This window comes from Rhinopithecus roxellana, chromosome 12, assembly GCF_007565055.1.
Source record: "Rhinopithecus roxellana isolate Shanxi Qingling chromosome 12, ASM756505v1, whole genome shotgun sequence".
Lineage (NCBI taxonomy): Eukaryota > Metazoa > Chordata > Mammalia > Primates > Cercopithecidae > Rhinopithecus > Rhinopithecus roxellana.
Window position 1 is genome coordinate 133696009 of NC_044560.1, and position 272265 is coordinate 133968273.

The following is a 272265-nucleotide window of genomic DNA, read 5'->3' on the forward strand; positions in this document are numbered from 1 at the left end:
GCGGAGCTTGCAGTGAGCTGAGATCCGGCCACTGCACTCCAGCCTGGGAGACAGAGACAGACTCCGTCTCAAAAAAAAAAAAAAAAAAGAGTCTTGCTTTGTTCACCAGGCTGGTCTCAAACTCCAGGGCTCAAGCAATCCTCCTGCTTTGGCCTCCCGAAGTGTTGGGATTACAGGCGTGAACCACTGCACCCGGCCTGTGGCTCACATTTTCTAAGAGCAACGACAGGCCCCGATCTCAGGCCTTTACTGGCAAGGGCTGGAGGAACCCTCACAGATTTCAGAAGGGTGCATTGTTCTTCCCCTTCTGCAGAAGAAGAAACTGAGAATCAGCGAGGAACAGTCCCGGCCGGGCACGGTGGCTCACACCTGTAATCCCAGCACTTTGGGAGGCCCAGGTGGGCGGATCACGAGGTCAGGAGATCAAGACCACCCTGGCTAACACGGTGAAACCCCGTTTCTACTAAAAATACAAAAAATTAGCCAAGCATGGTGGCAGGCGCCTGCAGTCCCAGCTACTCGGGAGGCTGAGGCAGGAGAATGGCGTGAACCCGGGAGGCAGAGCTTGCAGTGAGCTGAGATCGTGCCACGGCATTCCAGACTGGGCGAGAGAGCGAGACTCCGTCCCAAAAAAAAGAAAGGCACCGGGTGTGGTGGCTCAAGCCTGTAATCCCAGCACTTTGGGAGGCCGAGACGGACAGATCACAAGGTCAGGAGATCGAGACCATCCTGGCTAACATGGTGAAACCCCGTCTCTACTAAAAATACAAAAAAAAACTAGCCGGGCGAGGTGGCAGGCGCCTGTAGTCCCAGCTACTCCGGTGGCTGAGGCAGGAGAATGGTGTAAACCCGAGAGGTGGAGCTTGCAGTGAGCTAAGATCCGGCCACTGCACTCCAGCCTGGGCAACAGAGCAAGACTCAGTCTCAAAAAAAAAAAAAAAAAAAAGAGAGGCCCAGTCCCTTGACCAAGGTCACAAAGCAACAGAGCCACCATCAGGACAGAGGGTACCTTCACCTTCACTCCTCCCAGAGGTGCTCAGCCTCCACCACAGGGCTGGGCTGCTACATACCATTCATTCTCCCTCCTCCTTGCTGAGTCAATGCTGCCCTCCCCACCCAAGACCTAAAAGGTCAGGAAGGTAGGGTGGGGCAAGGGAGGAAGTCGAAGTTGGGGGAAAAAGGAGGCGGAAGCTCTACCATGGGGGTGTGGTGTGGTGGAGGGTTGTGGTGGTGGAGGGGGGCCCACCCAGAGCAGAGGCCTGCTCCTGGGCTCCCTCTGGTGGGCAAGGGGCAGAGCAGAAGCCAGGGAGGAGACAGTAGGGCTGAGTCAACACATCTTTATTAAACACCTGCAGTTACTGGGAGGAGGCCATGATGCTGGACACACCTGTAGGGAAGGAGAGACCAGTGTGAAGGTGAGAAGGGCAGGAGACAAATCTCCAGCCACCTGCTACAGCACCCACAATTCTTTAGGGGGAGATCACAAACTCCTTCCAGGCCCCGGTTACCATCACAAAAGCAGCTTCGTGCAGTATTTTAAAAACATGGACTCTGCAGCAAGGAGGGCTAGGTTCGAATCCCTGCTCTGCCAATTAACAGCTGGGTCACTTGGACAAGTTACTGAACATCTCTGAGCATCACCTTCCTATCTTTAAGAAGCAGCTACCCTATAGGATTGTAGGACCAAACGAGGTGCTGAGAACAAAGTGCCAAGGAAGAGTTGTTTGTAATTACCTACATGATAATAATATTTACTATGTACTATCTGCAGGATACTCAAGTTTTTTTTTTTGAGACGGTCTCATTCTGTTGCCCAGGGTGCAGTGCGGTGGAGCGATCTTGGCTCACTGCAACCTCCACCTTCCGGGTTCAAGCGATTCTCCTGCCTCAGTCTCCCAAGTATTTTGAACCTATCCTGTTGGACCCAGGACACAGAGCAATGGAGCCAGGACTGAGACAGAGGGAATCCTCCCGTCTACTCCCCCGGCAGGGCTGGGCTCCTACGTCCCTAAGATTCACACCTTCCTCCTCCTCTTCCTTGTTGACTCAGCACTGCCCTCTCCACCCGTGACCTAAAAGGTCAGGAAGGTGGGGTGGGGTGACAGAAGCCAAAGGGGAGAAAAAAGGAGGCCCCTTCCTCACTACAGAATCTTTTGCTGGAGTTCTCACCGAGAACCCTGACACAGCAGTCACGTGGCATTTAGAGGTGAGATACCATGGGCCGCAAGTGCACAGATGGCTGCCTGCTCAATGCTGTTCCCCAGTTAAGTACAAAATTAGCTGGTTTGTGTTAAGAAGCCATGTTGTACCAAACACATCTTTAAAACACCTGACTCACACTCAAGAGGGTGGGGGAGACCTGGGATGAAGGGAGCAGCCCGCCCGTGCCCTTCTCCCTGGCTCCAGGATACCTGCTCGGTGCCCCGATGAGCGGCAGTTGGGGTAGCCACTGCATTCTTTTTAGTTGAGCAAGCAGTTGAGCCTCTGCTAGTTACATGTGTGTAGACGATGGTCATAATGAATATTTAACGAACGGTGTGACTGGTTCTTTGCTAAGTGTTATACAAGCATTCACACTTATGATTCCATGAGGTAGGTATACTATTTATGTAATTTAGCAACTGAGGACCAAACAATGTAAATGTAAGGACCTACACAGTGTTTATCATAGCTACTGTTGCAGTCATCCCCATTTTTTTTTTTTTTTTTTGAGATGGAGTCTTGCTTTGTCACCCAGGCTAGAGTGCATTGGCCGGATCTCGGCTCACTGCAAGCTCCACCTCCCGGGTTTACGCCATTCTCCCGTCTCAGCCTCCTGAGTAGTTGGGACTACAGGCGCCCGCCACCTTGCCCGGCTAGTTTTTTTGTATTTTTTTAGTAGAGACGAGGTTTCACCGTGTTAGCCAGGATGGTCTCGATCTCCTGACCTCGTGATCCACCCGTCTCAGCCTCCCAAAGTGCTGGGATTACAGGCTTGAGCCACCGCGCCCGGCCGTCCCCATTTCTTAGATGAGAAAACTGAGGCACAGAGATGTGAAATCACCCAAAGTAGAGAATCAAGAGTCCTACTGTTCACCGGACTCCAAGTCTGCACATGAGGCCTGGGTACCCCAAGGATAAAAGAGGGCCAACCAGACCGGCCTCAGGGACGAGTAAGGGTGCAGAGACTCCCTGTGAGGCCCCGCTGGGCCCCAGGAAGTCTTGCTGAGTGCTATGGGGCAGGACACAGGGCCTAGAAGTTCCAGGGAAGATCACCCAGCTCCCCCCTATTGCTCCCTGGGCAGGAGCCCCGAGACACAAGGTGAATGGAATCTGGCAGGTGCAGACTTCCCAGCCCAGAACATGCGCAGATGTACCCAGGTCCTCTGGGCCCCTGCCTCGGCCTCCCTTGAGAGGCACCCCCTTAGCCCCAAGGCCCGAGGCCATGGGCCATCACTCACTGTCAAAGTCAATCTTCTCCACAATGTTTTTGGGTTTAATGCTCTCTTCTTGGCTACAGATGAAGATCTGCCCCGACTCGTCAGCACTCCAGCCGTATTTGCTCATCCACACCTTTAGCTGGCTGTCTGCAGGTGACAGGGGCAGTGAGAGGCTTCGGTCACCCTGATCCCACAGTTCCAGGGGACTGGGAGGCAACAGAGTCATGGCTCAGGAAGCCAGGGCAGCCCCCCTTGCCCACTGGCATCTCCTGGACAGCAGCAGCTGGCCTGGTCTCCTTGCTGCTGCCCATGCCCTTCCACAGGTCATTCTCTGAACGGCCGCCAGAGGGAGCCTTTGAGCTCTCTCAGCCTCACATGGGGCTTCTGCCTTAATTTCTTTTATTTTCTATTCCTTCTCTTTTCTCTCCCTGGGCAAATCTTGGTTCCTAACAAGAGCAGCGTATTTATCTACCTTTTCCCACAACCTATATGAAATGGTTGCAAAATTATGACATGACCATTACTACAAACTATATATATATATATATATATTTTTTTGAGATGGAGTTTCTCTCTTATTGCCCAGGTTGGAGGGCAATGGCCTCCAATTAGCTGGGTGAGTGATCTCGACTCACTGCAACCTCCGCCTCCTGGGTCCAAGCAGTTCTCCTGCCTCAGCCTCCCGAGTAGCTAGGATTACAGGTATGCGCCACCACACCTGGCTAATTTTGTATTTTTAGTAGAGACAGGGTTTCTCCATGTTGGTCAGGCTGGTCTTGAACTCCCGACCTCAGGTGATCTGCCCACCTCAGCCTCCCAAAATGCTGTGATTACAGGTGTGAGCCACCACGCCCAGCCACAATACACTTTTTTTGCCCTCAGAAAATATGGCCAGGGCCGGGTGCGGTGGCTCACACCAGTAATCCCAGCACTTTGGGAGGCTGAGGTGGGAGGATCACTTGAGCCCAGGAGTTTGAGATCAGCCTGGGCAACAAAGTAAGACTCCCATCTCTAAAAGGAGAAGGGGGAAAAAAAAAAAACTGCCTGTAAGAATGTATGGCCAGAACAGTGTTCAGTTACCTGAAATAATTTTCTGTGCGACTATTATCATTTTGATACAGGTTCATATAATTCTCTTTATATTCAATTCTAAGGCATGGTCAAATCCTTTAATTTCCTTTCACTGTTAAATACGTAAAACATCTACCTGATATAAAGCACCTGGTACAATGCATGACATAAAATGTCCAATAAAAGTTAGCTTCCACCTGGCCAGGCGTGGTGGCTCACGCCTGTAATCCCAGCACTTTGGGAGGCCAAGGTGGGCAGATCACTTGAGTTCATGAGTTCAAGACCAGCCTGGCCAACATGGTGAAACTCCGTCTCTGCTTAAAAAAAAAAAAAAAAAAAAAATTAGCTGGGCGAGGTGGCGGGCGCCTGTAGTCCCAGCTATTTGGAAGGCTGAGGCAGGAGAATTGTTTGAAACTGGGAGGAGGAGGTTGCAGTGAGCCGAGATCATGCCACTGCACTCCAGCCTGGGTGACAGAGCCAGACTCCATTTAAAAAAAAAAAAAAAAAAGTTAGCTTTCACTTGGCTGGATACAGTGGCTCACGTCTGTAATCCCAGCACTTTGGCAGGCCAAAGTGGGTGGATCACTTGAGGTCAGGAGTTCAAGACCAGCCTGGCCAACATGGTGAAACTCCATCTATACTAAAAGTGCCCAGACTGGAGTGCAGTGGTATGATCTTGGCTCACTGCAACCTCTGCTCCCGGGTTCAAGCGATTCTCCTGCCTCAGCCTCCTGAAGAGCTGGGATTACAGGCACATGCCAATACACCCAACTAATTTTTGTATTTTTAGTAGAGACGGGGTTTTACCATGTCGGCCAGGCTGGTCTTGATCTCCTGACCTCACGTGATCTACCTGCCTCACTGGCGTAAGCCACGCACGTGGCCTTTCTTAATTTCTTTTCTTTTTTTCTTTTTTTTTTAGACGGAGTTTCAGTCTTATCAACCAGGCTGGAGTACAATAGTGCGATCTCAGCTCACTGCAACCTCTGCCTCCTGGGTTGAAGCGATTCAACCCTGCCTCAGCCTCCCAAGTAGCTGGTATTACAGGTGCATGCCACCACACCCAGCAAATTTTTGTATTTTTAGTAGAGAGGGGGTTTTACTATGTTGGGCAGGCTGGTCTCGAACTCCTGACCACAGATGATCCACCCACCTCAGCCTCCCAAAGTGCTGGATTACAGGCGTGAGCCATTGCACCTGGCCTTCCTTAGTTTTTTGACTTCCTTTTCTACGTTTCTTTTCGCAAAAGTAAGCAAATATGTTATTTTTCCTTTTTTTTGTTTTTGGAGGGATCTTCAAAAAATATCCATCTGATCAGAGCCTTCCCCTGCTCAGAGCCCTCCGGTGGCTCCTTCTCACTCAGGGGAAAGGACAAGGTCCTCCTGAGGCCCCATATGACCTGGAGATGCCCCTCCAACTCCACCTCTCTACTCTCGCCCATGCTCACTCTGCTCTGGCCATATACACTCTGGCTACCCCGCCCATGAATGTTACAAGTCAGGGCCCTGCTCCACAATCCTCCTCTGCTCTACCTCAGGCCACGGGCCTCACTCCACGGAGGGAAGGGCTCAGATGCCACTGGTCTGTGAGCTGTCTTGCTTTCCTTCATGACGTGAATTGCCACTGGACACCTACACGTTGCCATGTGCTTTGCTGCCTCCATGAGAATGAATTGGAGCCATCCCACTTTGTTTACTGCTGCATGCCCAGTTTAGCACACTGCCTGATACACGGTAGGCACTCAATTAATGCAGAAGAAATGAGCAAATGGCATAGGATCTCCCTCAAGGTAGGGACTGTCTTATACCAGGTTCTTACTTCCTCCCTGGGTTGGGCCTTCCATGCTGACCTGATGAGACCTGCACAGGCCTGTTGGAGGAGCTGACTGAGGTCCACTGCCCTGGCCACCCCCAACCTCCCAGATGTGCACCAGGACCCAGAAGGCATTACCTGACAGGTCCCCGAGCATCTCGGCCAGCAGCCAGCGGTCGATGTGCTGGTACGTGATACCCACAACATGGCAGATAACTGTGGAGGTCAGAGACAAAACTGGTGAGGAGCTGTTCCCCGGGACCTGGCTGCCACTCCCTACCCCTTCCCCTTGGGGAGCCCAGCCTCAGAGAGGGACTTACACTTTCGGACAGAGTCTTCAAAGCCAGTTATACCTTCCAAGAGGTCCATGTTTTCATCCAGGGCTTGCTGTGATGGGAATTGATGTTCACAATGTTTATTCTTTTAAATTATTTGCCTTTATTTTTATTTATTTATAGGGTTGGGGTCTCACTACGTTGCCCATGCTGGTCTTGAATTTCTGGGCTCAAGGTGATCTTCCTGCCTCAGCCTCCCAAAGTGCTGGGATTTTGTTGCTGCAGCTGTTATAGAGACGAGGTCTCACTATATTGCCCAGGCTGATCTCAAACTCCTGGGCTCAAGTGATCTGCCCACGTTGGTCTCCCAAAGCGTTGGGATTACAGGCGTGAGCCACCACTCCCAGCCTACACTGGTAATCTTATGTATCAACAATGTTCATATCAGTAATTTTAACAAGAATACTACCAGGCCATGTGTGGTGGCTCACGCCTATAATCCCAGCACTCTGGGAAGCTGAGGTGGGTGGATCACTTGAGGTCAGGAGTTCAAGAAGAGCCTGGCCAACATGGTAAAACCCCGTCTCTACTAAAAATATAGAAATTAGCCAGATGCAGTGGCTTATGCCTGTAATCCCAGCACTTTGGGAGGCTGAGGCGGGCGGATCACCTGAGGTCAGGAGTTTGAGACCAGCCTGACCAACATGGAGAAACCCTGACTGTACTAAAATTACAAAATTAGCAGGGCATGGTGGCACATTCCTGTAATCCCAACTACTCGGGAGGCTGAAGCAGGAGAATCTGCTTGAACCCAGGAGGTGGAGGTTGTGGTGAGCTGAGATCACACCACTACATTCCAGCCTGGGCAACAGAGGGAGACTCCCTCTCAAAAACAAACAAACAAACAAACAAACAAACAAATAAACAAAAAAACAGAAATTAGGCTGGGCGCGGTGGCTCACACTTGTAATCACAGCACTTTGGGAGGCTGAGATAGGCCATCATGAGGTCAGGAGATTGAGACCATTCCAGCTAACATGGTGAAACCCCGTCTCTACTAAAAATACAAAAAATCAGCCAGGTGTGGTGGTACGTGCCTGCAGGCCCAGCTACTCGGGAGGCTGAGGCAGGAGAATCACTTAACAGGCAGAGGTTGCAGTGAGCTGAGACTGTGCCACTGAACTCCAGCCTGGGCGACAGAGCGAGACTCCGTCTAAAAAAAACAATATATATATATATATATATATAAATAAGCCAGGTGTAGGGTGGGCGCCTATAATCTGTAATCCCAGCCACTGGGGAGGATGAGACAGGAGAATCACTTGAACCTGGGAGGTGGAGGTTGCAGTGAACCAAGATCATATCACTGCACTCTAGCCTGGGCAACACAGCCATACTCCATCTCAGGAAAAAAAAAAAAAAAATAGCAGCTACCATTTGAGCACTGATCCCACATGCTAGCCAGTCATCTGAGTGCAGCCCTGTGATGTAAGTTACATCCATTTTAGAGATGAGGAGACCAGGGCAGCTAAGTGATTTACCCAAAATCCTGGAGGTGAGGCTTGAACCTGGTAGGCAGAAACCAGAGCCCTGAGAAAGGTGACAGACACATATTGGCTAAGTGTATGCAGCCACCTCCCCTTGCTTCTGTCCCACTCAGAGAAAAGGCCAATTTTCCCACCATAGCCCATGAGGCCACACAGAATCTGCCTGTCACCTCTGTGCCCTCACCTCTGCCCACTCGCTCCTCACTCACCCTGCTCCAGCCACAGGGGCTTCCCTGATGCTCCCCAAACCCACCAGGCACCTGCCCACCTCAGGGCCTGTGTGTGGAATTCTCCTCCTCCATGGCTACCACCCTCACCTCCTTCAGGTTTCTGCTCAAAGTTCAGCTCTGTGGCACAGGTTCCCTCCAACAGAAGGGAGGCAATCCCCCACATGGATGCCAGGAAGGTGCAGCCAGTGAGGTGGGGAGAAATCCAGATTTGTGGCCGGGTGTGATGGCTCAACCTATAATCCCAGCACTTTGGGAGGCTGAGGCAGGAGGATCACTTGAGGCCAGAAGTTCAAGACAGCCTGGTCAACATGGCGAAACCCTACTTCTACTACAAATACAAAAATTAGCCAGGCGTGGTGGCGCGGGCCTATAGTCCCAGCCACTCAGGAGGCTGAAGTGGGAGGATCACTTGATCACTGGAGCCTGGAGGTCGAAGCTGCAGTGAGCTGTGTTTACATCACTGCACCGCGGCCTGGGTGACAGAGTGAGACCGTGTCTCAAAAAACAAAACAAAACAAACAAAAAAAACCTGTCTGTTACATGGAATAGGTCTAAGATCTCCAACACATCTCATTTGCTAGTTTGCTAGTGGGAACAATCGTTTGTAGAACTAGTAAACTCTATTATTTTAAGCATTTGATCATTTTCTTTGTGGCATTAACTGAAGCTAATCAGTAATTTCTTACTTGAATAAAAAATAAAATGTTTAAGAATTAAAAAAAAAAGGCCAGCCGCGGTGGCTCAAGCCTGTAATCCCAGCACTTTGGGAGGCCGAGGCGGGCGAATCACAAGGTCAGGAGATCAAGACCATCCTGGCTAACACGGTGAAACCCCGTCTCTACTAAAAAATACAAAAATATAGCCGGGCGAGGTGACGGGCGCCTGTAGTCCCAGCTACTCGGGAGGCTGAGGCAGGAGAATGGCGTAAACCCGGGAGGCGGAGCTTGCAGCAAGCTGAGATCCGGCCTGGGCGACAAAGCGAGACTCCGTCTCAAAAAAAAAAAAAAAGAATTAAAAAAAAAAAAGTATGCAGTCAGCTGCACATAAAATGTCAGGGTCTGGGATAAGAACAGGTACAATTTCTGCAGTGGCTGCTTCTATTTTCTCCCGAGACAAGAAGCCAGATCGTAAGTTGAGGTGAGAAGAAAGGGAGACAGATAAAGCATGAGCAAACGTCCAGGAGCTGGGGAAGGAAGCAAGACCACCGCTGCAGCTGGGGACAGGGGAGGCACATGCGTTTTTGTTTTTTTTGAGATGGAGTTTCGCTCTTGTTGCTCAGACTGGAGGACAATGGCATGATCTCGGTTCACCACAACCTCCGCCTCCCGAGTTCAAGCAATTCTCCTGCCTCAGCCTTCCGAGTAGCTGGGATTACAGGTATGCGCCACCACACCCGGCCAACTTTGTATTCTTAGTAGAGATGGGGTTTCTTCATGTTGGTCAGGCTGGTCTCGAGCTCCTGACCTCAGGCAATCCATCCACCCCGGCCTCCCAAAGTGCTGGGATTACAGGCGTGAGCCACCACGCCCGGCCAGCACATGCAATTTAAGAGAAGGAAGCGAAACAGAGAAGAATGCAAAGAGAGGGTTGGAGCTAATGGTCAGGCCCAAGAATGTGGGGATGGAGACCCTGTGGGGGTGAGCTGAGAAGCTGGGAGGAAGTGGCGAGAACGGAGATGCTGGAAACTCACAGGGGGAGGAGGGGAGCCACTACTGGTGAGGGCAGTGGCTCCCAACATTGGCCAGATGCTCAAATCACCCAGGGTAACTTTTTAAAATCCCAAGGCCTGGGCTACACTGAACCAATTACATCAGACTCTGTGAGGGCAGGACCCATGTATCAGTATCAATTTTTAAAAATGCCTCAGAGGGCCGGGCGCGGTGGCTCACACCTGTAGTCCAGCACTTTGGGAGGCCGAGGCAGGCAGATCACTTCAGGTCAGGAGTTTGAGACCAGCCTGGCTAACATGGTGAAACCCCATCTCTACTAAAAATACAAAAATTAGCCAGGCGTGGTGGCACATGCCAGTAGTCCCAGCTACCTGGGAGGCTGAGACAGGAAAATCGCTTGAACCCAGGAGGCGGAGGTTGCGGTGAGTTGAGATTGCGCCACTGCATTCCAGCCTGCTCACACAGCGAGACGCTGTCTCAAAACAAAACAAAACAAAACAAAAGAAAATAATTGCCTCAGAGGTCCAATGTGCAGAGAACTGGCCCAGGGTATGACTGGAAGAGAAGGACTGAGGTCAAATGCAGTACAAGATAGCTGGCCAAGACAGCAAGGGACCCAGAGGTCTGGGTGGTCAAAGGATCCTCTGTGTTACTTTCTAAGCATCTAAGAATTAGGACAAGAGTGGTAGAGAACGCCAGTGAGAAGGAGCTGAATTGTTTTTTTTTTTTTTTTGAGATGGAGTCTTGCCCAGGCTGGAGTGCAATGGCATGATCTCAGCTCACCGCAACCTCTGCCTCCTGGGTTCAAGTGATTATCTTGCCTCAGCCTCCCGAGGAGCTAGGATTACAGGCATGCGCCACCTCACCAGGCTAATTTTGTATTTTTAGTTGAGACAGTGTTTCTCCATGTTGGTTAGGCTGGTCTCGAACTCCCAACCTCAAGGGATCCACCTTCCTCAGCTTCTCAAAGTGCTGGGATTACAGGCATGAGCCACCGCGCCCGGCCAGGAGCCGAATTCTTCAAGAAACAAAGAGCAGTCACCAGAGGGACTGATACCGGGCAGGAAGGGATGACACATGCACTTCAAGACTGGGGGTTTCTGGCCTGGCGCGGTGGTTCACGCCTGTAATCTCAGCACTTTGGGAGGCTGAGGCAGGCAGATCACCTGAGGCCGGGAGTTCAAGACCAGCCTGGACAACATGGCAAAACCCTGTCTCTACTAAAAATACAAAAATTAGCCAGTGTGATGGTGTGCGCCTGTAACCGCAGCCACTTGGGAGGCTGAGGCAAAAGAATCGGTTGAACTTGGGGTGGGGGCGGCGGTTGCAGTGAGCCGAGATTGCTGCACTGCACTCCAGCCTGGGCAACAGAGTGAGACTCTGTCTCAAAAAAAATAAAATAAAATAAAAAATACATATAAAAATTAGTGGGGTGTGATGGCGCGTGCCTGTAGTGCCAGCTACTCGGGAGGCAGGAGAATCACTTGAACCCGGGAGGCAGAGGTTGCAGTGAGCCAAGATCGTGCCACTGTACTCCAGCCTATGCAACAGCATGAGACTCCATCTCAAAAAAACCAACCAACCAACCAAACAAACAAAAAAACAACAAAAAAGACTGAGGGTATCAAAAGAGATAGGAGCCAGGAGGTGAACTAGCCTCCCACTCAGGAGGCTGCAGAAGTGGGGGGCCAGGTTCCAGTTAGAGCAAGAAAGGCAGAGTGTGTCAGACAGGCAGAAGAAACAGAGAATTTCTCTTTCTTGAGACACAGTCTTGCTCTGTTGCCCAGGCTGGAGTACAGTGGTATGATCACAGCTCACTCGCAGGCTCAAGCGATCCTCCCACCTTAGCCTCCTGGGTAGCTGGGAGTACAAGTACGTGCCACCACACCCAATTACTTTTCAATTTTGTAAAGATGAGGTCTCACTATGTTGCTCAGGTTGGTCTGGAACTCCTAGCCTCAAGCAATCCTCCTACCTCGGCCTCCACAAAATACTGGAATCACAGGGGTGAGTCACTACACCCAGCCATTGGAGGACTTCTTCTGATTAACGGTATGTAGTAGAGGGCCCAGTGGAAAGACGGGAGAGAGGGGAAAGGGTCGGCCTCAGCCTGTGGACACAGGGAGGACCTGTGAGTACCTGCCCCACGAGAGGATGATGATTCCTCAAAAACACACATGCGGAGCACTGGGCCCACCGCCAAAGCAGGAAGCCAGGCTCTGTGCACTATTGTTACTTTTAGCATTCAGCTACACATGGCGCTGCCATCTCCCCTGTCCCTGGACCCCAGGGAAGTTACCCAGAAGGCCTGGAAGTGGCAGGTCTCCAGCAGGTCCCCAAGGTACAAAATCTGTCGGATTGGCCTTTCTTCTTGCTGGTAGGAGGAAGCGTTAAGGAAAACTGGCTTTGGAGCTAGGTTGGGCCACAGGTCACCCATCCCCACCTACCTTCTTCTGGCTGCTTTCTTCCAAAGGTTCAGCTCAGAAAAAGAGCTGGAAAAGGAAGCCAGCTTATTTCTCCCGCAGGTGTATGCAGGAGAAAGGATGTTGGCTGCAGGAATGTTTATAATGGCAAAAGAAAAGAAATGACGTGCCAGTCCTGGTGGCTCACACCTGTAATCCTGGCACTTTGGGAGGCCAAGGCAGGTGGATCACCTGAGGTCAGGAGTTCGAGACCAGCCTGGCCAACATGGTGAAACCCCATCTCTACTAAACATACAAAAAACCAGCCGGGTGTGGTGGCACGTGCCTGTAGTCCCAGCTACTCGGGGGCTGAGGCAGGAGAATCACTTGAACCTGGGAGGAAGAGGCTGCAGTGAGCCGAGATCACGACATTGTACTCCAGCCTGGGTGACAGAGCGGGACTCTGTCTCAAAAAAAAAAAAAAAAAAAAAAAAAAAGAAAGAAAGAAAATATTAACAACAAAAAAATCTACTATTACTACTAATAAAATAAAACCTATAGGCTGGGCATGGTGGCTTACACCTGTAATCCCAGCACTTTGGGAGGCTGAGGCGGGCAGATCACCTGAGGTCAGGAGTTCGAGAGCAGCCTGGCCAACATAGCAAAACTTGTCTCTACTAAAAATACAAAAGTTATCCGGGCATGGTGGCATGCACCTGTTGTCCCAGCTGCTCAGGAGGCTGAGGCAGGAGAATAGCTTGAACCTGGGAGGTGGAGGTTGCAGTAAGCCGAGATCATGCCACTGCCCTCCAGCCTGGGTGACAGAGCAAGGTTCCGTCTCAAAAACAAACAAACAAACAAACAAACCAAAAAAACCACCTAAAATCATTCCTATGTCAAGCTTCCTCTACTATTTCTGAAAGATAGCACCGAGCTTTGCTTGCTTCAGCCCATGAGTGTCCTCTCTGCCTGGATCACCTTTGCCTACCCCTTCACCTACCTCCTTATGTTTTAGATGTTCCCTCCTCCAGGAGGCCCTGGTTTAAACATTTTGTAGTTAAAAATACAGAAGAGTGAACAGTGGCAAAATAGGTCTTCCTTCCCTTGTCTCACAGCCATCCTTCCTAGGAGGTTAATTTGCAATTCTTGGCTACTTTTCCACCTCTCCAGACATTGTTCTATAGAAATGTAAATACAGATGGCTGTGTTTATGTCCACATATTCCCCCACCCAAATCGTCAGGTACCAGCTCTAGCTTTTCTTTTCTTTTCTTTTTTTTTTTTTTTGAGACAGAATCTCGCTGTCACCCAGGGTGGAGTGCAGCAGCACGATCTTGGCTCACTGCAACCTCCACCTCCCGGGTTCAAGTGATCCTCCTGCCTCAGTCTCCCAAGTAGCTGGGACTATAGGTGTGTGCCACCGTGCCCGGCTAATTTTTTGTATTTTTAGTAGAAATGGGGTTTCGCCATGTTGGCCAGGCTGGTCTCGAACTCCTGACCTCAGGTGATCCACCCACCATAACCTCTCAAAGTGCTGGGATTAGAGGTGTGAGTCACTGTGTCCGGCTGCTGTGGCTCTTCTAACCCAACCCGGACCACTCCAGTCTATCACTGTCTGCCTCCTCACTGGACTGTGACAACTTCGTGAAGACAGGGCCCAGGCCTGTCTCAGTCACACAGTGTCCCAGCACGGTCCAGCACCCTGCCATGCTGGGCCACAGCAGGCACCTGGTGTTTGTGGATGCACCCACAGACCATCTCCCCGGAAATTCATGCACCTTGACTCTGGCCCCTTCCCACACAGGCCCTGGCCCCAGTGCTGGAAGGATACATGTGCCTGGTCGATCATGCACTTGCATAGGGTGAAGTCTGTGTGCGGCAAGTTGGTGAGGGCCTTCAGCAGGATCTGGGCGGTGACCGTGGTCTGAAAGAAGGCTGGGTTGAACTGGTACCTAAGAAAGAGAACAAGAGACGTGGCCACAGTGGCACCTCCAAGTCCCCAACCCTCTTCAGGTGCCAGGCAGGCTGTCCACTGCTTTATTCTAGAGTTTGGGAATTGGACATGCCTGGGTTCCAATCCCAATCCCAATGCTTCCCAGCTGTATAACCTTCACCTCCCTGAGCCTACTTTCCTCCTCTGTGAACAGAGACAGTTAATGCTCACAACCACCCAATGGGGCAGACACTGCTAAGTGATTCACAAACAAATGAGAACAGCAGCAGCGGTCTGGAGTAGTGGCTAAGGAACCAGAGCCAGACTGCCTTGGTTTAAACTTCCCGCTGAGTGACCTTGGACTGCTTATTTATGACTTGAGGAGCAGACAAGAGAGAGATTAAGAGGCATTGAAAGGCTGAAGAGCAGAGAAAGGAAACTGAGGGGCTGTCAGTTTCCTCCCTTGCAAAAGAGGACAACAGAAGGAGGGGGGGTGGGGGTGGGTGGGTGGCTCAAGCCTGTAATCCCAGCACTTTGGGAGGCCGAGATGAGCGGATCACCTGAGGTCAGGAGTTCAAGACTAGCCTGGCCAACATGGCAAAGCCCCATCTCTACTAAAAATACAAAAATTAGCTGGGCATGGTGGCGCATACCTCTAGTCACAGCTACTTAGGAGGCTGAGGCAGGAGGATTGCATGAACCTGGGAGACAAAGGATGCAGTGAGCTGAGATCATGAGATCACATCAAGGCACTCCAGCCTGGGCAACAAGGTGAGACTCTGTCTCAAAAAAAAAAAAAAAAAAAAAAAAAAAAAAAAAAAAGAAAAGAAAAAAGAAAAAAAGAAAGCAAGCAAGAAAGCACCCAAGTAAAATTAACTGGGCATGGTGGTGCCTGTAGTACCAGCTATTCAGGAGGCTAAGGCGGGAGGATTGCTTGAGTCCAGAAGGCTGAGGCTGCAGTGAGCCATGACTGTGCCACTATACTACAGCCTGGGCAACAGAAGATCCTGTCTCAAAAAAACAAAACAAAACAAAAAAAAAAAAAGTGCAGGTAAGAACCCACACGTCCATTAAGAGCCAGAAGAGATCGTTAGGACAGTCACACAAGTGACACACTGAAGAGGTATACATCCATGAAAACAAACTGGAGCCACATCAAACAAACAAACAAATACACAAAACTGGATGGATCTCACAAACCCAGTGTTGAGTAGCAGATGGCAGATGCAGAAGAGGTTGTGCTGTATCTACTCCATCTATATCAAGTTCAAAACAGGGAAACCTGAGCTGAGCTGATTCAGATGGATGCACGTATGGTAAACCATCACATAAAGCCAGGCCATGAGAGCATGGGGGAGCAGGGGAGTTGGCTGGCACAGAGCATAGGGGGCAAAGGGCCTGTGGCGCTAGCAACACTTTTGCAACATAAATGGCGATTATGTAGGCTTTCATTTATAATGATTTGTTAAACTACATGTTTGCTTAATGTATTTGCCTGTACATGTGTTCTGTAATTAATCTTTATTTTTGAGACAGGGTCTCACTCTGTTGCCCAGGCTGGAGTGCAGTGGCATGATCTTGGCTCATTGCAACCTCTGCCTCCCAGGTTCAAGCAATTCTCCTGCTTCAGCCTCCCAAGTAGCTGGGACTACAGCTGTGTGCCACTGTGCCTAGCTAATTTTTTGTAGAGACAGGGCTGTGCCATGTCACCCAGATTGATAATTCTTATTTATTTATTTATTTTGAGAAAACGAAGGGTCTCACTCTGTCCCCCAGGCTGGAGTGCAGTGGCACGATCATGGTTCACTGCACCCTCGATCCCCCAGGCTTAAGCAATCCTCCCACCGCAGCCTCTCAAGTAGCTGGAACTACAGCCACACACCACTATATTAACTAAAACAATGTTTTTTTTTGAGACGGAGTCTCACTGTGTAGCCCAGGCTGGAATGCAGGGGTGTGATCTAGGCTCACTGCAACCCTTCTGGGTTCATGCCATTCTCCTGCCTCAGCATCCCAAGTAGCTGGGACTACAGGCGCCCTGCCACCACGCGCCCAGCTAATCTTTTGTATTTTTTTTTTCGTAGAGATGGGGTTTTACCGTGTTAGCCAGGATGGTCTTGATCTCCTGGCCTCGTGATTCATCCACCTCGGCCTCCCAAAGTACAGGCGTGAGCCACCACGCCCGGCCAATTTTTAAAATTTTTTATAGAGTTGGGTCTTGCTATGTTGCCATGGCTGGTCTCGAACTCTTTGGTTCAAGTGAGTATCTCGCCTTAGCCTCCCAAAGTGCTGGGATTACTGGCATGAGCCCCTGCAGCCACCCTAATTGACTTTTTATTATTAATTTATTTTTGAGATGGAGTTTCGCTCTTGTTGCCCAGGCTGGAGTGCAATGGTGCGACCTTGGCTCACTGCAATCTCCGCCTCCCGGGTTCAAGCGATTCTCCTGCCTCAGCCTCCCGAGTAGCTGGGATTACAGGCATGTGCCACCATGGCTGGCTAATTTTGTATTTTTTAGCAGAGATGGGGTTTCTCTATGTTGGCCAGGTTGGTCTCAAACTCCCTACCTCAGGTGATCCACTCACCTCATCCTCCCAAAGTGCTGGGATTACAGGTGTGAGTCACTGCGCTCGGCAATTGATTTTTCAAAAACCATCCCTCCTCCTGTCCCAACTTCCTTGGCTTCCTAGTCTTGCACACCAAGAGATGTTGCATCATGCAGGATACCACCAGCCACCCCCTTGCCCTGTACTGGGAGTGGCACCCTGCTAGCTGCTGAAATGGGAGTGCAGACAGACAGCCAGACACTTACAGCTTCAGGACAGCCAGGTTGGCTTCCAGATCATAGGCATTTTCCTTGGCCTGCGTCTCCACATAGCGCTCCAGGGTGGCCAGGTTCTCAGGATTGTACCTAAAGGAGAATCAAGATAGGTGAGCAGACAGGAGACAGAAGCTGAGGCCAGTCACTTTACAGTCACAGGGGCAACTGTAACCTGCTCCTCCCACCCTTCCCCTCTAAATCTAGCACTGGCCACTTGCTCTTTCCAGGTAGTGAATTATGTCCAGTATAATCTCTAATAAAACTTATTCGTATCCCAGACCTCTCACCTAAGCTCTATACTTCATTGGAGCCCTGGGTCTTGCCTAGGATACCTCCCCAACTTCTGAGCCAGTCAGTCACTGCAGCTTGTGCATCTGGCCTCCTGAACATCTCTGCTACTCACCCCTTCCTCCCCGGCTCAGGCCTCCACCCTGATCCAGCCCCATCCTCTCCTGCCTACCTCGATGCCTACTTCCCCCATGTCCGTCTGAACACTCTAGCCTTTGCTTCCCCCACTTCGGTTCTAACCTCTCCCGGATATCACTGTCTGATGTCAGGTTTGTCTCCCTCATGGAATGGGAACTCAGACCGGGAAGGCATGATCTGCCGCTGTCTGATTCGCCTGTGGTTCCCAGCATTGCCTAGCACTGACAGTTTATTTCAGTAAACGTGTGAATGAATGACGTAAGGAGCAGAGAACGGAGAGATTAAGAGGCACTCAAAGGAGGCGGGCCAGAGAAGGAAACCTTAAGGCAATTCACGAAGAGACTGAGTGGTACCAAGATTCTTTCGCTTCTAGGCCTTTGCAGGGCTGTTTGTTTCTTTCTTTCTTTTAGAGAAGGGGTATGGATGTTGCTCAGGCTGGTCTCTTAACTCCTGGGCTCAGGCGACCCGCCTGCCTCGGCCTCCCAAAGTGCTGAGATCAGAGGCGTGAGTCACCGCCTCCAGCTCAGTGGCGTTTCTTTAAGCATCTCCTCCTCCAGGAGGATAGAGAAACCCCACTCCGCGGCAAGCCCAGTACCCTGACCACCCCTTGCTGCCTCCTGAAAACCTTCCCCTCCGCCCCGCATGGCCAGAGCGCTCCCTCCGACCGGGCTCAGACCTGTCGATACCCTTGAGCAACTTGCCCACGTTAGCTCTCATCTGTTCAAACATCGCCATGACTTCTGCCGCTTTCCACAACCAGGGCTGGAGACTAACACCGGCCCGGCACGGCGTCCGCGAGGACCGGAAAAGGAAGAGGTGGTGGAAACGGAAACGACGTCGTTGTTGTCGCTCCAGCTCCTTGGGGGCGGTGAAGGGAAAGGCTCTCGCAGCAGCCGCCACGCTTTCCGGCTGCCACGTGACTTCTTCCTCGCAGGGGCAATTAGCGCGTGCGCATTCGCTCCACTCAAGCTGGACGGACAGCGTGAGAAAAAGCTTACTGTATCCCAGTACGCAGGCGCCTCTCGTGGCGAGGGGCGGGGCTAAGCTTTTCCCGGGCCTCACAGACCCCGTTCCAGTGCCGGGGGCGCGGGACCGTGCGCGCGCGAACTCATCGGGAAGCAGCCGGAGCTCTGGCGGCGTGCGCGCGCGTTGTATTGCGCGCGGCCATAAGGCCCCGGAGCTCTGCGGGAATGCACGCAGCAGCCCTCCGTTTAGGCATTGGCCAAGTCCCGAGGGAGATGTTCTCTGAGGTCCCTCTCGCCTCAGGCCTGGGCGCATGGTGCAGGATCCTGAGCGCCCAGGATCCAGTTTCAAGTCTCGGCCCTTGGTCCCCAGCTCCAGGAGGAGGGTCCCACAAAGCTATTGTGCTCTGCCGGGCAGGAGGGGCTGGGGTGAAGGCTCCTGGACTTCGCTGGATCGCGCCCGGTCTCCATTAGGTTCCGGTCTTGGAGCTGAGGGCGTGGGTCCCGTCTGTACTGCCATCAATTATATATTATGTATAGGTTTTGTACACTGCAAGCGTACAAAATGCAGTTATGTGCCATGTATGTGGAGGTATATGCGCTGGGTACCTCCACGTGTGTACTGTGCACACAGGTATCCAGGCAGATGCACGTCTACTCGTCTACACGCCTGCGCAGTGCAGAGGAGGTAACCCAAGTGCATGTATGTGACAGGTGAACAGGCATGTACACTGTGTAGTCATCCCTGTGCAGACTTGCCGCCTTCGAGTTGTGGCCAAACCTTCAAGCACCCAGTAGAGGTTTAGACACTACCTAGGAGACGGGGGCGGGGGTTCTAAGGCACCCCCCCTCCAATCCAGTTACGATTAAGATCATTTGCATCACATTTACATCCAGCCCTGGGCCTTGGAGGTTGAGGATGGTCCCTTGGGTCCCAAGACAAGCTGCCCCTCAGAGGCTCTCAGAGCCCAGGGAACGGGGGGGGGGGGGGGGGGTGGAGCCCTTTGCACAGCCGTGCAGTGCAGCTGGGGCAGGAAGCGAGAGTGGGGAGGGGGGAGGCCACAGCCCGCGGAGGCAAGGCGGGTGCAGGGCTTCTGGGGACAGAGGGAGGTGCCAGAACTTGAGCCCTGAGGCCCTGCTGGCCCCTGGGCGCAGGCTCAGCTCCGGCCCCCAGGGATGGACCTCGTGGATCCTGACATTTTCAATAGAGACCCCCGGGACCACTACGACCTGCTGCAGCGACTGGGTGGCGGCACATATGGGGAAGTCTTTAAGGTGAGAAAGCCCCTCTGTCCCCAACACCCTCGAACTAGTGGCCTTTAAGGCGAGGCCTCGGTAGGGAGGAGGCTGCAAGAGGGGTCCCAGTCCTTGACCTTGACTCAGGGATGCTGAGGAGGGACTCTGGCAAATGGAGCCTGCCTGACTGCCGACTTCCCCTTTGCAAGGCTCGAGACAAGGCGTCAGGGGACCTGGTGGCACTGAAGATGGTGAAGATGGAGCCTGGTGAGGAGGGAACCCGGAGCTCCTTCCCCACAACCCCACCTTCGCCTCCTGGGACACTGGGATCACCTCCCTCCTAGCTCTCTCCATGCGAGCTGCCTTTTTCTCTCCCGCCCTCCTCACAGATGATGATGTCTCCACCCTTCAGAAGGAAATCCTCATATTGAAAACTTGCCGGCACGCCAACATCGTGGCCTACCATGGGAGTTATCTCTGGTGATGAACCTCAGACCCACCCTGGCACCCAGCCCAGCCCCTAACCCAGAGCCCCCATTTCTTGACGGGGGTACCCTCAGTTCTTTTTTTTTCTTTTTTCTTTTCTTTTTTTTTTTGAGATGGAGTCTTGTTCTGTTGCCAGGCTGGAACACAGTGGCATGATCTCGGCTCACTGCAACCTCTGCCTCCCGTGTTCAAGCAATTCTCTGCCTCAGACCCCTGAGTAGCTGGAATTACAGGCGTCCACCACCCCGCCCGGCTAATTTTTATATTTTTAGTAGAGATGGGGTTTCACCATCTTGGCCAGGCTGGTCTTGAACTCCTGACCTTGTGATCCATTGGCCTCGGCCTCCCAAAGTGCTGGGATTACAGGTGTGAGCCACTGTGCCTGGCCTTGGCACCCTCAGTTCTAACCTTGAACTTCCATTTCTCACCATAACCCGACCTCCCATCCTGGACCCCCATTTTTGACTGGGCTAACCCTACCCTGATCCTCACTCCTAAGTCCCACTTTTCTGACCAGAGCAGCCTCTAATCTAATCTCCATTCCAGAATTCCCATTTCTGATCAAGAATACCCCAAACTGATCCCTTCATGGTAACTGAATTTGAAATCAACTCCCTAGAAAGGAAGCTCTCATCATCCTGCCCTCTGGCTCCCCCAGTTCCACTCTCTGCTCCTTTAATATAAACTTCTAAATTCCCTGATCCCCAAATTAATATTCCAGATGTCCCAATAATGACCTCTGCTTCCCGGAACAGGTGCCCTGGGCCCCTCTGTCCCCTCCAAATCTCCACAACCCGTGAGATCTCTGCCCTACCTCCTAGGTTGGTGTGGGATGGCAGAGGGGTCCCGCCCAAAGGCCTAGGTTTGAGTTGACTTGCCCCGGAACCCACATTTCCTCTCTGAGCCTTAACTTCCTTGTCTGTGAAACGGGAATGAAACAGCCTCACTCTGGTAGACAAGGAGAGAGGGAGTGATGAGAGCTGTTATATTCAAGTTCTTACTAATCTAGAACAAGACAGAAGCAAACCAGGGACTTTCCTGCAAATAATAATGTATTACTGCTATTATTATTCTTACTCTTGAAACACTGCAGGTTGCAGAAACTCTGGATCTGCATGGAATTCTGTGGGGCTGGTTCTCTCCAGGACATCTACCAAGGTTAGAGAAAGCACAAGGGGACCCAGGCAACCCTCCCACCCCCACCCCCCAACCCCGACCCAAATTCACCTCTTCCGTCTCTGTGTGTGTATCTCACAGGAACTGTCTTTCTGGGCCATATTTCAAACTCCTGGGCTGAGCTAATCCTCTTGCCTTTAGCTGCTGAAGTGCCGAGATTACAGGCTTGAGCCACCGTGCCTGGCTTTTTAAAATTTAATTTAATTTTATTTTATTTTATTTTATTATTTTTAAAAATATAACCGCTGGGCCTGGTGCGGTAGCTCACGCCTGTGATCCCAGCACTTTGGGAGGCCGAGGTAGGTGGATCACCTGAGGTCAGGAGTTCAAGACCAGCTTGGCCAACATGGTGAAACCCCGCCGCTACTGAAAATACAAAAAATTAGCCGGGCATGGTGGCTGATGCCTGTAATCCCAGCTACCTGGGAGGCTGAGGCAGGAGAATCACTTGAATCTGGAAGGCGGAAAACCTCTGATTCCTTCCAACCCTAGACCTCAAATGTTAGAAAAGGAAGGACTTCATTGAGAAGTCCTCAGGGAAACTGAGGTCCACAGAAAGGAAGTGAATCCCACAGCTGCTCTGTAAGACCTAATGTCTGAAGGCCTCTCTCTGTCTCTCTGTCTTTCCGCCTGTGTATTGTTCTTCCTTCGTCATCCTCTGGGTCTCTCTCTAAATCTGTCTCCCCACATTTAGGCCTCTGACCTCTGTCTTTGTCTCTGTCTCTTTTTTTTTGGTTTTTTCAATCCTGTTCCTTCTGTATGTCTCTGCCCCCGTTTCTCTGTCTCTCTCTGTCTCTGTGTCTCTGTGCCTTTCCTTATTTTGCAAAGTCATATCACGCCCCTGCTCAGAGCCCTCCTACAGCTTCCATTTCTCTCAGAGGAGAAGCCCAGACTCCTCATCAGGGTCCACCCCAGGCTGGCCGACCTCACCTCCTCCCACTTTCCTCCTCCCCCTCCACTCCACCCCACCGCCTTTGCTGCTTTCCAGACCCACCAGGAACTGTCCCACCTGGGGCCCTGCACTTGCTGTGGCTGGTCCCACTCAGAGTGGGAGCCCTCATGTCTTCACCTGCTGTCACCTTCAGAGAGCAGCCCTGACTGACCACCTCTGTGAAATGTCATAGCCCCTCCTATGTACCCCTTTCTTGCTGTATGTTTCTTCCTGTTGTCTTTCAGCGTCTGAGGAACTACATCATATTCTACTTATTTATCTTGCTTACTTTCTTTATTTCTTTTTTCTTTTTCTTTTTTTTCTTTCTTTTTCTTTTTTTTTGAGACAGAGCCTCCTTCTATTGTCCAGGCTGGAGTGCAGTGGTACGATCTCGGCTCATTGCAACCTCCATCTCCTGGGTTCAAGCGATTCTCCTGCCTCAGCCTCCTGAGTACTTGGGATTACAGGCATGCACCACTATGCCTGGCTAATTTTTGTATTTTTAGTAGGGATAGGGTTTTGCCATGTTGGCCAGGCTGGTCTCGGACTCCTGGCCTCCCAAAGTGCTGGGGTTATAGACATGAGCCTCCACGCCAGCCCTACTGGCCTCTTTTATTTGCATCGCTGCCTCTTTCTGTCACTGACCACCCCACCATCACCCCCTCCCACTGGTCCCATCCTGTTTCCCCTCTCCCTGTGGCACCCTCTTAGCTGGTGTGGGGGGGCAGGACTCCCCAGCCCAGGTTCCCTGGCTCCCATCCAATGCCTGGCCTGGCCGGGGTGACCTTTGCAGTGACAGGCTCCCTGTCAGAGCTCCAGATTAGCTATGTCTGCCGGGAAGTGCTCCAGGTAAGGAGAGGCCTGGGTGTTCTGGGGAGAGGAGAGGAGGGGGCCCCACTCCAGCCCCCACACACTCACAGTCCCCTTGTCCACCCTTCTCTCCAGGGACTGGCCTATCTGCACTCACAGAAGAAGATACACCGAGACATCAAGGTAGTCTGGGGATACAGGGGTGCTGTTGGGGGGTGGGGCCCAGGAGATGGGAGTGGCATTTCGGGGACTCAGGAATCAGGGTAGTTTGAGCTGTGGGGTGAAGTGGGGTAGCACTCGGCTAGGGAAAGAGTCTCCGCAGCCTCCCATACCCCCTCTCATTCCCAGGGAGCTAACATCCTCGTCAATGATGCTGGGGAGGTCAGATTGGGTGAGTAAAGCTGGGAGTTGAGCAGGGGGGCTGACTGGGGGGCTGGAGGCGCAGTGGACCCCAGATCACTATGTCTCCCTCCGCTTCCAGCTGACTTTGGCATCTCGGCCCAGATCGGGGCAACGCTGGCCAGACGCCTCTCTTTCATTGGGACACCCTACTGGTGAGGGGCGCCCCGCGGGCAGCTAGGGGTGGAGTGGGGCTCAGTGGTTTTTCCCACCGTGGTTCCCCTGCCTCTTCCTTTCTCCATGGAAGATTCTTTCATTCTCTCTGGGTGTCTCTTGAGTTTTCCACTTTTCTCTCTCGTTTTGGGCCCTTTTCTGCCCGTTGCTCTAGGTGTTTGTGTTGATTTTTATCTTGATTTCTCTGTCCCTCCATATCCATTTCTGTCTTTTTTTTTTTTTTTTTTTTTTGAGACGGAGTCTTGCTCTGTTGCCCAGGCTGGAGTGCAGTGGCCGGATCTCAGCTCACTGCAAGCTCCTCCTCCCGGGTTCATGCCATTCTCCTGCCTCAGCCTCCTGAGTAGCTGGGACTACAGGCGCCCGCCACCTCGCCCGGCTAGTTTTTTGTATTTTTAGTAGAGACGGGGTTTCACCGTGTTAGCCAGGATGGTCTCGATCTCCTGACCTCGTGATCCGCCCATCTCGGCCTCCCAAAGTGCTGGGATTACAGGCTTGAGCCACCGCGCCCGGCCCCATTTCTGTCTTTTTCCTCTAGCTCAGTTTGTAGCGCTCTCTGTCTCTTTGTTTCTGTCTCTCACTCTGTCTCTGCCTCTCTGCCTTTTCATTTTGTTTTGTTCACTGTGCCTCCAGCCCCACTGTGGCCCAGGCTGGATTGCAGTGGCACAATCATGGCTCACTGCAGCCTAGAACTCCTGGGCTCAGGAGATCCTCCCACCTCAGCCTCCCAAGTAGCTGGGACCACAGGTGTACACCATGACACCTGGCTAATTTTTTAAAAATTTGTATAGAGATGGTGTTTTTTTTTTTCCTTGAGATGGAGTTTTGCTCTGTTGCCCAGGCCGGAGTGCCGTGGCACAATCTCGGCTCACTGCAACCTCCACCTCCCGGGTTCAAGCAATCCTCCTGCCTCAGCCTCCAAGTAACTGGGATTACAGACGCCTGCCACCACTCTCAGCTAATTTTTGTACTTTTAGTAGAGATAGGCTTTTGCCATGTTGGCCAGGCTGGTCTCGAACTCCTCACCTCAGGTGATCTGCCTGCCTTGACCTCCCAAAGTGCTGGAATTACAGGCAAGAGCCACCATGCTCAGCTGAGATGGGGTCTTGATAAGTTGCCCAGGCTGGTCTCAAACTCCTGTGCCTAAATCATCTGCCTTGCTTAGCCTCCCAAAGTGCTGGGATTACAGGTGTGAGCCATCACACCCAGTTTGCATCTCTGTCTTCATCTGCCTGTGTCTGTCTTTACTCCTGTCCCTCTGTCTCTCCGTCTGACTCTGTGTGCTGCATCTCCCCTCAATTCCTTCTCTTTCTCTGCCCCTCCTTCCCTTCCTGTCCCCATGCCACCTTTGGCTCTCTGAGTGTGTCTGCCCCCAGGATGGCTCCAGAAGTGGCAGCCGTGGCCCTGAAGGGAGGATACAATGAGCTGTGTGACATTTGGTCCCTGGGCATCACGGCCATCGAACTGGCCGAGCTACAGCCACCGCTCTTCGATGTGCACCCTCTCAGGTAGGCAGGTGTGGGGTCCCCAGGCCCAGAGATCCTGTCCAGCCCTGGCCCAAAGCCCACCCTCAGCTTCTGCCTTCCATCCCAGGAACCTCCAATTCAGGGATCGCCACTTGAGCCTACCTTGGCACATGCTGCAGCTCTATTTTTTAAATTTAATTTAACATTTTATTTTATTTTTTATTTTTTAATACTAAGTCTTGCTCTGTCGCCCAGGCTGGAGTGCAGTGGCGCAATCTCAGCTCACTCCAACTTCCATCTCCTGGCTTCAAGCTATTTTCCTGCCTCGGCCTCCCAAGTAGCTGGGACTACAGGTGTGTACCACCACGCCTGGCTAATTTTTGTATTTTTAGTAGAGATGGGTTTTCACTATGTTGGCAAGGGTAGTCTTGAACTCCTGACCTCAGATGATCTGCCCACCTCAGCTTCCCGAGGTGCTGGGATTACAGGCATGAGCCGCTGCACCCAGCCTATCTTTTATTTTAATTTTTATATATTTATTTATTTTTGAGATGGAGTCCCACTCTTGTCACCCAAGCTGGAGTGCAGTGGCATGATCTCAGCTCATTGCAACCTCTACCACCCAGGTTCAAGTGATTCTCCCGCCTCAACCTCCCAAGTAGCTGGGATTACAGGTGCATGCCACCAAACCTGGCTAATTTTCATATTTTTTCGTAGAGATGGGGTTTCACTATGTTGACCAGGCTGGTCTTGAACTCCTGACCTCAGGTGATCCACTTGCCTTGGCCTCCCAAAATGCTGGGATTACAGGTGTGAGCCACCATGCCCAGACATTTTTTAAATTAATTAATTAATTATTATTATTTTTAGAGACAGGATCTTGCTCTGTCGCCCAGGCTGGAGTGCAGTGGTACCATCGTAGTTCACTTCAGCCTTGAATGCCAGGGCTCAAATGATCCTCCTGCCTTAGCCTCTCACATAGCTGGTCCTACAGGCCCACATTGCCATATCCAGCTATTAAAAAAAACTTCTTTTTTTTTTTTTTTTTTTTGTCTCACTATGTTGCCCCAGCTGGTCTCCAACTCCTGGGCTCAAGCTGTCCTCCCGCCTTGGCCTCCTCAAGTGTTGGGATTACGGGCATGAGCCACTGCACCTGGCCTTGCCGTAGCTCTACCACACCATAAGTGGCTTCCCTTAGGAGAGGTATCCTGGTGCACTGTAAAACCTGAACCTCACTTCCATGCTGTTTCTCACTTTGCCCTCTGCTGACCGTAATGCTACTAGGAACCCCTCAAGCCATGAGGTCTGGTCCCCTTGAAGGTCTGAACCCCATATCCTTTCCCTATTATTCTAGAGTTCTCTTCCTCATGACCAAGAGTGGCTACCAGCCTCCCCGACTGAAGGAAAAAGGCAAATGGTATGAGAGAGTGACAGGAGGGAGGGTGAGCGAGGGCAGGGCTGGGGCTGGGTGGCCTGATGGGAGGGTCTCTGGTCCCCTCACCCAGAACCTGGCTTCTTCTTCTCAAGGTCCGCTGCCTTCCACAACTTCATCAAAGTCACCCTGACTAAGAGCCCCAAGAAACGACCCAGCGCCACCAAGATGCTCAGTGTAACCCTCCCTTCCCCAAGACCCTCAGCCCAGAATTCCCTGGGGCCTTCCGCAACTCCCGAGGACATGGATAACTTCGTTCCACGGAGTCCCCGTGGCCTTCCAAAGTCCCTAATACCTCAGAATTTCCCAGGACCACCGTCCACCACTAGAGACCCTCTGGGCTATACCCCAAACCTTTCCCAAATCCCCTGAGTTGCCAGAACTCACAAATTCCCAAAGGACTCAAGACTTGTTCCTGAGTGTCCTCTTGAATCTCCAGGGAACCACAGTCTCTTCCAAGACAACTGTGGAATTCTCCCAGCCCCGCTCTGAGAAATGTAAATTCTTCTAATTCCTAAAAATTTCTTAGACTCCCCAGGCCTGCTGGGCACGGTGGCTCATGCCTGTAATCCCAGCACTTTGGGAGGCTGAGGCAGGTGGATCACTTGAAGTCAGGAGTTTGAGACCAGCCTGGCCAACATAGTGAAACCCCGTCTCTACTAAAAACACAAAAATTAGCCAAGTGTAGTGGTACGCGCCTGTAATCGCAGCTGCTTGGGAGGCTGAGGTGGGAGAATCACTTAAACCCAGGAGGCGGAGGCTACAGTGAGCCAGGATTGTGCCACTGCACTCTAGCCTGAGTGACAGGGAGAGACCCTGTCTCAAAAAAAAAAAAAAAAAAAATTAGCCGGGCATGGTGGCAGGAGCCTGTAATCACAGCCACTTGGGAGGCTGAGGCAGGAGAATCAATTAAGCCCAGGAGGTGGAGGTTGCAGCAAGCCTAGAGTGTGCCACTGCCTGGGTGACAGAGTGAGACTCTGTCTTAAGAAAAAAAAAGAATACCCCAGGCCTCTGAGAGTTCCCTGGATTTCCTCGCCCTCTCCATCCACTGGCACCTTCTCCCCAGATAGATTCCTTTAGTCCAGTCCCCAGGGCCCTGTACCAGCCCTCTCTGTCCATACCAGCCCTCTCTATCCACTCCAGCCCTCTGGATACGGACACCTCTTCCCTCCCCCAGCATCAACTGGTATCCCAGCCTGGGCTGAATCGAGGCCTGATCCTAGATCTTCTTGACAAACTGAAGAATCCTGGGAAAGGACCCTCCATTGGGGACATTGAGGATGAGGAGCCCGAGGTGAGAGCCTTGGCTGACAAGAGCACTGGGGACCTCTTGGTCTTTCTCAGGCTGTGCCTGCTACCAGCAGTGCCTTCCTGCTGCCTCTCTTAGGGGGAGAACAGGCAGGGAGGATGGGGAGCTTGGTACAAGACTGTGTGCCCAGAGGGTTATAGGAAAGCAGATGGACCCCGGGCAGGGTAGGGGGCTGCTCGGGGGTCCTGAGCCCTGACGTGGCTGCCCCTCTGCCCAGCTACCCCCTGCTATCCCTCGGCGGATCAGATCCACCCACCGCTCCAGCTCTCTGGGGATCCCAGATGCAGACTGCTGTCGTGAGTAGAGAATCCTTATCTCTGGGGACACCTGACCCTATAATAGACCTAAGAGACCCCCTTCCCCTACCATCAGGCCACCAGAGACCCTCAGCATCATCTGATCCTATAAGAGACCCCAGACAATCTCATCAGCACCTGACCTACAAAATGACCGTAGAGGCTGGGTGCGGTCGCTCACGCCTGTAATCCCAGCACTTTGGGAGGCCAAGGTGGGGGGATCATCTGAGGTCAGGATGTTGAGACCAGCCTGGGTAACAGGGTGAAACCCCGTCTCTGCTAAAAATACAAAAATTAGCCGGGTGTGGTAGTGCGCGCCTATAGTCCCAGCTACTCAGGAGGCTGAGGCAGGAGAATTGCTTGAACCTGTGAGGTAGAGGTTGCAGTGAGCCAAGATTGGGCCACTGTATTCCAGCCTGGGTGACAAGAACGAGACCGTCTCAAAAAAAAAAAAAAAAAAAAAAAGCAATATGACCATAGAGTCCCCGGGGAGACCTCAGAAATCTCATCAGAACCTGAATACCCAAACGGATCCTGAAAACCTCTGTCACTATATTGAGCCCCCAACTTCCTGATCCCAAAGCTTATTTATTTGTTTATTTTTTTGTGACAGGATCTTGCTCTGTGCCCCAGGCTGGAGTGCAGAGGCGTGATCACAGCTCTCTTCAGCCTCAAACTTCTTGGGCTCAAGGAATCCTCCCACCTCAGCCTCCTGAGTAGCTGGGGCTACAGGGTTATTCGCCACACGCGGCTAACTTGTTTTGTTGTTGTTGTTGCTCTGCCACTCTGTTGCCCAGGCTGGAGTGCAGTGGTGCGATCTTGGCTCACCGAAACCTCTCCCTCCTGGGTTCAAGCGATTCTCCTGCCTCAGCCTCCTGAGTAATTAGGATTACAGATGCGCACTACCATGCCTGGCTCATTTTCGTATTTTTTTTTTTTTTTTTTTTAGTAGAGACGGGGCTTCACCATGTTGACCAGGCTGGTCTTGAACTCCTGACCTCAGGTGATCCGCCTGCCTCAGCCTCCCAAAGTGCTGGGATTACAGGCGTGAGCCACTGCGCCCAGCCACTTGGCTAATTTTTAATCATTTTTTGTAGAGATGGGTTCTTGCCAAGTTGTCCAGGCAGGTCTCAAACTCTGGGTTCCAGCGATCTGCCCACCTCACCTTCTGAAGTACTGGGATTATAATCATGAGCCACTGCACCCGGTCTTGATCCCAAACTTGACCCCCAAATGAGGTCCCTGTAAACCAAAACCCCTTTCCCTAAGGGACAGTTCCCTGAGATCCTTGGCGGTCCCTAAGATCCTGACTGCAACCCCCCTGCCAATTCTACTCTTTCTGTTCTTAAGCCCATCTCACTACCCCTTGCCCTCATCTCACAGTGGGTTATCTTCCCCCACACACCCTAGGGCGGCACATGGAGTTCAGGAAGCTCCGAGGAATGGAGACCAGACCCCCAGCCAACACCGTGAGATGCTGCCCCCCACTCCCCACCACACCGCCTGCTTCCCTGAGGCCACTGCTGACCCTTTTCCTACCCCACAGGCTCGCCTACAGCCCCCCCGAGACCTCAGGAGCAGCAGCCCCAGGTCAGGGACCCCAGGGAGGATGGGGAGGGGGCTGGAATGTGGGCAAGGCCCCCAAGGCTCATACCCGTCACCCTTCAGGGAGCAACAGTCAGAGTCGTCCGACGATGACTATGACGACGTGGACATGTAAGTGAGGCCCTGCCTGCAGCTCCACAGGCCCCACCTCAGCCTCCACCTTCCTACAAGCCCCTGATGTGACCTTTCCTCCACTCCTGACCCTGCTGCACCCCTGCCTTTCTTCTAGCCCCGAGCCCTGAGCCCTGACTAGACCCTAGATGCAGCCCCTCTGCCCAGCTACCTAGACCCTGTTCCCTAACCCCACCTCCCTTAACCCTTCACCTCCAACCCCTGACCCCCAACCTGATCCCAGCTCCAGCTCCCACTTTCCTTCCACCTTTTTTTTTTTTTTTTTTTGAGACAGTCTCACTCTGTGGCCTAGGCTGGAGTGCAGTGACGCAGTCTCAGCTCACTGCAACCTCAGCACCCCGGGTTCAAGCAATTCTCCTGCCTCAGCCTCCTGAGTAGCTGGGATTACAGGCACCTGCCGCCATGCCCGGCTAATTTTTTGTATTTTTAGTAGAGACGGGGTTTCACCATGTTGACCAGGCTGGTTTCAAACTCCTGACCGCATGATCCACCCACCTCAGCCTCCCTAAGCGCTGGGATTATAGGCGTGAGCCACGGCGCTTGGCCTGCTTCCATCTCCTTATACAGTCTTTGACTTGACCCCCAATGTCAGCCCCCCACCTGCTCTCCACCCCAGAGCTGACCCCAGTTCCTTCTAGTATGTGCTGCTGCTCCAGTCTCTGACTTGACCCCACCTGTCCTCCACGACCTTGGACCCTCAGCCATATCCCAGTCTCAAACGCCTCCCGAATGTCACTCTCACCCCAGACCCACCCCCAGCCTTCAGCCCCAGCCCTCAGCTTTTCCTGTCTTTTTGCCTGCCCTCAGGCTGAACCTTGGCACCTGGACATTTCCCAAAGGCCAGATGCTGAGCTCCAGATCCAGACCCAACAGTCAGCCCGGGCCCCCATATTCCCCAGCCCATAGGCGGAGTCAGGCTCCAGGTGCGCGCACTCGCTCCTCCCATCATGTGCGGCAGCATGTGTGCCGCCACAGCCTGTGTGCGGCACCAGCACGTGTGCGGCGCCAGCACAGGGAGAGCGGGGCCCCTGCGCTGATGTTGCCTGTGTGACTAGGTGGTGCACAGGTGCAAAGCCGTGGCGCACTGGCAGCAGGCCACCTCCAAGAGTTGCTGTTACTGTTATTAGTCTTTTCTTTGGAAACAGGCTAATCATTTTTTGTAGAGGTGGGGTCTTGCCATGTTGTCCCGGCTGGTCTCAAACTCATGATTTGTTTTGGCACCCAGGCTAAGTGCAGGTGTGTGATGAGGGCTTACTGCAGCCTCAACCCAGGCTCAAGCAATCCTCCCACCTCAGCCTCCTGAGTAGCTGGGTTCACAGGTGTACCTACCACGCCTGGCTAATTTTTAATTTTTTTTGTAGAGACAAGGTCTTGCTATACTGCCCAGGCTGGTCTCGAGCTCCTGGGCTCAAGCCATCCTCCTGCCCTGGCCTCCCAAAGCACTGCGATTACAGTCATGAGCTACCATGTCCAGCCTGGTTATTAATCCTTTAATCCTCAGCTCCAGCCAGAACCAGTCATCCCTTAATCCTCCTGACCTCAGACCCCAGTCCCAGGCCTCCAGCTCAGAACCACGCCATCTTCCCCGGGTCCTTGTTCCCCAGGCCCCCAACTATTTAGCCCATCTTTGTGTTTCAGCCCCACCCCTGCAGAGGACACACCTCCTCCACTTCCCCCCAAGGTAAGGCCCTGGGCCAGAGCTGGGAGGATGGGGCCCAGGGCCACTGGGTGCCAGGAGGCCAGGTCCTTAGATGCTGGGATACTGGGATCTCCAGGGCAGGGAATCGGGGAGACCAGGATGATGGCTACATTGGGATCTGGAAGTGGCATCCTTCAACCTCAGGGTGGGATTCAAAATATTTAGCCTCTTGGACACTGGTCAGTAGCTGCTCCTAGGAAGCCCCTGCTGTATCCAACATTAACCCATCAGTTTCTGAAGTGTGTTGATGTCCGGGCTGGGGGTGTCAGGGGAAGTCTGGAGGGCGCGCAAGATGTTGTGAGGGAGGGTCAGAGCCATGGTTGTTAGTTCTGGTGGAGGCAGGGACTGGAGTTGCAAAAGGGTGCCCTCTCTGAGATCATCTGATGTATTTCCCCATGCTCTGTTCCTGTCTCCAAAGCCCAAGTTCCGTTCTCCATCAGACGAGGGTCCTGGGGGTATGGGGGATGATGGGCAGCTGAGCCCGGGGGTGCTGGTCCGGTGTGCCAGTGGGCCCCCACCACACAGCCCCCGTCCTGGGCCTCCCCCATCCACCAGCAGCCCCCATCTCACCGCCCATTCAGGTAATGGGACAGGCTAGGGTGGAGGGTGGGAGGAGTGGGGGGTCTTGGGGGCTGATTTTCCCCTAACCCCTCTCAGAACCCTCACTCTGGAACCCACCCTCCCGGGAGCTCGACAAGCCCCCACTCCTGCCCCCCAAGAAGGAAAAGATGAAGAAAAAGGTGAGGTTCAGCTCTGCTGAGGACTTGCACCTCTGGACGGGGCTGGGGATGCCTGGTGGGGTGGGGAGGGGGTGGCAGAACTGACAGTAACAACAGGTAACATTTGTTGAGCACTTCTCTGTGCCCTACACCAATCTCCTGTCATTCCATGGCATAAAGCTTCACAGAGTGAAGAAGATATCGCAGAGACATTACCCCCCATCTCACAGATGGGGAAATTGAGGCACAGAGAGGGTAAGTGGCTTACCCAAGGTCATATAAATACCTTTGAGGAGGCTGAGGCAGGATTGTTGTTTCTGCTTTTTTTTTTTTACGACAGAGTTTCACTTGTTGCCCAGGCTAGAGTGCAGTGGCAGGATCTCAGCTCACTACAACCTCTGCCACCCTGGTTCAAGTGATTCTCCTGCCTCAGCCTCCGGATTAGTTAAGATTACAGGCATGCGCCACCATGCCTGGCTAATTTTGTATTTTTAGTAGAGGCGGGGTTTCACCATGTTGGTCAGGCTGGTCTTGAACTCCTGACCTCAGGTGATCCACCTGCCTTGGCCTCCCAAAGTGCTGGGATTACAGGCATGAGCCACCGTGCCCAGCCAGCTTTTTTTTTTTTTTTTTTTTTTTGAGACGGAGTCTTGCTCAGTCACCCAGGCTGGAGTGCAGTGGTGCGATCTCAGTTCACTGCAAGCTCCGCCTCCCGGGTTCACGCCATTCTCCTGCCTCAGCCTCCCCAGTAGCTGGGACTACAGGCGCCCGCCACCACGCCTGGCTAATTTTTTTGTATTTTTAGTAGAGACGGGGTTTCACCGTGTTAGCCAGGATGGTCTCAATCTCCTGACCTTGCGATCCACTGGCCTTGGCCTCCCAAAATGCTGGGATTATGGGCGTGAGCCACTGTGCCCGGCTTAAGTTTTTTTTTAACGGAGTCTCCCATTGTCACCTGGGCTGGAGTGCAATGGCGTGATCTCAGCTCACTGCAACCTCTGCTTCCTGGATTCACACGATTCTCTTGCCTCAGCCTCCGGAGTAGCTGGGATTACAGGTGCATACCACCTGAGGTAAATTTTTTTTTTTTTTTTTTTTTTTGAGACAGAGTCTCGCTTTGTCGCCCAGGCTGGAGTGCAGTGCATGATCTTACCTCATTGCAACCCCCACTTCCTGGGTTCAAGCGATTCTCCTGCCTCAGCCTTCTGAGTAGTTGGGATTACAGGTGTGTGCCACTACGCCTGGCTAATTTTTGTATTTTTAGTAGAGACGGGGTTTCTCCATGTTGGTCAGGCTCCCAACCTCAGGTGATCCACTTGCCTCAGCCTCCCAAAGTGCTGGGATTACAGGCATGAGCCACTGCACCCGGCTACTAAAAATTTAAAAAATTAGCTGAGCATGGTGGCACACACCTATGGTCCCAGCTACTTGGGAGGCTGAGGTGGGAGAATGGCTTGAGCCCAGAAGTTAAAGTCTTTTGACGAGATCCATCAAAACCTCCACGAGTCACCACCACATATGCAGTTGTCCGAAGAGCCAAGATCTCAAGAAATTTTACCTTTTATAAATGGAGATGTACAAAAAGAACATCTCTTTATTCAGGAAGTTTCAGTGTTTTTACGTACACGCATAATGCCTACACACATAGTGTTGTGATAATGTACCTTTGTGGGATCAAATTTGCCAAAAAATGCATAAAATGAAATAGAACTATCTAGTCTTTTTTTTTTTTTTTTGAGATAGGATCTCGCTCTGTCGCCCAGGCTGCTGGAGTGTAGTGGTGCGATCATGGCTCACTGCAGCCTTGACCTCGGAGACTCAAGCAATCCTCGCACCTCAGCCTCCCTAGTAGCTGAAACTATGCACTTGGCTAATTTTTTTTTTTTTTTTTCTGAGATGGAGTCTTGCTCTGTTGCCCAGGCTGAAGTGCAGTGGTGCTATCTGGGCTCACTACAACCTCTGCCTCCCCAGTCTAAGCGATTCTCCTGCCTCAGCCTCCCAAATACCTGGGACTACAGGTGCCCACCACTACGCCCAGTTAATTTTTGTATCTTTTGTAGAGATGGAGTTTTGCCATGTTGGCCAGGCTGGTCTCAAACTCCTAACCTCAAGTTATCTGCCAGCCTTGGCCTCCCAAAGTGCTGGCATTACGGGCATGAGCCACCACGCCTGGCCCAGCTTGGCTAATTTTTTACAAAATGTTTTATAGCGGCAGGGTCTCACTATGTTGCCTAGGCTGGTCCTGAACTCCTAGACTTAAGTGATCCTCCCCCTCGGCCTCCCAAACTGATGGGATTACAGGCATAAGCCACCGTCCCTGGTCAGTTACCGGCTAAAAGTATGTATAATTTATCTTCCAGTACTGGAAATGATTAAAAGATGAAATACATAGCATAGTGAATTATATATATATATATATATACTGGCCAGGCAGTGGCTCATGCCTGTAATCCCAGCACTTTGGGAGATCGAGGCAGATGGATCACCTGAGGTCAGGAGTTCAAGACCAGCCTGGCTAACATGGCGAAACCCTGTCTCTGCTAAAATACAAAAATTAGCCAGGCATGGTGTTGTGCACCAGTAATCCCAGCTACTCAGGAAGCTGAGGCAGAAGAATTGCTTGAGCCCAGGAGGTGGAGGTTGCAGTGAGCTGAGATTGCACCACTGCACTTCAACCTGGGCAACAGAGTGAGACTCCATCTCCAAAAACAAAACTGATAGCTGGGAGTGGTGGCTCACGCCTGTAATCCCAGCACTTTGGGAGGCTGAGGCAGGTGAATCACATGAGGCCAGGAGTTCAAGACCAGCCTGGGCAACATGGCGAAACCCCATCTCTACTAAAAATACAAAAATTAGCTGGGTGTGGTGGCATACACCTGTGGCCCAGCTACTCAGAAGGCTTAGGCATGAGAACTTGGGAAGCAGAGATTGTAGTGAGCTGAGATCATGTCATTGCATTGCAGCCTGGGCAACAGAGCGAGAATCCATCTTAAAAAAAAAAAAATTCCTGATGATTTAGGATAGTGGAGGAAAAACTAAAAAAAGAAATATATAACAACAACAACCACAAAAATAAACTGAAAAGAAAACTCAATATATGAAGAAGTATATTACAGGGGTAGATTATGGGAAATTGCACCAAGGTAAGAGGCAGGATTTGAACCTTGGCACTCTTGCTCCAGAGTCTTAACCACTGCCCCTTCCTGTTCCCTGCTTTCTTTGCCGGATCTGCTGCTTGGCCCCGCGGCCACCTGCCCAGGGATGCGCCCTTCTGGTAAAGTTGTTCAATGGCTGCCCCCTCCGGATCCACAGCACAGCCGCCTGGACACATCCCTCCACCAAGGGTGGGCATTCTGGAGGGTCAAGGAGATCCTGCAGGGAATGGGGGAGCAAAAGTAGGGATGGGGAGGAGCCTAAGGAAGGCACAAAGGCAGGGACAGGGAGGAACTTAATGGGGTTGGGGTGTGGCCAGGCTGAAACAGGGAAGGAGCTTGTCCTTTCACTCAGGATTTGGTGATCAAAGATGCATGGACGGCAGCCAGGTGCGGTGGCTCACGCCCGTAGTCTCAGCACTTTGGGAGGCTGAGGTGGGTAAATCACTTGAGGTCAGGAGTTCAAGACCAGCCTGGCCAACATGGTGAAACTCGTCTCTACTAAAAATACAAAAATTAGCCAGGCGTAGTGGCACGTGCCTATAATTCCAGTTACGAGGCTGAGGCAGGAGAATTACTTGAATCCAGGGGGTGGAAGCTTCAGTGAGCCGAGATCATGCCATTGCACTCCAGCCTGGGCAACAGTCTCAAAAAAAGGGTAGAGGGATGAGTTGGAGAGTGAAACTAGGAATACTGGAATTCAGAGGCCAGGAGTGTCAGAATATCACAAAAAGGTTAGAGTTTGGGGCGCAGGAGAGATGGACAGCTGGAGGTTAATGATAGGGAGACTGGGAGCAGCATTTTGGAGTGAGGAATTTTAGAGATTAGGATGCAGCCAGAAAGGGACAGAATCTAGATATCAAAGAGATGAAGACAAGGACAGTGTTAAAGGAACAGCTCACACTAGACAGAAAAAGTCCTATTTGGGGGTGTCTGAGTTTGAAGGTCAATGTTAAGATAGGATTGGCATTAGGGTATCAGAACTGGGGAGAAAGAGGGGAGGCAATCAGAGGACTATTTTGGGGGGCAGGTCTAAGGCTGGGGTCAGTTGGGTTCAGAAGACAGTGGGGCAGAGATGAAAAAACCACCAGAATATGGGTAGTCAGAAGGAGGGAGAATGAGACTGGCTTGAGGGACCGTCTGCTCTGGGTTTGTCTGGAGAAACAGAGGCTGGGAGTATTGGTTTGGAGAAAGAATAGAGGGTCAGAGCTGGGGCCACAGTGTCAGTGTTTGAGGTCAGGTGGGGATCTGGGAGGTCCCTGAGGATGAAGTCGGTCCCAGCGTCCTTGTCTGTGCCTCCAGACCAGCACCTGCTCCTGGGGGCAGAGGAAGGCATCTTCATCCTGAACCGGAATGACCAGGAGGCCACCCTGGAGATGGTGAGGAATCATACCGGGCAAGGGCAAGGGCTGGAGTTGGGGGTTGCTGGGGTGTCACCAGAGCCATCTCTCCCGTTCCCTGCAGCTCTTTCCTAGCCGGACTACGTGGGTGTACTCCATCAACAATGTTCTCATGTCTCTCTCAGGTCTGGCTGTGGGTAGCAGGTGGGATGCGGTTGGAGGTTAAGGGGTCAAGGGTTGGGGGACTGGGAAGTAGATGGGCACAGCTGAAAAAAAAACTTCGACTCCTTGGTCACAAAGTCCTAGGTTCAAATCCCAGCCACTTTTTCACTGTTCTCCCCAAGCCTCAGTTTCTCCATTTGTAAAATGGGGTTCACAATAGTCCTCACCTCTCAAGTCAACTTTGAGGTAGTTTCTACAATAAATTAGCCTTTTTTTTTTTTTTTTTTTTTTTTTTTTTTGAGACAGAGCCTCGCTCTGTTGCTCAGGCTGGAGTGCAGTGGCTTACTGCAACTTCTGCCTCCCGAGTTCAAGTGGTTCTCCTGCCTCAGCCTCCTGAGTAGCTGGCATTACAGGTGTGCGCCACACCACACCTGGCTAATTTTTGTATTTTTAGTAGAGACAGGGTTTTACCCTGTTGGCCAGGCTGGTCTCAAACTCCTGACCTCAGGTGATCCGCCTGCTTCGGCCTCCCAAAGTGCTGGGATTATAGGCGTGAGCCATTGCACCTGGCCTAAATTAGTCCTTTTTTTTTGAGATAGAATCTCACTCTGTTGCCCAGACTGGAGTGCAGTGGCACAGTCTCGGCTCACTGCAACTTCTGTTTCCCATGTTCAAACGATTCTCCTGTCTCAGCCTCCCGAGTAGCTGGGATTGCAGGCACCTGCCACCATGCCCGGCTAATTTTTTGTATTTTTAGTAGAGACGGGGTTTCACCGTGTTGGCCAGGCTGGTCTTGAGCTCCTGATCTGGTGATCCACTCGCCTCAGCCCCCCAGAGTACTGGGATTACAGGAGTAAGCCACCGTGCCCGGCCCTAAGTTAGTCTTTAAATAGCTTTCACATTCAGATGACAATCAGCACTTATTCCATACTTTACTAAGATAGAGTGAGCAAGTTATAGAGTTAAAGATCTGGACCAGGTGCAGTGGCTTATGCCTGTGATCCCAGCACTTTGAGAGGCCAAGGCAGTAGTATTGCTTGAGCCCAGGAGTTCTAGATCAGCTTGGGCAACAAAGTGAGACCTCATCGCTACTAAAAATTAAAAATATTAGCTGGGTGTAGTGGCACACACCTATGGTTCCAGCTACTCGGAAGGCTGAGGTGGGAGGATCACTTGAGCCCAGAAGTTAGAGGCTGCAGTGAGTCATGATCATGCCACTGCACTCCAGCCTGGCAGATAGAATGAGACCCTGTGTCTCAAACATAACAATAAATAGGCCGGGTGCGGTGGTTCACACCTTTAATCCCAACACTTTGGGAGGCTGAGGCGTGTGGATCGCCTGAGGTCAGTAGTTGGAGACCAGACTGGCCAACATGGTGAAACCCCGTCTCTACTAAAAATATATAAATTATCTGGGCTTGGTGGCACACACTTCTACTCCCAGCTACTTGGGAGGCTGAGGCAGGAGAATTGCTTGAACCTGGGAGGCAGAGGTTGCAGTGATCCAAGATTGTACCACTGCACTCCAGCTTGGGTGACAGAGCAAGACTGTCTAAAATAATAATAATAAAAATAAATGAAATAATTTCTAGTTTTAGGGGGAACACCAAGCCAAATAGGATTCATGAGTTAGTGAAAGGCACATCTGTAATGACAAACTAGAAGATTTTCTAGATGTGTTTCTTCTAAAACTTTGTAATATGTGTAACTTCATCTGGCTGGTTACGTGTCCAGAGTTTCTGATGTGGCTACAAATACCATGAGGGTAGGGAACATATTTATTATGCGCATCACTGTTCACCAGAGCCAAGCACAGCAGGCCTGGCCTACAATGGGCCTTTAATCTATGTGGAGTGAGAAATGAATGAATGAATGAAAAGTACTTGAGACTTGCAGGCTTGGGAGTCTCAGACAAAGGGATGGGGCTGAGGGAAGGGATGGAGGAAAGGAAGTGGTATATGGGATCCTATAACTGCCTGCTTCCCCCCACATACACACACCCTGCAGGAAAGACCCCCCACCTGTATTCTCATAGCATCCTGGGCCTGCTGGAACGGAAAGAGACCAGAGCAGGAAACCCCATCGCTCACATTAGCCCCCACCGCCTACTGGCAAGGTACCAGCTCCCAATGAAAGGCACCACAGAGCCTTATAATTCCCACCATGTCCCCCTGCCTCCTGCTGTCCTACCCCTCTTCACGCCTACCTATTCTCCAGGAAGAACATGGTTTCCACCAAGATCCAGGACACCAAAGGCTGCCGGGCGTGCTGTGTGGGTGAGAGAGAAGCTTCGCCGGTGTGCAGAGAGTGGGGGGGGCCGGGCCAGAGGAGGGGCTTGAGCTGCATCCACCTGAGGTTACAGAGTTAAGGCAATGTGTCCAGAACCCAGAAGATGGGTGGTAGTGTGGGCCTTGTGGGAGGGTGGCGAGGAGGGTAGAGGGCATTGATTTTGACTCATCCTTGCCCACGCCACAGCGGAGGGTGCAAGCTCTGGGGGCCCGTTCCTGTGCGGGGCATTGGAGACGTCCGTTGTCCTGCTTCAGTGGTACCAGCCCATGAACAAATTCCTGCTCGTCCGGGTAAGGGGCTTGGGAGAGTGCTGGGAACTCTGAGGCGTGGGTGGCTAAGGCCTTGCACCCTTTGCGCTTCTATCAAGAGCTCCGTGAAGCCCCACCTCCGTCGAGGCCCTGCCCACCTGCGGTCTGCGCTGGAGCCTCGCCCTTCTGAGGCCATCCTGATCCTTAAGCGCCACCCCTCACACCTGGGCCTAATTATTCCTCAGGCTCAGTGCTGCCACTCCCTGGGTCTCCTAGTACAGCCCATTTAGAGCCTGTCCCTTTGAGTCTCTAAGCAGGTTTTGCTATCTTTGGGGCCCTGCCCCTCTGCCGCCAAGGTGGCATGCCCCCACGTGGAAGCCACACCCACTCGGAGGCCACTCCCCCCGTTTTCACGGAGGCACCAGGCCTTACCTCCTGACATTTCTAGTCGGCATATCCCAAGACTTGGGGCCCTGGTTCGGAAGTCCCAGGCCGGCTCCAAGCCACGCCCCCTGAGGTCCCCCTGGACCACCCCCTAGCCCGCCCCTCCCTGTGCGGCCCGCAGCAGGTGCTGTTCCCACTGCCGACGCCTCTGTCCGTGTTCGCGCTGCTGACCGGGCCAGGCTCTGAGCTGCCCGCTGTGTGCATCGGCGTGAGCCCCGGGCGGCCGGGGAAGTCGGTGCTTTTCCACACGGTGCGCTTTGGCGCGCTCTCCTGCTGGCTGGGCGAGATGAGCACCGGTGAGTGGGGCGGAGTCTTGCTGAGGGCGAGGCTGCTGGGGGCGGGGCTTATCAGGTGCGGAAGGGCGGGGCTGGAGGCGGGGCTTCGCTTAGCCTGACGCACTACCAGAGTGAGAAAGGGCTGGAAGGGCGGGAAAGGGAGAATGGCAGGTTTTAGTTAATTGGGGAGACTGAGGATGGGGTGGGGCCGGGATGGTGGGCGAGGTTTAGTCTACTTGCTTGGGAACTGAGGCAGTGGCTAAAGCAGAGGTACTGGCCTTCTGGGGGTGGTGTGGGGAAAGGGGAATGGGGTGGGGTCAATCCTTAACCCATCCCCCCCAAACAGAGCATAAGGGACCAGTGCAGGTGACCCAGGTAGAGGAGGATATGGTGATGGTGTTGATGGACGGTAAGAACCCTCCTCCCTCCCCTTCCTCCCCATCCCTCCAGCTGCGGTCCCTAGATCTCTGCCTCCGAACTTGTGCTTCTCAGAATCCCCTGAGCCCCTATCGGCCTTGCCCCTGTCCTACATAGCTTTCACACTGAATTTATGGATTGGTCCCTTAGTAACCCTCTGAGCCTTGCTCACAGTTCTTAAAACTGTCTATCTCCTTCCAGGCTCTTTGAAGCTGGTGACCCCGGAGGGGTCCCCAGTTCGGGGACTTCGCACACCTGAGATCCCCATGACCGAAGCGGTGGAGGCTGTGGGTCTGTGCAGGGACGGGAGAGCCCAGGATCAGGGGTGGAGACTCAGGTGATCCCCAAGGGTAACGGGCATTGCTTTCTCCCCAGCTATGGTTGGAGGTCAGCTTCAGGCCTTCTGGAAGCATGGAGTGCAGGTGTGGGCTCTAGGCTCGGATCAGGTAAGCCCCTCCATCCAAACTCCACATCGCTGTCCCCCGGCCTCCACCATCACATCATCATGTTCATCAGATGGGCTCCGAAAACTCCTGAGTCAGAGTGTGAAGTCCTGGAGGGGAAGCATCTTCCAATTTCAGTTCAGACAGATCCCCTTCTTTGCCCGAGGATTTATTTTTTATTTTATTTTTATTTTTATTTATTTTTTTAAGACAGAGTTTCACCGGGCGCGGTGGCTCAAGCCTGTAATCCCAGCACTTTGGGAGGCCGAGACGGGCGGATCACAAGGTCAGGAGATCGAGACCATCCTGGCGAACACAGTGAAACCCCGTCTCTACTAAAAATACAAAAAACTAGCCGGGTGACGAGGCAGGCGCCTGTAGTCCCAGCTACTTGGGAGGCTGAGGCAGGAGAATGGCGGGAACCCGGGAGGCGGAGCTTGCAGTGAGCTGAGATCCGGCCACTGCACTCCAGCCTGGGCGACAGAGCAAGACTCCGCCTCAAAAAAAAAAAAAAGACAGAGTTTCGCTCTTGTTGCCCAGGCTGGAGTGCAATGGCGCGATCCCGGCTCACTGCAACCTCCTCCTCCCGGGTTCAAGCAGTTCTCCTGCCTCGGCCTCCCAAGTAGCTGGGATTACAGGCATGCGCCACCACAGCTGGCTAATTTTTGTATTTTCGTAGAGACGGGGTTTCACCACATTCATCAGGCTGGATGGTCTTGAACTCTTGACCTGGGGTGATTCACACGCCTTGGCCTCCAAAAGTGCTGGGATTACAGCCGTGAGCTACCACACCAGGTCATATATATATATATATATATATATATATATATATATATATATATTTATTTATTTATTTATTTTTGGAGATGGATTCTCGCTCTGTCACCCAGGCTAGAATGTAGTGGTGCAATCTCAGCTCACTGCAGCCTCTGCCTCCTAGGTTCAAGGAATTCTCCTGCCTCAGCCTTCCGAGTTGCTGGGACTACAGGTGCATGCCGCCATGCCAGGCTAATTTTTTTGTATTTTTAGTAGAAACAGGGTTTCACCGTGTTGCCCAGGCTAGTCTTCAACTCCTGAGCTCAGCCAATTCGCCCGCCTCAGCCTTGCAAAGTGGTAGGATTACAGGCATGAGCCACTACTCCTGGCCATTTTTATATACTTTTTGAGACAGAGTCTCGCTCTGTCACCCAGGGAGGAGTGCAGTGACACGATCCGAGCTCACTGCAGCCTCTGCCTCCTGGGTCCAAGTGATTATCCTGCCTCAGCCTCCTGAGTAGCTGGGATTACAGGTACACCCCATCATGCCCAGGTAATTTTTGTATTTTTAGTAGAGAAGGGGTTTCGTCATGTCGGCCAGACTGGTCTCGAACTCCTGACCTCAAGTAATCTGCCCGCCTCAGCCTCCGAAAGTGTTGGGAGTACAGCATGAGCTACTTCACCTGGCCTGTTTGTCTTGGAGATAGGGTCTCTCTCTGTTGTCCAGGCTGAAGTGCAGTGGTGCAACCATAGCTAGCTGTAGCCTTGACTTTCTGGGCTCAAGCAATCCTCCCTCCCAGCCTCTCAAGTGGCTGGGATTACAGGTGTGAGCCACTGCACCTGGCTGCTCTTGGATTTCTTGAGTCCCAATCTCATCCTGGGCCACTACTGTGACCTTGGACTGGCAACTTTGCTTCTCTTTAAGCTTCTGTTCCCCAACTGTAAAATGGGGACCACTATAGAGATATATGGATAGTTAAGACCAGACTGTCTGGGTTGGAATTCAGCTGAGTGACCTTAGGCAAATGACTTAACCTTCCTGTGCCTCACTGTCCTCATTTGGAAAATGGTGTTTATCTCACAGAATGCTGTGTCAGACTTTGCCCTTACACTTCAGTATTTTTGTTTATTTATTTATTTATTTTTGCTCACTCAGTTCCCTCCCTCTTTTTGAGACGGGGTCTCGCTCTGTTCCCCAGACTGGAGTGTAGTGGCACGATCTTGGCTCATTGCAATCTCTGCCTCCTGGATTCAAGCGATTCTCCTGCCTCAGCCTCACAAGTAGCTGGGGTTACAGGCCACCACAGCTGGCTAATTTTTGTATTTTCAGTAGAAATACAAAAATTATCTCAGCTGGAAATCTCGGCTCCAGTGGCATGCCCGGTGGCGCAATCTCGGCTCAATGCAATTTCTGCTTCCCAGGTTCAAGTGATTCTTCTGCCTTAGACTCCCGAGTAGCTGAGACTATAGGCGTGCACCACTATGCCTAGCTAATTTTTGTATTTTTAGTAGAGACGAGGTTTTGCCATGTTGGCCAGGCTGGTCTCGACCTCCTGACCTCAGGTGATCCACCCACTTCGGCCTCCCAAATTGCTGGGATTACAGGTGTGAGCCACCACAGCCAGCTCCGTGCTTTCTTTAAGGGAGCCATGTTTGTAGTGACAGTGGAAATATCTTCCAGGCACTGAGACACACACTTTTTTTCCCTAGCTGCTACAGGAGCTGAGAGACCCTACCCTCACTTTCCGTCTGCTTGGCTCCCCCAGGTATGTTGTGGGGTGGGGTGCAGAAGGACCTGGGAGGGGGCTTCTGATGTGAACAGAGTATTCTGAGGTGTCCCCACAAGGTATCTCTAGCCTGGACAGTGTCTCACCTGGTCACCCTGCTTCCATCCCTGCCCCCTAGAGTCTATTCCCTGCACTGCAGCCAAGGGGGCATTTTCTTTCTTTTTGTTTTGTTTCTCACTGTACTCAAAGGCTGGAGTGCAGTGGCACGACCACGGCTCACTACAGCCTTGACCTCCCAGGCTCAAATGATCCCCCACCTCAACTTCCGGAGTATCTGGAACTACAGGCATGTGCCACCATGCCCAGCAATTCTTTTATTTATTTATTTATTTTTTATTGAGATGGAGTTTTGCTTTTGTTGCCCAGGCTGGAGAGTAATGGCACAATCTCGGTTCACCACAACCTCCGCCTCCCAGGTTCAAGCGATTCTCCTGCCTCAGCCTCCCAAGTAGCTGGGATTACAGGCTTGAGCCACCGCGCCCGGCCACGTTTGGCTATTTTTTGTATTTTTAGTAGAGACGGAGTTTCACCATGTGAGCCAGGCTGGTCTCAAACTACTGACCTCAGGTGATCCAGCTGCCTTGGCCTCCCAAAGTGCTGGGATTACAGGTGTGAGCCACCACACCCGGCCTGAGCTTGAGCTTTTTCAAGAGTAAAGGAAAGTTGTTTTCTAGAATGTTCCTTGACTGTGTTTGAGGTTTCCAGGTTCTGCATTTTGGCCAGCAATACTGCAGAAAGACATCTTTCTCAGGGCATCATTTCAGGAAGTACATGATGCTGGTTTGTCCTGTTACTGGTGATATTAATTTTGATCATTTGGTTAAGCCAGTTCTCTCCAGTGTGAAGTTGCTTTTTTTCCCCTTTTTCTTTCTTTCTTTTTTTTTTTAAAGATAGGGTCTCTCTCTGTCACTCCGGCTGGAGTGCAGTGACGCGATCATGGCTCACTGCAGCCTCGACCTCCTGGGCTCCATCAATCCTCCCACCTCAACCTCCCGGGTAGCTAGGACGACAGGCGCGTACTACACTACACCTGGCTTATTTTTGTATTTTTTTTATAGAGACAGAGTTTCACCATGTTACTCAGCCTGGTCTGGAACTCCTGGACTCAAGCGATTCACCTGCATAGGCTTCCCAAAGTGCTGGGCTTATAGGCATGGGCCACCACACCCAGCCTCTGTTTTTCTTTGTAATAAGAAGTATCTTTTGGGGGAGATTCATTGAGACTATGTAAATAGTCTGTAAATATGTTGTTTCTCATCAGATTTTCACCCACTAGCTTTATTGCTTTTTGTTTGTGTCTGTTTGTTTTTTGTTGTTGTTTTGAGACAGAGTCTCACTCTGTCCCCCAGGCTGGAGTGCAGTGGCACGATCTCAGCTCACTGCAACCTCCTCCTCCCAGGTTCAAGCAATTCTCCTGTCTCAGCCTCCTGAGTAGCTGGGATTACAGGCGTGCATCATCACGCCCGGCTAATTTTTGTATTTTCAGTAGAGGCGGGGTTTCGCCATGTTGGCCAGGCTAGTCTTGAACTGCTGGCCTCATATGATCGTCACGCTCGGCCTCCCAAAGTGCTGGGATTACAGGTGTGAGCCAACGCGCCTGGCCTGCCCACCAGTTTTAGAATCAATTGATTTCATCCCTGAATCTATTATTGTTAGGTGGTTACTAACAATAAATGGTGATTTTCTGATTCTATGTTTCCTTCTGCGTGTGTTGGTTGGCATTCTGCTCTAAAGAAGAGCTGTGTCTTCTCTATCCCTTCTTTCTTTATACCAGCATGGTCTCATGGATTTTTATTCTGTGGGTTATAGTCTATCACTATCAAGCATGAGCCACCGTGCCCGGCCTTGTCATTATTTATTTTGAGGCACAAAGGGTCTCAAATTTAGCCAGTGGGAACCACTTTAAGGAACCCCTGTGTCCTTTTGACATGCCAGAAGGGTCATTTTAAAATCCAGATCTGATCATGTCACTCTCTCCCTGGTTAAAATCCTCTCATGGCCTCAAGATAAAGACTCAATCCTGGCCACAGCCCACAAGGCCATGATATCTCCAGCCAAGTCCCAGCCTTTCTCCCACCTCAAATCCTTTGCACAGGCTGTTCTTCCCGGCCAGAACGCTCTTCCTTGCCCCTTCACCAAGTTCCCTCCTAACCCTCCTTCAGGCTGCGCCATCCATTCTCTGGGGAGTCTGGGCTGACCTCCTGGGTTAGGTCTCCCTGCCAGGCATGCCATGCTTTTTTCACTGATTCATGTTGATCTCCTTCTCTAGAGCTTTCCAAGGGCAGGGACCATGTCTGCCCGTTCACTGCTATAGTTCAGCATGGGGCTGGCACAGTCTCTATTAACTACTTTGTGAATGAGTGAATCAATGAACGTATGAATGAATAAATGAACTGACTTCTCTCTTCCTTCCACAGGCCTGTAGTGGTGGAGACACGCCCAGCAGATGATCCTACTGCTCCCAGCAACCTCTACATCCAGGAATGAGTCCCTAGGGGGGTGTTAGGAACTAGTCCTTGCACCCCCCTCCCCCATAGACACACTAGTGGTCATGGCATGTCCTCATCTCCCAATAAACGTGACTTCTGCCTCTGCTGTCATCTTGTTTTTCTTGGGGGAAACCATTTCTGGATGCCCACTCCTCCAAAATTTCAACAGCCCAACACAGTGATGCTGGGGGGCGTAGCACAGATTTATTTTCCAGTACTAGGTCACCTCTCCCCCAGCTGCCTTAGGGGGAGGGGCTTGGGGACTAAGGGACTTGCTGTGAGAATAAGGCACTTGAGGTCGGGGGTGGAGAGCCAGCTGGGGGTCTCAGCTAAGCTGGTCCTCATACTGCTTGCGGAAACAATCGCCAGCCGGGAAGAAATCCCAACATCTCTCTTGGTACATCTTCCAGACATAAGACTCCTAGGATTGGCGATAGAAAGAGTTCATTGGTGACATCTTCGAACCCTTGAGACATATATATACATATACTTTTAGACAGGGTGTTGCTCTGTTGCCCAGGCTGGAGTGCAGTGGCAACAATCACAGCTCACTGCAGTATCCTGGCTCAAGCGATTCTCTGCCTCAGTCTCCAGAGTAGGTGGGACTACAGGTGCACACCACCACCCCTGGCTAATTTTTTAATAGAGACAGGGTCTCGCCATGTTGCCTAGGCTGTCTTGAATTTCTGGTCTCAAGCAATTCTCCGGCTGTGGCCTCCTGAAGTGCTAGGATTGCAGGCGTGAGCCAGGACGCCCAGCCCAAACCCATTTTTTTGAGACGGAGTATCGCTCTGTCGCCTAGGCTGGAGTGCAGTGGCATGATCTTGGCTCACCGCAACTTCTGCCTCCTGGGTTCAAGCAATTCTCCCACCTCAACTTCCCAAGTAGCTGGGATTACAGGCATGCGCCACCACGTCCTGCTAATTTTCGTATTTTTAGTAGAGACGGAATTTCACCATGTTGGCCAGGCTGGTCTCGAACTCCTGACCTCAAGTAATCCACCCGCCTTGGCCTCCCAAAGTGTTGGGATTACAGGTGTGAGCCACCGCAACCAGCCCCAGCCTTAACCCTTGATATTGATAGGAGCTTTTTACTGCCACCTACTGACTGGCCTTATGTTAAAGGACTCCATGTCCTGCCCACTCTCCTCCCATTAACACCCTCTTACCTGACCTGTGTGTTCTGTCTCATCCTTGTTTATCAAATACATCAGGAAAAACCTAAGGGTGAGAGGACCACAGGAGACAAGTCTGAACCACCCTTACCTTATTTTATTCTATTTTTTTTATTTATAGTAGAGAGAAAGTCTCACTATGTTGCCAAAGCTGGTCTCGAACTCCTGGCCTCAAGTTATCCTCCTCACTTGGCCTCCCAAAGTGCTGGGCTTACAGGTGTGAACCATCGCCTGGGGCCCCACCCTTATCTTCTGATTGGCTGGCAGGGAATCTGCCCACATGGACACCACACCCCCTTTCCTAACTGGCCAAAGCTAAGGACCCCGCCCCTGGCTATTGGCAGCCATGCCCCCCACCCTCCTGATTGGCCAGTGTGTCCGTGCTCACATGTAATTGGCCAGGTTGTGCTCCTCCAGCGTGTGAGTCTCGAAGCCATGCGGTGTCGTATCAAAGTAGTCGCTGCCAATTCCACAGATGAAGCACTTGGTCTGTGAGTGGCAAGAGACATCAGAGTGGAGGCCCACTTGACCCCCTGAATCCTGTAATCCCTCTGGGTTACCCCCAGACATGACCCACCTCCATATCCTCCTTCACTTGCTCTTGTTGGTCTCGGAGCTCACCAAAAGCGTCGATGATCAGACCTGGGGTGGCAGGACGCGAGTCAGTGCCCAACCTCTGACCTGGTTCAGACTCCTCCCTCTCCAACTACCTACCTCCAGGGCTTGCCCTCCATCCCCCATCTCCCTAGTCTCACCCCTAATCTCACTTCCTAAGAAGATAATATTAGGCCTTTATTGGCCAGGTGCGGTGGCTCATGCCTGCAATCCCAGTACTTTGGGAAGCTGAGGCAGGCGGATCATCTGAGGTCAGGAGTTCAAGAGCAGCCTGGCCAATGTGGTAAAACCCCATCACTACTAATAATACGAAAAAAAAAATTAGCTTGGCGTGTTGGCACGCGCCTGCAGTCCCAGCTACTCGGGAGGCTGAGGCAGAAGAATCGCTTGAACTTGGGAGGTAGAGGTTGCAGTGAGCCAAGATCGCACCACTGAACTCCAGCCTGGGCAACAGAGCAAAACTCCTTCTCAAAAAAAAAAAAAAAAATACATATATATATACGTGTGTATATATGTATATATGTATATATATGTATATTTATATACACACACACATATATGTATATATAATATACGTGTATATATAAAATATATATATATATATAATATATGTGTATATATAAAATATATATAATATACGTATATATATAATATAAATACCTCCTTCAGGCCTTTACTGAGCACTGATATGAGCCAGACACTGAGTGCCTATGCATTGACTTAATCCTGATCACAACCTATGAGGTCAGTACCACTGACGCCCTTGTTTTGCAGATGGAGAAACTGAGGCCCCAAGAGGCGACTTGCCCACGGTCTTACAGTAGCGAGAGGTAGAGATGGGGCATGAATCCAGACCGACTGGATCCTGGGCCTGCATTCTTAGCCACGGAGCTAGCCTCCCTCTGGGCCCTGAGCACCCACTCCCAGCACTGACCCTGGATGATGGCCAACAGGATGACGATGACGAAGAAGAAGAAGGTGATGTCGAAGACCACCCTGTAGAGCTCGTATTCATCACCCGCGGGGTCCTCAATCTCGTCCCCAATGCCTCCGCCAGCCCGGACACCCACGTACATGTGAAACAGGTAACACTGAGGGAAGGGAGCACATTGGTCACTCATTCATTCAACATTCACTGAGTACCAGCCAGGGCACCGGGATAGGCAGGGCTGAAGACATGGTAACGACTGAGACAGCCCTGGGCCCTGCCCTCAAAGGCCTCAGAGATACAGCGTCGGACAGGGACCAACAGCCAGAAATGGTTAGGGCTGTGACAGGAAGGTCATGGGCAGGGGGGTAAGGGCCAGGTTAGGTGCAGGTCACAGGCAGAGGGGTCAGGGCCAGGACAGGGGGCACAGGCAGAGGGGTCAGGGCTGGGATAGGGGGGCACAGGGAGAGGGGTCAGGGCCAGGATAGGGGGCCACAGTCAGAGGGGTCAGGGCCAGGATAGGGGGCCACAGTCAGAGGGGTCAGGGCCAGGATAGGGGGCCACAGTCAGAGGGGTCAGGGCCAGGATGTGGGGGGCACAGGCAGAGAGGTAAGAGCCGGGGTCGGGGGGCACAGGCAGGGTCCCACGGGGAGCATGGGCAGAAGGGTGAGGGCCGGGTTGGGTGGGGAGCAAAGGCAGAAGTCAGGGCCAAGGTTGGGGGGGGGCACAGGCAGAGGGGTGAGGGCCGGGATGGGAGGGCACAGGCAGAGGGGTGAGGGCCAGGTTGGGTGGGCACAGGCAGAGGGGTGAGGGCCGGGATGGGAGGGCACAGGCAGAGGGGTGAGGGCCGGGTTGGGTGGGGGGCACAGGCAGAGGGGTCAGGGCCAGGACAGGGGGCACAGAAAGAGGGGTCAGGGCTGTGGGGACACAGGCAGAGGAGTGATGGCCAGGATGGGAGGGCACAGGCAGAGGGTCAGGGCTGGGGTGGGGAGGCACAGTGTGACCAGAGATGAGCTGGGGGAAGCACTGGAAGCTTTAACAGCCCACTGGAGGCATCTGATCCAGCCTAAGTGATTAGGTCAGGCTTCCTGGAAGAGGAGGCAAGTGTGAGCTGAAACCTAAAGGAGGCGTTAGGTGGAGGGGTGGGGAAGAGAGTGTTCCCGGCTGAGAAAGCCACATGCTGCAACACCATCAGTGAGGAAAGAATACAGCTTGCTGCTGTGAGGAACTGAAAATGGTTGGGTGAGGCTGGAAAATAGAGCTCCTGTGCAGGAGAGCAGGGAGAGAGATGAGGCAGGGCCTGGACACGTGGCTCTGTAGGCCCCAGCCTAGCCCATGGTCAGGGGCTTCCTGTAGGACACGGCATTTAAGTGGAAAGGTGAGGTATCAAGTGAATGGGGTGTGTGTGCATGTCGGGCCTGGGCTAGGGGACAGAGAGAACATCAGGTGCAAAGGGCTTGAGTCAGGAGGAAACACACAGTCCTAAGGGAACTGAAAGAGGACCAGGCGGCCAGAAAGCAAAAAGCAAGAGGGTTTGTGGTTAGACCCAGGCAGGGCCAGATCTTCCCAGGCTTTGTAAGCCGTGGCGGGGTGATTCGATTTTATCCACAGTGGATGGGGAGCCACAAGAAGGGTCTGAATGGAGCTGGTGAGTGAGCATGGTCTACCTGGCATTTGGGAACAACTTTACACTTGTTTGTTTTTTTGTTGTTGTTTTTTTTTTTTTGAGACAGAGTCTTGTTCTGTTGCCCAGGCTGGAGTGCAGTGGTGCAATCTTGGCTCACTGCGACCTCTACCTCCGAGTTCAAGAGATTCTCCTGCCTCAGCCTCATGAGTAGTTGGGATTACAGGTGCGTGCCACCCCACCCAGCTAATGTTTGAGATGGAGTTTTGCTCTTGTTGCCCAGGCTGGAGTGCAACGGTGCAATCTCAGCTCACTGCAACCTCCGCCTCCAGGGTTCAAGAGATTCTCCTGCCTTAGCCTCCCAAGTCGATGGGATTACAGGCGCACACCACCACATCCCACTAATTTTTGTATTTTTAGTGGAGACGGGGTTTCACTATGTTGGCCAGACTGGTCTCAAACTCTTGAGATGATCCACCTGCCTTGCCCTCCCAAAGTGCTGGGATTAAAAGCGTGAGCTACAGCACCCGACATACACTTGTTCTTTTTGTGTTCCCAGGATGTGAGAGAACACAGTCATCCTAGAGTAAAAGCTAAGATAAGTGACTATAATGAAAACAAGGCTGTAGGCAGTGAGGCCGTGTCTGGAAGGGCCTCAGACGTCAGGTTGAGGAGCTGAACTTTGTCCTGAGAGCAGGAAGGAACCCAGGGAGCCAGATTACAGGACATCTTTGGAGATAAACCCGGTAAATGATTCTTTTAATTGTGGCCTGTCTCTAGTAAGTTCACATCAATTGGGGCTATGATCACCATTATTAGAATAGAAGAGAAAAAATAAATATGCATTGAACGCTGGGTATACCTTGGGTGAAACTGTTTTTTAAACTTGAGACACAGTCTCACTGTGGTACCCAGGCTGGAGTGTAGTGGCGCAATCATAGCTCACTGCAACCTCAAACTCCTAAGCTCAAGTGATCCTCTTGCCTCAGCCTCCCAAAGTGTTGGGATTACAGGTATGAGTCACTGCGTCTGGCCTGGATGAAACTTTTAATTGTGGATAATTGATAGAAGCTAACATCTATATAATCCTGAGGATGTGCCAGGCACTAGTCTAAGTCTTTTTTTGTTTTTTGTTTTGTTTTGTTTTGTTTCGTTTTTTTGAGACAGAGTTTTGCTCTTGTTGCCCAGGCTGGAGTGCAGTGGCGCGATCTCGGCTCACTGCAACCTCCACCTCCCGGGTTCAAGCGATTCTCCTGTCTCAGCCTCCCAAGTAGCTGGGATTACAGGCGTGCGCCACCATGCCTGGCTAATTTTGTATTTTTAGTAGAGACGGGGTTTCTCCATGTTGGTCAGGCTGGTCTCGAACTCCCGGCCTCAGGTGATCTGCCCGCCTCAGCCTCCCAAAGTGCTGGGATTACAGGCATGAGCCACCGTGCAAGGCACTAGTCTAAGTCTTTTAAGTCTTCGATAGCCAGGGAGCACCTATTAGTCCTGCAAGCAACTACTATTACACACTCATTTTACAAGTGAAGCCCCCAGGGCATAGGGAGGAGGTTGAATAGCCTGTCCAAAAATCACATGGCTCATAAGTGGCAGGGGCAAGCTCCCTGAATACCTTTCCAATAATAATCCATTTGAAAAGCTCACATAAGGCTGGGTGTGGTGGCTCAGGTCTGTAATCCCAGGACTTTGGGAGGCCGAGGTGGGTGGATCATTTGAGGTCAGGAGTTCAAGACTAACCTGGCCAACATAGTGAGATCCCCCAGCTCTACTAAAAATACAAAAATCAGCTGGGCATGGTAGTGTTTGCCTGTAATCCCAGCTACCCAGGAGGCTGAAGCAGGAGAATCACTTGAACCTGAGAGACAGAGGTTGTAGTAAGCTGAGATCATGTTACTGCACTCCAGCCTAGGACTTTGTCTCAGAAAAAAAAAAAAAAAAAACCTCAGCTCAAATAATATTGAAACAACGGCCAACAGATGTGGAGCACTCATTTGCCTGGCACTGTTCAAAGTACCTGACATGGCCGGGCGCGGTGGCTCACGCCTGTAATCCCAGCACTTTGGGAGGCCAAGGTGGGCAGATCACAAGGGCACAGGCAGAGATGGAGACCATCCTGGTCAACATGGTGAAACCCTGTCTCTACTAAAAATACAAAACTTACCTGGGCACGGTGGCACATGCCTGTAGTCCCAGCTACTTGGGAGGCTGAGGCAGGAGAATCACTTGAACCCGGGAGGTGGAGGTTGCAGTGAGCCGAGATTGTGCCACTGCACTCCAGCCTGGGCGACAGAGCGAGACTCTGACTCAAAAAAACAAAAACAAAAACCAAAAAAGCCAAAATGTGCCTGGCATGCATCAGCTTGCCAAACTGTAGGTACTATTTTCATTTTTTAGAGGCAAGGTGTCCCTCTGTCTACCAGGATGGAGTGTAGTGGCCTATTCGCAGCTCACTGAAGCCTCGAACTGCTGGGCTCCAGTGATCCTCCTGCCTTAGCCTCCAGGCACACAACACAACACCCAGCTCATATTTAACATTTTTTATAGAGACGGGATTTTTGCCTTGTTGCCCAGGCTGGTTTCCAACTTCTGGACTCAAGTGATCCTCCGGCCTCGGCCTCCCAACACGCTGGGATTGCAGACTGGAGGCACCACGCCCGGCCTGGAGGTACCGTTATTAACCCCTTCAACAGATGTGAGAAGGAAGGGTCCCAGAGCGCCGGGGGAGGGGCTCACCGTCATCATGTCGTCACATTTCATGTCAGGCTCATCTTCATCCTCGCTCTTGTTGTAGAACTTGCGGAAGAAGTTGAAGGCCACTACGGTGTACAGGTAGACGACCACTGCCAGAAGGCCCACGGTCATCACCAGCTGGGGGCAGGATGGGGCCAGGTCAGCTCCGTCCTGGGCTTGCCCTCCTCCGGCCACGCCCATTCTGGGTCCTGGCCCCGGTTCAGTCCCTGTGGCTCTACCTTGCTGCCCCACACACCCTCGGCTCGGCCCCGCCTGACCTTGCCCCTCCTCAGCCCAGCTGCCTGGCCCTCACCCCTCCACCACCCACTCCCATGTTGGTCCCTGCTGGCCCACGCCCCACAGCCAGGTCCTCCCCACACCTGTTTCCCATTGTGGGTGACGGAGGAGAGGATGGTGCGCAGTGTCTTGACCCCCATGGCGATGTCCAGGAGATGGGCAGCGAAGAAGAAGTTGTTGTAGTGCCCCAAGAGGGACATCACCATATACCAGCCCAGGTACAGGAAGGACTGTGGGCGCACAGGGCCAGGTGTCAGGGGGAAGGCAGAGACACATGAGGAGCACTCTGGAGGGTAGGGGCCACTCGGGAGAGTCAGCTATGCCCTGGGGGTCGGGTGCCAGCCCTGGTTGGGGAGTCCATGGAGGACCGGGGCATTCTGGGTGAGAAGGCATCCTGTGGGGAGATGAGAGCCCCCTGCAGAAGGAAATAATCTGGGAATCCAAGGGCACACTGAGGAAGCCAAAGGATGTTCTGGGCCGGGTGTGGTGGCTCATGCCTGTAATCCTAGCGCTTTGGGGGGCTAAGGCAGGAGGATCACTTGAGGTCAGGAGTTCAAGATCAGTACGGGCAACATAGCAAAACTCCCTCATCTCTTCCTCTTTTTTTTTTTTTAGATGGAGCTTCACTCTTGTCACCCAGGCTGGAGTGCAATGGCGCAATCCCAGCTCACCACAATCTCCACCTCCAGGGTCTAAGCGCAGGAGGCTAAGCCTACCTTAGCCTCGCTTAGCCTCCCAAGTAGCTGAGACCATAGGTGTGGGTAACCACACCCAGCTACTTTTTTTTTTTTTTTTTTTTTGAGATGGAGTGTTAGTCTGTTGCCCAGGCTGGAGTGCAGTGGTGCAATCTCGGCTCACTGCAACCTCCGCCGCCTGGGTTCAAGCGATTCTCCTGCCTTAGCCTCTGAAGTAGCTGGGACCACAGGCGTGGGTCACCACACCCAGCTAATTTTTGTAATTTTAGTAGAGCTGGGGTTTCACCATGAATGGCCAGGCTGGTCTCTAACTCCTGGCCTCAATTTATCCACCCACCTCGGCCTCCCAACCCAAAGTGCTGGGATTACAGGCCTGAGCCACCGCACTTGGCCACTCTGTTTTTTGTTAGAGACAGGGTCTCACTCTGTTATCCAGGCTGAAGTGCAGTGGTGAATATGCAGCTCACTGAAACTTCTGCCTCCTGGGCTCAAGCCATCCTCCCATTGCAGCCTGTTGAGTAGCTGGGACTAGAGGTGTGTGCCACCACACCTGGCTTTTTTTTTTGAGACGGAGTCTCGCTCTGTCGCCCAGGCTGGAGTGCAGTGGCCGAATCTCAGCTCACTGCAAGCTCCGCCTCCCAGGTTTACGCCATTCTCCTGCCTCAGCCTCCCGAGTAGCTGGGACTACAAGCGCCCACCACCTCGCCCGGCTAGTTTTTTATATTTTTTAGTAGAGACGGGGTTTCACCGGGTTAGCCAGGATGGTCTCGATCTCCTGACCTTGTGATCCGCCCGTCTCGGCCTCCCAAAGTGCTGGGATTACAGGCTTGAGCCACCGTGCCCGGCCCTGGCTAATTTTTGTATTTTTTGTAGAGACAGGGTTTCACCGTCTCTACAAAAGTTGCCCAAGCTGGTCTTAAATGTTTGAGCTCAAGCAGTCCTCTGCCTCTTCCTCCTAAAGTGCTGGGATTACAGGTGTGAGCCACTGTGCCTGGCTGCCTGGCTAATTTTTTTTTTTGAGACGGATTCTCATTCTGTCACCCAGGTGGAGTGCAGTGGTACGATCTTGGCTCACTGCAGCCTCTACCTCCTGAATTCAAGCCATTCTCCTGCCTCAGCCTCCCGAGTAGCTGGGATTACAAGCACCCACCACCATGCCCAGTGCTAGGTTTGTCTTGAACTCCTGACCTCAAGTGATCTACCTGCCTCGGCCTCCGCAAGTGCTGGGACTACAAGTGTGAGCCTCCACGCCCAGCCCCAGCTAATTTTTAAATTTTTTGTAGAGAGAGGATCTCACTATATTGCCCAGGCTGGTCTCAAACTCTGGACTCCAGTGATCCACCCGCCTTGGCCTCTCAAAATGTTGGGAGTACAGGTGTGAGCCACCACACCCAATCCCAGCTATTTAAAATAATAATAATAATAATAATAAAACGATGTCTGGGGGGATAAGGAGCCTTGTGTGGGTAAGAAGGTACTCTAAGGGTCACAGCCACTCAGGGTCCCAGGAGTCATTCTCTGGTCAGGAATACCCCAAGTTGGGAACCCTCCTAACGCCCCACCCCTGCAGACTCCCTCCCCAATCTGCGGGCCCCTGCTCACATTGTCTGTGAAGATGACCCCGAACTTCCAGATCTGGTACTTGACATCGATGGACATGAGCCTGTGGGGGCGGGGATCAGAGGAGATATGCTTGAGTGTCAGACCCCAGTCACCTCCCCTGCATGCCCCAGGCCTGTGCAGGGGTGTCCTGGGCTCACCACGTCAGCAGCCCTGGTGGCGGGTTGGGCTTGCGCTCATTGTGGGCGGTGATCTCTAGTGTGGCCAGGTCCATGCCCAGTAGCTCAGCAATCCGCTCCCGCCCATAGATGTCCCCATGTTTGTCCAGGACCTGCACAAGAGAGCGTCAAGCTGTGTAGACACAGCTGGAGTGTGGGTGTGTGTTGTGGCCTGCAAGGGGGTTCTGGGGACACTCCAAACTCTGAACGAGAAATGAGAGGTGCATTGTTTTGTTTTGTTTTGTTTTGAGATAGAGTCTCCCTCTGATGCCCAGGCTGAAAGTATAGTGGCGCCATCTCTGCTCACCACAACCTCTGCCTCCCAGGTTCAAGTGATTCTTCTGCCTCAGCCTCCTGAGTAGCTGGGATTACAGGCATGCACCACCACACTCAGCTAATTTTGTATTTTTAGTAGAGACGGGGTTTCTCCGTGTTGGTCAGGCTGGTCTCGAACTCCCGACCTCAGGTGATCCGCCCGCCTGGGCCTCCCAAATTGCTGGGATTACAGGTGTGAGGCACCATGGCTGGCCGGGGGTGGGTGCATTTTTTTCTGAGAGGAAGGTGCCACAGCTTTCTTCAGATCCTCAGGGGTAGGATCCAAAAGCAATAAAGGTCCAGCTAATTAATTAGTCAAATTAACTGAAATAATTTATTACTTTCAGGTAGGTAGGCCAGGAATCCTATATAATTAGGCCCCTGTCACCTGTGAACTTACCTCCTCCCTGTCACCCCTTCCACCACACTGGCCTCCGCACAGTTGCGCAAATGCGACAGGCACATTTCTGCTTTAGGGCCTTTGCACTGCCTGTTTCCCCTGTCTAGAACACCTCCCTCCCTTTTCCACTGGCTCATCTCTCACCTCCCTATTAATGAGTATGACCTTTTCTGGGCTGCTGATATACAACAGCAACCTCTCCTGGCGAACACACGCACAATCCCCACCCCTCTCCACTGCTTTATGTATTTGAGATGGGGTCTGACTGTATTGCCCAGGCTGATCTTGAACTCCTGGACTCCAGCGATCCTCCCCAGTGGCTAGAACTATAGGCATAAGCCACCACACTCGGCTACCACTTTGTTTTTTTCTTTTTCTTTTTTTTTTTTTTTGAGACAGAGTCTCGCTCTGTCACCCAGGCTGGAGTGCAGTGGCGTGATCTCGGCTCACTGCAACCTCTGCCTCCTGGGTTCAAGCAATTCTCCCACCTCAGCCTCCCAAGTAGCTGGAACTACAGGCACCCGCCGCCACACCTGGCTAATTTTTTATATTTTAAGTAGAGACGGGGGTCTCACCATGTTGGCCAGGCTGGTCTCGATCTCCTAACCTCAAGTGATCCGCCCACCTTGGCCTCCCAAAGTGCTGGGATTACAGGTGTGAGCCACTGCGCCTGGCCTTGATGCTCTGCTCTTTCCATGTGCCCATTCAAGAAAGGGAAGTGTGGTTACTGTGCCCATCTCCCCATCGCGAAACTGAGGTGCTACTCAGAGAGGCAAAAAACCTCTTGCCCAAGGTCACACACCAAGCAAGTGCTTGGCAAGCCTGTGATGACCTGGTAGCAGGCAGGGACCCAATCCAGGACCCAGTGCATCCATGTCCTCTCACCTTGCGCTTGACAAACTTGTCCCAGTAGTTGCTGGGGAAAGACCTGCCGAGAGAGAAAGCGCGCGTGAGTGTGAGATGTTAGGGCCAGAGGGATCGGAGCTGTCAGCCGCATTGGGGGGTGGGTTGAAACTCCACTGTTTTTTTTTTTTTTCTCTGTCTCACTCTGTCGCCCAGGCTGGAGTGCAGTGGTGTGTTATTGGCTCACTGCAACCTTTGCCTCCCAGGTTCAAGCGATCCTCCTGCCTCAGCCTCCTGAGTAGCTGGGATTACAGGTGTCCACCACCATGCCCGGCTAATTTTTGTATTTTTAGTAGAGACTGGGTTTTGCCATGTTGGTCAGGCTGGTCTCGAACTTCTGACCTCAGGTGATCTCCCCCACCCACCTTGGCCTCCCAAAGTGCTGGGATTACAGGCGTGAGCCACCGTGCGTGGCTCCACTGCTTTTCTTGTAGGAACCTTGAAGAGTGGGGACCCCCCCTGCCATCTTTGCTGGACCCCAGATGAGGCAGAGAATTTGCATTCAGAGCCAGATGTGCAAAAAAGACCTCAGAATGGCACTCTGATAAAGAGGCCCTGGCATGGTGACGGGCGGGAAGGAGTCCAAACCAGCAGCCTGACCCAGCACCAACTCCAGTGGAACTGCCTCCTTCCTCATACTGGTTGATTTCATTTAATTTCATGATTCTGGCCCTTTATTGACCAGTTTTCCAAGTGACAAATTGATGCCCTAACATCCTCAAGTATGGCCACCGAGTTTTGTTGTTTGAGAGGGTGGAGTGACGATTGATTATGAATTCACAGATTTACAATTATTTGAAGTGTTTCGATTCATTGCACTTCCAATTCCTATTCTTTTTTTTTACCCCCAGACATAAGGTCTTGCTCTGTCATTCAGGCTGAAGGACAGTGGCATAATCATAGCTCACTGCATCCTGGAACTCCTGGGCTCACGCGATCCTCCTGCCTCAGCCTCCCAAGCAGCTAAGACTACAGGCATGCGCTAGCCAGGCTAGCATGTCTGGCTAACTTTTTAGTTTTTTTTTTTCTAAAGATAGAGGTCTCCCTGTGTTGCCCAGGCTGGTCTTGAACTCCTGGGCACAAGGGATCCTCCTGCCTCAGCCTCCCAAAGTGCTGAGATTATAGGCGTGAGCCACTGAGTGCGACCCCTAAGGCCCCTAATGATTTCTTTTCTTTTTTTTTTTTTCAGACAGAGTCTCACTCTGTTGCCCAGGCTGGAGTGCAGAGGCACAATCTCGGCTCACTGCAACCTCTACCTCCCAGGTTTAAGTGATTCTCATGCCTCAGCCTCCTCAGTAGCTAAGACTGCAGGTGCCCACAACCATGCCTGGCTAATTTTTGTATTTTTAGTAGAGACTACTTTTTGTATTTTTAGTAGAGATGGGGTTTCAGCATGTTGGCCAGGCTGGTCTCGAACTCCTGACCTCAAGCGATCTGCCCACCTTGGCCTCCCAAGTGTTGGGATTACAGGCGTGAGCCACCGCGCCCGGCCATGTTTTTTTATTTTGCACTCATTGCGCCTGAGTAAGAATCACACCGGGAGGCAGGGTTTAAAACACGGGTTCCTGGGCTCACACCCCAGAGTCACTGAACAGGAACTTCCAGGCCTCAAGTCTAGGAATCTCCGTGTGCCACCCTCACCCACACAGATGCTGTAATGCACAGGAAATGTGCCTCTTTTATGGAAAAGAAGAGTAAGGCTTGGGGAGAATGAGGCAGGGCCTGTAGGGACTGAAACCCTAGGTGTTTGTTTTTTTTTGTTTTTTGTTTTTGCAGGGGGCATGGGGGACAGAATTTTGCTCTTGTTGCCCAGGCTGGAGTACAATGGTGCGATCTGCGTCCTCCACCTCCCAGGTTCAAGTGATTGTCCTGATTCATCCCCAGTAGCTGGGATTACAGGCGCCCGCCACCACACCCAGCTAATTTTTGTACTTTTAGTAGAGATGGGGTTTCACCATGTTGGCCAGGCTGGTCTCGAACTCCTGACCTTGTGATCCACCCGCCTTGGCCTCCCAAAGTGCTGGGATTACAGGCGTGAGCCACCGTGCTGGCCTGAAACCCTAGTTTTTTGGGGTCCCCGCCTGGACTGGGTGGAAACCCAGGTCCCCTCTTGCTGTCACCCTGAGGTGGGGGCTGGGTCCTTACGGTGTGTTGAGCACCAGTCGGTCCCACTGCCCCTTCACGTCATCGTCCTCAGGCTGCTCTGTGATGTATAGGCCGTCAAACTCCAGCTTCCGGGCCAGCTCCTTCTCCCGCTTAAAGATTACCAGGGGCACCTGGATAGTGGGAGGAGGCCAAGGGTGGGTGTCAGGCACCTTGGCTAGACCACAGTCTCAGCAGAAGCCATGAGATCTTGCTGGAGTCTGTGTGTGACCCCACATCAGAAGTGCTTTCCCAGTGATAAGGGTAGAAATGAGGAGGTCTAGGCAGAGGGCTCAGGACTGGGATGTGGGGGACATGGGCAGAGGGGTCAGGGCGGGGATGGGGGAGGCGCAGGCAGGGGTGTCATGGCTGGAATGTGGGTACATAGATAGATAGGTCAGGGCCGGGATGGGAGGCATAGATAGAGGGGTCAGGGCTGGAATTGGGGGGCACAGGCAGAGGGGATAGGGCTGGCAGTGGGGAGGCACAGGCAGGGGTGTCAGGGCTGGGATATAGGGCCATAGAGGGGTCAGGGCCACAATGGGGGTGGGGCACAGGCAGAGGGATCGGTCCAGGATGTGAGAACAGGGGAGCTGTGGGAATCCAGGAGTGGTGCCTGATGCCACCTAGGCCTTCCCAAGGAGGGAGGTCTGAACTCAGAACTGAAGGATGAATAAAACAGAGGCAGGTGCAAGGAGGTGGAAGCGGGGCAAAGCTTTGCAGGCAGAGGGAACAGCATGTATGAAAGTTTTAAGCCCAAAGAACTCCAATAGTAAAGTTCATCCGATAGCAAAGTATCAAGACAGCGGCCCAGAACCCTGTTCCTCAGCCAGAAGCTGTGTCCGTTCCCAGTTTGAATGTCGTCCTTGCTGGAGACCCCAATCCTGTACCCAGTTCCCCAGCCCTCACCCCAACCCTGGGCCCCCTCTGTCCCAGCCACGGTGAGGGTCCCCAGCCCCAGCCAGTACTCCAGAACCGCCCCCACCCCCACCCAGCCAATAAGCCCTTGCCCCAGAACCATGGCCATGGGCCCACCTTGAGACAGTTATAGCCAATGATGCAGAGAAAGGCCACCAGTGTATGCAGGAGGCTCAGACACCGCAGGGCGGGCTCCATGTAGCCTGTGCTCTCCTCCAGGAAGTAGTACACCATGTTCTCATCCTCATCGCCCTCTGCCTCCTCTCCGGCCCCCAAGCCCCAGCCGGAGCCGCCACCAGAGCCTGCACCTGACACGTCCCCAGCAGCTGAGCCTTCCATGTCGTCTTCCCCTGGTGGAGAGTCTGAGACCTGAAATGGGGACAGAGATCCATCTGTGGGTCTGCCACATGCAGAGCCCACTCACAAAATTGAGCCTCCATTCCTGAGATTGGACTGGGGCCATACCACATACAGTCTTGGTGTGACTGTCAATCAAGATCAAGGGGTGGGACCAGGGCCCTAGCTAGCAAATCAGACTCTGACCTGGGAATTAGCCTATCGAACTGAGTGGCACAGAACTGAAGACAGAGTTGGTTCATCTTCATAGTGGAGCTCTAAAGAGACTGCCCGCTAATATGAACACTAACACGAAAATTAGTAGCAGTTAAACATTTACACAGTGCTTTTTATATGCCAGGTACTGTGGCTCTAAGTGCCTTACACATACTCATCCTCTTCTTTTTGGTGGGGTGGACAGAGTTTCACTCTTGTCACGCAGCCTGGGTGCAGTGGTGCAATCTCGGCTCACTGCAACCTTTGCTTCCCGGGTTCAAGGGATTCTACTGTCTCAGCCTCCTGCGTAGCTTGGATTACAGGTGCCCACCACCATGCCCAGCTAATGTTTTTGTATTTTTAGTAGAGACGGGGTTTCACCATATGGCCAGGCTGGTCTCGAATTCCTGACTTAGGTGATCCACCTACTTCGGCCTCACAAAGTCCTGGGATTACAGGCGTGAGCCACTGTGCCTGGTGCCTTCTCCTCTTTCGATCCCCACAGCACTAAGAGGTATTCCATTTCACAGATGAGAGGGTTGAGGCTCAGGGACGGTAAGCACCTTGCCTCACGTCATGCACCAGTGGGCGGTGGAGCAGGACTGGGTCCCACAGAAGCCATGCTTCGATCTCTCTAGTCTACCTTACTGTCCTGTTATCTAGACCCCTGGCAAGACCGCAAGGGTCCCTTTGTCTTTCAGGAGGCCTGGTTCTCAGCCCTTTCCTTTCATTCTGTGAGCGGACTGTTTCTTCCTCCCCGCAAACTTCTGTTTAGCTGACGTGAAAGCAAAGATGCTTAACGGAATCAGTGGGTGTTGCCGAGAGCTGAGGGCCTGCAGCCAGGCACACAGGACTGGCATGTGGCCGAGCTGAGCAGAGAACTCAGCTCCTGCTCCTGTTCTAACTCCCACAAGCACTCAGGCTTCTGTCCCAGATAGATCCAGGTATCCGCTACTCACCCCCATGGAGGGGGGTCCCAGGATCCAGGTGTCCAGCCTGAACCGTCCTGAGGACCCTGAGCCCAGTGCCTTGTCCCTGCACCGGAGGAACCCTGCAATTCCGATGGGGGCTGAGCCTCCCATCCCACAGCATGGATAAGGGCCTGACCCTCCCAGCCCTTCAGGACCAGCACCTTATAAAACAGCAAGATGAAGTTGATGGCAAATGCCAAGAAGAGGGCAAGGAAGCGCAGGGTGTAAAAGTTCCGGGACAGGTAGTTCTGAGAGAGAAGAAAAGAGAGAAAGCACTCACAGATCGGCCTCTTCCCTGGAGAATTCATCCCATCATTTACCCACACTCAGAGCACCTGGGCTCTCAATAGCTGTTCCTACAACCTCCTATTAATTAATTAATTTATTATTATTATTGTTATTTTTGAGACGGAGTCTTGCTCTGTCACCCAGGCTGGAGTGCAGTGGCGCCATCCTGGCTCACTGCAACCTCTGCCTACTGGGTTCAGATTCTCATGACTCAGCCTCCTGAGTAGCTGGGAATACAGGCGTACACCACCACACCCAGTTAATTTTTGTACTTTCAGTAGAGATGGGGTTTCGCCATGTTGGCCAGGCTGGCCTTGAACTTCTGACCTCAGGCGATCCGCCTGCCTTGGCCTTCCAAAGTGCTGGGATTACAGGCGTCAGCCACCGTGTCCAGCCTCCCTTACCCCCTCCTATCAGGCCAGGCCTGGAGAGGAGACAGGATGGAGGGAACCCTGGGACCTGCCTCCCAACACCCACCCTTCTTCCTGGCCTGGATGAGATGAGTGCTTCCCCAGGAACTGGGAGAGAGCTCAGACCTCTACAGCAGCACTGGGAGTAATGGAGAGACTAAGACTCTAAAGGCTGACAGCCAAGAACAGGCCACGGTGGGAAGGTCAGAGCGGTGGCCTCATTGAATGTAGCTCTGGATAGAGGATGGAGGTGGAAGTGTGGGTGGGTGGCCCCGATGAACAGAGCTGTGGAGGTTGGAATAAGGATTGTGAGCAGGGAGGGGACAAGGAACCAAATGAGGGCCATCTGAAAATGCTACCCTGTCCTCAGGTCTGGGGATGCCTCTGCCCTCTCCCCAGCTAGGGTTCTTCTTGGAGATGAGCTTGAACAGGTGAACTCAAGAACAGGGTGAGAGGAGAGGTGGGCACCAGAGGTAGGGTTCCCGGGGAGAAGAAGGTTCAGGTGACCTGGCTGGATCCTCACCAGGAACTTCACCCTCTGCACCTCCAGTTCTCCCCAGAATTCGCCCCCAGCTTCCTCCTTCTTTGGAGGGGGTGAGGGAGGTGCTTGCTTCTTGGGGGGCTCTGGTGGGGGTTCGGGAACTTCTTCTTTCTCCCCATTCTCGGCACTGCAGGGCAGGACAGAGAGAGGTCAGGAGGTGCCTGGGCAGGCAATGCATGAGTTCATTCATTCAAAGCCATTCATCGGGGGCCCGCCCCATGCCTGGCCCAGGTTTGGATGGTGCTGGGTACATGGGATGATGAGATAATCAGGACGTGCCCTTATGAGGCTCCAGTCCAATGTGGGAGACAGGCAGTGACAGTGACACCAGGCAGTGACAGCCCAGAGTGGTCAGGGCTGGGATGCCGGAAGCTCAGGGGGTTGTGGGAATCTGGAGGAGACACTTCCTCAGCTTAAGAGGGCATCAGGTGTCCTGGAGAATTGGAAAGGATGGGAGAGACTCAGAGTAGGCATGGGGGCCTGTGTTCCAGGCAGAGGGAAGAAGGCACCTGTGAAGGCCTGGCGGTTAGATGGGAGTTTTTTTTTGTTCTCTCTGTTTTTTTTTTTTTTTTTTTTTTTTTTTTTTGAGACAGGGTCTTGCTCTGTCACCCGGGCTGGAGTGCCATGCTGCGATCAGGGCTCACTGCAGCCTCCACCTCTGGGGGTCAAGCAATCCTCCCACCTCAGTCTCCCCACATACTACCATGCTTGGTTAATTTTAATTTTTTTTTTTTTTTTTTTTTTTTTTTTTTTTTGAGACAGAGCCTTGCTCTGTTGCCTTGGTTGGAGGGCAGTGGAGCAATCTTGGCTCACTGTAAGCTCCGCCTCCCGGTTCACGCCATTCTCCTGCCTCAGCCTCCTAAGTAGCTGGGACTGCAGGCGCCCACCACCACACCCGGCTAATTTTTTTGTATTTTTAGTAGAGACAGGGTTTCACCGTGTTAGCCAAGATGGTCTCGATCTCCTGGCCTCGTGATCCACCCACCTCAGCCTCCCAAAGTGTTGGGATTACAGGCGTGAGCCACCGCGCCTGGCCAATTTTAATTTTTTTTTAAATATTGCTCAAGCTGGAGCATTTATTTCTTGATTCTTTGTCTCAGAGCCCCTCTTGCGTGCCTGAGTCTGGGCTGGGTGATGCCGAGGACACAGGGTTGCCAGGACAGCCCCGGGGCCTGACCTCTGGAGGCTCCTAGTCTAGGAGGGAGGCAGTGATGGGGCTGGGCCCTTCGGCCCCAAGGCCACTCACTCGGCTTTCTCCGGCTCCAGTTCTGGTTCCGGCTCCGGCTCTGGCGGGAGCTCCTCCTCCACTCCATCCACCTAGGGGCGGGGCAAGCATCAGGGCTGAGTCCCCACCCTAAGCGCTTCTCAGGGCTGCCTGCCTGCTCCTGTCATCTTCCTTATTTCCCCTGGGTAATCTAAGTTTTACACTTCCCCCCACCAGAAAGAGGCAGATTATGGTTCCCATTTTACAGAGGGGAAACTGAGGCTCATCGAGGTGAAGACCTTTGCCCAAAGCGCTGCACAGGGTCGGGCTGACTCCAAGTGCAGCTCTGCTTGTCTCCCACGGCTTCCCACCACCTTGACCTCCGCGCCGCACCATGGCATTCCCAGCACCAAGGGCCTGAGGATGTTTGGGGTTCCTTCCTCCATGGGATACTTCATTCCCACACCAGTATCTCCGAGGATCTTTTCCTAGTGGCCCTGACCCTGTCTGGAAACTTTTTTTAGTCTTGGTCTTTCTTTCCTTTCCTTTTTCTTTTTTTTTTTTGGAAACGGAGTCTCGCTCTGTCACCTAGGCTGGAGTGCAGTGGCACCATCTTGGCTCACTGCAACCTCTGCCTCCCGGGTTCAAGCGATTCTCCTGCCTCAGCCTCCCGAGTAGCTGGGATTACAGGCGCATACTACCACGCCCGGTTAATTTTTGTATTTTCAGTAGAGACGGGGTTCCACCATGGTGGCCAGGATGATCTCAAACTCCTGACCTCAGGTGATCCGCCCGCCTCGGCCTCCCAAAGTGCTGGGATCACAGATGTGAGCCACCGTGCCCGGCTTAGTTTTGGTCTTTCTTGCCTTCTAATTTGGTCTCTGGGTTTCTTACTCTTTCTGGCTCTCCAGGTATCATTTTCTGTACCTCTCCCGGGTCCTGCACTCTGCTCGGCCCTGCACTCTGTCTCCCCGGCCCTTTCTCCAGGTCTCTATCTCCGAGTCTCTCTATGCGTCTGTGTATCCCTCTGTCTCTGAGCGTCTCTCTTGCCCGGCGCCCGCTCTGTCCCCGTGTGCGTCCTCCATGGGTGCGTCCTCCGTGGGTGCGTGCGCCCTGCGTGTGCCTATCCCTCTGGCCAGTTCTCTCCTCTCGGTGTGTTTATACCCAGTCCCGCTCTCTTCCTCCCTCCAATCCCCCATCTTTCCAAAACCTCAAAGCCCCCGCCTGCTCTCTCACCCCCAGCTTCCTCTTGAGGATGGGAGAGCCCTCGGGCGTGGGCGGTTCCGCAGGCGTCGTGTCTCCCATGTCCCCGAGACCGCCAGCCCCTTCGGGCCGGAAGGGGCCCCCATCCGTCACGGCTACCGCCCCGTCGGCGCCGCCCGGCCCGGCCTCGTCCACCGCCTCCTCCTCGTCTCCAGCGCCCTCCGCGGCGTCTCCTGCGCCCTCGCCGGCACCCTCGCCGTCTGCGTCTCCGCCGGGCCCGGCCGGCTGCTCGCCATGCACCTCGTCGCTGGTGGGGTCGGGCATGCCTGCCAGGAGCTCGGTCACCGTCACCTTTTTGGCGCCCTCCACCAGGCCGCCGCCGAACAGCGAACCCCAGAGCAGGCCCAGCGCGCCCGCCGCCGCCCCCGCGCCAGCGGCCCCCGCGCGTGTCACGGCTGCCCAGAGCAGCGCCGCCACCGCGGTGGCCGCCTCGCGGGCCGTGAGCCGCCGCAGCCGCCGCACGCGCCGCCGCAGGCTGCGGTAGCTGAGGCCGCGCAGGGCCCGGCCCATGGCCGCCGCCACCCGCGCTGTCGCCCCTGCCGCCGCCGTGGCCGCCGTGCCCTCGGTCCCCGCCGCGCTCTCCTCCGCGCCCTCCACGGCCGCCTCCGCTGCGCCCTCGTCCTCGTCGGTCTCCGGCTCGCCTTCGGGCTCCGAGATCTGCGCGGCGATCTGCATCTCGAAGATGGTGTCCTCGCAGAAACTCACGAAGAGTTCCATCTTCTCGGCCTCGCCGCCCTCGTTCACCACGTCGAAGATGAACTGGCGCTTGGACTCCTTCACCTGAAGCACGGGGCGGCAGACAGGATAGGGGCACCGTCAGCGGGGGCTCGGACAGCAGCAGTGGCAGCTACAAGGGGGTCACCGCTGCAGGCGCTGTTCTAAATGCATTGTTACTCTGTTTTGAGACAGGGTCAGGTAGGGCGCGGTGGCTCCGCTTGTAATCACAGCACTTTGGGAAACCGAGGCGGGCAGATCACTTGAGGTCAGGAGTTCGAGACCAGCCTGGCCAACATGGTGAAACCCCCGTCTCTACTAAAAATGCAAAAATTAGCCGCCGTGGTGGCGCACCCCTGTAATCCCAGCTACTCAGGAGGCTGAGGTAGGAGAATTACTCTAACCCGTGAGGCAGAGGTTGCAGTGAGCCGAGATCTCGCCACTACACTCTAGCCTGGGCAACAGAGCAAGACTCCGTCTCAAAAAAAAAAAAAAAAAAAAAAAAAAAAAGACAGGATCTAGCTCTGTCTCCCAAGCTGGAATGAAGTGATGCTATCTGGGCTCACTGCAACCTTCGCCCCCAGGGTTCAAGCGATCCCCATGCCTAGGCCTCTTGAGTAGCCTAGGATTACAGGCTCCCGACACCATGCCGGGCTGTTTTTGAATTTTCAGTGGAGACAGGGTTTTGCCATGTTGGCCAGGCTGGTGTCGAACTCCCGGCCTCAAGTGATCTGCCCGCCTCAGCTTCCCAAAATGCTGGGATTACAGGCATGAGCCACCATGACTGGCCTGCTAATTTCTAAAAAAATTTTTTTTGCAGAGACAGCGTCTGGCTGTGTTGGTCAGGCTGGTGTCGAACTCCTGGCCTCAAGCACTCCTCTGGCCTTGGCCTCCCAAAGTGCTGGGAGTACAGGCAGGAGCGACAGCACCCGGCCATGTTGTCTTGATTATCAATAGCAAACCTATAGAGAGCGCTTTATAGAGAGCACTCATTGCAGGTGCTCCTGTAAATGCTTCAGTAAGGCCAGGCCCCAGACAAGCAGTTTCCATAAAACTCATTTAATCCTCACAAACAAGCCTAGGGCTAGCGGGTTTTCTTCCCATTTTATAGATGAGGACAGGGAGGCTCAGAAAGTTACATGCCCAGGTGACACAGACGAGGTGGCACATATAGGATTTGAAATCCCAGTGAGCTGGCTCCAGAATGGATGTATTTAGCTTCCTTGAGAGGAGGAGCATAGTGCTTGAAGGCAAAGGCAGCCAGCCTGCCTGGGTTCAAATCCTGATTCTGCCACTGAGTAGCTGGGTGATTCTGAATTAACTTTCTGGACCTCCATTTTCCCTCTGCAAAATGGGCATAATAAGACCTACATTATAAGGTTGGTGTGAGGGTTAAATGAGTTAGTAGATGCTGCATGATTAGAACAGCTCCCGGTGCCTGATAAATGCCATATAGTGGGCAGGCCATGATGGCTCACGCCTATAATCCCAGCACTTTGGGAGGCCAAGGTGAGCAGATCACCTGAGGTCAGGAATTCAAGACCAGCCTGGCCAACATGGCAAAATCCCGCCTCTACTGAAAATATAAAAATTAGCTGGGTGTGGTGGCACATGGCTGTAATCTCAGCTACTCGGGAGGCTGAGACAGGAGAACTACTTGAACCCAGGAGGTGGAGGTTGCAGTGAGCCGAGATCGTGCCATTGCACTCCAGCCTGGGTGACAAGAGCAAAACTCCGTCTCAAACAACAATGATGACAACAACACCGTACAGTGTTCCCTATTATTATACTGCCACACAGGTGCTCCGAGGCCACATGGGCATACGTGGATGCCTGAAGAGCAGGGGAAAGTGGAATGGGAAGGGGTGAGCAGAAGGGAGCGGGCGTTTGGAGAAACAGCACTAAGGGAAAGAGTGTCCGTGTGGGAAGCACGCAGTGGCAGAGGAAGAGGGGAGGGCAGAGCTCCCCCAGCATGTGCAAGGAGTGAGTGGGAAGGGCCATGGTGAATAGGGGCTTCCTGCAGAGGCAGGAATGTGCAGACATCATGGGTGCCAGGATGCTGCAACCACGTGTGTGCCAGATGGGGGTGTGTATGCAGTGGGGTCCCAAGAGGCATAGATGAGTGTGCAAGATCTCAAGGGTTCCGGCGGAGTATGTGAGGAGACACCAGCGGCCAGGGAGGGATCAGGTGCAAGGAGGGCGTGGCGGTATGGGAGGATGCCAGAAGTGTGCAACCATGAGAGGCTCAGTGTGCACAGTGGGTGTGGGCACATGGGGCAGGTGTGCAAGGGCCTGGGACTCTATGGGGGGACAGGAGGAGTATGAGTGTGAGAGGGGTCTGCAGTTATGCTCTGTGTGGGACATGAGCCCGCGTGCATGAGCTGGTGTCCCCTGAGGAGACATATGAAGAGCCCAGTCGTGAAGGAGGTGATGGATGCGCAAGCCTCCTGGGCTATGAGTGTGAGACAAGGGGGTGTGTGCACGTACCTGGGGGCATCTGAGGAACAAGCAAATGTGTGTGCAAAAGAATGTGGTGAGAGTGTGTCAGGGCCATGTGGGGAGTGTGAGGGAATGGAGAGGGGAACCATATGTCAGCCAGGTGTGCCAGCTGTGCTGGGGACATGCTGGGACCACGTGAGTGTACCCTCGGGGCAAGTGAGTGTGTGAGGGGTGTTCAAGCATTTGTGGGCTGGGCATAGGAGGAGCTGAGACAGGGCCCGTCAGGTTAGAAAGTGGGTCTGGGGGCTCTTGTGGGTGACCCTGAAACCGTGGCCCAAGTGTGCGTGGGTGAGCATGGTTGTGCCAGGGCTACAGTGACGGCAAGTGGGCAGTGAACGAATGAGGCGTGCCAGGGTTCTGGGAGGGCTCACTGGCATCCTCAGGGTGTGTATGCAAGAGGTGTGCACCCACGTGTGGGCCCAGAATAAGTGGGGGTACACATCGTGTGCTAGGACTTAAGAATGCATCTGGGGGCACACGTGATGACTGGTGAAGGGTAGGTCAGCATGCCAGGGCACCCCAGAGCCCCCAAGGTGAGCGTGTACAAGCGTGAGCATGAGCGGGCCAGGAGCAAGAGATGGCACACCGGGGCTGCTGGGAAGGTGAGCGAGGGGTGTATCGCCATGCGGGTTCAAGGAGGTGACAGTGTGGGTAGGGCTGCATCAGGGCTATAAGGGCCTGCCAGAGGTCCCAGGGTGTGCGTGTAGGGGGAAAGCATGGCGTGTGAGCAGCCACAGTCAGGACACACTGACCCTGCTTCATGCCCAAGGGCTGTGTATCTTGTGGTCGAGGTCCGAAAGAAATGGCCAGGGGCGAGCCAGGGATGTGCAAGGGCACAGCAGGGCAAAATGTGTACAAAAGGGTGGGCGTGGGCTTGCCAGAGCAGGGCAGATATGCGAGGCACGCACAGCCCCCTGTGGGGTCCGAGCGTGCAGGAAGTGAGCACCCGCACGCCCGAAGCCCCAGGAGGCGAGCATGCACGCGCGCGTGTCCCCCGACCTGGGGCATCTCCCACTGGGCGCGGTTGGTCTCCGAGATCTCGAAGTAGATGCGCTCGATGCGGCGCGAGGCGCCCATGATCTCGATGCGGCCCAGGTAGGGGCGGAAGTACTCGAGGATGCTCTCGGCCAGCTCCAGGAAGTTGTGCAGGCGCGGGTCATGCGGCACATGCTCTGACAGGTTGGTCAGCAGCACCGCCACGTTGAAGCCGATGTCGCGAGCTGGCTCCTGGAAGCGGTTGGCGAACTCCTCGCAGTTGATCATCTCGTTCTCATCCGCTTCGGAGCACGAAAGCAGGAACTGGATTTCTGGACCACTGAACTGCTTCTGGCTGTCCATTGCCTGGGAGCGGGCAGGGAGGTCAGTGGGGTGGCCTGGAGAGCCTCAATTCTCTCTCTCTCTTTTTTTTAGACAAGGTATCGCTGTATTGCCCAGGCTGGAGTGCAGTGGCACTATCACGGCTCACCACAGCCTCAACACATCCCTCTTGCCCCCATCCCAACCCCTGGGCTCAACTGCCCAGCCTCCAGACTAGCTGGGACTATAGGCACACACCACTACACCTGGCTAATTTTAACTTAAAAAAATTTTTTTTTTTTTTGGTAGAGATAGGGTCTCCCTATGTTGCCAAAGCTGGTCTCAAACTCCTGGGCTCAAGGGATCCTCCCACTTCAGCTGAAACTTGTGTTTTTTTTTTTTTGAGACGGAGTTTTGCTCTTGTCGCCCAGGCTGGAGTGCAGTGGCGTGATCTCCGCTCACTGCAACCTCTACCTCCCAGGTTCAAGTGACTCTCCTGCCTCAGCCTCCTGAGTAGCTGGGATTACAGGCTCCTGCCACCACATCCGGCTAATTTTTTGTAGTTTTAGTGAGATGGGGGTTTCATGATGTTGGCCAGGCTGGTCTCGAACTCCGGTCCTGTCCCCAGGTGATCCACCCGCCTCTGCCTCCCAAAGTGCAGGGGTGACAGGTGTGAGCCACCACGCCCAGCCATAACACTCTTTATCTGTTATCCTGCTAATGGAAATGTAGGTTGCTTCCAGATTTTTTTTTTTTTTTTTCCTCCTGAGACTGGGTCTCGCTCTGTCACCCAGGCTGGGGTGGTGCAGTGGCACAATCTCAGCTCATTGCAGCCTCCACCTCCCAGGGTCAAATGAGTCTCGTGCTTCAGCCTCCTGAGTAGCTAGGACTACAGGTGCATGCTACTGTGCCTAGTGAATTTTTGTATTTTTTTGTAGACGGGGTTTTGCCATGTTGCCCAGGCTTGTCCCAAACTCCTGAACTCAGGTGATTTGCCCTACTCTGCATCCCAAAGTGTTGGGATTGCAAGCATAAATCACCAAGTTCACCCACAGATTTTTTTTACAGACATTTTTCTTGAACATTCTTGTGCTGATTGCCCATGCATTTTTGCAAGAGGTTCTCTAGAGCAGCATAAAATGTTCTTGACCACACTCAATGTAAGAATATATTTTACAATGTGACTCAAAAAAAAAAAAAAAAAAAGGTTTCATGACACAATTCTGACCTTTGCTGTGTAGCACACTCTGCAATGTTCTATTTTATTTCTAAAGATGCTGGTCACGAGTTATGCGTTGCTAAATTAATTTCATTACCTACAGATGGGTTGCAATATGCAGTGTGAGAAATGTTGCTCTGGGGTATGAACAGAAGCAAAATTTTCTGGCTCTCAAAAGTGCTTTGTAAAAACCCCAGAACTTTGCAAAATGCTTTCTAAATGAGTAACACGCTTTGCAAATCATGAAGGGCTCTAGAAACCACAGAGCATGGAGACATAATCACACCGGAACCCCTCACCTACTGCCCTTACCTCGTCTGCCTGCCTCCCCCTCTATCATGAGCAGTGTGACACTGTCTGTCTCAAAAACCTACCCCTGACCAGGCGTGGTGGCTCATGCCTGTAATCCCAGGACTTTGGGAGGCCAAGGCGGGTGGATCACCTGAGGTCGGGAGTTCAAGACCAGCCTGGACAACATGGTGAAATCCCGTCTCTACTAAAAATACAAAAATTAGCTAGGCATGGTGGTGCGTGCCTATCATCCCAGATACTTGGGAGGCTGAGGCAGCAGAATGGCTTGAACCTGTGAGGTGGAGGTTGCAGTGAGCCGAGATTGTGCCATTGCACCTAGCCTGGGCAATAAGAGCGAGACCCTGTGCAAAGAAAAAAAAAAAAAAGCACACCTCTCCACAGGGGCCTGGGACACTATCACCTCCATTCACTCCTAGACTCTGCTCTTGTGATTTGCTGGTCTGTCTTTGTCATCATTCATTGTCCATCCCTTTATTTTATTTTATTTTATTTTATTTATTTATTTATTTATTTATTTTATTATTATTATTATTTGAGACAGAGTCTTGCTGTGTCTTTCCCAGGCTGGAGTGCAGTGGCACGATCTTGGCTCACTGCAGTCTCCACCTCCTGGGTTCAAGTGATTCTCCTGTCTCAGCCTCCTGAGTAGCTGGGACTACAGGCACGTGCCACTGCACTGGCTAATTCTGTATTTCTAATAGAGACAGGGTTTTGCCATGTTGGTCAGGCTGACCTCGAACTCCTGACCTCAGATGATCTGCCCGCCTGGGCCTCCCAAAATGCTGGGATTACAGGCGTGAGCCACCACACCCGGCCTATTTAAAAAAAACCTTATTTTTACTTTTATTTTTTGAGACAGAGTCTTGCTCTGTCACCCAGGCTGGAGTGCAGTGGTATGATCTTGGCTCAGTGAAACCTCTGCCTCCAGGGTTCAGCGATTCTCCTGCCTCAGTCTTCTGAGTAGCTGAGATTACAGGCATGCGCCACCACACCCAGCTAATTTTTGTATTTTTAGTAGAGATGGGGTTTCGCCATGTTGGCCAGGATGGTCTTGAACTCCTGATCTCAAGTGATCCGCCTGCCTTGGCCTCCCAAAGTGTTGGGATTCCAGGAGTGAGCCAGGCCTTTTTATTTTTCATTTTTGTGGGTACATAGTAGTTGTATATGTGGTAGGTGAACTATTTTGATACAGGCACGCAATACGTACTCACATCAGGGTTGATGGGGTATCCATTCCCTCCGGCATTTATCCTTTCTTTGTGTTACAGTCTACTTATAGTCTTTTAGTTGTTTTATTTTATTAATTTTATGAGACAAAGTCTATCTCTACTACCTAGGTTGGAGTGTAATGGAGTGATCATGGCTTGCCATAGCCTCGACCTCCTGGGCTCAAGTGATCCTTCCATCTTAGCCTTCCAAATTGCAACCAGAGGCACGCACCACCATACCCAGATAATTTTTTAAACAGTTTTTTTGTAGAGACAAGGTCTCATTATGTTTGAACTCCTGGGCTCAAGCGATCCTCCCACCTCAGCCTCCCAAAGTGCCGAGATTACAGGCATAAGTCATTGTGCCTGGCTAGTATTTTACTTTATATTTTATTTTATTATTTTATTTTATTTTTGAGAGAGTCTCACTCTGTTGCCCAGGCTGGAGTGCAGTGGCGTGATCTCGGCTCACTGCAACCTCCGCCTCCTGGGTTCAAGCAATTCTCTTGCCTCAGCCTCCCGAGTAGCTGGGATTACAGGCATGCACCACCATGCCTAGCTAATTTTTGTATTTTTATTTTTACTTTTTTGAGACAGAATTTCGCTATTGTCACCCAGGCTGGAGTGCAATGGCACAATCTTGGCTCACAGCAACCTCTTCCTCCTGGGTTCAAGTGATTCTCTTGCCTCAGCCTCCCAAGTAGCTAGGACTTCAGGCACAGGCCACGATGCCTGGCTAATTTTTGTATTTTTTGTAGGGACAGGGTTTCGCCATGTTGCCCAGGCTGCTTTCTGTCCCTCTTGTTCCCACCTTTCAGTGTTTCCATTTACTGTCCCCTTTGCCTGGGACATCACAGCCTCCCTGATTCATATGGTACCTTTCAACTCTCAGCTTCGCTGTCCCCTCCTGCAGAAGGCCTTCCTCCACTAGCCGGTTTACAGGGCTTACCACACCCTGCTCACTCCCACGCTCTTCAGACCACAGATTATAACCTACAATTACTTGGTGTATTTCATTATTTGCATCTGCCCCTTCCCACTGGACTACTGGCCCCCACAGTGGCCTCTCTGTTTTGTTCACTGCTGTACCTACAGGACTAGGGCAGGGCCTGACACACAGTAGGCACTCATACTCATTTGTCAAATGAAGGAAGCATCACGAAAACTAAGAGGCCGGGAGCCGTGGCTCAGGCCTGTAATCCCAGCACTTTGGGAGGCTGAGGCAGGTGGATCACTTGAGGTCAGGAGTTCAAGACCAGCCTGGCCAACGTGATGAAACCCCATCTCTAGTAAAAATACGAAAATTAGTCAGGGTGATGGTGGGTGCTGGTAATCCCAGCTCTTTGGGAGGCTGAGGCAGGATAATTGCTTGAACCTGGGAGGCGGAGGTTGCAGTGAGCCAAGAGCATGCCTGGGTGACAGAACGAGACTCTGTCTGTCTCAAAAAAAAAAAAAAAAAGAAGAAAGAAAAAAGAAATGAGACTATTGCCATTTTGCAACCTCTAATGAATGAATATGTCTGAGCGTTGAGCAGAGACAGCTGCTGGTATCTGGAGAGGAGGTGCTTCCTGGTGGAGGTACACAGTAGCCCCACATAGGAAGGTTCTGGCCAAAAAACTCCTTACACCCAAACCTGAATCTGCTCGAACTTCAGCTGAGTCCCACTTTGGAGGAAACCCAGGGGACAGAGGAACACAAGAAATGATACCACAAGGATGCATCGGTCAGGTCCAGACTGTGGGAAACTCTACAACTAGGACAGCACTATCCATTGATAGACTTAGTGTGAAAAAAGAGTGAAAAATGTCAAGCTAATCATTTTTTAGATTGATTATGGCCAGGCATGGTGGCTCTTGCCTGTAATCCCAGCACCTTGGGTGGCTGAGGAGGGTGGATTGCTTGAGCACAGGAGTTTGAGACCAGCTTGGGCAACATGGTGAGACCTCGTCTCTATAAATAAATAAACAGGATTGATTCCATGTTGAAATAATATCTTGAATGTATTAGATTACGTGTAGTGCTTCATCTTACTTTTTTTTTTTTTTTTAACAGTGTCTTGCTCTGTTGCCCAGGTTGAAGTGCAGTGCCATGAACATGGTTCACTGCAGCATTAACCTCTGAGGTTCAAGGGATCCTCCTGCCTCAGCCTCCCCAGTAACTTTGACTGCAGATATGCACTACTACACCTGGTTATTTTTTTTTTTTTTTTTGAGACGGAGTCTCGCTCTGTCACCCGGGCTGGAGTGCAGTGGCCGGATCTCAGCTCACTGCAAGCTCCGCCTCCCGGGTTTACGCCATTCTCCTGCCTCAGCCTCCTGAGTAGCTGGGACTACAGGCGCCCGCCACCTCGCCCGGCTAGTTTTTTGTATTTTTTAGTAGAGACGGGGTTTCACCGTGTTAGCCAGGATGGTCTCGATCTCCTGACCTCGTGATCCGCCCGTCTCGGCCTCCCAAAGTGCTGGGATTACAGGCTTGAGCCACCGCGCCTGGCCTACACCTGGTTATTTTTTAAAGTTTTTATAGAGACAGGGTTTTGCTATGTTACCCAGGCTGGCTGAAACTCCTGACCTCAAGTGATCCTCCCGCCTTGGCCTCCCAAAGTGCTGGGATTATAGGCGCGAGCCACCATGCCTGGTCCTCTTTTTACTTTTTAAAAAACATGGCTATTGGCCGGGCGCGGTGGCTCAAGCCTGTAATCCTAGCACTTTGGGAGGCCGAGACGGGCGGATCACGAGGTCAGGAGATCGAAACCATCCTGGCTAACATGGTGAAACCCTGTCTCTACAAAAAAATAAAAAAAACTAGCCAGGTGAGGCTGTAGTCCCAGTTACTCGGGAGGCTGAGGCAGGAGAATGGCGTAAACTCAGGAGGCAGAGCTTGCAGTGAGCTGAGATCCGGCCACTGCACTCCAGCCAGGGCGACAGAGCGAGACTCCGTCTCAAAAAAAAAAACAAAAAACAAAAAACAAACAAAAAAAAACACATGGCTATTATAAAATTTAAAATTATGATGACTCACGCCTGTAATCCCAGCACTTTGGGAGGCTGAAGTGGGCAGATCACTTTACGCCAAGAGTTCGAGACCATCCTGGCCAACATGGCGAAACCTTGTCTCTTCTAAAAACACAAAAATTAGCCAGGCCTGGTGGCACATGCCTGTAATCTCAGCTACTCACTCAGGAGGCTGAGGCAGGAGAATCACCTGAACCTGACAGGTGGAGGTTGAAGTGAGCTGAGATCGCCCCGCCGCACTCCAGCCTGGACAATAGAGCGAGACCCTGTCTCAAAAAAAAAAAAGAAAAAAAGAAAATTAAAAAAATATATATATTGTTCATATTGTATTTCTGTTGGACAGTAAAAATCTGCAGGACTAACAGCCTGGATCTCCAGGACATAAACTGCAAGGAAAAAGAAAAGATGATAGCAGGGAAGCAAGAGATGAAAGATGATTTTAAAAAGTATCAGCCAATTGCAATGGGTGGCCCCTGTTTGGATTCTGATTCAAAGAAGCTGCAAAAAATCCTGATAGTTATGTGAAAGTTATGAGATTTGGAAATTTGCACACTGACTAGATACTTGATGTTAAAGGCTGTGATTATATTTTTATTTGTACTGTTTTATTTTTGGTTAGGAGTGATAATGACATTGTGGTTTGTCAAATAAAAGGAATGTCTTTTAAGGCCACACATACACACACACATGCGTTTTGTTTGTTTGTTTGTTTGAGGCAGAGTCTCTCTCTGTTGCCCAGGCTGAAGTGGAGTGCAGTGGTGTGTTCAGGACTCACTACACCCTCAACTTCTTGGTCCTCCCACCTCAGCCTCCCAAGTAGCTAGGACTACAGGAATGTGCCACCACACTCAGCTAATTTTTTGTATTTTTAGTGGAGACAGGGTTTCGCCATGTTGCCCAGGCTCTTCTCAAACAATCCACCCTCAATCCTGGGCTCAAGCAATCCACCCTCTTGGACCTCCCAAAGTGCTGGGATTACAGGCGTGAGCCACCGTGTCTGGCCAAGACCATATATATTTTATGATACCATTTATATGCAGTGTTCAGAACAGGCAAATCTATACAGGCAGAAAGATGAGTGGTTACCGGGAGCTGGGTGGGGGAAATGGGACATGACTGCTAACGGGTATGGGGTTCCTTTTGAAAGGATGATTAAAATGTTCTAAAATTAGATTGCAGTGATGGCTTTACAATTCTGTGAACACACTATAAACCACTGAACCGTACATTTTAAATGGGTGGATTTTATGGTATGTACATTCTATTTCAATAAAGATATTTTAAAAAGGAAGACATTTCCTATATTTGCAGATGGGAAAACAGTAAAGATAACCTCAAGACTGTTTACTGACCAGGAATAAATCAGTAACCTAAAATGTGGTTTCAGTTGGGTGAGGTGACTCATTCCTGTAATCCCAGCACTTTGGGATGCGGAGACAGGAGGATCCCTTGAATCCAGGAGTTCAAGACTAACCTGGGCAACATAGAGAGACCTCATCTCTGTTAATATAATTAAAATTTTAAATACATAAATAAATAAAATGTGATTTCAAACACCAGAAAGGGCCTTCCAAACTATAGTCGATGTTTTGAAATCTACAAAGTACTTCATCACTGAAGATGTGATTTGTAAAGTGTCAAGAACTCTGCCAACCATGAAGAACTTGGGAAATTATAGAACAATGCTACTTTTTTTTTTCTTTTGAAGCGGAGTCTCGTTCTGTCGCCCAGGCAGGAGTGCAGTGGTGCGATCTCGGCTCACTGTAACCTCCACCTCCTGGGTTCAAGCAATTCTCTGCCTCAGCCTCCTGAATAGCTGGGATTACAGGCGCATGCCACCATGCCCAAGTAATTTTTGCATTTTGTAGTAGAAACAGGGGTTTCCTGACTTTAAGTGATCTGCCCACCTCAGCCTCCCAGAGTGCTGGGATTACAGGTGTGAGTCACTGAGCCCGGCCACAGTGCTACATTTTTTAAATGTAGATTTTCATATGAATGGAAAGGCAGAAAAAGCATCTGGACTTTGGGAGGCCAAGGCGGGTGGATGACCTGAGGTCAGGAGTTCGAGACCAGACTGGCCAACATGGTGAAACCCCATCTCTACTAAAAATACAAAAAAATAGCTGGGTGTGGTGGCGCACGCCTGTAATCCCAGCTACTTGGGAGGCTTAGGTATGAGAATCGCTTCAACCCATGAGGCAGAGGTTACATTGAGCTGAGATCACACCACTGCACTCTACTTTGGGCAACAGAGCAAGACTCTGTCTCAAAAAAAAAAAAAAAATTAAAAAATTAAAACTATACTGCAATACCATTTTTCACCTATCAGATTGGCAAAAATCCAAAGATTTGACAGTGCAGTCTGGTGGCGAGGCTGTGGGGAGACAGGCACACTCTTATGTTATTAATGAGAAAGAAAAATGGAGAGCAATGTCTGTCCAAATGACAAATTCATTTACCCTTTTACCCAGCTATCCCATTTCTGGAAGTTTATCCTCTGAGATGAATCACACATGATTTACAGAATGTTGTATAACAAGAGTAATTGTTTTTGTTTGCTTGTTTTTTGAGATGGACTTTCACTTTTTTTGTCCAGGATGGAGTGCAATGGCACGATCTCAGCTCACTGCAACCTCTACCTCACAGGTTCAAGTGATTCTCCTGCCTCAGCCTCCCAAGCAGCTCAGATTACAGGTGCATGCCACCATGACCAGCTAATTTTTTTGTATTTGTAGTAGAGATAGGGTTTCACTGTGTTGGCCAGGCTGGTTTCAAACTCCTGACCTCGGGTGATCCATCTGCCTCAGCCTCTCAAAATGTAACAAGAGTAATTGTTAAAGCCAGCATTACTCTAGGCCCAAATACAGCCTTCCTCAGCACATTTCCCTCCATCTGCTAGAACTCTGCAGTAATACATGTACAAATGTAGAATGCCTGTGGTATAAATGACACCCTTGTTGCAGTGCACAATGTGTGCAACTATCCATGTCAGCCCTGACCGCAACATGGGTTGTATAGCAAAACATAGGAAATAAAGCCACTGTCTATCAACAAGGAATAGCAAATTAACCATAATATACATACAGTGTGGAATATTGAACACCTGTAAAAAAGAATGAGGAAGCTTCCTATATCTTCAGAATATGTTGTTAAATAATACAGACCAGTGATATTATACCTATTATGTACAAAATGAGAAAAACAAGAATATCTGTTTGTATTTTCATTTAAAAAATGATGGAAGGATGCAAAAGAAACTAACGAAAGGGCTTACCATGGTAGATATGGGGAAGAATGGATTGGAAAAGAGTAGGAGTGAGAATTCTCAATTCACGCCTTGCTATATTTTGATATATATTTTTTGAGACAAAGTCTTGTGCTCTGTTGCCCAGGCTGGAATGCAGTGGCACAGTCATGGCACACTGCAGCCTTGACCTTCTGGGCTCAAAGGATCCTCCCAGCTCAGTCAGCCTCCAGAGGAGCTGGGACTACAGGTGCACACCTCCACATCCAACTAATTTTTTGAATTTTTTTTTTTCTTTTTTTGGCAATGGGGTCTTGCTATATTGTTCAGGCTGGTCTCAAACTCCTGGCCTCAAGCGATTCTCCTGCCTTGGCCTCCTAAAGTGCTGGAATTACCAGTGTGAGCCACAGCACCTGGCTATATTTTGATTTTTTTTTTTTTTTTTGAGATGTAATCACACTCTGCCGCCCAGGCTGGAATGCAGTGGCACGATCTCAGCTCACTGCAATCTCTGTCTCCCAGGCTCCAGGGATTCTCCTGCCTTAGCCTCCTGAGTAGCTGGGATTACAGGCACCTGCCACCATGCTTGGCTAATTTCTGTATTTTTACTAGAGATGACGGGGGTTTGCCATGTTGCCCAGGCTGGTCTTGAACTCCTAACCTCAAGTGATCTGCCTGCCTCGGCCTCCCAAAATGTTGAGATTACAGGTGTGAGCCACTGTGCCCAGCCTATATTTTGATTTTTTAAAATCGTGAGTATTATATATTCAAAAAATAAAATGAATACACTTTTACCAGTTGCAGATTGTAACTTTGTGTAACAGATGTTGAGCTGTAAAATGTCAGGTACCTGACATTAAACCCTGTGATCTGTGCAGCCCCAGTCAAGAGAGATCATTACTCATTTTCAATTATGAATCATGTGTATTTTAGCTCCTGCAAGTGCTTTTGGCTTTTCTTGTAGTCACCCCAGACTCTCTCCCTAAACCTGCCAGGCTCGATAGTAGGGCTGAGACCCCCAACCAGGGCCCAGCTCCCAGGAAGTGCTCACTGACTATCGATTAGACCAGATTAACAGATGAATCTGGAGGCAGTGTACTCTGGAGCCAGACCACCTGAGGTCTAACCCCAGCCTTGTCACTTATTAGCTGGGTGACCTTAAGCATGTCTGTTTATCTCCCTGTGCCTCAGTTTCCGCATCCATAAAATGGGAATAAAAAGCAGTCCTGGTGGCCGGGCGCGGTGGCTCACGCCTGTAATCCCAGCACTTTGGGAGGCTGAGGCAGGCGGATCATGAGGTCAAGAGATCGAGACCACCTTGGCCAACACGGAAACCCCGTCTCTACTAAAAATACAAAAATTAGTTGGGCGTGGTGGCAGGCGCCTGTAGTCCAGCAACTCAAGAGGCTGCGGCAGGAGAATCGCTTGAACCTGGGAGGCGGAGTTTGCAGTGAGCCAAGATCACACCACTATACTCTAGCCTGGCAACAGAGTGAGACTCCGTCTCGGGAAAAAAAAAAAAAAAAAAAAAAAAAAAGCTGTCCTGCCGGGCACGGTAGCTTATGCTGGTAATCCCAGCACTTTGGAAGCCTGAGGTAGGCTGATTGCTTCAGTCCTGGAGTTCAAGACCAGCTAGGGCAACATGTGAAACCCCATCTCTAAAATAAATAAATAAATAAACAACCAAAAAAATTATCTGGGTGTGGTGGTGCACACCTGGAGTCCCAGTTACTTGGGAGGCTAAGGTAGGAGGATCACCTGAGCCTAGGAGGCCCAGGCTACAGTGAGTTGTGATCACGCCACTGCACTCCAGCCTGACTGACAGAGCAAGACCCTGTCTCAAAGAAGCAAAACAAAACAAAAAAGCAGTCCTTACCATGTAGGGTTGCCGTAAGGACTAAATGAGCGAATTCACTGATACGCACGGCACAGAGTGAGAATATGGTAACTATGAGCTCTTCATGAAGGTGGAGGGCTCAGGCACAGCGACGGGTAAGAGGCTACGAGGGGTTGTCTGGGAGGCAGAGTCCCAGGGATGTGAGGCTCAGGGTCAGGGAAGCAGGCATTGCCCCTCAGGGTTGGGGAGGGAAAGGAAAAGGCTGGCTGTGACAAAGGCTGCCAAGACGACAAGCCAGAGGGGAGAGTCCGAGGTAAAGAGGTCCCTGATGATCTTGGTCAGAGGAGTTTCAGGAGCCTGACGGGGACGGAAGCCGGCAAGCCCCGAATCAGGGAAGGAGTGGGAGGTGAGAACGGAGGATCAAGGGCAGATGACTCTTGCAAGGCGTGGCTGAGAAGCAGAGAGACACAGGGAGGCTCTTGGGGAACAACTGGAAGGCATGGGGAGCTTTGATTTTAACTCAGGGAACCCTGAGCTTACCTAAGTGCAGATGGCCAGTCACAGTTGCAACCCATAGAATAAGAAGCCATGGGCCAGGTGCAGTGGCTCATGCCTGTAATCCCAGCACTTTGGGAGGCTGAGGCGGGTGGATCACTTCAGGTTGGGAGTTCGAAACCAGCCTGACCATCACTTGAGGTCGGGGGTTCGAGACCAGCCTGACCAATGTGGTGAAACCCTGTCTCCACTAAAAATACAAAATTAGTCAGGCGTGGTGGTGGGTGTAATCCCAGAGACTTGGGAGGCTGAGACAGGAGAATTGCTTGAACCCAGGAGGTGGAAGTTGTGATGAGCCGAGATCACACCATTGCACTCCAGCCTGGGCAACAAGAGCAAAACTCCGTCTCAAAAAAAAAAAAAAAAAAAAAGCCATGAACCCACACTGATGTAAATGAATGGATGAATGAGCAAATGAAATGGACAAGAAGGAAATACTCTTTCTTACATTGAAATGGTGCCTAATAATGGTAAAGCATATGGTGAAATGAGAAAACCAACATTTGTCAGCTACTAGAGGAATAATTGTTTCAGGCAAGAATCATCAATGGATGCTGACCCTGCCTGCAGTGAGCAGAATATTTACATAGCCTCAAAGTATGTCCTCACAAGACACTTATTGATTCCAAAGGGAATAACAGTTACTTCATCGTGGAGCCCCTGGTGAACACCGAGTTAACCAAGCCTTCCAAGTTAACAACAGTAATGGGAAGAGACATTGGCCAGGTGCAGTGACTCACACCTGTAATCCCAGCACTTTAGGTGGCTGGGGCAGGAGGATGGCCTGAGCCCAGGCGGTCAAGGCTGCAGTGAGCTAGAATTGTTGGACTGCACTCCAGCCTGGGCAATAGAGAAAGACTCTGACTCTAAAAACAAATAAATAAGTAAATAAAGAGTAACGGGATGAAACTACATGTGCCTCCTAATACATTACACTGAGGACACATCACTTCTCTAATATTCCTGCAAAAGATGCATAACCCTAGTCTAATAATGATGAAAACTCACACAAACCCACACCGAACGACATTTTACAAAACAGCTCGCCTGTGTTCTTCAAACACAGCAGGAAAGATAAAGACACACCCAGGCACAGTTCCAGACTGAAGGAGGAAAACAGAATACCTCAGTACCTCAATGCAATCCCTGGTTCTGGTTTGGCAAAGAAAAGACATTGACAAAATAAATTTCTTCAACAAGGGAAACTGAATAAGGTCTGGGATTAGATAGCAGCATTGTGCCAATGTTAATTTCCTGATTAGCATAACTGTCCTGTTGTTAGGCAGGAGAATGAATTTGTTCTCAGGAGATACACACTGAAGTGTTTGAAAGTAAAGGGAAATCGGTCAGGTGAGGTGGCTTGTGCTTCTAATCCCAGCACTTTGGGAGGCCGAGGCAGGCAGATCACTTGAGGCCAGGAGTTCAAGACCAGCCTGGCCAACATGGTGAAATCCCGTCTCTACTAAAAATACAACAAACAAACAAACAAAAATTTAGCTGGGCATGGTGGTGCATGCCTGTAATCCCAGCTGCTCAGGAGGCTGAGGCAGGAGAATCGCTTGAACCCAGGAGGCGGAGGTTGCACTGAGCCGAGATCGCACCACTGCACTCCAGCCTGGGCAACAAGAGCAAAACTCCATCTCAGAAAAAAAAAGAAAAGAAAAGAAAGAGAAATCATGATGGAGTAAATAGAAAACATTTGGGCAACATGGGTGAAGGGTATTCAGCAATTCTATGTGCTGTTCTTGCAACTTCTCTATAAACTTGAAGTTATTTCAAAATAAAAAGTTAACAAAATGGTAACAGCAAAGATCTGGGAGTAGTAATAGTAGCTAACATCTCTTGAGCACTCACCATATTCCAGGTACTGCCCACACTGCCCATCCTCACAATAGTTAATAGTTGTTTTATTTTTATTTTTATAGATACAGGGTTTCACTATGTTGCCCAGGCTGATCTCAAACTCTTGGGCTCAAGCGATCCTCCCACCTGGGCCTCCCAAATTGCTGGGATTATAGGCATGAACCACCGCACTCTGCCAATAGTTAGTGGTTAATGTGATTATCCTATACCCATTTTACAGAGGAGGAAACTGAGGCTCAGAGAAGAGAGTGACTTGCCCAGGGCTATGTTAACAAAAGATGGAGAGTTAGGATGGGAGAGGTGGTTAGAGGAGTATGAGTGGGTTCCTGAATAAGGATGTTCCAGCACTTTCCTCCTAGCAGCCTCATTATTTAGACCTGGAATGGTCTAGTTAGTGACTGCCTCCCCCATTAGACTATAAACCCATGAAAGCACGGGCTGTGTCTATCTTGGTCATTGATGGGTTGATAGAGTCACCACAGGCCCCACATAGAGAAGGAAGCCAGCGAATGTTTATCGATGGAATAACTGATGCCTATTCACAATAATGATAATGTTATGACTATTAATAAAGATAACAGTAATAATGCTTCTCATTTGTGTTAATGCATTTGATCCTCAAAACAACCCAAGTTGCTGAGTGAGTTGGCTCATGCCTATAATCCCAGCACTTTGGGAGGTGGAGGTAGGAGAATTGTTGGAGCCCAAGAGTTCAAGAGAAGCCTGGGCAATGTAGTGAGACCACATCATCTCTACAAAAAATAAACTTAAAAATCAGCCAGGCGTGATGTCACACATCTGTAGTCCCAACTACTCAGGAGGCTGAGGCAGGAGTATTGCCTAAGCCCAGGAGGTCAAGGCTGCAGTGAGCTATGATCATGCCACTGCACTCCAGCCTGGGCAACAGAGAAAGACCCTGTCTCTAAAATAAAATAAAACAGAATACGGCGGGCGCGGTCCCTCACGCCTGTAATCCCAATACTTTGGGAGACTGAGGCGGGCGGATCATGAGATCAGGAGATCGAGACCATCCTGGCTAACACAGTGAAACCCCGTCTCTACTAAAAATACAAAAAATTAGCTGGGCGTCGTGGCGGGTGCCTGTAGTCCCAGCTACTCTGGAGGCTGAGGCAGGAGAATGGTGAGAACCCGGGAGGCGGAGCTTGCAGTGAGCCAAGATCGCGCCACTGAACTCCAGCCTGGGCGACTGAGCGAGACTCCATCCAAAACAAAACAAAACAAAACAAAACAAAACAGAACAGAACAGAACACCTATAACCCAAGGACTATTTTATCCTCATTTTACAAATAAGGAAAATGAGGCTTGCAGAGATGTCTCTTCCTGAAGCAGGCAGCCAGAAGGGCATGGCTGGCCCTTGGCAACCCCATCCAAGCCCTGGGCCCACACGATGTGCCGCACCCACCTTCTGGAAGTCCTTCTTGGAGATGAGGCCACGGGGATCCGTTACGTAGTCCTGGAAGGCTTCAGAGCCCACAATGTCCTTGAGTTTCAGGAACATGTCGAAGAACTTGAGGATCATCTCCACATTGGAAGAGGATTCCACGAGCATGTCCACCATCTGCCGGGCGATCGTGCCGTTTACCACGTTCCCTGCAGGCAGCCCCAGGTCAGTGTGGCCGGCGGACATTCCCTTCCGGGACCCCACGAGGCTTGCCTCTCTTTCCAGCCCAGGAGCCACCACGCTGCTGGAGGGTCCCTGGCCAGCTGCAGCCTCCCCTCCACGGGTCCCTTCCTGACCCGCGTCAGCCTCCTGTGCCAACCTGGCTGATCCCGCCTTTGCCCACCTCTCCCAGTAAAGGTAATGATGTCAGGTCGGGCGCGGTGGCTCACGCCTGTAATCCCAGCACTCTGGGAGACCAAGGTGGGTGGATCACTTGAGGCCAGGAGTTTGAGAACTGCCTGGCCAACATGGTGAAACCCTGTCTCTACTAAAAGTACAAAATTAGCTGGGCGTGGTGGCATGTGCTTGTAATTCCAGCTACTTGGGAGGCTGAGACGAGAATTGCTTGAACCTGGGAGGCGGAGGTTGCAGAGCTGAGATCGTGCCACTGCACTCCAGCCTGGGTGATGGAGTGAGACTCTGTCTCAAAAAAAAAAAAAAAAAAAGATAATGATGATGTATGCTAAAGGTAGGTGCCAAATGCTACCCTGGCACAATCACACAAAAAGGGAAGTGAGTGACTCTCTGTTTTTACAGAGGAAGAAACTGAGACATAGAGAAACTCATACACTTGAAGTTACATAGCCAGTAAAGCGAGGAGAATGGATTTGAACTGAGAGCTGCATGACCTGAGGGCTTACACAGCTAAAGCTTCCACGAGTCCACACAGTCAGGCGGGTCCACAGAAGACTGAGGCCAGCCAATGGTAAGCAGCAAGGAGAGGTGGAGATTGGCAAACTGAGATCCCACATTCCCTCTAAAGGCAGCAGCTGAAGCTTGACTCCAGTTTATTTTTGTATTTTTAAAATTTTAATGTAGGCTGGGTGCGGTGGCTCACGCCTGTAATCCCAGCACTTTGGGAGGCTGAGGCAGGTTAATCACGAGGTCAGGAGTTCGAGACCAGCCTGACCAACATGGTGAAACGCTGCCTCTACTAAAAATACAAAAATTAGCTGGATGCGGTGGCGTGTGTCTGTAATCCCAGCTACTCAAGAGGAGGCTGAGGCAGGAGAATCGTTTGAAACCTGGAAGCGGAGGGTGCAATGAGCCAAGTTCACGCCATTGCACTCCAGCCTGGGCAACAGAGCGAGACTCCGTCTCAAAAAAAAAAAAAAAAAAAAAAATTTAAATGTAATTTCACATTTATATAAAAGCTGCAAGAATAGTGTAAGGGATCCTCATATATCCACATTAATCAATTGTTTATCTTTTGCCACATTTGGTTTGTTTTTGGGTTTTGTTTCTTTGAGACAGGGTCTTGCTCTGTCACCCAGGCTGGAGTGCAATGTTGCGATCACAGCTCACTGCAGCCTGGACCTCCCGGGCTCTGGTGACCCTCCCACCTCAGCCTCCCAAGTAGCTGGGTCTACAGGCACACACCACCATACTAGGCTAATTTTTGTATTTTTTGTAGAGACAGGGTCTCACCACATTGCCCAGGCTGGTCTTAAACTGCTGGGCTCAAGCGACCCTTGTGCTGGGATTACAGGCACGTGCTGCACCCTGCATCGCATTTGTTTTATAATTCTCTTTCTCTCCGTATGTTTTATTTCTGAATAATTTGAGAGTAAGCTGCAGATATCAGGTCCTTTTACTCTTAAACATTTCGGTGTCTATGTTCTAAAAGACAAGGACATTGTTTAATATAATCACCATGCTATCATGAGCATCTAGAGATCTAACATTGATATAATTAAGTTATTTCATCTAATCCAGCTAATTTTTGCCATGTAAGATTGTGGACCCAGGGTCACTGAAGCTTACAGTTTTCCAAGAAAAGCTGGAAATCTTGATGTTTAAAGGGAACCTTCTGATTTTTTTCTTTTTTGAACCGGAGTTTTGCTTTTGTCGCCCAGGCTGTAGTGCAATGGCTCACTGCAAGCTCCGCCTCCCGGGTTCAAGCGATTCTCCTGCCTCAGCCTCCTGAGTAGCTGGGATTACAGGCACATGCCACCACGCCCAGCTAATTTTTGTATTTTTAGTAGAGAAGGGTTTTCTTTTTTTTTTTTTGAGACGGAGTCTCGCTCTGTCGCCCAGGCTGCAGTGCAGTGGCCGGATCTCAGCTCACTGCAAGCTCCGCCTCCCGGGTTTACGCCATTCTCCTGCCTCCGCCTCCCGAGTAGCTGGGACTACAGGCACCCGCCACCTCGCCCGGCTAGTTTTGTGTGTGTGTGTGTGTGGTTTTTTTTTTTTTTTTAAGTAGAGACGGGGTTTCACCGCGTTAGCCAGGACGGTCTCAATCTCCTGACCTCGTGATCTGCCCGTCTCGGCCTCCCAAAGTGCTGGGATTACAGGCTTGAGCCACCGCGCCCGGCCTGAGAGACGGGTTTTCACCATGTTGGCCCGGCTGGTCTCAAACTCCTGCCTTCAAGTGATCCACCAGCCCAGGCCTCCTAAAGTGCTGGGATTACAGGCGTGAGGCGCCGCATCTGGCCTATTATGGCTTCTTCACCAACCCATGGATCCTGACGTGATGTCTGATGGGGTTGAGAGTTAGGGTCTCCTGGGTCTCTGAGGGCCATTCTCAGGCTTCTCTGAACCTCTTTACCGTCCCCTCCCCCTCACTCCTGGGTGTTTACCTTCTAGTAACGACAGCAGCATCACCACCATGTCTTTCTGCAGATCCAGCAGCTCCTTCAGCAGCTCGATCTGGCTTGAGTCCTGGAGACCCCGCATCCCAGCTCAGTGAGGGCTGGTCTCTGCAGACACCTCCCCCACCTCTGTTGCTTCTCCCCTCCGCACCTACCCAGCTGGATCTAAACCCGTTTTCTCCCCTCTTACCTCCGAGGGGACCCGAGTCCAGACATGTTCCTCGGAAGCAGGGGAAGGGGCAGAGAGACAAGATTGTGGGGGTGGGGTTGGAACTTGGGGGAAGGGCCCAATAGGTGATGGTAGTGGGAAGGCTGGCAGACAAGGAGGACTGGGAGGCTTGCGGGGCAGACATTTGGGGCAGACAGAGACAGACAGAGACGAACACTGGCGACAGAGACCCAGGTCTAGGAAGGGATGTGAGCCCAGCACTGTGCCTGGCCTATGGTGGGCTTGACAGATGTATGTTGAATATAATGTGTGATGGCAAGAGTGGGACTCTGGGTTCAGGAGGAAGGCTGCGGAAACAGCCATGTGCTTTCTGGTAAGCCGTCTGCGGGGAACATGGGGCCACGGTGTAGGGTCCATAGAAACCTCCAACACAAAGTTTTGCCTCATGGCCCCTACTTATGTTAGGATGAGTCACATAAAATTGCCAATATGTGATCACTTTTGACTCACAAAGTGGTCATTTCTTTTTGAGACAGAGTGTTGCTCTTGTTACCTAGGCTGGAATGCAATGGCACGATCTTGGCTTACTGCAACCTCCACCTCCCAGGTTCAAGCGATTCCCCTGCCTCAGCCTCCCAAGTAGCTGGGATTACAGGCATGCGCCACCACGCCCAGCTAATATTTTATTTTTAACAGAGACGGGATTTCTCCGTGTTGGTGAGGCTGGTCTCAAACTCCTGACCTCAGGTGATCCATCCACCTTGGCCTCCCAGAGTGCTGGGATTACAGGCATGAGCCACCGTGCCAGGTCCAAAGTGATAATTTCATATGGTTCCACCAAATAAAATGGAGAGGGGAGTGGACGATACCAGATAAATGAGAGGTAAGGGTCCTTTGCTCCCATGCTAGTTCTACGAGTTATTGATTCCAATCCTAATATATTTCCACAGTTCCAAAGCTCTGCATTCTGGGTCTAAGGTCCTGACACTCCTTTTTTTTTTTTTTTTTTTTTTTTTTTTTGAGACGGAGTCTTGCTCTGTCGCCCGAACTGGAGTGCAGTGGCCGGATCTCAGCTCACTGCAAGCTCCGCCTCCCGGGTTCACGCCATTCTCCTGCCTCAGCCTCCGCAGTAGCTAGGACTACAGGCGCCCGCCACCTCGCCCGGCTAGTTTTTTGTATTTTTTTAGTAGAGACGGGGTTTCACCGTGTTAGCCAGGATGGTCTCGATCTCCTGACCTCGTGATCCGCCCGTCTCGGCCTCCCAAAGTGCTGGGATTACAGGCTTGAGCCACCGCGCCCGGCCAAGTCCTGACACTCCTAACCTCAAGACCCTACAGTGGGTGGGTGCCTGTGCTTTGTGCCTACCCATGATTCAGTCCCTCTCCTCTCGTAACAATCCCTCAATTTTTGCCTGCGGTGTCCCCCATCCCACAGTCAGAGTATATGGGACTAACCCTAACCTCCTGGTTTTATGGGTGGGTATATGACCAGGCCTGACCAATCAGAGCTTTCTTTCCCAAGGCTATGATGATTGGTTCAGGGATGGACATGTGACCCAATAGGCCAGTCAGAGAGAATCTCAGGGTTTTTTTTTTTTTAGCTCTCTTCCCTCTGGCGCTGTTAAGAGTAGGGTGGATAGGAGCCTAAGGCATCATTTTCTCCAGCCCAGGGAGACAGCCTGCTTCCAAATGCAGTCAAAGAGGGGACAGTTCTGCTGACATCACTCTAAGCCCTGGATCTGTGATATGAACTGATAAATTATTTTTATTTTTCTTAAGCCACCACTTTGCATTGGATTTCTAGCTTTTGCAACCTAGACTAGATGGTGGGGGATGAATTAGTCCTGCAGGATTTGGAATTCTACACGATGATACCAATATTCTCTAGAATTTTAGGATGATACCAACAGCACAATTTCAGCTGCTGTGACACGGAGGAATTGCATACTAAGTTTAACTCCTTTTCAAAAGTCAGATGACAACCAGTTAGGGTTTCCACCAGCCCCTGGGGCATCTTTGGGCAAATTAGAAAAAAAGGCGCCCTCTAAAACACTTCCTGTGGGGAAGTTATAATATGCTGGATACTGTACTGCCATCTGATGGAAAACTAAAGTACTGTAAAAATACACTGATGTGTAGGATATGGATGCCCTCAGAGGTTGTGCCTTTGTGCAGTGAACAACCTGTGGAACGGTATATGGCAGCCTTGAATACGGTTACCAGACAGAGGCAGAGCAAATGGATTAAGTGTTCATGAGACATTGGCAAGGCTGCAAAGGGGTGAGGGAAAGAGGAACACAAGGATTATGGAGACGGGAGATGGTGCTCAACAGGGACCTTACATCATGAATGCCTGATATGGGTGTCATCTGCCGCAAGCAAGATAAAGAAGCAAAACACTTCCTCAGCCCCAGGCTCGAATCTAGAAGCCAGCCCCATCCTAGCCCAAGGACTGTCTACATCTGAGATGACCTCATCGGAGAGAAAAACAGCAACCAGTCATAGAGGAGCTCTGGCCATTGGGGCGGGGCCAACACGTCAGATCAATGGAAGCGTGGATGGAAAACCAGCTGATTTGTGGGGCGGGGCACAGGAGGAGGCAAGGTCATGCAGGGAGCCAATCCAGAAAGAGGATGGATTTGGCCACTGAGAGGGTACCAGTCTGGAACATGCCGGGAGCACTTGGGTGACAAACTGACCAGTGGGGCAAGACTTGGAAATGGACCACTTGGGGGACGCCCAGAAGCAGGTGGATGGAGACCGCAGGGGCTCGAACCTGAGCGAGCTTCATCATCATGTGGGCGAACACGTGCAGGAATCCCACCACTGCGTCCCATAGGCGGCTGTGCGCCAGGCTCTGCTGGTTCCCGGTGCAGGGGCCCTGGGAGGCAGAGGACCGTGTGAGCGGGAAGGGAATCCCCGGGAAGGGATCAGGGATCGCGATGCGGGATCCCCTCCCTTCCCACTCCCGCCCCAGGGGGAGCGCCCTACCTGGATGTACTCAGTGAGGCTGTTGAACACCTGCTTAGCCACCGACATGGCTTTGGAGAAGTTCCTCTTGCCCTGCTCTTCAATGACATCCTTGCCGGAGTAGTACCAGTAGAAGTCGCTGATGGATTCCTGAGGAGGGGGCGGGCAGGGTGTGGGGGGTGCTGGAGCCGACCATGGCCCTGCAGCCCCCGACCCAAGTCACATATGAGCCGTCTCACGTCCTCACCTGCAGCCGCAGGAGGTAGTCCACCGTGCAGATGATGATGTTAATAGTGGTCGTGTTCCCTGTCTGTGTCCGTAGGTAGTTCTGGAAATCTGGTGAGATGAAAAGTCATTTATCCAGCACCTCCCATGTGCTAGGGGAGATGAACAGTGGGTCATTTATTCATTTATGCAATACTCATGTGTTGAGTGCCTGTGGTATGCCAGAAGGCATATCATTATCAATTTATTTAATAACTATGAAGTATTTACTATGTGTCAGAGAAAGAAAGATGATCATTTATTCATTTATCTAAAAATACTGGCCGGGTGGCTCATGCCTGTAATCCCAGCACTATGGGAGGTTGAGGTGGGAGGGATGCTTGAGGCCAGGAGTTCGAGACCAGCCTGGGCTGGTCTCAACAAAAAATTTGAAAATTGGCTGGACATGGTGGCTCACACCTATAGTTCCAGCTACCCGGGAGGCTGAGGTGGGAGGATCACTTGAACCCAGGAGGTCAAGGCTGCAGTGAGCTATGATCATGCCACAGTACTCCAACCTGGGCAACGGAGGGAGACCTTGTCAAAAAAAAAAAAAAAAAAAAATCCCCCACAAGGCCAGGGACTGTTTTCTTTTACTACTGTATCCCCAGAGCCTAGAATACTGCATGACACATAGTAAGAATGCAACAAATTTGTTGTATCAAAGAATATGTGACAATCTTAATCTTGTGAGCATGTATTATACACTCAAAGTATGTTGAATAAATGAACAAGTGACCAATCCTTATGTTCCCTGGCCTTTAGCAGGTGCGCAATAAATATTTGTTGGATAAATGCATGAATATCCCCAGCACATAGTAGGAATTTGATAAAAAATTGTTTGGAAACTAATGAGGGACTGAATCTCTATTTCTCCCTGCTACATAGTTGGTGCTCAAAATACATATTTGTTGGAAAAAACTGAATGAATAAATGACCCACCACCACATTTGACACATAGTAAACCCTCAATAATATTTTTATTTTATTTTTTGTATTTATTTTTTGAGATGGAGTTTCACTCTTGTTGCCTGAGCTGGAGTGCAGTGGCGTGATCCAGGCTCACTGCAACCTCTGCCTCCCGGGTTCAAGCAATTCTTCTGCCTCAGCCTCCTGAGTAGCTGGGATTACAGGCATGTGCCACCACGCTCGGTTAATTTTTTAGTATTTTTAGTTGAGACAGTGTTTCACCATATTGGCAAGGCTGGTCTCCAACTCCTGACCTTGTGATCCACCCGCCTTGGACTCCCAAAGTGCTGGGATTACAGGCGTGAGCCACCACACCCGGTCAAGGAAATCCTTATTACATTGAGACCTGATAACATATGTTCAATCTGAAATTATATTCACCTATTCCCAAAACAGAAGTTTTGCATTGCCTTACTCTGTGCCATGCATTCTGTTCTTTTCTGTCCTGTACCGCTCTAGTTAACTACAAAAGAAGAAATGTGTGGTTCTCATCCTCTCAACCTTGGCTGCATATCAGAACAACCAGGAGGCTTTTAAAAATCCCAGGGCTCAGGCCCAACCCCAGATCAATTAAATTAGAATCTCTAGAGGCAAAATCTGGGCTTCAGTCTCTTTTAAAGCTCCCCAGGCATGCCAGTGTACAATTACGATGAGAACCTCTGCATGAAACTGATTCACGAACGTCTGTCTGATGGGGTGGTTCCCACTATTTAAAAAACATCGTTCTATGGCAGCAAACTGTAAAAGCTGAGTGACGGGTAGTTGGAGGTTTATTATACTGTAGTATATGATTGGAGGTTTATTATACTGTAGTATATGATTGGAGGTTTATTGTACTGTAGTATATGTTTTTTTTTTTTTTTTTTTTTTTTTTTTTTTGTAGAGACAGGGTCTCCCTATGTTGTCCAGGCTGGTCTTGAACTCCTGGGCTCAAGTGATCCTCTTGCCTCAGCCTCCTAAAGTGCTGGGATTACAGGCATGAGCCACAGTGCCGAGCCAAGTCCTTGTAAACGTTTATAGCAACATCATGTTGCACGGGGAGGTTTTCACAGCCCCTGAAAGTATTTTTGCCCCCCGTTTTTCTTTCCTCCTAACTTTTTTAGAGTCAGTTCACAATTGCTCTATCACGTTGGCTCGACAGAAGGCCCATTTTGCCTAGTTTCATGATATAGACAAAGCCTCCTCAAATATTCAAACTTTTGTAAGCAAAGGTACAGGTTTTCCTATCAACCCTGCTTTCTAACTCCTTTATTTGTCTTAATTTAAATTTTTTTTTTTTTTTTTTTTTTTTTTTTTGAGGCAGAGTCTCACTCTGTCGCCGGGGCTGGAGTGCAGTGGCCGGATCTCAGCTCACTGCAAGCTCCGCCTCCCGGGTTGACGCCATTCTGCCTCAGCCTCCCGAGTAGCTGGGACTATAGGCGCCCGCCACTTCGCCCGGCTAGTTTTTTTGTATTTTTAGTAGAGACGGGGTTTCACCGTGTTAGCCAGGATGGTCTCGATCTCCTGACCTCGTGATCCGCCCGTCTCGGCCTCCCAAAGTGCTGGGATTACAGGCTTGAGCCACCGCGCCCGGCCTAATTTAAATTGTTAAATTAAACTGTGTTAATTTAAATTGGACTATATGCAAAAATAAAAGATACACAGCTCCTGTTAAAAAAAAAATTCTGCCGACTGAAAACACCTGTTACAGACATGTGCAAATAAGTGAAAGACAAACCTTTTGTCTGCTTTGAATAGCACTGACTCCTCAAGACATGCAAGGGGTCTGAGATTTGAAAGTTATTTCAAGTATCTATTTGATTGGGCCACGAATTTAGGCAGAGTACTGGGTTGCAAATTTGTTGGGAGACAGCAATTCCTCTCATAACAACATTCTAATTTTCAAAACTTCATATTCCCGAGGAATAAAATTTATTTTAAACCCAAAGACTGATTCCATCTTAGTTAAAATTAAAGAATGAAAATCTTAGTCCCAGCTGGGTGTGGTGGCTCACACCTGTAATCCCAGCATTTTAGGAGGCCAAGGCAGGAGGACTGCTTGAATCCAGGAGTTTGAGATCCCCTGGGCAACATAGTGAGATCTCGTCTCTGTAAAAAATAAAAAACTTAGCCAGACATGGCGATGCATGCCTGTAGTCCCGGATACTCAGGAGGCTGAGGGGTAGATCACTTGAGCCCGGGAGGCAGAGGTTGTAGTGAGCTGTGATCACACCACTGCACTCCAGTCTGGGCGACAGAGTGAGACTCTGCAAAAAAAACAAAACAAAAAAACAAAAAAACAAAAAAAAAAAAAAGGAGAAAGAAAATCTTAGTCCCATGGCACAAAGGTATTTAATAAACCTTGAAAAACTGGTTGTGGACACAAGAGTTTTTGAAAATTCGAGACAAAGGGATCATGCTTTATCCTTTGTTGAAAGAAAAAGAATGAAGATTAAAGATATTTACAAATCTGTTACCTTACAGAGCACTAACCAAGTGGGTGAAGGTTCTATGGTTCTATGGAAGTTAGATTACTAATTGCTCCAATTCTTGTCATGAAAGTTAATTTCCGGGTAGTCTGTGGTTTCCTAATCATCTGCTAAAGGTTATAACCACAATCTTGAGACTGTACATGTTTGTTATAGGAAATGGCATTGGGTAGAATGTTTTTTGTGCAGAATTTTGACTGTTCTGTAAAGTTGTAAACTAGGTTTGCAGCATGAGACTGTATTTCTCATCATTGATGTTGTGTAATTAATTTGCTGTCATCTTCAATCTTGTTAAATTGGCTGAACCACAACAAAACAAAACTCTTGCTTAAGATAGGAAAGAATCTGTCGGCCTTCATACAGATCTTTCCTCTGCAAAGGTTTTATAAGCAAAATAAACAAATGATTCTAATAGATTTATTTTAAAATGCCAGGCAGTTTTTTCCTTTAGGTCTTTTCTGGACTTAAAGTACAGAAATCCACCACGTGTATTGAACTTTGGCAGCCACTGCAGACTGCCTGTGGGAAAATAGCGTGTGACAAATTGTCCATTTGAGCAAATTGATTTTTGGCCAAATTGGTTTTTGGTAGGTTGCTTTTGGGGAATTGGACTGGCCAGAGGAGATGAAGCGGATGCAAAGTGGCTAGATTCCAGAAATTCCAGAGAGTTTTTTTTTTTTTTTTTTTTTTTTTTTTGAGGGAGTTTCGCTCTGTTGCCCAGGCTAGAGTGCAATGGTGTAATCTCGGCTCACTACAACCTCCGTCTCATGGGTTCAAGCGATTCTCCTGCCTCAGCCTCCTGAGTAGGTAGGATTACAAGCACCCGCCACCACGCCTGCTTTTTTTTTTTTTTTTTTGTATTTTTAGTAGAGACGGGGGTTTCACCATGTTGGCCAGGCTGGTCTCGAACTCCTGACCTCAGGAGATCCACCCGCCTTTGCCTCCCAAAGTGCTGGGATTACAGGTCTGAGTCACTGCGCCCGGCCTCCAGAGAGATTTTGAAGCTAGGTGGATGGACACTGGCTGGAAAGTGGCCATCATTGATGGGGGAGGAGGGGCTGGACACTAAGGCAACCCTTCTGTACCCGCCCCAAACCTCGGCTTCCCCTCCACCCCACACCCCTCCTCCTCACCATTATTGTGCCCCTCACAGAGCAATTGTAGGAACCGGAACAGGTCTTGTGTGAATTCATCATCCGCCATGACCTTCTCTCCTGGGTGGAAGGGAGGGGACAGGGCCCAGGAGGGGTCAGATGCGCCAAGACACAGCGCACACATGCACAAGGCCCATGCACACTGCACACGCATGCACAAAGCATGGGGGTGCTGGGAGGAGTAGCCGCCACTCCAAAGACACTGTGAGGGCCATAGGCATCCATGACGCCAGGTGGTCTTGACCTCAGAGCCCATGACATCAGCAGATGGAGACCCGAGGGGCCCTGAGTCATGAAGCTGAGGCCTCAAGTGTCTTTCTACATCAGTGCCCTCTGATGTCACCACTTGTGTTACATTCGGGAGTGTCTGCTGACGTAGCAGACGTTCAGGCAGCTGGTAATTCCCTCGGCCCCCCTTCAGGCCGTGGAGGTTAATGGATTATGGGGGTTTGGGTCACCTTCACACAAACGCTCTGGGCAGGGGAAGATTGGGCTGGGATAAGGGATGGAGATTGAAAGCCAGCCAATTGGCCCAGATGCCTTGAAAGCAGCCAATCCAGGAGTAGCAGAGGGGAGGCGTGTAAACAAGGGCCAATCAGAATGGGCATCTGAAAGAAGCAAATCATGGTGGGCAGTAGGGGAGGAGGCTAGACCGCAAATGGGCCAACCAGAGCAGGCGCAGATGAGGCAGGCGCTGAGGGGGCAGGCGCACACCAATCAGAGTGGATGCCGGAGGCAACCAATTCGGTTGGTGGGTGGGAAACGCTGACCGACCAATCTGAAGTCGGGGCGCAAAGAGCAGAGTAGGTGGGAGTGGGGATCACTCCACACCAGGACTGCGAATCTGGGTCTGGAAGTCCAACAATATCCAGCTGGAAAGAGATCTTTGCCGTGTTTTCTAGCTTCTGTTTTACACATGGGGAGAGTGAAGCTTAGGGAACATAAGAGGCTTGTTCACAGGCCCATGTATTCTCAGTGGCTGGTCTGGGACCTGAATCATGCTCCCCAGACTCCTGATCTCCAGGTTTTGCACTGGCAGGGCGCACCTGCCGTAGTCCCTCCCTCCCCTCCACGTCCCAGATCCTCAGCCCCCAGGTGGAGGGGCGGACGGGGTTAGGAGGGGTGGGTGGCAGCAGCACAGCACAGGGGTGGGCTGGGGGAATTACCGTTCTGGCGATTGATGACTGGGGCAGCCAACAGGATGGGAGGAGGAAGCAGGAGAAAAGAGAGAAAAAGAGAGGGAGACAGAGACCGCAAACACACACAATGACAGTCAGGGACAAAGACACAGAAAGACACACACAGAGAAAGGAACAACCCACAGAGAGAAAGGCAGAGTGATAAGGAGACAGAAGGAAGTGGATTAGCAAGGAAGGGGATAGGAAATGAGGGTAAAAGCAGAGGGAATGAAAGAAGAGGATGGAGAGGGAGAGAGAGATGAAGACGTAGAGGTGGAAAGGCCGGAGCGAGGATCAGGGTAGAAAGGTTAGACACGTCACAACACGGCAAAGAGGAGACGTGATTAACCCGGATTAGGGACATTAATAAGAGAACAGCAACCATGGCGTGACATTTGGGCACGTGGAGGGTGGGGTCCGTGTGGTGATGGGTGAGAACACAAGACAGAATGACTTCTGGTCGGCAGGGGGAGGTGGGTGGTGGACATGGGTAGGGAGACCCCGGGGGGGATGGAGGGGGTGGGACTGGGGGACCATAGCAGAGGGAGGGACCCGAGGGAGCCCTTGGGAACCAGTGTCTTGGAGGAAGGGAGCTCTGGGCAATGGTGGGTGGGGGTGGGTGGCGGGAATCCCGAAAGAAGATGTCCCAGGGAGACGGAAGCCCAAGAGAGGGCCTCACCAGTGCCATCCTCGTTCACCATGCCCAGCCCCTCGGCCTTGTTCTGTCTCTCAAAGGCATTGAGATCCAGTACGCTGAGGAAAACAAAGGAAAGACGGGGGTGGATGTGATGAAGCCTCTGCCCTCCTCTCTTCCAGGGCCTGGCAGCTCCCAACCATGGTAGCCTGGAGAGCCACAGTATATCATGTATGCGCTGAAATCAAGAGGAAGCAGATATGAAGAGCTGGCAGAAGCTAGGACATAAGGTAGGGCCAGGATGAACCATGTGCAAGCTAAAATAATGAAGAACCAGAAAGCACCCATTTAGCAAAAGCTGCAGAGGGTAGGAAAAGTCAGCCGGCAGCAAGAGATGAATAAAGGCAGACAACAGCAGAGGCATATTAAGAGGGGTCATCAGAGAGCTCCTAAATCTCCCTGTCAAGTTCCCCTTGAGTTCTCAAGTTTTTGGTTCCACTGTCTGGAATCCATAATGTAACTCATTCTTCAAGCCTATGACATTTTGCCTTCCCTATTGTTCTACATTAATTCTTACAATAAATTCCCCGTTATTTGAGCGATTCTGAGTGAGTCTCTTTCCCTGGACCGAAAGAGCAGAATCAGAACTGGAAATGATACCAGGAGCGGGGTGGCAGTGGTATCAAACAGAGCTTAACAAGAAGAGGTCCACTCAAACCTACCTGCATGTTTGCATCAGTGCCTGGATACTCTGGAAGAAGCCAACTTCCTTCTTGTCCTTAAGATAATCCAGCATTTTCTGCAGAGGGGGAGGCAGGGGAGGAGTCACACAAGAACCTCCCACCCCTCTTTGCCTTCCTCGGAAGTCCCTTTTCCTCTGTTACCTGCTGGACCTCAGCATTGCCTCCATTGAGGATGGAGATGCCCAGCTTCAGGGTGGAGGACACCATGGCACCAGTCTCTCCTGGAGGGAGTGGGAGACAAAAGATGGTCCACCCAGTTGGAAGGCAGTGTGTTCCACCCACCAGAAAACAGCCATCCCAAAGGATGTGAGAAAGGGGATGTAAGAGTGTGCCAAGGTGTGCATGCAGGGGTGATCGTGATTGAAGGATGAGTGAGAAATTGCAAGGCAGGTATGCAAGGGGAAGCTGCAAGGGCTGGGGTGTGCGTGCAAACCACAGGCATGGAGGGGTGGCAAATGGGTCCACAGGAAATGCGTGAGCCGGGAAGAGTGAGGACAAGATGAGTGCACTCTGAAGAGCCTAATGCACATGTGAGGGGCACCTTTGCAGGCACTGATCATCTGCAGCACCATCTCGGCTGCCCCCCGGGTGTGCAGTCGTGCTTGCTGGTATAGGAGCCGCTGCTTCTCCATCTCTTTCTCCTGGGCAGGGAGGCAGACCCATGGGGGCAAGTCCAGGCTTTCCAGCCCAGCCTTTCCCCCTCACATTCTCACTTCTGCTCTCCCTGTTCCAGCCACTCCTTCAACCATGAGCTCCTTCCATCCCCTGGGGCTCACACCCTTGATATAGCTCCTGTACCTAGCATGGGGCTAGGCATAGGGCAAAATCCACATAAATCAGAGCTGGGCATGCAGCAGTCTTAACCTGGGCCCATGGGCCTCCAGGCCATCTGTGAACTTGGATGATGAAAAGTTACATCTTTATGTTTTTCACCCTTTAACAGAAATGCAGCATTTCCTTCCTTTATGGATAAAACCATAAATCACAGCAATATTAGCAAAACCTGTGGTTTTGTCACCAACAAAAATCACAGATGTGGCTGGGCACAGTGGCTCACGCCTGTAATCCCAGCACTTTGGGAGGCTGGGGTGGGGAGATCACGAGGTCAGGAGGTCAAGACCATCCTGGCTAACAGGGTGAAACCCCGCCTCTCCTAAAAATACAAAAAATTAGCCGGGCGTGGTGGCAGGCGCCTTTAGTCCCAGCTACTTGGGAAGCTGAGGCAGGAGAATCGCTTGAACCAGGGAGGCGGAGCTTGCAGTGAGCAGAGATCACGCCACTGCACTCCAGCCTGGGCGACAGAGCGAGACTCTGTCTCAAAAAAAAAAAAAAAAAAATTCACAGATGTTTCCATACCACATTATTATTAACGTATATTCCATATCACATTATTACTGCAGAATTAGAACCATTTCCTATTCAAATTCTGCTCTTCTGGTCCAGGAAGAGAGACTCACAATGGCTCAAAGATGTCTTTAAATATCTTATGTTCATCACTACTTCTCAACTATAGAGGCTGCTGGATCCATTGCTAGATCTTTTTTTTTTTTTTGAGACGGAGTTTCGCTGTGTCGCCCAGGCTGGAGTGCAGTGGCGCGATCTCGGCTCACTGCAAGCTCCGCCTCCCGGGTTCCCGCCATTCTCCCGCCTCAGCCTCCGAGTAGCTGGGACTACAGGCGCCCGCCACCTCGCCCGGCTAGTTTTTTGTATTTTTAGTAGAGACGGGGTTTCACCGTGTTAGCCAGGAGGGTCTCGATCTCCTGACCTCGTGATCCACCCGCCTCGGCCTCCCAAAGTGCTGGGATTACAGGCTTGAGCCACCGCGCCCGGCCTGATCTTTTTTTTTTTGAGATGGAGTCTCACTCTGTCACCCAGGCTGGGTGCAATGGCGTGATCTCGGCTCACTGCAACCTCCACCTCGTGGATTCAAGCTATTCTCCTGCCTCAGCCTCCTGAGTAGCTGGGATTACAGGCACGTGCCACCACGTCCAGCTAATTTTTGTATTCTTAGTAGAGATGGGGTTTCACCATGTTGGCCAGGCTGGTCTTGAACTCCTGGCCTCAGGTGATCCACCCGCGTTGGCCTCCCAAAGTGCTGGGATTACAGGTGTGAGCCACCGCGCCCCGCCTTAGATCTTATTTGATAGGTTAACAATGTGCAAGTACTACTGGATCACAAATTCATTTTTAAAATATTTTGATAGCTATTCAATACTTGTTTCCTCTGCTATGAATTCATTTTATACATTTAAAAATATGATCCTGAGAAAGTCTTCACCAGGTGCCAGAAGGGACTCTGGCACAGAAACAGTTAAGAAAACTACGAAGTAAATGCTTGTTGACTGTCTCAATGAATGAATGGATCAGTGAATTGCACATTTCCTAGCTCTTTCTTGCTGCCTGGCCTTGGCATATACTATTCCCCCTATGTGGAACATTTTTCTCTTTTTCTTCAACTGGCCGGCTCCTTTTATCCTTCTGCTCAGAAGTCCCCTCCTCCGAGAAGCCCTCCCTGATACATTTTTCTGCAGGCTGGGTCAGGCACCTTACTTGGGCTGCTGTATCCCCACGAGGTTCCCCCATCATCATCCCAGCCCTGACCGCTCTGCCTGAGCTTCCCCCATGACCACGGTGCATACCCTGTGGTGTTAGTTTGGCTGGTGTTATCTGCCTCCCCAGTGGGACTGACTTGGTCACTGCTGTGTCCCCAGAGCTTTGCTGAATGAATGGGAGATGACTGCAGTCAGGGTCCCCCATCCCTTCCCTCCAGGACCTCCTGAGCCCACCTACCTCAAAGGAGACCTCAACCTCCTCTTCACTTTCGCAGTTCTCCCCTCCCTCCTCCAGGTGGCAGCTCTGGGGAGGGGGCATCAGTTAAGGGATGAACAAAGCAGACCCCTCCATCCCGCCCCAGCCCTTTTTGTGGACAAGCACTGCAGGTGGGGAGAGGGAAACCTGCCCCAGATGAGGTGGGTGGGGCCTCACCTTTGCCATGATATCGGCATAGGCCATGTACAGGTAATCCTCGTCCAGTTTGCTGGGGAAGTAAGCAGGGGAGTGGTCAGGACCTGGTGGAGAGGACCCCCATCTCATAAGAGCTTCTGGGCTGGGCACAGTGGCTCATGACTGTAATCCCAGCACTCTGGGAGGCTGGGGCGGGCAGATCACTGGAGGTCAGGAGTTTGAAATGAACCTAGCCAACATGGTGAAACCCCATCTCTACTAAAAGTACAAAAAAATTAGCTGGGCATGATGGTGTTTGCCTATAATCCCAGCAACTCCGGAGGCTCAGGCAGGAGAATTGCTGCAACCCAGGAGGCAGACGTTGCAGTGAGCTGACATTGCACCACTGCACTCCAGTCTGGGTAACACTCCATCTCAAAAAAAAAAAAAAAAGGGCTTCTGGTTTCCTTTGGAGGGCCAACCCTCCCCATACTCAGGCTGTGTGGCTCAGGTGGCTGGAGTGGCCATTGCCAGGGTGGCTTATGACAGATCCATGGCCGATGAGGACTTTTATCTGTGTGGCCACGATGACAGGTAAGAAATGGTCATGTTGGCCGGGCGCGGTGGCTCAAGCCTGTAATCCCAGCATTTTGGGAGGCCGAGATGGGTGGATCACGAGGTCAGGAGATCGAGACCATCCTGGCTAACACGGTGAAACCCCTTCTCTACAAAAAAATACAAAAAAAAACTAGCCGGGCGAGGTGGCGGGCGCCTGTAGTCCCAGCTACTCGGGAGGCTGAGGCAGGAGAATGGCGTGAACCCGGGAGGCGGAGCTTGCAGTGAGCTGAGATCCGGCCACTGCACTCCAGCCTGGGCGACAGAGCAAGACTCCGTCTCAAAAAAAAAAAAAAAAAAAAAAAAAGGCCGGGCGCGGTGGCTCAAGCCTGTAATCCCAGCACTTTGGGAGGCCGAGACGGGCGGATCACGAGGTCAGGAGATCGAGACCATCCTGGCTAACGCAGTGAAACCCCGTCTCTACTAAAAATACAAAAACTAGCCAGGCGAGTTGGCAGGCGCCTGTAGTCCCAGCTACTCGGGAGGCTGAGGCGGGAGAATGGCGCAAACCCGGGAGGTGGAGCTTGCAGTGAGCTGAGATTGGGCCACTGCACTCCAGTCCGGGCGAGAGAGCGAGACTCCGCCTCAAAAAAAAAAAAAAAAAAAAAGAAATGGTCATGTTGTCCATGCTGTCCAGTAAAATCCATTCTGGGAGTTGTTGTTTTGTTTGTTTATTTTGTTTTTGAGGCAGGGTCTTGCTCTGTTGGCCAGGCTGGAGTGCAGTGGTGCAATCAAGGCTTACTGCAGCCTCGACCTCCCAGGCTCAAGTGATCCTCCCACCTCAGCCTCCTGAGTACCTGGGACTACAGGCACATACCACCACACCTGGCTAATTTTTCTATTTTTTTGTAGAGATGGGGTCTTGCTATGTTGCCCAAGCTAGTCTCGAACTCCTGGCCTCCCAAAGTACTGGGATTAAAGGCATGAGCCACCACACCTGGCCCATTCAGTGAGGTTTGCTGGAGCTAATGATGGAGGCACTACCCTTCCACTGGGGATGCTAAAATGGAGTGATGGAAGGCTGGAGCTCCCAGGGCCCTCTTGCCACCTGTCAGCCCAATAACAAGTATGGCCAATCCCTTTCTGCTTGGGTCTCCTGTACAATGGCCAACACCTGCTGACTGTTTACACAAACACCATTTCAGTGCCTGTTCTAGGTGCCTTGCATATATTAACAAACTGACCCTCACAGTCATTCAGTTGGGTGGGTATGTTACTAGCCCTATTTTATAGGTGGGGGAACTAAGATACAAAGACGCTTCTTGGCTAGGGTCACACAGCTTGCACTGGGACTCAACCTGGATGGCCAAACTCCAGAGACATTGCTCTCCCACAGGATGCAAAATGGGACACTCAAATTCTTCATCACCTTGCAGCCCGAAATGGCCTCATGTCAGGATTTCTGGCCAATGAGATCTGTGTGGAAGCCCACCAGAGAGAGAAAGAGACCAGTGATCTCTTGGAAAAAGAGACCAAAGAAGGCTCACGCCTGTAATCCTAGCACTTTGGGAGGCTGAGGTGGGCGGATCACCTGAGGTCAGGAGTTTGAGACCAGCCTGGACAACATGGTGAAATCCCGTCTCTACTAAAAATACAAAAAAAAAAAAAAAAGAAAGAAAAAAAAAAGAAAGAAAAGAAAAATAGCTGGGCACAGTGGCATGCACCTGTAATCCCAGCTACTCTGAAGGCTGAGGCAGAAGAATCGCTTGAACCCGGGAGATGGAGGTTGTGGTGAGCCAAGATCACGCCATTGCACTCCAGCCTAGGCAACAAGAGCAAAACTCCGTCTCAAAAAAAAAAAAAGAGAGAGAGAGAGACCAAAGATCTTGCTAAGGGTGAAGAGTAGGGAGCCTTTCTCCTTCTTTCTGCCTGGCATGTGGCTGTGATGCCTGGAAGTGCAGCATCCACCCAGGACTACAGACAAAAGCTAAGAAAGGCAGAGCAGAAAGCTAGAAAAACCCTGGGCCCCTGTCAGTGTCCCTGTGCCACTGCCCAGTCCTGAAGTCTTTAGCTCTTGACTTCACGTTATGTAAGAAAAATAAATCCCTGCCAGGCGTGGTGGCTCACGCCTGTCACCCCAACACTTTGGGAGGCTGAGTGGGGAGGATTGCTTGAGCTCAGGAGTTTGAGACCAGCCTGGGCAACATAGTGAGACCACCATCTCTACCAAAAAAAAAAAAAAAAAAAAAAGCCAGGCATGGAGGCACATGCCTGTAGTCCCAGCTACTCAGCAGGCTGAGGCAGGAGGATCTCTTGAGCCTGGGGTGATGTGGAGTGGGGGGTCTGAGCTGCAGTGAGCTATGATATGACACTGCATTCCAGCCTGGGCAAGAGAGCAAGACTGTCTCAAAAAATAAAAAATAGGCCGGGCGCGGTGGCTCAAGCCTGTAATCCCAGCACTTTGGGAGGCCGAGACGGGCGGATCACGAGGTCAGGAGATCGAGACCATCCTGGCGAACACGGTGAAACCCCGTCTCTACTAAAAATACAAAAAAAAAACTAGCCGGGTGAGGTGGCGGGCGCCTATAGTCCCAGCTACTCGGGAGGCTGAGGCAGGAGAATGGCGTAAACCCGGGAGGCGGAGCTTGCAGTGAGCTGAGATCCGGCCACTGCACTCCAGCCCGGGCGACAGAGCGAGACTCCGCCTCAAAATAAAAATAAATAAAATAAAAAATAGGCCAGGTGCAGTGGCTCACGCCTGTAGTCCCAGCACTTTGGGAGGCCGAGGCGGGAGGATCACTTGAGGTCAGGAGTTTGAGACAAGCATGGCCAACATGGTGGGAACCCGTTTCTACTAAAAATACAAAAATTAGCTGGGTGTGGCAGTGGGCGCCTGTAATCCCACTTGCTTGAACCTGGGAGGCGGAGGTTGCAATGAGCTGAGATTGTGCCACTGCACTCCAGGCTGGGTGACAAGAGTGAGACTCTATCTCAATAAATAAATAAATAAATAAATAAATAAATAAATAAATAAAACAAAATGAAAAATAAATCCCTGTGCCTTCATGCCTTTATCCACACAAAGGAGCTGCGATAATCCGTCTCACAGTGTGGTGGTTAAGTGAGAGGATATAGATGTCACCGCTTAGCTTGGTGCCTGACACATAATAAGCATTTGATGAATGGCTGCCTGCTATTGTCAGCAATAGCGGCAGCAGCTGTGCCATCTGCATCAAAATTATTTATTACTAAGCCTGTCATTAGCCCACATGAAGCCTTTGAGGGAATTAGAGAAAACTCCCCCACTACTTCTGTCTGTTGGAAATTTGTCCTACATATGGATTTTTTTCATAATATACTGATTTTATTTGAGCAAGATACTTTCTTCTAGAAAAGCCTAGTTAATCTACATTGTCTGTGATGTGAACCCCTCAGAGATGCCCTTGTGAACTGTTCAGCTATGCAACGGTGTATGGTGGCTGTGCCTGTCCTAACAAAGTGACATTTATGTTTCTTTTCTTTTCTTTTTGAGATAGAGTCTCACTCTGTTGCCCAGGCTGGAGTGCAGTGGTATGATCTTGGCTCACTGCAACCTCAGCCTCCTGGGATCAAGCGATTCTCCTGCCTCAGCCTCCTGAGTGGATGGGATTACAAGTGCCCACCACCAAGCCTGGCTATTTATTGTATTTTTGTAGAAACGGGGTTTCTCCATGTTGGCCGGGCTAGTCTTGAACTCCTGGGCTCAAGTGATCGCCTGCCTCGGCCTCCCAGAGTGCTGGGACTATAGGCGTGAGCCACTGTGCCTGGCTGGCAAAGTGACATTTAAAGATCTGTCTGTCCTGGGCCTCTCCAGGACCTGGAGGACCTCTCCTGAGGCACAGGGAGGCTGCTGGGCTGGAGTTGGGGGTGGCCAGGTGACCCTCTTTCCCAGGACCTTGGGGGTGTTTCTGGGGCCCTAGGAAGAGTCCTCACCTCTTTTCCGTCAGGGCAGTGCGGCTGAAGTGCAGGACCAACTGGTGCAGGGGGTCTGGCTTCTTTTCTTCCACCTCTTCCTCCTCCTCCTCCTGCTCCCCAGCTTTCTGGGGGGAGAGCAGAGGCTTGGGGAGAGCCTTTTTTTTTTTTTTTTTTTTTTTTTTTTTTGAGACGGAGTCTCGCTCTGTCGCCCAGGCTGCAGTGTAGTGGCCGGATCTCAGCTCACTGCAAGCTCCGCCTCCCGGGTTTACGCCATTCTCCTGCCTCAGCCTCCCGAGTAGCTGGGACTACAGGCGCCCGCGACCCTCGCCCGGCTAGTTTTTTGTATTTTTTAGTAGAGATAGGGTTTCACCGTGTTAGCCAGGATGGTCTTGATCTCCTGACCTTGTGATCCACCTGTCTCGGCCTCCCAAAGTGCTAGGATTACAGGCTTGAGCCACCGCGCCCGGCCCAGGGAGAGTGTTTCTAGAGTCCCCTTCTATCACCTCCCCCAAGTCCCTGTTGGTCTGGATTTTTTTTCTCTCTTCCCACATTCTGCGCCCTACTTTGGTACTACTCAAGCCAGGAGCTGGCATTTCTATACCCCTTGATGTGGAGCATGACCCCTGGAGGTGTACCAAGGGTGGCCTCCACCCCTAGCCCTATCCAGCTCGCCCCCCACTCCCCCAGGCGGGCCCCAGCTCACTGAAAGGTCATCTATCATGCGGTCCTCAAAACTGTGGTCTTCAGTCAGGATCCATGCAGCCTTGTAGCTCTCCAGGAACATGTTACATGCCCGGTGCCTGCAGGGGAGAGGTGTGACGTCACTGGGACGGGCCCTCCTCCATGCCTCCCGACCTCCCATGCGCCTGTAGCCCCCAACCACCCACAAGGCGCCATCACATTGGCCCTCCAGTTTCCAGACTCTCCAGCCACCCTTTCTCCGCGGCCCTTCACGCCCCCTTTGTCCCTGGGGGGGCCTTACGTGGGCAGGTTGTACAGGGGCGTCATACGGAAACAGGCCACAACTGCCCGCCGGCGCTGCTTGGACAAAAGCTTGTGCCACACAGCCTTCTTAGACTTGTAAGGGTGCTCGGTCTGGGGAAGGGATAGCGGGAGAGTCACATCCCCAGATCCTGCCCCTCTCACTCCAAGCCCTGGATGAAACTGCCCAGCTGTGCCCAAGTCCATATTCAGGTACGACACACACGGCAGAAGGTAAACCTTGTCTCCACCAACAGAGTCAGGGTCCTGACTCCGCCTCCAGACCTAAGTTTCCATCCTAGGCCTGGTCCCACAGAGCCAGGACCACGACCCAGACCACGACCAATTCTACGACCCACCCAAGGCCCTGCCCACGAACTCAACGCTTCTCCTCTAGGCCCCACCCCTAGATCTAAAATTCTGCCCCTTCCCCGTCCCGCCCCCAGATGCAAGATGAAGCAGCAGACCCCTCCCCCTGATCCATTCTAAGGCTCACCTTAAACTCCAGGATCCACCTCCCGCCCCGCCCCAAAACTTAATAGTCCTCTCCAGACCCCACCCACATTCTTAAAGCCCCTCCCCCTGCCAGGCTCCGCCCAGAGACCCAGCAGAAAGACCCCCTCCGGCCCCACCCACCTGGTCCAGGTGGTAGAGCACGGCTGACACTTCCTGGACTCTGCGCACGATTTTCTCGGGGTCGTCAGCGTCCTCCTCACGACCCGGGACGCCCCGGTACAGGGCCATCTGCCAGCGCAGAGACGGGGAGCCTTCGACCTGAGGGGAGGAAGGAGGGGTCACTGGCGTGAGGGACCCTCCCCACAGAGTCGGCTGGATGTTCTCTTTCCGTTTTGGGAGCACTCAATGGGTGAGTGCATGTTGAGGCCTTTCTTCTTCATCATTTTGTTTTGAGACGGAGCCTCGCCCCGTCACCCAGGCTGGAGGGCAGTGGTGCGATCTCGGCTCACTGCAACCTCTGCCTCCTGGGGCTCCACCTATTCTCCTGCCTCAGCCTCCCCAGCAGCCAGGACTACAGGCACCCACCATCACACCCGTCTAATGTTGTACTTTTAGTAGAGAGACAGGGTTTCACCGTGTTGGCCAGGCTGCTCTCGAACTCCTAATCTCAGGTGATCTGCCCGCCTTGACCTTCCAAAGTGTTGGGATTACAGGCGTGAGCCATTATGCTGGGCCAAATTGTTGTATTTTTAGTAGAAACATGGTTTCGCCATGTTGGCCAGGCTGGTCTCAAACTCCTGACCTTTGAGGTCTTTCTTCGATGCCTGGTCTTTGGTAAATGCTCAAACCTTTGCTAATATTGTGGTTATTATTCTGACTTGCTTCTTTTGCTTGCAGAGAAAGGAGGCATACCTTTCCCTGAAGGTGAAGGTTGTTGTTCAGAAATTCCCGGACCTCCTCATCTGTGTCTTTCTGGGGAGACAGGGCCAGGCTGGGTCACTCTGGAGGTCCCAGCCTCCTTCCTGATCCACAGCCCTTTCCTTCCAGGCCCAGTACCCCAGGAACTGAAGGGGTTTTTCTTGGGGCGGGGGGTCTGAAACAAAAGGATGCAGAGGTAGACAGGGGTCGGAAGGGGTCCTAGAGGGGCCAGAGGGTCAGAGTCACCTTGAAGATACAGTAAGGATTCAAGGGGCCTCGTGGGGGTTTGGAAAGAGGCAGAGGGTGACAAGAGAATTTCATCAAAGGTCAAATATGGCCAAAGAGGGATGGTTGGGGGTCAGAGTGGGGCAGGGAGTCTTTGAAGATCAGAAGGGGTCAGCAGAGGTCATGGGTGATCAGATAGGTAACTGAGTCATTGGTTACACAGGGGCCCAAGGGGGCATCAGCAGGGTGGGGGTTCACTGGGGTTCCAGGACGGGGAGCCCCCAAGGACCAAGGTGAGGGGTCCATGGGACCCTGGAGGGCTCTCTGGGGTCCTGGCAGGACTCAGCAGTCCTGGGAGCTGCTTGAGGTCCTGAGGGAAGTGATGTCCTGATGGTAGCAGGGTAGCAACCGGGTGGTCTTTAGGGGTTGGGGGTGAGTAGGTTGTCAGGGTGCTGGTGTGGTCCTGGGGGTAGGGCTATAGGGGTCTGGGGGCAGAATCCTGGGAGGGTTCTTTAGGGCCCCCGAAGCTGGAAAGGATCGGAGAGGAGGGAGATTGTCCTTGTTGTCCCACACAAGGGGTAAGTGGGGTCCCAGGAGGCCGCCTCAACATCCCAGCGAGCTTAAGAGGTTCTAGGGCCCAGGTCCTTTGGTCTCCAGGACACCTGAGACCTCAGAAGTTTGGGTGCAGTCCTGGGGATGGGGCTCATGGATCCTGGGGAGTTACTCAGGGTCACAGGGGCTCCCTGAGCCACTGAGAGTACTTGAGGGCTTAATTGGGCATCAACAGGGCCCAGGGGGAGGCGTCAGCCGGGTCCTGAAGGAAAGGGATGGTGAGCCGAGGGCTCAGGAAGAACCCGGACGTTCAGTCTTGGCGGGGAGGGAAGGAGGGGTCATGAGGGGCTCAATAGGTCCCAAGGGGCTTGAAGGGGCCTTGGTGGAGGGTTCAGAGGAGTCTCAGGGGGCTCATCTTGTTGGGAGGACTCTCAGGGTCTCAGCAGGTGTGGCATGGTCCAGTGGTGGAGGCAGTGGGGTCCTGCAGTCCTCATGGGTGTCCCAGGGATCCTAGAGCTTTTCTAGGTTTCAGTGGGGTTTCAGTGAGGGCCCTTAGGTCTGTGGTGCCCTGGCAATATCTTGAGTGGGGTCCTCAGGGCATCCCAGAGGGCCCAGTGAGTCCTCAGGGTCCTGGAAAAGAACTCAGTAGGGTCTGAAGAGAAGGCTCCCAGGGACCCGGGGGGCTCAGTGGGATCCTGGTTGTTCCCTAGGGTCCCAGGGGCTCAGTGGGTGCCGGGCGGCATCCTGGAAGGTTCCAAGGACGGGGCTGGGCAGGCACCAGGGCATAGCGGGTCTTGGCCAGCGTGATGAGGTCCTGGTCAGTGGGCGCGCACATGTTCAGGCCGATGGGCAGCATCTTCTTCAGCGTGGCCACGATCAGCGACGTCTGCACAGAGTACCGGTCCCCGCGGCGCTTCTTCTTGGTGCGTTCCTGGTCCGAGCCACCCGACTGTGGGGACACAGGGCTCAGCACCAGCCCAAGCCCCAATCCCAATCCCGCCCCAACCTGTGGCCATCATCCACACCCCAGGCTCCAGTCTGGACAGCAGGCGCTCCCTCCCAAGTGGCCGAGGACACCTCAATTCCACCCCAGCCTTGCTGACCCTACACTTCAGGCCTGCGGCCGTGACCAGAGACCCTCCAGACCCAAGCCCACAACCCAAATTCCCAGTTGCTTGTTTTTTAAACAAATGTATGTTTAGAGATGGTGTCTTGCCATGTTGCCCAGGCTGGACTTGAATTCCTGGGTTCAAGTGATCCTCCTGCCTCAGCCTCCCAAATAACTGGGACTATGGGCACACACCACCGTGCCTGCCTGGCTCCAATTTCTAACCCAGGCCCATCCAGATTTTCCCCAATTCTGGGCCTATCTCAACTTCTAGCAGTCACCTTCCAGAATCCCCTAGGAACCCCAGTACTACACCCCGTCCACAGCATGCACAGCCCCACACTTCACATCCCAAGACCAAGTTCTCAAGAATGAAACAAGGATGCAGGCCCACAAAGAGTTCAAGAGACAAGAGAAGTTGCAAGAAAAAGACACTGAGAGACTGAAAAAGACAAGGAGACAGGAAGACCAAAGATGCAAGACACATCCAGAAAGACCTGGAAGCAGAGACACGGGGCACAGAGTCCCACAGCCGTGTTCTGGAGCCTTGGGTGCAGACCCAGGGGCAGGGCCACCTCAGTCATGCCAATGAGAAGCCCTGATGACAAGCTTTGGGCAGAGCCACATCCACGCTGGCTGGCAACTTTGAGCATGACCCCTGTGCCAGGCACTGCTGCAGGCTACACATGCAGCTTCTCCCTGAGTCCTCGCAGAGCCCTGGGGTGGGGGCCACTGGCTGGATGCCCTCAGAGGCTCAAAAGGATGACCCTTGGCCAAGGTCACAGAGCTGACTATCAAGACAGGATTCTAACCCCAGTCCATATAGTCCAGAGCCCAAGCCTTAAACCACCGCACGGTGAGGGTGCTGCCCCCTCCCCAACCATGCGCCACGTGCCTCTCCCACCCCCATTACCCTCGACCTCAGCCCAAGATGCTTTGGTAAAAGCTGAGAGTTGCTCTTTTTTTCTTTTTTTTTTTTTCCAGAACAAAAATCCAAAAAAAAAAAAAAAAAAAAGAAAGAAAGAAAAGAAAAGAGAAAAGAAGAGAAGTCAAATTGCCAAAAGCTGAGGGTTGGGATGGGAATGGATGGGGGTGGTGGGGAGGGAAGGGAACAGAAGGAGGATGGGTGGGGGCTGGGAGTGGAGGACAGGGGTGGGGAACAGAAGCAGGGGTTTTCTCGGGGGTGGGGGGGAGTGCAGAGGCTGGGGGAAGAGGGCATTAGCCAAGAGACATGCGGAGGTCCCAGATGTGGGGCTGACCTGTGTATCTCCCGCCTGCTTCACCGGACCGCAGACAGAGACAAGAAGGGTTACCCCAGCCCCGCAGAGAAGCCCAGGCCCAACTCCAACTTGCCAGCACCCCGCCTCCTCTGCCCCACCTGCCATGTATTCTCTAGCTGGGCATTTCCAGGCCTTAGCTTGGGGTAGGGGTCATTTTTGGGATCTGAGGAGGGCAGTTCTGAGAAGGATAGGGAGGAAAGCAGGAGATGGGGTAATGGGGAGAGGAAGAAAGAAATGGAAGAGGGGGAAAATGGGGAGGAGGAGGAGGAGGGTGATGGGAGGAGAGAGAGGCTTGGAGAAGACGAAAATGGACAGGAGGGAGATGGGAGGAGGGAGAAGATACAGGAGGAGGAAGGAGCTGGGGAACAAGGGAGAGAAGGTAACAGGGGCTGCTCTGAGGGCTGCAGGGAATGAGCCCAGGACAGGCTGGCTGGGTGAGGACAGGCCAGGTAGGAAACCCTAGAGGGTGCTCCTGCCCTCTCTGCCAAGTGCTGCTCCCAGAACCAAGCCCCTACCTTAGCCATTTTGCTCTTGTTGTCCGCAGTCAGGAAGGACATGTTGTTGATCTCGTTCTGGACCACAAAGTTCTGCTCCTCGCGCTTGAAGTTCTGGTGGGGGAAGCAGTGTTGGAGACCGGAGAGGTGAAGGTAGGTGCCTATGGGTCCTCTGGTTGTGGGGAGGGCGGTTGGGGTGGGCACTCACGTGGGACTTGGACCAGTAGATGAAGATCTCGCCCACCATCCTGAACAGCTCCTCTGCGCTGGGATTTGGCTCCGTCAGCCACTGCGCCCTGAGGTCAGCAGAGGGGAGGTGAGGGAGGGGGTGGAGATCCCAGGGAAGGGGGCTGCCCAGAGAGAGATCTTGGAGGAGGAGATGGGGACCAGGAGACATCCAGTCAGAGGGATGGGGTTTCTAGGGTCTTCTGGCCATTCAGGTGAACATTTAATTCTTTTTTCTCTCTCTCAGCCTCCTGAGTAAGTGGGACTACAGGTGCCCAACACCATGCCCGGCTAATTTTTGTATTTTTAGTAGAGACAGGGTTTCACCATGTTGGCCAGGCTGGTCTCGAACTCCTGACCTTAGGTGATCCACCCTCCCCCCCCGCCAACTTGGTCTCCCAAAGTACTGGGATTACAGGCGTGAGCCACCGTGCCCAGCCGAACATTTAAAAATTTTTAATGATCCATTCTCTCTTTCTCTCTCTGAGACAGGGTCTCGATCTGTCAGGCTGGAGTACAGTGATGCCATCTCCGCTCACTGCAACCTCGACCTCCCAGGCTTAAGCGATCCTCCCATTTCAGCCTCCTTGAGTAGCTGAAACTACAGGTGCACGTCATCATGCCCATGCCTGGCTAATTTTTTATTTTATTTTTTGTAGCAAGAAGGTCTCCCTAGGTTGCCCAGGCTGGTCTTGAACTCCTGGGCTCAAGAGATCCTCTTTTCCTGGACTCTCAAAGTGCTGGGATTACAAGTGTGGGCCACCTTGCCTGGCCTGACTATTCCTTTTTAAAAAACTTTCTGTTTGTCTAAACTTTTCATTGAAATACATAAATATAATATGTATACATGCAATACACACACGATACATACATATGTATTATATAACCTACATATTAAGAAGTGTCATCTTGATTAATTATCACAAAGTGAACACACTTGTGTAGCCACCACCAAAGTCAAGAAATAGGACATTTCTGGTCCCTGGAAGTACCATCATGGCCCCTCCCAGCCACTCCCCCTTCCTCCTCCTGAAAAATGATCCTTATTCTAACTTCTAGGCTAAAAACTTTTTTAAAAATTTTTTTTCTTTCTTTTTTGAGACAGAGTCTCGCTCTGTCGCCCAGGCTGGAGTACAGTGTGTGATCTTGGCTCACCGCAACCTCCGCTTCCCAGATTCAAGCCATTCTCCTGCCTCAGCCTCCCACTCAGGAGCACTTAGCTGGGACTACAGGTACGCGCCACCACTCCCGGCTAATTTTTGTATTTTTAGTAGAGACGGTTTTGCCATGTTGCCCAGGCTGGTCTCAAACTCCTGAGCTCAGGTGATCCACCTGCTTTGGCCTCCCAAAGTGTTGGGATTACAGGCATGAGCCACCGCACCCAGCCATAAAATTTCTTTTTTTGAGGGACAGGGTCAGAATCTAAGTAGGTTCACATATTTTATTTTATTTACTTGTATTAAAGAAAAAAACCCTTATTGAGACAGGATCTGTCTCTGTTGCCCAGGCTGGAGCGCAGCGGTGTGATCACAGTTCACTGCAGGTTTGACCTCCTGGGCTCAAACCATCCTCCCACCTCAGCCTCCCAGTCCCAGCCTGAGGCCAGGACTACAGGTGTGTGGCACCATGCCTGACTAATTTTTGTATGTTTTCTTTTTTTGTAGAGACAGGGTCTAGCCATGTTGTCTAGGCTGGTCTCAAACTCCTGAACTCAAGTGATCCTCCTGCCTCAGTCTCCCAAAGTGCTGGGATTACAGTTGTGAGCCACTGCCCCCAGCCCCAAACTTATTTTTATCTGCTCGTGAACATTAAAGAGATGGTATAATTTGTAGTTTATTTCTTGGTTTTCTGGTTTCTTTCATGCCACCTAACATTTGTGAAAGCCAATCACATTGTGTATAGAAACAACTTGTTCACTCCCACTGCCATGGAGTCTTCCGTTGTATGAAGAAACCACAATTTGTTCATATTTACTGAGTTAAAAATGGAACTATATCCAACAGCAGAGAATGTCACATGACCACCAAGACAAAAGGGGTGAATCTATATGTCTTTCTTTTTTTTTTTTTTTGAGATGGAGCCTCGCTCTGTTCCCAGGCTGGAGTGCACTGACACGATCTCAGCTCAGTGCAACCTACGCCTCCCAGGCTCAGGCGTTTCTTCTGCCTCAGCCTCTGGAGTAGCTGGGATTACAAGCCTGCGTCACTACGCCTGGCTAATTTTTGTATTCATAATAGAGACAGGGTTTTGCCATGTTAGTCAGGCTGGTCTCAAACGCCTGACCTCAGGTGATCCACCCGCCTCGGCCTCCCAAGGCGATTACAGGCATAAGCCACCACACCTGGCCTGTATGTCTTTCATGGTGTATTGTTATGTTTAAAAAAAAAAAAAAAAAATCGCAGCCAGGCGTGGTGGCTCACTTCTGTAATCCCAACACTTTGGGAGGCTGATGTGGGTGGATCGCTTGACCCCAGGAATTTGAGACCAACCTGGGCAACATAGTGAGACCCCATAAAAATACAAAAATTAGCCGAGCATGTTGGTGAGCCTATAATCCCAGCTACGCAGGGGCAGAAGCAGAGGATCACTTGAGCCCAGGAATCAAGGTTGCAGTAAGCCATGATCATGCCACACCACTCCAGCCTGGGCAACAGAGCGAGATCCCGTCTCAATAATAACAATAATAATAAAAAGCAATTGGGCCGGGCGCGGTGGCTCAAGCCTGTAATCCCAGCACTTTGGGAGGCCGAGACGGGCGGATCACGAGGTCAGGAGATCGAGACCATCCTGGCTAACATGGTGAAACCCCGTCTCTACTAAAAAAAAATACAAAAATCTAGCCGGGCGATGTGGCGGGAGCCTGTAGTCCCAGCTACTCGGGAGGCTGAGGCAGGAGAATGGCGTCAACCCGGGAGGCGGAGCTTGCAGTGAGCTGAGATCCGGCCACTGCACTCCAGCCTGGGCAACAGAGTGAGACTCCGTCTCAAAAATAAATAAATAAATAAATAAAAATAAATAAATAAAAAAGCAAACTGTTACTTATAGTGTTGTGCATAGTGACAAAGAAATCGACACAATCTAAGTGTCCAGCATTAGGAGAATGATTTAAAAAAAAAAAATCACATTGGCCAGGTGTATTGGCTCATGGCTGTAATCCCAGCACTTTGGGAGGCTTAGGCAGACAGATCATGAGGTCAAGAGTTCAAGACCAACCTGGCCAACATGGTGAAAATCTGTCTCTACTAAAAATACAAAACTTAGCCGGGCGTGGTGGCATGCGCCTATAATCCTAGCTACTGGGGAGACTGAGGCAGGAGAATTGCTTGAACCCAGTAGGTGGAGGTTGCAGTGAGCCGGGATTGCACCACTGCACTCCAGCCTGGGCAACGAAGCCAGGCTCTGTCTCAAAACAAACAAGCAAACAAAAAAAAACCCCAAAACCAAAACCAAAAAGAAACAAACAAGTGGGCTGGGTGATGTTGGGCCAATGTTCTCAAAGCTAGAAGAAACCAGGAGGAAGAGTCAGAAGGTTGGTGGAGCCAGAGCATTGGAAGAAGTTTCCAGCCAGTCAGGAGGCAGAGATCAGTTGGGGCTGGAGGATGCGGTAGGTCGGGGCGTAGGGTGTGGGGACGGCGGGGCGCCGCTGACCTGTTGTTGTCCACATAGCGGATGAGCAGCGGATACAGGGCGTACAGGTCCCGGCAGAGCACAGAGAACTCATCTCGCACCAGCAGCTCGCCCTCCTGGGCCTCGGCCTTGGCCTCCAGCCGCAGCTGCTCCTCCTCGGACACCACCTTCCCTGCCCTCTTGCGCAGCCGCCCGATGGTGGGGATGAAGTGGGACTGCAGGAGCTCCGGCCGCGCGCGGCTCACGATGGGCTGTGCGAACACTGCAGGGGCGCGGTGGGCTCCGATGCCACCTCCGGCCTCTGATACAGGCCCCGACCTCCGTTCCCAGCCCAACTCCCTAACAGTACCTCCGACCTAGCAGCTGCCATACGACCCCAGCCTGACCCTAACCTCGGACATCGTCCCTGAACACTGATCCCAGCCACAGCTCCTGACCTGAACCTATGACCCAGTCCCTATCCTGTGACCCCAGCCTGGCACAAATCCCTGACTTCTGACCTCCAACAACTGAAGCCTCACCTGTTACTTCACTTTTTTTTTTTTTTTTTTTTGAGACAGAGTTTCACTCTTGTGGCCCAGGCTGGAGTGCAATGGTGCAAACTCGGCTCACCACAACCTCTACCTCCCGAGTTCAAGCGATTCTCCTGCCTTAGCCCCCCAAGTAGCTGGGATTACAGGCATCTGCCACCACACCCAGCTAACTTTTGTATTTTTGGTAGAGACTGGGTTTCACCATTTTGGCCAGGCTGGTCTCGAACTCCTGACCTTAGGAGATCCACCCGCCTCAGCCTCCCAAAGTTCTGGGATTACAGGCATGAGCCACTGTGCCTGGCCTGTTACCTCATCCTTAACTAGCATGACCCCTGACCCCAATCTTTAACCTCTGACCTGGCCCATACCCAGACTCTTACCTCACTATGTGATTTCTGGTCACTATGTGACCCCAAGGACATGAATGGGCTTCTTACCCCAGCCTCTGGCCCCTGACCCTGGCCTCTGATCCCAGCTCGTGATTTCTAGCTTGACCCTGATCTACAACCTGTTTCCTACACAAAACCTTTTTTTTTTTTTTTTTTTTTAATAATAGAGACAAGGTTTCACCACGTTGCCCAGGCTGGTCTTGAACTCCTGGTCTCAAGTGATCCATCCACCTCGGCCTCTCAAAGTGCTGGGATTACAGGCATGAGCCATCGTGCCCGGCCCTTACCTGAAACTTCTGAATCAGGAAACCTAACGCTTTGAGGATCTTTTTTCTTTTCTTTTCTTTTCTTTTCTTTTTCTCTCTTTCTCTCTCTCTCTTTTTTCTTTTTCTTTCTCTCTCTCTTCCTTCCTTCCCTTTTTTCTTTCTTTCTTTTTCTCCTTCCTTCCTTCCTTTTCTCTCTTTTCTTTTTTTCTTTTCTTTTCTGTCTTCCTTCCTTCCTTCCTTCCTTCCTTCCTTCCCTTTCCTTTCCTTTTGTTTGTTTGTTTTGAGAGAGTATATCACAGCTGACTGCAGCCTCCAACTCCTGGGCTCAAGAGATCCTCCTGCCTCAGCCTCCCAAATAGCTGGGACCATAGGTGTGTGCCACCACACCTGGCTAATTAAAAAAAGTTATTTATTTATTTTTTTTAAAGAAATGGGGTCGTGCTATGTTACCTAGGCTGGTCTCAAATGGCTGGCCTCAACTGATCCTCCCACCTTGGCCTCCCAAAGTGTTGGAGTAACAGTTGTGAGCCACCATGCCCAGTTGACCCCTGGCCTTTTGAGGCTGAAAAAACCTACACTCTGACTCCTCCCAACTCCCAGGGGACCATGGGTCTCCCTTTCAGACCATCTGGCCAAGGGAGCCCAGGCCGCTGACCCACCCCTCACAGGCCCAGTGCCCCCGACCCACCAGCCAGCCGCTTCATCCAGGAGGCTTCGTCAATGCCCAGGTTGTTGACGATGATTCTCAGGATATTCCCCAGCAGGGAGTTGAGGTGGTCAGAGGTGACAGCTGTGCAGGGTGGGGGGGCGCCGGCGGGCAGGGCAGGAGGGGGTGCCTCAGGCCCGCGCTCCCACCATCGGGGCAGGTAGCTGCATAGCATGGGCAGCGTGATCTCAATGACGTGCGGCATCTCTGTGTAGCGGGCCCCTGACTCGGCCAGCCCCCCGATGTCTGCCATGAGCCGCTCCAGCACCGGGATGTCAGGACACATCTCCTCCACACTGTTGGGGAGCCCCAGGACTGGGGTACAGGGAGGGGGGCAGGGAATGTCAACCGATCACCCCCAGACCTCAGTGCTCTGGCCTTCCACACAATACCTCATACACCACTGAATTGCCACCCCACTAAACCAGGCTCCCAAACCCTATTCCTCTCATCTCACTCTCCAACCCAACTATCTCATTGAAATACACCCCCACAATACATCAGACACCATTGAATTGCCACCCCCCTAAACCAGTCTCCCAAACCCTATTCCTCCCATCTCACCCTCCAGCCCAACTACCTCTCCCAGCCCTCACACTGAAACTCAGTGGCCCTGCAAACACTTCATACTCCCGAGCCTGTCTGCTGCCTAACATCTCACCCCTAGAAATCTTCCCTCCTAAAATCTCCCACATCTCAAGCCCATTCCCCTCATCCCTACAGTGTGGCATACTCCAAAAGAGACCTTTTCCAACCCCACCCCATCCCCCGGTGTCGTCTCTGAATCCCACACCCGGTTCACTCCCTTGAAACAGACAACCTGTCATTTGCTCACTCGCTGACTCTGGGCCAGGTGCCATTCTGGGAGCACAGCTGACCAGGAAGACAAGCTTCCTGCCCTGGAGCGTATATTCCCCCCAGGTCCATGCCTCATTCTAGCCTCTGGACCCAGAACTCAGGGGACTTTTGTCTATTTTATCTGTTCACTGCTGAACCTCAGCTGACTAGGACAGTGCCTCATGCATAGTAACTGCTCAATACATATTTGCTGAATGAAGGAATGAACCCATGCCTTCCTTCAATCTTCTCACGCTCAAATACCCCTCACCCTACGTCTCCAAGCTTGAAGATGCCCTCAAATGTCACCATCACTAAAATAAATTCCACAGCTCCAAATTCCATGGATGGGGTTTTGCTATGTTGCCCAGGTTGGTCTTGAACTCCTGGACTCAAGCAATCCTCCTACCTTGGCCTTCCAAAGTGCTGGGATTACAGGCGTGACCCACTGCGCCTGGCCACCAAGTGCTATTTTTCTTAAACTTTATCAATGGATTCTTGTTTTAAAAGTTAAATTAATCTCCCAGTGCTCCCCACGTAATGGCCTTGAAATGCCCCCAAACCATAAACTCTGGGGTTCCTGAATGTGTGGCACTACCAACCTGGGGAATCCTCAGCCGCTCACAGCCCAACCCAGCCACACTACCCCCAAATTAGGCTCTCCCCAAGGCCCTGTGCTGGGGAGACCCAGACCCCCGGCACTGCTTCAGCCCCACACAGCTTACTGGCCCGCTCTCGGGGAGACTTGGTGGTGTACACAGAGCAGGCGTTGTACTCATTCAGCTGCGGCTCTAGGAACGCCACCGGCATGGCTGCTGCCAGACGGGCCAGGCACTCCCCGAGGGCTGGCCGAAGCCTGGAAGAGGGGGCTGTGTTTAGCTGCCACGTGTCCCCCTCTTTTGGGTCCTGGGTCCCAGCCCCATCTCCATAGAAACAGCTCCTCCCAGAACCCTTTGGGACAGAGCTGCCATTCATCCGTGTGTGCCACTTGTTTTGTTTTTTTAAAACAGGGTCTCGCTCTGTCACTCAGGCTGCAGTGCAGTGGCCTGATCTCGGCTCACTGCGACCTCGAATTCCTGGGCTCAAGCGATCCTCCCACCTCAACCTCCTGAGTCGCTGGGATTACAGGCACACACCATACCATGTCTAGCTAGTTAAAAAAAAAAAAAAAGTTGTTTTTGTAGAGATGCAGTCTCACTATGCTGCCCAGGCTGTTCTTGAACTCCTGAACTCAACTGATCCTCCCATCTCAGCCTTAGGAGTAGCTGGATTTACAGGCACCAGCGCCACCACACCACAACCACACCAGGCTAATTAAAACAATTTTTTTTGGTAGAGATGGAGTCTCACTATGTTGCCCAGGTTGGTCTCAAACTCCTCAGCTCCAGTGATCCTCCCTCCTCGGCCTCCCAAAGTGCTCACAGGTGTGAGCCACCGCACACCGCCGGTGTCACTTAAAGTATGCATAACTTAAGAGCTGGTGGAAACAGTGGCAGCCCCACTCTTGCTGTATCAGTAATCAGCTCAGGAGCGGTCACGTGGACACTGCCAGGGGCCCTCCCCAGGGACCCCAGTGTTGCACGGCACCTGTGCACAGCCCCTATGGTCTGCGCCTCCCCTTCTTCCCCAGCAAGGCCCGCAAGCGCCTGCTTCCCGGCCCCAGACCTGGCAGCTCTACCTCCGTGCCTGACCTGTCCTTGAGCGCCCTCACGCGGCCGCCATGGGGAACTGCGGCTGCAGCCGTGTGCGGGAAGATTCCTAACATCTACCGTGCTTTTCACCTACCCCGTCGTCTTCTCCTGCTCTCTCCCTTCCCCTCCAACCCCACCCAGCCCCAAACGATGGATCTCTCTCCTTACTTTTCCACGTAAATGTTCTTGGTGGTTCCCAGGGAGTAGATACTGCACAGCGTTCGGTAGCAAGAGACCTGGACGTCGTCCACTGAGGGAGACAGGGGCGAGGCTGTGGGATGCGCTCACAAGACAAGCCCTCCCCACCCCACCTCCCCTGTCTCCAAATAGGCCCATGCAGTGAGGAAGAGCAAGTAGCTTCACAGCCAGACTGCCATGTAGTCTTGTGACGTGAGCAAGTTACCAAACTCTCTCTCAGCCTCAATTTCCCTACCTATAACATGGAGATAGTTATAGTACCTTCCTCACGGGGTTGGTTGTGAGGATCAAATGAGTTACTACTTGGAAAGTCACTAGAACGGGGCACACATTAGGCACTCAGTAAAGGCTAGATGTTGTTTCTTCCGTGGAGAGGAGTCATGGCCCGCTATAATAAAAGTGAGGGATACTTCCTCCAGAAAAAAGCAAACAGACCTGCAATGTTGCTGCAATTTTAGGCTATGTTTTTCATTTTATTTAAAATGTATATATTTTTAGGGTTGGCGCGGTGGCTCACGCCTGTAATTCCAGCACTTTGGAGGCTGAGGTGGGCAGATCACCTGAGGTCAGGAGTTCGAGACCAGCCTGGACAACATGGTGAAACCCCATCTCTACTAAAAATACAAAAATTGCCGGGCGCGGTGGCTCAAGCCTGTAATCCCAGCACTTTGGGAGGCCGAGACGGGCGGATCACGAGGTCAGGAGATCGAGACCATCCTGACTAACACAGTGAAACCCCGTCTCTACTAAAAATACAAAAAAAAAAACTAGCCGGGCGAGGTGGCGGGCGCCTGTAGTCCCAGCTACTCGGGAGGCTGAGGCGGGAGAATGGCGCAAACCCGGGAGGCGGAGCTTGCAGTGAGCTGAGATCCGGCCACTGCACTCCAGTCCGGGCGACAGAGCGAGACTTCGCCTCAAAAAAAAAAAAAAAAAAAAAAATACAAAAATTATCTGAGTGTGGTGGTGAATGCCTGTAATCCCAACTACTGGGGAGGCTGAGGCAGGAGAATTGGTTGAACCTGGGAGGCCGAGGTTGCAGTGAGCCAAGATTGTGCCACTGCACTCCAGCCTGGGTGACAGAGCGAGACTCTGTCTCAAAAAAAATAAAAATAAAAGTAAAAAAAATATATATATATATATATAGTTTTAGAGATGGGGTCTCAGTATGTTGCCCAGGCTGGTCTCAAACTCCTGGTCTTAAGTGATTTGCCCGCCCCAGCCTCCCAAAGTGCTCAGATTACAGGTGTGAGTCACTGCGCCCGGCTGGATTCTGAATTATTTTTTAAAAATCAAAGACATTTTGTGGGTAACGAGGGAAATTTAAATATGGTTAGGTTAGGTGTGATAATGATATCGTGGTTACACAAGAGAAGGTTCTTATTCTAGGAAAGCCAGCTGATGAACATTAAGGCATGAGGTTATCCTGGTGTGTGCAACTTACACCCGCTGGTGTGTGCAACTTACACCCAAAAGTTCAACAAAAAACCTAAATATTTTCACTCACACAGTGAAGGGTAAGCACACGGGGCTTTTCTTCTTCTTTTTTTTTTTTTTTTTTTTTTTGAGATGGAGTCTTGTTCCATCACCCAAGCTGGACTGCAGTGGCACGATCTCAGCTCACTGCAACCTCTACCTCCCGGGTTCAAGCAGTTCTTGTGCCTCAGCCTCCCAAGTAGCTGGGACTACAGGTGTGAGCCACTGTGCCCAGCCAACAATTTTCTTCTTTCCACCTTCCTGTATGTTTTGAAAATTTCAAAATAAAAAGTTGGATGGGAGAAGAACCCTATCCAGGTGCTACTTTTCTATTCTTCTTTTTTTAAGATGGGGTTTTGCTGTGTTGCCCAGGTTGGTCTTGAAATCCTGGGCTCAAGCGATGTTCCTACCTTGGTCTCCCAAAGTGCTGGAATTACAGGCATGAGTCACTGAGCCTGGCTACCAAGTGCTACTTTTCTTTTCTTTTCTTTTCTTTTTTGAGATGGAGTCTCGTTCTGTTGCCCAGGCTGGAGCGCAACGGCACAATCTCGGCTCACTGCAACCTCCGCCTCCTGGGTTCAAGTGATTCTCCTGCCTCAGCCTCCCAAGTAGCTGGGATTATAGGCAACCACCACCATGCCCAGCTAGTTTTTGTATTTTAGTAGAGACAGGGTTTCGTCATGTTGGCCAGGCTGGTCTTGAACTCTTGAGCTCAGGTGATCTGTCTGCCTTGGCCTCCCAAAGTGCTGGGACTACAGGCGTCAGCCACCGTGCCTGGCCAAGTGCTACTTTTCTTAACCTTTATCAATAGATTCTCTTTTTTACCATCAAGGACCCTATTTTATTCTTTATTTATTTTGGAGACAGAATTTTGCTGTTATCCAGGCTAGAGTGCAGTGGTATGATCATAGCTCACTGTAGCCTCCAACTCTTAGACTCAAGTGATCCTCCCCCGTCAGCCTCCCCAGTAGTTGGGATTATAGGCGTGTGCCTCCATGCCTGGCTAATCTTTAAAATTGTTTTTTTGGTAGAGACAGGGTCTCGCTATGTTGCCCAGGCTGGTCTTGAACTCCTGAGCTCAAGCGGTCCTCCTGCCTCAGCCTCCCAAACTGCTGGGATTACAGGCATTAGTCGCTGTGCCAGTCCATTTAGGGTCTTTTGTTAGAGATGCTGAGCTCGCATCCTCTTTAACTCATTTGCCACCTGCCAAGGTACTGATGCATGCTTTGCTTACAGCAAGAAATCCACACACTCAAACACCCAGGGACTCTCACAGGCACCCAGGATGGATGGTGTTGGCCACACTGACTCCCCACAACCTGCCCTTGGGTCAGGAGCCCTTACGGATGACGTCATCTCCGAACTGGTGCTGGGCGATGTGCTGGAAGAGGGTGGTGAGGACCGGCAGCAGCGCCACGGTGGTGTAGGTGAGGTTCTGGCCCACGCCCTTCACCTGGGTGCGCGCCTGTGACACCTTGCCCAGTCGCAGGTTCTCCACCATCTTCTCGATGTCCTCCGAGGCACTCTCGAAGAAGGAGCGGAGGCCAGCCTTCACGATCTCAGGGCCTGACTTCATCACTGTCCTAGAAGGGCAGCAGGGGAACACCAGCTCTGGAATTGGACAGTCTAGGAGACCAGGGGTTGGAGTGGGGGCCCGATGACAGTGGGAGTGGGTGCCACTGCCCATGGCCCTACCTGGCATCCAGGGAGCGGGCCAGGATGTGAAGACAGTTAACCACAGCCGGGGCGTCCGTCCCTGGGAGAGGAAGATGGGCCGGGGAGATGGCATGGCTAAGAGGACAGAGGACAGTGCCTCCCTCTACATCCACCCCAACCCCTCTCTTCCTGAGGCTACCCGCAGGCTACATTGGAATGCTACTGCACCCCCACCCTGCCTGGACTCCTACAGCGCCTCCAAACTTCCCTCCTCCCCAGCCTGACCACTTTCTGGCCTTCTTCCTGCCCAACCCTGACCCCACTGGGCTGTGCTTGTCTGGAGATGGGTCTATCTCTCCCACTGGCCTGGGAGTTCCACTGAGGCAGGCCCAGGGTGTCTCAGTCACTGCCCTGCCCCTGGGATACCCGGTCCATGTCTCCAGGTCCAGAGGAAGAATACAACAAAGGTTGTTCAAATTAAGGCAGAACCTGGGAGCTATTTCTTCAGGGTGGGGAAGAGAGAGATTAGGGAGGAAGACCAAGGGAGCGGAGCCACTTACCAAAGAGAGAGACTCGGTGGCGGACAAGAGCAGCAAGTTTGCAGAAGAGGCTGAAGAAAGAGAAAGGGACAGAAGGCAGGAGAAACAGCGAGTGAGGCGGCCAAGAAGACGAGGAAAGGGTGACCCAATTAGAGGAGACAGGGACAGAGAAGACAAGGAGAGAGGAACCAGGAGGGGGCCGAATGATGGAGACAGGAGGGATAGGAAGGGGCAGAGAGATGGGCAAGCTGGAAAGTCATAGGCAGTAACTGGGATGCTGGGGAGGTGAGGGGCAAGTTGGCCTTTCTTATTATTCTTTGTTTGTTTATTTTTTTTGAGACAGGGTCTTGCTCTGTCACCCAGGCTGGAGTGCAGTGGCACGATCCCAGCTCCCGGCAGCCTCCAGCTCCTGAGTTCAAGCGATCCTCCCACCTCAGCCTCCCAAGTAGCTGGGACTACAGGCATGTGCCACTACGCCCGGCTAATTGTTCTATTTTTTGTAGAAATTGGGTCTCGGTGTATTACCCAGACTGGCCTCAAACTCCTGACTTCAAGGGATCTTCCCACCTCAGCTTCCCAAAGTGTTGGAATTACAGGAGTGAGTCACCACGCCCGGCCTTGAGTTGGCCTTCCTGGACAGGGTGATCGATTTGTCCCAAGTTGTCTGAGAGTCCCACATCCTGGGAACCCCTTCAGTCCCGGGCACACTAGCATGGCTGGTCACCATAGCCCTTCAGTTGCCTCTGCAGGAGACGGTCAGTACCCAACACCCAGCACCCAGGACAGAGCCTCCACGGGCGAAGGATTGCAATACTGTGGGGCGAGGGGGCTGGGTCCAGGGTCACAGGCGGCCCACCTGGTGATCATTTCCTTCTCCTTGTTGGAGGCGTGGCCACCACTGCCCAGCACTTTAGCCGGAGTGGACAGGAAATAGAGGCAGTGGTTGGTGAAGTACTGGTTGATCAAAGGGAGCAGGATCTGGAGATAGGGTGGTGGGGAGGAGATAAAGGGTCCGGTGAGGGGTGGGGAGAGCCCATGAGTCCCCAGCCCCCTCTAACTTCTAAGCCCACCTCTCACCTTGGCAAAGAATTTAATCTCCTGTTCATGTGGGGACTTTTCCACTCGCCCGCTGCTGACCACAGCCTCTGTAGAGAGAGCAAACAGGGTTCACGGTGGGTTCAAGGCTGGAGAACCCAGGCTGTTCTGATGGGTAGGATGCTAGGAGCAGAGTTGGGAAATAATGGGGAATAAATTATTGGTATGAAGTCATTTGTGTTGGCTTTGAGATAAACCTTTCTCCTACCTTTCATCTGGTTCCTCCAACTCCTTTTTTTTTTTTTTTTGAGACAGAGTTTCACTCTTATTGCCCAGGCTGGAGTGCAATGGCACCATCTCGGCTCACTGCACTCTCCACCTCCTGAGTTCAAGCGATTCTCCTGACTCAGCCTCCTAAGTAGCTGGGATTACAGGCGTGCACCACCACACCCAACTAATTTTTGTATTTTTAGTACAGCCAAGGTTTCACCATATTGTGCAGGCTGGTCTCAAACTTCTGACCTCAGGTGATCCATCTGCCTCAGCCTCCCAAAGTGCCTTCCCCCAACTCCTTGATCAAACCCTTTCTGAAGCTGACGTGGGGAAAACAAACTGAAATGGGTTAAAGTCCTGGAACATGCCCTTCCTCACCCACCACAAGTACTTTTCATTCTGAACTTGAATACATGGCACTGAGTTAATCTGCAACAAATGAATGAATGAACCAAATGAAACAAGAAGTCAATGTAAACAAATTAGAGCTAATTTTAAAATGGAAATCGCCGGGCGCGGTGGCTCAAGCCTGTAATCCCAGCACTTTGGGAGGCCGAGACGGGCGGATCACGAGGTCAGGTGAAACCCCGTCTCTACTAAAAACTACAAAAAACTAGCCGGGCGAGGTGGCGGCACCTGTAGTCCCAGCTACCCGGGAGGCTGAGGCAGGAGAATGGTGTGAACCCGGGAGGCGGAGCTTGCAGTGAGCTGAGATCCGGCCACTGCACTCCAGCCTGGGTGACAGAGGGAGACTCCGTCTCAAAAAAAAATAAATAAATAAATAAATAAAATAAAATAAAATAAAATGGAAATCAATTGCAAACAATAATAATGGTGATAGTCGTAACTGATTCTATTAAAATAATAATACTGGCTCCAATTATTAAATACTTGCTATGGCCTTGGCACTGTGAGACATGTCATCCTCACACAGTCTCCTTACAACTTGGAGGTCTGTGCAGTTGGTTCCCAGCCCCCATTTTTCAGATGAGGAAACTGATGTGAAGTAACTGACCCCAGGTCAATAAGTGACAGAACCATAGCTAGTTATGGCGAACATATGCTCATATCACAGGTGAGGAATCAGAGGTCTAGAGAGGGAAGGGAATCGTCAAGCGGATGTGCAGCACTGAAGCTAGGCAGGCAGGCTTTGAGGCGAGACGTGATAGCGAATCCTGCTCGCCACTCACCTGGAGGGAATTTGGGGGTTCCTGAGGGCAGCTCTCAAGGGGAATGCTGGGGGGTGGTGTCTCTAGGGAAACTGGAGGGGATTGCAGGGCCTAGCTGTAATTCTTAGTGGCCTATAAGAGGCATTGGGAGCATCCCAACAACCTCAGCCTTCAAAATGGATCCAGAAATCTGCCCTGTTCTCACCCTTTTTGCCTCCTGTCTCCACCCCAGTCAAGCCAGAGGGACCCTGTGAACACCAGAATTATGGATCACGTCCCTTCTCAGTTCAGCCCTCAACCCCCAACTCCATCTCACTCCAGGTAAAGGTCAAAGTCCTCATCACAGCTAGCATAGCCATACATGATCTGCCCCAGTCACCTCTGTGACCCCATTTATCTCACTGTCCCCCTCGATGACTCTGCTTCAGCTGCCGGGCATCCTGACACTCACACCAGGGACCTCTCAGGGCCTTTGCACTCACTGTTCCTTTGCCTGTGAGGAACCGATGTCTCCCAGAGGTCCACACAGCTCCTCCCTCACCTCCTTCATGGCTTGCCTCAGATGTCACTTTCTCATCAAAGTCTTTCAGGAACACCCTATTTAAAATTACAACTGGCTCCACACTCCCAATCCCCCCTACCTGGCTCTATTGTTTTCTTCTTCCCATGACACTGATCACCTTCTAACACTAAATGATTTTGTTATTTATGATGCTAATTGCCTGAAGCCAACACAGGAGTAGTTGCAGGGGAGCAGGGTTCATTTGTCATCTTCACTGCTGTACCCCAGCATCTAGAACAGTGTCTGGCCCATAGTAGAAGCTCAATAAACATCAGATAAGGGGAAGACAGATTGAGTGCAGGAACGGGTGTCCTAGGTGAGTCTGGTCTGCAGAACTGGTGTCTGCAGGTGGGGCAGGCATAAGGGGGGATTTCTCCCTACCCAGGTGGGCAATGAACTCCTGAGAAATGTCCATCCAGCGCAGCAGCTGCTGCAGGAAGCCAAAGGCAAACCGCTTTTCAATGGAAGACGAGTCCAGTTCCATGTCCTTAAGGCCTCTGGAGATGCGGAGAGAGGGATCAGCCCAGACACGGCCCTACAGTTTCCCACCCTTCTCAGGTCCGCCTCTGCTCCTGCTGGCCGCGTCTCTATCAGCTTTGGTTTCACCCCAGGTTGGGGCTCCACTCTGAGCCCCCCATGCCCCACCCCACTTAGCCTTCTCCCCTCTCTGGCCCCGCCTCTGCTCCCAGGCCCCGCCCCCTCAGCCTCCACCCCTTTGGCCCCACCTCTGTTCCCCAGGCCCTGCCTTTCTCAGCCTTCTCTCCTCTTTGGTTCCGCCTCCACTCACCGGTCCCCGCCCCTCTCAGGCTCCTCCATTCTCTGGCCCCGCCTCTGCTCCCTGGGCCCCGCCCTTCTCTGTCTCCTCTCCTCTCTGGTTCCGCCTCTGCCCCTTAAGCCCTGCCCCACTCATTTCGGACTCCTCCCCACCTGGCCCCGCCTCTGTGTCCAGGGCCCACTCCCTTAGCTCCTCCCCTCTGGTTCCGTCTTTGCTCCCCAGGCCCCGCTCCTCTCGGTTCCACCCCTCTCTAGCCCCGCCTCTCCCAGCCTTTGCTGGGTGGGTTCCGCCTGCTGCTCTTCCGCGGGCGTCCCAACCCGCGTGCCTTGTAACCGCGTAGCCATTCATCTGCAGGAATTTCAGCAGCTCCTGGGCCTTCTCTCGATCTCGTGCCTTCTCCTTGGCCGTTAGCGTATCGTAGGGGACCAGCAGGGGGTGGGTCCCACCGCCTGGGGAGGTAAAGACCAGAAATCAGGGCTCTGGGGAAGACCCGGGCCACTCTCACTGAAGTGGTTCCTGCAGTGCCCGGCATGCGTAATTATAGTAATAAAGATGAAGATACGAATAACGGAAACATTGCTTGCTGGTGCTCATCTTATTACCCCACTGTGGTAAACGCTGTTATTATTCCCATCTGCAGATGGAGAAACTGAGTTTCAGGGGCATGAAGGCAATCAGTAAAGCCACATGGTGAAGCCACGGGGGTCGCCTGGGGGCAGCATGGGCGTCCTCACCTTTGGCTTCCAGCTCCTGCTTCTTCTTCCTTCCCCACGTGTTGTGGTAATTTTCCGCCAGTTGTTCTGCCATGGCCTGGGAGTGGATGCAGAGTCAAGGGCTAGATTCAGAGGATGCCAGCCCCCCCAAAGACACCCCATGTCCCCCCAAAAGGATCAGGGCTCTCACCTGCAGCTCCCGGGACAGGGTAACTGCGCTAAGGTCGGGGGGCTGGGGGTTGTAGCCTTCTCGAGGATCGTAGGTCTAAGAGGACAAGGGGAAGATGGGAGGTAGGCTGACAGGCTAGCACGAAGCCCAGGCCAGCCCCTTCCGAGGCCCCCACTAGTTCATTCTACCCCCTCCGCCCTCCCCTGGCTCAAGACCCCGTGTCCTCTCCTTAAGGCCCTGTCTCTAAACCACCCCATCCTTCTCTCCTCTGCCCTTTGCAATTATTCAGACCCCTGCCCTCTCCTTTCCCAGATCTCAGGTTTCTGCACCCCTCTCTGGCCCCACCTACCTCCCTGGGCCCCCCTCCTCTCCATCCCATCCCTGTCTGGCCACGCCCTCTCCTGGCCATGACCCTTGTTCTAGACCCTCCCCGCCTCGTGCCCCTGCCCTCCGCCCAGGCCCCGCCTTCACCTGGGCACTTTGTGATATCTTCCGCGTTTTTTTCTTTTCCGTCTTCTCCTCCTCACCCTCCCTGGCCTTCTCTATGGTCCATTCCCAGGCAATCATGGCCTTCAGGGACTCCTTGATGGGCCAGCGGTAAATCTCTTTGTCCTGGGATGGACAGGAGGGTGGGGAGTTGGAATGGAGTGAGGGGGGGTGGAGGAAGGACCCCAAAGGAGAAAACCCTGACCACGTGGCTAGGCAGTGGTCTAGTCCAGATTCGAACTCAAGTCTCTTACCTGCTCTGTTAACAGAGCCTCCCAAACCCACTCTCCTTATCCCATTAGACACACGAATCTCTGAGAATTTTTTTTTGTTTTTTGAGACGGAGTCTCCCTCTGTCACCCAGCCTAGAGTGCAGTGGCACGATCTTGGCTCATTGCCAGCTCCTCCTCCGGGGTTCATGCCATTCTCCTGCCTCAGCCTCCTGAGTAGCTGGGACTACAGGCACCCGCCACCACACCCGGCTAATTTTTTGTATTTTTAGTAGAGACGGGGTTTCACTGTGTTAGCCAGGATGGTCTCGATCTCCTGACCTCGTGATCCACCCGCCTCAGCTTCCCAAAGTGCTGGGATTACAGGCGTGAGCCACCGCGCCTGGCTCCAAGAAGTCTTACTACAGCCAAGGAATCAAACCCATTCTCTCGGACTCTCTTCCCACTCTACCAAGTTTGAGAGAAGGCAAAGTCCATGAATGGGGAGACCTAATCCACAGATCCACTTAGATGCAAACCTGTGAACCTTCCTCACTCCTCCCTGAACCCTCAAATTTGGGGGTTTCATTTTGACTCCCAATGCTGGGCTTCAAGGCCTGGTCACCTTCTCTGAAAAGGTCTTGTAGGGCCTCAGCATGGGGTGGGTCTTCAACTCCTCATCTATGTTCTCTCCATAGGACCAGTTGTTCTGGATCTAGAGATGGAGAGGAGGCAGGGTGAGGGGGAGGCAGCAGTTGGGGACACATGGGGAGACCCTAGAGGAGCCGAGGACAGAGAATCCTGGGGGATCCCAGAAAAAGCTAAGGGTCTCAGGGAAGGCTGGGGGGTCTCAGGGAGATCTGGGGCCTCAGGGAGGAACCGGGTCGGGGGGAAAGCTGGGGTCTTGAGGGTTTCTAGGATAGGAGGACCCTGAGGTCAACCTTGTCAAAGGCCCACTTCTCATGTGTATACTCCGCAAACTTGTTAATGAAGGAGTCCAGCTTCTCCGGGATGATCACACTGTGGGGGGGCATAGGGTCAGCAGATGTTGGGGCTGGGGTTCCCGCCACCCCTGAAATCTTCCTCTCTGTCTCCCAGCCCCCAGGCCTCACTTGAGGGTTTCCACAGGCCGAGGATCAAAGTTGCCTTCAGCATCCACTGTGGCCTTTTTCTCCGCCTTAGATGAGTATGAGGCGTCCACGTAGTCAGGGGGCAGAGCCCCAGCGATGGCACACAGACAAGGCATGGCCATTCGGTAAAGCTCCGGGTCGTATTTCTGGGAAGGCCGGGAGGAGCAGGGGTAGGAAGTCACTATAAGCCTCAGTGAGCCTCGGGACCTCAAACTCACACATTGCAATAATCAGCCCTCCTCCCTGAACCCCCAAACCTGAATTATGGTCCCTCTCCTTGAAACCCAAATCTCAGACCCAACTGTATGCTCAAATCATCCCCATATTGCACTTTCCAAGCTCCCAAACTGGAGGCCCACCCCCTTTTCCATAACCTCCACACTGAAGCCTCAACCCATAGATCCTCCTAGATCCAAACCTGCAGAACCCTCTCATCCTTGAACCCCCCAAAATTGGGGGGTTTCACTCTGGTCTCCCAATTTTGGGCCCCAAACCCTCCACATAGGCCATTTTGGGGCTCCCTGCTGCCCAGACCTTATGGGCCAGAGAGTCAAAGATGCCCCAGAAGAGTTTCCGCGTGAGGTGCAGCTCCTCCTCCGAGGTGACCCCGAAGTTGGCCCAGCCTGTGGGTAGGCAGTAGTACTTCCAACAACGCTCATAGTGGTTGGTGAGGAGCTGGGTGGGAGCAAGAGGGGGACACACAAATGAAAGGGGAATGAGCGGATGGCAGGCAGACGAAGGCCCAGAGAGACACAAGCATGCCAGTGCTTTTAAATTATGAAGGAGGTGTGGGTTATGCAAATGATATGCTAATAAGGGGGAAAATGGTATGTTTTTTGAGGAGTGGTCTTAGACAGCTTAGTATGCAAATTTAGCATTCTTAGAGTTAAGATGGGCATTAAGGCCGGGCGCGGTGGCTCAAGCCTGTAATCCCAGCACTTTGGGAGGCCGAGATGGGCGGATCACGAGGTCAGGAGATCGAGACCATCCTGGCTAACACGGTGAAACCTCATCTCTACTAAAATAATACAAAAAAACTAGCCGGGCGAGGTGGCGGGCGCCTGTAGTCCCAGCTAATCGGGAGGCTGAGGCGGGAGAATGGCGTAAACCCGGGAGGCGGAGCTTGCAGTGAGCCAAAATCCGGCCACTGCACTCCAGCCTGGGCGACAGAGCGAGACTCCCATCTCAAAAAAAAAAAAAAAAAAAAAGATGGGCATTAAACTAGAGCTGGTTGTGTCTGGTGTTGCTTTACACAAATAAGCGTGCTAATGTTAATCCATGGGTACGTAGTGAGTAAATGGGCATATGGATGCAGCAATCTGTGCTTATGCAAATTAACATATCAAGTAGAAACAAAGGCTGCACCCCATGCAAATATATGGTAATCGGGAAGAGGGCCTCCACTATCCAAGATGCAAAGTTTTTTTTTGTTTTTTTTTTTTTATGAGGTGGAGTCTCACTCTGTCACCCAGGCTGGAGTGCAGTGGCATAATCTCCGCTCACTGCAACCTCCGCCTCCCAGGTTCAAGCAATTCTCCAGCCTCAGCCTCCAGAGTAGCTGGGATTACAGGTGTGCTCCACCACGCCCAGCTCATTTTTGTATTTTTAGTAGAGACCGGGTTTCGTCATGTTGGCCAGGCTGGTCTCGAACACCTGACCTCAAGTAATCTGCCCACCTCTGCCTCCTAAAGTGTTGGGATTACAGGCGTGAGCCACCGCGCCTGACTAAAATGCAAATTTGAAATAGGAGCTGATTTCGATGTATTATGCAAAATAGTCAAGCTATCTGAGTTGGGGTATCTCTTTATGCAAATTAGCATGCAAATGAAAAAATAAGAGCGACAGTGTGCAAATATTCAGAATAGCTGTGGTAATGTTTATTCAAATAAATGCACTCATTTGAATAGTGGAAGTCTGGTGGTCCAGGCATGCAAATAAACATGCTAATTAGGGAAAGTGGTGTGCTCCATGCAAATATATGTTAATTGAAGTGGGGGCTGGCTTACTGTTAAGCAAATTAAACGCTAATTAGGGAACGCTAGAGGCATCAATGAAGCAAAGTGAATGTTCTGGGAATCCTAGTATGCAAATAAGGACGCTAAGAGGTTTCTATGGGGACGCCGTCCTAACTAGTGCAGGTTAACTGGGCTGGGCAGTGCCGACACAAATGAGCCCCGCAGTCGGAGGGAAGAGCAAACCAGTGTGGGCGCGGCCTGGAAACGAACTGCTAAAGATCGCTTGTCCTTACCTTCAGTGGCATCTTGGCGAACTCGTTTAAGATGGGCACGTCGAACACCAGACGCCGCAGCAGGTGCTGCAGCATCGACGGGCGGATGTACCTGCGCGACAGTGCACAGGGTGATGGGACCTCCCCTCTAGGCCTGCTCTGCGGCCCCGCCCCTGCCCCCGCCCCGCCCTGGGGCCCGCCCCGCCCCACCTGCAGAGAGCCATGAGGCAGTCCTCGATGACGTCGCGCTGCGCCTTGGTGAGCGAACGACCCCGGGACAGGCGGTACACCGTGTGCAGCATGGAGTCCACCATGATGGCGCGGTGTTCCGTGCCCGCAAAGAGCGGCGCACACTTGGTGATGAGAGGCAGCACAGCCAGGCACAGGTAGCGGTTCAGCGCCAGCGCCATCTCGGTAGTGCTGAAAGTGGCCTAGGGTGCAGAGGGAGGACATCAGGCCCGATGCACACCCCCGGGGCTGCTCTGGCACCTGCGCTGAGCTACTCTGGCCAAAGGATCCAAGCTTCTGATCACTCCCCCAAAACCTGCTTCTCTCAATCTCTACCACCCTCTTTCCACCCTATGCCCATGCCCCTACGCCCACAGCCCCCACCCCACCACTTACTACTTTGGCCTATGCAAAATTTCAAACACACACAACTGGTCGATGAGATTAATGAACCCCATTACAGATTTGGCTCTTCTGTAAATATGGATGGTCTGCACACTTATCTCCTCTCTAAGTCTCACCTTTCTTCCTGTAATACATTCTTTTTCATTTGTTAGAGACAGGGGTCTCTGTTGCCCAGGCTGGAGTGCAGTGGTGCAATCATAGCTTCCTGCAGCCTCGAATTCCTGGGCTCAGGTGATCCTCAGCCTCACTAGTAGCTAGGACTACAGGGATGCACCTCCATGCCTGGCTAATTTCTTTTTCTTTTTTTTTTTTTTTTGAGGTAAGGTCTGGCTCTGTTGCCCAGGCAGAATGCAGCGGTGTAATCACGGTTCACCGCAGCCTCAAAGTCTGTGCCTCAAGTGATTCTCCCACCTCAGCCTCTCTAGTAGCAGAGACTACAGATGTGCACCACCATACCCGGCTAATATGTAAATTTTTTTTTTTTTTTTTTTTTTGAGATGGAGTCTCACTCTGTCGCCCAAACTGGAGTGCAGTGGCTGGATCTCAGCTCACTGTAAGCTCCGCCTTTCGGGTTCATGCCATTCTCCTGCCTCAGCCTCCCGAGTAGCTGGGACTATAGGCACTCGCCACCTCGCCCGGCTAGTTTTTTGTATTTTTTAGTAGAGACGGGGTTTCACCGGGTTAGCCAGGATGGTCTCGATCTCCTGACCTTGTGATCCGCCCGTCTCGGCCTCCCAAAGTGCTGGGATTACAGGCTTGAGCCACCGCGCCCGGCCCGGCCAATGATTTCTTATAACTGGAGGTCGTGGAGATTCCTACTCACCCTTCATTGGAATTCAGAGTGTTTCTTGGTTTTCATTTTCTATCTTTATGATGGTATTGGGGATTATGGTATGTCCACAATCCCAAGAAAAGCAAAAGCAGCTGCTGCTGCTCTACCGTGACCCATCTCCTGTCCCTCTGTGGAGGTGTGGAGGGTGGCCAGGCTGGGCGGGGCTGCTCACCGTGTCCAGTGAGGCAGCTGCCCTCATGTCGGGCAGGAATCCCACGTCCAGCACGTGCAGCAAGAAGTCCTGGTTCTCAATGCCGTACACACGGTCCAGGAAGAGCACCATGGACGCCTTGTGGTCCGGCACGAAGGATGCTGACATCTTTGGCTGCACCAGAGCCCCGTCTGCAGGCAGGGAGGGCGGGTTCAGGGATGCCCTGCGGACCTGGCGGCTCCCTCCCCAGCATCACTCCTTTGCCAAGTTCCATCCCCTCCGCACCTTTGCCCAGGGTGGGCATCTGCAGTGGGAGGCTGATGATGCCCACAAGGTCCTCCAAGGGCACAAGGGAGCGGAGGATGGCACGGATCCGCAGGGCCTCACCCTTGCAGGCTTGGATTAGCTGGGGAACGCAGGGAGGGAGAGGGGCACTCATCAGGCACTGGTGCCCCGCTCAGTGACTGCTCCGCTCCCTCCCTTCCCATACAGGAGGGTAGAGCAGGCCTCTTTCAGCGGGCTATCTAGAGTTTCCAGCCCTCGTTCCTCTGCCTGTGCCCCCCGACCCCAGCCCTGAACCCTCTCCCTGTGCCCCCCATCCCCATCCTGACCCCTCTGCTTGTGCCCCCCGACCCCAGTCCCGACCTCTCTCCCTGTGTCCCCATCCCCATCCTGACCCCTCTCCCTTCGTCCCCATCCATCCGGAGTCCTCTCCATGTGCCCCACCAACCCGGCTCCGACCTCTCTCCCTGTGCTCCCCCATCCCAGCCCTGACCACTCTGGGGGTCACTGTCTGTCTCCCCCACTGGACCGGGAGCTCTGTGACACCAGGCCCTGGGGCTGTCTTGGTCACTGTTGTGTCCCCAGCATTGCTAGTCCAGGACCACCCATGTATGTGAGCTCACTCTGTGTCACCGAGTGCCTGCATGAGGCATTGAAGGCGGCTGTGCCTGCCCTCCCTCCCCATCCCGCCCTGGCTCTGGGTCTCACATGCATCTCTGGCGCACAGCGTCCGAGCAGGTCGATCAAGGCGGCATAGAAGGACATGATGGCGTGTCCCAGGTGCACCCGGTTTTCTTCAGGTGGTTCCTCACCGAAGCTGCAGGGAAGGTGGGTGGGTGGGGGAGGCAGCTAGGGGCCGGGGAGGGTGGGTTGCCCTATTGAGGAGGGGGCTGGGACACTCACTGCTCGCGCCGCCGGTCCCTGCGGATGCCTGGGCCATCCCTCGCAGGGTCCTCGGAGATGCGGATGGCCTCTTCGATGGCAGCCAGCAGCCCTGAGCCACCCTCACCCCGCAGGGCGGGTCCAAAGCACTCAGGCTTCCGGATGAGCAGCCGCACCACCACGTTGGCGTTCTCCTCCACGCTCTCGCCTGGCCACCCGAGTGGGGACAGGGGGTCTCATGAGTCACCACCAGATACCTCCCCATGCAGCCCCAGGACCCAACAACTCTAGGGGTAACACCAGGTCCCTGCCAGCCGCACGACCCATCATCTCCAGGGGTAACACCAGGCTCCCGCCAGCCCCAGGACCCAACACTGCCAGCCCCAGGACCCAATACATCCAGAGAGGTAACACAGGCCCCTGCCAGCCCCAGGACCCAACACCTCCAGGGGTAACACAGGCCCCTGCCAGCCCCAGGCCTGCTTGAAGGGATCCCTGTCTGGACCCCACCTGTGGCTCAGGGTATGAGCAGTCATCCCAAGGGAGGTGTGACCAGTGACTCCATACTTCCCCTCTGCCACTGCTACCCCCTCCTCACCGTTGACGAAGACAGCGAAGCGCAGGAAGTCCAGGTAGCGCTCTCCACCGCAGGGGTTCCAGCCAATATCTGGGTATCCCTTGGCCACAAGCATGGGGCAGCTTTGGAGGCCACAGCCTGCCAGGTAGGACACGACCTGGGGGCAGGAGGGGCTCAGTCAGAGACCAGACCCACGCCACCGTCCTCCTGGGGCCCAGCCCTCTGCCCTGCGGCTCCTCAGTCTGGTTCAGCTCTGATCCCTCGGCCAATTAGCCCTGGTCCTGTCAGAGGCCTGTAAACTAGAGCAACTCCATCTTGAACAGGAGCTGAGTAAAATGAGGCTGAGACCTACTGCGCTGCATTCCCAGATGGTTAAGGCATTCCAAGTCATAGAATGAGACAGAAGGTTGGCACAAGATACAGGTCATAAAGACCTTACTGATAAAACAGGTTGCAGTAAAGAAGCCAGCCAAAACCCACCAAAACCAAGATGGCGACGAGAGTGACCTCTGGCCGTCCTCACTGCTACACTCCCACCAACGCCATGAAAGATTACAAATGTCATGGCAATGTCAGGAAGTTATCCTACATGGTCTAGAAAGGGGAGGCACGAATAATCCACCCCTTGTTTAGCATATCATCAAGAAATAACATAAAAAATGGGCAACCAGCAGCCCTTGGGGCTGTTCTGTCTGTGGATTAGCCATTCTTTTATTCCTTTACTTTTTTTTTTTTTTTTTTTGAGACGGAGTCTTGCTCTGTGGCCCAGGCTGGAGTGCAGTGGCCGGATCTCAGCTCACTACAAGCTCCGCCTCCCGGGTTTACGCCATTCTCCTGCCTCAGTCTCCCGAGTAGCTGGGACTACAGGCGCCAGCCACCTCGCCCAGCTAATTTTTTGTATTTTTTTTTTTAGTAGAGATGGGGTTTCACCGTGTTAGCCAGGATGGTCTCGATCTCCTGACCTCGTGATCCGCCCGTCTCGGCCTCCCAAAGTGCTGGGATTACAGGCTTGAGCCACCGCGCCCGGCCCCTTTACTTTCCTAATAAACTTGCTTTCACTTTACTCTATGGACTCGCCCTGAATTCTTTCTTGCGTGAGATTTAAGAACCTTCTCTTTGGGCCTGGATCCAGACCCCTTTCCTGTAGTGGTCCTGTCCGCCCTCATCTCCCATCTGGACCACAACACCAGCCTCCTCCCTGTGCTTCTGTCCTTCTGCCTTCCCCTCGATCTGTTTCCCACACACAGCCAGAGGGACTCTGTGAACACCTGAGTCAGGTCACGTCCCTCCTCTGCTCAGAACCCTGGCCTCCTCTCACTCAGGGTGAAAGCCAGAGCCCTTGTTGTGACCCATGGGATGCCACATGACCCATCTGTCGCCTCCTGCCCTCACCCCCACTGCCTCTGCTCCAGCCACAGCTGTCTGTCTGCTGTTCCTCCAACTCATGAGGTTCGCTCCTGCCTCAGGGCCTTTGCACTGGCTGTTCCCACTGCCAAGAACCCTCTTCCCCATGATGTCTACCTGACCCGTCACCTTCCTTCAGAGCTTTACACAAATGTCACTTTCTCAATGAGGCTTTCTCTGGCCACTTTTTTTTTTTAAGGGGTCTCACTCTGTCCCTCAGGTAAAGTGCAGTGGTGCGATCATAGCTCATTGCAGCCTCAGCCTCGCAGGCTCTATCAAATCCTTCCACCTTAGCCTCCTGAGTAACTGGGACTACAGGTACATGCCACTACACCCACCTAATTTTTGTATTTTTTGTAGATACAAGGTCTCCCTATATTGGCCAGGCTGGTCTTAAAATTCTGAGCTCAAGTGATCTTCCTGCCTCGGCCTCCCAAAGTACTGGGATTACAGACACGAGCCACTTTGCCTGGCCGGACAGTGATTTTTGACTGTCATATTACTATTGCTTTGCACAGGTCCTGCCATGTGGTAAGTGAACGCTACATATTTGTTGAATGATAATATAACAGCAGCTGACTAACATAACACCACTGACTGCCCCTTTACAAATGCTTTCCTGGATTAAGTCATTTAATCCTCAGAATGACTCCATGAAGTCGTTTCTATGACTACATTCATTGTACAGATGAAGAAACAGAGGTCTGGAGACTCTAAGTCATTTATCCAAGGCCACACAGCCAGGGAGCGAGGGGAGCAGAAGCAAAGTTGCTGAACTCTGGAGCCCACGTATTTCACCACTGTACACAGAAGTGCAAGCTCAGAGAGCCAAGAAATGTGCCAAGGCTACCTAGCTGGAAGTCTAGACTGTGGATCCGCCCCCAGCCTGGAAGCATAGACTGCGGACCCGCCCCCAGCCAGGAAGCTAGAGTGCGGATGGGCTCCCATCCGGGAAGCGTATACTGCAGACCTGCCCCAAGCCGGGAAGCGTGGAGTGCAGACCTGCCCACAGCCAGGAAGCATACCGTGAATGAGCAACTGAGTGCCGTTCTCTCCCTGCAAATTAGTCTCCTGGTTGGGCACACCATCCAGAATTGCCCCCCAGAATGAGTTCAGAATCAGCAGGTGTCCCAAGGAGCCGGGTAGCGGCCCGATCTCCTCCCTTAGGCCCGGAGCCCAGGCCTGCCCTCCACACCTTTTCCAGGTCCTGCTCCTGCAACGCCAAGGCCAGCTCATTGTTGTCAATGACGGAGGCAGCAGCCACGTCCAGGGGCGTGGAGCCCTGCATGCCTGCAGGGGCAAGAGGTGGGAAGAACATCTCACTCCTGCTTGTCTCACCTCCTCTGGGAAGCCCTCCCTGACCACCCTTTATCCAACCTGGATCAGGTACCTCCTCTGGTCTGTACTTCCCTCATCCAAGCTCTGACCACTCTGGGCTGTCACTACTGGGGTCACTATTGTGTCCCCGGCATTACTCATTACAGGGCCAGAGCCACAGTTGAGAGGGAGTGTTTATTGAATGACTGAGTGAGTGAGCTGGTGGAAAGTGGGGCAGGCCTGGATAGGGTGCCAGGAGTGGGTTCTGGGGGACAGCCCCTGGGCTCGGGGGTTCTCACCCAGGCCGATGCCGCTGTTCTCCAGCAGGTAGCTCAGGTGGTCAAACATGGAGCGCTGGTTCTGCCGGCTGATGCGGCAGAAATAACAGAGGAAGCGGCAGCAGCTTGTCACCATCTTGGGGAAGCGGATCTCCTGGGACAGGCAGGGTGGGCTTGTGGTCAGGGCCTGCCCTCTGTGGCCGCCTCCCCTGAGCTCCCCAGTGTTCGCCTCGGCCCTCACCTTGGACTCGCCGCCCCCAAGGACGTTGACCATGACCTCCATGACTGTCTCGTGCATGCCCAGCGCCCTCATCAGGTTCGGGTGTTGGTAGAAGACTTTGTTGTTCATGATGTTCCTGTGCATGGGCAGAGTGCGCGGGGTCACCAGGGACCAGGTGGGGCCCAAGTCCAGAGAGGGCCACAGCTACCACTGTGACAGCAGCTGGTATTCTCGACCCTGTCCCTCTGTGCCTAGCACCACCCCCTTTACAGATCTGCAGTCACTCAATTCCTACAGCCGGCCAGGCACAGTGGCTCACGCGTGTAATCCCAGCACTTTGGGAGGCCAAAGCTGGAGGATCACTTGAGGTCAGGAATTCGAGATCAGCCTGGCCAACATGGTGAAACCCTGTTTCTACTAAAAATACAAAAATTAGCCAGGTGTGGTGGCGCACACCCGTAATCCCAGCTACGCGGGAGGCTGAGGTGGGAGAATCGCTTGAACCCGGTAGGCGGAGGTTGCAGTGAGCAGACATTGCGCACTCCAGGTTGGGCAACAGAGCAAGACTCCATCTCAAAAAAAATAACAATAAAAAAATAAAAAACAATTCCTACAGCCACTGTGGGAGGAAGGGTCCTTGTTTCCCTCATAAGGAGACTGAGGTGTGCACCCAAGGCGGACTCCTCTAGAACAGAGATCTTCGCCATGTTGCCCTTTGTCAAATGTTGCCCCAGCATAGTGGCTCACGCCTTGTAATTCCAGCCCTTTGGGAGGCCAAGGCAGGAGGATCACTTGAGCCCAGGAGTTCAAGACCAGCCCGGGCAACATAGCAAGACCCTGCCTCCACAAAAAAATTTACAAATTAGCTGGGCATGGTGATGTGTGTCTGTAGTCCCAGCTACTCAGGAGGCTGAGGCAGGAGGATCGCTTGAGCCCAGGAAGTTGAGGCTGCAGTGAGCTATGATTGGGCCACTTCACTGTAGCCTGGGCAACAGAGTGAGGCCCTGTCTCAAAAACACTTAGAAAGGGCCTGGCATGCAGTAGGTGCTTAATAAATGTTTACTGTGTGAATGAGATATATTTGACACTGAGTGCTCACTACTACTACCATGATTATTATTATTTGCACAAACTCATGGAAGCCACAGCACAACCCTTCAGAGCAGGCTTGGCTCTCCCCCGTTTTACAGATGAGGAAACTGAAGCTCAAAAAGGGTAAACCTCAGCCAGTTGCGGTGGCTCAAGCCTCTAATCCCAGCACTTTGGGAGGCTGAGGCGGGTGGATCACCTGAGGTTAGGAGTTCGAGACCAGCCCGATCAACATGGTGAAACCCTGTCTCTACTAAATATAAAAAATTAGGCAGGTGTGGTGGTGCGTGTCTATAATCCCAGCTACCTGGAAGGCTGAGACAGAATTGCTTGAACCTGGGAGGCGGAGGTTGCAGTGAGCTGAGATCATGCCACCACACTCCAGCCTGGGTGACAGAGTGAGACTCAGTCTCACAAAAAAAAAAAAAAAAAAAAAAAAAAAGGGTAAACGTCCTGCTGAGAGTCACACAGCAAGTGGAGCTGCTACCACTGAGGGTGGAGAGGTAAGGGAAGGAGACACCTACCAGGAGGTGGGCTAGCCGCCTGAGACTGAGTAGATCACCCGGAGGATGGGCCAGAAGTTGGGGAAGGGAATGTTATTGTACCCTGAAGGCATTCATTACCCAAGGGGATATGCAAAGTAAGCGGGCAGGGCAGTCCTCACCCGATGCTCTGGATCATGAGGTTCTCCTCCTGAGGGCCCATCTGCACGATGAGCAGGGAGCGGATCTGGCCGAGGCACTCAAGCAGGCTCATGGTGTCTTCCACGGAGGACGGTGAGATGGTGTACGCCCGTGGCAGGGCACGCAGCAGCTCACCCAGCCCGTCGTACTGCCGGTGCAGGAGGCTGAACATGGCCCGCACCAGCTCGGGGCTCTGCACGAAGTCCTCTTGGGCCCAGCGCACCACCATGTGGGACACCAGTTCCTGCAGGGACCCTGGGAAGGAGACAACACAAGGCTTGGAGCACCACGCAGGGCAGGTCAGCACGTGGGGCCATGGACCACAACAATGTGGAAGGGGTCCCCTGTTCCAGAAGCTTTCCCAGTTACTACCACCCCTGCCCTCCACCTGCCGGGAGCAGGCAGGTTCTAGCAGATTGTTTTTCCTTTTTTCTTTTCTTTTTTTTTTGTTTGTTTTTTTTTTTCGTTTTTGTTTTTGAGATGGAGTCTTGCTCATTGCCCAGGCTGGAGTGCAGTGGCGCGATCTCGGCTCACTGCAAGCTCCGCCTCCCGGGTTCATGCCATTCTCCTGTCTCAGCCTCCCGAGTAGCTGGGACTACAGGCGCCCACCACCACGCCCGGCTAATTTTTTGTATTTTCAGCAGAGACGGGGTTTCACCGTGTTAGCCAAGATGGTCTCTATCTCCTGACCTTGTGATCCGCCGCCTCGGCCTCCCAAAGTGCTGGGATTACAGGCTTTCCCTTTTTTCTTTTAGAGACAGTGTCTTGTGCTGTTGCCCTGGCTAGGGTGCAGTGGTGCGATCACAGCTCAATGCAGCCTCGAACTCCCGGGCTCAAGTGATCCTCCTACTCTGGCCTCCCAAAGGGCTAGGATTATAGGTGTGAGTCACTGCCCAGCCTGGCAAACTTTTTTCTATTCCCCCAAGAATCTCTCTGTTCTTTTTGCCCTAATATCCAGCCCACAAGGGCTTCCTAGAAATTTCAACAGGAATAATAAACTGCACAACTGCAAGATACCAGAGCCGACCGGAAGCACTTCGCCATGCACCTTTGAAGGCACATGTCACAATCCCACTTGTTCTATAAAAATACTGTGGATTTGGCAGGGCGTGGTAGCTCACACCCATAATCCCTGCACTTTGGGAGGCTGAGGTGGGTGGATCACCTGAGGTCAGGAGCTCGAGACCAGCCTGTCTCTACTAAAAATACAAAAATTAGCCAGGCATGGTGCTGCGTGCCTATAATCCCAGCTACTCGGGAGGCTGAGACAGGAGAATTGCTTGAACCTAGGAGACAGAGGTTGCAGTGAGCCAAGATTGCGCCACTGCACTCTAGCCTGGGCAACACAGCGAGATCCTGTCTCAAAAAAATAATAATAGGCCGGGCGCGGTGGCTCAAGCCTGTAATCCCAGCACTTTGGAAGGCCGAGGTGGGCGGATCACAAGGTCAGGAGATCGAGACCATCCTGGCTAATACGGTGAAACCCCGTCTCTACTAAAAAGTACAAAAAAAAACTAGCCGGGCGAGGTGGCGGGCGCCTGTAGTCCCAGCTACTGGGGAGGCTGAGGCAGGAGAATGGCGTGAACCCGGGAGGCGGAGCTTGCAGTGAGCTGAGATCCGGCCACTGCACTCCAGCCTGGGTGACAGAGCGAGACTCCGTCTCAAAAAAAAAAAAAAAAAAAAAAAAAAATAATAATAATAATAATAATTAAAAAATCTAAACTCGCAGGCAGGGGCTTTGACTTTCTCCCCTCGGCTGTATTTCCCAGCCGTGGTAACAGTGCCTGGCCCAAAGCTGGCCCCATAAAAGTTTCCTGAATGTTGCGGGATAAAACCTGTACCAACGTCAGGAAATCTGTCCTTGTTAGATGTGGCTAATATACAGTTTGCAAAATAACACATTGGCCCAACATTCATCACAGCTGCTTGTCTAATCCCTCAGCGTGGTAATCGTCTCATCAAGAGAGAAAAGAGAAGCCACAAGGCCAGGGAAGCCACAGTGGTTCAGGTTGCCGCCATCCCATGGTTAGAGGTTTGCCACTAAGCTGGTAGGCTGTGTCACCCTGGTCCAGCACACATGTTCTACAGCCCCCATCTTTGGAAGCAAACTCCAGCATGCCCTTTTGTTTTTTTAGACAGAGTCCTGCTCTGTCACCCAGGGTAGAGTGCAGTGGTGCAATCTGGGCTCACTGCAACCTCCACCTCCTGGGTTCAAGCGATTCTCGTGCCTCACCTCCAAGTAGCTGGGATTACAGGCGTGCACCACCACGCCCGGTTAATTTTTGCATTTTTAGTGGAGAAGGGGTTTTCACCATGTTGGCCAGGCTGGCCTCGAACTCCTGACCTCAAGTGATCCACCTGTCTCAGCCTCCCAAATTGCTGGGATTACAAGCACGACCCACCATGCCTGCTTCCAGTTTGCCCACCGCTCTTCTTCTCTCACTCCTGCCTATCTTCCCCTCCCTTGCATCCATCCTCATGCCCTCATTGGGACACAGAGGCTCCCCAGGCATGGGGCTGCCCACCCCCCACCCCGCCCTCTCCCCGGTGACCCCAGTCCTCACGGGGTTTGTTCTCCTCTGCTGGCCGCTCCTCCTCAGGGTTCTCCTCCTTCTTCTTCACTAGCCGCACTTTCTCCAAAAGGCTCATGAGGCGGCTGCCCAGGGTGGTCTCTTCCTCTGGTTCCTCCTCCTCTCCATCCAGCTGAATTCCTGGAAGTGGTCAAGAAGCGGGGAAATGTCATTCACCAGTTTGCTTATTCACCTGCTCACACACTCACTTCTTCATTTGTGCATATGTGCATGCATGCATTCATGGAGTTTTTCATTTCTTTTTTTTTTTTTTTTTTGACAGTGTCTTTCTCTCTTGCAGTGGAGGGCAGTGGCATGATCTCAGCTCACTGTAACCTCTGCCTCCCAGGCTCAAGCCATCCTCCTACCTCAGCCTCCTGAGTAGCTGGGACTACAGGTGTGTGCCACCATGCCCTGTTAATTTTGTATCTTTTGCTGTAGAGATGGGGGTCTTGCCATGTTGCCCAGGCTGGTTTTGAACTCCTGAGCTCAAGCAATCCTCCCCCTCAGCCACCCAAAATGCCAGGATTACAGGCATGAGCTACCACCCGTGGTCTCATTTACTTCTTTATATGTTCATGTCTTTGTTCATTTATTTATTCTATGAAACATTTATCTTTTAAATCAGTTTTACAAATATATTCAAAGAACTAAAGGAAACCATGCCTGAAGAATTAAAAGGAAATATGGGCCAGGCGCGGTGGCTCAAGTCTGTAATCCCAGTACTTTGGGAGCCTGAGACGGGAGGATCACAAGGTCAGGAGATCGAGACCATCCTGGCTAACATGGTGAAACCCCGTCTCTAGTGAAAAATACAGGGGAAAAAAAAAAAAAAAAACAACTAGCCGGGTGAGGTGGCGGGCGCCTGTAGTTCCAGCTACTCGGGAGGCTGAGGCAGGAGAATGGCGTAAACCCGGGAGGTAGAGCTTGCAGTGAGCTGAGATCCGGCCACTGCACTCCAGCCTGGGTGACAGAGCGAGACTCGGTCTCAAAAACAAAACAAAGGAAATATGATAATAGTGACTCACCTAGTAGTGAATACTAATAAAAAGGCAGATTGTTAAAATACAGAAATTCTTCTTTTTTTTTTTTTTTGAGATGGAGTTTTGCTCTTGTCGCCCAGGCTCAAGTGCAATGGCGCAATCTCGGTTCACTGCAACCTCCGCCTCCCAGGTTCAAGCGATTCTCCTGCCTCAGCCTCCCGAGTAGCTTGTACCATCATGCCTGGCTAATTTTGTATTTTTAGTAGAGATGGGGTTTCTCCATGTTGGTCAGGCTGGTCTCAAACTCCCGACCTCAGGTGATCTGCCCACCTCGGCCTCCCAAAGTGCTGGGATTACAGGTGTGAGCCACTGCACCCAGCTAAAATACAGAAATTCTGGAGTTGAAAAATAAAATAACTGAAATAAAAAATTACTAGAGGGGGGTTCAACAGCATATTTGAGCTGGTAGGAGAAACAGTCAGCGAACTTGAAGGTAGGACATAGAGATTATGTAGCCTGAAGAACAGAAAAGTAAAAGAATGAAGAAAAGTGGGCCAGATGTAGTGGCTCATGCCTGTAATCCAGCACTTTGGGAGGCCCAGGCATGCAAATTGCTTGAGCCCAGGAGTTCAAGACCAGCCTCGGCAACATGGCAAACCCCGACTCTACAAAAAATTTAAAAATTAGCCAGGCTTGGTAGCACACACCTGTTCTCCCAGCTACTCAGGAGGCAGGAGGCTGAGGTAGGAGGATGGCTTGAGCCCAGGAGGCAGAGGATGCAGTGAGCTAAGATTGCACCCCTGCACTCCTGCTGGGTGACAGAGTGAGACTGTCTCAAAAAAAAAAAAAAAAAAGAAAAAGAGCAAAGCAAAATGAAAAAAAGCCTCAGAGACCCGTAGGATGCCATCAAGTGTACCAACATATGCATTATGAGAGACCCAGAGGAAGAGGAAAGGGGCAGAAAAGTATTTGAGTAAGTAACTGTCAAAACTATTCCAACTTTGATAAAAAGTAATTACATATCCAAGAAACTCAACAAACTTCCAATAGGATAAATTCAAAGAGCTCTACACCTAGACATCTCATACTAAATTGTTGAAAGGCAAAGACAAAGAGAAAACCTTAAAAGTCAGCCAAGAAAAAGTAATTCATCATGTGTAAGGGAATCTCAATAAGTCTATTAGCAGACTTCTCATCAGAAACCATGGAGGTCATCCATCTATCCTTCCACCCAGCCAGCCATCTCTCCACTCAGTTCTCAGCCATCCATCCATCCTTCTCCTCATCCATCCATCTATCCAGCCAGCCAATTTTTACCCACTTCTTCTATCCATCAATTCACATTCCCATTCATTTATCTGCTTATAGCCATCCACCCAAATACCCATATAAACATATCCTTCCATGCATCATCTAACTGTTCACTAACACATTCATTCATTCATTCATTCATTCATTCATTCATTCATTCAACCAATAATTACATAGCACCAATACTGTAGAGGGTTAAGGTCAGGAAATCTTAGGGAAACTTCTGGAGAGGTCTCAAGAGAAAGTTGGTGTAGGGAGGACTCTCTGATCCCCACTCCTTACCACAGTGTGCCAGTAGGTCTTGATGAAAGTCAAGCAAATCCTGTCGTATCTCTTCAGGGAGTGGACAGTCTTCCTCATCTGTACTATCTTTGAATTGCAATAGCATATTGATCTAGGGGAAGGTCAAAGGTTAGAATGAGGGTCTGAGATCCCAAAGCAGGAACTCTGAGATCAGAGATAGAAGATGCAATTGTAAGTTCGTGTCTAAGGTCATGAGTCAAAGTGTGAGTTAATGAAGACTATTTGAGAGACTAGGGCCAGAGGTTTGAAAGGAGTCAGGGTCAGTCTGAGGTGACTCAGAGGTCAGGTTGGTTCACAGAGTAGGAGATAAATGTATCACTAGGGTCAGGGGTCAAGCACGGGTTTAGAGGTTGAGGGTCCTCAGTGATCAGAGTTGGGAGATGTTGAGGTTGGGGTTTAGATAGTAGGAGTGGCCAGCGTCAGGGGTCAGGTGACCTGCTCCTGGGGCGGGGAGCGGAACTCGCGGGTACGTCTTGCAGTCTCCGCTGCAGTCATGCTGAAGGCTTTCATGAGGAGGCCATAGCGGCTCCGCTGGTTGGCCTGGAGCTTGTCCACATAGCGCTCCGCAAAGGCTGCCAGGGACTCCACACGGTGCTGCAACTCTTGGTCACAGAAATATTCCAGCAGGTGGCACATCTGTGGAAGGACAGCCATGCAGGAGAAATGGAGGTGAGACCATCAGGACTTCCTTGAAACTTCTATTTCTTCCTCTCCCCTCTCCATGGCCCTGCACAGGTCCAGCCAACATCATTTCCTGCCTGGAACCTTAAGCCTGCCTTCACTGGGCATGGTGGCTCATGCCTGTAATCCCAGCACTTTGGAAGGCCAAGGTGGGTGGATCACCTGAGGTCAGGAAATCGAGACCAGCCTGGCCAACAGGGCAAAACCCCATTTCTACTAAAAATACAAAAATTAGCTGGGCGTGGTGGCGTGTGCCTGTGATCCTAGCTACTCAGGAGGCTGAGGAAGGAGAATCGCTTGAACCCGGGAGGTGGAGGTTACAATGAGCCAAGACTGCACCACTGTATTCCAGCCTGGGCGACAGAGCAAAATTCCGTCTCAAAAAACAAACAAAAAAGACTGCCTTCTCCATGTTCTCATCTCTATGGAAAACAGATCTTTTCAAGTCAGCGTTGCTCACTGCCATATGCATTTCCACAGCTCCCCACTGCCTGAGGACAAAGTCCAGACTCACACCCCACCTACCCTGTGTCTCCCAGCCCAAATGGACAGAGGCTGAAAAGCAGGAAGCAGCAGCCCACCTGTAACTTCACAGACTCTGGCAACTTCATCTGGAGCAGCCCCTCCTCCAAGCCTTCTTCCTTCTCCCCTTCTGCTGCCTCCTCTTCCTCTTTTTCTTCATCCTCCTTTTCCTGTGCTGTTTCCTCCTCATCCTCCTCCTTCTCCTCCTCATCTTCCTCTTCCTCCTCTTCTTCCTCCTCCTCCTCTTCCTCTTCTTCCTCAGTGAAGACTTCAGGCTCAATCATCTTCAAGATCTGTTTCACATCCTCATCACCAAAGATGCCCATCACCTACAGGACAAAGTCTCGGTTCTTCACTGTGGCCTGCAAGGCCTCCGTCATCAGGCCCTGGCCTCACTCTCCAGACCTGCCCCTCATGCACATGCCAATCATTCCTTCATTGGCTGATCGGATTCCTCCCACAGCAGGAATGGCATCCCCCCGCCTTGCCATCCACCCTCCTTAAGATCCACCCAGCTCCTCACCCTGTGTCCCATCCACACAGCCCAGACCACAGAGCCAAATATGAGTGCCTCTCCCATCACAGGTGAGTGTCCTTTCTCTGAAGCCTAAGCATGTGCTGGGTCCTCTGGCCCAGGACACACCCTACGCCTGCAGAGCTCCCAGCATACACCAGCTCTCAGTCAACACAATGAAGATGCTAACACATGAGGCGAGTCTCACACCTGTAATCCCAGCACTTTGGGAGGCCAAGGCGGGCAGACCACTTGAGGCCAGGAGTTCGAGACCAGCCTGGCCAACATGGTGAAACCCTGTCTCTACAAAAATACAAAAAAAAATTAGCTGGTTGTGGTGGTGCATGCCTGTATTCCCAGCTAGTCAGGAGGCTGAGGCAGGAGAATCGCTTGAACCTGGGAGGCAGAGGTTGCACTGAGCCGAGATTATGCCACTGCACTCCAGCCTGCATGACAGAGGGAGAGTTTGTCTCCAAAAAAAAATAATAACAATAAAGTTTAAAAGATGCTAACATACAGAAGTAAAGAGGAGTAGACGAGGGCCAGGCGCGGTGGCTCACGCCTGTAATCCCAGCACTTTGGGAGGCCGAGGCAGGTGGATCACAAGGTCAGGAAATCGAGACCACGGTGAAACCCCGTCTCTACTAAAAATACAAAAAATTAGCCGGGCGCGGTGGCAGGTGCCTGTAGTCCCAGCTACTGGGGAAGCTGAGGCAGGAGAATGGCGTCAACCTGGGAGGTGGAACTTGCAGTGAGCCGAGATCGTGCCACTGCACTCCAGCCTGGGCAACAGAGCAAGACTCCGTCTCAAAAAAAAAAAAAAAAAAAAAAAAAAAAAAAAAAAAAAGAGGAGTAGACGAAAGGGAAGAAGAGTGAGGGGGAAAGAGACAGATGGATGAATGGAGGGAGGACTGGATGGATGGCTGGATGAATCGAGAGTTGGAATGGTAGAGGTTTGAAGGAAAGATGAATAAGTGGAAGATGATGGAGAGATGAAGGAAATGGTGGAGGAAGAGATGATGGGTGGATGGATGAGAGAAGGATAAAGGATGTATAGGTAGGTGGGTAGGTGATGGATGGGTTGATAGATGCATGAGGAAGTAAATAAATATGTGGATAAATAGATAAATTAGTGAATAGCCATGAGGGTAGGGGGGATGGTTGGCCACATGGCTGGATAGGTTCATGTACAAAAAGTTGGGGCCAGGTGTAGTGGCTCACACCTGTAATCACAGTACTTCGGGAGGCTGAGGCAAGATGATCACTTGAACCCAGGAGTTTGAGACTGCAGTAGGCTACAATCATGTCACTGCATTCTAGCCTGGGCATGACCCTGTCTCTCACTAAATAAAATAAAATTAAAAATAATAAATAAAAACAAAATTAGGTTGACCAGAGTGTCTCATGCCTGTAATCTCAACACTGGGAGGCCAAAGTGGGAGAATAGCTTGAGCCCAGGAATTCAAGACCAGCTTGGGCAACATAGTGAGACTCCACCTCTACAAAAAATTTAAAAATTAGCTGGGCATGGTGGTGCATACCTGTAGTCCCAGGTATTCAGGAGGCTGAGGTAGAAGGATTGTTTAAGCCCAGGAGGTTGAGGTTACGGTGAGCCACTATTGTGCCATTGCACTCTAGCCTGGGTGACAGAGCAAGACCCTGTTTCAAAAACAAACACCTGGGCACGGTGGCTCATGTCTATAGTTCCAGCACTTTAGGAGGATGAGGTGGGTGGATCATGAGGTCAGGAGTTCAAGACCAGCCTGGCCAACATGGTGAAACCCCATCTCTATTAAGAATACAAAAATTACCCGGGCATGGTGGCGGGCGCCTGTAATCCCAGCTACTTGGGAGGCTGAGGCAAGAGAATCGCTTGAACACAAGAAGTGGAGGTTGCAGTAAGCTGAGATTGTGCCACTGCACTCTTCAGCCTGGGAGACAGAGCAAGACTTCATCTCAAAACAAACAAACAAACAAAACCAAAAAGATGGATATATAAATGAATAGTTAGATGGGTATATGAATAAAAGGGTACATGATACAAGGGATGGACAGAAGGATAGGGAATGGGTAGATGGATGGGTGTGGATGTCTAAATGGATTTGTGGGTAGGTGGATGGGTGTACATACATATGAATGGAGAGATGGATGGATGGATGAAGGGTAGGTGGGAAACGGAGGAACGGATGGATCTGTGAATGTAGGTATGGATGGACGCATAGGTGGGAGGAGATGATTATAGGACCTATGGAAGGAAAGACAGATTAATACATAAATGGGTAGGTGGATAGACAAACAGATGGAATGGTGGATGGACTGCTGTATGAATGAATGAAAAGATGGATGGGCAAATAGATTGAAACTTGGATAGATGGGTACATGAATGAATGAATGGAGTGGTGGAGAACAAAAGGACAGAAAGGCAGATGGACTTGTTGATGGAAAGATGATCTACACACATGAATGGATAGGATGAATGGGTGGAGGGAAAGGCGGGTGGAGGACTGATGGATTGATGGATGGATGAATGATGGTTGGTTGGATAGATGAATAGGAAGAAAGAAGAGATGAATAAACATAAATAGATAACAGGTGAGCAGATGGAGGGACAGATGAATGAAGGATAGGGAGATGGTGGAAGTATACATAGAAAGGTGGATGGAGGCTGAGCGCGGTGGCTCACACCTGTAATCCCAGCACTTTGGGAGGCCAAGGTGGGCGAAACACGAGGTCAGTAGTTTGAGACCAGCCTGGCCAACATGGTGAAAGCAGTCTCTACTAAAAATACAAATATTAGCCGGGTGTGGTGGCACATGCCTGTAATCCCAGCTACTCTGGGAGCTGAGGCAGGAGAATTACTTGAACCCGGGAGGCGGGGGTTACAGTGAGCTGAGATTGTGCCACTGCACTCCAGCCTGGGCGACAGAGTGGGACTCTATCTCAAAATAAATAAATAATAATAATAATAATAATAATAACAATAATACAAAGAAAGGTGGATGGATGTATAGAGGAGGGAAGGAATGGGTGGTTGGATGCATAAATAGAGCAGGATTGATGCACGTATTTCTGGAGTTTTGGGACTGTGGAAGAAGAACGGGACAGAGGGAAGCAGGAGGAAGCCATTACCAGCAGGGTGGACACGAGCTTGAGCACAGGCACAAACTGGAACTCCACGGAGCCCCCGACGGGGTCGCGAGCGTGCTGCCCACCATCGCGCACCGCCTCCCCCAGCATCCTCAGTGCCTTGTCCCGTAGAGCCTCCAGCGGGATGGCGGGGCTGAGGCGGGCCGGAGCCTCTGCTGCCCCAGCAGCTGGCAGAGCCGCCACGAAACAGGGGGCCGAGAAATGATGCGGGGGCCGCAGCGAAGTGCTGACTCCAACTCCCGGTAGGCCGTGCCGGGGGTGACCATTTTCTGTGCTTCTTCCAGGAGGGAAGAGCGTGATGGCGCGGGTCTCAGGCGTGAGGGGTACGATGTATTCAGAGAGCATGGAACGGCGGCTGCGGCAGGCACTTTCGAGGTGGATGCTAATGAGGAGGTCGTAGTAGCCTGCACGCAGTGGGCCTGGCAGGTGCGCGTCCTCCAGGGCGTGCAGCAGCTGAGCCTGGTCGACGTGGCTGCACAGAGCGTGCGCCACGCGATTGTTGCCCAGGGCGCACACAGCGCGGTAGAGGCGCAGAGTGTGCGAGTGGAAGCGCTGCAGGTCCAGGCGCTCGGACAACTCCAGGATGTCCATGCATCTGCAGCAGAGGTGGGAAACAGACAGGGACAGATGAATGAGCCTCCTGCATCCGTCCAGCCACCATCTCTTCCTCCATTTCCTTCATCATTACCCCCCCATTCATTCATCCATCTCTCCTTCAAACCCCTACCATTCCATCTATCAATTCACCCATCATGGGAGAAGATGGGAGAGAGAGACACAGATCCCAGAGAGGCAGAGATGCTTAGATGAGTGTGGAAGGCTGCAGCAGGGAGTTCCAGTGGCTTCCCAGCTTAGGGTTCTGTGAGGACAGTAGAGCTGGGTCTAGGAATCTTTCAATGGTTCTGGAAGTCCCCAAGGGATCTGGGGGCCCCTGGGATAACTCTGGGGTCCCTGGGATGATCTGGGACTTTGTAAGAGTCTGAGAGTCCATGTAGAACATCTGATGTTCCCAAGAGGTGTTTGGGCCCCCAGATTGGGTTTGAACCCCACTCTGGCAGGTCTGAGTACACTGGTTGTGTTTGATTGCCATTGGAATGTAAATTCCAAGGGCAGGACATTTCTGCCTGCTTTGTTTTTGCTTTTATTTGTTGTATTCCCAGCACCTACAACCACACCTAGCACACAGTAAAGTGCTCAGCATTTTTGTTGTTGTTGCTGTTGTTATTTTTTAGTGATGGGGTCTTGCTCTGTCGTCCAGGCTAGAGTGCAGTGGTGTGATCCTAGCTCTGCAGCCTTGAACTCCTGGGCTTAAGCAATCCTCCTGCCTCAGCCTCCCAAGCAGCTGAGACTACATGTGTGTGCCACCAAGCCAAGCTAATTAAAAAGAAAAAAAAAATGTGGGGATGGGTTCTCACTATGCTTCCTGGTGGTTTCAAACCCCTGGCCTCAAGCAACCCTCCCTCCTCCTCAGCCTCCTGAAGTGCTCAGATTACAAGCATGAGCCACTGTGCCCATAAATCTTTGTTGAATGAATACATAAATAAATGGGTGTGTCTGGGGCCCTGGGGATGACTCTGGGTCCCTTTGGACATGTCTGAGCATCCTGAGTTATGTACAAGCAATACTAGAATGTCACTTCACAGGGGCTTGGTGTCTCCAGCCTAGAATACTACCCAGCACATAGGAGGAACCCAGAGCTATTTGTTGAATGGAGGAAGGAAGGAAGGAAGGAAGGAAGGAAGGAAGGAAGGAGGAAGGAAGGAAGGAAGGAAGGAAGGAAGGAAGGAAGGAAGGAAGGAAGGAAGGAAGGAAGGAAGTCAGAAACTTCCCGGCTGAGTCTGGGATCGCTCCCATGTTCAGAGTTCTATTTTTTGAGACGGCATCTTGCTCTGTTGCCCAGGCTGGAGTGCAGTGGCGCGATCTCGGCTCACTGCAACCTCCGCCTCCCGGGTTCAATCAAATCTCATGCCTCAGCCTCCCGAGTAGCTGGGATTACAGGTGGACACCACCACAACCGGCTCATTTTTGTATTTTTAGTAGAGACTCTTGACCTTAGGTGATCTGCCTGCCTTAGCCTCCCAAAGTGCTGGGATTGCAGGCGTGAGCCACCATGCCTGGCCATTTTCAGAGTTCCTAAGAGTAATCCTGCCATCCATGTGAATGCGTCTGTGGCCCTAGGTGTGTCTGGATCTTCTGGGATGGGTTTGAGATCTCCATGGGATTCTTAGTCTCCCTGGGTATGCCCAAGAGACTCTAGGGTGCATCCAAGCCTTCCTGAACCATGTCCAGGGATCCTAGGGTGTACTTGGGGCCCCTGGGGTGTTGCTGTGGGTCTGGCTCCCTGAGATGGGTTTGGGGCCCTGTGGAGTGGCTCTGGGCCCCTGGGGTATTGTCTGGGGTCCCTTAGGGTGGGCCTGCGGTCCACTGGGATGGCCTAGAGGCTCCTGAGTTGAGTCTGAATCCCCCTGGGGTGTGTAATCTGGGGATGTCTGAGCTGAGCCTGAGTCCCCTGAGGTAGGTCTGGAGATTCCTGGGGTGTTGCCTGGAATCCCAGGGTTGTGTTGAGGAGGGGCACTGAGTCGGACCCAGACTCCAGAGGGCTTGCAACACCTGCCCACCCCTGCATAGCTGGGCTGGCCCTGACCGGTTCTCCTCGGGGATGTGCAGCGCCATCATGGTCAGCGGCTCCCGGCACTGCACGGCCCAGCCCAGCCGCTCGCCGGCGCGCCTCGTCTCCACCTGCAGGAAGTGGTTGGGCATGCGGCTCCAGGACACTGGCATCAACATCTGCATCTCCAGCCGCGGCGGGCACTGCGGGGCCGGGTTCTTGCACTCGCTCTGGAACATGGCGGCTGACAACGGCATGATGTTCTGAGCGCAGAGAGACACGCATGGGTCAAGATGGCCAGCCCCCTGTGTCCCACCACACCACTTCCAGGGAGACCTCTTGGATTGCCCCCTCCCTTTCAGTGGCTCTGCCTGCCTCGCCTCCCCACACTTCCTGCCTCAGCCTGCCCCCATTAGCGCCCCCATCACGGCACTTGTACCTTCTGCTTCCCCAGCTCAAACTGGATGACGTTCTGGTGGGTGGGCAGGACGAAGACAGCAGGAAATAGCTTTGTGTTGGGTTCCACCTGGCAGGGGAGAAGAGGACGAGGTGAGGAAACGGGTGGGCTGTAAGGGAGGGTTGGCTCTGGACCTCAAACTCTGGGGCCTATTTGCGGGTCCTCATCTGAGCGTTAGAGGCTCCAAAATGGCTCAGAGGTCACCCTTAAACTGTCCCACCTCTGATCCAGCCAGGCCAACCTCCTCCAACTGTCCCAGGGCAACCTGTCATCTGTCTCTGCACACATCACACCCCACACTGGGAATGCCTTTCCCATTTCTCTCCCAAGCATACTCATTCTTCAAAACCCAGAGAGTGCAGTGGCTCACACCTGTAATCCTAGAATTTTGGGAGGCTGAAGTGGGAGGGTCACTTGAGCCTAAGAGTTCAAGAGCAGCCTGGGCAACATAGTGAGACCCCATCTCTACAAAAAAATAAAAAATTAGCCAGGTGTGGTGGTCCATATCTGTAGCTGCAGCTGCTCAGGAGGCTAAGATGAATCACTTGAGCCTGGGAGGTCGAGGCTGGAGTAAGCCATGATTGCACCACTGCACTTCAGCCTGGGTGACAGAACAAGACCCTATCTCAAAACAAAAGTTAAAACAAAGAATTCCAGGAAGTGTCCTCAGACTGTCTTGCCCCGCTCCCATCTTTCCAGTGGAGCCCGTCTAGCCAGCTTCCGCCTCCACAAATAACACTGTCTCTGAAGCAGTCTCGCCCGCCAAACCGGATCTAATTGCACCCTGGGACCCAACTCCCAGTTTACAGGAAATACAGGGAACAAAGGAAAATGTTAAAACGCCACCACAGGAATGCACCAGCCAGATCCAGGCTATGGGAAACCAGGCCAGCCCTCTCCAGATTTAATATGCACAGGAAGCCCCTGGGATCCTGTCAAAATCAGATTCTGATTTGGTAGGCATGGAAAGGGGCCTGATACTCTGCATTAATTTAATTTAATTAAATTAATTAATTAATTAATTTTTAGATGAAGCCTCATTCTGTCACCCAGGTTGGAGTGCAGTGGCGCAGTCTTGGCTCACTGCAACCTCCACCTTCCGTGTTCAAGCGATTCTCCTGTCTCAGCCTCCCAAGTAGCTGGGATTACAGGTGCCCGCCACCACACCAGGCTATTTTTTGTATTTTTAGTAGAGATGGGGTTTCACCATGTTGGCCAGGCTGGTCTCGAACTCCTGACCTCAGGCGATCTGCCTGCCTCGGCCTCCCAAAGTGCTGGGATTACAGGTGTGAGCCACCAGGCCCGGCCCATTTTAATTTTTTTAAAAGAAGCAGGGTCTTGCTCTGTCACCCAAGCTGGAGTGCCGTGGTGCAATCATAGCTCACTACAACCTCTGCCTCCCAGACTCAAGTGATCCTCCTGCCTCAGCCTCCTCCAGAGTAGCTGGAGCTGCAGGTGCCCACCACTAGACCCAGCTAAAGATCCTGCAGCTCTGACAAGCTCCCAAGTGATGCTGATCCTGCTGGTTGGTCCAGGGACCACACTTTGAGGAGCAAAGTACTACAGGACAAATAGCCCGGTTCCTTCAACAAATATATTTCTAGGGGGAAAAAGAACGAGAAAGAAGAAGTGGAGCGGGAAATCTACATATGAAATGAAACTCAAGGTACACAGCAACCAGCTAAAATATATGACCCTGGGTCGAGTATGGTGGTGCACGCCTGTAATCCCAGCACGGGATTATATGCTGGGATTACATGGGAGGTGGAGGTGGGCAAATTGTTTGAGGTCAGGAGTTCAAGACCGGCCTGGGCAACATGGCAAAACACCGTCTCTACAAAAAATACAAAAATTAGCCTGGTGTGGTGGTGCGCGTCTGTGCTCCCAGCTACTTGGTAGGCTGAGGTGGGAGGATCGTTTGATCCCAGGAGGTTGAGGCTGCAGTGAACCAAGATTACACCACTGTGCACCAGCCTGGGTGACAGAATGAGACCCTGTCTTAATAAATTAAAATAAATAAATAAATAGGGTTGAGTACGGTTGGCACCACTGCACACTAGCCTGGGTGACAGAGCGAGACTCTGTCTAATAAATTAAGATAAACAAATAAATAAATAAGGTTGAGTAAGGTTGGCACCACTGTGCACCAGCCTGGGTGACAGAGCGAGACTCTGTCTTCATAAATTAAGATAAATAAATAAATAAATAAATAAATAAATAAATAAATAAAGGTTGAGTACGGTTGGCACCACTGTGCACAAGCGTGGGTGACAGAGCGAGACTCTGTCTTAATAAAATAAATAATTAAATAAATAAGGTTGAGCACGCTGGCTCACACTGTAATCCCAGCACTTTGGGAGGCTAAGGCGGGAGGGTCGCTTGAGCCCAGGAGTTCAAGACCAGGCTGGGCAATATAGCCAGACCCCGTCCCTACTAAAAGTACAAAAATTAGCTGGGTGTGGTGGTGCACACCTGTAATCTCACCTACTTAGGAGGCTTGAGCCTAGGAGGTGAGGGTTGCCGTGAGCCAAGACCATGCCACTGCACTCCAGATTGGGTGACAGAGTGAGACATTGTCTCAAAAAATAAGATAAAAATAAATAGTAGATAAAATAAAATATATGACCCTACTTAGATTCTGATTCAAACAAAGAAATGATAAAAAGACATTTTTGGGACAACCAAAGAAATCTGAACACAAACTAGATATTTGATGATATTTAGAAACCATACATTTTTTCTTTTAGGTGATAGTGCTACTGTGGTTATGCTCTTTAAGATCATCCTTATCTTTTAAAGATACATACTGAAAAGAGATGAAACTATCTGATGTCTGCAATTTCCTTCAAAATTATCCAGTGGGTGTGGAAAGGAGGTAGATATAAACAGATGAAACAAGTCAGGCGCAGTGGCTCATACCTGTCATCCCAGCACTTTGGGAGGCTGAGGCAGGAGGATTGCTTGAGCCCAAGAGTTGGAGACAAGCCTGGGCAACACAGCAAGATCCTGTCTCCACTAAAACTAAAATAATTAGCTAGGCAGGGTGGTGCACATCTGTAGTCTCAGCTACTCAGGAGGCTGAGGTGGGAGGATCACCTGAACCTGGGAGGCAGAGGTTGCAGTGAGCCGAGATTGCACCACTGCACTCCAGCCTGGGTGACAGAGGGAGATCCTCTCTCAAAAAACAAACAAACAAACACAAAAGATGAAACAAGATTGGCTGTGAGTGGGTGAGAGTTGAAGCTGTGTGACAGGGGCATGGCAGTTCGTTATACTATTCCATTCTTGCATATGTTTTTAATTCTTCATTTAACATGAAGTTTTAGCTAGGAGCGGTGGCTCACGCCTGCAATCCCAGCACTTTGGGAGGCTGAGGCAGAAGGATTGCTTGAGACCAGGAGTTTGAGACCAGCCTGGGCAACATAGTGAGACCCCATCTCTACCGTAAATACAAAAAAAATTAGCTGGGCGTGGTGGCACGTGCCTGTGTTCCCAGCTGTTTAGGAGGCTGAAGTGGGAGGATTGCTTGAGCCCAGGAAGGTCAAGGCTGCAGTGAGCTATGATCTCACCACGGCACTCCAGCCTGGGTAACAGAGCAAAATGCTGTCTCAAAAAATAAAAATAAAAAATAAGTCAGGCACAGTGACTCACACCTGTAATCCCAGCACTTTGGGAGGCCAAGGTGGGGAGATCGCTTGAGCCCGGGAGTGAGAGACCAGCCTGGGCAATATGGGGAAAACCCACTTTTACAAAGAATACACACACAAAAAAAATTAACTAGTCAAGGTGGTGCAACCCTATAGTCCCAGCTACTTAGGAGGCTGAGATAGAAGGATTGCTTGAGCCTGGGAAGTTGAGGCTGCAGTCAGCTGTGATCACACCACTATACTCCAGCCTGGGGGACAGAGTGAGGCCCTGTCTCCAAATAAATAAAATAAAATGCAATAAAATTCCATAGCCAACAATGGATGCCAAAAAATTAAAATAAAGTTGTACAAACCCACCTTAGATAAATTAATGGATAAGTAGCTTAATATGTGATAAGGCCAATATCTGCAAAGTTGATAGCAGATTCCTGGGGGTGGGTACAGGGTGTTATCTACATAGTTCCTTCAATTTTGCTGTATAGTTGAAAATTTTCAGAATAAAATGTTGAAAAGGAAAAGGCCACCTTAGGATTCTGGCCCATCCTAGTGTGTTCCCTGGTTGGAGAGAAGTTGGTGACTGGTGTCACCCAGCCCAAGAGGGAACAGAGACCTCTTTGCAAGGTCAAGGCTGGACTCTGGCTGAGTGTGGTAGCTCATGCCTGTAATCCCAGCACTTTGGGAGGCCAAGGTGGTTGGATCACTTGAGGTCAGGAGTTTGAGACCAGCCTGGCCAACATAGCGAAATCTCATCTCTACTAAAAATATAAAACTTAGCCGGCTGTCGTGGTGCACTCCTGTAATCCCAGTGACTTAGGAGGCTGAGGCAGGAGAATCCCTCTAACCCAGGAGGCGAAGGTTGCGGTAAGCCAGGATCATGCCATTTGCACTCCAGTCTGGCCAACAGAGTGAGATTCTGTATCTCCTCCAGTCTGGACCTTAGCTTCATGGAAGTTTCAACAAGGTGGCCTCCCAGCGACCTCTTGAGGACAGCCTAGGAGCTCTTTTTGTTCCACCTCTCTGAGGTCTAGTCTCAGGGGACATCTGTAAGGGCTGTCCTGGGATGCTGGGACATGAGGATGCTCTCACTAAGTTGCTGTGGTCTGGACTCACCTGGAAAAAGGTGTTGCTCTCTTTGCCATTAGCTGTAAAGGTCATTAAGCCAGTAGCCAAGTCCACCAGGCACCCAATGACAAGATCCGTGTGGCTGATCCGGCCCTGCTGCCCGGGACTCACAAAGTCCCCACCCCACACCATGTAGCAATTGCTGCACTTGAGGCTGCAGGAGACAGAAGCGGTCACTGCACTCCTCATCTGAGTAGCTCTGGACCCTGGACACCCCCTTCCCCAAGCTCCCGGAAACACACAACCTCAGAGTCCCATTCCCAAACGCCCGCCCCCTGCAGACCTGAGCACTGAAACCCCTCGCCCCAGACACTGAGCTCTTCGGAGCTGGGATTCTTAGTAGCTGGTGCAGTGGGGAGTCAGGATGGGGGTGGGGGTCTGAAAGGAGGAAAAGGAAAGGAAGCAGGAGGAGAGAGAATGAGATTACAGAGAATGAGAAGGGTGAGATGCAACAGGATGAGAAGGAAAAGGAGAAAATGGAATAGGAGAAATGGAGAAAGAGGAGGAGGAGGAGAAGAAAAATACCAGGGCAGGAAGAGAGGAGAAAAAAGAGGAGGGAAGCGTCCGAGCTGGGTGCCCAGTGCCCCAGAGCATCCTCCTGCTCCAGAATGTTCCCAGGTCCCACAACCAGGCAGCCACAGAGCTGGTGTAGGGAGCACCCACTGCCTCCTGCCCTCCCCACCCTGCACCACCCACCTCCCCGCAGTCCCAGCACCTGCTGTGGATGTTGCCTTGTTCATCCCCCATGGTCACCGTCACGACCCGGACCTTGCTGAGGTCGAAGCTCATGTCATGCTGATGGTAGTCAGGAGTGACCCAGCCCACCCACACACAGCTGGGCTCCTGTCCGGCAAAGACTCTCACGGAGTAATAGTACTGGGGACACAGGAAGGGAACCAGTGGTAAGTCTGGAAGTCTGGGCACTCGGGCTCCCTGGGACTTGAAATTGGTTTCCCTGGACCGTCGGGTCCTCTGGGAGTTTAACAGGAACTTGTTGAATCTGAGACCCCCACCCCCTGGTTATGTCTGTTTCTGTGTCAATTTGTACAATTCTATATTTAGGAGTCCCTTGGGAATATTGTGTGACAACGCCATATTTGGGTTCCTCCCAGGTTACAGCAGACTGACAAATAAATAATTGCAGGCCGGGCGAGGTAGCTCACGCCTGTAATCCCAGCACTTTGAGAGGCTGAGGCAGGTGGATCACCTGAGGTCAGGAGTTTGAGACCAGTCTGACCAATATGGTGAAACCCTATCTCTACTAAAAGTACAAAAATTAGCCGGGCATGGTGGCGGGCGCCTGTAATCCCAGGTACTCTGGAGGCTGAGGCAGGAGAATCGCTTGAACCTGGGAGGCAGAGGTTGCAGTGAGCTGAGACTGTGCCACTGCACTCCAGCCTGGGTGACAGAGCGAGACTCCATCTCAAAATAAATAGATACAAAAAATAATCAAATAATTGCTCACAAATAGCACCGACTGTGCTAAGGTCTTTTTTTTCTTTCCTTCTTTTTTTTTTTTTTTTTTTCTGAGTTACGGTCTCCCTCTGTCACTCAGGCTGGAGTGCAGAGGCACCACCATAGCTCACTGCAGCCTCAAATTCCTGGATTCAAGTGATCCTCTCACCTTGGCCTCCCAACGTTCTGGGACTACGGGTGTGAGCCACAATGCCAGGCCTGTTATTCTAAGGTCTTTACACAGATGAACTCACTTCATCCTCCATATTGGGCAGGTATAATTTTTACCCCATTCTACTGATGGGAAACCATAGCACCTCCATAGGACAGAAGGCACAGAGCGGTGAAATGACTTGCCCAAGTGGCACCCAGGCGGCCCATGATCCTAACCTCGAGGTCAGGGATCCCCAAACCCAGGCTGTGGACTGGCACCATGATCCAAGCCATCTAGGGTGAGCACTCCTTGTAATAATCTATAGCTGGGAGTGGTGGCTCACACCTGTAATCCCAGCACTTTGGGAGTCCGAGGCAGGAAGAACATTTGAGGTCGGGGATTCAAGACCAACCTGGCCAACATGGTGAAAGCCCGTTTCTACTAAAAACACAAAAATTAGGCCAGGCACGGTGGCTCATGCCTGTAATCCCAGCACTTTGGGAGGCCAAGGCAGGCAGATCACGAGGTCAGGAGTTCGAGACCAGCCTGGCCAATGTGGTAAAACCCTGTTTCTACTAAAAATACAAAAATTAGCCAGGTATGGTGGCGTGTGCCTATAGTCCCAGCTACTCGGGAGGCTGAGGCAGAAGAATCGCTTGAAGCTGGGAGGCAGAGGTTGCGGTCAGCCAAGATCGCGACACTGCACTCCAGCCTGGGTGACAGACCGAGACTCCATCTCAAAAAAACAAAAAACAGAAATTAGCTGCGCATGGTGGTAGGAGCCTGATATCCCAGCTGCTCAGGAGGCTGAGGCAGGAGAATCGTTTGAACCCAGGAGGCAGAGATTGCAATGAGCCGAGATCGTGCCACTGCACTCTAGATTGGGCAACAGAGCAAGACTCCATCTCAAAAAAAAAAAAAAAAAAAAAACGAAAAAAAAAAAAAACAACAGAATCTATGCCTGATGATCCGAGATGGAACATTTCATCCTGAAACCATCCCTCCGCACATCCCCACATCCCCGGTCCATGGAAAAACTGTCTTCCACAGAATTGGTCCCTGGTGCCAAAATAGTTGGGGAGCACTGCACTAGGCTGTCTGTCTATGAAATATTTTGGATTTGGGGAATCCCAAAACTATATTAAGACAATTATGAATTTTTGTTCCCAGTAATATATTAGAGTAGGTATTACATTGAAGGTACTGTGTTTATATGGGTGAGCCCAAATGTTGGGGTCCCTAGTCTGTATTTGCTTATGCCCTGGCTTTGGGAATCCCCGGGAGTTATATCAGTGTGCTGTGCACCTCTACTGTACCCCCTGCCATTTGTGGGCCAGTAGCTATATGGATTTAGGGGTTCAAAGGATTAAATCCGTGTGTGCCATATTTTGTGAGTTTCTAGTGTATATTGGGGAGTCCCCAGTGTAAGGTGGGCAGTTACTGGGGGACTGTCACACTAAACTTGGAAATTCAGGAGTGCCTATGCTATGCGGGGGGACCTCAAAATTGAGGGTTCCTGATCCACACCGTGGTGGTGTTGAGGATGATCTCAGGGTCATCGCGGTTGTCTGCAGGCACCACATCGTGAGGGAGCCGAGGCAGCGTGGGGGTGGCCGGTGGTTGGGTCATCATGGCGACCTTCTTGGCCTTGAATAAGAAGCTGGTGGTGGGAGGAGAGGCGCCGTAAGAACCAGCTTTCAAGCCCAGCCCTCCACATCCGGCTTGGATACACCCTGCAACATTCATGCCCCCCACATTCATGCTCCCCACATCCGGCTTGGATACACCCTGCTGCTAATACCCCAGGTATGGCCTCTAGAAGGCTGGCTTCCCACCTACTCCAGCCTAATCCGTTCTGGAAGTGTTGTGCTCTGTGCTTGTGGAAGCTGAGTTACCCAAATTAAAGGTGCCTTCTGGGAATATGGAGGTCCCCACTGGGGCATATGGGGGTCCCCCTAAGTCAGCATTTCCCACATGCATTTCTCATATGGGTGCTAAATGCACTTGGAAAAGGATAAGTCTTCATTGTGCGGCACTGTTTGGTACACTGCAAGGCAGGTGGAACCGCGGGGCCCCCGCTGAGCAGCAGCAGCCCCTCCTAAAATGTAATGACCACAAAGACTCCATCATTTCCAAACATCCACCAAGAGACACAATGGGTTTTCAATTCCATTGAAAACCACTGCTATCGTACGTATCACCTGAGGTCAGGAGTTTGAGACCAGCCTGGCCAACATGGTGAAATCGTCTCTACTAAAAATACAAAAATTAGGCAGATGTGGTGGTGATTGCCTGTAGTCCCAGATACTCAGGAGGCTGGGGCAGGAGAATTGCTTGAACCCAGGAGGCAGAGATTGCAGAGAGCCGAGATCGTGCCATTGCACTCCAGCCTGGGCAACAGAGCAAGACTCCATCTCAAAAAAAAAAAAAAAAAAAAAAAAAAAAAGGAGCCAGGCATGGTGTCTCACACCTGTAATCCCAGCACTTTGGGAGGCTGAGGTGGGTGGATCACCTGAGGTCAGGAGTTTGAGACCAGCCTGGCCAATATGGCAAAATCCCTTCTCTACTAAAGATACAAAAATTAGCCAGGCACGGTAGTGTGTGCCTGTAATCCCAGCTACTCAGGAGGCTGAGGCAGGAGAATCACTTGAACCCGCGAGGCAGAGATGGCAGGGAGCTGAGATTGCACCATTGCACTCCAGTCTGGCAGCAGAGAGAGACTCCATCTCAAAAAAAAAAAAAAAAAAAAAAAAAAAAAAAAAGCAAAACAGGAAAACCACTGCCATCGTAGGGAAAAAGCAGATTTAATACCTTCTCAGAATCTCCCTTTAAGTTAGCTTTTGGGGGGTACATTTGTGACACAGAAAGGATCCCCATTTAGAAGACCACTGAGTGTTCACTGGGATACCTTAGGGTGCAGTAAACTCTCCTACGGAGATACTGAAGTCCCTTTTAGTGTCCACGGATGGTAAGGTCCATTGGGCGAAGCCCTTTGGGGCCCTCCAAGTACTGAAGGATAATAGAGTTCTCCATACAGATAGTAGGGTATGCAATTATATATCCTTGAGGACATTAGGGCATCCCGGGAAAAAATGGGGTTCATTGGAGACATGATAGGATTCATCATGTATTCATCAAGAATACAAGGAGTATTCTTACTCCACTTATCATATATGGGGCTACTTTCGGGTACAATGGGGGTTTCTCAGGTTACTGTGGCTGCCTACTTACCGGGTCCCAAGGCAGCCCCCAATCCCCACTCTGGGCCCCCTCGACTCACCCTCTCTTCTTGTTCTTCTCGGTGGTGGCGTCCTTCTCATTCTCAGCCCTGGCGGGCTGCGCCTCTCCCCCCGCCTGCGGGGTGCCCCCGGGGGCGCCCTCCTTCGCAGTCCCTTCTTTGCCGTTCTCGGCCTCGCCCCAGCCCCCAGCTGAGCGGCGCAGGTTTTCGTAGTCAGGGTCGGGTTCCGCCGCCCGGGCCTCATCCTCGGCGGGGGGCTGCAGGCCGGGGGGTGCCAGCGGGGTGGCCCCTGCGGTGCAGCGGAAGTGCTGGTGGAACTGGACTGGGAGGCTCAGCCGCAGGAAGAGCATCTCCACCAGGCTGTTCTGGGAGCCCCAGGTGCGGTGGGTCAGACGCAGACAGGGAGGCGTGTCCACAGTGCCGTCCACTCGGGCTACCTGGGGTGGCAGGGAATGGAGCACTGAGCTGGGCAGGTGGGCTAGGCCAGGCCGTTGGTCCCACACCTGGTCACCCACGGAGCCACCATTAGGCCATAGAGCACCGCGTGGGAATTAGTCAAGGGCGCCCCCTCCTGCAGGCGGATGAAGCTCCCGGCTGGGTACACCGCTGGGCCCTGGGGTACTTGCAGCCCTCTGCAGCCTTTCTTTGGGCATCCTGTACAGTGGCAGCCCCGGACATACACTGGAATCAATTGGGGTAACTTCCAAAACCTACCTACATCCATCCAACTATCCATTCTGTCATTCTGTAACCAGGCAACTCAACTTCAATGTAATGTTTTTTGTTGGTTTTTTTTTTTTGAGACAATCTTGCTCTGTAGCCCAGGCTGGAGTGCAGTAGCAGGATCTCCGCTCACTGCAACCTCCACCTACAGGGTTCAAATGATTCTCTTGTCTCAGCCTCCTGAAAATTTGCCCCAAAACTGTGCGTACAAGATTCTTTGTTCTCCGACTTCTTTTTTTTTTTTTTTCTTGAGACAGAGTCTCGCTCTGTCACCTAGGCTGGAGTGCAATCGTACGATCTTGGCTCACTGCAACTTCTGCCTCCTGGGTTCAAGCACCAGCCAACATGCCTGGCTAATTTTTGTATTTTTGGTAGAGACAGGGTTTCACCATGTTGCCTAGGCTGGTCTTAACCTCCTGAGCTCATGTGATCTGCCTGCCTCAGTCTCCCAAAGTGCTAGGATTACAGGTATGAACCACCACCCCCAGCCAAGTTTCCCCTTTTTAAACCCTTGCTTTCCCCCACAAATTTGAAGTGGTTGCTTTGGATGGGAATTCGGTCACTTCTCCATGACTAGTTTTGGTGAACAAAGTCATTCTCTTTCTATCAGACCTTGATCTTGTTAACTAGACTCTGTAACTGATGAGCAACTGAACCTGTGTTCAGTTTACAATTCCACGAATAGCAGCCGGGCACAGTGGCTCATGCCTGTAATCCCAGCACTTTGGGAGGCTGAGGCGGGCTGATAACCTGACGTCAGGAGTTTGAGACCAGCCTGGCCAACATGGTGAAACCTCATCTCTACTAAAAATACAAAAAATTAGCCAGGTGTGCTGGCGCGCGCCTATAATTCCAGCTACTAAGGAGGCTGAGGCAAAAGAATCGCTTGAATCAGGGAGGTGGAGGTTGCGGGGAGCTGAGATCTTGCCACTGGCCTCCAGCCTGGGTGACAGAGCGAGACCCTGTCTCAAAAAACAAAAAACAAAAACAATGGACTCTTAAAAGTCTTCTAGAGACTCGGTAAACAATGAAAGTTGTTCTCTTTAGGGCCAGGCGCCGTGGCTCACGCCTGTAATCCCAGCCCTTTGGAAGGCTGAGGCGGGTGGATCACGAGGTCAGGAGATCAAGACCATCCTGGCTAACACGGTGAAACCCCGTCTGTACTAAAAAAATACAAAAAATTAGCTGGGCGTGGTGGCAGGCGCCTGTAGTCCCAGCTACTCTGGAGGCTGAGGCAGGAGAATGGCGTGAACCTGGGAGGCGGAGCTTGCATTGAGCCGAGATTGCGCCACTGCACTCCAGCCTGGGTGACAGAGCGAGATTTAGTCTCAAAAAAAAAAAAAGACAAAGTTGTTCTCTTTCATGCCCCTCCTCAGGTTAACCTCTCCAAGGACCAGTTGCCAAGATGAACCTAGGTACTCCTTGGCAGCCAATGAATTTGCCCCAAAACTATGCATACAAGATTCTTTGTTCTCAGAACCTTTTTTTTTTGTTCTTGAGACTGAGTTTTGCTCTGTCACCCAGGCTGGAGTGCAATGGTGCAATCTTGGCTCACTGCAACCTCTGCCTCCTGGGTTCAAGCGATTCTCCTGCCTCAGCCTCCCGAGTAACTGGGATTATACGCACCCAGCACCATGCCTGGTTAATTTTTTGTATTTTTAGAAGGGATGGGGTTTCACCATGTTGGCCAGGCTGGTGTCAAATTCCTGACCTCAGGTAATCCACCCACGACGGCCTCCCAAAGTGCTGGGATTACAGGCATGAGCCACCCAGCCCGGCCTGTTCTCAGACTCTTTAGGAGTTTCTTTTCTATCCTCTTTCTCCGCTCTGTCTTATAAATCTGGTTTCTGCCTTCACTCTTTTTTCTTAGAGACAGGTCTTGCTCTGTCACCTGGGCTGGAGCGCAGTGGTGCAACCACGGTTCACTGCAGCCTCGAAATCCTGGGTTCAAATAATCCTCACACTTCAGCCTCCCAGGTAGCTGGGACCACAGGCACATACCACCATGCCCGGATAATTTTGTTTATTCTGTGTAGAGACAGGGTTTTGCTATGTTGCCCAGGCTGGTCTTGAATTCCCAGGCTCAAGTGATCCTCCCACCTTGGCCTCCCAAAGTGCTGAGATTATAGGCATGAGCCACCGCATCCAACCAGCCTTTGCTCTTTAGCGATAGTCTACTGACTGATGTCCCTCCTGTGATTTGCATTCAAGGTAACTAACAATGTCTTTGAGTTATTCCTTCATAGTAACCAATTTCCCAACTTAGCACACCACAGATCCGCTCTGCCTGTTCTTGAACTTTCTGTGAATGGAATCCCACAGCCTGTGCTGTCTTGTCTCCGGCTTGTTCTACTAGACATTATGTCTGAGATTCGTCCACATGGCTGTGTGTATTTCCATGTATTCATTCTCACTGCTGTGTAGCATGCTGTGCCTTGGGCTGGGGACATCTGGTAGTGGCAGGTGTCAGGAACTCTGCATCCACTCTGCAGTACTGCCCCGTCCCAGCCACCTCTAAGGTCCTTCTGACTGCACTCTCACCTCCTACAATCTACTGCCAATAGGGACCTTGCCAAAACTCAGACCTCAACTGGACGTTCCCATACTTAAAACTCGTTTTGCAGGGTCCTTTTGTTTTGTTTTGTTGAGACAGGTTCTTGCTCTGTCGCCCAGGCTGGAGTGCAGTGATACAGTCTCAGCTCACTACAACCTCTACCTCCTGGGTTTTAAAAATTATTTATTAGGCCGGGCGCGGTAGCTCTCAAGCCTGTAATCCCAGCACTTTGGGAGGCCGAGGTGGGTGGATCACGAGGTCAGGAGATCGAGACCCTCCTGGCTAACACGGTGAAACTCCGTCTCTACTAAAAATACAAAAAAAAAAAAAAACCTAGCTGGGCACGGTGGCGGGCGCCTGTAGTCCTAGCTACTCGGGAGGCTGAGGCAGGAGAATGGCGTGAACCCGGGAGGCGGAGCTTGCAGTGAGCCGAGATCGCGCCACTGCACTCCAGCCTGGGCGACACAGCGAGACTCCGTCTCAAAAAAAAAAAAAAAAAAAAAAAAAAAAAAATTATTTATTAAAAAAAAATTGTTTTTGAGATAGAGTCTTGCTCTGTCTCTTAGGCTGGAGTGCAGTGGTGTGAACACAGCTCACTGCAGCCTTTAACTTTTTTTTTTTTTTGAGATGGAGTTTGGCTCTCCTTGCCCAGGCTGGAGTGCAATGGCATGATCTTGGCTCACTGCAACCTCCGTCTCCCGCGTTCAAGCGAGTCTCCTGCCTCGGCTCCCTAAGTAGCTGGAATTACAGGCATGTGCCACCACATCTGGCTAATTCACTGCAGCCTTGACCTCTTGGAATCAAGCAATTCTCTAGTCTCAGCCTCCTGAGTAGCCGGGGCTATGTGTGCATACTATACACCTGGCTAATTTTTTTATTTTTTGTAGAGACGGGGTATTGCTTTGTTCTCAGACTTCTTCTCTTTTTTTTTCTTGAGACAGTCTCGCTCTGTCACCTAGGCTGGAGTGCAATCGTGCGATCTTGGCTCACTGCAACTTCTGCCTCCTGGGTTCAAGCACAAGCCAGCATGCCTGGCTAATTTTTGTATTTTTGGTAGAGACAGGGTTTCACCATGTTGCCTAGGCTGGTCTCCACCTCCAAAATCGTCCCTATGTTGCCAAGGCTGGTCTTGAACTCCTGGGCTCAAGGGATCCTCCCGCCTCAGCCCCCTTAAGTGCTGGGATTACAGGCATGAGCTACCATGCCTAGACTTAATTTTTTTTTTTTTTATTTTTAGAGATGGAGTTTTGCTTGTTGCCCAGGCAGGGTTTCCCTTGTTTTATAGGTGAGGCACCTGGACCTCAGGAAGCTGTGGTTTGCCAAAGTTGTACCCCGAGTCATATAGCCCGCGAGCCCATTACCCTGACACTTGCTTCCACGTGGTTTGTGTGCTAACATGGAGGAAAGAGAGAAACTCGAGGAAGAGCACTGTGGAAAGAAGGAGCTTTGGAGGCAGACGAGGAGGCATTGAGGGGCCTCAGTCCTTACCTCGTAGTGAGGGTGTTCAAGGGGCACTGGCTCAAACTGGGGCAGGCTTTTGCTGAACCAGGTGGTGACTGGGCGCTGCATGTTGATGGCAAATGGCTCGAAGCCTTCCTGGAGGCCGCAGATGGCAAAGAATCGCAGGGAGCTCACGTCCTGGCCCAGGTTCAGGTGACCCACCTGGCCAGGTCCCAAGCTGCAGACGGGCAGGAAGCCTGGTGGGAGGGGATGGATGGGCAGGGGTGAGGGCAGGTGGGCAGGGCAGGGGGAGCCGAGGGGAGGAGGTAGGGCTGGGAGAGCTGGAGGCAGAAGGGCGGTGCAGGGTCGGGAGAGACAGAGGAAAACAAGAAAGGGCACGTGAAGGGGTCTCAGCGCTCACCGTCCCCAATCTCAATCTCCCGGAAGGCTGTTTCTGAGCCCGAGTCAGACATGAGGACCTCGCCATTGAGGGTGAAGATAATGGTGTTCTCTGTGAGGTCGATCATACAGCCAACTACATCGCCCGGCTGCCAGGGGCGCCCAAATGGTTCACTACCCAAGTGCCAGCGCTGGCCCTGTGAGGAGGGCCAGAGAAGACATGGTGTGGGGAGACACACAGAGAAATAGAGAGATAAGGAAGCAGGGAGGGAGAGATATATGAAGACAGACATTCAAAGTGTCAGGTTCAGGGCATGTGGTATGGAAGAGGGTCACCCCACAGTGTCTCCATCTTTCCTCACATTTGCAACCATGATCACAGGAATTTTTCTCCCCTCTAATCTCTATCTCATCCCTTCTGCCTGGGTTATCTGCTGTTGCCATGGCTGGCATTATGCAGACCACCATAGTGGTAGTGGGGGGCTGGAAGCAGCAGTAAGCAGAGGGATGGAAAGGAAAAATGAACCTATCAGTGTCCCCCATACAGATCCATATATGCTTATATCTGTGCACAAAATAGATGAATGGCTAAGGAGGCAGATGGATGGATGAGAAGTTGAGTATATGACTGGACAGAAGAATGCCTGGAAAGTTGAGAATCTACCTGGGTTGATGCAGAGAAAGAAGAAAGTCTAAATAGGTGCAAGGATAGATAAATGGATGATGGATAGACGGAGGAAGGGAAGGATGGTTGCATAAATGGTTGTTGGATGGACAGACGGTTGTTGGATGAATGGATGGACAGTTGGCTGGAAGAACGGATGGATGGTTGGTTGGACGGATGAGGGATGAATGGATGATGGATGGATGGTTGAATGGATGGATGGATGCATGGTTGGCTGGTCAGTTGGATAGACAACAGATGAAGGGATGGATGGATGAATGGATGGATGGTTGGATGATGGGACTATATGTGCATGCTACCTTGCCTGGCTAATTTTTTTTATTTTTTGTAGAGATGGGGTCTCCCTATGTTGGCTGGATGAATGGATGGTTGGTTATCTGGATGGATGGATGGATGATGGATGGATGGATGGATGGATGGATGATGGATGGATGATGGATGGATGGATGGATGATGGATGGATGGATACATGGATGAATTGTTGGTTGGATAGATGGATGTCTGACAGATCGATGGATGGATGAATCATGGTTGAATGGATGAATGGATGGGTGGATGAATGGTACAGTAGATGCAGGAAGTGAGGACAGAGTGAGGCACAGACAGAGGCAGGGCCAGAGTAGACAAGCTGTGGGAAAGACCACAGGACCTGGCAGAATGGTGCCCAGGGAGGTACCCACGCGGTGCCCATTGAAGACATAGGCCAGCTCATCAGCTCCCAGCTCTACATCAGGCCTCAGCTCGGGCCTCGCCCAGCCCACTCGCATCTCGCCTGTGGTGACTGCTTCAAACTCGAAGTACCAGCGGCCGCTCTGCACTGCATAGGATTTCTCTGCCCGGAAGATGCGCACCCGGTCCCAACGAGACTGATTCTCCACCTGACCTATAAATGAGGCCAGGCAGAGTCAGAGGGGCTGGGGAGAAAGTGGATCCCAAGACATTGAGAAGTTGGTAGAAGAGACCAGGGATAGTAAGGGCTTTGGGGAACTTTTGGAAGAGGGTCAATTTCTTGGAGTTAGAGGAGAATTGGGGAACCTCAGAATAGTCAGAGAGAGGTAGGGACCTGTTGAGAGAGACCCTCATCTCTGTAGCAGTCAGAGTTCTCAGAGAACAGGGATACTGGCAGAGACATAGAAGGAAAAAGTCAGGTCAGTGAACTGGTCAGAGTTATGGTCTGGGGTTAAAGGTCAAGATTAGGGTTTATTAGAATCAAGGGTTGAGACTGGGATTGGAGAGTCAGGGCTAGGGTTATGGAAGAGATGGAAACTCAGGTTGGGGCCAAGCGTTGAGAAACTGAAGGCTGGGGACCATGGCCAGGGTTTGGGGTCAAGGCTGGGATTGGAAGCCAGTGATAGGTCAGGAGTCACGTTAGGGGTAGGGATGACAGGCTCTCTAAGCCCTTGGTTGGGTGCCTCCATGTGGTAGCTACAGTTCAGAGATTAGTGATTAGGGGTCAAAGCTAGAGGTCAGGAGTCAGAGTCAAGGGTGGGGTTGGCACTCATTGGGTTCCTAGCCTGACAGCTCTGGGTTGCAGTCAGCCCAGGCAGGGCTGGAGTCAGGTCAAGGGAAGTGGTTCCACCAGGTTCCAAGTTGGAACTGGGGTAAGGGTAAGAGTTTCAGGTAGAGGTCAGTCCTTTCTGACCTCCTGGTCAGTCTGCTCGATGTGATAGACATAGCCCATTTGGGCCGGGCGAGGTGGCTCATGCCTGTAGTCCCAGCACTTTGGGAGGCCGAGGCAGGTGGATCACGAGGTCAGGAGATCGAGGTCATCCTGGCTAACACGGTGAAACCCCATCTCTACTAAAAACACAAATAATTAGCTGGGCATGGTGGCGAGCGCTTGTTGTCCCAGCTACTCGGGGGGCTGAGGCAGGAGAATGGCCTGAACCCAGGAGGTGGAGCTTGCAATGATCAGAGATCACGCCACTGCACTCCAGCCTAGGCGACAGAGTGAGACTCTGTCTCAAAATAAATAAATAAATAAATAAATAAATAAATAAATAAATAAAAGATATAGCTCGTTTGGGGGTTGAGTGAGGTCAGAGATCGGGGTCGGGGCTGGGGTCAGAGTTGGGGTAGGAGTCGCGGTCAGGGCCGGGGGTGAGCACTCACTGGGCTCCTGGTCAGGAGGCTCGATGTTGTAGCCGTAACCTATGAGGGTGCGCACGGCCTGGCAGAGGCTGTCCCGGTTGCTGCGCTTGGTGGCCTCGTCCAGCAGGCGGTAGGGCACAAGCCGTGGGTTTCGGCGCGCAGGGATGTCCTGCACCGCACTGTAGCTCCAGCCCTGGCCCACACGGTCTCGGGCCCACACGTTGTGCCCATTTTCTGCCAGACGGTCCACCAGTGTTGTCTGCGCCGGCGTCAGCCGCACGTGGCTCAGGTCCAGCGGAGCCGGCTTGTACCCATTGCTCATCATATACCTGCAGGCATGGCAGGGACTCGGTGGGACAAGGTCCTCACCTCCACTTCTGGGCTTTGCACTATATGGGATCCCTGACTGCTGACCCTTGTCTCAGCTTCGGCATTTCTGACCTTTGATCTAATGTTGCAGTTCTATGAAATTTTAGAATAAACTTTGAGATTCCTGGCTTCTGACCCTAGGATCATGGGACCCTAGCAAGGGCTTTGACATCAACAACCTCTGGTCCCCTTTGTCTTGACTTTGGGACCCCTCTCTCTAACCCTGGAACTCTCTCGGACCTCTCAGCACTAACTTTGAGGTTTTTCCTTTTTTTTTTTTTTTTTTTTTGAGACGGAGTTTCACTCTTGTTGCCCAAGCTGGAGTGCAACGGCATGATCTTGGCTCACTGCAACCTCCACCTCCTGGGTTCAAGCGATTCTCCTGCCTCAGCCTCCTGAGTAGCAGGGATTACAGGCATGTGCCACCATGCCTAGCTAATTTTGTATTTTTCGTAAAGAGTGGGTTTCACCATGTTGGTCAGGCTGGTCTCGAACTCCCGACCTCAGGTGATCTGCCCACCTCAGGCTCCCAAAGGGCTGACATTACAGGCATGAGCGACTGTGCCCAGCTATTTTTGTTTTTTGAGGTTCTTGTCTCGTGCTGTCACCCAGGCTGGAGTGTAGTGGTGCAATCATGGCTCACTGCAGCCTCAAACTCCTGGGCTCAAGCAATTCTCCCAGCTCAAGCTCCCAAGCTGCTGGAACTACAGGCATGTCCCACCACCAAGCCCTGCTAATTTTTAAATTTTTTGCAGAGGGGTCTTGCCAGGTTGCCCAGGCTGGTCTTGAACTGGGCTCAAGTGATCTTCTTGCCTCAACCTCCGAAAGTGTTGGGATTACAGGTGTGAGCCACCTCATCCAGCCCACTTTGAATTTTCTTACTCTGATCCCAGGCCTCATCGCCCCCAAACTCCTGGGTTTGGAGTCCTTGACCTCTGAACTCAAGACCTGTAACTGCTCACCTATAATTTCAGGATCCCTTACTTATACAACTCCAACAACTTCCGGATTCTCACCTCTTACCATTGGCCCCTTACCCCTTACGTGGACATGTGACCTCTGCTCTCATTTTCCCTGACTCTGGGCGGATCCTGACACTGGATCCTGGATTCACACCCTCTGTCTCTCTCTGGAGTTCCTAACTCCTCAATCCTGGACATTTACCTCTGACCACAGAGACCTGACCCTGTGACCTTTGCCCTAACCCAAGGCTCCTTTCTCTCTAACCTCAACTTCCCCACAAGATCCCTCAACCTCCCTAGCCCTTAGTACGGCATCCCCAGCCCCCAGTCCATCCCCAGACAGGACCTGGCCGCCCACACTCACGTCTTGGGGAGTTTTGTCTTCTTCAGGTTGTCCTCTGCCTTCTCGTCCGCCATACCCACGTGGCAGCCCAGAGCCAGCAGAGTCCTGGGGGTGGGGAAGCCGGGGCAACAGGTCACACCCCTCAGAGCTCTCTGCTCCCATCTCCTCCCAAGGTCTCAGGGTCTCCAGCTCCCTCTACCTCTGCTGCTTCAGTGTCTGGGATGCTCTGGCCCTGTCTCTCTTGATCCTGGCCTCAGGCTTCGTGACTTCTGTCTTTCCCTGCATCTTTGTCTGTATAACTGACCATGTCTGTCTTTTCCTGTCTGCTGCTTTCTCATGTTTCTTTCTGCATCCCTCTCTCTTTCCATCCCTGCCTTTTCTTTCTCTCTCCTTCTGCCTCTGTCTCTTTCTTGCTCTCCGTTTGCATCTTTTTTTTTTTTTTTTTTTTTTGAAACTGAATCTCTCTGTCGCCCAGGCTAGAGTGCAGTAGCGTGGTCTCAGCTCACTGCAATCTCTGCCTCCTGGGTTCAAGCGATTCTCCTGCCTCAGCCTCCCGAGTAGCTGGGATTACAGGTGTGCACCACCACGCCCGGCTAATATTTGTATTTTTAGTAGAGATGCGGTTTCACCATGTTGGCCAGACTGGTCTCAAACTCCTGACCTCAAGTGATTCACCCACCTCGGCCTCCCAAAGTGCTAGGATTACAGGTGTGAGCTACCGTGCCCGGCCACTCCCCGTTTGTTTCTGTCTCACAATCCCTGTCCCCTCCATCCTTCTCTCTCTCAGTCTCTACCTCCTGCCCCGGCTCTCCATGCCTCCCTCTCTCACTGCACCAGCGGCCGGCCCCAGCCCCCCGCTCCTCTGGGCCCTCACTTGAGCGTCTCCCCTGACATCTGCAGGTTGTAGTTCCTCTCGGGCTCTGGAAGGCTATGGAAGTCCACAAGACATGGGTGCAGCCTCTTGTTGTCATCCCGAACCTGAAGAAAACGCGGGGTCAACTCCTCAGCCTCCCCTTTCCTCCCCACTCTCCGCATGCCCAGACCGTGACCCCTGACCTCCAACCCTAGTTGTGCCACCCTCAGTCCAAGGACCCCCTGGTGCCCTGTGGTCCTTCCCTCCTCCCCGCCGGTGAGCCGTTCTCCCTCCTGGCACCACAAGTATAGCCGGCCTCCCGCAGGCTGCGGGCAGCCCCTCACCGGGCCGTAGGTCCAGCCTTGCTCAATGCGGGTCAGTGCCCAGAGCTCGTGGATGTTCTCCGCCAGCTTCTCCCGAATGCGCTCCAGATGGGGTGGTAGGACGATCTAAGGACACAGGGACGTTCTTGAGATCCCCAAGGTCCCTCTACCCTCCTCCATCATGACCCCTCTTCCCAAGGACACCTGTGAGCCCTGGAAGGCTCGTCCAGCACCCCCTTTCCCGCTGTCCCGCAGCCCTGCTCCCCATCCCTCGGCTTGATTCCAGAGTTGACACTCAGATGGGTGAGGGATTAGCATCCTCAGAATTAAGGAATTATCCGGGGCCAGCCGTGGTGGCTCACGTCTGTAATCCCAGCACTTTGAGAGGCTAAGGTGGCGGCAGATTGCCTGAGGTCAGGAGTTCAAGACCAGTCTGGGCAACATGGTGAAATCCCTTCTCTTCTAAAAATACAAATCTAAACAATTTTTTAATATTTAAAAATTTAAACAATTTTTTAATATTTAAAAATTTAAACAATTTTTTAAAAGGAGTGAGAGTGGTGGAGAGCTGCCCTAGAAGCTGGGAACCTCGTTATTTAACAGATGGAGAAACCGAGCACAGAGAGGCAAAGGATTCTGTCAAGGCAGAATCGCAGTCTCAGGGAGTCCTCACCACTGCCCCTCAAAGAAAAGGTGGCTCACACCTGTGATCTCAGAACTTTGAGAGGCTGAGGCAGGAGGATCGCTTGAGTCCAGGAGTTTGAGACCAGCCTAGGCAACATAGTGAGACCCCGTCTCTACTAAAAATTAAAAGTTAGCTGAGGTGATGATCCACGACTGTAGTCCCAGCTACTTGGGAGGCTGAGATGGGAGGGTCTCTTGAGCCCGGGGATTCGAGGCTGCAGTGAGGCATGTAGGGACATGCTTGGAGGGAAAGTGGGCCATGAGGGACCTGGGATAGAAGATATGCCCAAAAAATCGTAGTGGATAGGACCACAGGCTTCAGAATCAGACCACCTGGGTTCAGATCTGCTGTGTGAATTGCATAGATTACTTAGCGTTTCTGGGCTTTGCTTTCCTCAACTGTAACTTGGGGGCAATAACAGTCCTTTCTTTCTTTCTTATTTTGAGCAGAGTCTTGCTCTGTCGCCCAGGCTGGAGTGCAGAGTTGCGATCTCGGCTCACTGCAACCTCCACCTCCCGGGTTCAAGTGATTCTCCTGCCTCAGCCTCCTGAGTAGCTGAGATTACAGGTGCATGCCACCACGCCTGGCTCATTTTTGTATTTTCAGTACAGATGGGGTTTCACCATGTTGGCCAGGCTGGTCTTGAACTCCTGACTTTAGGTGATCTGCCCACCTCAGCCTCCCAAAATGCTGGGATTACAGGCGTTAGTCAACACACCCAGCCTTTTTCTTTCTTTCTTTTCTTTTCTTTTCTTTTCTTTTCTTTCTTTTCTTTCTTTCTTTCTTTCTTTCTTTCTTTCTTTCTTTCTTTCTTTCTTTCTCTCTCTCTCTCTCTCTCTCTCTTTGGTTCTCTTTCTTTCTTTTTCTTTTCTTTCTCTCTCTCTCTCTCTCTCTCTCTCTTCCTTCCTTCCTTTTTTTTTTCAGGGTTTTGCTCTGTTACCCAGGCTGGAGTGCAGTGGTACAGTCATAGCTCACTGCCTCACTGCAGCCTCGAATCCCTGGGCTCAAGAGACCCTCCCATCTCAGCCTCCCAAGTAGCTGGGACTATAGTCGTGGATCATCACCTAAGCTAACTTTTAATTTTTAGTAGAGACGGGGTCTCACTATGTTGCCTAGGCTGGTCTCAAACTCCTGGACTCAAGCGATTCTTCTGCCTCAGCCTCTCAAAGTTCTGAGATCACAGGTGTGAGCCACCTTTTCTTTGAGGGGCAATGGTGAGGACTCCCTGAGACTGTGATTCTGCCCTGACAGAATCCTTTGCCTCTCTGTGCTCGGTTTCTCCATCTATTAAACAACAACATTCCCAGCTTCTAGGGCAGCTCTCCACCACTCTCACTCCTTTTTAAAAATTGTTTAAATTTTTAAATATTAAAAAATTGTTTAAATTTTTAAATATTAAAACTTTTTTTTTCTGTAAAGATGGAGTCTCGCTATGTTACCCAGACTAGTCTCGAAATTTTGGGCGAGTGCGAGGCCCCCATTTTGGCTTCCCAAAATGTTGGTTGTTTTTGTTTGTTTGTTTTGAGATGGAGTCTCATTCTGTTTCTCAGGCTGGAGTGTAGTGTTGTGATCTTGGCTCATTGTAACCTCTGCCTCCCAGGTTCAAGCAATTCCCCTGCCTCAGCCTCCAGAGTAGCTGGGATTATAGGCACCTGCCACCATGTTAATTTTTGTTTTTTGTTTTGTTTTGTTTTGAGATGGAGTTTCACTCTTGTTGCCCAGGCTGGAGTGCAGTGGCATGATCATGGCTCACTGCAACCTCCACCTCTCAGGTTCAAGTGACTCTCCTGCCTCAGCCTCCCGAGTAGCTGCGATTACAGGCACCCACCACCATGCCCAGCTAACTTTTTGTATTTTTAGTAGAGAGTGGGTTTCACCATGTTGGCCAGGCTGGTCTTGAACTCCTGACCTCAGGTGATCCGCCTGCCTCAGCCTCCCAAAGTGCTGGGATTACAGGCATGAGCCACCGTGCCTGGCCATCCAAAGTGCTGGGATTACAGGCGTGAACGATGGCACCCAGCCCTCTCTCTGACTCCTAAGAGACCCTGCCTCACCAGAAAACATTTGCAGGGCAGGCAGTACCTGAACGGTGTCCACAGGGCAGGGCACAAAGTCGGTGTGTGAGAGGCAGCGACTGGGGCCCACCAGGTGAGGCCCCCGGGGCCCCTCCCGTCGATACTCCTTGATGGGTTCAAGATGGAGTCGCTCTCGAGGGAGCACAGCCTCATGGCATGGGGCATAGCCAGGTGGGGGCAGGAACTTGAATTCACCATGGCGGCCACCAAGGAGGAACCGCACCCTGGGGAAGGACAATGTGGATCATTGAGGGGAGGTATCACAGAGGGGACACTCTGTGGTCAGTGGGGGACATGGAAGCAGTCCTGGGATCAGTGGAAAGTTCTGGGGAGACCCGAGGTCACCGGGCAGTCATAGTCTCCTAGAGATCATTTAGAAGTCATAAAAGAAAGTCTAGAGTCAAAGGAATGTCATAAGGGAATTAAGAGCCAGGGAGTTCAGAGTGGGAGGGTCTGCGGTTAATCCAGAAGAGTTCAGATGATTGCAAGGTCATGGAACAGTCCTTCAGAGGAGACCCCAGGTCAACAGAGCATTCGGGGACATTGGAAGGTTTGGGGACATCAAGAAGAAGGTCATTGAGAAGTCACTGAGCATCTGTTATAATTATGAGATAAACGTAAACACCACTGAATGGACATTCAGAGAGCTTGGGGTGATTGGGAAAGGACTGGCTCATTGAGGCAACTTTGGAATAACTGGGGTTATTTGGGAGCAGGGTCACTGGGCAAGTCTGGGTCTATTGAAAGGTCATTGTGAGATGCTGGCATTGTTAAGAGATTATTGAGAGAGCCTGGTGTCACTGGAAGAGTCTGAGGTCATTAGGGGGTTAAGGAGGGTCTGGAGTCATTAGATCATTATCAGATTCTGGAGTCATTGGGAGAGTCTGAGGCCATTGGGGAGTCAAGGAGGGTCTGGAGTCATGAGGTCATCATCAGATTCTGGAGTTATTGGGAAAGTCTGAGGTCATTGGCAGGTCACTGGAAGAAAATTGGGTTGTCGAGAGACCACTAGGAGAGTCTGAGATCACTATCTCAGAGGTTACTAGAAGGACATGGGGTTAGGGAGAATCTGAGGCCATTGGAAAGAGTCTGGGGTCAGGTGGAGGTCCCTGGGACCTTCAAGTAAGGGTTGTGGCCACCGGTCAGTCTTGATGGTAGGCTGCAGTGTCCCGGCCTCCTGCTGGGAGGCCATGGAATGACTGGGGAAGCTGTCTCGGGTCAGTCCTAGGACTGAGGACTGGCCAAGGGGCGGGGGCGAGTTCTCACTTGACACCAGCCGAGAAGCTGACAACAGGGAAGAAAAGCCCGTCCAGGTTGAAGGACTCAAAGACGCCCTGCACAGGGCAGCCATTGATGCGGAAGGAGATGGACGGCACACTGAGGTCCAGACAGCAGCTGACTACGTCTTCAGGGGCCAGGAGGTGCTGCCCTGGGGAAGTCACTGGGCGTGCCACGTGTCCTGCGTCGAAGTCACCAGAGAGGGGTCAGAGGTCACAGGTCCCACGGAACCAATGATACCAAAAGAGACAGATATTGGAGGTTCCTGTGGGGACTTGGAAACCCTAATTGAAAGTGTTCCCTTGGATGCTCCTATAGCTCTGAAATGAAGGGCAGAGGTCAGGATTTTCCTGAAGTTAGGATTCTGAGCTGTTGGGCCAGAGATTAAATCCTCCTGGGGACCGGATGCAATGACTCACACCTGTAATCCCAGCACTTTGGGAGTCCAAGGTGAGTGGATCACTTGAGGTCAGGAGTTTAAGACTGGCCTGGCCAATATGGTGAAACGCTGTCTCTACTAAAAATACAACAAATAGCCAGGGTTGGTGGTGGGCGCCTGTAATCCCAGTGACTTGGGAGGCTGAGGCAGGAGAATCGCTTGAACCCGGGAGGCAGAGGTTGCAATGAGCCGAGATCACGCTACTGCACTCCTGCCTGGGTGACAGAGTGAGACTCCGTTTCAAAATAAATAAAATAAATAAATAAATAAATAAATAAATAATCCTGGGGTCAAAAGTCAAAGATCAGAGATCATAGTAATCTGAGTGGTCTTCTGGGATATCTAGGGTCAGAGGTCACATCTACTCAGGGATCAGAGTTCTGTAGGTAATGAGGATATAAGTCAGAGCTAGGAATCTGGAAACTCTGGGGTTAGGGTCTTGGGAAATGAGGAATAAAAGGTCAAAAGTTGATCTTTTCTGGGAGTCAGGATCCTGAGAACCCCAAGGTGTACGGTCAGAGTCTTAGAAACACTGGGGTCAATGGCCAGGGGTGAGGGTCCCCTGGCAGGGTTCAGGTACCTGTCCAGAGATGCAGTCCATCAAAGCCGTAGGAATAGAGGTCATCGCCGACCCCGTTGCCGCCCCAGCCCTCGCCGCCCCCAGGGTAGGGGCTGTAGCCCTCAGTGAGGGCCCAGCCCACCCGCAAGTGGGTGGCCTGAGCTGTCAGAAATGGAGTCACCTCGTCCACCATCACCTCAAAGTACCATTTGCTGTACTGCGTGGTGCCCTCTGCTCGGCCCACGAAGATGTTGGGCCGGATGCTGCAGGAGAGATGGGACAGGAGAGGGGGATGAGGGAGAGGCAGAGAGGAGAGCCAAGTGGTGGGAAGCGGGCGAGAGACAGACATCCAAAGACAGAGACAGAGAGATGGGAGAGAGACAGGGAGAAAGAGATGCAGGAAGAATCGAGACAGAAACAGGCAGACAAAAAGAGAAAACAGAGAGAGAGAGAGAGAGAGAGAGAGAGAGAGAGAGAGAAACAGGCAGAAATGGAGCCAGGAAGACAGAACAAGAGGAGTGGATGCCAAGGTGAATGCGGCCGCAGTGGACATTTGTGAGGACTGGGTGTCAATCCTAGGGTGGGAGATTAACGAAGGGACATCCACCTGGGTGTGGAGTCTCTAAGTCAGGGAGAGGGTTGAGAGGTTCTGAGTTCTGGGGTCAGATGTTAAGAGCCAGACCTGGTGACATAGTTGATGAGGTTTGTCTGCAGCAGAAGCTCCCGGCCAGGCAGCAAGTTCTCAGTAATAAGATCTTGGTTGGAGCGTACAGCCACACCATTACACACACACAGGGAGCATAGCACATCCAGGACCTGGAGGTCAAGGTCAGAAGTCAAAGGGTGTGCAGGCACCAGGGCAGGGTCTATGGAAGAACCGTGGGAGGGAGGGAAGCCAGGAGGAAAGGACAGCACATCGGGATAAGATGTGGCAATTTTGACTGAAAGGAGGTGGTGAAAGTGGAAGGTCAGGGATCAGAGAAAGATCAGGGGTCAAAAAGGAAGATCTGGCAAGAGGCTGAGGGAGGGTCACATGGGTTGGGATAAAGTATCAGCAATGTAAGGAAAGCGATACTGGAGTAGTGAGGTAAGAGGTCAGAGGGCAGAGTGAAAGGACCAGTGAGAGACACAGGAATCAAGATGAAATTTTAAATCAGTAGGGGTTGCAAACTTGTGTCTTTAGGGGCCACGTGGAAAATGTATTAGGTTGGTGCAAAAGTAATTCTGGTTTTTGTCATTCCTTTTAATAGCAAAATTGCAATTACTTTTGCACAGACTGAATAAATGTGTGAAGTGGTTAGAAATCATGCAATAGGAACTTGTAGGGCTGTGGCAAACTACAGAGTGTGTGTGTGTGTGTGTATATATGTATATGTATATATGTATGTATGTATACATATATATACACACACACACAGCCCACCTAAAGGCTATAATATTTGAAAATGTTTAAAACATTTCAGCACCACCGGCAGGGCATGGTGGCTCACACCTATAATCCCAGCACTTTGGGAGGCCAAGGCGGGTGAATCACCTGAGGTCAGGAGTTCGAGACCAGCCTGGCCAAAATGGCGAAACCCTGCCTCTACTAAAATTACAAAAATTAGTTGCACATGGTGTTGGGCACCTATAATCCCAGCTACTCGGGAGGCTGAGGCAGGAGAATTGCTTGAACCTGGGAGGCGGAATTTGCAGTGAGCTGAGATCACGCCACTGCACTCCCACTCTAGCCTGGGCGACAGAGTGAGACTCCATCTCAAAAACAAAAACAAAAACAAAAACAAAAACAAAAAAACAGCCAGGCGCCCGTGGCTCATGCCTGTAATCCCAGCACTTTGGGAGGCTGAGGTGGGTGGATCACGAATCCAAGAGATCGAGACCATCCTGGCCAACGTTGTGAAACCCCATCTCTACTAAAAAAAAATACATAAATTAGCTGGGCGTGGTGGCATGTGCCTGTAGTCCCAGCTACTCGGGAGGCTGAGGCAGGAGAATTGTTTGAACCCAGGAGGCGGAGTTTGCAGTGAGCCAAGATCGCGCCACTGCACTCCAGCCTGGGAGACAGTGCGAGACTCTGTCTCAAAAAAAAAACAAAAACAAAAACAAAAAACATTTCAGAGATCTAACCAGGCACATCTGTGGCCCAGAATCAACTTAAGAGCCATTGTTTGAGACCCCCGTCTTGAGATGAAAGCCAGTGGAAGTGACGTACAGGTGAGAGATGAGATGGAGGAGGGAAGTGAGGGAGTGAGTGGAGTTCTGGGGCCCTGGGGAGAGGTCAGCGTTCAGAGTTCAGAGAATGAGAGGTCAAGGGTGAGGGGCCAACCTTGTGGTTCCTCCCATGCTTGTCCAGGAGGGAGATGATGGACTTGATGTGATTCTCCTGGATGATGTTCAGAACCTCTGGACTCTCAATGAGGACACAGTACAGGACCTCCAGGATGCCTGCCAGGGTGCCCAGAATGAGAGGTGAAGCGGCCATAGCCATCCTCTCCCACAAGCCTCTGTCCCACTCCCCGGGGTTCTCCTACCAGATGAGGCCTCCAGCCGATCCAGCTTGCTGACCAGCCAGTCCAAGTTTGTGGAGAAGAGGGCACAGTTGCTACGATTACCACGGATCAGAGAAGCTGAGGGGGGAAGAGGTGTCAGATCCAATAGGACTGGGGATCTGGGGTGTTCTCGGGGGAGTCAGGACTGGGACCCCCTACCCAGGAGTTCATAGAGAAGATTCACAATCTCTTTCCAGGACTCAGCTGCCTCCTCCCCTGCAAACTCGGCAAAGTGGGCAGCAGTGGTGTAGACATTTAGGCGGTCAATGCAATTCAGGACCAGGGAGAGCATCCCCTAGGATGAGGAAAATAAGAGGGGTCACAATAGGAGACCCAGGCCCTCCCTTCTTTGTCTGTCTTGGATTCACTAATTCATATTCCTTCAACAACTAGTGACGGTGTGTTCCCAGATCTAAACCAGCCCCTTTGGTTTCATATTCCCAATCAGTCCCATTGCTCTCCTCTCCTCCTTGGCTCCTCATATCTGTTCTTGTCCTCTCTGACTCTATCCCCAATATGAGATTCAGTCCATGATAATTCAGTCCTTATTAACACCAGGACTGAGTTTACGCTTCCCCTTCCTGCACTTTTCTTTCCATCCTACTCACTTCCAGGAACCCCACTCCTGGTCCTAATTGACCCAGTTCACTCCCCATACCAACCATCAGAAAGATTTTTCTCACTTTATCTTTTCTTTCTTTCTTTTTTTATATTTTAATCTTTTTTCTTATTTTATTGTGAATCATAATATACATACAGAAAAGTACTTAAAACATATACAATCAATTCTCATTATTCGTAGTTATGTTCTATAAAGTCATTATGAACACTGAATTATCAAATACTGAATCACTGCTTCTAGGGGAAATACAGGGAGTCCCTGTGAGTCTGTGACAGCATTTTCATCAACCACTTATTACGTAACCTTGTTTTGAATGTTTCTGTTTAAAGACAGTTATTTAATATACATTGTTGAGTCATTAACATTAAATTCACAGCCAATAGTACTATCATTCATGCCTTAATTAAGCTTATCTAACATATATTTTCTCAGTAAGGCACATCATAGCTTTCTTGCACTTAGGAAAGCTAGACAGCACTTCAGCACTACACTTGGGAGACATTATAAACAGTGAAATCAACAAAAAGGACAAAACTGTCTGGGTGCAGTGGCTCACGCCTGTAATCCCAGCTCTTTGGGAGGCTGAGGTGGGTGCATCACCTGAGGTCAGGAGTTTGAGACGAGCCTGGCCAACATGGTGAAACCCCACCTCTTCTAAAAATACAAAAATTAGCCGGGTGTGGTGGCTCACACCTGTAGTTTCAGCTACTCGGGAGGCTGAGGCAGGAGAATCATTTGAACCCGGAAGGTGGAGGTTGCAGTGAGCCAAGATCACACCACCGCACTCCAGCCTGGGCGACAGACAGAGACTCTGTCTCAAAAAACAAAACAAAACAAAACAAAACAAAACAAAACAAAACAATTGTTGTGTCTGCATCCTGGGGCCCAGATCGCTAGTGAGAGGAGCAGTGCCTCAAAGCAGAGAGCACAACCAAAGTGGCATCACACTGACCGGCTCTGCCACTAACTAGCTGTGACTGTAGAGGACCAAAACCTGCTGTAGCTCCCAAGGCCAAAGTCCTCACCAAGGCCTGGCCCTCGTCACCTCTCTGCCCTCATCTCCTCCCACTCCCCCACCCAAGCCTCCCTGCTCCAATCACCACCTGACTGTTTGTGGAACATGCCAAACACGCTTCCACCTTGTGGCCTTTGCACATGGCTTCCTCTCTTTCTCCAGGTCACCCTGCCTGACGGCTCTGTCTTAAACTGCAAAACCCCAACACTCCCTACCCCTTACCTGCTGAATTTTTCTCTTTAGCAGTTATTACCATCTAATATGCCATACAATTTACTTACTTATTTTATTGATCTCCTGTCTCTCCCTGCTGTGTCAACTCCATAAGGACAGAGATTTTTTTCTGTTTTGTTCACAGCTGGCCTCCTCTCCCTAATGCCCAAAGATCTATTTCTGGCCCCTCACCTCCCATACCCCACCCTGGTTCTGTCCGCCCACCCCGCAGACCCCGCAGACCCCGCCCGCTGAGTCGGCACCCCTACCTCTGACCTCTGGTTCCACCCCTGGCCTCACCTCCCGGAACCTCACCCTGTCCCTGAGCTTCACTCAGGCCCCGCCCCTCACCTCTTTTGTCCCATCCTTCTCTCCAGGCCCCGCCCCCTTTTCGGCCATACGCCCTGCCCCTTCCCAGAGGTCCTGCCCACCAGCGCAGCAGGCCCGCCCCTTCCCAAGGTACCGCCCCCTCGTGTTCTCACTGGCTGGGGTTCCTGTCCAGCTCCTCCTCCTGCCCCGCTCCCTTCTCAGACCCTACTTCCCCAGGTCCCTCAGGCCCCGCCCCGCCAAGCGCCATGGCCCCGCCCATCAGTGGCCCCGCCCCTCCATGGTCCCGTCCACTGGGCCCATAGGCCGTGCTCCGTCCTCGCTGCATCCTCACCTCCTCCTGGAAGAGACTCTGGCGGTTGCGCAGGCTTCGCAGCTTGCTCTGCTTCTCCTCATGCTGCAAGTCCTCGGAGGGCGGCTCGAAGTAAATGATGAGGTCCTGCAGGCTCAGGATAACGCCCTCTATGGGCAGCGCCGTGCCAGCCGGCGGCCCCGAGCCCCGTGGCTTCCCGCTGAAGCTGTCCAGGCTCCTACGGGGACCTCGCAGCTGTCAGCCAGGGCCGGGAGCGCTAACGGCCGCAACCTCACTCCCGCAAGACTCCCCCAGACCCACTCGTTTTACAGAGGGGGAGACTGAGATGCAGAGAGGGAAAAGAATTGGTCCGCGGTCACACAATGGCCAAGGGCAGAGCTGGGACTGGGACTCGCTCCTGTGTAGGTACAGGGAGGTTCCAGAACTCAGGGATGGAGAGGTCCAGGGTCCAGCTTTGGGTGTCAGGGGTGTGAAAGTTGGGTGATGATCGGGAATATGATCATGGTTGTCAAGGTCAGATTAGGGGTCAAGTGTACAGAGGTCAGGATTTAGAGGTAAGGGGTCATGTGTATGTTATTGTTATTAATTTATGAGAAGGGTCTCACTCTGTCGTTGAAGCTGGAGTATAGTGGCTCACTGCAGCCTCTGCCCCCCTGGCTCAAGCAATCCTCCCTCCTCAGCCTCCCATGTAGCTGGGACTACAGGCACGTGCCACCACACCTGGCTAATTTTTTGTAATTTCTTTTTTTTTTTTTTTTGAGACGGAGTCTTGCTCTGTCGCCCAGGCTGGAGTGCGGTGGCCGGATCTTAGCTCACTGCAAGCTCCGCCTCCCGGGTTCCCGCCATTCTCCTGCCTCAGCCTCCCGAGTAGCTGGGACTACAGGCGCCCGCCACCTCGCCCAGCTAGTTTTTTGTATTTTTTAGTAGAGACGGGATTTCACCGGGTTAGCCAGAATGGTCTCGATCTCCTGACCTCGTGATCCACCCATCTCGGCCTCCCAAAGTGCTGGGATTACAGGCTTGAGCCACCGTGCCCGGCCTTTGTAATTTCTTTATAGAGACAGGGTTTCACTATGTTGCTCAGGCTGGTCTTGAACTCCTGGGCTCAAGAGATCTGCCCACCCCAGCCTCTCAAAGTGCTAGGATTACAGGCGTGAGTCACTGCGCTCAGCATAATTTTTTTTTGTTTGTTTGGTAGAGGCAGGGTCTCCCTATGTTGCCCAGGCTGGTCTCAAGCTCCTGGGCTCAAGCGATCCTCCTGCCTTGGCCTCCCAAACTCTTGGGATTACAGGTGTGAGCCACTGCCCTTGGCCCATGTATATGTTAGACAAAGGTGTGGGCATCAGAGGTAGAGATGAAAGAGGCCAGGTGCATGGATGCCTGGAGCACGGGAGAGCACAGGAGTCACCCGGGCAGGGAAGGCAGGTCACTCACTTGATGAACTGGTTGTACAGGCCATTGGTGCTGTGGATCATGCGGGCAGCCTGGGACTCCTCCTGCTGGCAGCGGGTCAGTGACAGGGCGTCGTCCATGTGGCCTTCCTGATGCAGCATGGCCTAGGAGTGGGCGGACAGACATCTGGAGTGGGCCTAGGGCCATGCCCCCAAGACCTCTGTCCAGACTTGAGTTCTGCACTTGCCCCCTCCTCCCTGCTCTGCGGAATCTCACTGCAAATTCCTTCTCATTTTTCTGTCCCCTGTCATCTGTCTACTCCGTGTCTTTGATTCTCTCTCTCCTCTCTGTCTCTCTGTCTCTGTCTTTGGTCTTGTCTGTCTTTGTCTCTCCGTCTATCTCTCTCACCTCTGTCCCTGCCTCTCCCTCTCCATTTCTCTATCCCTATCTCCTTCCTTTCTCTGTCTCCAGGCCAGACCCTTTCCACCTGTACCTACTGCTGACTTAACATTCCCCCCGACCAGAAAGCTCTAACAGCCCCCAAACTGAGCATGTCGCAGACAGAATGCCAGACCACCTTTCCACAAGGTGAGACCATCACGGCTGCCAGCTTCGCCCCGAGCTGACCTCCCCAGAACTCATCCAGTCTGTGGCTGTAAATACCATCCACCTGTTGATGATGCTCAAGTGTCCCCACTTTGGACATGGCCCAGGTCCCGTCTCTATGCCCTCGGCTCATGTATTCAACTACAGTCCTGTTTTTGCAAACGGGTGCCTCCCCAAAGCTTCCTACTTGTCCATTCAGCAAGGCTGTAGTAAGTGGCTCTGTTCTAGGCACTGGCAGTAAAGCTTAAGATCCCTGTCCTTTTGAGCCAACACTGACTGTCCCCTAACTTGGTTGATGGCACTGATACAAGAGGTAGACAGAAATTATTTAGGCAGAGAGTAAGGGCAACAGAGTCCTCAGCAGAGTTTCCTTTCTAATGAAAAGCAGCCCCCAAAACCATTTCTTTTCTAACAAAGAGCAGCCTGAAAAATGGAGCTACAAACATAGATAAGCAAGCTAGAAGCTTGCATGGGGGAATGTGCCAAGGAACACCTGGGGCTAGGCACGTCCAACATGGAGGCCCCTTCTTCCCTTTATGTATGTATGTATGTATGTATTTTACCACGTGTACAGTAAAGAAATGGGCAACATGGCACACCTCAGACAGAGGACCTGCTTGTACAATAAAAACATAGGGTGGAGGCAGCCAGAAATTTGTGCCCTATGCAATGGCACAACTGGTCCAACCAGTCTTTTGTGCCCTAGGTAAATCAAACACCACCTCCCCACCAGCTCATCTGTAAAGCCCTCTGCATTTCACCGTGGAACCCCCTGCATTTCAACCCATTTTTCTGGGACCCAATACAGAGCTCCTTCTTTCGCCTATTAAACTTCCCCTCTTAACCTCACTCTTTGTGTGTCTGCGTCCTTGTTCTCTGTGGCTGTGAGACCACAAACCTCGGGTGATTCTGCAGACAATGAGGCTGTTTCAGCACTTCCATCCTTCCAGTTGCTTGGGGCAAAAATCATGGCATCATCCTCAACCCCTCCCCTTCTCTCACCCCCCAGCCAATCTGCCAGCAAATCCTGTTGGCTCTACCCTCAGAACCCCACCAGAATCTACGACTTTTCCCAACTCCACAGTCCCCATCCTGCTCCTGTTCACTGTCATCTCCCATTTGGAACATCACAGCAGTTTCTTCTGTGGTCTCCCTGCTCTGGCTTTGTCCCCCGACCGTAGTCTGTTCCCAGAGACAGCCTAAGAACTCTGTGATCCTGCATCAGGTCACCTCCCTGCCCTGCTCAAAATCTCCCATGAGCCCATCTCACTCAGGATAAAAACTAGAACCTGGCCAGGAGCAGTGCCTCATGCTTTAATCTCAGTACTTCGGGAGGCTGAGGCAGGAGGATCACTTGAGCCCCAGGAGTTTGAGACCAGCCTGGGTAACATAGTGAGACCTCATCTGCACAAAAAGCAAACAAACAAAGCTAGACCTCTCCCAAGCCCCACAAGGCCTCACACAAGCTTTTCCCAACCCCTCTCTTTTCTCACCAACCACTACTCACCTGTTGCTCACCCTGCTCTAGCCACACTGTGGCTTCTTTCTGCTACTGCAATAAGTCAAGCTCATGCTAACCTCAGGACCTTTGCACATGCCATTCCCTCTGCCAAAAATAGTTTTCCTACTCCGTAATTGTAAAACTATGTACTACACTAAAGATAGTTTGTTCACAATTTCTGAGCACGGGGAGGGCAGGGAACAGGTCTTTGCACCTCTTCTATTTTCTATACACACAACCAGAAAAACTTGGGTACTCAGTAATTGTTTGCTGAACGTTATTCTCAGTCGGTGATTATCCATCTTTTCTCACTCTGTCTCTGTTTTTTGGGTTTTTTTTTTTTTGAGATAGTTTCACTCTTGTCAGCCAGGCTGGAGTGCAGTGGCCCAATCTTGGCTCACACCCAACCTCCACCTCCCGGGTTCAAGTGATTCTCCTGCCTCAGCCTCCTAAGTAGCTGGGATTACACTCACCTGACACCACACCTGGCTAATTTTTGTATTTTTAGTAGAAACAGGATTTCGCCATGTTGGCCAGGCTGGTCTCAAACAACTCCTGACCTTAGGTGATTCACCCGCCTGGGCCTCCCAAAGTGCTGGGATTACAGGGAGCCACTGCGCCCAGCCGTGTCTCTGTTTCTCTGTCTCTATCTTTCTCTATTTCTCTGTTTCCATGCCTCTTTATCTCTGCCTTTCCCTATCTCTGTCTATAGATTTCTTTTCTCTCTCTCTTTCTCTCTCTAGATATATCCCTTTGTCTTTTTTTTGCTATTTCTCTCAGTCTCAGTTTCTCTCCCAGTCTGTCTTTCTCTCGGTCTCATCCTCAAACTCCCAAAGGCTCAAGCACCACCACTCAGCACCCTCCCTGCACCCCACCTCACTCTGTCACCGAGGCTGGAGTGCAGTGGTGTGATCACGGCTCACCTCAGCCTTGACCTCCTGGGCTCAAGTGATTCTCCCACCTCAGCCTCCTGAGTAGCTGGGATTATACCCACCTTCTTCTTGAGCACGCCGAGCCTCAGGGCCTTGGGGTCTGGAGCGGCATAGGTGAGCCACAGTCCTGAGGCCACATGCTGCACAAAGCACAGTGACTCCCCGTACTTGATCTCAGGGGGGCCCATGCCTTCCACATCCCGCTTGGGGGCCATATCCAGCTTCTCCTGCAGGGGCAGGGGACACAGGTCAGCCTCCTCTGCCTGTGTGTTTAGCAGGGGAGGCCCCCTGAGGGACTGCAAAGTGCAGGCTGGGCTGGGATTAGGGGCTCCAGGTGAGGGAGGGCGCCACAAACCCCACTGACCTTGGAGATGCGGAAGCAGAAGGACGTAGCCTTGGTATGGGCCTTGCTGGCGTCAACCACCACCAGGCCCTGGTCCTCGGTGAGTGCCAGGTACCGCCCGGTGGTGACATGCCGGACTCGGAGTGGCTGGCCCCAGCGTAGGTGGCTCCCACTCCAGCTGTGGAGGGTGAGGGCCAGGGGAGTCAGAGGACCCCCCAGTTCTCCCATGGACATTACAGCCTTTTCTTCTTTTTCTTTTTTTTTTTTTTTACAGATACCAGGTCTTGCTATGTTGCCCAAGCTGATCCCAAACTTCAGGGCTAAAGCAGTCCTCCGCCTCGGCCTCCCAAAGTGCTGGGATTACAGGCATGAGCCACTGCACCTGGCCTGGACATTACAATCTTGATCCAAACCTCCTCAAGCCCCGAACCCTCTTCCAGTGTTCCTCAAACCTTTCATAGGGCCCCTAAATCTTAATTGGGACTCCTAGTCCTCCCTTAGGAACCCCAATCCTCTCTCAGGCCTTCACAGCTTCCTCAGGGCTTCCCAAATATCTTCAGTGTCCTCGTTTTTCCAGACCCCTAAAATCCCCCATTGTTTTACTCAGAACCCCCAATCTCTCCCTCGAAAATCCCCCAAACCTCCTTTTCCCACAGGACTCCAGAGAGACTTCATTCTTTGTTTTTGTTTTGCTTGCTTTTTTTTTTTTTTTTTTGAGGCAGGGTCTCACTCTGTTGCCCAGGCTGGAGTGCAGTGGCACAATCTCACCTTGTTGCAACCTCTGCCTCCCAGGCTCAAGTGATTCTCCTGCCTCAGCCTCCCGAGAAGCTGGGATCACAGGTGCACACCACTAATGCCCGGCTAATTTTTGTATTTTTAGTGGAGACAGGGTTTCACCATGTTGGCGAGGCTGGTCTTGAACTCCTGACCTCAAATGATCCACCCGTCTCAGCTTCCCAAAGTGCTGGGATTACAGGTGTGAGCCATCGCGCCCAGCCTTTGTTTTTGTATTTTTTTGAGATGGAGTCTCGCTCTGTCACCCAGGCTGGAGTGGAATGGTACAATCACAGCTCACTGTAACCACCACCTCCTGAGTTCAAGGGATTCTCCTGCCTAAGTCTCCCTAGTAGCAAGGATTACAGGTGCCCCTGCCTAAGTCTCCCTAGTAGCAAGGATTACAGGTGCCCACCACCACACCAGGTTAATTTTTATATTTTTAGTAGAGACAGGGTTTCACCACGTTAGTCGGCCTGGTCTGGAACTCCCAACCTCAAGTGATCCACCTGCCTTGGCCTCCCAAAGTGCTGGAATTACAGGCGTGAGCCACTGTGCTTGGCTTATTTTTGGTTTGTTTTGTTTGTTTGTTTGTTTGAGACAGGAACTTGCTCTGTCACCCAGGCTGGAGTACAGTGGCAAGGTCTCAGCTCACTGCAGCCTTGACCCCCTGGGCTCAAGTCATCCTCTCACCTCAGCCCCACAAAGTAGCTGAGACTAAAGGTGCACACCACCACAGCCGGCTGATTCTTTCTCTTTCTTTCTTTCTCTCTTTCTCTCTTTCTCTCTTTCTCTCTTTCTCTCTTTCCTTCCTTCCTTCCTTCCTTCCTTCCTTCCTTCCTTCCTTCCTTCCTTCCTTCCTTCCTTTCTGTCTTTCTTTCTGTCTTTCTTTCTGTCTTTCTTGTTTTTGCAGAGATAGGGGTCTCATGATGTTGCCCAGGCTGGTTTTGAACTGGCCTCCAGTGATCCCGTCGCCTCAGCCTCCCAAAGTGCCGAGATTACAGGCATGAAGTCACCACGCCTGGCCAAGATTTTCATCTCTCTCTCAGGCTGCTCTGATTTTTCCTCGAGACCCTTCAGTCTCTTTATCAGATCTTCCCTCAAGACCTTTTCTCTCCCCCCAGGCTGCCAGGAGACCCCACCTTCCCCATCCCTGGCCTCTCCCCACCTTCCCCACCCTACCTGATTCTCAGTGGCTCCAGCCTCCAGAGGGAGCGGGCGTGGGTGCACACAGCTCCCCCCTCATAGTAGACAAGTCTGGGGACAGAGGAGAGAGTGAAGTCAAGGGTTCAGCTCCCCAGAATCTGGTTTCTAATCCTGCTCATAGGGTCCCAGCCCTCCACCTCCACCCCTAGACCCCAGGCTGTCTTGTCTGCAGGCCAGACCTGCGCTGGTCGTCACTGTCAGCAGGGGAAATGGTCAGACACTCATCCATATGTCCATGAAAGAGGCGGAGGACGTGACCTCCTGTCACGAAGCCTGGAGAGGAGCAAGGGAAGGTGATCAATGGGAGCCTGGAGCCCCAGGAAGACCCAGGACCCAAGATGAAGTCAGGGGCCCTGCTCCTCCCATGGGGGAAACTGAGGGCTGGGTTTGGAGTTTTGCAGTTGGAGGTCTGAGATTCAGAGTATTTTCGGGCCAAGGTTGAGGCCTGAAGTGGGGATATGAAACTTGGGGTCTGAAGCTGGGCACCTAATTTGGGGGGTCTGGGTCTGAAGAGCTGAGGCTGGGGGAGTTGTGAGTCTGTGATTTAAGGTTCTGAGTTTGGACTTTTGAGGTTGGGGTCAGAGTGCGTGTGTGGTCAAAGGTGGAGGTCTAATGTTCACTGGTATTGGAGTCTATGTTCTAGGGTTGAGGTTTGGCGTCTGGGTTTAGAAGGGTGATGGTTGGGTCTGAGGCTGGGTTCTGGAGTAGGGCCTGAATTTTGAGGGTTTTTTGTTTCATTTTGTTTAGTTTAGTTTTTTTTTTTGAGACAGAGTCTGGCTCTGTCGCCCAGGCTGGAGTGCAGTGGCCGGATCTCAGCTCACTGCAAGCTCCACCTCCCGGGTTCACGCCATTCTCCTGCCTCAGCCTCCCGAGTAGTTGGGACTACAGGCACCCGCCACCTCGCCCAGCTAGTTTTTTGATTTTTTTTAGTAGAGACGGGGTTTCACCGTGTTAGCCAGGATGGTCTCGATCTCCTGATCTGGTGATCTGCCCGTCTCGGCCTCCCAAAGTGCTGGGATTACAGGCTTGAGCCACTGCGCCCGGCCAGTTTTGTCTTTAAGACAGAGTTTTGCTCTGTTGCCCAGGCTGCAGTGCAGTGGTGCAATCTTGGCTCACTGCAACCTCTGCCTCCCAGGTTCAAGCAATTCTCCTGCCTCAGCCTCCCAAGTAGCTGGGGCTACAGCTGCCTGCCACTATGCCCAGCCAATTTTTGTATTTTTAGTAGAGATGGGGTTTTGCCATGTTGGCCCAGGATGATCTCGAACTCCCAATCTCAAGTGATCCACCCGCCTCGTCCTCCCAAAGTGCTGGGATTACAGGGCACCGCGCCCAGCCTTGAGTATTGATTTTGGAGGCCAGAAGCTGGAAAGTGAGGTTGGGGATCTGAGGTCATAATCTAGGGTTTGGAAGTCTGAGCTTTGGGGTATGACGTAGGAGCGATCTGAGCTTTGTAGTTAGAAGTTGATGGGTCTGAGTTTCACGGTCTGAGTTTAAGGATCAAAAACCATCTGTGGTTTGAGTCCCAGTGTGGGTCTGGTTTAGGATTCTGAATTTTGGGGTATGAGACGTGGGGTCAAAATAGCGGGCCATGCCTGGAGTCTTAGCATAGGAATCTGAATTGGGAGTTTGCTTTGGTGGACTTTGGTTTTTGAGATTTGAAATTGAAGTTTGGAAGTCTGAGGTTGGAGAGCTGAAGATCGGAGTCTTGGTTTGGGGATCTGAGGTTTGAATTTGGGGGTCTGGGTTTGAGGGGCTGAGATCACAGTCTATGCTTATTGTCTAAGGAGTTTTATTTTATTTTATTATTTTTGAGACAGAGTCTGGCTCTGTCACCCAGGCTGCGGTACAGTGTCATGATCTCTGCTCACTGCAACCTCCACCACCCAGGTTCCAGCAATTCTCCTGCCTCACCCTCCTGGGTAGGTGGGATTACAGGCACATGCTACCACAGCCAGCTAATTTTTGTGTTTTTAATAAAGATGGGGTTTCACCATGTTGGCCAGGCTGGTCTCAAACTCCTGAACTCAGGTGATCCACCTGCCTTGGCCTCCAAAAGTGCTGAGATTACAGGTGTGAGCCACCATGCCTGGTCACAAGTGTTTTTTGTTTGTTTGTTTGTTTGTTTGTTTTTGAGATGGAGTCTTGCCCTGTCGGCCAGGTTAGAGTGCTGTGGCATGATCTTGGCTCACTGCAAGCTCCGCCTCCCAGGTTCACGCCATTCTCCTGCCTCGGCCTCCCGAGTAGCTGGGACTACAGGCGCCCGCCACCACGTCCAGCTAATTTTTTGTATTTTTAGTAGAGATGGGGTTTCACTGTGTTAGCGAGGATGGTCTTGATCTCCTAACCTCGTGATCCACCCACCTCGGCCTCCCAAAGTGGTGGGATTACAGGCATGAGCCACTGCCCTGGCCCCGGCTACAAGCTTTAAACTTGATGTTTTAAGATTTGAACCTGAGTTTAGGAGACTTGGGGGCTAATACTTTGGGGTCTAAGTTTGGGAGCCTGATATTTAGTTTGGGGTTTGGGGGGGTCTGAGCTCTGGGGGTCTGGATTTGGGGTCAGCTGGAGATCTAAGTGTGAGAGGCATAATTTGGAGATCTGGGTTTGGGGTTAGGTTCCAAGGTTCTATTTGGGTATGCCTGAAGGGCAACACTAAGGGTCTGTTTTGGGGGGTCTCCATTTAGGGGCGGGAAGTCTGGAGACCTCACCCTCTTCACAGCGGGAGCAGATGGGGTTCATGTTCCACAGTGTCTGCATGAAGGAAGCGTCAACCTGGAGCTCCCCGCTGGCAGTCGACAGGTGCTGGGGGCCACCAGGATGCGGCAGTCAGAGACGATTGCAGGAGTAGGCGAGAGTCCCAGCGTCAGAGGCCAGAAATCAAGGGTGGATACCCAGAAACCAGATGGGAGAAGAGTCATCAGAGATCACAGATCAGGAAATGATCAAGTTGGGCAATGGGAGGTCAGAAATCAGAAAACTGGATGTCAGGGGTCAGGAAACGGGAAATTGTGAGTCAGGACCTTGGGGGTGGGAGATCAGTCAGGCAAACCTATGGTGAGAAGATGGGGTACCATCCCATGTGCCCCAGACCTGGGAGCAGGAGGAACCGCAATGGCTCACCAGGTAGCGTTCGGAGGAGACACTGACAAGGATGATGTCATCCCCAACACGGACCTTTTCTCCTTCAGACCTCTGCTTGGAGGCTGGGTGCGTGGTCCACCAGCAAGCCTCTCCTATGGGTGGGGAGGGAATGGGGTGGTTGTCAGAACGATGGGTTCTCAGAATGCTCTTCCCCAGGGCTCTCCCAGCCACCGAGCCTCCCGGGCCCTTGGCCCACAACTCTATCACTGCCACCAACTCTCTGCCCAACATTCCCCGTTCCTGACTTCAGACTCTCTGCCTAGCGCTCCCCAATGTGTGTGTAAGTCTCTCTGTCTGGACTGTGTCGCAGACTCCCAGCTACGAAGCCCCCATTCATGTCCTCAGGGTAGTCTCATGCTTGCCTCGGCGTTCTGCAGACCTTCTACCCCCTGAATCCCTGCTGCGGGGTCCCCTTCATACCCCCACCCCCTCCAGCCGCTGTACCTATTGCGTCCTCCTGCAGTCCCACATCGAAGGCCAGCTTGTCAGTCATGGAGCGGGAGGTGGTGAGGCAGCTCAGATACTAGGGTTATAGGTGGAGGTCAGTCTCTTTCTAGCAGGCCCCGCATGTCCTGGCCCCTGCCCAAGCCCACCGAGGTTGCACTCACCATGCGGCTGTGTGCGTGCCGGAGTAAGATGGCATGGCCATACAGGAGCGTCCTGTGTCCCCCGCCCTGGGATGACTGCAGGGGGAGGGAGGGAACAGAATAAGCACAGACCCCCAGACTCTCCAGATCCCCAAGAAGTTTGGCCTAGTCACAGGTGACAAGATGCTCCCTGTGAAACGCCATGCTCAGGCCCGTAGGTAAAACAGCCTCAACTCAGACTCTCACAGGACTCCCTGCTTCAGTTTCTGCATTTATGGAAGCGGGGACCATGTCTCTGAGATGCCTATGGATGGAGCATTTTATATTCCCCAAGGCCCACTCTGTCCTCTCTGCTGTCTTCACCTTGGCTGGAAATCACTCAGGAAGACTCACTCAGGAGTATTCTAGTTTCCTGGAGACCCTGAGGACAGCCCTAAGGTCTCATGTCCCGTGGACTTTGGCGCCTCTGCTCTGACCTCCCCCAACATGCTAAGCTGCAGCCCGTGTGCTCCGGGACAGGCCTAGCAGTTATTCCATAGGTGAACATCACCCACAGTGCTAAGGCAGCCGCCCCTCCCCAGCACAAGGTCCCCAACCCGGGCCTTGGGACGGACATCAGACTGCTTGATGTCACCATGCCTCCCATCATGGCTGTCACATGCCCACGCTCCGAGGGCGCCATGGGGGCACCATGTGATGGGGCCAGGTGATCACATGGTGGACCCACTCCTGGACCAGCGGGACTCACGCTTGGGATAGGGGAGGTGGGGGAGAGGTCCCATGCGGAGACGAGCTGGGATCAGGGTTGGGGGAAAGGACTGGAACGAGGAGAAAGGAGCAGGCATCGGGGACAGAGGCTCAGAAGCCCCCATCCCCTTCCTTCCTTCCTTCCTGTCTGGCCTGTTCTGGGCTCCACAGCCCCTGACAACTGGGGTGGGGGAGGACCCTCCAGTCCCTGTGTGCAGGGCGTGGGCCCGAGAGACGGGCCTGCCTGGGGTCAGGAGGGGTGGAAGGACAGGTGACATCCAAGGCCAGACCTACCCACTTATCCAAATTGAGGGCCTGTGGGGGGCAGGGCAGAGAGAGGAAGAAGAGCAGATGGTAAGCGACCCCTGGATCCTCTCACCCATCCTTGCCACCGTGCCCTAAACGACTCCCAGGTCCTCTCGCCCATCCCTGCCACCCCGCCCACCCCCAGGTGGGGTCCTCACCTCCACGCCGGCCTCCACCGTGTTGGCCAGCATCTCCTGCAGGGCTCGCACGGACAGGGACTGCTCCAGGACGAAGCAACAGATGGCCAGATCAGGGGGCACATTCTGGGGTGGGAGGGGGGATGTGAGTGAGGGGCCGGAAGACCCCCCAAGCACCATTCCCTGCCACACTCCCTCCCCTAGTCTGAATACCCACATTCCTGAGACACCAGACCCCACTCCCACCCCACAGGAAGGCCCTGCCCTCTGCCACCCCTGAATCTAGACCAACATCATGAAAACACTCTTCTGTGCCTCCTCCCTCAAACACCTCAGCCGCACCCAGACTTTTTAGAAGCTTCCCTAACCCTAACCCACCCCACTAACCCGTGTCCCACCTAATCTTATAGGAAGCCTCAGCCCCATACCTCTGCCCTGAGACACACTGACCCTGCTCCAAGGACAGGAATCTCCTGTTCTGTGTCCTCCTCTGCAGATGACCCCACATCCCTCCAACCCCAAAAGAAGCCCCACCTCCCGCCTCCACCATCAGTCCTCGATCCTGCCTTTTCCGTCAAACACCTCCGAACCCTGCTTCACAGACACAGAAGGGCGCCCAATCTTATACTCCCTCCTCAGTTCAGTCCCCCACCCTCCGACTCCTAAACTCAAGACTCTGCTCCTCAGACCCCACTCGCTCAGACTCTGAAACCTCCCCGCATCAGATTCCACATCCCTCAGTCTGCCAGCCCCTGCCCCTCCCCCAGGTCTCCTCCTTTCAGACCCCAGGCTCCTTCTACCTCTCAGCCACCAATCTCCCCAGTCAGACCCCTGCGGGTGTCCCCTGACCCTCCAGGCCCCTTTGCCTTGGATCCAAGGTCCTCGGCCCCTTGATCCCCTGCCCTCTCAGACTCCAGCTGTCCCCACCCTCAGAATTCCCAGGCTCGGACTCAGGGATCACCTTCCCTCAGACCCCACTATCTAAGACCCTCAAGCCCCCACCCCTGTCAGATGCCCTACGCCCTCTGCATCTCAGGCCCTGTCCCATCCTTCCCCGTCCCCACCGAGGGCCCCCTTACCCCTAAAACACCCTGTAATGATTCAGTCTTGTTACTTGAAAAAAATTAAAAAATAAAAAATAAAACATCGCAGATCCCTCCTCCTTGTCCAGGTCCTTTGCCTCGTCCCGCCCCACCCCCCGCTCCCCACCTCCCCACCCGTTCCTCAGTTTCCCTGCTCCTCCTTCCTGAGACCCCTGTTCCCCAACCAGCCCTTCTTCTGGACTCTCAGGCCACCTCCCCTTAAACTCGAGGCTTTCTACCCACTCAACCACCTGCCAAAGAACGTTCTGGATCAGCAGCCCCCGCCGTGGCCTACCACACCTCTGTGCACACAGGGATCCCCTCCAATACCACAGAACCCCTGCCCCTCCCTTCTCAGACCTCCACCCCTCTCCACCTCAGGTAGCCCTTCTTAGCCTTAGCCTCCCTCCTCACTTTCTCTCCTGTCAGCACCTCCTTTCAGACTCCCAGAACCCTCTTCTTTGGACCCCAGATTCTCTGCCCCTTCAGATCCCCGTGTCCCCACGCCCCTCTCCCTCCTGCACAGACCTGGGCGTTGCTGGTGGGCTCCAGGAAGCACAGGCGGTTACCGAAACCCTCGGCGGCCAGGCAGAGCTTGAGCTGCTCCTTGAGCACTGTGGCGCTGCACTGCAGGACCACCTCATCATCCTGCGGAACCGAGGGGCAGGGTTTCCAGGGGGGCCTGGCCCGGATACCACAGACACTGCAGACCACGGGCCCCTCCTCCCACCCTTGTCCTTATGAAAAAGACGGTGATGAACAAGATCCACCCACCCAAGCCCTCTACCTGCTCCTGACAACTCCTTGAGATACAAGCCAGTGTCATCCCACTTATTTTATTTTTTTATTATTTATTTATTTATTTGAAACAGTCTCTGTTGCCCAGGCTGGAGCACAGTGGTGCAATCTCAGCTCGCTGCAGCCTCCACCTCCTGGGCTCAAGCGATTCTCCTGCCTTAGACTCCCAAATAGCTGAAATTACAAGCGTGCACCACCACGCCTGGCTAATTTTTATATTTTTAGTAGAGACAGGGTTTCGCCATGTTGGCCAGACTGCTCTCGAACTCCTGACCTCAAGTAATCATCCCATTTATTTTTATTTTTAGAGACAGGGTCTTGCTGTGTCACCCAGGCTGGAGTGAAGTGGTGTAAATTATAGTTCACTGCAACCTTGACCCCTGGGCTCAAGCAATCCTGTTGCCTCGGCCTCCTGAGTAGCTGGGACTACAGGCATGAGCTGTTGTGCCTGGCCTATCCTCATTTTAAAATGGGGAAACTGAGGCTCAAAGTGGGATATGGATGGACCAAGGCCAACACAGTTGGTAACAGGAGGAGGTGGGATTTGAACCTGTGTCCAACTGGCTCCAGAGGCCTCCCAAGTGGGGTCTGCAAAGTGATCCACTGGAAGGTGGAAAATTGCTCAAGTTAAATTGCTTTTTAAGCTCATCTTTCTCTAAATTCTCTCTTTTGCGTGTTGTTTTGATAATAGACTGCTATTTTATCTTATTTATAGACTGCTTTCTAATGGCACCTGAATGCAATGTGAGAGCCTGGGCTGGATCCTGGAAGTATCATAAAGGACAGTATTGAGTCCGGGCGTGGTAGTTCCCACCTGCAATCCCAGCACTTTGGGAGGCCGAGGAGGTGGATCACTTGAGGTCAGGAGTTCAAGACCAGCCTGGCCAACACGGTGAAACCTCGTCTCTACAAAAAAATACAAAAAAGTAGCGTGGTGCGGTGGTGCACGCCTGTAGTTCCAGCTACTCGGGAGTCTGAGCCAGGAGAATCACTTAAACCCAGGAGGCAGAGGTTGCAGGGAGCTGAGATCAAGCCATTACACTCCAGCCTAGGCGACAGAGCGAGACTCCATCTCAAAAACAAACAAACAAAACCAAAAATAGCTGGGCACAGTGGTTCACGCCTGTAATCCCAGCACTTTGGAAGGCCGAGGTGGGTGGATCACCTGAGGTCAGAAGTTCGAGACCAACCTGACCAACATGGAGAAACCCCGTCTCTACTAAAAATACAAAAAATTAACCGGGTGTGGTGGCATATGCCTGTAATCCCAGCTACTCGGGAGGCTGAGGCAGGAGAATCGCTTGAGCCTGGGAGGTGGAGGTTGCAGTGAGCCGAGATCACGCCATTGCACTGCAGCTGGGAAACAAGAGCAAAACTCCAGCCTGGGCAAAACTCCGTCTCAACAACAACAACAACAACAACAACAACAAAACAAAACAAAACAAAAAAACATAGTAATGGTATAGCCTGTATTTATTAAGCACTTTACTGACTCCCAGGCCTTATGCTCTGGGTCTTATACTCATTCAACAGACCCTGGTTGAGCATCTGCCATGGGCCGGGTGCTGTTCTAGGCACTGAATACAGAGCAGTGAATAAAGTAAATGAAGATCAAGATTCCTGCCCTGGCTGGACACGGTGGTTCGCACCCGTAAATCTCAACAGTTTAGGAGGCTGAGGCGGAAGGACTGCTTGAGCCCAGGAGTTCAAGACCAGCCTGGGCAACATAATGAGACCCCCCCCCCATCTTTACAAAAGTTAAAAATTAAAAATTAGCCGGGCATGGTGGTACACTCCTGTAGTCCCTGCTACTCGGGAGGCTGAGGTGGGAGGACTGCCAAGTCCAGGAAATCTAGGCTACAGTGAGTCATGATCAAGCCTCACCTCCCTGGGGCCCCTGAGACAGATTGAGACCATGTCTCAAAAGAAAAAAAAAAAAAAATCACTGCCCTCAGGGAGCTTAAATCCTCATGATGGAGACAGGCAATAAACAGGTGAATTAATATGTAATGTTAATGTCAGTGATAGGTGTTATGGAAAAAATAACCCAGGCTGATGTAAGAGAGTGGCTTTTGGGATGGGGATGAGATCAGTGAGGGAGTGAAGTGACAGCCTCTCCAAGGAGGTGACATTTGAGTTGAGCCTTGTCCAAATAACAAGAAGGAATCAGGCCTGCTCATCTCTGGGGGAAGAGGAGGGAGTCTGGGCCAAGGCCTCTGGCTGGTGGGTGCTGGAGTGTTGAGGAACAGCACAGGAGACAGAGCAGGATGGTGGCCGCAGCGGGGAGGGGAAAACAGGGAGGAGATGAGGTCAGAGAGATACTTGCATGGGTCCCTTGAAAAAAAAATTTTTTAAGAGACTGGGTCTCACTCTGTCTCCCAGGGTGGAGTGCAGTGGTACGATCATAGCTCACTGCAGCCTCGGACTCTTAGGCTGAGTGATCCTCTCCATTCAGCTTCCTGAGAAGCTATGACTGCAGGCTCATGCCACCATGCCCAGCTAATTTAAAATATATATATTTTCGTAGACACGGGGTCTTGCTCTGTTGCCCAGGGTGGAGTGCAGTGGCAAGATCACAGCTCACTGCAGCCTCCAACTCCTGGTTTCAAGTGATCTTCCCACCTCAGCCTCCCGAGTAGCTGGGACTACAGGTGCACACTGCCATGCCCAGCTAAAGTTTAACACTTTTTGTAAAGACAAGGTCTGCCTATGTTGCCCAGGCTGTTCTTGAACACCTGGCCTCAAGCAATCCTCCTGCTTCAGCCTCCCAAAGCGAAGGGATTACAGCTGTGAGCCATGGGGTCTGGCTATTGTATATATTATTGTCCCCATTTTCCAGATGAGAACCCTGAGGCTCAGACAGAAAACTAAAAATCACTAGCCCCGAATTAGGAAGCAGGCAAATGGCAAAGCCAGGATGCAAAGCGGAGACAGATGGCCCAATTGTTACCGCATTGATTCTCAAACTTTTCCTGAATTAAAATGAAGGGAGGCTGGGCGCGGTGGCTCATTCCTGTAATCCCAGCACTTTGGGATCCAACAAGGTGGGTGGATCACTTGAGGTCAGGAGTTCGAGACCAGCCTGGCCAACATGGTGAAACCCCGTCTGTACTAAAAGTACAAAAATTAGCCAGGCGTAGTGGTACATGCCTGTAATCCCAGCTACTCAGGAGGCTGAGACAGGAGAATCATTTGAACCCGGGAGGTGGAGGTTGCAGTGAGCTGAGATCATGCCACTACACTCCAGCCTGGGCTATAGAGCAAGACTTTATCTTAAAAAAAAAAAAAAAAAAAAAAAAAAAAAAAAAAAAATGAAGGAAGGAGGAGGGTTCTGGTTAAAAATGTAGCTTCCCTGCTGGCCCAGTCCCCTACCACTGTCATGAGCCTGATTTGGGGTCAGCAGGGAATGTGTACTCTTAACCAGACCCCAGGAGCTTCTAACTTGGGCCAGGGTTTGAGAAGCCCCAGCCTGGGTAGGGGTAGAGGTCACCACCCATCAAAGGGAAGTGAAATCAGTTTGTCGGCGGGCCTGTGGCCATCGCGCTTAACCAACTGAAGCAAAATGGAGCAAGAATAGAAAATAACAGCGTGCGCATCATGCTTCAGGGGCCATCTACATTTTATGAGACTTGTTTCAGTTAAAAATAGGTATGTGTGAATGGTCACAGGTCCTGTGTTGTCCATAATAGTAAAAATTGGAGACGATTCAAATGTCCATCAGCAGGTGAACTGATAAACACACCACAGTATAGTTGCACAGTGGAATACTACTCGGCAACCAAAAGCAACGAACTCAATACACGCTACGTGGATGAATGTCAAAAAGATTATGCTGAGTGAAAGAAGAAAGGCCGGGCACGGTGGCTCATGCCTATAATCCCAAAACTTTGGGAGGCCAAGGCCAGAGGATTTCTTAAGCCAGGAGTTCGAGACCAGCCTGGGCAATATAGTGAGACCTCACCTCTACAAACAATTTGACAAATTAGCCAAGCATGGTGCTATGCACGTGTAGTCCCAGCTACTCGGGAGGCTGAGGTAGGAGGATCACTGGAGCCTGGGAAGTGGAGGTTGCATTGAATCAACCATTGAACCACTGTACTCCAGCCTGGGCAACAGATTGAGACTCTGTCTAAAAAAAAAAGGCCGGGCACAGTGGCTCATGCGATGGGTGGATCGTCTGAGGTCAGGAGTTTGAGACCAGCCTGGCCAACATGGTGAAGCCCCATCTCTACTAAAATACAAAAAATTAGCCAGGCTTGGTGGCACGTGCCTATAACCCCAGCTACTCAGGGGGCTAATGCAGGAGAATTGCTTGAACCCAGGAGGCAGAAGTTGCAGTGAGCTGCGATCATACCATTGCACTCCAGCCTAGGCAACAAGAGTGAAACTCCATCTCAAAAAAAAAAAAACTTATTGAACACATAAAATAGGTAAAATGTATTGAAGGTCAATTACACCTCAATAAAGTTGATTTTTAATCATGTCTATGCATGTGTGAATGTACTGAGTTGTAAGACAGAATATATTTCTTTTTTTTTTTTTTTTTTTGAGACGGAGTCTCACTCTGTCGCCTAGGTTGGAGTGCAGTGGCACGATCTGCGCTCACTGCAAGCTCCGTCACCTCCCGGGTTCACACCATTCTCCTGCCTCAGCCTCCCGAGAAGCTGGGACTACAGGTGCCTGCCATCACGCCCGGCTGATGTTTTTTTGTATTTTTAGTAGAGACGGGGTTTCACCATGTTCATCAGGATGGTCTTGATCTCCTGACCTTGTGATCCGCCCGCCTCGGCCTCCCAAAGTGCTGGGATTACAGGCGTGAGCCACCACGCCTGGCCAACAGAATATATTTCTTATGGGTGGGATGAGGTCCAAAAGGTTTTTTATTCTGAGACGGAGTCTCGCCCTGTCACCCAGGCTGGAGTGTGCAGTGGCGCAATCTCGACTCAATGCAAGCTCTGCCTCCCAGGTTCAAGCAATCCTCCCACTTCAGCCTCCTGAGTAGCTATGATTACAGGCATGCACCACCACACCTGGCCAATATTTTTTTGTATTTTTAGTAGAGACGGGATTTCACCATGTTCGCCAGGCTGGTCTCAAACTCCTGACCTCAAGTGATCCGCCCACCTTGGCCTCCCAAAGTGCTGGGATTATAGGCATGAGCCACCGAGCCCAGCCTCCAAAAAGTTTTGAGAAATCCACCACGACCTCAGTAACACTCAGAAAAACTGACCCAGTCTGGGGTGGAGAGAGTCCAAGGCCAAGCCTCCAGAACCCCAACACTGACTACTTTGGTAAGTCTGGGCCCCGTTTTTATCTGGTGAAGGCAATGGGGCTGGGCACCAGGGGCATCCAGAGATGCCACTTCCTGGCCTTGACCTTGGGTGAGTGATTCTACCATTCGGGCCTTGGTTTCCCTCAAATCTCTCAGGGAGATAAAGATAGGACCCTACCTCAGAAGACAGGGCAGCGAGGATATAATTAGATGTCTCAGGAGGCAGAGGCCCAGGGCATGGGGCCTGGTTTAGAGCAACAGTTCAAGGGCCATTGGCCATGGCCATGGTCTTATTAGGGCTGGGGAGGGCCCAACCCATGGTGTCTGCTGAGGGCCTGGGGCTGGGGAGAGAGTCTCAGCTGAAGCTAGGCCCCTTCCCAGCTGTCCCCATCCTTCACTACCAGCCCCAGCTGTTTGTTCCTCTCTCCCAGGAAACCGGACCCTGCTCTCCAGGGTCCTATTCTGGGGCGGGAATGCTGTGTCAGCATTTCCTGCGTGGCTCCAAGGCCCCGGGGGGAGGGGCGGGGCTAGCGTTGGGTCAGCAGACCTAGCCCAGAGCAGAGGACGTCCCCTCCCATATTTACGGCCCCACACCCTGCAGAGCCACTGGGAGGGGAAGGTGGGAAGGGCGGGGAGATGGCAGCCCCTCCTCCCTCTCGTCCCCTCCCCATCCCCGGCCCAGGCCCCAGAAAAGCGGGCTATTCTGGGAGGGCCACCTGTTGTTCCAGTTCCCATCCCTGCCCCCAGCTGGGGCTCAGAGATGCAGGGAATGACCCAGCTAGAGAGACACAGAAAATCAGAGGGCCTTAAGCTAAGAAACAGAGACAGGGAGACTGAGATGGAGGAAGAGACAGAGACATGGAGACACCCAAAGAGACAGATGGGGAGAGACACCACCCAGAGACCCTCCAAGACCATTAGCAGCCACTGAGAGCAGCCCTCCTGCCCAAAACAAAGAAGCAAAGAAAGACCCAGAACCCAAGAGATCCCTCCCCCACGAGACCCTCAAGGGCTGGGAGTTGGAAGCAGCTGTGTCCTCCAGCCCACCCCCCCCCCGCCCCCACCCCCCAGCTCCCTTCCCAAGAATTTAAATAGGTCAGAGTCTGGAGCAAAAAGAGAATTAGGGCTGAGGTGGGGGGTGGGGGGACGGCTAAATTAAGCCCAGGAATTAGAACCACCTTCTCCAAGTGCCTGCTTCCAGGATGGTGCGAGGGTGTGCTTCCTCAGGGGTCCTTCTTGTGGGGGACAACTCGCTAATGTCAGAAGAGAGGGCAACCGAAGATCCCTCTCCCATTCTGGAGTCCCCAATCCTACCAATTCTCTGTAGTGAGAAAGGTGAAAGACACTAAAAGACAGAGTGACAGTCACTCAAAGTGACACAGGAAGAGACCTCGAGTCTCAGAGACCACCGGTAAACCGGACAGGGACATTCAGAGACAGAGACACCCTCAGAGACCCCGAGAGATAGCCCCACAGACCCCTAACCCAGAGATACGCACCGTCCGCAGGAACTGGACGTCGTCCTCCCCTTCTGCGTCACCCATGATGTCGAGGTCCGAGGGCCAGGGTCTGAGATCGGGGAACAGAGGGAGGGGGCTGCGGGCTGGGCGGGAGGACTGGGGGCGGGCTGGGGTCGGAGACCTCTTGGGACGCCAGAGGCACCCGCGAGGTGGATGGAACTGAGAGGAGGACACGCGTGCCGGACAGAGATGGGAGGAATGCCCCGCCCCCGGGCCCCATTGGACCAGGACTCCCCGGCCACGCCCCTTCGCCGGAGCCCCGCCCACATGCCCCAAATCTTGGCTGGAGGTTTGCCTGACCGCCGGGAGGTGGGGTGGGAGAGGGAGTGTCTAGAAGGTATCTGCGTTCTCTCCCCCTACCACGGTAAGTAACGTGCCACCATTCTCCCATTTCACAGAGGGCAAACTGAGGCTCTGCGTGGGGAAGCCCTTGCAAGGTATCACGCAGCAGAGCAGGGCTGTGCACCAGGTCTCCTGACTTTAAAAAGCACCAAACATAGTGATTAAGAACAAGAACTCCGGCCGGGCATGGTGGCTCACCCCTGTAATCCCAGCACTTTAGGACGCCGAGGTGGGTGGATCACTTGAAGTCAGGAGTTCGAGACCATCCTGGCCAACATGGTGAAACCCCGTCTCTACTAAAAGTACAAAAATTAGCCAGGCGTGGGGACACACGCTTGTAATCTCAACCAGTTGGGAAACTGAGGCAGGAGAATTGCTTGAACTTGGGAGGCAGAAGCTGAAGTGAGCCGAGATTGATCCACTGCACTCCAGCCTGGGCGAGACTCCACCTAAAAAGGAAAAAAAAAAAACAAGGACTCCGACTCCGAGCCAGATAATCTGGATCTGAATCCCACCCAGCCTTGCTACTCCCTTGAGTTACATGGATAAGCCACTTAGCTTCTCTGTGCCTCGGTTTCCCCATCCAGTAAGGGGAATATTAATAGTACCGACCTCACGTGGTTGTTGGGCAAGTTAAATGAGGTAATTAATTTACAGCACTTAAAACAGTGCCAGTGCCTGGTTAAGGTAATGTGAGTGTTGCTATTATTATTATTTTATTATTATTATTATTATTTGAGACAGAGTCTTGCTCTTGTTGCCCAGACTGGAGTGCAGTGGCAAGATCTCGGCTCACTGCAAACTCCACCTCCTGGGTTCAAACGATTCCCCTGCTCAGCCTCCCGAGTAGCTGGGATTACAGGCACCTGCCAACACACCCGGCTAATTTTTGTATTTTTGGTAGAGACAGGGTTTCACCATGTTGGCCAGGCTGGTCTCAAACTCCTGACCTCGTGATCCACCTGCCTCAGCCTCCCAAATTGCTGGGATTACAGGTATAAACCACCACGTCCAGCCTTATTAAAATTATTATTAGGCCAGACACAGTGGCTCATAACGCCTGTAATTCCAGCACGTTGGGAGGCCAAGGCAGACAGATCATTTGAAGCCAGGAATCTGAGACCAGCTTGGCCAACATGGTAAAACCCTGGCTCTACTAAAAACACAGAAATTAGCAGGGCATGGTGGCGCACGACTGTAATCCCAGCTACTCGGGAGGCTGAGGCACAAGAATCATTTGAGGCCAGGAGGCAGAGGTTGTAATGAGCCGAGATTGTACCACTACACCCCAGCCCAGGTGACAGAGCAAGGCTCTATCTCAAAAAAAAAAAAAATTTTTTTATTAACATGTAGTGGTGTACAGTAAGTTATATAAAACAATATCCCATAGTTAAACAAAATTACATAGAAACCGTTCTTCAACGTATAGCAGGTTTCTAGGTGCTCCATAATTAAATACTGATGTTAGTACAACTGCAATAAATAGCACAAAAGTTTGTGTCATATTATGGAATTATATAATTCGATGTTATATAATGTATAATTATATAATTAAATATTTAGGCCAATATAATTATACTGTACAATACAATTCTATGTTGTATTTATTATATATTATCTAACACATAGTTGTATACCAAGTATTGTTTTTCCCTAAAACTTTGTGTGAATGTGAAATGATTCTGTGTCATTGAGTATTATATCATAAGTTATTAATAGTGTTTCTTATTTTTGTCAGTCTCATTATGTGTGTTAAGACCTACCCCTGTTGCTCTGTGGACACCTGGTGTGTGACAGTGGTGGCTTTGCAGGATTCTTTGGTGATTGATCCCTTCTGTTTATCCACCTACCCCTACTGGGAGTGGACACCCAGGCTGCCTCCATCTTCCCCGAAATAATGCTGGAGGGAACATCTGTGTATTGGTCCCCCAGGAAGCTGAGGGGGAATGTTTTGTCGTGCACACCCAGAAGCTAATTGCTGGGTGACATATTCACATGCACAATTTGTGTAAGTAGTGCCAGATAACCCTCAGAATGGCTACTCACTATCAGTCCATGAGTCCCTGGGTCCCCATATCCCCACCCCCCATGTGGCATTTCCAACTTAACTAATTTTTGCCAGATTTATATAGGATGACCCACTGTTTTTTTGTTTTGTTTTGTTTTTTGAGACGGAGTCTCGCTCTGTCACGCAGGTTGGAGTGCAGTGACGCAATCTCGGCTCACTACAAACTCTGCCTCCCGGGTTCACGCCATTCTCCTGCCTCAGCCTCCCGAGTAGCTGGGACTACAGGCACCCACCACCACGCCCGGCTAATTTTTGTTGTATTTTTTAGTAGAGACGGGGTTTCACCATGTTAGCCGGGAGGTCTCGATCTCCTGACCTCGTGATCTGCCCGCCTCAGCCTCCCAAAGTGCTGGGATTACAGGCGTGAGCCACCATGCCTGGCCAACTCACTGTTTTTGAATTCATTTTCTCTGTTTTACTTTGAGAGATGGGGTCTCACTTTGTTGCCCAGGCTGGGGTGCGGTGGCGCAATTATGGTTCACTGCTGCCCGGAACTGCTGGGCTCAAGGGATCCTCCCACCTCAACCTCCTGAGTAGCTGGGACAACAGGCTTGCGCCACCACGCCCAGCTAACTTTTAAGCTTTTTATAGAGATGGGGTCTTGCTATATTGCCCAGGCTGGTATTGAACTGCTGGGCTCAAGTGACCCTCCTACCTCGGCTTCCCAAAGTGCTTCCAACAGGCATGAGCCACCACGCCTAGCCTTGTTGTCATTTTAATTTCCACTTCCCTGATGAGTTACCAACAATTTCTAGCATCTTTGTCATCTGCTCATTGTGCTCTCTTTTTTTTTTGTTTGTTTTTTTGTTTTTTTGAGACAGAGTCTCACTCTGTCACCCAGGCTGGAGTTCAATGACGCCATCTCGGCTCACTGCAACCTCCACCTCGCGGGTTCAAGCAATTCTCCTGCTCGGCCCCCTCGGGACTACAGGCATATGCTGCCACACCCGGCTAATTTCTTTTGTATTTCAGTAGAGATGGGGTTTCACTGTGTTGCCCAGGCTGGTCTCGAACTCCTGAGCTCAGCCAATCCGCCTGCCTTGGCCTCCCAAAGTGCTAGGATTATAGGCGTGAGCCACCGTACCCTGCGTAACTTTTGTATTTTTAGTAGAGATGGGGTTTCGCCATGTTGGCCAGAGTGGTCTCGAACTCCTGACCTCAGGTGATCTACTCGCGTTGGTCTCCCAAAGTGCTGAGATTACAGGCATGTAATCTTACATTACAGGTGCAGGAGCCACCCTGCCCGGCCATTTTTCTAATATGGTTGCTGTCTTTTTTGCTTGGTAATTTGCAGCTGTTCCTTTTATATTCTTCTTTTTTTTTTAGATGGAGTCCCATTCTGTCTCCCAGGCTGGAGTGCAGTGGCTCAATCCCAGCTCGCTGCAACCACCACCTCCCGGGTTCAACTGATTCTCATGCCTCAGCCTCCCGAGTAGCTGGGATGACAGAGCAACACCCATGCCCACACCCTGCTAATTTTTGTATTTTTTTTTTTTTGAGACGGAGTCTTGCTCTATCGCCCAGGCTGGAGTGCAGTGGCGCAATCTCAGCTCACTGCAAGCTCTGCCTCCTGGGTTCACCCCATTCTCTCGCCTCAGCCTCCCGAGCAGCTGGGATTACAGGTGCCCTCCACACGCCCGGCTAGTTTTTGTATTTTTGGTAGAGACGGAGTTTCACCGTGTTAGCCAGGATGGTCTCGATCTCCTGACCTCATGATCCGCCCATCTCGGCCTCCCAAAATGCTGGGATTACAGGTGTGAGCCACCGTGCCCGGCCAATTTTTGTATTTTTAATAGAGACGCGGTTTTGCCACGTTGGCCAGGTCGGCCTCAAACTCCTGATCTCAAGTGATCTGCCCGCCTCAGCTTCTCAAAGTGCTGGGATTACAGGCATGAGCTACTGCACCCAGCCTATATTTTAGTTATTAATTTCTCATTGATTTTGAAATATTGCAAACACCTTTTCCCCTTCTGTCATCTGATATTGGTCCCACGGTATCTTCGTTAAAAGAAAATCCGCCTGTAATCTCAGCACTTTGGGAGGCCTAGATGAAAGGATCCCGTGAGCCCAGGAGTTTGAGACCAGCCGGACAACATAGCAAGATCCCATCTTTAAAATTTAAAAAAGAAAGAAAGAAGAACAACAACAAGAGAAGAAAATCTGTATTTGTATGTTATCATGTGCGTCATTTTTCTGCCTTATGAGTTTCTGTGGTTTGATTCGGAAGTCCCTTCCTTTGTGGTCATCAGCATTAGTATTGTCTGTATTCTTGGCCAGCCCGAGGACTAAGGCTGCCTGTATACAGTACAAACAAGTGCCAGGATTCCTGACCTCCTCCCTGAGGACTTTCTGGGTCCCCAGGGCCTGGAGACACTGCCACATTACAAAGTCTCTGCTCAGCCAGGATCAGTAAGCCACATTCAAGATGCAGGTGCTACAGGAGATGGACTGAGAGAGAGTCAGACAGTACACCATGGGGCTGGGGGGAGAGAGGGTGAAACAGGGCAGGAAGAGAGAGTCTGAAGCTATGGTAACGTCGCGTGATGGAAAAACTAAAGAGAGCGGGTTCGACGACTGTCTAAATGTTCTGGCACGGAAAAAATATACATCCACGGTGCCTTCTTTTAGTGAAAAAAGAAAAGTGGAAAAATATACTTCTGAGAGAATGGTTTCAATGAATTGGCTAACATGCTATGTTTGGCAGAATCACAGTAACTACTATGACCCATTTATTCCACTCCTGGGTACTGCCCTACAATATGGTACACTCTATGTTCACCAAAAGTCAGATGCTCAAATAGTCACTGCAGCCCCAACCTGGAAACAACTCAGATGTCCATCACAGGAAAATTGATCAATAAACCACGGAGGCCGGGAACAGTGGTTCATGCCTGGAAAGTCAGCACTTTGGAGGCATAGGAGGGAGGATTGCTCGAGCCTAGGAGTTCGAGATCAGCCTAGGCAACAAAGTGAGACTCTGTTTCTACAGGAAAATAATACTTAAAAAAAAAATTAGCAGGGCACAGTGGTGTGCACTTGTAGTCCTAGTCACTCAGGAGGCTGAGGTGGGAAGATTGCTTGAGCCCAGGAGTCTGAGGCTGCAGTGAGCTAGGATCTCACCACTGCACTCCAGCCTTGGTGACAGAGCGAGACCCTGCTGTGGAGTCTTAATTAAGGAAAAAGAGTCAGGATGGCAGGACCAAAGAAAAAAATTTTCAAAAAACAGATAAGCTATAAGTTTGTCTTTTTTCATGGTCTAGTCCTCTTGTATAGTCCTCTTGTATAGATAACTCACTTAACTTAAAATGTTTCAGTGTCTAGTTATTACCAGACTTTAGACTGATTAAAAATAGAACTTAGTGCGGTGACTCACGCCTGTAACCCCAGCACTTTGGGAGGCTGAGGCGGGTGGATTACTTGAGACCAGGAGTTCAAGACAAGCCTGGCCAACATGATGAAACCCTGTCTCTACAAAAAAAATACAAAAATTAGCTGGGTGTGGTGGCACAATCATGTGATCTCAGATACGGGGGAGGCTGAGGCAGGAGAATCGCTTGAACCCAGGAGGCAGAGGTTGCAGTGAGCTGAGATCGCGCCACTGCACTCCAGCCTGGGCGACAGAGCAAGACTCTGTCTCAAAAAAAAAAAAAAAAAAAAAAAAAAAAGCCGGGCACGGTGTCTCACACCTGTAATCCCAGCACTTTGGGAGGCCGAGGTGGGCAGATCACAAGGTCAAGAGATCGAGACCATTCTGGCTAACATGGTGAAACCCCATCTCTACTAAAAATACAAAAAATTAACTGGGCGCGGTGGTGGGCGCCTGTGGTCCCAGCTACTTGGGAGGCTGAGGCAGGAGAATGGCGTGGGCCCAGGAGGCGGAGCTTGCAGTGAGCCAAGATCGCGGCACTGCACTCCAGCCTGGGTGACAGAGTGAGACTCCGTCTCAAAAAAAAAAAAGAAAAATGGAAGTTAGCATGCCACCAGCCCACTTAGTCACTATCCACAACACCTATCTCTAAATAAACTATATATATATATATCTGTGTGTGTGTGTCACGGAATTGTCACATAATGAAAGACTATATGGAAATTATTATTATTATTATTTTAAGACAAAGTCTCACCCTGTCGCCCAGGCTGAAGTGTAGTGTGCGATCTCAGCTCACTGCAACCTCCTCCTCCCAGGTTCAAGTGATTCTCCTGCCTCAGCCTCCCAAGTAGCTGGGATTACAGGCACGCACCACCACGCCCGGCATATTTTTGTATTTGTAGTAGAGATGGGAGTTTCACCATGTTGGCCAGGCTGATCTCAAACTCCTGACCTCAAGTGATCCACCCACCTCAGCCTCCCAAAGTGCTGGGATTACAGGCGTGAGCCACCGTGCCTGGCCAAAAAAAGGAATAAATTATAACCAAATACGATAACACGAAAGAACTGCAAAAACAAGACGTAGAGAGAAAGAACCCAGATTCAATACAGGAGTCCATTTTTATCCAGCTCAAAATGAGACAAAACTACTGCACTAGACTTCGGGTGAGTGGAGATCTGTGGGAATTCGTGCTGGGAAGAAAGACAGGGGGCTTGTGGAGGGTGACAATGTTCTGTGTCTTGATTTGTATGAATGTCACACAGGTTTGCTCAGTTGGTGACATTTCATCAACCTAAATACTTAATGATTGGTGATCTTTTTAGTACTTCAATTTAAAAAAAAAGGTCGAGCATGACACATTTAGGTAAAAAGAAAAAAATGCACACTCAAAAGAAAAGTCTGTTTCTAGGAGCACATGTTTATACAATGTACTTAAACGCACAGACAGCAGTTTGGACGAAACTCGACAACAAGTCGTATTGGTCACACCCTGCTTAAGAAAGACAGGGGATGGGGAGGGGCTTCCCAAAGGCTTTACCTCCATCTTTGATGGTTTTTGATGTGTGTGGGGTTTTTTTTTTGTTTTGTTCTGTTTTTTGTTTTTTGAGACAGGACTGACACGCAGTGGCACCATCATGGCTCACTGCAGCCTCGACCTCCTTGGGCTCAAGCAATCTTCTTGCCTCAGCCTCCTGAGTACCTGGGACTACACGTGTGCATCACTATGCTCAGCTAACTTTTTTTTTTTTCTTTTTTTTTGAGACAGAGTTTCGCTCCCGTTGCCCAGGCTGGAGTGTAATGACGTGATCTTGGCTCACCTCAACCTCCGCCTCCTGGGTTCAAGCAATTCTCCTGCCTCAGCCTCCCAAGTAGCTGGGATTACAGGCATGTGCCACCACGCCGGGCTAATATTGTATTTTTAGTAGAGATGGGGTTTCTCTATGTTGGTCAGGCTGGTCTTAAATTCCCGACCTCAGGTGATTCGCCCGCCTCAGCCTCCTAAAGTGCTGGGATTACAGGAGTGAGCCACCATGCCGGCCTAACTTGTTACATTTTTTATAGAGACGGGGTTTTGTCGCGTTGTTCAGGCTGGTCTCAAACTCCTGGACTCAAGCGATCCACCTGCCTTGGCCTCCCAAAGTGCTGGATGACAGGCGTGAGTCCCCGTGCCTGGCCCAGTATGTAATGTTCTTTTAAGGTAACAGTGGATTGTGTGAGGATTAAATGAGTTAATATTTTTAAAGTCCTTAGAGCAGTGTGTGGTACAGTAGGTGCTATGTGGAGGTTTGTTACAATAAAGTCAGAAAGTGAAAATGTTTTCCGGGGTACAAATGGTATCACTTAAACTAGGAATAAGAGAAGCCTATGAAGAAATATATAAAATGCTATGTCTTGTGAGTTTCCATTCCAACCTTCGTGAATTATATATATGAATATGTCCTTCTAGAAAGACAGACTTATCTTTTTGAGTGTGTGTGCGTTTTTACATAAATACCAGTCATGCTTTGAAAAGAAAAACCCCTGCTTTTATAGAAGTATGACAGTGACGGGTCTTGAGACCGAAAGATGAGGGAGATAGAGAGCCCGCCTGGGCTCTTGAGGGTGGGAGAGCCAGCAGCGCCGGAAACCTCAGCAGAAGGGATCCCCGTGTGGGGGAGGGGGCCTTTGGTCTCTCCCCAGCCTCTTCCTTCCCCCTGGCCTGAGGGTGGGTGGGGAGGGGCAGTTCCTCTTTCCTTCCCAAGCACCGAGGAGGCCCCAGCTCCCTAGGGGCTGAGAAGCTGGAGTCCTGGGGAAGGGGAGGAGCTGAGCCATACTCTTGCAAGACCCCCGCCCTCCTCCCCCCGCAGGAAGCATGAACAGAAAAGACAGCAAGAGGTGAGAGGACCCTCCCCAGGGAGCCCGGCAGCACCCTGAGGCCTCCCTCTGCATGGGAGGGCTGGGGAGATCACTCGCCAGGGTGGCAGGATGCCTGGCTTCTTCGGGATCGGGTGCAGGGGGGCCAGGTGGATGCTTCAGGGTTCAGGGAGTCTGGAGCCAGCTAGGGCGGCAGTGGCTTGTATGTGGCATCTGTACCGTGTTGTCCCTGGAGTTTGAGCTGTTCTTTGCCCCTTTCCCACTTCTTGTCACCACACCTCCATCCCTGGCCTGGGCTGAGTGTCTCTGTCCTCCCTGGGGGCTTCCTGGTTCCCCATCCCCTTGGACTGGAAACTCCAAGCCCCTGCAGGGCCCTGGCCCAGGAGAGGGGAGTGTGACACAGGGCAAAGTGGCTCCCCTGCCTCTTAAACCACTTCTGGCTGTTCCAGACCCCTACAGGGGGCTGCAGGACAGGGCCTAGTGGCAGGCTGTGTGGCTGGTTCTAGAATGGGCTTCTATCTCCTGGGCAAGCTGGCCTTTCTGTCCCCACAGAGGCAGATATGGTGGATGTCTCCCTAGCCTGGGTAGCTCCTCCTGCCATCCCCAGAATCACTCTGATGGGCAAAGGGCTTTCCTCCCCACCCAGCAATTTAGTGGTAGACTCCTGGCTGCCTAATTTCCTAGCTCTGTGACCTTAGGTAAGTCACTTAACTGCTCTGTGTCTTGGGTTTTTCTTCTGTCAATAGACTAATCATAGCCTCCACCTCGGAGAGGCCTGTAAGTACTCAATGAGACACTCTAGACCAGTAGTTCTCAAACTGGAGCGTGCCTCAGAACTGTCTGGAGGGCTTTTAAAATACAGGTTGCTGGGCTTACCCTTATTATTTTTTTCTTTTTTTTGAGATGCAGTCTCGCTCTGTCTCCAGGCTGGAGTGCGGTGGCACAATCTTGGCTCACTGCAACCTCTGCCTCCTGGGTTCAAGCGATCCTCCTGCCTCAGCCTCCCAAGTAGCTGGGACTACAGGTGCCTGCCACCACGCCCGGCTACTTTTTTGTATTTTTAGTAGAGCGGGGGTTTCACCATGTTGGGCAAGATGGTCTCCATCTCTTGACCTTGTGATCCGCCCACCTTGGCCTCCCAAAGTGCTGGGATTAGAGAGGCATGAGCCACTGCCCCCGGCCTTAAAATGTTTGATTTTGTAGGTGTGCGTTGGGACCTGAGAATCTGTATTTATATCCAGTTCCCAGGTGATGCTTTTGTACTAGCTGGGTGCCCACACTTAGGGAAACGCTGATTTAGTTAGAATGCTCCCTCCTTGGCCTAGGACATATTTAATACTTTAAAATGTCCCTTCTAGTAACGGTGGCTCATGCCTCTAATCCCAGAACTTTGGGAGGATAAGGCAAGGAGAACTTGAGGCCAGGAGTTCTAGACCAGCCTGGGCAATATAGTGAGACCCCCATCGACACACATACACACAAAATTAGCTGGGTACAGTTGTGCACACCTGTAGTCCCAGCTACCTGGGAGACTAAGGCAGGAGGATCACTCGAGTCCAGGAGTTCAAGGTTACAGTGAGCTTTGATTGTACCACTGCACTCCAGCCTGAGAGACAGAGCAAGATCCTGTCTAAAAAAGGGTAGAGGTAGGGGCCTGGCGTGATGGCTCACACCTATAATCCCAGCACTTTAGGAGGCAAAGGTGGGAGGATCAATTGGGCCCAGGAGTTCAAAACCAGCCTGGCCAACACGGTGAAACTCCATTTCTACTAAAAATACAAAAATTAGCTGGGCTTGGTGGCACGTGCCTGTAGCCCAACTAATTGGGAGGCTGAGGCAGGAGAATTGCTTGAACTAGGAAGGTGGAGGTTGCAGTGAGCTGAGATTGCACCACTGCACTCCAGCCTGGGTGACAGAGTGAGACCTTGTCTCCAAAGAAAGAAAGAAAAAAATCCCTGGGGAAGGTCCATTGCACTCTCAGCCTGGGCGACAGAGCGAGACCCTGTCTCCAAAAAAAGAAAAAAAAAAAATCCTTGGGGAAGGTCCAAGGACTATCTTCATTTTTCCTTTGAGGAAACCGAGCCCCAGAGAAATTAAGTAACTAACACGAAGTCACAACAGCTGGCAGAAATTTCTGGATTCTACTTTCGTTTGAAACATGGATTCAGCTCCCTCCCTCCTCCCACCATCCCTGTCTCTCCATTACCATCTTTCCCCATCAGGAACAGCAGCCTCTGGGAGGCACCAGGCAGAGAGAGAATTACTATTATTGTTATTATTATTACTTTTGAGACAAAAACTCGCTCTGTTGCCCAGGCTGGAGTGCAGTGGTGCAATCTCCGCTCACTGCAACCTCCGCCTCCTGGGTTCAAGCGATTCTTCTGCCTCAGCCTCTTGAGTAGCTGGGATTACAGGTGCGCACCACCATGCCTGGCTAATTTTTATATTTTTAGTAGAGACGGGGTTTCACCATGTTGGTCAAGCTGGTCTCGAACTCATGACCTCGTGATGAGAGGATTATTTTCCCACCTTCCTTGAAGCTGTCTCAGCCCCAGGAACCTCTCACCTAACTCTGAGGAGCCCCAGAGAAGGCCATTTAGCACTGGTATTTCCTCTCCAGTCCCAAATCTAAGGACCCAGGCTGAAGGCTAAAACTGTAGGTCCTGCCGGAAGGCTAACTTCAGAGAGATGTCTGTTACCTTAGTGGGGTGAAGGGGTGGGAGAAGGGCAGAGATGAAATCCTGGGGGTTTCCTTGCAGGAGCCTTGCTCTCTTTTTATTTATTTATTTATTTATTTATTTATTTATTTATTTATTTATTGAGTCTCACTCTGTCACCCAGGCTGGAGTGCAGTGGCACGATCTCAGCTCACTGCAACCTCCATCTCCCAAATTCAAGTGATTCTCCTGCCTCAGCCTCACGAGTAGCTGGGATTACAGGTGGCCACCACCATGCCCGGCTAATTTTTGTATTTTTAATAGAGACGGGGTTTCACCATGTTGGCCAGGCTGGTCTCGAACTCCTGACCTCAAGTGATCTGTCTACCTCAGCCTCCCAAAGTGCTGGGACTACAGGTGTGAGCCACTGTGCCAGGCCTCTCTTTTTTATTTTATTATTATTATTTTTGAAACAGAAATCACTCTGTCACCCAGGCTGGAGCACTGTGATGCAGTTCCAGCTCACTGCAGCCTCCACCTCCTGGGTTCAAGTGATCCTCCTGCCTCAGCCTCCTGAGTAGCTGGGATCACAGGTGCCCGACATCATGCCTGACCAATTTTTGCATTTTTAGTAGAGACGGGGGTTTCTATTAAAATGTGTTGGCCAGGGTGGCCCTGAACTCCTGGCCTCAAGTGATCCACCCACCTTTGCCTCCCAAAGTGCTGGGATTACAGGCATGAGCCATTGCACTGGTCCAGGAGCCTTGCTCTCTTGAGGGCTGCGGGAGGAAGGAGGGGTGTGTATTAGAGACCTGAGGTAGCAATTCCTGAAGGCATGTCCTCCCTTGCCTCTGCCTAGGGAGGATGGGAGAGATCTCAGGGGTCTTCTCCCATGAGTCCCTGGGAGGCCAGAAGTAATTCCGGGATCTGCCAACAGGAAGTCTCTTCCAGGATGTCTTGGAAGCGGTCAAGAGGAAGTTGGGGGCAATGCCTGGGGAGGAAGTTCTTATGATTCCCTGAGGGGTCCTGAGTGGTCCTGGGAGTCTTCTGCAGTGATTCCCTGGGGGATTCAGAGTAGTCCTGAGCAGCAGTCCCTAGCCTTTTTGGCACCAGGGACTGGTTTTGTGGAAGGGGGTGGGGATGGTTTGGGGATGATTCAAGTTAATTACATGTATCGTGTGATTTATTTGTACTATTATTACATTGTAATATATAATGAAATAGTTACGCAGCTCACCATAATGTAGAATCAGTGGGAGCCCTGAGCTTGTTTTCCTGCAACTGGATGCTCCCATCTGGGAGTGATGGGAGACAGTGACAGATCATCAGGCATTAGATTATCATAAAGAGCACGCAGCCTAGATCCCTCACATGCGAAGTTCACAAAAGGGTTCATGCTCCTAAGAGAGTCTAATGCCCCAGCAGATCTGACAGATCAGAGCAGAGCTCAGGCAGGGGTGCTCGCTCGCCCACTGGTTCCTAACAGGCCACGGACTGGTACCCATCCGTGACCTGGGGGCTGGGGACCCCTGGTCTTGAGGATCTTCCTCTCTGATTCCCTGAAGGGAGCAGGAATATCCCTGGGAGTTTGCTTGTGGGAGAGGGTTCCCATGATTCCCCCAGGGATCTGGAATATTCCTGGGGATTCTCCCATGAGTCCCTGGTAGGTCAGGGGTAACCCAGGAGCTTTGCCTTTAGGAAGCCTCTCCCGTGGTGCCTTGGGGCATTAAGGTCAAGAGGAATTCTAGGGTCTGCCCGAAGGAAGGGGCTCCCATGACTCCTTGGGGGCTGTGCCCACAGAAAGTCCCACCAGGAATGCACCGGAAAGACAGGAGGGCGGGGCCGACCCCGCCAAACGCGCCGCCACAAGACATGCCCCAGCCCCCGGGAAATCAGCAAGGTCATGGCTTCCATGAACCTGGGCCTGCTGAGCGAGGGCGGCTGCAGTGAAGATGAGCTGCTGGAGAAATGCATCCAGTCCTTCGGTGAGTGTCCTCTCCCCAGCAGCCTCCCCGGCCCTAACCTCAGGCTCAGCACCCACTTCTCTCTGCCTCAGTTTTTGGAGGTAAAATGAGAGCAGGGCTGGGTGGAATGAAACTCAATCACTACATTAGAGATAAGAGAAACACCTATATTTCTTCTTTCCTGAAATGGAAATACATACATATCTATCTATAGATAGATAGATATTTAATGTATATTATATATATATTTATATAAATTTTTTTTCTTTTATTTTCTTTTTCTTTTGAGACAGAGTCTCGCTCTGTCACCCAGGCTGGAGTGCAGTGGCCTGATCTTGGCTCACTGCAACCCCCACCTCCCAGGTTCAAGAGAGTCTCCTGCTTCAGCCTCCCGAGTAGCTAGGATTACAGGCACGTGCCACCAGGCCCAGCTAATTTTTGTGTTTTTAGTAGAAATGGGGTTTCACCATGTTGGCCAGGCTGGTCTCGAACTCCTGGCCTCATGTGATCCACCCAATTCGGCCTCCCAAAATGCTGGGATTACAGACGTGAGCCACTGTGCCTGGCCAGTCTGGTGCTACTTCAATCTTCAACAAGACTTGCCAGGGGTGATGTTGCCCCATGCATGATACAGATAAGGAAAGTGAGGCACAGGAGGTTAGGTTGCCTGTCCAAGGTCATGCCGGGGATCACCGTTAGAGCTAGTCTTTGAACCAGGCAGTCCCGCAGGATCTGGAGGCTGTGCTGTGCATTGCCTGAGGGCCATTCTGTCAGAGTCCCCCTCCTTCCACCCCAGATTCAGCTGGCAGCCTGTGCCACGGGGACCACATGCTCAACATGGTGCTGGCCATGCACAGCTGGGTGCTGCCCTCCGCTGACCTGGCTGCCCGCCTGCTGACCTCATATCCTCCGGGACCGTGAGCTATGGGTGGAGGGCGGAGGGCAGAGTCGTGAGAACCTGGGCAACTGGAATGGGGAGCAGGCAGGTCATGGATCCTGGATAACAGAGCCTTGACCAGAACTCAAGTACCAGAAGGCCACAGGGGACACCCAGGAGCTGAGACGGCTGCAGATCTGTCACCTGGTCAGGTAGGGCCGGGCCAAGATCCCCACTCTCAGGACCCACGACTTCCATCCTGCTGCCACCCAAAAAACATTCCTCAGAGACTCTCCAGCCCAGTTCCCACAGACCCAACCAGCCCCACAGGCCAAAATCCCACTTCTGAGACACCCGTAACTTGGTTCCTAAGACCCTCTCAGTTCCGTTCCTTAGAACCCCTACTTCCTAGAGACCCCCCTCACCAACCAGATCCCATAGACCCTCCTAGCTGGTGCCCAGACACCTCCGGCTCTGATCCCCAAAATCTCCACCTCCCACAGACCCCAGCCTAGCTCATAAGACCCCCTCATTCTGTCCCCCCAAAAATCTCACGCCCAGAAGCCCCCAGTCTAGTTCCTTAGACCCTCCACAATCCTGCTTCCCAATAATCCCACTTCCAAGTGACTCCCCAGTCTGTTTCCCACAGATCCCCCAGTCTGTGTTAAGAGATGCCCATCCTACTCCAGAGATTCCCTGAGCCTGGTGCCCCTCCAAACCCCCACCCTCCAGGGACCCCCACACACATTTAGAGACCCCTAGCTCAGCACCTAGAAATTTCTCAGTCCAAAATACCCCTTGTAGAGACCTTCGCCACCCCCAGTCTCATCTCACCATCTCCAAACCACTCTCAGGTACTGGCTGACCCAACACCCTGAGGTGATGCACCAGGACCCCCAGCTGGAAGAAGTCATAGGTCGTTTCTGGGCCACCGTGGCCCAGGAGGGCAACTCGGCCCAGAGAAACCTCAGAGACTCCTCTAACCTGTGAGTCAGCCCTGTGCTCCCCTCTCCCCTGCCCCATCCCCATTCTGCCATCTCCCTTTGCATTCCCAAGCCCTCAACTGTGAACCACTCCAATACCCTGCCCCTCTTGGCCCCCAGCCTGAGCCCTGGTGGTCCTGGCCCCCCGCCCCCCATGAGCAGCCCAGGCCTGGGCAAAAAGCGCAAAGTGTCCCTGCTTTTCGACCACCTGGAGACGGGGGAGCTGGCTCAGCACCTCACCTACCTGGAGTTCCGGTCCTTCCAGGCTATCACGGTGAGGACCCCCTCCTGTCCCTGTCCCAAGTAGGGGAGAGATTGGGGTAGGGGAGGGATTGGCTGGGGGAAGGCAGGACTGAGAGGACACCTGCATGGTCATTCAGCAGAGATCTCAAAGTTAGAGGTTGATTTCAGGTCATCTTCCCCATCCTTGCCTTTGCTGACTGTATACCAGTCAGGTGTAGAGTTAAGGTCATATAGACTCCCACCCTGACTCACACCTGTGTGACCCTAGGCAAATTACCTATCCTCTCTGTGCCTCAGCTGTCTCATCTCTAAAATGGAATGATACCTCATAGAGTTATGAGGATTAAATTACTTAATACGATCATTTGTCAAATATAGTGCCTGGCTATATTTAAACATGTCTCCTCAGATGGGAGAGGAGCATAGTGATGTCAAGGACATGTAGCAGCCTGAGGGTGGGGGGACAGATGACAAAGGTCACTCAGGCTAGACCAGGCTAGGACATCAGAGATCACGACTACTAGTTGGATGCCATGGAAGGGCAGGCCCTGAGTGCCACTGCCCACCTTGACACCCACCTCGCTCCCAGCCCCAGGACCTGCGGAGCTACGTTTTGCAGGGCTCAGTACGAGGCTGCCCGGCCCTGGAGGGCTCTGTAGGTCTCAGCAACAGCGTGTCCCGCTGGGTGCAGGTGATGGTGCTGAGCCGTCCCGGTCCTCTGCAGCGCGCACAGGTGCTGGACAAGTTCATTCACGTGGCACAGGTGAGGCCTGCCCCTTGGGGCTGCGAACGCCACTGCACGCAGCTACCTGGCCCTCCACCTTCCAGATCCCCGACCCCACAGGGTCATCCCGGCGGTGACGTCACGCATCTCCCGGCCCCGCCCCAGAGGCCACAGTCTGGGCGTTGCAAACCAGGACCGTAACTTCTTCTTTGGCCTTGATGTCACCGCGTCCCACCCACCGTGGCCCCACCCCTTGGTCCTAGACGTGACAGGCTTCCAAGCCCTATGTCCGAATAGTCTATCCCCAGGTCAATGAGAGTGTCCCTTCCATGCCCCCACTTTTGTGCCATCCTTTACCGAGGCTTCGATTCCCAGTCCCCGGGCCCCAGCGTCGCTTCGGGACTGCGCATCGCTCCCCATTGCGTCCGGGCTCTCCCCGCCCCGCCCCGTTGTGTTAAGCCCTTCTCTTCCCCTCCCTTCCCCCTCCTTTCCGGACACCTTCTCGTCCTTCTGGGGAAAAGGGAAGCCCTCTGGCCTGCTGTGGCCGCGCCCCCTTGCGTATTTCCACGCAGACCACGCCCTTCCTCTGGCGTCTTCCCTGGCTTGCTTCCTCCTGCAGGGCCCCTTAGACCTGGGGGTCTCCACGTCCGCCTGGGGTCTCCTTGGTCTGAGCATTTTCCATTCCTCCCTGGCCCCACTCTCTCCACAGCAACCTCTGCCCAAATTTGTCAAAGGGAAGGCGAGGGAATTCCCCAGCTGCCCTGGTAGCTCCACACCTGTCTAGCATCTAACTCCTCCATATCTCTCTGGCCCCGTTAACCTCTGCCTGGCTCCGTTAACCTCTGCCTGGCTCCCAGCTCCTGCCCAGAGCCTGTGCCTTCTTGCCTCCCCGCACCTGTGTGACTCAGAGCAGTCAGACCCCCAGATGGCTGACAACCTGACATGTCTGAAGCCTCCCCCACGTGTCTGACACACACCTGTCTACTCCCCAAATCCGCCCAACTTCCCGTACTTCCTGTCTCCCCAGATTTTCTAACCTGGTATCAGTCAATCACCTACTTGACCCTCCGGGCTCAGATAACTATCTGACACCCCTGTGAGGCCCACACATGGCATGTCCCACTCCTACTGCACACACCCACCTTTTCTCACCTGTCTGATCCCCACATTGGTCCATACTCACACATGCCTGGGACCCCACCTCAACTGGGATGCTGTCATCTGAACTCCCTCCCGTGACGACCCTGTGCGCATGCTTCTCTTCCTAGAGGCTCCGCCAGCTGCAGAATTTCAACACGCTGATGGCGGTCACGGGGGGCCTGTGTCACAGTGCCATCTCCAGACTCAAGGACTCCCATGCCCACCTGAGCCCTGACAGCACCAAGGTGAATCCCACTACCCTCCCCAGAGCTCCAAGTGGTCAGCTGTCTTGAGCCCCCACACCTAATTCCCCAAGCCCTGTCCATTCCTGCCCAGGAGCCCTGGAACCACCTGAAGTCCTTGCTCCTCCAAATCCAAGATCCCCAGGCTCTGCCAGCCTTCCTCCTTCCTGTCTTCCATCCACTCATGGTGCTGACCCCTCTCTGCTCTCAGTGTATCTGTTTCAGAGGTGGCCTGTGAGGGAGACAGATGGGAGAAAGGCTAGCAGAGAACTTTGCAGTCCCCATGGGGAGGACTGGCTGAGGTCAGAAAGTGGCAGGAAATTAGGCTGAAGATGCCCTGGGAAGATCCTATAGCGCCTTGAAAGATGGGCTAAGCGAGGGAAGTTTTGAGAGTGATGACACACCCTTGATAAGATCTGGGTTTTCTTTTTTTTTTTTTTTGAGGTGGAGTCTTGGTCTCAATCTCCTGACCTCATGATCCGCCTGCCTCAGCCTCCCAAAGTGCTGGGATTACAGGCGTGAGCCACCGCACCCGGCCAATTTTTTGTATTTTTAGTAGAGACAGGGTTTCACCGTGTTAGCCAGGATGGTCTCGATCTGCTGACCTCATGATCAGCCCACCTCGGCCTCCCAGAGTGCTGGGATTACAGGCGTGAGCCACCGCACCTGGCTAGATCTGGGTTTTTAAGAAATAATTATAGGCTGGGTACAGTGGCTCACGCCTGTAATCCCAGCGTTTTGGGAGGCCAAGACAGAAGGATCACCTGAGCCCAGGTGTTTGAGACCAGCCTGGGCAACATAAGACCCCATCTCTAGAAATTTTTTTTTTTTTTTTTGAGACACAGTCTCACTCTTGTTGCCCAGGCTGGAGTGCAGTGGCGCAATCTTGGCTCACTGCAACCTCTGCCTCCCGGATTCAAGTAATTCTCCTGCTCCAGCCTCCTGAGTAGCTGGGATTTCAGGGGTGCACCACCATGCCCTAATTTTGTATTTTTAGTAGAGACAGGGTTTTACCATGTTGGCCAGGCTGGTTTCAAACTCCTCGAGGCAGGTTCAAGAGATTTGCCTGCCTCAACCTCCCGGGTAGCTGGGATTACAGGCCTGCACCACCAGGCCTGGTTAATTTTTGTATTTTTAGTAGAGACAGGGTTTTACCATGTTGCCCAGGCTGGTTTTGAACTCCTGACCTCAAATGATCCACCTGCCTCGGCCCCTCAAAGTGCTGGGATTACAGGCTTGAGCCACCGCACCCAGGCATCAAGCCCAGGAGTTTAACGCTGCAATGAGCTGTGATCATGACACTGCACTCCAGCCAGGTGACAAAGTGGGACCCTAGCTTAAATAATAATAATAATAATAATAATAATAATAATAATAATAAAGGCCGGGCATGGTGGCTCACGCCTGTAATCCCAACACTTTGGGAGGCCAAGGCGGGCAGATCACCTGAGGTCAGGAGTTCAAGACCAGCCTGGACTAACATGGTAAAACCCTATCTCTACTAAAAATACAAAATTAGCTGGGTTTGGTGGCTCATGCCTGTAATCCCAGCTACTTGGGAGGCTGAGGCAGGAGAATCGCTTGAACCCAGGAGGTGCAGGTTGCAGTGAGCTGAGATCGCGCCACTGCACTCCAGCCTGGACAAGACAGCAAAACTCCATCTCAAAAAAAAGAAAAGAAAAGAAAGAAAGATAAATCATTTTAGCCAAAGAATGGGGGATTGTGGAACTTCTCTGAGATGGGGACCGAAGAGGAAGAGCAGTTTCGGGGAGATGCTGACACCAGCATGGGATATGGAAGGGCTCCAGATGTGTCCAAAATGCCACTGGATCCCTGAAGGCTTAGAGCCCACAGAGGAGGCTGCTCAGGAGACGGGACTGCCCTGATAACGCCCCCATCCCATGTGCCTCCTCCCCAGAACCTGCTGGAGCTCACTGAGATCCTTGCCTCCCACAACAACTACGCCCGCTACCGCCGCACCTGGGCTGGCTGCACTGGCTTCCGACTGCCTGTATTGGGCGTGCACCTCAAGGATCTGGTGTCCCTGCATGAAGCACAGCCCGACAGGTTGCCTGACGGCCGCCTGCACCTACCCAAGCTGAACAACCTCTACCTGCGGCTGCAGGAGCTCGTGGCCCTCCAAGGGCAGCATCCGCCCTGCAGCGCCAATGAGGATCTGCTGCACCTGCTCACGGTGAGCCCCTGGCCCCGCCCAGGCTGGGCTTCCGAGGGTACTGAGATGTAAGGTCCTGGGTGTGTGAGTGTCTCCAGGAGCAGGGTAGAAAAGTGCTGGACTGCATGGATTTTGAAGCCAGAGCTTCTAGGTTTTTTTCTAGCCGCGTGATCTTGGCAAGTCACTGAACCCTTCAGCCTCAGTTTCCTTATCTGCAAAATGGGAATAATAAAAGGACCCAACCAGGTCTGGTGGCTCACATCTGTTATCCCAACACTTTGGGAGGCCAAGGCGGGCAAATCACCTGAGGTCAGGAGTTTAAGACCAGCCTGATCAACATGCAGAAACCCTGTCTCTACTAAAAATACAAAATTAGCCAGGAGTGGTAGCACATGCCTGTAATCCCAGCTACTAGGGAGGCTGAGGCAGGAGAATCGCTTGAACCCAGGAGGTAGAGGTTGCGGTGAGCTGAGATCACGCCATTGCACTCCAGACTGGGCAAGAAGAGTGAAACTCTGTCTCAAAATAAATAAATAAATAAATAAATATAAAAAATAAAATAAAAGGACCCACCTCGAGGGTGGTTGAGGAGAGAAAGCCAATGACATCATTCAAAGAATGTCCTTATCCTTAAGACAGTGTCTAGCCGGGCACAGTGGCTCATGCCTGTAATCCTAGCACTTTGGGAGGCTGAGGTAGGCAGATTGCCTGAAGAGTTTGAGACCAGCCTAGGCAACATGGTGAAACCCCATCTCTACTAAAAATACAAAAAAAAATTAGCCAGGCACGGTGATGCACGCCTGTAGTCCCAGCTACTTGGGAGGCTGACGCACGAGAATCGCTTGAACCTGGGAGGCAGAGGTTGCAGTGAGCCAAGATCGCGCCGCTACACTCCAGCCTGGGAGACAGAGCGAGACTGTCTCAAAAAAAATAGTATATGGAGCAGAGTGAGCTCTATATTCTATATAAGTAACATGTCTTTTCTCCACTTCCCCCAGCGACTCAAGTATCCATTGATCTGAGCTCTGGAATTGCTTTGGGGTTCACATTCTTAAACTCCAAGGTTCTGAGCTTCTCATGCTGATAGCCCAAAATCTCAAGTTTTGAATCCAAGAATCTAAGCAAAAGGCTACTAACAGTTATTGATCGTTGACTATGTGCCAGGCACCTCATTCCACCTTACAACCCTATGAGGTCGGGACCCTTACTGTGCCCATTCTGTGGATTGGGAAACTGAGGCCCGGAGAGGTGAGGTCACTTGCCCACTGTCCCACAGCAGTAATGCCAGGATTTGAACCCAGGAGGGGCTTTGGGAAGAGCCTGCAAGTGGGTGTGGGGATCTGGGGCAGGGCTGTAGACAGGAGGATCTGTGACACCCCTGTCTGCTCCAGCTCTCCCTGGACCTCTTCTACACGGAAGACGAGATCTATGAGCTTTCTTATGCCCGAGAGCCACGCTGTCCCAAGAGTCTGGTGAGACCTGACCCCTGGCCTCGGACCCCCCCAATTACCTTGAACCCTGCTAAGCCTATGCAGTGACTAACTGCTCCTCTGTCCCCACCCCAGCCACCCTCCCCCTTCAACGCACCTCTGGTGGTGGAGTGGGCCCCTGGTGTGACCCCCAAGCCGGACAGGGTCACGCTGGGTCGGCACGTGGAGCAGCTGGTGGAGGTAAGGAAGGGAGGGTGGCCTGGCCGCCAGGAGCCAGGAGGGAAGACATGGGTAGAACCCTGAGCCTGGAGGCGGGGACTTATTGCCGTGGGGATCATATTTTGACAACTGGGCCTTATCTGCTTCCCCACACTCCTCTGAAGTCCGTGTTCAAGAATTATGACCCTGAAGGCCGAGGAACCATCTCTCAGGAGGACTTTGAGCGACTCTCAGGCAATTTTCCCTTCGCCTGCCATGGGCTCCACCCGCCCCCACGCCAGGGGTAAGTGGTTCTGACTCCTGGATCCCCTGAAGATGAGGACGCTGGGGTTGTCTGGACTCCTGGGTCTGGGGGAGGTTGGGGCGGGCCATGCTGAGGCTCAGTTTCTGCCCCCAGGAGAGGCTCCTTCAGCAGAGAGGAGCTGACAGGGTACCTGCTCCGGGCCAGCGCCATCTGCTCCAAGCTGGGCCTGGCCTTCCTGCACACCTTCCATGAGGTCACCTTCCGAAAGCCTACCTTCTGCGACAGCTGCAGTGGCTTTGTGAGCACTCCACCCCATCACTGCCCTTAGGTTCCCTCTGTCCTGAAGCCGGCAGTCCCCAAACCCCACATAACCCCCAATTTCCAGAAATCCTACAGCCTCAAATCATCCTGTTTCATATAAACCCTAAACACCAACCATTCCCTATATCCTGGATAATCTCCAAATGCCAGATAATCCCCCAAATCCCAGATAATCTCCACCCCAGATAGTCGCTGAACCATGGGTAATATCTAAAACTCTGGAGAGGAGGCCAGGAGCGGCGGCTCACACCCATGATCCCAGCACTTTGGGAGGCTGAAGCGGGCAGATTGCTTGAGCTCAAGAGTTCAAGACCAGCCTAGGCAACATAGTGAGAGAGACCCTGTCTCTACTAAAAATACACAAATTAGCTGCACGTGGTGGTGCACACCTGTGATCCCAGCTACTCAGGAGGCTGAGGCACGAGAATTGTTTGAACCCAGGAGGCAGAGGTTGTGGTGAGCCGAGATCGCACCATTGCACTCCAGCCTGGGCAACAAGAGCAAAACTCCGTCTCAAGAAAAACCAAAAAACAAAACAAAACAAAAAAAAAAAAAAAAAAGAAAAACCAAAAAACAGGCCAGGCACAGTGGCTCACACCTATAATCCCAGCACTTTGGGAGGCCGAGGTGGGCAGATCACGAGGTCAGGAGATTGAGACCATCCTGGCTAACATGGTGAAACCCCGTCTCTACTAAAAATACAAAAAAATGGCCGGGCGCGGTGGCTCAAGCCTGTAATCCCAGCACTTTGGGAGGCCGAGACGGGCGGATCACGAGGTCAGGAGATCGAGACCATCCTCGCTAATATGGTGAAACCCCGTCTCTACTAAAAAATACAAAAAACGGGCCGGGCGCGGTGGCTCAAGCCTGTAATCCCAGCACTTTGGGAGGCCGAGACGGGCGGATCACGAGGTCAGGAGATCGAGACCATCCTGGCTAACACGGTGAAACCCCGTCTCTACTAAAAATACAAAAAAACTAGCCGGGCGAGGTGGCGGGCGCCTGTAGTCCCAGCTACTCAGGAGGCTGAGGCAGGAGAATGGCGTAAACCCGGGAGGCAGAGCTTGCAGTGAGCTGAGATCTGGCCACTGCACTGCAGTCCGGGCGACAGAGCGAGACTCCGCCTCAAAAAAAAAAAAAAAAAAAAAAAAAAAAAAAAAAAAAAAATACAAAAAACTAGCCGGGCGAGGTGGCGGGCGCCTGTAGTCCCAGCTACTCGGGAGGCTGAGGCAGGAGAATGGCGTAAACCCGGGGGGCGGAGCTTGCAGTGAGCTGAGATCCGGCCACTGCACTCCAGCCTGGGCGACAGAGCGAGACTCCGTCTCAAAAAAAAAAAAAAAAAAAAAAAAAAAAAAAAAAAAAAAAATTAGCCGGGCGTGGTGGCGGGTGCCTGTAGCCCCAGCTACTCGGGAGGCTGAGGCAGGAGAATGGCGTGAGCCCGGGAGGCAGAGCTTGTAGTGAGCTGAGATTGTGCCACTGCACTCCAGCCTGGGCGACAGAGTGAGCCTCCATCTCAAAAAAAACAAAAACAAAAACTTTTTTTTGTAGAAAGAGTCTCCATATATTGCCCAGGCTGGTCTTGAACTCCTGAGCTCAAGCGATCCTCCCACCTTGGCGTCTCAGAGTGCTGGGATTACTGGCATGAGCCACTGTACCCCACCCACATTCCTTAAATTCCAATTAAATCTCTAGCCTTGAGAATTTCAAGACCTGGGTAGCTTTCACACTTCCACTCCCCAGCTGCCCTGCCAATCCACAGCCCTCTCTCTCCTAGGATGGGTAACCTTTTCTCCTTTCTCTTCCCAGCTCTGGGGTGTCACCAAGCAAGGCTACCGCTGTCGGGGTGAGTGGGGTGTCAGCGAGTGGGGGGGAAGCCTTGGCCCACAGGCTGGAAGAATGGACACAGATCGGACCCCTGGCCATTAACTGCTGCCTTCCCCCAGAGTGTGGGCTGTGTTGCCACAGACACTGCAGAGACCAAGTGAAGGTGGAATGTAAGAAGAGGCCAGGGGGCAAGGGCGATGCAGGGCCCCCCGGAGCTCCTGTTCCATGCACACCAGCTCCCCATGCCAGCTGTGGTAAGACCTAGAGCACAGCGGTGCTGGGAAGGGGCTTGGGGGAAGAGGGTTGAGTCCAAGGTCATGAGGCCCTTCCCATCAGACCCACATCCCTTCCATCCACCCACAAACAGGCTCCGAGGAAAATCTCTCCTACACGCTATCCCTGGAACCTGAGACTGGGTGCCAGCTTCGCCATGCCTGGACCCAGACTGAATCCCCACACCCTTCCTGGGAAACAGATACGGTGAGGAGAAACCGCCCCTACCCCCAAGTGGATACAGGGAACACAGGCCATTGGCCTGGGGGAGACTGGACAGATTTGGAGACCCATAGGAAAGTAAAAATATGCAGAAGTCCTTGACTGCTGGGGTGGGAAGGTATGGATGCTGGTTACTTTCTTTTTTTTTTTTTGAGACAGAGTCTGGCTCTGTTGCCCAGGCTGGAGTGCAGTGGCCGGATCTCGGCTCATTGCAAGCACCGCCTCCCGGGTTCACGCCATTCTCCTGCCTCAGCCTCTAGAGTAGCTGGGACTACAGGCGCCTGTCACCTCGCCCGGCTAGTTTTTTGTATTTTTTAGTAGAGACGGGGTTTCACCGTGTTAGCCAGGATGGTCTCGATCTCCTGACCTCGTGATCCGCCCGTCTTGGCCTCCCAAAGTGCTGAGATTACAGGCTTGAGCCACCGCGCCCGGCCGCTGGTTACTTTTTAATACTGATAAGAAAAATAGGCCAGGCATGGTGGCTCACGCCTGTAATCCCAGGACTTTGGGAGGCCGAGGTGGGAGGATCACTTGAGGTCAGAAGTTCGAGACCAGCCTGGCCAACATGATGAAACCTTGTCTCTACTAAAAATATAAAAATTAGCCAAATGTGATGGCAGGGGCAGGTGCCTGTAGTCCCAGCTACTTGGGAGGCTGAGGCAGAGAATCATGAGCCTGGGAGGCAGAGGCTGTAGTGAGCCGAGATTGTGCCACTGCACTCCAGCCTAAGCGACAGCAAGACCCTGTCTCCAAAAAAAAGAAGAAGAAGAAAGAAAGAAAAAAGAAAAATAGAAGTTACAACATATTAGGGGTAGGGTGGGGATGATAACCACTAGAACAGAAAAAAGGATTCTAGCCAATAAAATAGCAAGAATAAGGCCAAATATATCAGGAGCTACTGTAAGTGTTAATGGAGTAAACGCCACTATTCGAGGGCAGAGACTCTCAGATTGGGTTACAAAAAGGATTTCACAGGCACCATTCGTTCAGTCTGGGCGGGGCAGTGCTCCTGGCAGTAAAGTGTCTCCTAGACATCAGATGCTCCCCACATCATCTGTCATCTTCCTCCCTTCCTCCTTCCAGGTCCCCTGCCCAGTAATGGGCCCACCATCAACTACATCCTCCAAGCCGGATTCCTAGACATCTCTTGGTCTCCTCTCTCCCTCACTCCCTTACCCCAGTCAGTCCTGACTCCTGTCGTCAGACTCTGGCAGGGCTCCCAGAGGTAGGACCCCTAAAGGCATCCGCCTTCCCATCCACGCTGCCTTTGGTGGCACGTCCATCATCTTTTTCCCCATAAGTGACTTTCCTCTCTTGCGTGGTGGTGGATGCTAATCCTGCTCCCTTTCCCTGCACTTAGTATCTATGCAGCTCTGTGTTGGATATATTTAGACTCAGACTTCATTTCACCAACTCCCTAAATCTCCATTTCTTTTTTCTTTTCTTTTTTTTTTTTGAGACAGTCTCACTCTTTCACCCAGGCTGGAGTGCAATGGTGCAATGTCAGCTCACTGCAACCTCCGCCTCCAGGAATCAAGCGATTCTTCTGCCTCAGCCTCCCAAGTAGCTGGGATTACAGGCACGCGCCACCATTCCCGGCTAATTTTTGTGTTTTCAGTAGAGACGGGGTTTCCCCATGTTGGCCAAGATGGCCTCGAACTCCTGATCTCATGATCCACCAGCCTCAGCCTCCCAAAGTGCTGGGATTACAGGTGTGAGCCACCGCGCCCAGCCCCTGCTTTATTTTTCTGCATAGAACGTTCCCCCTCTGACAGCCTATACTTTTTCCCTCTTTATCTCGTTGAACGTCTGTCTTTCCTCAACAGGAACATCAACTCCAGGAGAGCAGGGATTTCTATCAGTGTCTTTCACTGCTGCATCCCCAGTGCCTAGAACAGGGCTGGCAGGTGGTAGGCGCCTGACAGATGCTTGTCTGATGCCTGAAATGTCTCCTTACCCATGCCCACAGCACAGGAAAGATGTGCTGTAGGGCAAAGAACTTTGAGGGTCAGAGCAGCAGGGGCCCATTCAGACCCAGGGAGCAGAGACCCCCCCCAACCCTTTCACAAACCCCAGCACCCCTGCCTGGGCCCCCACAGAGAGAGGTCCTACAGCTGTCATAAATTAAATTTATTCTCCGGAGAACATGGTTCTTGGTATTGACTGGTGAATGGGAGTAGGGCATTTGGGGCCTCAGGAATAGGAGATGGGGGGGCTTGGGTGCCAAGTACCAAGGAAAGCCTTAAATGGACTCCCCAGAGATTACCGATGGCAATTAGCATCTCATGGAGGTCCCCCCGCCCCCGACCACCAGTCCCCCTTTACTTCTTCTTCTTCTTCTTCTTGCGGCCCCAACACTGGGGGCCTCCATCCTCTCTTCGGCTCCTCCAGGTGGGCATGGGAGGCTCCAGCTCATTTGGGCGGCCCCCCCGGTCTGGAACGTTGCCCATAAGCACCTGAGAGTTTATGAGATTTGAGTTGCAGAGAAAAAAAGTATCTCGGACAAGGGGGCTAGAGAGCAAAGGGAACAACACGAGGCTGAAGAAGAAACGGCAGATGTTGAGTATTTGAGTACAGTGGTTGGGGGAGGGGGAACTGAACTGGTGGAAGATACAAGCATGAGTTTTCTTTTTTCCTTTCTTTTTTTTGAGATGGAGTCTTGCTCTGTCGCCCAGGCTAGAGTGCACTGGTGCGATCTCGGCTCACTGCAACTTCTGCCTCCCGGGTTCAAGCGATTCTCCTGCCTCAGCCTCCCTAGTAGCTGGGACTATAGGTGTGTGTCACCATGCCTGGCTAATTTTTTGTATTTTTAGTAGAGACAGGGTTTCACTGTTTTAGCCAGGATGGTCTTGATCTGACCTTATGATCCGCCCGCCTCAGCCTCCCAAAGTGCTGGGATTACAGGCGTGAGTCACTGCGCCCAGCCTTCTTTTCTTTCTTTTTTTTTTTTTTGAGACAGTTGCCTAGGCTTTGTCATCCAGGCTGGAGTGCAGTAGCAAGAACATGGCTCACTGCAACCTCTGCTCCTGGGCTCAAGTGATCCACCCACTTTGAGCTTATTTTTTTTTCTTAACTTAAATTTTGCCTTAATATTTGCTGTGCTAGACTTTATTCCCTAATACTCATTTTACGTAAGACTACTTACAGAGGTATGCGACTAGATACCTCATCACTAAAACAGAGGGTATTTCTGTTTTGTTTTTGTTTTGTTTTTTTAAAAAAGAGGTTAAGGCCGGGCGGGGTGGCTCAAGCCTGTAATCCCAGCACTTTGGGAGGCCGAGACGGGTGGATCACGAGGTCAGGAGATCGAGACCATCTTGGCGAACACGGTGAAACCCCGTCTCTACTAAAAAAATACAAAAAAACTAGCTGGGTGAGGTGGCGGGCGCCTGTAATCCCAGCTACTCGGGAGGCTGAGGCAGGAGAATGGCGTAAACCCGGGAGGCGGAGCTGGCAGTGAGCTGAGATCCGGCCACTGCACTCCAGCCTGGGCGACAGAGCGAGACTCCGTCTCAAAAAAAAAAAAAAAAAGAGGTTAAAAGGGTGTGGTGGCTCACGCCTGTAACTCCAGCACTTTGGGAGGCCAAGGCAGGTAGATCACAAGGTCAGGAGTTCAAGACCAGCCTGACCAATACGGTGAAACCCCATCACTACTAAAAATACAAAAATTGGCCAGGCGCAGTGGCTCACGCCTGTAATCCCACCACTTTGGGAGGCTGAGACGGGCAGATCACGAGGTGAGGAGATCGAGACCATCCTGGCTAACACGGTGAAACCCCGTCTCTACTAAAAATACAACAAAATTAGCTGGGCGTGATGGCGGGCTCCTATAGTCCCAGCTACTGGGGAGGCTGAGGCAGAAGAATGGCGTAAACCCAGGAGGCAGAGCTTGCAGTGAGCCGAGATCCTGCCACTGCACTCCAGCCTGGCCGACAGAGCGAGACTGTCTCAAAAAAAAAAAAAAAAAATACAAAAATTAGCCGGGCATGGTAGTGGGTGACTGTAATCCCAGCTACTCGGTAGGCTGAGGCAGGAGAATCGCTTGAACCCGGGAGGTGCAGGTTGCAGTGAGCCAAGATCAAGCCACTGCATTCCAGCCTGGGTGACAGAGCAAGACTCTGTCTTGGAAAAAAAGGGTTAAAAAACAACACAATAGATAGTGTTTGGTGATGGGGAAGGATTTTGAGCCCAAGATGGAGAGGTAGCCAGGGGCTCGGTAAATAGCTGTACTTTGTTTTCAGATCATTAGGGAGCCATGGAAGCATTCTGAGCTGGGGAGTCCATGGTCACTTTTTGTGTGAGCGAGGTCCTAGCTCCCGTGTCTAGCGGGTGGAATAGAGGTGGTGAGTCTGAAGCTTGGACCAGAACAGAGGCTGAAAGGCCAATCTGAAGGCCAAGGATGTCAGGCCCTTCCCTACCCCAGATACCCACCTTGTTGATGGCACAGCAGGTCCCTCTGCGGACAGCCACGCTGGTGGCTGGGATGAGACGAGACAGGTCGGCTCGGGCAGCCAGGATGTGTGCGATGGAGATGTCCGATTCCGGGGTTAGAACCTCTCGAATTGGGATCAGCACTGCCCTCATGGCCTCTCCTTGGGCCTGGAGTGGGAAGGAGGTAACAGAAGTTACCCTGGAGCCCTCCCCAAGTGGGACCTGTCATCTTGGAAGCATCGCTTTACCATTCAAGACCTCACTGCCCACAGCTCTAAATAAATATTTATTTTTTGAGACAGGGTCTCGCTGTCTCCCAGCCTGGAGTGCAGTGGCATGATGGTGGCTCATTGCTGCCTCAATCTCCTGGGCTTAAGTAATCCTCCTACCTCAGCCTCCTAAGTAACTCAGATGACAAGCATGTGCCACCATGCCCAGCTAATTTTTTTTTTTTAATTTTTAGTAGAGATGAGGGTTTTGCTATGTTGCCCAATCTGGTCTTAAACTTCTGAGCTCAAGTGATCCTCCTGCCTTGGCCTCCAAAGGTGCTGGGATAACAGGCATGAGCCACTGTGCCTGGCTCTGCTCATATCTCTCTCTTTTTTTTTTTTTTTTTTTTGAGATGGAGTCTCGCTCTGTCGCCCAGGCTGGAGTGCGGTGGCCGGATCTCAGCTCACTGCAAGCTCCGCCTCCCAGGTTCACGCCATTCTCCTGCCTCTGCCTCCCAAGTAGCTGGGACTACAGGCGCCCGCCTCGTCGCCCGGCTAGTTTTTTATATTCTTTAGTAGAGACGGCGTTTCACCGTATTAGCCAGGATGGTCTCGATCTCCTGACCTTGTGATCCGCCCGTCTCGGCCTCCCAAAGTGCTGGGATTACAGGCTTGAGCCACCGCGCCCGGCCGTGCTCGTATCTCTTAAAGATGGGGTATAATTGGCCAGGTGTGGTGGCTCATGCCTACAATCTCAGCACTTTGGGAGGCCAAGGCAGGCAGATCACCTGAGGTTGGGAGTTCGAGACCAGCCTAACCAACATGGAGAAACCCTGTCTCTACTAAAAAATACAAAATTAGCCTGGCGTGGTGACGCATGCCTGTAATCCCAGCTACTTGGGAGGCTGAGGCAGGAGACTCGCTTGAACCCAGGAGGCAGAGGTTGCGCTGAGCCGAGGTCATGCCATTGCATTCTAGCCTGGGCAACAAGAGCAAAACTCCATCTCAAAAAAAAAAAAAAAAAGGGCTGGGTGCAATGGCTCACGCCTGTAATCCCAATACTTTGGGAGGCCAAGGCAGGCGGATTACAAGGTCAGGAGATCGAGACCATCCTGGCCAACATGGTGAAACCCCATCTCTACTAAAAATACAAAAATTAGCTGGGCACGGTGGTCTGTGCCTGTAATCCCAGCTACTTGGGAGGCTGAGGCAGGAGAATCGCTTGAACCCAGGAGTCAGAGGTTGCAGTGAGCTGAGATCACACCACTGCACTCCAGCCTGGCAACAGAGTGAGACCCTGTCTCAAAATAAATAAATTAATTAATTAAAAAAAAAAGATGGGGTATGCCTCTGAATATACTCCCAGCTCAGAGCTGGGAATTCAACAATACCCTGGGGCCCTGAGATTCTAGGAGCCCCAAACATCAAAAACTTCTAAAAGTCCACAGCCTGAGAACCTGCAAGAGGGTGATACTCCTGGCCCTCATTCCTCCTCCCTGCAACTGCAGCCCCCACAACTGGGCCTCTCCAATTCTGCACGGTTCCCTGCTCACACCTCTGCCCGGTCACTCCAGTGGAAAGCAGATGTAGTGAGGTCAAGGCGCTTGAGGAGGAGGTAGCGGCGGCAGCGGTACTGATCTCTGAGGCTTTGGGACAGAGACTCCAACGCTTCCTGGGAGAAAAGGTCTCAAGGTCAGGCTAGGGGTCCTTCTCACAGCCACCTCTGATGAGGACACAGTTCACATTCAGTCAGTCACACACAGTCTTACCCATCTGGGTGCATCTAGCGAGTAGCTGAGGAGGGGCTGCAGGGACCCTGGGGGCAGAGAAGGCTGCAGCTCTGAGATCTGATGGGAGAAGAAGTCAGAGGCCAATTGGGGCAGAGAGGATGGGCCCCTCTGTAAACCCAGCTCCCCAAAACCCTGATGACCTAGGCCACAGACGTGAGAATGGCAGTCACAGCTCCAGAAAAACCAGGCTAGAGGTTGGAATACTCCTTCCAGAGGTGTTTTGGAGAGAGGACCCCCACCCCCACAAGGAAAGCGGGGTAGCCCGGGTCGGGAGGGGACTCTGACTCTCTACCTTAGCATGCAACTCCTGCAGCAGCTGGCTGGCGGGGGTCCCTGGTGCAGGTCTGGGCAGTCCCAGGGCTTGGAGGGTAAGGCTCAGTTCTTGGACCATGCCAGCTCTCTCCACCATCCCTTCACCAAGGGGTGGCCTAGGACTGGGATCCAGCAGAGAGCGCAGGTGCAGGAGGCGGGTGGCTTGGAGCTCTGAGCAGAGAAAACCTGAAAGTAATAAATGGGTGCTGTGCACTCAGGGAGGCTGCTACCCCATTCATCCATCTTGGTCAAAAAGCTCCACCAGTGTCCAGGCGCAGTGGCTCACTCCTGTAATCCCAGCACTTGGGGAGGCGGAGGCGGGCGGATCACGAGGTCAGGAGATGGAGACCAGCCTGGCCAACATGGTGAAGCCCTGTCTCTACTAAATACACAAAAATTAGCTGGACTTAGGCCGGGCGCGGTGGCTCAAGCCTGTAATCCCAGCACTTTGGGAGGCCGAGGCGGGTGGATCACGAGGTCAGGAGATCAGGACCATCCTGGCGAACATGGTGAAACCCCGTCTCTACTAAAAAATACAAAAAACGAGCCGGGCGAGGTTGCGGGCGCCTGTAGTCCCAGCTACTCAGGAGGCTGAGCCAGGAGAATGGCGTGAACCTGGGAGGCGGAGCTTGCAGTGAGCTGAGATCTGGCCACTGCACTCCAGCCTGGGCGACAGAGCGAGACTCCATCTCAAAAAATAAAAAATAAATAAAAAAAAGAAATTAGCTGGACTTGGTGGTGAATGCCTGTAATCTCAGCTACTCAGGAGGCCGAAGCAGGAGAATCGCTTGAACCAGGGAGTTGGAGGTTGCAGTGAGCCAAGATGGCACCACTGTACTCCAGCCTGGCAACAGGGTGAGATTCTGTTTCAAAAAAAAAAAAAAAGGCTCCACTGGCTTTAAAACCTCCACCTTCGCCCAGGCACAGTGGCTCATGCCTGTAATCCCAACACCTTGGGAGGCTGAGGTGGGAGGATCACTTGAAGCCAGGAGTTGAAGACCAGACAGGGCAACAAAGGGAGACCCCACCTCCACTTAAAAACAACAAAAAAAAATCTTCCACCTTCTAGTCCCACCCACCTAAAGCCTTGGCCCCGCCTCCAGAGTATGCCCCTCCTTGAGACCCGGTCCCCTCCTATGAATTCGACTCCCACCCACTTCGAAACCTCAAGCCTTCCTCCTAATCCAACCCACTTAAGCTCCCAGGCCCTTCAATTAAAATTCTACCCCCGGGCCAGGTGTGGCGGCTCAGGCCTGTAAGCCCAACACTTTGGGAAGCCGAGGAAGGCAGATCACTTGAGGTCAGGAGTTCGAGACCAGCCTGGCTAACATGGTGAAACCCGGTTTCTACTAAAAATACAAAAAATTAGCTGGGTTTGGTGGTGCGTGCCTGTAATCCTAGTTACTCGGGGGGCTGAGGCAAGAGAATCACTTGAACCCGGGAGGTGGAGGTTGCAGTGAGCCGAGATCGCGCCATTGCACTTCAGCTTGGGCAACAAGAGTGAAACTCCATCTCAAAAATAATAATAAAAAAATAAAATAGGACGGGCGCGGTGGCTCAAGCCTGTAATCCCAGCACTTTGGGAGGCCGAGACGGGCGGATCACGAGGTCAGGAGATCGAGACCATCCTGGCTAACACGGTGAAACCCCGTCTCCACTAAAAATACAAAAAAAAAACTAGCCGGGCGAGGTGGCGGGCGCCTGTAGTCCCAGCTACTGGGGAGGCTGAGGCAGGAGAATGGCGTAAACCCGGGAGGCGGAGCTTGCAGTGAGCTGAGATCCGGCCACTGCACTCCAGCCTGGGCGACAGAGCGAGACTCCGTCTCAACAAAAAAATAAAAAATAAAAAATAAAAAAATAAAAAATAAAATAAAATAAATAAGAAATAAAATAAGATTCTACCCCCGCCCATCTCAGAGCGCTCTCGCCCCAACATGCTCACCCCACCCACCTCGTACCCTCTGGGCCGCCCCAAAGTTCTGACTACACCCCCTTGGGAACCTCGATTTCCCCTAAAAAGTCGGAGCTCGCCGCTCCCGAGGCCATGGCCTTGCCACTTCCGCATCCCCGGACTCACGCAGCAGGCGCAGTCCGGCACCGGGTTCCCGAAGCGCAGCCGCGCCATCCCCGCCGCAGAGCGCGCGATCCGGGCAGTGCAGCTCCCGCAGCAGGCGGCCAAGCTGCTGCAGAAAGTCCTCCTCCGCGTAGGGGCCTGCGGGGACAGGGGTGTCAGGGCTCGGTGGCCCCGTGGCGGCCCCCTGCCACCCTCCCGCTCCGTGCTTACCGTCGCCGGCGCTCAGCACCTCCGCGCCCGCCTCTCGCTGCTGCTCGAGGGCGCCCAGCGTCGCCAGCTCCGCCGCCAGCCGCACGCACAGCGCCCTGAAGTCTGGACATGAGGCGCCCCGCGACGCCGTCCCCGGGACACCCCCATACCTGTGGGGACCGAGGCAGCGGGAGGGGGCGGAGAGGTCACTGAGAATCCCTTTCCTTCCGCGTCCAGGGACAGACCTGGGCTTCCTGCACCCACCAGCCTCACCACACACCCTTTTACCCCAGAGCCAGTAGGTCCTGGGCCACCGCGGCCCCCTCCCGCGCTTCCGCCTTCACCCCCTCCATGAAAGCGTCGCCTCGGCGCGCCCCCTGGCGGCCGGTGGCAGGCTCCGCCCCAGAAGCGCCGCTCGCACGAGCTCCCCGCAGCATCTGGCGGCACTGACCAATCGGCATCTTCCCGCGCAGGTGCTTGGGTGCTCCCATTGGCGCAGGAGGACGCCGAACCCGCCCCGGGGCCCGCCCGCCCCGCCCCTCGGGTAACCTGTCAGGGTTCTAGGGACGCCCCCTGGCGCTGTAAATTGCAGTGCGTTCGGGATCTCCGCTGTTACAACAAGCTGGCGGCGGGTGTCACTGTTGCGGTAACATAAAAACAACTTCAGTGTCCTTTTCCTCCCTCAGTTGTCCTGTGCTGGTGTTTTGTTGGTTTGTTTTTGAGGCAGATTTCGCTCTATCGTTCAGACTGGACTGCCGTGGTGCCATCACGGCTTACTGCAGCCTTGCCCTCCTGGGCTCAAGAGATCCTCCCGCCTCAGCCTCCCAGCTAAATTTTTAAAAATCAGTCAGGCTTGGTGGCTTATACCTAGTAGCTGGGACCACAGGCGCAGACCACCACGCTCGGCTGATTTGTTTTTAATTCTTTTGTAGAGACAAGGTTTCCTCATGTTGCCAAGCCTCGTTTCCAACTCCTGGGTTCGAGCGATCCTCCTGCCTTGGCCTCCCAAAGTGCTGGGATTACAGGTGTGAGTCTCGCTCTGTCGCCCAGGCTGGAGTGCAGTGGCGCGATCTCCGCTCCTGGGTTCACGCCATTCTCCTGCCTCAGCCTCCCGAGTAGCTGGGACTACAGGTGCCCGCCACCACGCCCAGCTAATTTTTTTGTATTTTTTTAGTAGAGACGGGGTTTCACCGTGTTCACCAGGATGGTCTCGATCTCCTGACCTCGTGATCCGCCCGCCTCGGCCTCCCAAAGTGCTGGGATTACAGGCGTGAGCCACCGCACCCAGCCTTTTTTTTTTTTTTTAAGTTTTGTAGAGGCTGGGCGTGGTGGCTCACGCCTGTAATCCCTGCACTTTGGGAGGCCGAGGTGGGTGGATCACTTGAGGTCAGGAGTTCAAGACCAGCCTGGGCAACATGGTGAAACTCCATCTCTACTAAAAATACAAAAATTAGCCGGGCATGGTGGCATGCACTTGTGGCCCAGCTGCCCAGGAGGCTGAGGAAGGAGAATCACTTGAACCCAGGAGGCAGAGGCTGCAGTGAGCCGAGATCAAGCCACTGCACTCCAGCCTGGGCGACAGAGCGAAACTCCATGTCAAAAAAGAAATAAATTTTTGTGGCCGGGCGAGGTGGCTCACGCTTGTAATCCGAGCACTTTGGGAGGCTGAGGTGGGTGGATCATGAGGTCAGGAGATCGAGACCATCCTGGCTAACACGGTAAAACCCCATCTCTACTAAAAATACAAAAAATTAGCTGGGCGAGGTGGCAGGCACCTGTAGTCCCAGCTACTCGGGAGGCTGAGGCAGGAGAATGGCGTGAACCCGGGAGGCAGAGCTTGCAGTGAGCTGAGATCACGCCACTGCACTCCAGCCTGGGAGAGAGAGCGAGACTCCGCCTCAAAAAATAAATAAATAAATAAATAAATAAATTTTTGTAGAGAGGAGTCTAGCTATGTCTCCCAGGTTTGCCTCTAACTCCAGGGTTCAAGCAATCCTTCCCCCTTGGCCTCCCAAAGTGTTGGGATTACAGGCTTGAGCCAGTATGCCTGGCCCTGTCCTCTGCTCTTAAAGCAGCCTAGATGGAGTGGTGTTCCCCCAACTCTGCCTAAAATCCAAAACTTTCTCCCTCCTTTACACCTCAGGGTTTGAATTACATAAGGGACCTAGGAATCCCGGCACACCCCTCACACACCAGGCCCTCCTCATCAGTCACAATGTGCCTGTTAGGCCTTCACTCCTCTCCCTTCTAAGCCTTGGAGTGAGTAGGTGCAATGCACCATAGTGGTTGAGAAATTATACCCTAGGAGTCAGGCAGACAAGGGTTAGGGTTTGATTCTATTACTCACCAGCTCCATGTTCCTGCCAAATTGCTTCCCATCTATATAACGGGGATAATAGTACCTACATCTTAGAGCTGTTACTGAGGATTAACTGGAGTTTCTTTTTTTTTTTTTTTTTTTTTTGAGACGGAGTCTCGCTCTGTCGCCGGGGCTGGAGTGCAGTGGCCGGATCTCAGCTCACTGCAAGCTCCGCCTCCCGGGTTTACGCCATTCTCCTGCCTCAGCCTCCCGTAGCTGGGACTACAGGCGCCCGCCACCTCGCCCGGCTAGTTTTTTTGTATTTTTTAGTAGAGACGAGGTTTCACAGTGTTAGCCAGGATGGTCTCGATCTCCTGACCTCGTGATCCGCCCGTCTCGGCCTCCCAAAGTGCTGGGATTACAGGCTTGAGCCACCGCGCCCGGCCACTGGAGTTTCATATGTAAAAAGTGTTTAGCAGGCCGGGCGCGGTGGCTCAAGCCTGTAATCCCAGCACTTTGGGAGGCCGAGATGGGCGGATCACGAGGTCAGGAGTTCGAGATCATCCTGGCTAACACGGTGAAACCTCGTCTCTACTAAAAAATACAAAAAAACTAGCCGGGCGAGGTGGCGGGCGCCTGTAGTCCCAGCTACTCCGGAGGCTGAGGCAGGAGAATGGCGTAAACCCGGGAGGCGGAGCTTGCAGTGAGCTGAGATCCAGCCACTGCACTCCAGTCCGGGCGACAGAGCGAGACTCCGCCTCAAAAAAAAAAAAAAAAAAAAAAAAATACAAAAAGCTAGCCGGGCGAGGTGGCTGGCACCTGTAGTCCCAGCTACTCGGGAGGCTGAGGCAGGAGAATGGCGTATACCCGGGAGGCGGAGCTTGCATTGAGCTGAGATCCGGCCACTGCACTCCAGCCTGGGTGACAGAGCGAGACTCCGTCTCAAAAAAAAAAAAAAAAAAAAAGTGCTTAGCAGATATAAAGGGAGTACTTAATAAAGAATAACTAATATATATATAGCATTTAATGTGTACTACTGGGCAAAGTATCTTATCTCTTTTACAGAGGAGAAAACTAAGATTGAGAGAAGATAAGTCACAGAGTGAATTCCTGGTGATGCCAAGGCTTGAAGATGAAATTCCGGACTCCATGCTCTTAAACCACGGAACCTATTTCTACAGTTACTACGACTGTTGTTTTGTTGCTGTTGCTAAGTAAACATTGTGTTAGATCTAATCTCTTCCTTACAGTATTCTGGTATCCAGTAGTTCCTAGACAATTCTGCTGGAAGTTGGGGGTGGACCAGGAGCCTGGAGGGAAGAACAGGGATAGAACTTGTTCCTTAAGGACAGATCTGAGTAACCCCATAACCCTGTTCACCCCAAGGCAGGACACTTGGGGGGCTATTTGTTGACATAAATTGAATGTTAAAAATTGCCCAGAGGCGGGCCACAGGGGCTCACACCTGTAATTCCCACACTTCAGGAGGCTGAGGTGGGAGGATCGCTTGAGCCCAGGAGTTTAAGACCAGACCAGGCAACATAGTGAGACCATGTCTCTACAAAAACATTTTAAAAATTAGCCAGGATTGGTGGTGCACACCTGTAATCTCAGCTGCTCGGGAGGCTGAAGTGGGGGGATCACTTGAGCTCAGGAGTTTGAGGCTGCCATGAGCTGTGATCATGCCACTGCACTCCAGCGTGGGTGATGATCTCAATTAAAAAAAGAAAACTGCTCCAGCCAAAAACCTGGACTTAAAATCTTGACTCCTCTCTTTATCTCAAACCCCATGTATAAATCTGTGGATTCTATTTACAAAGTAGGCCCAGCACCTGCCCACTTCTCCACTCTTCAGGGCCCTCACTCTGGACCTGTCTGCCGCTGTCCTGTCCTGAACCTTCACAGCAGCCTCCTCTCTGTCAAACTGCCCCCCACCCCACTCCCACTCTGCTGACCACATGCAGCAGAGGGAGCCTGTGAACTGAGTCAGGTCACATCCCTTCCATGCTTGAAATTTCCTGTGGCTCCGTCTCTCTCAGGGTAAAAACCTAAGTCCATTCAATGCCCTCCAAGGCCTTACAGATCTGCCCATCGCCTCTCTGCCCTCATCTCCTGGCACTCTCTTCTTTGCTTCCTCCCCTCTCAACACTCTAGCTCCCTGAAGCTCCTCAGACTTACCAGACACACTCCTGCCTCAGGGCCTTGCACTGGCTGTTCCCTTTACTTAAAACACCCTTCCCCGCAGACATCCCCAGGACTCCCTCACCCCCGTCAGGGCTTTATTCAAATGCCAGCTCCTGACTAGGCACAGTGGCTCACACCTGTAATCACTTGGGAGATTTTCACCTGGAATCACTTGGGACACTTTGGGAGACCAAGGCAAGTGGATCACTTGAGGTCAGGAGTTCGAGACCAGCCTGGCCAACATGGTGAAACCCTGACTCCACTAAAAATACAAAAATTAGCCGGCCATTGTGGTACCCACCTGTAGTCCCAGCTACTCGGGAGCCTGAGGCAGGAGAATCGCTTGAACCCAGGAGGCAGAGGCTGCAGTGAGCAGAGATCATGCCACTGCACTCTGGCCTGGGTGACAGAGTCAGACTCCGTCTCAAAACAACGACAACAAATGCCAGCTCCTGAGGAGACCTGGCCACTCTCGCTAAAATGGTGTGTATCCCCCATTCCCACTTTCTTTTTTCTTTCTGCTATCATTTCTAACATATGAAGTCATTTACTTATTATCTCCCCTACTAGAAAGCTCATAAACTCTTTGCAGGAGGGCCTTTGGTCTGTTCTGCCCACTGCTTTATCTCCAGTGTTTTCAACAGGGCTTGGCACATAATTAGGTGCTCAATAAATGCATTTGTTGAGTGTCTTATAAAACTCAGCTTGAGGGTCTCATGGGAGAAGGGAGAATTGAAGGAGGAGACTGGTTTGGCAGTTCAGGAAGGTGAGTGGGCGGGATGCACAGAGGCAAATAAATAACACAGGCTGAGACTTTGTCACAGACATTTCTTGGAGCAGATCTCGTGGCCCCTCCCCCGATGACAAGGCTGGGTCTTTGGCCCCCATCCTCCCCCACCACTTCAGCCTGCACTGCCACTAACAATATTGAGGTCACAGACTGGCTTAGAATCAAGATCAGGAAGATATATGTTGGGGTGCCTCCCCCAAATCTGGGGGCCAAGCATCCGATCTGAGGGGCAAGCGGCTGGGAAATTGGGCCTGGGGGCTCCAGGGTCTGAGGTCTCCCTGGCTCCCAGGGCGGCCCTCCATGCACCCCGATTTGGGGGCAATGAAGGGGAATCATGGATCAGAGGTGGGTCTCAGCAGGGAGCAGGACTGGGAGACCTGGGAGAGGCGCTGCTGGGAAGTGATGGCCAGGGGACCTTTCCCCAGCCCCCACCGCTTCATCTGCAGATCCCACAGCACCGTACAGCACTCTGGTCCCCCGTCCCACCCCTCCCCAAAACGAGGTAGGTTAAGAATGGAGCTTCCCCCCTGCCCACCACGGAAGGGGGGAGACCGAGGCACAGAGAGGGGCATGGGAACCCAGGCTGCCACAGCCCCCAATCCCTCCACCCTCAGCTCTGGTGGGTCTGACAGTGATGAGAGCTGGGCAGAGTGGGGAGGGGAGAGACACCCCCGCTTTTCTCTCACCAATCCCAGGGTCTGGTTGGGAGTGCTGAATCTCACAGGTTCCGGATGTAATAAATAGTTAATAATTTAAAGGAAGAGACAGAGGACCTATCCCTTGAACCCCAACAAGGCCATCCAAGTCTGGGTAATGAAGAAAGGTTAAGTGCACAGTTCCAGATGCTTGGGGCCAGATGCAGGTCCCAAGCCCACACAACATTGAGACTGTCTTGCTCCAAGACCTTGATGCCCCCATACAGGACACCAGATCTTCAATCCACTGGAAGTCCCATTTCACTTGGGGGGAAAAAAGCCTGTGGCACTCCCCCCTTGCACAGAAGAGACTCAGCGGGCCACAAAACAGGCTTTCAAACTTCCTGAAGCAACTTCTAACTCTAAAGTGGAAGAGAACCAGGCGCAGTGGCTCACGCCTGTAATCCCAGCACTTTGGGAGGCTGAGGCAGGTGGATCACAAGGTCAGGAGTTCGAGACCATCCTGGCCAACATGGTGAAACCCTATCTCTACTGAAAATACAAAAAACTAGCCGGATGTGGTGGCACGTGCCTGATATCCCAGCTACTTGGGAGGCTGAGGCAGAATAATGGCTTGAACCCGGGAGGGAGATATTGTGGTAAGCCGAGATTGTGCCACAGAACTCCAGCCTGGGTGATAGAGTGGGATTCTGTCTCAAAACAAACAAACAAACAAACAAATAAATAGGAAGAGAAGGGGTTAATGGAGGGGCAGAACATAAAAGGCGGAACTTGAACCTGGACTAGGAATTAAGGTTGAACTTGAAGGAAGATCTGCAAGGGTGGGGGCTGTGGGACAGCAGAGCCATAGCTAGCCTGAAAGGTTCCATTGCACACATTTCCAAGGACACAGCATGGCCAGCAGACTGGTGTGACTTCCAGCTCCTCGAAACCCTGGGCTGTGTGCCTTCACTTAATGAAGACTCTGCATAATCATCTGTGATAATGCTGGGTCCTAGACATGACAGTGACGGAGCTCCTAGTTGGTCCTTTTTTTTTCTTTAAGAGACAGGGTCTCACTACATTACCCAGACTGGTCTCAAACTCCTGGCCTCAAGCGATCCTCCTTCCTTGGCCTCCCAAAGTGCTGGGATTACAAGGCATGAGCCACTGCGCCCCACCCTGGGTAGTCCTACAATGAGTGCCAAATGGAAGGGATCTCACCCTAAGATAAAGGGGTAATTCTGAGGATTGCTGGGGGCTTGGGCCGGGATCCTTGGGACCAGAATTCCAGAGTCTGGAACCTTGGAGTTTTGGGGGCCTATGGATGGCAGGATTCAAGGGGCAGCAGGTCTCCAAGGATGGACAAGTGGGGCTGGGGGAATCGGATGTAGAGGCTTCTTGGGGTTCATCAGGCTAGAGAGGTTTGAGTCCAAAGAAATATGGGGTCTGAGGGTGCTAGGGTCTTGGGGCACCTCAAATCTGAATGCCTCTGGTTTGGAGGGATGAAGGTCTTGGATCAGGAACAATCCCAATGTTGTAGGGTCTTGAGCCTTGCATTTGGGGGTCAGTGGCACCTTTAGGGTATTGGATCCAGTGCTCCTAAAGTACCCTGGGGTCACTCAGGGGCTGAGGGCCAAGGGGGTCAGAGGTCTGGGTCGCCATGAGCATCCCCTCTTCTGGGAGCTGGATTCCCAGCCCTTAAGGGGTCGGGAATCTGTGGATAGAAAGAAGCTGAAGATTCCAGGACATTTGGGGTCTCAAAATCCAGGTCCAGGAGGAACTGCGAGAGGGCTATTTGAGAACTCGAGACCAGTATCTCGGGCCCTGAGGTGTTGGTAGCCTTCAGTCCCACATCTGAGGGCACCAGGCAGCTCTGAGTCCTATAAATGATATCCAAAGCTCCTGAGAACCCTGGCTTTGGGGTGGGTGGACCTATGGAGGTCTTTGATCCCTGGCTTCCAGAGCATCTTGGTATCTGATATGTGGATCTTGGGGGCTCTGGGATGGGTATCCCAAGTCATTTTGGTAAGAGAACATCTCATGTTTGAGCATATCCGAGCACTCAGTGCATCATAAGAGTCCGGGGTCCTAGGGTGTCTGGGAGTTCCCTGGACATCTTAGACTTCAGTGTTCCTGGATTGGAGGCCAGGTCTGTGGGCACTCAGTTGTGGGTAGATGTTGGGGCAGCATCTGGAGATTCCAGAGCATAACAGAGTTTCAAACTCTGTTTGAAACTGTCCCGGGGGTCCTGCTGTCTCAGGGGTCCTGAGACTATGAGAGTGTCTCAGATGTGGGGGCACCAGGTCTTAGGTGAACATTCAGGGACTGTTTGGGGGTGACTCTAGGTCCTATGGTCTCAAGATCTGATCTGGGAGGTGAATAAAGGCAGAGTCAGGTATGGGCAAGTCCTGACTAATTGTGGGGCTGTAATCTGAGGGACATGGTGCCAGGCGTGACGGGGGTCTATGTCGTTCATTTCAACAGGGACCTGCCCTTTCCGGGATCTATGCACTCCCTGGCCCTTCTGAGATGCAAAGTATGGGGACGCCTGGAGCCTCCTCGTGGGGTGTGGGGGTGGGGGAACGCCAGAACTCAGTACGCCTGGGACCTCTTGAACACACATCCCAATGAAGCTGGGGCTGGGGTCTCTCAGTCCTAGGTTTGGGTTCCAGGTTCCAGGTCTGAGATCTCTCAATCCAAACTCAAGCTCCAAGTTCCGGATGTGCCTAGGTTTGGGTTTTAGGTCCGAACGGAGTCCGGGGTCCTGGACCCTCAATTTTGGGTCCTCGGGCCGGCTAGGGGACCCACCAGGCCGTCCTCACCGCGCAGCCTCCTCGTGACGACCTCCGCAGCCGGCGCAGCCGCATCGCGCTGCGACCCAGTGGCACGCGCGCAGGGGCGCGTAGCAGCAGAGGCAGGGCACTGCCAGGGAGAGCGCGGCCAGAGCGGCCCAGCGCGCGGCGGGGCGCGGGTGGCCCGGCTCGCAGGCGCACGGGTCCGAGAAGTCGCCCTCGGCGTCCGACAGGCAGTGGTAGAGCAAGCTCTCGGCGCACCACAGGCAGCTCAGACGGCGCACCAGGAGGCGACCCGGGTCCGGGGCCTCTGCGCAGCGGCCGCCACGCCCGTCTGCTCTGCGGCGGAAGAGCGCGCGGCAATGCACGCAGCGCGCTGCCTCCTCCGCCTCAGGGGAGGCCTTGGCAGGCGCAGGGGCTGGGCCCGGGCCGGGAGGTGGGCGAGCTGGGGGCGCTGGGGGCGCAGCCTCGGTCAAAGGGGCAGGTAGTGCCGCTGGGGGCCCCAGGGCAGCGCCCCTCAACGCGCCGGTCTTGGCGAAGCGCACGACGCAGGTGGACAGGGAGAGGGGCGCGGGTGGCCCGGAGCGCCGGTAATCCTCGTAGCCGCGGCCGCCCCACCCCAGGCCCCCTGCCCCTGCCAGGGGCTCTGAGGGCTCCGGAATCCCCGTGAACGGTAGAAGCGGCGGGTAGCTCTGCAGGACGAAGGGACAAAGAGATCAGAATCCATCCCAGTCTCGGCCTCAAGGATCCAGTTCCCTAGCGCACTCTTGGGTCTGGGATTGAGATTTTCAAGACCCCAGCTTGCTTCTCTCCCAAGGTCCCTCAATCCCCACTTTTCTCCAGGGACAGACAGAGGAATCCACGCACCAACCCCACACCTTTAAGGACCCAGAGGCCGAAGGTTCCCAGTCCTGTCCTCTCTTAAGATCCAAGAGCCCCAGCTCCCAGCCCCCTCCACCTTGAGATCCAGGGGTTCTGGACCCAGCCATCTCCTTAAAGGCGCAGGAGTTTGGTTCCTGGGCCCCTTTTACCCTCCTGGGTACCGACTCGCCCACCCTCCTCGTTAATTTAACAGTCCTCTTCCAGGAGTTCCCCAAATATACACTCTGAAAATGGTCCTAAACCTCTCTGGACTTCGGAACCCCTCAAAATCTCCAAGAGCACAAGGAAACTCGGGAAGCCCGCACCCAAGCCTCCTAGAAACCCAGGCCTCCAAGCCTCTCCCTATTTCCCCGCCGCTTTCTCCCAGTCCCACCCAGTTATCAGGTCAGCCATACCCTGGAATCTGTGGTTTTTCACCCCCCTGGGCCATGGCTCCCGCTCCCTTTGGGTCCCGAGTGCACCGCCCCATTCTCCCAGGAGCCTCAGGCTCCCAGGTCGCACCTGAGCCGAGGAGCGGCGGCGCTGGGGGGGCGTGGTCGGCCCGAAGCCTGAAGCTGACTCCATCGTGACGACGGGGGCCGCAGCGGCGCTGGGAGGCGTCTCCTGGCGGCTGTGACTGGAGGAGGAGTCGCTGTCCACGTGGGACTGGAGGAGATTGGCTGCCTCAGAGCGGGGACACGCCCCCGCACAGCCGATGCCCTCACATAGAACCCCTCCCATTGAGAGCGAGGGCTCTGCGACCAGGAAGGCCTGGGTTCAAACCCTGGCTCTGTCACTGGTTGTGTGACCTCCGGCAAGTGAGCTCACCTCTTGGAGCCTCAGTTTCCTCCTCTGTAAAACGGGGATCCTAAGAGTACCTATTCATAAGGATGCGGTTAGGGCCACCGTCAAGGGCACAGCACATGCCTGAAGTACTGGGAGAACTGGAAATGCTTATTATTATTTTTGTGGAACTCGTTTCCTGATCTAACCAGCTCGCCAAACCTGCGGAACATCTAATGGTCTTCCCGCTTCTCAGAACCCGTCTCCCCAGGGCCGCCAGCTGCCTTCCTCTCTCACTCCCAGCCCCACACTTTTATTGGGGCAGTCCCACCCACTCTGAGTGCTCCCCTTCCCATGCAAACCAGCCTCTGTTCTGAAACTAGCCGAAACATGACTTCTCAGACCCTTAGCTTCCTTTCTGTCACTTGGGCATAACTCCTACCTCATCTGCACACTGCCTTCAATAGACATTCATTGAGCACCCACAACGTGCCAGACTCACAAAGACCACTGTGCAGATTCCAGAGGGTGCCTGGACAGCAGAGCATCTTTCCCGGGTAAGTGCTCGATGCACGGGAAACTGTCTGCAACCGTTGTGGCCCCACTTCATCTCCCATGACCCTGGAATCCCCCCGCTTTTCTGCCCAGGGAATCAATTTTGTTCCTGCAGGTGTTTTCGGTAACTCCCATGGTTTCCAGCAAGTGCCAAATTGCACCCAATATTATGTGCATTCATTCATTCAGTTTATTCAACACATTTACTAAACACTTAACTGTGTGCCGGGCACTGTTTCAGGCATTGGAGACACAGCAAGAAACCAACAAAAGATCCTTGCCGGCCTGAAGCTGACATTCTAGCATGGGAGATAGACCATAAACTAATAGATAAGAAGAAAATAGGCCAAGAAATACGCCTGTAATCCCAGCACTTTGGGAGGCCAAAGCGGGCAGATCACAAGGTCAGGAGTTTGAGACCAGCCTGGCCAACATAGGGAAACCCCATCTCTACTAAAAATACAAAAAATTAGCTGGGCACCTGTAATCCCAGCTGCTTGGGAGACTGAGGCAGAAGAATCCCTTGAACCCGGGAGGTGGAGGTTGCAGTGAGCCAAGATTGTGCCCCTGCACTCCACCCTGAGTGACAGTGCGAGACTGTCTCAAAAAGAAAAAAGATAAGAGTATTTTCAGAAAGGAAATAAGGAAAATGCTTTAGAACATCGGAAAAAATTAGCACTAGACAAAGGGCATTGATAGATTGCAATTTTAAATGGAATACTTAAATTTAAATACTCAGGGAGGCCCTACCTGAGAAGTTGATATTTGTGTAAAGCCCTGAAAGAAACAAGGGAACGAGCCACAAGGAAATCTGTGAAAGAGTGTTCCAGGCAACAGCCAGTGCAGAGGCGCTGGGGCAGGACTGTGCCTGCCATGTTTGAGTAAGAGCCAGGAGGCTGTGTGGCTAGAGCCAAGTAAGCAAGGGGGCCAGACACACAGGGCCACATGGCATGGGATCTCATATGCCACTGTAAGGACTTTGTCCTTTACCTGATTGAGCTGGAGCCCTGGGAGGGTTCCGAGTGTGGGAGGGGCATGATCTGACTCAGCCATTGATAGGGATCCTCTGGCTGTGTGTAGGCGAGGGAGGGAAGGAGTTGACAGTGAGAAGCTATTGAGATGGTCCAGTTGGGAGATGAGTTTGGACGGTACCAGGTTGGAGGCAGATTGTGATGGTTTGGAAAGTGGAACCAATATTTGCTGACAGATGAGATGAGACGCATAAAGATAAGAGGAGTCAGGGATGACTCCAAGGTTTAGAGCCTGAGTAACTGGAAGCATGGGGTTGTCATTAATTTGTTCATCCATTTACTTTTAATATTTATTCATTTTTATTGTTTATATATATTTTTTCAATTTTCTGCCTTTCCACACTAGAATAGAAGCTCCAGGAGGAAAGGAACTTTTTGTTCACTGATGTAACCCAGTGCCTAAAACACTGTCTGATATACAAAAGGTGCACAATAAGGACCCTTGAATGAATGTGTGAATCATGACAGGGCAGAAAGACTAGAATAACTGGGATTGAATTGACACTCATAGTTCGGGCCCAATTTTGTGTCCCCAGCATGTGGCATAGTGCCTGCTACACAGTAGGTGCTCAAGAATGTTCATAGAATCAAAACCCCTGCCCTCCCAGCAGAGAGGCATCCTGGACACTCACCGTCAGAGGGCAGGGGGTCTCTGCAGTATCCTGGGAAGGAGAGGAGGAGGAAGAGGAGGAGGAGGAGGAGGGGGTGAGTGAGCCTGGGGAAGGGAGAGAGGCAGAGAGTGAGTTCCTTGAGCCCAGCTTCTCCTCCCGCTCCCAGGCCAGCCCCCAGTGCACACCACCTGGGCTGCTCACCTCGACCCAGCGCGGCCAGCGCAGCCAGCAGGCTCTTCTGGAACTCATCAGCCTCTGCAGGGCTCTGAAACGTCAGTCCAAACTTGCAGTCACCCAGGCTCCAGTGGTGAAAGATGGGATTCACCTTGTTGTAAACCAAGCCTGGCTTCAGGGTACACTCCAAGGTCGTCTGAGGGGCAGGAGGAGAGCTGGGTCAGATACCCCAACCCAGATATGCCTGTGACATCTCCTCCATCACCAGCCCTCATGCATACCCTAGTGTCTTCTTACACCTAGGTCACCAGCCCTAGGTGTAACCCTGAACCCTGATCAATGCTGATACGACTCCCCAATTTTACTTGTTTTGTTTTTTGAAACAGTCTTACTCTGTCACCCAGGCTGGAGTGCAATGGTGTAATCAGGGCTCACTGCAGAATCAACCTCCCAATCTCAAGTGATTCTCTCGCCTCAGCCTCCCAAAGTGCTGGGATTACAGGCATGAACCCCCACACCCAGCTACGCCCAGTTTTACTGAACACACCTCCGATGCGCAAACATTTTCTCAATCCCTGTATTTTCCTAATACCTCCCGCTGATACCCCTGTAGAAACCTCGAATCTTACTGAATGCCCCCAAACATTGTTAACCCCTTTCTGATAACCCAGCATCCCCGCTCTGACTCAAAAATACTTCCCAGACTTTACTGAACATCTCACAATATTATTGTTCATCCTCTTCTAATAATAATCTCTGGAAACTTTAACCAAAAATGTTCTCTCTCTCTCTCTCTCTCTTTTTTTTTTTTCCAGATGAGCTCTCTCTGTGTTGCCCAGGTTGGTCTCAAACTCTGGGCTCAAGCAATCCTCCTGCATCAGCCTCATAGGTGGCTGGGATTATATAGGCACTGTATCCAGTGCTTACCCCAAAATAGTCTTATTAAACTTCCACAGATTCCCCCTCAGATGCTAGCGAACACCCTATTGATGTTCCCTCAAATCCTTGCTTAGTATTACCGTATTCCTTCAATCCATTTCAAATCCCCCCACTGACTCCTGTTCCCAAACAAAACCTTTCCCTCAAGCCTTTCACACAATCCATATCTTTCTACTGCATCCCTGGTTGAAACTTCAACACTGTCCCTCCACATTGTGCCAGACAGCCCAGTTATTCCTGCTGAACCCATGTATAGAATTGACACCCGTCTCTGACACTTTCAAATGGATCCCAGCAAATGCTTCCCTATACTTAGGGCAGACAAGAGCCAGGTGGTGTAGGGCCTGGTGGTGAGGATCTCTGAGCAAGGTGGAGGGTTTTGAACAGAGGAGGGACATGGTCTGAGTTGGGGAGTGGGGGGAGGCAGTGCCCCCGTGGACCAGACAGGGGGCTGGAGCGGGGAGCAGGAGCAGTACAGGGAGACAACGAGGAGGCTGCTGTGATAGTCTGGCTGGAAGTGGCAGTGGACAGGACCCTCCTAACACCCCATGTATCCTGCAATTCCCAACTCTTATCTACAGGACAGATATTCACTCCCAAACTTCACATTCCAGCTTGATTCCTAGGCTGGGAGGCAACGTGACCACTGCTCCATACACCAGCCCCATTCCCCTCCCTCCCCAGGTCCCTACCCTCCCCGCATGCCCCAGGGTGGCTCACTTTCTGGTCCCGGAGGCGCTCCCCGTGGATGACGTAGTGCCCCTGGCGGGCCCCCCCCTCGGGCCTGGCCCCTCGGACCCGACACACGCTCACCTGGCTGAGGCCCCCGCCCCCCACAGGCAGCCAGCCCCCACTGGAGTCATCTCGGGCCATCACCACAGCTCGGACCCGCACCATGTACCTGCAGGAGGTGGGGGGAAGGACAGGGACAACACAGTCATGAGCTCAAATCCTACTCTCCCATGGAATGTTCCCCTAACCCTCATCTCCCTCCAACTTTATCTCTCACATCTGGGTCGACTGCACCCTAAGCTAACAATACCCACCTTCAACCCCATGGCCACCTTCTTCCACATGGCTCCTTTCTTCCTCATGCCTTCTCTTCTCTCCCACCTCTATCTTCTTCTCCATGTCTGCCCTTTCTCTCTGTACCCACCTTTCCCCCATCTCTCTGTCCCCACCCCCACAGCCCTGGTGTTGCACTCCCCTCCCCCTCCTGCTCATCCCTATTACCCCCTTCTCCTCCCTCAGCACATACCCACAGCCCCACCCAGTGCTCCCCCTCACAGCTGGGTGCCTGCGCATATATATTTTCTCTGGGCCCATCAACTCAGCTCCCGTTCTCCCAACCCTGCCTCCGCACCCTGTCGTCCAGGTCACAGGCTGGGTGAGAAACCCAGGCTCTTTCCCCCCCCCCACCCCTTCCCGGATTTATGAATGAGACCGGATGCAAAGCTCACTGAGTCACCCAGCAACGGGAGATGGGCAGGGAACAGGGAGAGAACCAGAAATGGCCAGAAAGAGAGGCTCAGAGGGAGATGGAGGCAGAGGAAGTCAGAAACCGGCGACCGAAGACACATCCAGAAGGCATTTCATTCACAAAAATCAAGGCTGCTCCCTCAGGCCCCAGCCGAGGGAAGCCGGGGGGAAAGATGGGATTGGGGGGGAGATTGATCCTTCCTCCCTCTTCCCTTCCCGCCCCCCAGCCCCAGCATCCTTCAGAACCATTTTACCCCGCCCCCCAGCTCAGGGGACGTAGCCCTCCGCCCAGTAATCGGGATCAGTGTCCAGCCCTCACTGCCACCAAGCACAGGGACCCTGGCGTCCCAACCTTAGGGACCCAGACGAGCTCTAGCCCCCTCCCCCACCTGCAGGCTGCTGGGTTTCCCCGGCCCTTCAGGAGGGGAAGGGGCGGCCGCAGCGCCCCCAGCCCCCTTTTCTCAATGGGATGGGATTTTGTGAATGAGCAGTCACGTGACGCTGCTTCCTTTGTCCGCCCGCCTCCCCCGACAACAGGTGAAGCAGGGAACGAGGGCAGGGGTCCCCCCAGGGCCTAGCTGTAATGGGACACTGGGATTTCAGGGTGTCCTATGCTCCCCACACATCCTGTGTCCCCCGCGGGGGGAGTGGTCCTCAGCGTTCCTCAATGGTGAGGGTCCAGGACGGAATTTTGTGAATGGGGCTTCCTCGGAGAAAGTCCAGACCCCCCAAATGCAGATTGGTACCCCGAATGGCTGCCGCGCAGTTTGAGGGGTCCCCACTCCCTAGTCCTCCGAGCTGGGGCCTGGGGGGCGCCTGGGTGGGCAGAAGGCGCAGCGCGGTCCTGGCCGCCCCCTCATCGGGGCAGGCAGTCTGTCAGCCCCCGCCCCCTCGCCCCCCTCGGCACCTGCCTGCGAGGCTCCGGCCGGGCTCCGAGCGGCGGCGACGCGGCCTCCTCCTCCTCCTTTTCGTTCCAGCTCCCTCGCTGGCTCCGGCGGCGCTGGAGACGGGCACCGGGAGCCGGGGCGAGGGGGGAGGGAGGGGGAACCTGGAAGACGGGTGGGGGGGGGAAGGGGCGGCTGGGGGAGGGGTAAGAGCGAGGCGGGCTTACTTGCCTGCTGGGTCCTAGAGCCCGGCACTAGCTCTAGAGAGCAACCCCCCAGCCCCCATTTTCTTAAGATCCAGAGGGGATCCCCCACTTTTCCACCCATCTGCGCCATTGGTCTCTAATGCTATGAGGAGGGGACAGGGGCAGGGACAGGGACTGGTCTCAAGGTTCTAAAGAGGCGGTGGTCTACGCTGTGGCTTCGAAATAGGAGGGGCTGAGTGCCTGGCAGGGTTCGATAAGGGGTGGGGCGTGAGGGGAGCCTTCACATGTGGGTGGGGTTGGAGGGCCTGGGTTTAACGAGGTTTGGATGCTGAAGGCGAGGACTAGTGCGTGCGTCACGGAAGGGGCGGGCCCACGGTGGATGGGCCTTCTTGGCGCGCCGGGGCAAGGAGAGGGTCTTGGGAAACGATGTCGCCGGGTCTTAAAAAGGCGGAGCTTAGAGGTAAATTGCCTTAGGGGCGGGGCAGATGAGAGAGGTCCAAAGGGGAGGAGCGACGCATGGGTGTTCGCGTGGGCGGGGCCTCGGGCGGGAATAAGGAGAGGGGCGGAGCATTCTAAAGGGGAGGGGCTAAGAAGAACAACCCAAAGGGGTGCAGCTTAGAACTAGAAGGCCGGGGGGCGAGGAAGAAGACCTCGGAGTATTTAAAGGGGAGACCCAGGTTCGTAAGGGGCCGGGCTCCCGCGGGCTCGCAGGAGGGCGGGGCCTCGAGCTCCAGGGGCGGGGCCTAGATCTCGGGGTCCGCCCTCGCTGTCTCGCCCACTTGCCTTCACCCGCACCCCCGTTCTTTTCGGTTATTTTCTGCTACGGCAGTTCCCTGCCCTGCCCCGGGCCCAGGGGGCCGCTGTCTGAACTCTGGTCGGCTGGAGGACTCGGTGAGTGGGCTCCTGGGGCGGAGGCGGGGCCAGGGCGGAGCTTGGGGACAGGGGTGGAGCTCGAGTGTGGATGCCAGCTAGTAGATAGACCTGGCGCGGGAAGAGTTTTAGGGGTGAGACCTGAGGATCTGCCGCTGTCTGGGAAGGGGGCGGGACCCAGGTGATCTAGAGAGAGGCGAGGAGTCAGAGAGTTAGAGGAGAGGACTGAGGGATCAGCATGACCAGCCAAGGGGACAGGCATGGAACCTTAGTACATAATGGGGCAGGTACTGAAGTGTCTGAACAGCAGCTGTGTTGGGGACATGGGAAAGAAGGCGTGAGTGTCGAGGGTCGAGGAATAGGAGTGCTACTTAAGGACTTGGGCCTGATCGGATCGTGGAGAACAGGGGCGGGGCCGGTGCGGACGCATTAGATCAAGTACAGCCAGCCTCGTAGGGTCCCCACGGCCCTGGCAGGCTGACTGGCGTAAGTTTTTCTGATCAGTCTCCCAGCTCCGTCAGAAATGGGGAACGTGCAGTCGGAGCCATCGGCGGGTGGGGGCTCCCGAAAAGAGCAGGCCTCGGACCGCGCCCCCGACTCCCGCCGGACGTCCCTGGTGGAGCCCGAGATGACCTCCCAGGCCATGCGCCTGACTCGCGGGCTGGGTGTCTGGTTCCCTGGCAGCTCCGCACCCCCGGGACTCCTGGTACCCCGGGAGCCCCAGGCCTCACCCTCGACCCTGCCCCTCACCTTAGAACGGCCCTCTCCAGTGATGCCCCCTCCTGAAGAGGCGGCCGCGGTCTCTGCACCACCCCCAGCCCCCGCGGGGACCCTGCTGCCCGGCCCGTCTAAATGGCAAAAGCCCGCGGGCACTCCAGTGCCCCGGATCCGCAGCCTGCTGGAGGCGAGCCATCGCGGCCAGGGCGACCCTCCGAGCCTCCGCCCGCTGCCGCCGCCGCCGCCGCCGCCCCCGCCCCGGCAACTATCCCTAAAGGACCCTGTCCCGAGGGCCCCATCCCAATTTCCGCCGTCCCTGGAGCCTTGGAAGCCGCCACCACCATTACCTTCTGAACGGCAGCCGGCGGACCGCAGAATCACTCCTGCTCTGGCCACACCTGCCTCAACCCCCACAGAAAGCCAGGCTGGGCCGGGCAACCAGGGCCAGACGGCGGGCAGGGCTAGCGGAGGGGCGCCTCCCCAGGCAGGCGAAGGCGAAATGGCCCAGCCTGCGGCTTCCGAGTCCGGCCTGAGCCTGCTGTGTAAAATCACCTTCAAGTCTGGGCCCTCTTTGGCCCCTCCGGCAGCCTCGAGTTCCTTAGCAGCCAAAGCTTCGCTCGGGGGCGGCGGAGGCGGCGGCCTCTTTGCTGCCTCGGGTGCCATCTCTTACGCCGAGGTCCTGAAGCAGGGGCCCCTGCCTCCTGGAGCCGCTCGCCCCTTGGGAGAGGTTCCTCGAGGGGCACAAGAAGCTGAGGGAGGTGATGGAGACGGCGAAGGGTGCTGTGCTCCTCCCTCAGCGCCTGCGTCCCAAGCCCAGGCCCTACCGCCGCCACCCTACACTACCTTCCCAGGCTCAAAGCCCAAATTCGACTGGGTTAGCGCTCCCGACGGTCCTGAACGCCACTTCCGCTTCAACGGGGCTGGCGGAGGCATCGGGGCGCCGCGAGGGCGTGCGGCCGCACTCTCTGGGCCTTGGGGCTCCCCTCCGCCACCACCAGGGCAGATGCACTCAGCTCCCGGGCCCCGGAGGCCCGCACCTGCCCTACTGGCACCGCCTATGTTCATCTTCCCGGCACCCACTGGCGAGCCCATGCGCCCGGGGCCTCCAGGCCTGCAGGAGTTACCACCGCTGCCACCGCCTACGCCGCCGCCCGCGCCACCGCCCACACCGCCGCCCACACTGCAGCCACCAGCGCTCCAGTCAACGCCGCTGCCGGTGGCTCCCCCGCTCACCCCGGGCCTGGGCCACGAGGCGTCAGCCCTGGCTCTCACCCTAGCCCCTGCTCTGCCCCCAGCCTTAGCCGCCGACCAGGCCCCGGCCCCGGTCCCGGCCCAGGCCCCGGCCCCATCCCCATCCCCAGCTCCCACCATGGCTGAGCCCTCGCCGCCTGTGTCCGCGCCCGCACCCGCGGCTGCACCCATCAAGACCCGCACGCGCAGGAACAAGGGTTCCCGTGCAGCCCGGGGCGCAACCCGTGAGGATGGCTTGCCTGGAGATGGTCCTCGTGAAGGAGCTACAGCTACAGTGCCGGACAGCAGCGGTGGAGGGGGTGGTGGCAGCGGGGCCTCTCAGACTGGGGCAGCTAACACCCGCGCTGCGCGCCACTGGCCGCCCTTCCAGGTGCTTAACTCCTGTCCCTGCAAGTGTTACTGCCGCCACCAGCCACACCATCGCCGCCTGCCACGCAATGTCTCTGCCTGGTGAGAGGAGGGGAGAAGGGACCGGAGGGTGCCGAACCCCAGACTGCTGGATAGAGTCCTACTCAACCCTTTGGTTTCCTGACCCTAGAATGACCCGTGTCCTTCCTCTCCACCACATCTCAAACCTAGCTGAGCTCCACCCTTCAGGACCAAGAGGACCCTTGATCCCATGCTGACCTTTGATGGGAAAGGGGACACCCTGGCCCAGCCCTATGGCATCCAATACCTAAGTGGATTCTTGGCCCTCCTGTACTTCTCTTGGAGCCATCAGAGAGGGAGGCTGGTCCCAGCTGGCCTGACCCTATATACTGCCTTGACCCTGTCCTTGAGGGTATCAAGGAGGACCACATCCCAGGCCACTCAGGGATGGGGGTGAGATGACTGTCTTCCTGGAACCAAATGGGGGTAGATGCAGGCCTCCAACGTTACTGGCCACAGGGGCAGCCCTGGACTCCTGACCCCTCTAGCCTCTGGCAACTTCTCCTGACTCTGGGACTCAAGGCTTCTGCCACCAGAGGGCACTGATGTCCCAGTTCTTGTGCTGGGGAGGCTCCTCCTGAGTCCCTCATCCAAGGGGGACACTGCATCCTCCAGCTACCCCCTACCCACACTGAATCACCAGATCTGGCCACTGGGGTCTGATCCTGGCTCCTGGGAATGCTGAACCACTGGGAGACTGCCCTGGACCTCTTGAGGCTTAGCTATGACACTCTCCAGTCCTCAGCTCCCTTTCCTATTAGGTGGACACAGCCCTGCCCTAAAATGCCTTTGGGATATTCCAATATGACCTTCAGAAGCTTCTTTATTCATATGGGGACAGGGAGGCCCTACAAGGGCTAGGGGCCTGGTCACATTGCCGGGCTTTGCTGACTCTATCCTCCCCCCTAGGCTGAGCACACCCACCAACCACCTGGGCGAGCCACCCTGGGTTGCCACTATCAAGCTGGCCGGCTCCCTGGTGGCCGGGCTGGAGCACTACGACCTGCAGGCCACCCATTCCAACTGAGTGCAGTCGGCTCAACACTCTCCACCTTTCCCTCCATGACAATAAAATAACCAATCCAGATGCCAGCAGCCTGTCAATCACTTGCCAAGGTAGTGGGTAGGGTACAACAGGGCAGGCTCGCCATTAAAGCACATCTTGGGAACAATCGGGAGGCTGAACCAGAGCAGCAGTAACTGAGGTTCCATTCACCCAGCACTCAGACTGATGGGCCCAGGGCAGTGGGGATCTGATTCCCCTCAATCCATAAGCCCCAATTCCGAGCTGACCTGGTACCAAGCTCACAGGCTCAGCACAAACCACTTTGCAAAGGAGTGATCATTCCCATTTTACAGTTGGGAAAACTAACTCTGGAACACTTGTGAAATTTCCACATCCCACAAGGGATTCAGCCAGATTTGGACCCTGCACCTTGAACACCTTCCCAAGAATGTCAAGGCAGGAAACCTAGGCTGAGGGGTGTGCGAGGAGGTCCTCAATCACACGCCGGCTCAGGGAGGGTGGGAGCCACAAGCCCACACCAGGGCCCACACCTTTTGTTCCGCACAGGGCTCAAACTGGCAGCCTACAAACGGGTTCCATTTCACATATCATTTGAAAAATCGTTTAATTCATCACCAACATTTATTCTTTTTAATAGGACACTTCACCCGCTTTGTTGAAAAAATCTGGTACCCTGGCCCAGCATTCCTGTGTCCACAGCTGGCTAGAACAGTCCCCCTACCTGGGGCCATGCCCTCCTGCAGGCCACAGTGCTGCTGGGGCCCTACAGTGGGCGTCTGTGTTTGAGGCCCTGAGCAATGCCCACCAAACAGAGGCTTACCCAGTTGGAGGGTGTTATCTCCAACCCCTGAGCGCCCCAAAACCTCCAAGTTCTTCAGAGATAAGAACTTGTCTCTCTGCCATCCCAACTGGGGAGACAAGGGCCTGGAAGAGGGAATGTCAATCCACCTTTATTGGACGAAACCCTGCAGTGTAACTGTTTTAAATAACTCATGCCCTGCCCCACCCAGTGCCCGGTGGGCTCAGACGATCATCTCCAGCTGCCGGGCATACTCGATGACCTGTTTGGCCAGTTCTGTGGAGGGAATGGTGGTGTCTTCCGGCTTCTGCTGCTGGCTGGCAAAACTGTAGTAGTTGCTGGTGCCCAGGACCCACCCTCGCTGCAGGAAAGGAGGGATCAGAGATGGGTAGGGTGATCACAAAGGCTCCGTCCCCACCCTATGGAGCCAGCACTTGCCCACATGTCCTATACTGTCTTTTCTCACCAACCCTACTCTACCCTGACTCTTGACAAGTAACTTCACCTCTGTGCCTCAGTTTCTCTGTGTTGACACTGGGACCCTAATTACACACCTCTCTGGGTCGACTGTGAGGATTTGGTGAATCAACACCTTTAAAGCACGGAGGATAGTGTTTGGCCCGAGTGATAGTTTCAGCTGTCACCATCACTCAAATTCAATTTCACCTTCTTTCCCCCCCCCCCCCCCAAGACGGAGTCTCACTCTGTCGCCAGGCTGCAGTGCAATGGTGTGATCTTGGCTCACTGCAACCTCTGCCTCCTGGGTTCAAGCAATTCTCCTGCCTCAGCCTCCCAAGTAGCTGGGATTACAGGCACCCGCCACCACATCCAGCTAATTTTTTTGTATTTTTTAGTAGAGATGGGGTTTCACCATGTTGACCAGGCTGGTCTCGAACTCCTGACCTCAGGTGATCCTCCCACCTCAGCCTCCCAGAGTGAGCCTAGGTGGGAAGATCCACCTCAGTGTGCGTGAGCCACTGCGCCCACCCAATTTCACCTTCCATAGCCTGGTCCCGGCCATCCTATTGCAACACCAAGCATTGCTCGTGCTCAAACGCCTGAGACCAAATGAAGCAAAGTCTTGCAGAAAAAGCTGCCACCTCTAAGAAATTTTGATAAAGACAGCAGCCAACATGCGTGCAGCGCCCACCTCTGCCCACCTCTAGCTGGTGCCAGCGCTAAGCTCATCCTATGTATCTAGCCCCATTCTGTGGATAGAGAAACTGAGGCTCAGAGAGCTTTGGCAGCTTGCCTAGAGTCACGCACTTAAACCTGAGCAGTCTTGTTCCAGTGTCCCTCTAAGCCACCCCACACTGTTGTTAGTGATTTCACCCCTTGGTCCCACGGCCCCTTGCCCTGTACCCCAGCCACCTTCTTGGCGTAGTCGGTCATCTTTTTGGGTGTGTTGAAGAAGAGGATCCGGGTGGCCTCAGTGAAAAGGATTTTCTCATAGGCCTTCTCGATGCACCCAGCGATCTCATCCCTGGGGGAAGATGAGAAGCTCCTCATTACTGAGCATCGACAACCACCCAGGACCTGTTCCCCCAAACCTGACACATGTCAGCTCTGACCCTGGAGTTCAGCACTGATGGCAGGAATGTGAGGGGCCCTGTTTTATTCATCAAGGCTCAGAGCGGGAGAAACTTGACCAGACTCACAAAGCAAGCAAGGGCCACAGGAGATCCCCACTGAACTCTCTGACTCCTGGGCCCACACTCTGAATCTCACTGCCAGCCACATGATTTCAGCTCTGAAACCCAGCTTGGGATTCACACGAGGGCACCTCTTCTCATAACACCCATCACCAGGGTGCTGCACCCCGCTTCATAGATCCTGAGGGGTTCCTTGTACCCATCAAGAGGCACCATGAACACCACCAAAGTAGAAAAAGAGCAAGGAATTAAGTCGCTATAGTGGGGGAGGGGGTTAGCTCTGGGGAAAAGCCAGTGACAGGGAGGGGTGCCTCCGACATCACTTAGGCCACGTGGTGGGTAGTGGTACTGGCCACCACTCCTCACTCAAATGCCTCTGGGCTCACCTTTGCCACCTAAGGCACAGAAACTCATTCTGATCTGATGCTCTGCCCTAGTGAACCAGCTCGGCCACCCCTTCAACACCCTTTTACTCCTCAAGGGATTTGTATGTCACATCCACCTGCCCGTGGGATGTCACTTGTGCACACAGCAACCCAAGGGGGGCTGGGATTTGGTCAACCCATTCTAGAGAAGGGGAAACTGAAGGGTCCACAGTTTCAGTGGCCGGTGAAGTCTCTTGACTCACTGGATGGGTGTCTAGGACGGAAGATGGGCTAAGACAGGCCACACAGTCCCTGCCTGCTGAGCCAAGCCCATGCTCAGGTTTGACACGTGGCCACACGTGTCAACAGCCAAGGGCGGTGAGATGAGAACTATTATCCACAATCCCACAACCAGGCCCAATTCACTGAAAAGGAGAGCTGAGGTGCTAGGAGGATAAGAAACACACCTAGCCTGCCTAGACAACCAGTGGCTGGAATGAGATTCAGACTCAAAGCTGTCTGGCTCAAGCCCAAGTTCTTTCCAAACTCCACAGGGCCCGGGCCCCCCACACACCTGATGGTGTCCAGCAGGATGTCAATGAAGAAGGTGTAGCTCTCGGCGGGGATGTTACCCTTGGCCAGGAACACTTTGTTGTAGCTGCCCTCCATCAGGTACTGCAGAGACCGGGAAAGGGGAAAGAGAAGAGAATGAAGAGGAGGCTGCAAAGGGCCCTACCTGTGTGGGCCTCATCATACTCCTAGTGCCCCTGTAATCTCTACCCTGCCAGAACACCCTTTGCCACATAGCCACACCCCTTCCCTGGGTACCCCCTCTTCCAGAAAGCCCTTGCTGGTTTATGCACACACACACACACACGACTCTCTCTCTCTGCCCCCAACCCCCTTACTCCCTCCCTCCCTCTCCCCAAGCCTGCTCTGGGCTGGCATCTCATTATCTCATCTACTGTCCAATTATCCATCTATTCTCCAGGAGGGAGACAGGGCTGGCTCCACCTCAGGCTCATCCCTGTACACCTTTGTATGAACTGTGCTGCCTGCCCTAACTGCTCTCTCTCCCATCCTCTCCCTACTGACCAAATCCTCCCATAAAACGTCAGCTCCAGGAACAACTTCCCAACCTTAGGTCCTAAGGCCTTGCCCTGGCCCTGCTCCCTTTGTTCCAAAAACACCGCCTTCTTGGCTGTCCCTCTAACACAGCAGACATGGTGCTGCCTCAAGATACTTGGATTGGCTGGTCCCTCTGCCTGGCTGTCCACAGGGTTCAGTTCCTCACTCTTTTCTTTTTTCTTTTTGAGATAAGAGTCTTGCTCTGTTGCCCAGGCTGGAGTGCAGTGGCACAATCTTGGCTCACTGCAACCTCTGCCTCCTGGGTTCAAGCGATTCTCCTGTCTCAGCCTCCCAAGTAGCTGGGATTACGGGCACCAACCACCGCACCCGGCTAATTTTTATATTTTTATAGAGATGGGGTTTCACCATGTTGGCCATGCTGGTTTCGAACTCCTGACCTCAGATGATCTACCCACCTCGGCCTCCCAATGTGCTGGGATTATAGGCGTGAGCCACTGTGCATGTTCACCCTTTTCTTTAAAAAATTTGTTTTTATTTATTTATTTTCTAAATAGAGACAGAATCTCACTGTCACCCAGGCTAGAATACAGTGGTGTGATCATAGCACACTGCAGTCTTGAACTCCTGGGCTCAAGCTGTCCTCCTGCCTCAGCCTCCCAAAGTGCTGGGATTACAGGCATGAGCCAGTTCCTCACCCTTTTCAAGTCTTTCTCCAATTTCACCTTTTCAGTAAGGCCTTCTGACTCCCCGAGATACATGTTACCCCGTCCCTGCCTCTTCACCCTCCTTCCTGCCTTTTCTCCACAGTACTCAGCATCTGACAGACTGCACAGGCCACTTACTCTTCGGGCTTACTATCTGCTTCTGCACCCCAATGTCATCACCACAAGATCACGAATTTCACCTGCTTGGCTCACTGCACAGTCTGACAACCTCCCACAGTGCCTGGCACACAGGTGGGACTCAGTATTTGTTGGACAAACAAGAGGATGGGTCCATGGGTGGAAAGATGGGTGAACCCTGGCCACTCCTTCAGGAAAGCCCTCCTGAGGCCACCCCTGCACCACCCACTTTGGCCAGGTCCTCCCCTGCCCCTTGCCGTCTCACTTGCTCCAGGGACACAGGGTGCTTGATGTAGACATTGGTCTGGATGTCCTTGGCAGGCAGCCGCTCCAACTCCGTGTGGAACTCAGCCACCCGGTTCTGGGACAGCAGGAAGAGGAGGTTGAGGCCCAAGAGCTGGTGCATATAGGCTGACTCGGGGAGCTGCTCCCTGTGGACGTGGGACGGGGAAGCAGGGTAAGGAGGATTTAGAGGCCTAGCAAGCCCTCTACCCCACGCTCCAGGAATTCTCACGACTGCCCCATGCATCTCCCTGAAGAGGTATCAGGTCCCGGATTTTCATATGAGGAAACTGTGGCCCAAAGATGCATGAATAAGTCACTTACAAGTCATATTGATCCAAGTGAGTGACCTCACTTCAGTGAAATGACAACCTCAGTTTCCCAAAGTATAAACTGGGTATCACCACAGTATCCTTTTATTTATTTATTTTTGAGAAGGAGTCTCTCTCTGTTGCCCAGACTGGAGTGCAATGGTGCGTTCTTGGCTCACTGCAACCTCTGCTTGCCGGGTTCAAGCGATTCTCCTGACTCAACCTCCCAAGTAGCTGGGACTACAAGCACATGCCACCATGCCTGGCTAAGTTTTGGTATTTTTAGTAGAGACGGGGTTTCACCATGCTGGCCAGGCTGGTCTCGAACTCCTGATCTCGTGATCCACCCACCTCAGCCCCGCAAAGTGCTGGGATTACAGTGTGAGCCACCACACCCGGCCCTTTTATTTGTTCCCAATTCCAAGACAGGGTCTCGCTCTGTCACTCAGGCTCACTGCAGCCTCAACTTCCCATGCTCAAGCTATCCTCCCACCTCAGACTCCAAAGTAGCTGGGACTACAAGTGCACACCATCATGTCCAGCTAATTTTTTTGTATTTTTTGTAGAGACAGGATTTCGCCATGTTGGCCAGGCAGGTCTGGAACTCCTGGACTCAAGCGATCCTCTTGTCTCAGCCTCCCAAAGTGCTGGGGTTTCAGGCATGTGCCATCATGCCTGGCCTCACAATATCCATTTTGTAGAGATGGGTTGAATGAACAAGGGTTAAGTGAACTAAATGTTTCAACCCAGGTAAGGTGATTAGAACAATACCTGGCCCAAATAAACACAAAGTGTTAGCTATAATTACATTAAGAATTACTGGCCAGGCGCGGTGGCTCACGCCTATAATCCCAGCACTTTGGGAGGCTGAGGCGGGTGGATTACCTGAGGTCAGGAGTTCAAGACCAGCCTGGCCAAACTGGCAAAACCCTGTCTCTACTAAAAATACAAAAATTAGCTGGGCGTGGTGGCGGGCGCCTGTAATCCCAGCTACTCAGGAGGCAGAGGAAGGCTGAGGCAGGAGAATCACTTGAACGTGGGAGGTGGAGGTTGCAGTGAGCCAGGATCGCACTGTTGCACTCTAGCCTGGGTGACAGAGTGAGACTCCTATCTCAAAAAAAAAAAAAAAAAAAAAAAAAAAACAAAGTTACTGGCCGGGCATGGTGGCTCACGCCTGTAATCCTAGCACTTTGGGAGGCTGAGGCGGGCGGATTGCCTGAGGTCAGGAGTTCGAGACCAGCCTGACCAACATGGAGAAACCCCATCTCTACTAAAAATACAAAAATTAGCCAGGTGTGGTGGTGCATGCCTGTAATCCCAGCTACTCGGGAGACTGAGGCAGGAGAATCACTTGAACCTGGGAGGCGGAGGTTGTGGTGAGCCGAGATCACACCATTGCACTCCAGCCTGGGCAACAAGAGTGAAACTCCATCTCAAAAAAAAAAAAAAAAAAGTTATTGGAGTCAGGTGCAATGACTCAACACCTGTAATCCCAACAATCTGGGAGCCTAAGGCAGGAGGATCACTTGTGGCCAGGAGTTCAAGACCAGCCTGGACAACAAAGTGAGACCCCCCCCCATCTCTACAAAAAATTAAAAGAGCCAGGAGTGGTGGTGTGCACCTGTAGCCCCAGCTACTTGAGAGGCTAAGGTAGGAGCATCGCTTGAGCCCAGGAGGTGAAGGCTGTGGTGAGCCATGGCTGCACCATTGCCCTCCAGCCTGGGCAACAGAGCAAGACCCTGTCTCCAAAAATAAACAAATAAAAGAACCACCACTCCCTACTTTAACGGGGAAAGTGAGAGAGGTAAAGTCATTTGCCCAAGACCTCAAAATCAGGAAGCCGCTGGACATTTCAAAGCCAGGTTCGTCTGACGTCAAATTCCCAATCATTAATCTGTGCAGGTATCATTCAGTTTTACATTCAACACATATCCAGTGAGTCCCTGTTCTGGGCCTGGCCCTGTGGTAGGCAGTGCAAGGGACACAGCAGTAACTGAGACAGTTCCAGGCTCTGCCTTTAGAAAGCTCACAGTCCAGTAAGAGAAAGGGCTGGGACGGGCAGGCACAGGCAGAGGGGTCGGAGCTGGGACCTGACTGGAAGCCACAGGAAAGAACTTGGTCTTGTGCCTGAGGACCATGAAGAGCCATGCAGGTTCTGAGCAGGGTATAGACAGTGTCAAATTTTAGTGTTACATGAACCTGCTGGCTGCCACGGGGGTTTGAGTCAGAGGGGCAAGGCTGGGGCCAGGACAAGTGAAAGGTGATGGCAGCCCCACTGGGCAGAGGGGGTGCAGTGTGGGAATGGGTAGGGGGAGACTGACTAGAGACCTACAAGCCTGGATCACACAAGCCAAGTCTCAGGACCTCCAAGCCAACTCCTGACCCTAGTTCTGAGGACAGAACTAAGCCAGGAGGAGTTCCCAGATGAAGAAAGAGGACCCAAGTGGCCAGAGCTCCAGAGATAAAGGAGCTGCCATGCAACCACCCCCCAATTGGGGGCAGGACCCATTCTCACTTGTAATCAAAGTAGTAGCATTTGAGCTGGGCCATGTAGCGCTCGAAGGAGGGGATGTCCTTGCGCAGGATGCTCCATTGGGCCCCGATCTCCAGTATGTCACCTGTGGGTGACAGAGTGAGCTCTCAGGAGGTGACTGTGGTATCTTCCCCAACCACCACTGCTACCATTCCTGCCATAACCCCCTGATCATCACCCCCCACTAACCCCAGTGACACTCACGGGCCAGAATGAGCTGCTGTTTGGTCAGCTTGGTCCCTGTGGTTGGCAAGAAGTTGAGCTCCAGAAGAACTAGCTGATGGGGAGGGGAGGGAGGGAAGAAAGAAAAGATGGGAATTCAAACACAGATGACTTACCTGCTCTACGCTTTGTTCCTCCCACCTGGAAAATGGGGCTAACCATCATCCTGACTCATGAAGAGTCCTTTTTCATAAAGCACTCAGAACAGGGCCTGAGCACACAACACATGTCCATTTAAGATTACATCACATTACAATTATTAATAGCCCCACTGGGGAAACAAGGAGGGACACTCAGTGCCTGACCCAATGGAATCACACGGCCGGCCGGGGGGACACCAGCACATTCCATTCGTGGCTGATCTTCCCTACCATCTATTGGGGAAGGGGTAGATGGGCTATCCCCAAAATCTGTATCTGGGAGGGGGAGGTCCAAATCTCCCCACACAGTTCAGCCCATACATCTTTCCTTAGCAGACTCAGCAGCTTGTTCCAAGCCACTGGATTTATACTCCCAACACATACTTGGTCTCAAGAACTCTGAGCCCCGTATTCTTGTTCTCTACTTGTAAGAATATTTTTTCTAGGTTCAGTCCTGCCTTCACAACTAGGCTGCCCCCTCTCCCCACAGATGCGAGCCTAAGCCCCAGATCTCTCAGATCCTAACCCAGCCTGGTCTTAACCACACACCCTCTACACAGTCCACCTTTTCAGCCTCATTCTTTTATCATTCTGGGCAGTCCTCATTTCCCACTTGGTCTTGCCTGGACTCCACCACCAGGAAAAGAAAGAACCCCAGTCCTGCCACTCTGACCAGTTAAGCCTCCAAGCACCAAAACTCTAATCCCTCACTCATTCTGCCATCCCAAGTCTTTCCATCATTCCCCCACCACGCCCGCGTAGGTCCATTCCAGTCATCTCTCACTTAAAAAAAAAAAAAAAAATTGTAGAGACAAGAGTCTCGCTTTGTTGCTCAAGCTGATCTTGAACTCCTGGGCTTAAGTGATGCTCCCCCGCCTCGGCCTCCCAAAGTGCTGCGATTACAGGCGTGAACCACCGCGCCTTGTCCTCTCTCGCTTCTTGACCCCCTCCGGGCCGCCACTTTGGCTGCTCCAAATCTTTCGCCCCGTCGGATCCCCCCGCCCGCCTCAGTCTTGCTGGCACCGAGGTGTATTCCGCGGCCCGGGACTTGGTTGGGTCCAGACACCTCGTAGCGCCCCCCACGCCCGCAACACTCGGTTTCCTGGGCCTGCCAACCTTACCTTCAGCCGGCCCAGCTCTTCCCCGCACTTGCTAAGATTGGGGCTTTTACGGTTCCACTCGCCCTTGAGTTGCTCGTACATGCCGGTCGCGGCCTGCAGGACAGCGCCCGAGGTCGCCGCGGGCCCCGAGCTGGAGAAGCCTGCCGCCCCGTTCACCGCCGCGGCCGCCATCTTGCGTGATGCGGCAAGCCGACCGCCCGATTTACGGCAACGCCGCCTACAGACGCTCGCCCGGCGGAAGTGGGGCCGAGAGGTGGAGCCCAAGGCCCGGGGCGGGGCTACAACCTGCCTCCGCCCGCCACGGGTAGGCCGCCGTCGCTCTCGAGGTGGCGCCCTCGGAGCCCTGCCCTTAATGAACATGTCAGTTGGAGCTCCGCCTCTGTCGTCACTCAAGATGGTGACCGGAAGTCGACTTTTGCCCTAACTGAAAATGACTGCTGTCTCAACGCCGCCCCCCTCCCCACCGACCTCACGGTTCCAGTAATGAACATGGCTGCCCTAGCTTCAGTCTGAGTGTTCGGGACGCTACGTAGCTGTCCTGAAGGTTCCGCCTTCGGGGCAGCGTCTCCAGCCAAAAGGTGGCGATGTCGTGCCATTTGGAGAGCTGTGTTATACTCATAGTCAGAGGCTGGGTAACCTTCCAACGGACTAACAGCTAGGATGTGTACCTGGGGCTCCCTCTCCAGTCTCTTTTTCAATGCATCCTTCCACAACTTTTTCCCAAGCTTATATGAACGAACTAGTTACAAAACTCATCCAGCTCTATGGCTTTAAATATCATATGTAAATGAAGGATTCACAATTTTGTTTTTTTTGTTTTTGAGACGGAATTTAGCTGTTGCTGCCCAGGCTGGAGTGCAATGGAGCGATCTCGGCTCACTGCATCCTCCGCCTCCTGGGTTCAAATGATTCTCCTGCCCCAGCCTCCCAAGTAGCTGGGATTACAGGCACGTGCCACCACATACAGTTAATTTTCGTGTTTTTAGTAGAGACCGGGTTTCACCATATTGGTCAGGCTGGTCTCCAACTCCTGAACTCAGGTAATTCCCTGGGCCCCGGCCTCCCAAAGTGCTGGGATTACAGGCATGAGCCACCTTGCCTGGCCAGTATTCACAGCTTCTTATACCAACTTCTCCTTCCTCCATTGGTTGATATTACACCTGAACAGTCAACATCGCTTTTTCTCTCTCTCTCTTTTTTTTTTTTTTTTTTTTTGAGGTGGAGTCTCGCTCTGTTGCCCGGCCGGGCTGGAGTGCAGTGGCCGGATCTCAGCTCACTGCAAGCTCCGCCTTCCGGGTTCACGCCATTCTCCTGCCTCAGCCTCCCGAGTAGCTGGGACTACAGGCGGCCGCCACCTCGCCCGGCTAGTTTTTTGTATTTTTTAGTAGAGACGGGGTTTCACCGTGTTAGCCAGGATGGTCTCGATCTCCTGACCTCGTGATCCGCCCGTCTCGGCCTCCCAAAGTGCTGGGATTACAGGCTTGAGTCACAGCGCCCGGCCTTTCTCTCTTTTTAAAAAAATTTTATTTTAAATTTTTTGTAGAGCCTTATATTGCCCAGGTTGGTCTCGAACTCCTGAGCTCAAGCGATCTTCCTGTGTCGACCTCTCAAAGTGTTGGGATTCACAGGTGTGAGACACTGCGCCTGGACAGCACGTTTTTCTCAAACCCGGCTCTCACTCTCTGTCTCCACTGTTTAGAATGTCATCTCTGTGGAGGCAGGACGATTTCCTTCACTGAATTCCCAGTATCTCAGTGCTTGGCAAATATTAGTAGACAGTCAATAAATATTTGTTGGCCAGGCACTGTGACTCACGCCTGTAATCCCAGCACTTTGGGAGGCCGAGGCAGGTAGATCACTTGAGGTCAGGAGTTCGAGACCAACCTGGCCAACATAACGAAACCCCATCTCTACTGAAAATACAAAAAAAAAAAAAAATTAGCTGGGCGTGGTGGCACGCACCTGTAATCCCAGATACGCAGAACCCCGAGGCAGGAGAATCGCTTGAACCCAGGAGACCAGCTTGCAGTGTGCTGAGATCGTGCTGCTGCACCCCAGCCTGGGTGACAAAGTGGGACTCCTTCTCAGAGAAATAAATAAATAAATGTAAAAATACCAAAAATTATCCGGGCATTGCCGGGCGTGGTGGCTCAAGCCTGTAATCCCAGCACTTTGGGAGGCCGAGACGGGCGGATCACGAGGTCAGGAGATCGAGACCATCCTGGCTAACCTGGTGAAACCCCGTCTCTACTAAAAAAAAAAAATACAAAAAACTAGCCGGGCGTGGTGGTGGGCCCCTGTAGTCCCGGCTACTCGGGAGGCTGAGGCAGGAGAATGGCGTAAACCCGGGAGGTGGAGCTTGCAGTGAGCTGAGATCCGGCCACTGCACTCCAGCCTGGGTGACAGAGCGAGACTCCGTCTCAAAAAAAAAAAAAAAAAAAAAATTATCCTGGCATGGTGGTGTGCATCTGTAATCCCAGCTCCTTGGGAGGCTGAGGCAGGAGAAGCACTTGAACCCGGGAGGCAAAAGTTGCAGTGAACCAAGATCGCCATTGCACTCTGGCCTGGGTGACAGGCTAAAAAAAAAGAAAAAAAAAAAAAGAAATATATTTGTTGAATTAATGAGTAAATTAATATGTGAAAGAAGTTGTGGCGTTAAAAAATGTTTTAAACAAAAATGATGGCCGGGTGTGGTGGCTCACGCCTGTAATCTCAGCACTTTGGGAGGCTGAAGTGGGTGGATCACCTGAGGTCAGGAGTTTGAGACCAGCTTGGCCAACATGGTGAAACTCTATCTCTACTACAAATACGAAAAATTATCTATCCAGGCATGGTGGTGGGTGCCTGTAATCCCAGTTACTCATTTGGGAGCCTGAGACAGGAGAATCACTTGAACTTGGGAGGCAGAGGTTGCAGTGAGCCAGGATTGCACCATTGCACTCCAGCCTAGGCAGCAAGAGCAAAACTCCGTCTCAAAAAAAAAAAAACACGATGAGGCCGGGCGCGGTGGCTCACGCCTGTAATCCCAGCACTTTGGGAGGCCAAGGCGGGCAGATCACAAGGTCAGGAGATCGAGACCACGGTGAAACCCCGTCTCTACTAAAAATACAAAAAATTAGCCGGGCGCGGTGGCGGGCGCCTGTAGTCCCAGCTACTCGGGAGGCTGAAGCAGGAGAATGGCGGGAACCCAGGAGGCGGAGCTTGCAGAGAGCCGACATCGCGCCCCTGCCCTCCAGCCAGGGTGACAGAGCGAGACTCCGTCTCAAAAAAAAAAAAAAAAAAAAAAAAAAAAACCACGATCATACGGCCGGGCCAAGTGGCTCACGCCTATAATCCCAGTACTTCAGGAGGTTGAGGTGGGTGGATCACGAGGTCAGGAGATTGAGACCAGCCTGGCTAACACAGTGAAACCCTGTCTCTACTAAAAATACGAAAAATTAGCTGGACATGGTGGCATGCGTCTGTAGTCCCAGCCACTCGGGAGGCTGAGGCAGGAGAATCCCTTGAACCCAGGAGGTGGAGGTTGCAGTGAGCCGAGATAGCACCACTGCACTCCAGCCTGGGTGACAGAGCAAGACTCCATCTCAAAAATAAATAAATAGTTTCAAGCATGAGGGGAAATCCAGTCTCTGTCACTTTATCTTGGCTGGAAATGCAGATGGTGATATTCAAATCACATGTTGACTTGGCTGATACAGGATTATGATGTGTTCATCTGGACCATGAGGTGACTCAATAGAATCTTGGTGGTGGAAACAACCTTAGCCAACAGACCTTACACACGTGAGTGTTGCCAATTCTTGTTATTGTCAAGTTTCATCAGGTTTTTGTGCTACCAACCATGCCTAGTCGATGCCAACCCCAATTTATTCCTCCACCCCAACACTCTGAGTGAGCACCAACAAGGCATAGTCTCATACCTTTCCTCATTCGCTCCTTCATTCATTCATCCAGTAATGCTGACCAAACGCCTGCCATGCAACAGGGTATTTTTTTACTCATTTATTTCCTCCTGCCTTCATGCCTCCATCTGTCAATTCATTGTTCACTATGAAGGGGTGGCCTGCCCCTCC

The 272265-nt window shown here is 52.3% G+C and overlaps 8 protein-coding genes across 14 annotated transcripts; 3 read left to right on the plus strand and 5 right to left on the minus strand.

Annotated features, from left to right (window-relative positions):
• Positions 1-1321: 1321 nt before the first annotated feature.
• On the minus strand, positions 1322-18531 carry EIF3K (eukaryotic translation initiation factor 3 subunit K). Its single transcript, XM_010385728.1, has 8 exons — positions 18282-18531; positions 17171-17269; positions 14257-14377; positions 12324-12398; positions 6623-6689; positions 6441-6518; positions 3441-3566; positions 1322-1387 (listed from the first exon to the last, which is right to left on the minus strand). The coding sequence occupies exons 1-8, from the start codon at positions 18338-18340 to the stop codon at positions 1356-1358; spliced, it is 657 nt and encodes a 218-aa protein (XP_010384030.1). The 5' UTR covers positions 18341-18531; the 3' UTR covers positions 1322-1355.
• A 911-nt stretch (positions 18532-19442) lies between these two features.
• On the plus strand, positions 19443-46342 carry MAP4K1 (mitogen-activated protein kinase kinase kinase kinase 1). 2 transcript variants are annotated; one of them, XM_010385727.2, is made up of 31 exons: positions 19443-19842; positions 20013-20070; positions 20193-20283; positions 21383-21447; positions 23190-23245; positions 23342-23389; positions 23555-23597; positions 23688-23760; positions 25153-25284; positions 26597-26659; positions 26770-26851; positions 27852-27968; positions 28201-28279; positions 29690-29748; positions 29826-29869; positions 29948-29995; positions 31655-31697; positions 32134-32296; positions 32373-32455; positions 35694-35778; positions 36889-36965; positions 37051-37111; positions 39096-39204; positions 39306-39364; positions 39564-39667; positions 40191-40365; positions 40691-40753; positions 40963-41052; positions 41137-41207; positions 43671-43726; positions 46165-46342. In XM_010385727.2, exons 1-31 carry the CDS (start codon positions 19744-19746, stop codon positions 46232-46234), a joined length of 2466 nt encoding a protein of 821 aa, XP_010384029.1. In that variant the 5' UTR covers positions 19443-19743; the 3' UTR covers positions 46235-46342. The 2 variants fall into 2 exon arrangements, with proteins under 2 accessions (XP_010384029.1, XP_030798406.1); XM_030942546.1 differs by having other exon boundaries at positions 32134-32170.
• A 76-nt stretch (positions 46343-46418) lies between these two features.
• On the minus strand, positions 46419-205297 carry RYR1 (ryanodine receptor 1). 4 transcript variants are annotated; one of them, XM_010385726.2, is made up of 106 exons: positions 205121-205297; positions 198080-198199; positions 196491-196595; positions 195301-195375; positions 195137-195215; positions 194672-194784; positions 194260-194353; positions 191731-191824; positions 191528-191602; positions 189593-189749; positions 189291-189455; positions 186232-186353; positions 184819-185014; positions 182467-182602; positions 182290-182385; positions 182085-182203; positions 180441-180574; positions 179780-180021; positions 178749-178941; positions 177490-177706; positions 174744-174848; positions 174421-174524; positions 173568-173651; positions 171894-172201; positions 170462-170664; positions 169119-169293; positions 168746-168954; positions 164023-164417; positions 162270-162402; positions 159849-160009; positions 159122-159287; positions 154347-154433; positions 153944-154170; positions 151282-151894; positions 147698-147967; positions 146871-147071; positions 146415-146526; positions 143833-143979; positions 141250-141523; positions 139518-139632; positions 139298-139430; positions 138877-138971; positions 136299-136434; positions 135722-135908; positions 135527-135635; positions 134822-134942; positions 134558-134727; positions 133131-133351; positions 132942-133032; positions 131228-131368; positions 130676-130839; positions 130505-130583; positions 130189-130278; positions 129340-129480; positions 128890-128964; positions 128721-128796; positions 128312-128435; positions 127593-127708; positions 125250-125317; positions 125029-125150; positions 124194-124243; positions 123673-123733; positions 123322-123560; positions 120475-120556; positions 119341-119471; positions 117761-118093; positions 115906-116146; positions 112241-112328; positions 112054-112146; positions 111518-111532; positions 109929-110099; positions 108368-108427; positions 107636-107773; positions 107001-107113; positions 106722-106818; positions 106037-106143; positions 101552-101603; positions 101357-101422; positions 99108-99207; positions 98708-98787; positions 98546-98622; positions 97869-97942; positions 97178-97195; positions 95991-96071; positions 91404-91492; positions 91178-91306; positions 90963-91067; positions 88007-88088; positions 85170-85357; positions 70200-70541; positions 65961-66767; positions 64767-64837; positions 63503-63647; positions 62443-62529; positions 60876-61127; positions 59844-59974; positions 57681-57723; positions 56063-56193; positions 55905-55965; positions 53691-53837; positions 53314-53448; positions 48960-49116; positions 47988-48052; positions 47799-47899; positions 47405-47456; positions 46419-46657 (listed from the first exon to the last, which is right to left on the minus strand). In XM_010385726.2, exons 1-106 carry the CDS (start codon positions 205163-205165, stop codon positions 46562-46564), a joined length of 15108 nt encoding a protein of 5035 aa, XP_010384028.2. In that variant the 5' UTR covers positions 205166-205297; the 3' UTR covers positions 46419-46561. The 4 variants fall into 4 exon arrangements, with proteins under 4 accessions (XP_010384028.2, XP_030798403.1, XP_030798404.1 ...); XM_030942543.1 differs by lacking the exon at positions 111518-111532; XM_030942544.1 differs by lacking the exon at positions 97178-97195 and having other exon boundaries at positions 46562-46657; positions 205121-205284.
• Positions 205298-213649: 8352 nt separating this feature from the next.
• On the plus strand, positions 213650-230778 carry RASGRP4 (RAS guanyl releasing protein 4). The gene is made up of 17 exons (XM_010385718.2): positions 213650-213796; positions 218233-218417; positions 219193-219298; positions 219423-219485; positions 220128-220259; positions 220377-220530; positions 221089-221262; positions 222492-222608; positions 224524-224799; positions 226170-226250; positions 226344-226448; positions 226592-226710; positions 226825-226969; positions 228799-228835; positions 228936-229070; positions 229184-229296; positions 230395-230778. The coding sequence occupies exons 1-17, from the start codon at positions 213774-213776 to the stop codon at positions 230449-230451; spliced, it is 2022 nt and encodes a 673-aa protein (XP_010384020.1). The 5' UTR covers positions 213650-213773; the 3' UTR covers positions 230452-230778.
• A 646-nt stretch (positions 230779-231424) lies between these two features.
• On the minus strand, positions 231425-238700 carry FAM98C (family with sequence similarity 98 member C). 3 transcript variants are annotated; one of them, XM_010385717.2, is made up of 8 exons: positions 238605-238700; positions 238338-238486; positions 238131-238265; positions 236034-236224; positions 235721-235798; positions 235507-235623; positions 233743-233910; positions 231425-231767 (listed from the first exon to the last, which is right to left on the minus strand). In XM_010385717.2, exons 1-8 carry the CDS (start codon positions 238667-238669, stop codon positions 231633-231635), a joined length of 1038 nt encoding a protein of 345 aa, XP_010384019.1. In that variant the 5' UTR covers positions 238670-238700; the 3' UTR covers positions 231425-231632. The 3 variants fall into 3 exon arrangements, with proteins under 3 accessions (XP_010384019.1, XP_010384018.1, XP_030768655.1); XM_010385716.2 differs by having other exon boundaries at positions 236034-236239; XM_030912795.1 differs by having other exon boundaries at positions 236034-236239; positions 238131-238486.
• Positions 238701-243607: 4907 nt separating this feature from the next.
• SPRED3 (sprouty related EVH1 domain containing 3) lies at positions 243608-254464 on the minus strand. The gene is made up of 6 exons (XM_010385715.2): positions 254360-254464; positions 252694-252874; positions 251062-251230; positions 250882-250964; positions 248403-248546; positions 243608-247711 (listed from the first exon to the last, which is right to left on the minus strand). The coding sequence occupies exons 2-6, from the start codon at positions 252868-252870 to the stop codon at positions 247046-247048; spliced, it is 1239 nt and encodes a 412-aa protein (XP_010384017.1). The 5' UTR covers positions 252871-252874; positions 254360-254464; the 3' UTR covers positions 243608-247045.
• Positions 254465-255145: 681 nt separating this feature from the next.
• Positions 255146-258894, plus strand: GGN (gametogenetin). The gene is made up of 4 exons (XM_010385714.2): positions 255146-255219; positions 255372-255433; positions 255917-257830; positions 258719-258894. The coding sequence occupies exons 3-4, from the start codon at positions 255936-255938 to the stop codon at positions 258834-258836; spliced, it is 2013 nt and encodes a 670-aa protein (XP_010384016.1). The 5' UTR covers positions 255146-255219; positions 255372-255433; positions 255917-255935; the 3' UTR covers positions 258837-258894.
• Positions 258895-259423: 529 nt separating this feature from the next.
• Positions 259424-268612, minus strand: PSMD8 (proteasome 26S subunit, non-ATPase 8). Its single transcript, XM_010385713.2, has 7 exons — positions 268193-268612; positions 266914-266986; positions 266692-266794; positions 263849-264014; positions 262227-262327; positions 261007-261118; positions 259424-259996 (listed from the first exon to the last, which is right to left on the minus strand). Exons 1-7 carry the CDS (start codon positions 268550-268552, stop codon positions 259859-259861), a joined length of 1053 nt encoding a protein of 350 aa, XP_010384015.2. The 5' UTR covers positions 268553-268612; the 3' UTR covers positions 259424-259858.
• Positions 268613-272265: the final 3653 nt, after the last annotated feature.

What these genes read in the sequence shown, in the direction of transcription:
- SPRED3 (XM_010385715.2), bottom strand. Translation starts at nt 252,870, where the DNA reads ATGGTGCGGGTCCGAGCTGTGGTGATGGCCCGAGATGACTCCAGTGGG. An exon ending in AGCGCCTCCGGGACCAGAAA is followed by an intron (nt 251,231 to 252,693) that starts GTGAGCCACCCT and finishes CCTGCCCCTCAG; the next exon opens with ACGACCTTGGAGTGTACCCT. An exon ending in AGACCCCCTGCCCTCTGACG is followed by an intron (nt 248,547 to 250,881) that starts GTGAGTGTCCAG and finishes AATCTCCTCCAG; the next exon opens with TCCCACGTGGACAGCGACTC.
- PSMD8 (XM_010385713.2), bottom strand. Translation starts at nt 268,552, where the DNA reads ATGTTCATTAAGGGCAGGGCTCCGAGGGCGCCACCTCGAGAGCGACGG. An exon ending in TGCTACTACTTTGATTACAA is followed by an intron (nt 264,015 to 266,691) that starts GTGAGAATGGGT and finishes CCACGTCCACAG; the next exon opens with GGAGCAGCTCCCCGAGTCAG. An exon ending in TGACCGACTACGCCAAGAAG is followed by an intron (nt 259,997 to 261,006) that starts GTGGCTGGGGTA and finishes CCTTTCCTGCAG; the next exon opens with CGAGGGTGGGTCCTGGGCAC.
- GGN (XM_010385714.2), top strand. Translation starts at nt 255,936, where the DNA reads ATGGGGAACGTGCAGTCGGAGCCATCGGCGGGTGGGGGCTCCCGAAAA. An exon ending in CCACGCAATGTCTCTGCCTG is followed by an intron (nt 257,831 to 258,718) that starts GTGAGAGGAGGG and finishes CCTCCCCCCTAG; the next exon opens with GCTGAGCACACCCACCAACC.
- MAP4K1 (XM_010385727.2), top strand. Translation starts at nt 19,744, where the DNA reads ATGGACCTCGTGGATCCTGACATTTTCAATAGAGACCCCCGGGACCAC. An exon ending in CTCAGGAGCAGCAGCCCCAG is followed by an intron (nt 29,870 to 29,947) that starts GTCAGGGACCCC and finishes GTCACCCTTCAG; the next exon opens with GGAGCAACAGTCAGAGTCGT. An exon ending in GACACATCCCTCCACCAAGG is followed by an intron (nt 35,779 to 36,888) that starts GTGGGCATTCTG and finishes CTGTGCCTCCAG; the next exon opens with ACCAGCACCTGCTCCTGGGG.
- EIF3K (XM_010385728.1), bottom strand. Translation starts at nt 18,340, where the DNA reads ATGGCGATGTTTGAACAGATGAGAGCTAACGTGGGCAAGTTGCTCAAG. An exon ending in TTGCTCAAGGGTATCGACAG is followed by an intron (nt 17,270 to 18,281) that starts GTCTGAGCCCGG and finishes ATTCTCCTTTAG; the next exon opens with GTACAATCCTGAGAACCTGG. An exon ending in GGAGAAGATTGACTTTGACA is followed by an intron (nt 1,388 to 3,440) that starts GTGAGTGATGGC and finishes CCTTCCCTACAG; the next exon opens with GTGTGTCCAGCATCATGGCC.
- RASGRP4 (XM_010385718.2), top strand. Translation starts at nt 213,774, where the DNA reads ATGAACAGAAAAGACAGCAAGAG. An exon ending in CAGATCTGTCACCTGGTCAG is followed by an intron (nt 219,486 to 220,127) that starts GTAGGGCCGGGC and finishes AACCACTCTCAG; the next exon opens with GTACTGGCTGACCCAACACC. An exon ending in GCGACAGCTGCAGTGGCTTT is followed by an intron (nt 226,970 to 228,798) that starts GTGAGCACTCCA and finishes TTCTCTTCCCAG; the next exon opens with CTCTGGGGTGTCACCAAGCA.
- RYR1 (XM_010385726.2), bottom strand. Translation starts at nt 205,165, where the DNA reads ATGGGTGACGCAGAAGGGGAGGACGACGTCCAGTTCCTGCGGACG. An exon ending in GCAGGAGCTGGAAGCCAAAG is followed by an intron (nt 128,436 to 128,720) that starts GTGAGGACGCCC and finishes TTACCTCCCCAG; the next exon opens with GCGGTGGGACCCACCCCCTG. An exon ending in AATGTGACGACATGATGACG is followed by an intron (nt 49,117 to 53,313) that starts GTGAGCCCCTCC and finishes CCCTTCCCTCAG; the next exon opens with TGTTACCTGTTTCACATGTA.
- FAM98C (XM_030912795.1), bottom strand. Translation starts at nt 238,669, where the DNA reads ATGGAGGGGGTGAAGGCGGAAGCGCGGGAGGGGGCCGCGGTGGCCCAG. An exon ending in CGCTAGATGCACCCAGATGG is followed by an intron (nt 235,624 to 235,720) that starts GTAAGACTGTGT and finishes CTTTTCTCCCAG; the next exon opens with GAAGCGTTGGAGTCTCTGTC. An exon ending in CCTGCTGTGCCATCAACAAG is followed by an intron (nt 231,768 to 233,742) that starts GTGGGTATCTGG and finishes ATAAACTCTCAG; the next exon opens with GTGCTTATGGGCAACGTTCC.